The sequence below is a fragment of the Anastrepha ludens genome, chromosome 6, assembly GCF_028408465.1.
Source record: "Anastrepha ludens isolate Willacy chromosome 6, idAnaLude1.1, whole genome shotgun sequence".
Lineage (NCBI taxonomy): Eukaryota > Metazoa > Arthropoda > Insecta > Diptera > Tephritidae > Anastrepha > Anastrepha ludens.
This window is the reverse complement of record NC_071502.1, coordinates 20,745,329-20,979,112: the sequence shown is the minus strand read 5'-3', so window position 1 is coordinate 20,979,112 and position 233,784 is coordinate 20,745,329. Positions and strand designations below refer to the sequence as shown.

The following is a 233,784-nucleotide window of genomic DNA, read 5'->3' as shown; positions in this document are numbered from 1 at the left end:
AAGTGTGATGGGTGATAGCGTTCGCCATTCACTGTTACATTGGCGCCAGTCTCGTCTTTGAAGAAATGATTGCTCCAGCCGAAAGGTCGCACCAAATGGTTGTTTTCAATGGATGTAATGACTGTTCTTAAATGGCTTCGGGTTACTCTTTAGCCCAAATACGACAATTTTGCTCATTGACGTAGCTATTAAGCCAAAAATTGACCTAATCGCTCAACACCACAAGTTAGTCTGACCGCGCGATGAACACACGGAGGGTCGATTCTCCTAAGCCAACTGCACGATTTGTAAACGTTGTTGAGGCGCAAGCCTTTCCATGATGAAATGTCAATGAATACTGAAAAAAAATATTTATTTAGTTTGGCAGTAGTCAAGCGTGATCTGTCAAAAAAAATACTATTGGAAAAAGTACCTCCAATCTGATCACCCTTTACATTCATTGCCACTGCTGGTAAGTCCGAAATAATATGAAAAATATACGCAAAGACGAAAGTACTTACATATGTAAAGACTTATGTATACGCGAGTGTGCATATTCATGCAATTGGAAGTGGAGTGCTAATCGCCAGTTATTATTATTCGGAAGTATAGAATTTGACGGTGCCTAGCACAATGCAGCAGGAAATGCAAAAATTCTATACTAAAATATGCAAGAGCGCGAGAGTACACGGGCCGAGCGGTCATTCTTCAATCACATTTTCAAAAGCGAAGAGTAGGCGGGGTGCAGCATTTGGAGATGAGATCTGCTGAATCTGTTCGCGGCTGATTCGAAGTTGGACGGTAGGGTTTGGTGAGCAGGTTGTGCAAGAAAATTTCCATCAAACTCGATTTCAAGCTACCGCACCACTGTAGTATGTTTCAAGCGGAGGTAGCCGCGATCAAAGAAGCAGTTGACTTGTGTAAGCCAAGCTTAGTCAGCCAAGTAAACATTTACGCCGACAGCGAAGCGGCTATTAGCGCACTGCTTAACTACCCCGTTTGACCGCATAGAAATACTTTGAATTTAAATCCATGTGGGTAGCCGGTCGTAGAAACAAATCAGGTAACTGCTGAGTGGATGACCATGCTAGGCAAGGGATCCGTGTGTTGGTTTCCATACGAAATGAGAAGATTGCGGTTTGCTAAATTACCAGAGATCTATTCATTGACTTTCAACGAGCACTTGGAAAGAACACCAACTCATGATATGACGAGATCATTCTGTCCGCGGATGGATCAGAGACTCCCACGGCAACTTCTAATGCTAATAAAGCTTCAGCTCTCGAATTTGGCGCCACCAATTCAAGTCCCTTTTGTAGCAACTGCTTGGATGATGAGCGGAAATCATTTTCGAACCTTCCGCTCAACCAGCCCGTCCTTACGGAGCTAAGGTTTAAGCATCTTGGCTCTCACTTTCTCGCTACATATGCGGATATAGCAAGTTCAGATATTGCCCATCTGATGAATTTCAGTCGTAGTATGAAGCGGTTAGCAAAACCGTAAATAGTCAGTAAACGAACTATACAGCGGGCACGATAGAATACCTCGTTCAAGATGCCTAAATGAACATTACACGATTCCTATTCACATATTCTGGACTCTTTTAGCTAATCGCCTGCTTGAATCTATTCATAGTTGTCCATAATAGAATTCTGAATAGATTGTTTGGCTCATTAGGAGACTTTAAACCGGAATTCGCCATAGTTTGGTCCGACACATCGCGATTTGACTAAAATAATTTTCCAACTAATATTTTCGTATGCAAACCACTTTTTTCTTCCTATGTTTTAGCAAAGAAACGAGGTGCCTACCTATTTTGCGTTAACTCGGGTGGCACTCATACAGCGAACTTTTTCTTAAGACCAGCTTTATTCAAATGGTTCCAAATGATTTTCTGGCTAATCTTCAGTCCCTAAGCAATGGAATAAGTGCTCACTTCCATGTTCAATACCAAGTTTTCCATCATTTTATCAACATTTTAGGCTGAGTGTGCCTGAAAAAAAATCTTATTCCTCAACCCCAGGAACTTATCCTTTCCATTTTTACTCCCGCACTACCTACCCTTTTTGGGTGTTTGGCCGAGCTCCTCCTCCTATTTGTGGTGTGCATCTTGATGTAGTTCCACAAATGGAGGGACCTACAGTTTCAAGCCGATTCCGAACGGCAGATATTTTTATGAGGAGCTGTTTCATAGCAGAGATACACTCGGAGGTTTGCCATTGCCAGCCGAGGGGCGACCGCTATTAGAAAAATGTTTTTCTTAATTTTGGTATTTCACCGAGATTCGAACCAACGTTCTCTCTGTGAACTCCGAACGGTAATCACGCACCAACCCATTCGGCTACGGCGGCCGCACAATAGTCAGCACATTATTTGCATTGTGGCTGCTAAAACAAAGAAAAACACACAGTTACACATTGCATCAGTGGCGCCAACAAAAGGAAGCCGGCAATCGCGGTAATAGCGCAGACACACCAAATTTAGCGAAGTCCTCAACCGTCTGTGCGATCCTTCTGGCAGAAAAATGTGAAACACAGATGGCGCTCCAAGCAGTAAGAAGGTGTTGCTCCTAAGCAACGACAGGGGGTTTCCTATTATTAAGGACTGGTAGCGGCAGGCTAATCACCTACCCTGTCAGAAATCAAAATAGATTACCGAAACCAACGCTAGACTCAGTCTTGTCCAGGCCATATGCTCCCGAGAGGAGTGAACAAGGAAAAAAATACCTGATATTCTGCGTCCATATATCAAAAGCCGATTCGGGAACCACTGTTTGGCTGTCGAATTTGATAAAAAAATAATAAGATAAATATTTTCGATGATTTTAATAAAAAAATTAGAAATAACAATAAATAAATAAAAAATACCACGAATTAAATTTAAACAAAATTTTTTGGAGCTGGAAATATGTGGGAATTCGAGAGTTGAAACTCCATGTAATTGATGGCCCTCGTGGCTCTTTTCGAAGAAATTTCCGATGGCATAGTGCCAGCTCAATTTCAACAATGGTAGATAGGTAGATTAAATGGCTACCCTCTCGAAGGGCCCACTTGGACAAGGGCCCACTTTGTCCGTAGTGATACCATACAGGCGGAGGGGAACAGGAAAGATAGAAGAACCAGACAGAATCCAGGGCTTAGAGGATTTGAGGATGATGACCAACGACTGGCGATTTAAGTTTGTGTTAACCGCTTCAAGCTGCTAATGAATTTCACTAGATTTGTGATATTTAAGTCCGCAATATCCGCTGGTGTAGCGAAAAAATTTCTACAATGACGCACCTATAACTTTCTTTCAAATCGTATGATTTCTACTTTGACCGCATAACGAGCTAATTCCCGGTCCAAAATCTCTAAGCCTTGTTTTTCTTCGTGAATAAACTACGCCTTACGACCAACACTAGCACCAAAGTATGCTGCTAATTTTAAACTCGGCTTTAATCGACATCTCAAACAATTGCGAACCGTCGATCTCATAGCTTATTCAGTATGAAAGGCGACAGCTACCAAGTAATCGTTTAGTTGAAAATTGTGATTCGATTAGACATCTTCATGCTACCTAATTATATTCTCCTCAAGATATGGCCAAATTTAATTTCCTTCCACTTGATCAAAGTCAGCAATTGCAACCATAAGTGAATTAGTGCGGTATGTGCATACGAATGCTAGGAATGCAAGTGGCAAGTCATTAAGGATAGTAAAGGGTAGACCAGCTGTTGGGTTCTTTTCAAAACTTTTCTTTAATAATTTATGCCTTTAGTGTGGATATGATTTTTTATGCATGATTTCTCAAGAATATGGAAGTCGATAGGAGCGAAATTGACCGATTAGCACCTTTTCCGCTCCCTGTAAGACGATATGAAGGGCGTTACCTTCGATAATAAAGAGGTCCTTAAAACCTGGGTCAACAACTGCTTTGACACCCGGCCAGGCGTTTGTTTTTTGTTTAAATAAAAGTCTTCGGTAGAAAGGCTATGCACTTCCCTAACCTAATAATAGTAAAAATGTACAAGATAAGATGCCTATCACAGTGGTTTTGAACCTTTTTCCATTTTTATATATTTGGAGTAGTCAATAGCGGCACTAATACCCTCATTATTTGTACAAAACAAGCATTTCTTCCAGTGTTGCTGGCTTATATTTTCAAGAGCTTCAAACCTTTGCTGCTTCCGCATTATCACTCGCCTACCTGCTAAAATTCATACACATGAATAATTTCGCAAGTGGCGCTCCGGCCGACTCCAAGTTCTACTACTCCAACTATAGGTAAGTAGGTAGGGAAAATGGTTGAAGTGCCAGTCTGGCACTCCTCAAGTAGCACAAAAGCGCCGTTTTGATATCATTATGAGACCTCCAACAGCCAGAGCTGTTGATATAATGGAGAAGATTGATGAGATTTAGGTGGGCGCACTGCCCCAGGCTGTCGAAGGAAGGAGCACCCAGTGACCTTAGTCGTCTAGGGGCCAAAGCCGGACATTTACAGAGAAAGTGCTCAACAGTCTCCTTCTCTGAAAGGTCCCCACAGCTTCTACAATGGGGGTGAAATGGTAACCCTAGCTTTCCCGCGTGTGTGCCGATGGTCCAGTGGCCGGTAAACACAGCTACGAGTATGGAAATTGAAGGAGTCCAAAGGACTTTCTGGGGCCAAAACGTTTACGAAATAGCACATGAAGAAATGGAGCTCCATCTTTTCTGCGCTTTCCTGAGAAATAATTTGTGCAGTTCCCCTTTAACAACTGTGAGAGGGATGCCGATGCCCGGGTAGGAGGTCTCTGAAGTCAATTCAGTCTCCTTCCTGCCAAGCTCATCAACAATTTCATTCCCTCTATATTCCTATGTCTTGGAACCCAGATTAGAGAAATGTTACCTGCACACTCTAGATATTTGACCTCCTTCTTACAGGAGTTTACTAGTTTCGTTCTGTACCATGGCGTCGTCAGAGCCTTATTAGCGGCTTAACTATCGGAGAAAATGTTAATATCTCCCCCGCTCCCGCGTTCCCTAAGCATTTTGCATGCTCGCAGGATCGCAAAGACTTCTGCTTAAACACTAGCAGTATTCGACAGTTTAAAGAATATAGATAAATTGGCTGATTTATAGAAAACCGCTGCTCCGACTCCCGATCCCATCTTGGAATCGTCAGTGAGACAGAGGTGCAAGCTTCGGTGCAGATTTTCCCCTCGATCCAATCCCGCCTATTTGGAAAGATCGTCCTATCACGACGCTCAAACTCTAGTGTGCGGAGAGAGAGATCTGTTCGAAGTTCGGAGACATACGGTGTTAACTGCCCGAAAAAGCTATCATGTCCTTCGACAGATTGCCTCTAGAAGCCAATATCCTTGAACCTGATTGCACTTTGAGATGCAATGGAAATAACGTAAAAGTCGATGGGAAGTAAGTGCAAAAGGACATTTAGGGCAGAACTGGGGTAAGTTATACATGTTCCGGTGACGCCAATGCAACTACAGAGGGCGCTTAAAATTTTTTTGACTACTGCTCTGAACAGCTGGCAGTAAAGAAACGTCTTTTTACTTTGTCTTCGGCTTCACTTTCACTCTATCTACGACATAAAATTCACAAATGAAGCTAAACCAAATAAAATTAAATGAAAGACAGAGATGTTCTATTGTTCTTCTTCTTATTCGTCTTCTTAGCGTCACAGTCCTTGGTGAACCATTGCTTCCTTCACAGCTTCTTGACATCGATCTCGATTTACAGCCACTTCCTTCCAACATTGCACGCGCATTTTCCTAAGATCAGCGGGCGTCCCCTTCTTCTTTCTCCAATTGGGCGAAGATTTAGTGCCTTTCTCGTTGGTCGCTCCCTTGGCGTTCTAACCACATAGCTCAGCCATCTAAGTCGTTGAGAATAAATAAATCTTTTTATAGTTTCTTTCCTAACTAACTATATCTTCCAGTTCGGCATTGTGCCTAATGCAATAAGTGCCATCTGCCAGTCTAAGCGATGTTCCATTGCTAATGTCAGAAGCATTGCAAATAGAACATTGAGCTATTTAAAACCTCGCCGTACTTCAAGCGCTTCAAGCAAAGCTGCGACTTGGTCTCAGTTCATATGTTTCAGTATTGTTCTATGCAGTTTTGGTGGTTTTCGAAACCAAGTAAGTAAATCTAGTCCGCATTGGGCCAGCACTTTTAAGCGCTCCGCTTTGTAGCGAAGACTCAATACTGTGCTTGGACAACCGATGTCCCACCCTTTCTTATTCACTACAACTACTGATTGGTAAGTTATGATGCAATACTTTTCGTTAATTTGGGTTTGTGGTTGGGCATTTCCGAAACCCATTTGCGTGCATACAAACTTACTTCTATATGAACAATTATGCCTTGTGTAAATCCCAATGATTTTGATTTAGTTTTGCTCGGCATTAGTTTCCGTTATGGTCATCCTCAACAGTTCATAACAGATATTAGAAATGTGATTGTGCAACACTATTATAGAAATTCTAATGTTTCCGTCATCGCAAACGTCATTGCAATGGATAAATGAGCAACACAGAGCGCCGTGAAATATGCAATAGATGCGAATCTTGTATTCAGCAAATTCTTGTGCTTATGCATTCATACATATATAGTAAGGCACATATGCACGTTTGTTTATTTGTTCATTTATCCAATATTAGATAGCGTTAAAAATATAGTAAGTGGTTATTTGTATACGTCCTCTCATCCCTTTACAGATTTAATTAAGTGCATGGTTTCCAGCAAATAAAGAACTTCTGCTAAAACAAAGAAAGCAAATAAATAATCACCGTTTTGCTTACAAGCCATAGCACAAATTCAGATCTCTCATGCACAATCATTAATTTACTCTAGCAATACTTTCAACGTTGTGTTACACATCCATCATTGTTTTTATTGCTTTTCGCTCGCTAGACTTATATTTTCTTGCTTTCTTGTTTTCCTGCTTATCGTTACATTCATTGTTTGTTTATGTAATTAGTTGAGCGAATTATCGCAATTTCGACTGTGGCAGCTGTTTCCATCGTTTAACTTCACGGCTAAGCAGCTGTGACGCCCGAAATTATGTGACAAATTTCGAGTCATTGAACATTATTGCGCTTACCAAGTGCAATAAACTGCACACATACACATGTACATACTAATGTTTGAATATAATGGGTGCTTTTACTTTGGTGAATCTTACATATTTTCAAATAAAACTACAAAAAAATAAATTCTACCAAATGGCTAATATTTTGGTCAAGCATTTTTTGCGCGGATTTTATCATATAATCTACTTCCGAATATATTTCAATGCAATTGCCAGAAAGCTTCAATGAAACTCGAACGAAAAGAATTACAAAATTACGAGTACATATATCTCTTTTCATATCATAACCGGTAATTTCTCGTTAATAAAACCTTTGAAGATCAATCAAATGCTGAGGAGTCTATACGCCTCGGCGCTCATTAGGTAAAAAAATGGAAAAATATCTCGCTAATGTTAAATATGGAGTCTCTTAATGTTTTTACTTCTGAGTCCTTATTTGTGTTCATACCCATCTTAAGAATGCACAACTTTCGGCTTTTCTGGACTCCGTTCTGTTCACATGACAGAATCACACAATTTGTATGCTAATTTAGCATTTAGAGATATTAAATATTTCAGTGATGACTTTTCTGCCTAGGCTATTAGCTTAATTTTTTGTGCAAGATGAAGTATTTTAACGTAAATACGAGACATTTTAAGATTGCAGTTTCTACCACCTGTACAGTTTACAACTTGGGTGTCTCCGAAAACATCCAAAACGTTAAAGGCATCTGTCCAATTTAGTTTAGAGGTATACTGGGGAACAGATTTTAAATGAATTTTCATAACTATACTTTTGAGATAATAATATTTTGTGCGCACTGAAGTTTTTTTTAATTTCGCATTTTATAACAAAAATTTTGAACCTGAATCCTTTGAATTGAAAATGAAGAAAAATGTGCCATCATATACCTAACACATGAATTTCGGCGACAACCTCTTTATTCGAGCGAAATTCCTTACCGGCAAGCATCTTTTTTAGATGATTAGCCAGTAGTCGCCATTCAAAACGATTTTATACAGGGTGAACGATATGAAGTGTTACCAACTTAACACTGCTTGTATCTGTAAAAGAGCTCATGACTTCAACGTCAAAATGGTTCTAATGACAGTTCAATATATTGTTTATAAGCCATCAAAAGCATTTGCGTCCCAGTTTTTTTAATTTTTTTTTCTGTGATGGAGTTCAAACGTAATAGTGTGATTGCGTTATATTTGGCTGGAAAATCACAACCAGCCATTGTTCGTGAGCTCAGTCACTTCAAAGTGAATAAAATGTTTGTGTATCGCACTATAAAACGTTACAATGATACTGGTAGCATTGCAAAACGCTATGGAGGTGGACCAAAACAAACCGCAACAACGCCAGAAATGGTTCGGAAAATGAAGGCTCGACTTGAACGAAAGCCACGTCGAAGTGGAAGAAAAATGGCCAAAGAACTGAAAATATCGCAAGACAGCATTCGACGCATATTGAAAAATGAGCTCAAGGTCAAGACTTACAAGTTCCAAAAAGCACATGATCTTTCACCCCAGCAAAAAAACGTTCGGTGCGAAAGAGCAAATGAGTTGTTGCGCTTGCACAAACGTTGCGAATTTCCTAACATTGTGTTTTCTGATGAAAAAATTTCCCAATTGGCCAGTTCATAAACACTCAAAACGGTCATGTTTACGTGACCGAACGCTCATACGAGAATTTGAGCCTACGTATGGCTATTCGAAGCAATTTCCCATCGCAAATAATGGTTTGGGCCACAGTGACCGCTGATGGACGCTCTCCAATCGTTTTTATCGAGCCTGGGGTCAAAGTGAATGCGACTTATTATCGGAAAAATGTTTTAGAAGCTGCTTTAGAGCCGTGGACACGCAAACATTTCGGTCGTAGACCATGGACGTTCCAGCAGTACTCGGCACCGTCTCATAAAGCTCGTGTGAACCAAGAATGGTTAAAAAATAATATTCCACACTTCGTTTCGTCCACACAATTGCTTTCGAATTCGCCAGACGCAAATCCGATGGACTATTCCATCTGGCCCATTTTGGAGAGCAAGGTGAGGACTAAAAAATATGCCAGTATGGATGCGCTGAAAACAGCGATTATACGAGAATGGGCCAAAATACCTCAAGATCACATACGTGCAGTATGCAACTCATTTTTTGACCGTTTGAAGGCTATAGTCAAGGCAAAAGGTGGGCATATCGAGCTAAAGTGAATATATGTTAAAATTGTAATCAATTTTGAACAATTTTGTCTTTGAAATCAATAATAACTAATTTCACACAAAAAAGTTATGGTGTTTTGAATAGGTAACACTTCATATCGCTCACCCTGTAGATTGTTTTTATGTTTTCTGGTGTTACCGTCTCATTTGGATGTCCACTACGTTGTGCATCATCGATGTCTCTACAAAGACCTTTGAAGTCAGTAAACCACCGTTTTATTGTTGTTTCTGATGGAGCGGAGTTCCCATAACATTTTTCTAGCCATTGCTTCGCTTGAATGGTATTTCTTCCCATCTGAAGCAGTGTAAAATTTAAGCACGAAATTCTTTTTGATCCATTGCTTTGAAAATAACAAAAATAGCGTCACTCTTAGCATAATAACTCACGAACTAATAAACAGAATATCATGAAATTACAACAGCTGCCTTTTTAAGGCTAGTACTAACTGAAAAAGAGATGAATGCAATAAAACTAGTGCCATCTTTGTGTTAGGCTCGGAAGTTTTCAACCCCTGTGTTATGTATGTATATACGTACGCCATTGATATGAGTAAAGAATTCTCTGTTTTCACTGTAAAATTGTTTGAGACATTATTCAAATAAGACAAATAATTGTATGACTAGGTATTTTTTTAGCGGAAAATTTCGTGGATTTTACAGGGTTGGGAATTTCTCCTAAACTGTATCTGACACGTATCAGTGAAATCTTAGGGTAAGTGGCAATTAATTTGTCTTGATGGTTTAGGCCAATTACTTTTAAGTATTTATGAAATCTACTCTATTTTGTAAGACTTTTACATCATAGATGGAGAAAAATTGAAATGAAATGAAATCAGCGATACACAAAAGAAATTTAGAGTAAGTAAATCATGCCGATTTGTCATTGGTAAACATAACAAATACGAGGGGTACCTTTTATATGTCGGGATTTGGCAACCCTGGTGTTGCAATCTGGCAACTGACAGTTGTAGCGCAAAGTTTGACATTTTTGGCTTTTACATACTCAGAACGTTTTGAAATACCAGCGCTATTTGTGTTGTTTACAGTAACTTAAAAGATTCATCTCGGTCCAAAAATGGAATTAAATCGTGAACATTTTCGTGCGATTATTTTTTACAACTTTCGACGTGGATTAACTCAGCAACATTGCATGGATGAACTTAATTCATTTTTTGGCGATGAAGCTCCATCAAGGACCAGTGTTTATCGATGGTATGGTGAATTCAATCGTGGTCGTAGTTCCCTCCAAGACGAATTTCGTGAAGGTCGTCCAAAATCAGTTGTTGTTCCGAAAACCATTGATGCTGTGCGCGAACTGATATTGCAAGATCGTCATGTGACCTATCGTGAGATTGAGACAATCTTAGGCATTAGTGGGACCACACAATTTGTCAATCGCTTTAAAAAAGACTCGTGTCGATTGGTCGAAGGAAATGCTCAAAAAATACGATCGCGGGGTCTATGACATCGTGACAGGTGATGAATCATGGATTTACGCGTATGAGCCCGAAAGTAAACAGCAGTCGACTGTATGGGTGTTTCAAGATAAGCCAAATCCAACAAAAGTTGTTCGCGCACGAAGCACTTCCCAGCAAATGGTCGCCTGTTTTTTCGGAAAAACTGGGCATGTCGCAACCGAACCACTAGAACAACGCAGAACAGTAAATTCTGAGTGGTACACAACCATTTGTTTGCCAGTTGTCTTCCAAGAAATTAGGAAAACCAATCGCCAAAGACGAATCACTCTTCACCAGGACAATGCGAGCTCTCACACATCGGCTCAAACAACTGCATTTTTGAGCACCCAAAACATCGAATTAATAGGTCATCCGCCGTATAGTCCTGACTTGGCACCGAATGACTTCTTTTTATTTCCGTACGTAAAAAACAAACTGAGAGGTCAACGTTTCTCGACACCTGAAGAAGCGGTTGCGGCATTCAGAATGCATGTTTTGGAGGTACCTCATTCAGAGTGGCAAAAGTGCTTCGACAATTGTTCAAACGTATGCTGCAAGTGTATAGATCTTCATGGAGAATATTTTGAAAAACAATAAAGTGATTTTCGATGATTAAAATTAGTTTTTGTTCTCTAATCCCGACTTATAAAAGGCACCCCTCGTAGCATACGGTCTGAAATACTGTACTGGGAAACCCCGGACGAAGCCATGAAAGAATTAGAGTTTGTGTCGTAAACAGCGACCACACAATTATGGTGAGAAATGTATGTAATGAAATCAAAATTGTTTAAGTAACTTTGCTGAAACCCTTTAAAGAAATCGAAATGTATAGTGTCAACGTGAAGACTGATTAATTTGTGACATTAGATCTGCCAGATATGAAATCGTGTTAGTCGTTTGTTCTCGAATTGTTTTTTTTTTTGCTAGTCAATGGCTTTAAATTGCAAAAATATAAGCATAGCATTAATACATCATGTTTCGACTTGACTTTAGCAATATTTCAAAAAAAATTAATACTTGTAAAAAATATCACTGCTTGTGTGGAGCCCGTTTCCCCAGAAGTCCCTTGCCGTGATCATCACAAGTCCCAGGAGGTTCATCTAAAATCAATCGGACAAGAAAAATTAGTTTTATTAATAGATAATCTTGTGCCTGATTGAATTTTTTTTTCAAAATTAACAATATGGCGGCCTCAGATTTTCGAGAAAAAAACCAACAATTAATTGTTAAAAAAATCGAAAATTTTGAAAAAAAATCCTTCGATTATCCACGACTTTTTTATGTTTTTCAAAAGCAGTATAAATTTTATTCAAATCTACTCAGCGATTTTTAAGTTACATTAATCACCAGTTCAAAAAATATAGTTTTAAGAAAAACACATTTAAAATTTTGCTTTCTGCTCCAGAGCGCTCGAGCGCCCTTTGTTAATTGTTGAATACTTCGAAAAGTATTTGTCGGATTCACTTCAAATTTTCACACAATATTTTTAAGATATTATATAAAATGCAAAAACATCCATTTTTTTGAAAATTGTGACTACCCTTAACCCCATAAACTATTGAGCGGTGAAGATATACTTTTCTCCATATAATACATTTTTTCCCCCGCATACAGGCTGCATTTGTGTGCAAGTCATCTCCAGTACTTGTGCTAACTGTTTTTTTCAGTTAAGTCAGAATATTTTTACCTATTCATTCCATTTCAATTACTATTGCCTTTACGAAGAACGTATTCTAAGTATTCCTATGTACAGATGCACATAAGCATTTAAGTAAAACAGTGTGCGAATGCTTGGGCGGGATTGCATTACTAGAATTGACACTTTCCGTATATATTTGTAAAATGTTTATATGTACATAGTTTCTATGTACATATGTATATCACGTCTAAGCTCACGTAAACGCGATAGAAATAAAAACAGCAGACGTTACGTAACACTAGCCAGGAGACTTAATTGAACTTTCGTAATTGCACCGCCGGGATCGATTGAGATTTACGACTGCTCCAATGATGTGCAAATGTTGAGGGCGAAACTCTGACTATTTTGCGCCTAACACTGATTGTCGCAGAATACTGATTCACATAGAATACTCAGATAAAAAAATACCCTAAAAAACATATACGAGTACTTATGCACGAAGAAAAAAAACTTGCATACGTAAAGAGTTTTTAATTGGGGTATACAAATTTTGCCTTATACTCATAACTAAATATAAATGTACACTTAAGCTGATTTATGTTCCGCCAAACTGCCTAAATTCTATGTTTCCATATGATAAATATTATAACGTTCACGAACTAGCAGCGTTTGAAATTATAAAAAATTATATACTTGCACAAGCCACCATTAATTCGTATCACACGATTTTTTCTCATATACGAGTACGCCCCGTTGCAAAATTATTAATGCACCACTTTTTTTGTTTTTAGAAAAATGTACTTCATACCACAATAGAAACCATCTAAAGCAAAGTTTCATACTTTGTTCAAAGTTTTTTTCAAAATGTTTTAAAAATTTAACAAAACTTACACCTTTTTAACTAGAATTTTTAAAATTTTTCTGGGTGTGTTTTTTGATATTAGTTTGGGGAAAAAGAAATCCATGATTTTCTCGGTAAAATCACAGAAATAATCGAAGTTGACTGGCATGTTAGTAGTCATAACATCGCCCAGGAGCTAAATATCGACCATAAAATAGTTTTAAACATGGGTTTCTTTTGCCCAAATATATAATTGGCTCTTAGTATTTTTGATCTGCGTCTTCATATTCTTTCGCAGGTACAAAATTTTGGGGATGTGAAGCTATTAGAAGAAGATATAAGTAATCTAGAATTCTTATCTGCACTACCTAAGCTAAAAGGGAAAACTCCAGGCTTAGATAGGATATCGTATCCAATGATCCCGCTGAAATTTTTAAAAAGCGCCTCTTAAACTTATTCAACTGGATTTTTCATAAGAAAACTATCCCGCATGCCTTCAAACACAGCATTACTATACCAATACCATAACCAAAGTCAGATAAAACATAAGCAAAATCATGCAGATAGATATCTTTGAACATACAAATACAAATACGTTTCTCTAAGGTTTTAGAAAGGATAGGAGCAAATCGGCTTTGGTGGTTTGAAGGAAGGCAGAAGTGGCAGTCGGTCTCTATATAGGTAAACCAAATCATTTTATTTTAAGTTTATCTGACGCTCTAATTGAGACTAATATCCCTACGGTCATTAGTATCATTTAAGAACGGAGCCAAAGCCAAAGTATCTAAACCTAGTGGTGTGCCACGCGGGACAGTAACAGAGAAGAAGTCTGACGAATTCATCTTCCTGCTCCTCATTCTTGCCGCTTCTACAATAGTCGAAATGAGGTACGTCCAATCTTTGAACATGTCGACGTAGGGGACAGTGGCTTATGATCAAAGCAACAGAGAGACGTTTTTCCTTGAACGCTTATGTAGCGCCATTGAGTGTCTGACGTCCCATTTTGACCAAATTATTTTTGTTGCATTACATGCCAGACTATCAACCCATCTCATGTCGGCTAAAACTACAATGCTACTTGTAACACACAGTTTGTAGATTGAGAGGGGTATACCCACAATCTCCATATCAAGAGGGAGGCGAGTGGTAGTGCCCTCTATCGCTAATCTGTCTGCTTTACAATTACTTGGTATGTCACTGTGCCCTGGCACCCACATCAAATGGATGCGGAAATATTCCGCCATATCGTGAAGAGACGCCCAGCATTTGCGAGCTTTGATGAAATTAGTGACAACTTCACCAAGAATTTTAATTGCCCGTTTGCTATCGGAATTAATATAGACTTCTCTAAAGGTAGTCACATTTTTGCCTAATCTCATTAATGGCTAGAATTTTAGCCTGAAATACGTTACAGTGATTAGGAAGATGAGCCGAACCGCTTACTTTTGGCCGAGCAGCAGTGTTACCGAGCAGCGGCAGGGAGGCAGGAAGAAACGAGTATTCAGAGCATCAGAGAATGTAGTGTTAAAGGCTCCGCTGATACAAATAAGCGCCACACATTGAACCCTCTGAAGCCTGTTTCTAAGCGTAGTCTTAGCGAGAGCCGTCACCGGACTATAATCCCGTAAAAGAGGATGGGTCTGATAGCGGTTATACATAGCCAGTGATTGCTCTTTGGAGAAAGACCGCACCTGTGTCCTATTGCCTTTTTGCATGAGAATAGAGCCACAGTAGCTTTACGATAGAGCAGAAAATTCTTTTAGGATTAAATTTTAGTGCAACAACACCAACTCCTAGAAATATCGACGAAAGTCTGCAGAGTAACATTCCTGAATCACACGATAAAAACAGGTCAGTCAATGGTCTCACTCTGCACCCAGACCCAGAAAATGTGCACATAGAAATACATAAAACATATTCACTGTTGCTATTGATTTTGTGACCAAAGTGTAAATGTATGACGGTAACTGTATTTATAAAAAAATGCTGAAAACTCTTGGGGAATAAAAAACCTTCTTCCCATTTTATTTCTAAAAATACTTATGCATGGCAATGCAACTATAGATAAACAAAAGCGGAGTAATCAGAAGGGACAGCTTGCAAAGAACATAGTGGCGTCTGGAAAGTTGCGCAAGCCGTTGCCTGCAAAATGTGCAAAACACAGAAAATGTATTTTTGGGAAGCTGCAGATGATTTGTATGCGGTGGCTGACGTCGCTTAGTCCCTTTCGTTACACCCACATACATACAAAAGAAAATACATACATTTGAAATATATTTAAAATACTTACATACATACACACTAGGTTGTTCAATAAGTTTTGCGATTAGATAAGAGAGGGCGTTGCTACTAACCTACCCTTTTTTGTTATGTTGGGACACTCTTCTTCATCCAGTCCGTTCATTCTTTGTTTATAAGCCATTTAGTATCGACGTGCCACAGTATTTTCTACAATGGAAAAAATCCAGTGTCGTGCGGATATTAAATTTTTATTTTTGGTAGGTTCCAAAGCAAAGGAAATTCATTAACAAATGTTCAAATTGAAGAAGGACTTTTTGCTATTGATTGGTACAGGGTCCGGCACTGGAAGTGTAACCAACTTCAGGCCGATCGCGCAGCTGAGGCACGGGCATCAGCTTTCTGTTAGTTGACTAAATTACACTCCAGAGAATTGTTTACAAGCGCGCGAAAGCATTTTGCCGAGAGTACACGCGAAAAAAGAAAATCAGTAATGGATTTTAAATGTAGTATTGTGATTGCATTATATTTGGCAGGCAAATCCCAACCAGCGATTGCTCGTGAGCTCGAGCTCCTTAAAGTAAATAAAGTTTTTGTTTATCGTTACTCGTTCCAATGATACTGGTAGCATCGCGAAACGTCATGGAGGTGGTCATCAAAAGATTGCAACGGCACGTGAAATGGTTCAAAAAGTGAAGAAGCGACTTGAACGAAATTTCCGAGGAAGTGCCAATCAAATGGCGAAAGAACTGAAAATATCTGACCGTAGCATCAGCCGCATACTGAAAAATGATTTCAAAGTCAAGCCTTACAAGATCCAAACGGCGCATGATCTCACACCAAAACAGCAACAAGTCAGACTTGAGCGAGAGAAGCAGTTGCTTCGCTTGGCCGAAAGCGGTCAATGTTTTCTGACGAAAAAATATTTCGAATTGGGCAATTCGTAAACTCCCAAAACGATAGAGTTTATTTGACCGACCGTTCATACGAGAATTTGAGTCATCGATTGGCCACCAGGAGGCTGCACCCGCCACAGGTAATAGTTTGGGCCGCTGTAACCGCAGATGGGCGCTCTCCAACCCTAGCGTTAAGGTAAATGGGAAATATTTTTGGGAAAGTATTGTGGAAGTTGCTTTGAAGCCGTGGGCAGACAAACATTTCGGTGGCAGACCATGGACGTTTCAACAGGACTCGACACGGTCTCACAAGTGAGTGAACCAAGAATGGTTTTTAATTGGTTACACTTCGAGTGCCGGACGTGGTACAGTAGAAAGATGAATTCGAAAGTGGTCGTACAAGCCTTGAAGGACTGAAAGAGATTTAGTAGAAGCCCAGAAGCTTTAGGCATCTCAATGGGAGTGTAAGCAACATTTTGACTGAAGTATTGGGTTTCAGAAAGCTGTGTGCTCAATGGGTGCCGCATTCGCTAACAATGGAACAAAAACACATTCGAATGCGACTTACTCAGCAACATTTACAGAGTGGATTTTGTGCAACGATTCATCACTATGAATGAGACTTGGGTCTTTCACCAAGTTCCTAAATCAAAACAAGAGCCTAAAGAGTGGTGTGAACCTCTGAAACGAATTCGTGCACAGAAATCGGCCAAGAAGGTGTAAGCATCAGTTTTTTGGAATGCGAAAGGAATTGTGTTTGTAGATTACTTGCAAACTGGTCAAACGATAAATTTTTAATATTATTGTGACTTTTTACGCCAACAGAAATTGGGGAACAAATAGTGGTCCAAGGGAGCCAAATCTGAAAAATAGGGGGCGATGTGAAACGAGAGGGAAATAGGGTTCCATTAATTTTCCGACCACAACCGCTGAGGCGTGAGCTGTTTAGTTGTCCTGGAAAAGGAAAATCACTCGACTTTCTCGATTCAAACGAATGTCAAGCACAAAGAAATAGACCGATCTGGCTGAACACGGGTGTATCTTCTTCCAAGAAATGCTATTATCTAAACATAACATCGATAAGCGCCAGTAGTGGCTCTCTCTGACTTGGAATGGACTTTTCAAACGACACAATTTTCCTACGTACTTCCATTTCATTCAATTATTTTTCAGGAAAGCGCAGAAAAGATGGAGCTCCATTTCTTCATATGCTATTTCGAAAACCCTTTGGCCCCAGTACAATATACGAAGGACTCAGAAAGTCCTTTGGACTCCTCCCCATTCAATTTCCAAACTCGTAGCTGTGTTTACCGATCACTGGACGATCGGCACGAACGCGGAAAAGCTAGGGTTAGCATTTACCCCCATTGCAGAACCTGTGGGGACCATTCAGTGAAGGGGAATGTTGAGTACTTTCTATGTAAATTTCCGGGTTTAGCAGCTAGACGATTAAGGCCACTGGGTGCTTCTTTCTGCGTATCATTTCTTCTTATACTTTCACCCCGAAAATTGTGCTCAAATTACTACTGTGCTAAAAATTTGAATTTACATGTATGCAATTTCTTTTCGGTGCAGCCCTTATACTCGTATGAAAATATTTTTTATTTCAAACGATAGCAAAATATAAACTTAAGAGGTATGCATTAAAGTTCCTACAAAAAAATCTGCCGACTTGGGGAAATAATGAGATTTTTAATAGGATTTTCATGAGAATTAAAATAAGCCACAAATGCTTTACCAGTATTTTTTTGTTTTCTTAGCTGCATATCTCTTAAGTTTAGATTCTTCCATAATTCGAAGTCATTTACTGGAAATAAATTTTACATTCCAGATTCGTTCTTGAGAAACTCGATTTCCAATTGTAGTTTCAACATATTTGAAGTCACAAAATAAACCCAAATTCTATGACACGCTTGGAAAAGCAGAAGCATATTTTTTTTGTATGGAAGGCGAGACACCTTAATGTAGATATGTTTGTGCGCAGAGATGTCATATCTATCGAAGACGTCAGACGTCTCGAAGCTTAAGCGGAACTTAGTTGCTAATTTTGTATTATCCTTTTCGATAGCGCATTTGAGTGCGCGTGTGTTAATGTGTGTAAGCGTTTTTCACTTTAGCAACTTGGTTAGCGAAGATAACCAAGCGATTTGCATATTGTCCTCCCTGCTTGGCATATTAATGTGGCATGTGCAGCAGCAAAACAAACCACAAAAAACAAAGCAACGGTTCGCATCTCATTTGCATTTCTTACATATCTTAAATAGTACATATGGAGCATTGATATGATGTTTTCCCCCAACATTCCCTTCTTGTGTGTACAGTCGGCTCTCGTAAATTCAAACCTGCGATATTTCGAACCTCTCATTAATTCAAAGTTATCATGAGTCCCCTACAAAATCTCTTTATATTTCGAATTATGTCCATACATTTTTATGCACTCGGTAGTTCGAACGAAAAAATCATTGCTACGACGCGATAATTCGAACTCATATGGTCAAGCACTCGACAATTCAAATTTGCAAAGTTTCTTGGTGTGTTAGTAAGAACTTCGAATCTTGGGACTCCCCTGAAAATTCCTCTACTGTGGTTGCGTGTTACGCATAAGGTAGTAGTCCGGTGTAACGACCGAAATTTCAACGTTTTTTCATGAATCTTTTTTAAAAAGAAAATAAAATGACATCGTTTTAAAGTTTTTACATGTTTTTATTGGTGTTTTGAAGTATATTATATAAAAAAAAATTTAAAGTTAATTTTATATTAATTTGTTTAAAATTTTTTACGTCAAAGTGGAATCCTTAAAAAAAAGATGAGTCGGTTCGGGGAAGCTCACATCCTTCCAAAGTCATCTGAAATAAAAAATTCAAAGAGATTATTATTCTGTAGATTTTATTTTAGGTCCCGAACCTAAAATATACATAAAAATAAAAAACAAAAACAAAATGGCGGACTTGTGAAGACAGTTCTCAAAATCTCATTTTTTTTTTCTTCATAAATTGTTTAAATTAAATAGTTTATTATTATTATAGATCCGGGATCTAGATATGTGTGTTTAGAAAAACGGGTCAAATTTTTAACCAAATCGCTTCGTTGGTATACAATCTAAAAATTTGTATTAAATATGAGTGCTAAAAGGTATAAATGTTTGACGATTGCTGAAAAGAAGAGATTAATTGAAAAAGTAGAAGGAGGTGAGAAGAAAAGCGGTGTTGCAAAAGAATTTAAGATTCCTCTCAGTACTCTCTCAACCATAATAAAGAACAAGAAGAAAGTTACTGCTGCTCAAACTGCTGGAACACGGAAAAGAACAACTAAAGGTGAATTTTCTCGTCTGGAAGGAAGCGATCATTTGGCCTAGACAGTGTAGAGGACAAAAAGTATCTATTAGCGGAACTTTGTTGAAGGAAAAAGCAAAAGAGTTCCCGTCTACTCTAAACATACACAACTTTGCGGCAAGTGAAGGGTGGGTTACAAATTTCAAAAAGAGGAATGGAGTCGTGTTTAAAAAAGTTTAAGGAGGAAGTGGAACTGTTAATGATGCTGTTTGCTCAGATTCCTATGGTAAATTGAAGACTTTGAAAATTCTGATGCCCGAGACATTTTCAATACTGATGAAACTGGCCTATTATTCAAATGCTTACCGAACAAGACGCTTACTTTTAAAGATGTCGCTGTCTCAGAATCACTAGCCGATGGCGAAATTTCATCTGCGACAGATACGAATGAAAAGAGCAACGATGAAGATGAAGACGATACATCAGAACCTTTGACAGAGGTGTCAGTTACGGTAGTAAGAGCCTCAATCGATAACTTACAAAAAGCTTTTGTCTACAAAACGAAACTGATGAAACAGCATCCCGACTAGAAATTTTCGTAAGGCGGTGATTAGGCGCAAATAAGGCAGACCCCATTCCAAATTTGCGCCTCATAAGGCAGCCAAACTAGGCCCAAGTCCCGAACGTAACGCCACACATCTGCCTTATTAAGCGCAGGTTCGAAAAACCGAACTTCGGTAATACTCCGGATGCCCTTCTACGAATCAGTTAGGGATTCCAATTTATGCCTAAGTGAGACACCGCCACAGATTTTCATGACCACAACCAAATTTGGTATTGTTCTGGCATGCCAGTCTTTGCCTTGCCTAACGTGGGCCTGGTAAGGCAATAGGGAGGCGTGCCTCAGTAAGGCCTGCCTAATTCGGGCCTAACTGATTCTTCGGCATGCCTCAAAGTAATTCTAGTCGGGATATCAGGCACTTTTTCTCCTTAAAAAAATTATTGAAAAGTCTGAGCAGCACCAATGTGCTTCGAGGCAAACCCGTATAAATGAGTTCTTTTCACAGATTAATTAATTCACATTATGAATATGTAAAACATTAGTAAATTTCGAAACGTTCAAAAATTTCGAACTATTTCATATTTCAAACACTCAATAATTCGTAATATTTTAAGAGTCCTTCGAGTTTCGAATTTACGAGAGTCCACTGTATATACGTATGTGCAAACATATGTACATACTCGCATATCTGCAGACATCAAAAATGGGCAATACGAGCTTTCATTGTTTATTTGAAAATTTCTGATGTTTTTATAGTAGCAAAGAGTGTAGACAGCGGGATTTCATATGGAAGACGTTGTCTGATAAATGGCCACCTCTTGACGTTAATCCTTTTGACGGAATTTTCGATGGTATTTTGACATAACGTCAGCTAAATTCTCTACTCTCAGTTGAAAAAACACGAGTTTTTCTTAGAGTTGTTTAGCTTTCTTGCTATTGTATTAATTTCATAAATTTTATAATTTTTTTGTGTGATTTGCTTAATGTTGCGTATGAGATTATTTTATACAATATTTTCTTAAAATGCGCTCCTAACTGTGAAAGCGGTCAAATCCAAATTAAAAAAAACGAGCTTATCAGTTATTTCACACCACACTATTTTAAATTAAATTGCTTCAAAGTAATTTTTACGATATCGTCAAAAATGAACCATTAGAAGATGGTTGTAATTTCAGCATTATATGGAATTCATTTAGTGTTAATTGTGAAAGTGGTCTAAGTCAAAAATGTAAAGAAAGTATAGGTATAAACATACAGAGACTCAATAAAGAACTCGAACTTAATTAGCATGTAGCTTCAAATTCAAAATTTTCGTAAGAATGCAAATTAAATATTTTTATATTTTTCTATTGGATATTCAAATAAGATTTTAAAAATAGTAACAATAATTTACCTATGAAAAGAGAATCGACTCACACCATCTTTTCGTCGACTTCAAAACTGCATTCGACGAAAATAAGTTACCTGTATGCCGCAATGTCTGAATTTGGTGTCCCCACAAAACTAATACGGCTTTGGCAGATGACGTTGCTCAACACCAGCAGCGCTGTCAGAATTGGGAGGGACCTCTCCTGATACCAAACGAAGTTTCATACAGGGTGACTCGCTGTCCTGTGACTTCTTTAATCTGATGTTGGAGAGGATCATACAAGCCACAGAACTTAATCGCTCAGGCACAATATTTTATAAGAGCGTACAATATCATCGGTCAACCGGTTTCCCCTACCGGTTTAGGAGGCCGAAATTTTTGTTTTTCGTGAATTTTTTTAACAAGGAAGGAATAATCAGAAATTGTTTAAACTTAGAGGGTATTTTATTTATATTTTTAAGTATACTTTTAAATTTTTTGAAGCTATTTCCGCCAGAAATAGTGGCGTTAGAGCGGGCAATTTATGGACGATCGTCATCCGAGTATCTGGCTGGTGGGCATTCCTGAAGTTGTAATTTTTCTCTGTAATCAACAACATTTTTTTTCATTCACTACATGTTTCCTAAGAATATGAACCTAATTTCGATAAAATAATATTAAAAATTGCATGTTTTTGAGGCGCTTGAACACAATGTCATTTTTTCATACCATATTTTTTCATCTACTTTGTTTTAAAAAAATATTTTTAATGATAATATAATCCAAGAATTAGGTTCATATAAATTAGAATTGAATAAAGAACACTCCCCAAAAATTTTGTAACGATTGGTCGATAGCTGTTTGAGCTAGAGTGCCCACCAGTTGAAAAAAGTCGTTTCGAGAAAAACGCCGGTCTAATTACGGCGCGCTACTTTGATAAGTCTAAACTGGTTTCCCCCCTTAACAACCGCGCTGTTAGTTCTGCCTTCTGCAAACTGGATGAAGAGGCAAAGCGAATGGTGGTCTGATGGTGAACGAGGACAAAACGAAGTACCTCCTGTCATCAAACAAAGAGTTGGCGCACTCGCGCATCGGCACCCACGTCACTGTTGACAGTTATAATTTCGAGGTTGTAAAAGGCTTCGAATATTTAGGAACCAGCATTAACACCGATAACAATGTCAGCCTGGAACTCCAACGTAGAATCTCTCGTGCCAACAAGTGGTACTTGGGACTAAGTAGACAACTGAATAGTAAAGTCCTCCCTCGACTAGCAAAACTAACACTTTACAAGGCTCTCATCATGCCCGCCGTAACGTATGGCGCGGAAGCGTTGACGATGACAACATCCGATGAAGCTACGCTTGGAGTGTTTGAGAGAAAGATTCTGCGGAAGAGTTTTAAACCTTTGTTCGCTAGCAACGGCGAATATCGCAGGCGTCGGAACGATGAGCTGTATGAGCTTTACGACAACATAGACATAGCGCAGCGAATAAAGATCCAGCGGCTACGCTGGCTGGATCATGCCGTCCGAATGGATACAAACGCTCCGGCTCTGAAAGTATTCGATGCGGTAGCAGCTGGTGGTAGTAGCGGAAGAGGAAGGCCTCCTTTGTGTTGGACAGATCAGGTGGAGAGGGACTTGGCTTCACTTAGTTTGTGCAACTGACGCCGGTTAGTACGAGAAAGAAACGACTGACGCGCTTTGTTACACTCTGCCAAAATCGCGGAAGCGTTTATCGCGCCAATTAAGAGGAACAATAATTTACAAATCCATTACCTCCTTGTTATAAAAAATGTATCAAGCAGCATTCGCAAAATTAGTGTCAAAAAATAACTCGGACATCTGGCATTATTAAGATTGTTCGGCACTTTAAAACGGGGAATCCCACAACTAATTTTCTCTCGGTAGAATAGTGCAAAGAAAAAACCAAAATTAAAATTAAATTTCAGTCGTGTTTTGTTGAATAAAAGTCCAGCTTATAAACATGGGTAGACAGCGGGGACAAAGCTCAATTGAAGTCAGAAATTTAATTATTAGTCATCATGAAAATGGTAAAAACGTTCGGAAAATTGCAGAAATAGTGGATAGACACTAGGCCGGGTCGATTCGTGGGCAGGCAAAAAAATCGTCCATTGCTCTGTAAAAATCATATTCTAGGGATCAAAATAAGAAACTTTGCCGAAGGAACCACACCTCTAAAACGAATTCTGATGTCCCCCAATTTGGGTCGAACTTTTTAGTTTCTTTTCTTCTGTAAAGGCCAAAAATGGTGATATTTTGAAATGATTGTATTGGGAACCAGGGGAGTTCCAGGGGGTGTGCCACTGGCATGGGTGGATCGGCCGTCCAAAGTTAGTGGGGGTCGGTCATATATTTGGACTCGATTGGAGCACTCTAAATGGGTCAAAGTGGGATTTTTTGTTCGATCCAAATTGGGGGACATCAGAATTCGTTTTAGAGGTATGGTTCCTTCGGCAAAGTTTCTTATTTTGATGCCTAGAATACGATTTCCACAGAGCAATGAGCGGTTTTTAAATCGACCCGCCCTAATAGACACTGTTCGACTGTATACGACGTGATAAAACGTTTCAAAGAAACCAAATTCGTGGAAAATAAAATAAATCGGGGCGACCAAAACTGTTTTCGGATGCAGATGAACGGTGGATAGTGCAACGACAAGGGACATATTCCCGTCTTCTCCGTTTTTGCAAATGGAATATAAACATTTTAATTCAAACTACTATGATTCTAGTTTTGTCGTTTAATCTAACCACACCAAAATTGTTGTCGTTTAGTTTGTGATAATCGACAGGTACCAAATAGCTGATTCTGTTTTATCGATTATCGTTATGAAATGGGTTACCGAATAGCAAAATCGTTAAAATTGTCGTTAAGGAAAGAAAACAACGCGAATATCGTTAAAATATGTTAGTGAATTCGACTACTCAGCTTCTGTATTCCGTTAAGAAATTATACAAAAATGGTTGCGTGCCCATACACATCTGCACTCAGTAGGTCTTCTAAAAAAAGCAAAAACAAATATACTTTAAACATAAGCAAACTATTAAAAAAGTTATTTCCAAATACAAAAAAATCAAATCAAATCAACAAAAAGTAGAATTTTGTTTTTGATAAAGTCGTTTTAATTTATTTCGAAAAAATTTTAGGGTTCAAATATTTTCAAATGTTTATTTCATATAACTTTATTCGTGTTGTAATTTCCTTTATTTTCAAGAAGTCAGTTTGGTTTCGTATTTTCTGCAATCATTCAAAGTTTAGTAAATGCTCTTGTAGGCATACGGATAGGAGTCATAGTAGTAGGTGTATGGATAGATGCCGGGGTATGAATGGACTAACGGTGACACGTACGAACTGATAACTGGTGTGACGTGTGTCTTCACAGCTGGTGTCACAATGGGTGTTACAACATTGGCGCGATCATGCACTATAGTGGAGCTCTGGTGAGATACAGCTGTGGGCACGCTTTGCACCAAGTCGCCCACCTTAGCCAAAGTGGGTTCGTGTATTATCGATGTTGCATGTAGAGTTGGCGTCAAGTGAATTTCGGTGCCAGCAACGGCGTCCAAGATGCCCGGCTTTTCGGACACTTTGCCTACAACGGCAGTTACAAGAAGAAAAAGTGCCACCTAAGGGAAAAATATATGAAAGATGTGCGTATATTTTGCGCATAGAAAATATGTGCGTATGCTAATAATTCGCTTCCACTTACCAATTTGAACATTTTCTCGTCTTTTATGAAAAATTAACGTCAGAACTAATTCAGAAATGGTCTGCACTGGCTCGTTGTCGCAAAGCGTACTGATATCCTAGCCACCGATTGGCCAACTTATTTATACCAAACTCAAGTGTCAACCTCAAAGTGGGAAGCGGAGCAAAAAATCTAAATTGGTTCTGTGTAAAACAAAAGAAACAGCCAGGAATGTTATAATGTGATAGTTTTTACGCAAGCACTTTAATCCTTGCAAGGGCATCGAGCAGTAACGATAAGACAATTTGGAATACTATGTGCGGATATTATAGAAGGGAAATTGAAAAAAGTGAATGTTCGCCAATGCTATGGTTATTGGTGCGGCTGTGGACATTTGCTGCACGCGCGCTTATTTGCGATCCGTAATGAGTTGTACGTGCAAACCTGTTACGAGCCATATCGATACCACACAGCACATACATACAGATGCATACATGCGTGGTGCTTGTAAATTCATGTGCCATGCCTACCTGCGCATGGCCCAAGCCTCGGAAAATTGTTTTAAATTGGCTCTGTTATTGGTGTTATGCGTCTGTAAATCTTGTTAATTATGTATCTGCATAGCGTTGCAAGTTCAAGTGCAAGTGCGATTGCGAACACAATGGGTTGCAAGTTGTTGGCCACAACAACAAGAGCACACATATACATATGCACATGTGTATGTAATTGCCCAGGCATGCTTAACGCGAGTGTTGTATCAGCCGCGATCGGATTTTGTTTTATTTTTAAATTTTGTCTAAATTAACAGTTAAAGTGAGCCACTGCACATGCCAACTTGCAGAACTAGATGTATATCTTTGTATGTGTGTATGTAAGTATACATATAAATACATGTAAAGATTAACTAACTGTCGGTCAATGTCAAATTGCATGCATAATTATAAATAACCTGATGAGTTACTTTACAGTCCATGTGGAGGGAATAAAAAAAGTATTTATAATTTACCGTTGCATGTTGTAAATTTGTTTACTACCGATGATGTTTTAAATTTAGCTGAGTACAAATTGATTAATAAGGTGCATGCCAGTGAAAAATTAAGTCGCAATCTCTATACATTTGCAAGTGTATATGAAAATTTAGCATAATTTTGAACTTTTTAATCACTAATAGGGCTGCGCATTTGGGGCGTTTTTTTGATGGTTGCAAACTCTTCCATATACTCGTACATAAATAATATGGATATATTAATATAGGTACTTACTTTTATACTAAGGTTAGGTTAGGTTGAAGCGGTTCTCCTGTGGGACACACTCAGGCTCATAGCCCATTGTGATATCGCGTGGGGAGCTTTCCCTATTTCTCCTAAAACCAGTGTGTGATTTTCAAAAATTTTAGAATATCTCCCATTTCTGTAGAACTGAGATCTTCCAATTCGTTAAAAATTGCCTGCCTAGAATAGTAAATCTCCGTCTGAATAGAGCAGGGCAATGGCACAGAAGGTGCAAGATTGTCTATTCCTCTTCCTCATGAAGAGAATCTCTGCAGAAGTCATGTGCTTGCATACCCATCGTCTGGGCGTGCCTACCTATTAGGCAGTTTCCCGTTATGACTGAAATCAGTGTGCTAAGACTGTGTTTACTTTGGCTTAGCAGAGATTCTGTGCGTTTAGCATTGAGAGTCGGCTACAGTTGACGGGCGATTTTGCAGGTGGCCTCATTACGCCATCTTTCGTTTGCTTTCTTTACGATTTCTTCAAGGATGAGTAGCTTGCATGCTTGTACGGGTATGCCTATGCCATTGTTTATGTACTCATCGGCCAATTTGGTGCCGAGTCTCGCTAGTTCATCGGCTCTGCAGTTACCCTCAATATCGCGATGGCCAGGAACCCATATTATCCGTAAGCGAAATGACTCAGCCATTTCGTTAAGAGATGCGCGGCATTTCATGGCTACCTTGGAGGTTGTCGACTGTTTTGTAAGGGATTTTATAGCCGCCAGGCTGTTAGTGAAAATTTAGATGTCATTTCCAGATATCACATCACACTGTGCTAGTGTCGTGGCTTTCATTATTGCCATCAGTTCAGCCTGAAAGGCACTACAGTCCGAGCAATTGGGTGGAAGTTCCGGATTTTCTTTCAGGATGTCCCTGTATACCTGTTTATCAGGCCCCAGTTTGCTTGAGAGATCGCACCATCGTGAAAACTGCGATCAATTACCGCCCGTATATAGCTTTCTTTCGCCAATTCCGCGAAAGCCTTCTTTGCTGTGACATTAATCGTCCGAGTGGCGCACACCTTGGTTCTTTTGGCTTCAGCCAATGCCCCTTCACTCGATCGTTCGCGCTTGCCTTGCACAGAGTCTATTTTGGCCTTCTCGCGGTGTTCGGTGTTGAAGGCTTCAGCCTACGCAAGGGGAGGAAATTATGGGATACCAGGCAAAGGAATAACAGTGGGATTATCGGTACGGTGATTTCCGCATAGTGATTGAAGGGCCACCGCCGTTCAGCGGATGGATCGCTAGCCAATACCTATAGGGAGCTTCCCTCATAGTTCGTGGTGGGTTAACCTCCATGATAGGGGAGTTAAACCAACACTTAAGCCTCATCCCCGCGATAAGGAGACCAACTTGATGAGGACCTCGATACTTGCGACACAATTTTTTTCCCATTGCGTACTCAGTTGGCTGGTTGGGTGAAGTGGTGATTCATCCAGAATCCAACTAACGCTTCCGCACCATTTTGTTGTCATATCCTCGTTACCAACTTGTTTTATGTTATTTAAAGTGCGAGTATCCAATCTATGCGGTTTTAGAACCTTATCACGTTGCTGGCGTTTAAGCCAGACAGTTGTTTGAGACATTATCTCCTTCCATAAAGCAGGGCATTCATAGAGGAAATGGTAAATTGATTCGTTTTTCTATGGTTGTTTACAATTGTGACAATGTTTGTTGTGAGGGCTGCCCATTTCGGATGCTTATTCCCCGATGTTTTCATTTCTTTGGATAAATATACTAACTCAAAATAAGTAATCATTGAAAACCCTCTATAAAAACGACAGCACCTTCAAGGTATTTCATGACCCGGCAACACTTTTCGTCGGCAAAGCAGTTTAAATAACCTGTGAAAGTGAATTGCGGTTTAAGTTTGATGCATTTCCTGCACAGTGCTCTTATTCAATTGATTTAATTATTGCCACTATTTAAATGAGTTAGTGATAAAGCGCAGAGCGTTAAAATATTATTAAATTTATAAAAGTTGTGATATAGCTGTTGAAAATTATTGAAAGAAGTTGCCTTGATGCGATGACTGGTGGTAAACAGATGGGAAAACAGCTGTGAATCTTCAACGTCGTTAACGACCTACTTCTCAGCACCTCTCAAACTGTTGAGATTTGTTTATATTTTGCAGCTGCGGCATTGTAAAATAAAATGCGGGGCATTCAATTATTGGAGTAAATTAAACTATTCGATAACTATAAAGACTTAAAATCAGTGTTATGACATGCAAATGAAAAATACAAAGAAAATTTGTATTTTAGCATTGCCTTACATACCAGTGATCTCACAGACGGTGAAATGTCCTGGGGTTATTTGGATATTCATCCCACCATTTAAATAAAAGTTGAAAACAAAAAATAAATTATTAGTACATTTTTCAATTCAGCTTAAAAATCTCAAAATGAGTTTTGTGGAAACGGTAAGTATTTAGAAACAAAGTCAGAGAGGTGAAGAGTTAATTCTAAACTGAAAGGGTTTTTTTTATATCTTACAGGTCCGCGGATTTCATGCTTTGGGCTGCGACGATCAAGTGAAGTGTGCTTTGGGCGTTCGAGTGTTTCTGGACTTGGAATGTGGTACATATCGCGAGGAGAAAATCAAATTAAAACATTTTTATTATTATTTAATTGGAGAATTTTTAATTTTTCAACAGATAAACGCGTCACTAATTTGGAAAAGTGTTACGATAGCAATTTGAATTTGGTTTATTTAAAAGGAGTGCGCAATAATGTTACTGTTATTTTTGTTCCCATTTTGTCCAGCCGACAGTTAAATTTCCTTGATATTGAGAATTATCAAAAGAAACTAATTGGAACTGATTCAAAAAAGTAAGTAAATTATAAAACAAATTATGCAGGGTGGGCCAACTAACATTTGAAACTTGAAATAGCTTTAAATTAGAAATGAATGTCTTTTTAATGTGAGTTTTTTTTATTTGAAAATACTATCGTTGCTGTTATTTTGTTCCAATGACTTCCACTTCCACAGCAGGCCTGGCAGTAGCCGATACGATGAACCCAAATTTTCAGCACAGCAAAGATGTGTGTGAAATGTTCAAGTCCTGAGAATGACAAGGAGTTTATGTGCTGGGTTGCAGTTTCAAGCACTCGTTTCACAAATAGACATACAAGTTGCACGACAGGCGCTTCCTGTTCTGAATAAAATTAGAATCTATTTTGTTTTAGTTGACACTTTAAAGCAATCGGCAATTTAAGTTTCAAACGGTTGATGACCCGCTCTATGCATGCCCATATAAGCGTTTATTTAAATCACAGTTTCTACTTTGCTGCTGGTATATAAGCTCTTTCTAGTATAGCAATACCAGATTGTTGTTACTCAAATTATTTTAGACGCATAATATACAAGAAAAACAGCGCATAACTTTTTTGCAAGCTCGATTTGAAAATCTTCCATATTTACAAATAACTTTTGCACTTTTTTATAAATATAAAACCTGTATATCTCAAATAAAAATAAAATTCAGAAGCTTCTTCTTCTTAATGCCTGTCCTCCCTGTTGGGACATGGGCCTCTAAAACGATTCCAACGGTCATGATCTTTCACGATGACTTTGACATCTTTGAAAGATTTCCCGGCAACCTTAAATTCTTTTTCGAGTGTTCTCTTCCAAATGCACCTAGGGCGTCCTTTTTTTGCTACTGACTTGCGGGTTCCAATCGAGTGCTTGCCTGCATTTTCGCGTAGAGTATGGCCAATCCACCTCCACTTCCTCTGCTTTATTTCAGTCTGGATGGATGCTTACAATTCGCCCAAAGCTCTCTGTTGTTGATTGTTCCGGGCCCCAAAATCCGCAATAAGCGTTGTTGTTGTTGTTGTAGCATATTTTCCCCCATGTATATACAGTGAATGCTGTTGGAGTGACAGTCCTTGGCCGAAAAGGATCGCGAGCACTGACAACGGTGGAGGCCTAGCGTTCATAGTCCACCATACAGTGCAGTATCATCTCATCGATGAAGGCATCAACCGCAGGCACAGATGCATCCTCTATAAATGCTATCGAAAGCGGTACTGCTATCGAATTGCGGTGTTAGCTTCTTGCTTATGCAGTCCAGAAGTACTATGGTAAAAACTTTCGACGGGTAGATAGCAACATAATTCCGCTATAGTTTCGGCACTCACTTCACTCGGAAGCTTCTGCTAGACACAATCTAACTTACAGACACTTAGGCACTTAACTAACAATCAGGATGTTATTACTCCATATGAAGCTGAACACGTAATTTTTCCCCACTTGTGCATATAAGTGAATGTTATTTAAATTCGCCTTTATTTATTTTAATCTACTTAACATTTTAGCTCAAGCATAACTTTGGCCATTTGTGATACCTCATCCAATATTCTTTATTACCAAGTGACGCCAGACGTGTTCAATAAAAAATAATGGTTAGCTGAAAATTCACAAAATCAGTTTAGTGGTAAGTAAAAAGTATTTTCCTTCAATTCCTTAACCTGTTCAATTTCGTTTACAAGGTACGTTCATTAGGAGCTTAGACACTCAATTAATTAAATGTTTGTAGGTACCTACTAATGAAAAACCAAATTACTGCAGTAAAGGATCACAGCCAGGCCAGACCAAATTCATAACGCAATTGATGCAGTGACTGGGACGCTGTAGGATAGCTTTAAATAAACTGCCCATACATAAACCTTATAAAGAGATATTGTTGTCGCTTATATCTATATATTAATACGGAGAGCAAAATTTTGTCGTACCTTTTTTTAGTATTTATAGTCAAAGAAAAAAGTTGAAACATATACCCATGGATAGCATATGTGGAGACGGTTTGCACAATGTAACTACGAGAACCCTCTCTCCATACAACACGACTTTGCTCTCATCTGTCCATAATATGTTTCTCCAATTTTCCACTGGCTATTGGCTACGAGTTTAATGGTAAAAAGCGGAACTCTTCTCGGACTACAACTTATTTTCTCTCAATCGAGTGCGAATGGTTTCAACAGATGCAGCAATATTTAGGTCCTTTTAAACTCCGTTGCTGGCTTGAATGACTCCTTCTTGCTCTGTTTAACTAATCGCTTGGCGAGTAATGGCAACATAATAGGTTTTCGTCCACGAGACTACTTTTTGGACAAATTTCTTGGCATTAGTAATCATTTTTGTAACCAATTTATTTTGGCCAAGGCTTTGCCCTCCTCAAGCATTTTTTAATAATTGTCCTTTTTTCTTCACTGCAGTGCTTTCCGCGGCCCATATTTGAAAAATAGATATTAATTAGATGTTTTATCTGTTTTGTCTTTTAAAAAATCACCTTTTCTAACAAAAACGTGTGTTTCCCAATGATAATTTTCGAGCAAATGCTTTTTTTCGACAAAAACATGTGCTTGGAGCTATTATTTTGCCGCGCTATTTTTTATTTCTCTTTCAATTTTGCTTCTTTTGAGAAGAAACGTCCTCATTTTAGTTCTATTTTTTGCTCTACCAAAACAGAGAGACTGTCAGACTGTCAAGAGAAAAGTAACTGCAAACCAAATTCCTTTTAGTCAAGTGAGCTGCTTGTTTTGAGATCTTATTCCACTGCATCTATCCATCGGTTGCTCGGTCTGCCATTGGCCCATACGCCCATTAGCTTTTCTGTCATGGCATTCTTCACGGCACAGTAAGCAGGCATATGGGTAACTTGACCTAGCCGCTCTTATGCGCTGCGCTTTAATAAAACTCACAGCTGCCTCGTTCTGAGTGAGGGCAGTTAAGGAGAAACTGCTGCGATGATTCTACCTCATCCTCCATACAACCTACGCAAAAAGGACTCGTAGTAATGCCGAGTCTCACGGCATGCATACCTCGCGGCCAGTGTCCTGTAAGGGCACCCACGAAATTGGAGAGCTGAGTTTTTGTTAAGGGGTTACATAAGTGCAGCAGCGGCAAAACTGCGGTAAAAGAAAAACTGTTTAGAAGGATAACAATAGAAATAAATATACAATAAAAAAATGTATTTTAATTTTTTTTACAAAAATTAGTATGTATATTGAGAATTTTCGCATGAAAAATTCACAGTATATTCTTAAGATACCATTCTTTCGAAATGTCGAAAAAAATTGATTTTTCGAAAATTCTGGACGTATGTAAACCCTTAACCTCAGAAGATTCCGCGAGCGCCTCCGAACCACTCGTGGCCAGTAAGATTTCGCGCCCTTACAGGTGTGTGCACTTGTCCAGCGTTCGTTGAGTGGACTCCAAGCCCACCTCTCCTTACCTGTAATTTAGCTAACATTTAAAAAGAACTCTCTTTTCATAGCATTTTATGGAAATTTCTTTAGCTTTTGGTGTTAATATAATCGCTCGCTAGCTTTATTAATCTGCTTAAACAATTTTTTTTCTTAATTTACATGAGTTAAAAGAATTTTTTATAATAATTTATTTTTCTTTTTACATTCTTAGTGCTTAACCCTGTTAACCTTTTTTTTATTTTATAACGACACAATTTTCAATAAGTAGGTAGGCATGTCTGTATATAATATTAGTGTAAAAATATTATTTTTTTTTTAATTTATTTTTTTTTGCGAACATACAAATTTCAATGGCTTCATTGGAGTTACTGTTTTAAGTGCATATGAATTTGTGATTTCCGTTGTTTTGACTTATGCATGGGATTTATGCCTATTTTAGCACTTATTGTGAGGCTCTCATTCATATGCAATCAGGCACATAAAATCTGTTTTTTTTTTTGTTTTGCTTCCAATTACATAAATACAATTTTTTTTGTTTTGTCTTGGTTTGTCCAAAATTTAAACGTTATAATAATTTTTATACTGTTTTTTTCTTTTTTTTTTTTGATAAATATTTATTTCTCATTGTCTTTAAAATGTGAATTGAGATTTTTTCAAATGTATGGAATTAAAATTTTAAAATATTGCAATGAGATAACGGCCGTCAAATGAAATTATTTTAGAGTTTTCTCAATTTGCATTAAAAATTAACTTTTTTCAAGTCGACTTAAAACATTTTACTACTTTGATTCACGGTCATTCAACAAAACTCATTTCTTGTTAAAGGAGAATAGTATATTCATCCGAAGCCTTGGTGATCAAAAATTAGTGTCGCTGAAATGAGTATCTTTTGACGCAAACCATCATCGTATCATTCTAAAGCATGAAGTTAATTGGAATAAACCAAATGTGTTAAACTTTTTGTTTGAGGGATTCACTTACATATTTATATATATTTCGATATATTTGAAAAAAAAAAAAAATACAAAAAATGAAATTTAAGAGCGAATATAAGGTGTCGGAAGATTAATCATTATTGCAAATGGCGTCATAATCATAAGACACCCCTAATTTTGGCAAAGCGAAGCCGAGCGTTGTCATGCTGTAAAATCACTTTTTCTTGCCTCTCCGCGTATTGCGGCCGCTTCTCGCGCAGTGTTCGGCTCAATCGCATCAATTGAAGTCGATACCGATCCCCAATGATGGTTTCGTTTGATTTTAACAGTTCATAATAAATAACACCAAATATATAGCATCACCTTCGCAGCGTGAATATTCGGCCGAGGCGACGACGTAGAAGCATGACCGGGCAGTCCCCATGACTTTCTTTTCTTTGGATTGCTCTAATGAATCCATTTTTCATCACCTATCATGAAGCGATGAAGAAAACCCTTCCTGTTTTGCCACTGAAACAGTTTTTCACAGGCGAAAAAGCGACGTTCAACATTCCTTGGTTTTAACTCATAAGGAACCCAAGTCCCCTGTTTCTGAATCATTCCCAATCCCAATGCAATCGCTTGGAAATGGATTGGCGGGGTAACTCCTAATACTGAAGCAAGCTCTTCTTATATTTGACACGGATCCTCATTGAGCGATACCTCCAATTCAGCGTTTTCGAAGGTTTTTGGCCTTCCCTCACGCTGACGGTCGTCAACATTGAAATAACCGTCTTTAAAGCGACGGAACCAATCTCGGCACGTTGTTTCACTTAAAGCGGCATCTCCATAAACTTTTTGTAGATCTCGATGCGCTTCAGCCGTCGTTTTTTTCGAATGAAATAGGAAAATCAACACTTCGAGCAAATGACGATTATTCGGCACAAAATCAGACATTTTCACAAAACCAAAAGTATACGACCCCTTAAAAATGATTTGTTTCGCGTAACATTTGCTTTGGCTCAACATATTTCAGTTGCTATTTGTTTCATTATTAATTTCGCTGAGGTACAAATATCAATCTTTGAGGAATTCATAATCGGTCAACGAATTAAAATAAATAAAACTGAAAAAAAGCTACTAATAAATAAAAGTGGTAATTATCTTTCATATTGTATTTTTTTTTATTATCAATCATTCAAAAGAAAAAATCGTAATATTACATTTGAAATTACTTTTAATTTGATAGTTATTTTATAGCAATTAAAATAGGAAACTAAAAGTATGCAAAAACAAAGTAATAACTAATAGGGAAAATTATGTTATAAACAATAATTATAATTAATGCGATTACAACAAACAGATTACGTGAATATGTTTTTATGGTTGATACAAATCGAAACTAAACCGAAAATGCTCAAAGCTTTCAGTAGTTTTATTCAGTATTTATTTCACATTTTCACATATGATTACCAATAATTTAAAGTTACTGAAAATGTTTATGACTTAAAATAAAAAAAATTGCGATGGATAAGACAAAAATATATTATTAAAAAAATTTATATATTTTTCAAAGTATCTACAACTGAAATTTAGTTGTTACACGTGCATTAGCCAAATATGTGATTTTGAGACAGTTTTAGAGCTATTGAAAATTTGGCCATATTAATTTTTTGGCGATATTAATTGTGTTTTTTTTTTCTTTTTCTACCAAGTTTTTAATAGTTTTTGAGCAAATAGGAAAACCGGACTTTCCCGAGGTTACTTATATTATTATAATTTTTCTTTTTTTGTTTGTTTTTGTAATAGTTTAATCTCCACTTTAAATAAAAAAGGGAACTGCATAGATAGGGCAATCAAAAGTCCCTTCATTTCCAATTTCCTTCAATTGTATTTGAATCATTAATTTTTATTTATTGTATTTCTTTTTATCTCTCTTTTTTCATGTAATTAATATATACTGTGAATATTTATGTGTACATGCATTTATCTCATGTTTTTGTTTTTAGTATTTATTGCTTGCGTATATGTATGTATGTATGTGTAGGTGTTTAAAACTGCTTGTGAAAGTAAAAATTTTATTGGTAGTGCGCGCGCCTACTGCTGTCGTTACAAGTTCGGTATTGTAAAACTTTGACAACTTTGAAAACGCACGAAAGCAGTTATGTGTTTTTCCAGGATTGCTCCGCAGTTGATTTTAATTATTGTTTTTGCTCAAAAGTTTATTAACAATTTGCTTAATAATAATTTAAACTCCGCTAATTCTAAATAAAGGCATGCAGACACTTCTTCAACATAATACAATTTCTCGTTTACCAAATATATTTCCATATCTCATAATACAAACGATGCGGATAAAATGCATAGATTTTTTTTTTCTTTAGTTTTCTCTAAATATTTTTACAAACACGTGTTTAATTAGCGGTTGTGTTAATCAGTTATATGCACGTTTGCTTGCAATCATTTCCGTACTTAACTACATTAATTAATTATTTTTTGTTTTTTTATTTAATTTTTTGTAAGCAAAACATTAAAATTGTCTCAATTAAACAAACTTTAATATTTTGTATTTTGTAATATTGTAATAAACTCGACGTAATTAAGTTAGATTTTGATTTTATATATATGTAAATATGTATAATCGCGTACATGCATATGTAAATATTTATAAATAATTTTTCACCTTCCACGCTTCGCTTAAATAACATGCTTCCTCTTTTATTACGTAGTGTATTTTCTTCCTTTGTATATATATACCTAGCAGAACTATCTGTTATTGTTATTATATTTTATAATTTTCACTTAAACTAATACACAATCGAATTAAACATCGATGGTCACACACCAAACATTTGAACAAGCAGATCAAACCATTTCTTTTTGTTTCTTATTTTTCTGTTTTTGACAAATCGAATATTTCTCATAGTAGTAAAATAAGTGTCCAAATGACCAAAACTTTGAACGGCTTGATTCACAAAAATAAAATATCCCACCTCTTGTGTGTGTGTACTGGTTTGTGTAAACTTTAGTCGCCTTGCCAATTGTTTTCTTCTCCCCCGATTTCCTTACATTCCACGTTGACAAAAGCTGCGTTGTTTTATATAAAATCTAGCTGCCTGTTCTTCAATATCAACACCAATCGGCGATGTACGTAAAATCGTGGAAGAACATTTGCTCTTCATCAGTCAAATGTCTTGGTTCCTTTGGAGGCGTTAGTTGTGGTTTTTCGGAAGTGAATTCTTCATCAAAGTTCGACACGTCCTCAAGGTGATTCTGGAAGCACGAAAAGTTTAAGTTAGTTTAATATCAAAAATATTTATTTTAATATCAGGTCAGCCCATAAGTTCGTGCGTTTTTTAAAGGTGGTTTTAAATTTTTAATAAAAAAAGATGTTTAAAGTATTTATTAATCAATAATATATTTTCTTTCATTATTTACAATGTCTTCCCAACGTTTAGGTAAATTTTTAATTCCCTGCTCAACAAATTTTTTGTATAGGGTGGGCCATGTAAAAATGCTTTTTCAATCGGCTATAAAAAAAAACTAATCACATTTTTTCAAACTTTTTTTTATTTTGAAGATTGAACATTGTCATTTATGAATGAAAAATAATATCGTTCAAATGACTGCCACGACTGACTTTACAGTAGGTCATTCGATCAACCCAATTTTTAAGCACATTTTCGATTGTTTGGGCTCCAATTTCATGAATGGCAACTTCGATTTCGTGTTTTAAAGCATCAATCGTCTCTGGATGGTTCGCATAGCATTTGTCCTTAACGCACAGCTCCGAGGCGGCCAATTGATATCGGAATTTCGGCTGATTATTCGGTTTTCAAAAACGGTAGCCAAAAGTTCGAGTGTAACTTTGGCAGTGTGAGCGAACCCATTGCCCATTGCCCATTGAGCGAAAAGAAAAGGCATGGGATGGTCATTAGGCTTCAGTTCTTGCACCAATTGAACTTTGTAAGCCTTCATACCGAGATCTTTATGCAAAATTCTCTTCAAAGAAGTGCGTGAAATGTTCAATTCTTGACAACGATGACGAGCTGAGTTTGTTGGATGTTCACGCACATTTTCGGCTACAGCACCAATGTTTTCGGGTGTACGCACTGTAGGAGCACGTTCACGTGTTGTTTTATCCATTAACGATCCACTTTCACGAACACGATTAACAAATTGATCCACAAACTGTCTTATTGGCAAATCTTTTTTTTTGGAATTTTTTTTTTTTCAAATTTCTCACAGTTTGAGTAGAAGACTCACCACTTTGAAATAGGTTTTCAATATTTCTCAATTTTGTTCAAGCGTATAGCGTCCCATTTCGTAAATGTCAAACTTTTAAGTAAATTATGAACACATTTGACATGTCATTTGTGTTACCATTCTCAAAAAAATAGGTGGTTCAAAAAGCAAACGCTATATGGCCCACCCTGTACTTGGAGCCAAAATACGCTTCGATATCCCTTTTTATAGCTTCTTTTGAGGAGTAGTTCTTGTTACTCATACGCGATTGAAGTCCACGGAAAAAGTGATAATCGCATGGTGCAATATCCGGAGAGTCTGGTGGATGCGGCATTAGCTCCCATCCGAGCTCGTTCAGCTTTTTTTTTTTTTGTGGTGGGTGAGGCGGGTTTAAAATGCCTTCACACTTACAGTGACCGTCGTCAACAGCTTACCTAATGTTTGCCTTGCGGTATGAGGTCTTGCGCTGTCGTGGTGAAACAAAACTTTGCGTCTATTCACTAAAAACGGTCGGTTTTTGTTAAGTGCCTCATTCAGGTTAGATAGCTGTTGGGAATAATAATCAGCAGTTACCGTCTGGTTTGGTTCCAGAAGTTCATAATAAATAGGGGTCGGTTCTGGTGTTTCATCTTTATCTAACCATTGGCGTTTGAGAACAGGATTATTGTAAAGGACTCATTTTTCATCACCAGTAACGATACGGTTCAAAAAACTTTCATTTTCAAGCCGTTGCAACAGCTGAAAACACACATTCACTCTCTGCTGAAGGTTGGCGACGGAAAGTCTATGCGGAACCCATTTTCCCAGCTTTGAAACCTTTCCCAACTGAACGAGGTGCCTGTGAACTGTTCCATGCGATGAATTTAACCTCTGAGCTGTCATATCGACTGTCAAATTTGGCTCAGCTTCCACGAGTTCGAGCAAGGCGTCGGAGTTAACGACTTCAGGACGACCAGCGCGCGGGGCATCCTCCACGCCGCAATTACCACTTCGGAATTTTGAAAACCACTTTTGCGCAGTCTTTACACTCAGGGTATCCTCTCCGTGAAGAGTGTTTATTTCTGCAGCAGCAGTTGTTGCATTTTTACCACTTTTATCAAAAAAAAAAAAAAAATACAAAATATGCCTCTTATACGCGTTCGAAGATTCCATTTTATTTTTTAATAACACGTGGTTCTATCCGCGATTAAAATCACTTGTTGAATGTACAATATATCAAAGAAAATATAAATAATTCCGTTATATTCCGCGAATAATTTTTTGTATACAAAAATCGTACAAAAGTGAAATTGTGAGTAAAATACGCACGAACTTATGGACTGACCTGATATATTAAACAAAACAAGACAAAAAAGAACCCAAAAACAACCACAAAGAAGAAACAAAAAAAAAAACTTTAAAAAGCTTAGATGAAAAGAAGGGGCATTAGCTATATGGCGTTCCTATGATTTTCAGACCTATGCTAAATACCACTCCAGTAGAATTAAAACTATTAAATGATATTGCGGATGAAAAGTTCATGTTGCCTCGTGAGAACCGACCGTAAGAGTAAGGGGTTAGGGGTAGTAAGAATTTTCAAAAATTGGATTTTTGTGTTTTTGCATTTTCTTAAAGTATAATATCTTAAAAATATTGTGTGAAAATTTGAAGTGAATTCGACGAATTTCGAATTATTCAACAATTAACAAAGAGCGCTCGGGCGCTCCGGAGCAAACAGCAAAACTTTAAATGCGTTTTTCTCAAAACTATTTTTTTTTTTTTTGAACTGGTGATCAGTGTAATTTAAAAACCGCTTGGTAGATCTCAATAAAATTTATACTGCTTTTGGAAAACAAGAAAATCGCGTGCCTGATCGAAGGATTTTTAAAATTTCGATTTTTTTTCCAAAATTTCGTTTTTTTCTAATTTCAATATTTTTTTTCAAAAATTCAATATTTTTTTTTTTTTTTTTTTTTTTTTTCAAAAAATTCGATTTTTTTAACAATTGTCGGTTTTTTTCTCGAAAATCTGAAAAATATTTCCTGAGGCCGCCATATTGTTAATTTTGAAAAAAAGGTATAATTTCTCTTGCCCGACTTATTTTAGATGAATCTCCAAGGACTTGTGCTGATCACCACAAGCGGCTTCTGGAGAAACGGGCTCCACACAAACAACGATAACTTTTACAATTCATAATTTTCAAATTCAAATTCAAATTTTGCTAAAGTCAAGTCAAAACAGGATGTATTTATGCTATGTTTTTATTTTTGTAAAATAAAGCAATTGACTAGCAAAAAAAAACGATTGAAAATGATCATTTTTTCGGGCCTCTGACTACCCCTAACCCCTTAACGGCACAATTGCGTTCCACATATGTGCGCGAAATGATGCTGGAGTGACAAGCCTTTAGCCGCATATAAATCCGGGTCTTTCCGGTAACATAGAAATGACTGTCCAGCTGGTCTTTGGAGCTGGCTTCTGCATCTGACTTTTCTAACAAAATCCACTTTGTCCAACCTCGTCGAAATAGCAGATTTTCTATGCATATAACGGGTGATTTTTTTTAGCTATTATCTTTTTAAACAGTTGGTTTAAACAGCTGACGCACGTTTCGTGTTTTGTTTCACTGTCAACCATCTTCAGTTTGGTCTATAATTTTACCATGAATCGTCTTACAACGAACAACGCTTGCAAATCATTGAATTTTATTATAAAAATGCGTGTTCTGTTAAGAAAGTTTAACGCGCGCTTCTTCCATTTTATGGTCAGTTTAATCAACCCACCGAAGCGGCTATTCGAGCTATTGTGACTAAATTTAGAACCAAATTTACATTATTGGGCATCAAACCACCAACACGCTTACGTAGAGTGCGAACTGAAGAAAATATCGCAGCTGTCAATTATCGATTCGTCGCCATTCGCAGCAATTGGGCCTCTGTTACTCAACAACGTGGAAAATTTTGCGAAAGGATTTAGGTGTGAAGCCTTTCAAAATACAGCTGGTGCAAGAATTGAAGCCGAACGACCTACCGCAACGCAGAATTTTTGGTGAATGGGCTCTTGGAAAGTTGCCCGAAGATCCACTAAATAAGCAGAATTGTCGATTTTGGAGTGAAGATCAGCCAGAAGAATTGCAAGAGCTACCAATGTATCCAGAAAAGGTCACAGTTTGATGCGGTTTATGGACTGGAGGTATCATTGGACCATACTTCTTCGAAGATGCTGTGAATCGTAACGTAACTGTGAATGGTGAGCGCTACCGTGAAATGATATCCAACCTTTTTTTGCCCAAATTGCAAGAGCTTGACTTGCATAACATGTGGTTTCAGCAAGACGGTACCACATGCCACACAGCACGCGTAACAATGGACTTGTTGAGAGGCGAGTTCGGTGAACATTTTATTTCACGTTCGGGACCTGTCAATTGGCCGCCCAGATCGTGCGATATGACGCCTTTAGATTATTTTTTGTGGGGCTATGTTAAAGCTCATGTCTATTCAGACAAGCCTGCTTCAATTAACGCATTGGAAGACAACATTAAAACATTTATATGTGAGATACCGGCCGAAACATTGGAAAGAGTATGCCAAAATTGGACTAAGCGGATGGACCATTTGAAGCGCCGCCGCGGTCAACATTTGCATGAAATAATCATCAAACATTAAATTATATGGACTTTACTATCGATTTAAATAAAAAATTCATGCATTTTTCTGAATTTTACGTGTATTTTTTTTGAAAAACTTTCCTATAACTCTTAAAAAATCACCCTTTACTTATGTTAGGTAACTTCGATAGCAATACTTGTCAAGTTGTCATTTAACCATGGACTGGGCAACGTACGCCCACCACTTCTCTGTAATCAACCCAAGCAGAAAGAGGCCAGTCAATGACCAAAACATATCTCTCTCTGCGCTAAAATCCACCCTTTACTCATTGTTGTTGTTGTAGCAGCATACAAATTCCCCATGCATTTACGAGGAATGCTGCTGAAATGACAGTCTTTGGCCGGATATAAATCCGGGTCGTTCCGGTTACGTAGAACCGACCGTCGTGGGAACACTTGTGTTTGGTAGTTTCTATTTATTTCGCTTACTCTTCCTTTTCACAAACAAGTACTCCCCCTCTTCATTTTGGTTTGTATATACTCGGAGCACACAGCGAATTCTTAAAACGCGATCTCTTATTACATCGCTATCGGAACGACGCGGACTTAAAGCCATCCAAGGAATGTCACTAGACAGCATCATTTCCTAGACATTTGCGGGGAATATTTATGCTCTTGCAACAACAACAACAGGCCATAAGTGAAATCATCCGATCTCATTAAATTATGTTTGGGGCAGTGGGTGAGTGAAGGTACAGCCCAACACTCATCAAAGAATAATCATAATTAGCAAATAAACTTCTGAGTAGGTGTAACGGTACCCTCATACACGCTATGTAAACTATGTAACCGTCCACTATTTATAAATTGGTTTTCAGTCCTATTTATGTTTCGTTTATTTCACAGATACTTACAATTGTGGGCACAAACGGCGGTTTCACTTTTCGCAACAACAAATCATCCCAACTGATTGAGCGGAAGAACGCTTGCTTTTTGACATCCTCAGCATCGCGCTCTGATGAGCCCAATCTACGTTCTGGATTTTTCCGCAATAACTAAAATAAATAAAAATAAAAATATTTTGCATTACATGTATTTGATAATAATAAAAGCATAATAAATCTTTCGAATTACCCGACGCATGATTGCAATCGCCTCAAGTGACAAGAACCGCGGATAGCGTACTTCATCGTTAACGATTGAGTCGAAAACTTCCTCCTCATCATCGCCCGGGAATGGGGACTGTGAATTTTCATCATTATTATTTATTTAAATGCAACAGAATTTCTACGCTAATTTACCTCGCCGACAAGCATTTCAAATATTAAAACTCCCAAGCCCCACCAGTCTACAGCACGTGTGTAAGAGGTCTCTGTGAGGACTTCAGGCGCCAAAAATTCAGGTGTGCCACAGAAGGTGCCGGTGCGATCACCAAATCCCATACCCTCTTTGCACAAACCGAAGTCAGCGATTTTCACATAACCTGTGAAAAAAGTGAGAGTTTATTAAAAGAACAAAATGGATACGTATGCATGTATGTATGTATGTCAATGTAAGTAGTGTGTGAGTGCGCACCATCTGTGTCCAAAAGTAGATTATCAAGTTTCAAATCACGATAAATGATTTTATTTTCATGCAAATACTGCAGCCCCAAAACAACGCAAGCGGCATAGAATACAGCGCGCGGCTCCGAAAATACATCTGTGTGTATGTGCATCATCAGATCACCACCAGCCGCATACTCCATAACGAAGCAAACGTGTTGCTGTATGTGTAAATAGACAAAATGTAACGCAATGAAATTAAAGTTGAATATAAAAAAACAAACACAAAATCAAGAGCAACAGAAAAAGAAATGTTTCAATTGCAACTCACATCGGTCTGGAAACACGCGTACAGATTGACCAGAAACGGATGACGCATCGCATTGGCCACTTCGAAAATACGCTTCTCACTCAACAACGATTCGACCTCGTCACGCGCTATAATGTCGCCTTTTTTCAATGCTTTGATGGCATAGTATTGGTTACTGCTGCGCAACTGTGACAATATAACCTTGCCGAAGTGGCCGCGCCCCAAAACGCTCAACAGCCGGAAGTTCTCTATGGCCAGCATGCTTGGCGGCACATTTCCGCCTCCCATAGCCTGCGACTGGCGGCGTGACTCGTAAGCTGAGTCGCGATACTGTAAGCCGCGTGCAACATTGCGACGACCGCCGGCCGTTGGTGCAGGTGGTGGTGGCATAGATGTGGCATTGAGTTCGTATTGATTTTGGTAAATGGGCTGCTGCTGCTGCTGATAGGCTGTGCCTGCTGTTGGTGCGAAATTTTGGCGCTGTGCGACCTGCGGTGGAAAGTGCGGTGCTTGTCCGGTAGACTGTCCGTAGACTGTTGGTGTTGGCGGTTCCTGTATAATCGGTGAATCGGGCACATATTGTTTTTGTTGTTGGTTGTTGTTGCTGCTGCTGCTAACCGATAGATTGCCAAACTGTGGTATGATCTAGAAGATGCAACAGTTCATTAGTGTTTCGCTTATAATGGCGTCATATTTTTTACATAAATTGTTTATTAAAAAAAAAAAAACAAGTGAAACATATTTTCAATTAAATATTCTGCGTGAAATAGCACGGCAATATTGAAAGCTAGCATTCAATAGATTATTAATAGCATTGCTGGTTAAAGTAAATCTTTAAAAATACATTAAAACACAACAACGAGGTTTGAAGCTTCCTATCTGCAAGCTTTCTTAAAATTAAACACATCTGGAAAGTGCTTTTTTGTACGGTGAGAATTGTGAAATGTACACTTTTTGACATTTTAATAACTGGCTTTTTACCTGTGCATTTTCCCAAGCCGGTGTGCCAGCGCAAAGTCTTTTTACACTGCACTTTTTTGCTATTGTTAAAACATATTTTGGATGACATTTTTCATAGCACGTCTTGACATATTTTCTCTATTCGTCGAAATGTATAAATACAGGGTGTGTTCAAGCCATGTTATAATTACAATATTGCTACCTTCGTTACTTGCCTACATACCCTGTGTTGCTGATGTACAGCTGATAATCTACAGCAGTATTAAGCCGCTTCTTTTCGCCAAGCGTTAGCAAGTGGCGAATAGATGAAGCAACTGGTATAAGTGAACTTATCTTGGTAGCGCTGAATAGAGCTGCCTGAAATTACAGTTGTTTGTAAGATAGGGAATTATGCCGGTTTTATGAGGTACAACCACACTTGCTAGGGACGAATCTTGCTTGATAACTTTGCAGTTGCTTTCATATGCAAATTTTTCGTCGAGTGAGTCGAGCAGAGAGATAGCGAGCAGAGAAGTGGTGAATAGAAGAAGCTTATTGTAGAAGTTATTTTGTATAGAACGTGGCATTCGAAAGAGTTGGAAAGAACCATGGGAATTTTGAGGTTGTAGAGGTTAAATTTGAAGCATCAAATTTCATTTTGTCCAGTACTTTGCCTTAGAGAATCAATTTCTTTTTCAAATCAAAACCACCTTTAACCCGTTAATTGTTTATGTCTAGTATACTCGTCGTGAAGATAAAAAAAATAGCATTCGTATCAACTGTAAGTTTTCCCCCTGAAAAAAGCAAATATGTAGTACACTTTTAAAAAAATGTTAATCTTAGAATATTCGTTAGTCTGGCAACCCTATTTATTTTAATACACAAATTCTGGGGATGAACTGTAATTTTTTCCCTTTGAAAAGGCAAACAAGGACTTTCAAAAAATTTAAATTTTAGTGTATCCGTTAATCTGCCAACCTTATTTATTTTAATACACAGTAGATTGTATTAAGCTGAAAAAACAAATTCAGGGGATCAACTTAAAAAGGCAAATAAAGAGCCTTTAAAAAATGTAAATTTTAGAACAGTCGGGACCTAAGTACGACAGAAGCAGGACGCTTAAAGTGATCGACTTGGACTTCCGTAGAACCCCCATTGAAGAAGCTGTGGGAATCCTGCAGAGAAAAAGACAGTTGAACACTTTCTTAGCAAATGTCCGGGGGTTTGGCGACTATACTCTTGAGATTCCTTAGTGTGCCTTATTGGGATATGGGATTTTCCTTCTTTTAATTTTTTAAGCGACTATACACTTCAGATTCCTTAGTGTGCCTTATTGGGATATGGGATTTTCCCTCCTTTAAGTTTTGTAGTTTTTCGCAGGTAGTGGTCTACATTATGGTATCAAAACGGCACTCTATTGCAACTTCTAGTGTACCCGTGGTATTCTTGTCATTTAACCGACCTAGTTGAGTATAATCATACAACGATTTTCTATGACTTTTGACACAGATTAAGTTAGCAATAGTGTGCCCATCAACTCGCTTCGACTTTTGGAGACGAACCATCAATTCGTGCCATCGTGTTTCATCGGCTTTCCGAATACAATCTTAGTTGCACTTCCCTGCAATACGAATTACATGAAGATCGTTCAAAAGCAGTTGTTGTCCTGAAAAAATCGCTACTGTACGTGAACTGATATTGCAAGATCGTTTGTTTGCAAGTGTAGGCTTGGACATTAGTTCCACTTGTCGCATTCAATGTTGCATGAACATTTGGCTAATATAAGATTTGTTCATGTTGCATACATCATTATTTGTCAATCACTCAAAAAAAGGCTCATGTCGAAGTCTGCAAAGAAATTTTGACAAAATTCAATCCCCATGCATCAAAGAACGCAAAAGAGCCTGCCAGGCGACGGATCATGAATCCAGGTATATGATCCCGAACCTGACTGACTGACAACAATAGACTGCATCGGTATGTTAACAGGAGCCAAATCCCATGAAAGTTGCTCGCGCACGAAACACTTCGATCGCCTATTTTTTCGAAATAATTGCGCATACCGCCAACGTGCCATTAAAGCAACGGTCAAATCACCAATACGAAACTCACTGGATTATGGTTAGATGCTGTACGAGTGTAAGCTAAGATCTTTACTACAAATTTACGTTTAGAACTGAAGCATTAGGGCTCTTTTTTTTGCCAAGACTTGCAAGTGGCGAATAGATGAAGCAAATGAACATATGTACATATGTCGGCAACGCGGGAAGAGAACTGCCTTAAATTACATGTGCTGGTAAGGCAGTGCGGCCTAATGAGCTATAAGGTCTCTTCTATTCGCCATTTCCCCGCTCGCTATCTCCCGCTCGATTAACTTGACTAAAAATTTGCATGCGAAAGCAATAACAAAGATATCGAGTAAGATTCCCCGTTAGCGAGTATGGCTAAAGGTATGGAGTTCTTACTTTAAAAAAGCAATCCCTGATTCAGATTTTCGCAAGTACTTGCACCTCATCCCGTTAAAATTGTAATACTTTTCAATGACGTTTTGATATTACCAGATCATAAAAAAAACCTAAGAGTGCATTTGTCTTTAAATTCAAAAATGTTACGACGCTAATGAAATCCACTATACTAAATTTGCATAAAAAATTAGGCATGAATTATTCGAGACAAGATCAGATTATTCCCATCAAATATGTAATTTCGACCAGTTCGCCACTGGCGGGTGAAAATCATCACTTTACCTGCACTGAATTTTCATTTGTACTTTTCGTTCCTAATTTATCACTTTCATCAGTTGTGAACGATGATTCCGTTAATGTGATCGACTCAATTTTAAGCGGACTTTTCGTTTCTATGCAATCGCTCAGACTCTTTGTTTCAAGTTCGATTTCAGTTTCGATTTCATTATCAGTCAATGTTATTGTTGTTGCCGTTGTGGTTGGCGAAATGGCGATCTCATTCGGTTTATCGGCAATGTGTATGCTTGTTGTTGTTGTTGGAAGTGTTGTCGTTAAAGGTTCAATTGTTATGTGTACAACATTGATATGCGCCTGCGGATGGTATATAAATACAAGAGGCGAAAGAAAGAGAAAGCGAATATTGTTTTTGTTTTTTCCATTTCTTTGTTGTTACATATAACAATTTGCATGAAATATGCGAATGAGTATACAAATTTCAAGGTGGATTTAATAAGGTGACAGCATTCTCCCAGCTGAATTTTTCGCCGTAGGTATGGCTTACGTCAAAATGTTATGCTTTGTTTGTATGTATTGGTATGTTTACATTCGTATGTTTACATTTGCTTGCTGATTTTGACATGATGCTTGCACCAAACGCAACAACAAATACATGTAGGGTTTTACTTATATGTGTTTGCTGTCACCTGTAATAAATTCGCCTTGACAAATTTGTACGCCTACACATACACAAAGAGACATACATTTATTAGGTGAGCATTAAAAACATTTATGGGTGCGAGCGAAGAGATGTTTTGTTGAAACGAAAATATTAACTGTGAGCGCAAATGAGAGATAACCACAAATATAATATAAAAGCAAAATACACAACATAAATATACATACATACATACACACCGCTTAGAATAATACGTATGTAAGTATAGTAGAACCCTGTGTGGAGACCTACTTTTATTTAATTTGTTTTATTTTACTTTGTGGTATTTGTTTTTATGCTTACTTTTTAAGTTCTTATTAGTAAATTTAATCACATTGCTTAATTAATACACAATACAGAAATGCATACATACATACGCACTCATACATGTAAAATTACGTATTTACGCTGATCACATATTTACGTGCGAGTGTGTGTGTATGCATATACTATACAAGTGCATCTGCAGCAATAAATAATATAAGAAAATGCGCCACCTACAGATGCCTGCAGCAATGCTCGTGGCGCGGTAGCTGCATAGAGTGTTGGACAAAGGAGCGCGGCAGCTGAGGACAAGGCAGAACGTTTGAATTTCAAAAGTTTATTGTTTGATTTTGAATTGCATTGATACTGTTGTAGTTGTGAGGTACAAAGTTGCTTAACGACGCTTGCAACCAATTGAAATGTTGGCAACATTTCCGGCAATCCAATGGCAAACTATCGACCACACATTGCAGCGCGGATTTCTCCCGTATATGTATGCCTTGGCACAAAGTTAAACGATTCGCAAAAATTCTGGTAATTTATTTTCTTGTAATTGTTAATAGACGCGCGCCTAAATGTATGTACGATATGGAATACTTTGCGGAAATTTTACAAAGCAGAGTATTTGGCGGCGACGAGCGAGTCTCGGATTTGTACTGTTAACGGCCGTGATCTTGAAATACTAAGCTGCAGAGCGGCAATTGTCACCGTCAAATGGTCAAATGTTCTCAACGTTAAAAAGGTGGCGGTAAAATTATGACAGCAGAGGCGGAAAAATACAAAGAATTAGTAAATAGGCGCAGTAGAATAGCGACACCAAAAGGAATGTGATACATATACACTAGGCGCAAAAAGTTTGCGTTCAATGTTTCTTTCTAAACTGTTCGCAATCATTTTCATATTAAATATTTTTCGTTAAATTTTTGTAAAATATTTGTAATGAATATAAAAGCACCTGCTTCTAGAATTAGACATACATAAGCAATAACATACATACATACATTTTAACCTAATGTTCACTAGCAAAGATAAAATGAGAAGAGTATATTGCAAAAAAAATTGTGCAAAGCTCCTAAACAAAGCATGTAAGATATACCATATTTTTATACAACTAAAGACGACCAGCCTTTAACCCTTTCGGTACGGAAAGCCGCTAACGGAAATACAAATTATTCTATATGTTTAATAGTTGCAATGGGTGAAATAAAAGTCTTTTGTCCCAAAATTGTATTCGGTTAAAACGGGGCGGTGGGAGGGGCTGGGACATATATGTCCCCTCAGTATTTTTATGGACGCATTTGTCCCGCATAGTATGATCCAATATCGTTTTATATAAAAGTTTGTTTTATTATGAATTCAACATATATTTAGTTTCAGTAAAGTGAAAAGAAGAAAACAATGAGCAAGTAATACAGTATAAAAAAATTGGTTTTTACTTATGGTAAGGAGCAAACAAGAATACTGATGGGACACATACGTCCCACCAGGATAAAAATGCCAGTAATTTTTTATAAAACACAAAAACGTTTACTTACTTACCTCAATATAATAATAGAGGCCTAGTACAATAAATAAATATATTTTCAGTAAACTTTGAAGAAACCACGAAAAATCGCAAAAAAAACCTACCACTTGCAAAATTCGCGTCCACTTTTGTGTTTGTTTTTTGACTAATGAACACGTGTTTACCATTTAACTTCAAATAACGGAAGGAAATACCGTTAAGAATGGCATTAACTACGAAATGGGATAAATAAAGTCCGTTAAATTCGCTTAATTTCCAGGTTAGGTATCTTCAAACATGTGCCGGGACATATAAGTCCCGTTCGGACCGAAAGGGTTAAAGGAATAACTATTTTACTATTCACTATAACAGCTAAGATGCTATTAAGAGGTTATATACAGTTAGAATTTTCAAAAAATCGTTTTTTTTTTTTTAATTTTTTTCTCTTAATGTACAATAGATATATTTAAGAATACACACAGAAAATTTAATATAGTTCCGGTGAATATTTTCGAAGTTACACGCAAATTCGAAAAGGCTTTTCAGAGTGCTTGTAAAGTCCTTTTCAAACTTTAAACGCGTTTTTCTCAAAGTGGTGTTTTCAAAGTCGGCGACCAAATTTACTCGAAAACGGCTAAACCGATTAGACTCAAATTTTAACACGAGCTTCTTAAATATATTTTTTAGTAATTAATCGATTATTTTTCCTCACCGATAAATATTTTTTTTAAAACAATTTAAGGCCGACATTTGGTCAAAAATCGATGTTTTTTGAGAAACCTCCATTTTGTCAAAAAAAATTTGTTTTGCTATTCCTTCCATTAATTACTAGATTTAACATTACTTTAACGAAATCTGTTTGGTTTTTTAATTTCAGAGCATCCAGTTCCGCGATATAGTAGTGGTCACGGCAAAACGTCTTTTTTGAGAGGAGCTCCCGAAGATCAGCTGTAGCTCCATTCCACATACATATTTTTACTAATACTAAGTCTTAAAATACAGTTAAAAGAAATATGTTAAATGTGTAAAAATTTTAGATCAATAAATTTAAAAGTTTTCTCAGAAAAAATTCTGGAGAATTCGCTTCTTTTCGACATCTAACTGTATATAACTCCGTCCAAGAGTTTTGAGCAAACTGGTTCTGAAATCTACCCCAAACTTTGTTGTTTTTGTTGTAGCAGTAGTATACCTCACGGGCCACAGAGCATCCCTGGGAATTGAGGTGCCAACTAACTAACTAGAGAGCAGAGAAGCATAATTATTCAAGTTTAACACTTGCCAAAGTGTACGCGTCGCACTAACTTCTTATAAGAAACGACTTATATCGGTTTCCTCAAAGCGGCAAATACATACCAGACGGCCTGCGAAACTTACAAGTCGAATCTGGCCACCAAATGTCGATGGAATTGAGCGCAAGTCGCTAATACTCGTACATCTTAACCGTTTTTCTAACATCTTCGCAGTCGGCAGAATAACGGGACCGCTGTACGATGGGTTAATATTGTAAGTATAGAGATTTTCTATTTTACGACTACTGCCGAAGCTGCAGAAATGAATTAGATGAACTTTTTGCGATTCATAAAGCTAAAACAACAGATAAATTTTAACGGGAGGTAAAAAAACTAAGAGCTCTCCTTTCAATCCTACAACTTAGATCCACTTAGTTCATTGAATTGATGAAATCAATTATTACTAAAAAGGCAGCTGCATAGCTTATGGCACCTACAGCACAAAATAGGAAAGAGCAAAACCACTGGCAACGGGTTAGGTTTTTGGGGTTTAGAATAGCCAACTCCCTTAGACCAAGTAGGTCCGTTGTGGTACCACTGTGTAACACTCACGGGAACTTTAGTGTTTATTTATCATGGAACCATTTAGATGCTCTTATGAAACTTAAGGTAAGTTTTATCTCAACACCGTCTAGTTCCATGAGAGAGTCAAAACAGTTATTTCCTAACAACTTTCCTACTACTACTCTACTCCGAGCTAAGGTTGGACAGTTACAGAGGAAGTGTTTTACTGTTTATTCCTCTTCCTCGTCTATACAACTTCTGCAGTATTCATGAAAAAATGCTCCTAGCCTAGAAGAGTGCGGGGTTACATTGTCATATTCACAGTCATGCTACAGCCGCTAAAAGAAATATCGTCCAAAGCAAGCTGTATATCAAGGATTGTAAAGAATTTTCCTCATGTCACTCAACTTCCACTTTTTGTTTCCTTAACTGAATCTTAATTCAATAATGGATGAGGAGTTTCACAGATCATTTCTACTTTAATAAATAAATACGTTGGTTCGAAGTGAGTTTCATAAAACTAAGTCGAAGTTAGTAAAATTGTTAGTTGATGCACCGACTAGGCTAAGCAGGGCACCCGTAAAGCGATTTCTTTAAGCGTTTTTTGGGTTCCTTTGGCTAGCTGAGGGCGGGCTTTTGGGTCAGCTCAGTTGATGCCAGACAGGTATTAGCCCCCAAAATAGTTCACTGGCTACATACAGCTCTGTCAGACCAAATATGACCTACGGAGTTCTGGTCTGGTAGCCAATCCTTGATAGTAAAACATCAATCAAGAGGCTAGATAATATTCAAAGGGCGGCTAATCTCTGTGTTGCTGGGACGCTCAAAGCAACGCAAACTTCAATCAATCCATTTTCCATCCAGAGGGGACTGGGAAAATGGTGAAATAAATAATGAAAACGGCGTCAGTATATATAAGTAAGGTTCAAACTCTGTATGATCAAGTGGTGGGAAGGTGGTGTATATTCGAAAACTATAGGCACCAATATATCTTTTCGCCTGCCTGATCATTGCAGTGTATTCCAAGCCATAATCTTGGTAATCACAGAAAGCCTTTTAGCGTTAAATAACTGCATAGTCACAGTTAGCGAGATCTTCATTTACTACGATAGTCAGGCAGCTCCGAAATCGCTCATCTCATGTAAACACCCGTCCAAGACAGTGCCAGGACACAGTAACATTAAAGGTAACTGTAAGGCAGATGAGTTAGCTGAATTGGGCTCCTCGTCCCAAATTAGTCAGGACACGGTGACATACCTATGCCCTTGGCAACATGTACGACACACCATTACTGTTGCAAATTCAAACTGGAGACAGTTAAACAACTACGCTATCAGTAGACAAACGTGGCCCGTATGGAAAAAAATAATCTTTAAGGAATTTAATTAAATTAAGTAGAAAGGATAGAAACACATGCCAGTAGATCAGGGGCACCATCCAATGACTATTGCAGAAGCTGTAAGGATATAGAAGAAGAAGTGACAGTCGATCAACTACGCGGGTGTATGGCTCTGTGTAGAAGACGGTTGAAATTGCTCGGTCTCGCTTTTCTTGACAACATTGCAGATCTCTAACTAGCTAGCATAGCCAACTTTTTAAAAGCTACACAATGGTTTAGAGAGGACCAAGTAGAGCACGGATAGGATAGTTCCGATAGTATCACAATGAGCCTCTAACTGGCCTATGTGCGTCAAAATACAGCCACTTCACCTAACCTAACCTAAATGATAGACAGATACCAATACCATATCGCGAGACATTTCTCACCGAGTGATATGACGCAGTCGACAACTTCTTAGGGTAACCAAATCGTAACTCTCGACAAAGACGGGCAAACACCATCGCTTGATTGGAATCCAAGTAGTTGGGGAAACTCAACATCGAAAGTACCGACTTGAATAGCAGAACTATGAAAAAAGTACTCGTAATTAGAAAACAAAAAAATAAATTAAAAATTGAAAAGGCGTTTCAGAGTGTTTGAAAGTACAAGGCAAACTTAATCACGGGGACCAACATTGTTCGAAAACGACTAAACCGATTAGTCTCACCGACAAATATTTTTTTTTATAAGCAATTAAGGCCGACATTTTGGTAAAAAATCGTTTTTTTTTAGAGACCCCCATTTTGTCAAAAAAACTTATTTTGCTTATTCCTTCGATTAATTACTAGATTTAACATTACTTTAACGGAATCTGTTTGGTTTTTTAATTTCATAGGATCCAGTTCAGAGATATAGTCATCGCAAAACGTCTTTTTTGAGAAGAGCTCCCAGAGATCAGCTGTAGCTCCTTTCCACATAAATAGTTTTACTAATGCTAAGTCTTAAAATGCAGTTAAAAGATAACATAATATGTGTAAAAATTTTTAGATCAATAAATTTAAATGTTTTCTCAGAAAAAATTCTAGAAAATTCGCTTCTTTCCTCTTTAACTGTATATAACCCCATAATAGGCTATTTAGTTTTGAACAACACTGTTATGTGTGACTCGTCTGCCGCGAGCTCACTAAAGGTAAATTTTCATCAGCAAGTCATTTTCCTTTTATTTTCAACTACAACCATGAAATATTCGATTTTTTCCATTTTCCCCTTTTACGTTCAAGAGTACATTTAATTTTGTGAGCAACTGTATGTTGTGTTCTGCTCAATTTTTTGCTGTTTCTTCGATTATTATTGCGGTTGAGCTCTATTTTGACTTCTTTTCGACATCTAAATGTGTCACACAAAACCAACGTGCACAAAAATATTTTTAGAAGATCTAAAGATGCAAAAGAGAAAAGAAAATATACTCGTAGGTAAATCGAAGAGATAAAAGCGGAGGAAATCCACCTACGACTACGACGAGAGAAACAGAATAAAAGCCTAACAAAATGTAGAAGCTGACAATTTTCTCATTAAAAAAAAATTACTTTCTTAATAAATCAATAGCAAATAAAAATGAAAAAACAACAACTCTCTAAAAGCTTCAAAAATAATTGGACATTTCTGCTGTCGATTGCCGCCACTGCTTGTAGGTCGTCGATTCATTCATTGTCGTCACAGGCCGTATGCAGTACCTACACAGGTACATATTTATAAAGCAAGTGCAGATTTGAAGACGTTCGACATTGGAATATGAGATTTACAATTTAAATCAAATATTTTCACACCTGGATATTCAAGTGGCGTTTACTATTGGAGGCGATTCAAACGTTTGCTTAGCTGTGGAATATATTTTTTGCGTTTATTTTTAAACAGTCACAAAACATTTAACACCAACACGCAAACGTAAATTTCAAAACAGGCAAAGCGTAGGTGTAGCTATGACCTTAACAGTGACGTACTTGACAATAAATATGTGTATATGTGTGTGTACTTATACGTATTTACATATGTATGTATCGAAGTTTGTGGTGTTACGCAAAACTGTCGGTAGGTGTAATTTACAGTTTGTGTTAAATACAAAATTTGAGAAAAAAAAATTAAGTTATATAAAAACAAGAGCAATAAAAATTAGCACTTTTGAGTTTTTTATAACACCTAAATCAGTAAATTTAAATCATTTAAAAATGAAAAAACACACGTACAGTTTTACTTAGTGATAATTGAAAGCAAACTTAAAAATATTTTGAAGGATTTTGCCAGCAAGCAGCCACAGATATGGTATTTAGAGTAAGTCGCATGCAGGTAATGGGGTATGGCATGAATTTTACAAATTTCATCAAACAATTGGTATTTTTGGAAGTTCATATACGCTTTTCTAAAACTTATATTCTTTTCCCACGGTAGAAATCAGTCTGCCCTAAAAGATCCTTCGGTAGTACCTTATCCCTCATTTGCTGCAAAAAACATACAAAAAAAAATTTTTTTTCGAAATGTATACAAAAATGGCTACTAGCTCCTCTTTTATCTTTTATGCTGTGTAAACAATTCAAGGCGATATATATTTACAAGGTGAAGTCCAAAATAAACAAGACTGGCGTCATAACAAAAACTGACTTCCTTGAAAGCTTGGTAACAGTCGGTTCAGTGGAAGCGAAGTTATTGCGTCTAAAGTGTCAGATGTTAGTGTCATCGGTATAGAAATGAGTTTCGAACAAAGAGCTAATATCAAATTTTATTTTAAAATAGGTAAAACGTTTACCGAAACATTTGAACTGATGAAAAAAATGTGTGGCGATGATTGTCTATCTTGTGCCAAAGTTCATGAGTGGTTTGAACGTTTCAGAGAGGGTTGTGAGGACAGAAATGGCAATGAACGGCGGCCCGTATGCCCAAAACCAGTAATTACCAAAAACTCCCTTGAAATTATTCGTAAATTTATCAAAAATGAACCGAAATCATCGTTGAAATTCATGGAATCGGAGTTGAATATCTTCAAAACATCGATTTATCGCATTTAAACGAAAGGCCTGTGCACGTTTCATTCCGCGCAAATTAACTGAGGACCAAAAATTGCTCAGAATTCAACATTCGAAAGACCTTATTAAAGAGGCGAGAAAAGACGAGAACTTCCTTTACAACATTGTAACCGGTGATGAAACGAGGTGTTTCCAATATTAACCTGAAATTAAGCGTCAAGACGATGCTCATTTGTTTTTACGATTCCAAGGGAATTGTTTCAAAGAGTTCGTGCCCATGGGCCAAACCGTCAATGCAATTTTCTATCTTGGCGTTTTGAAGCGTTTGTTGCACCGCATTCGTTGAATTCGCCATGAATACCGAGAAGGACGAAGCTGGCGCTTATTGCATGATAATGCACCATCTCAACGCTGCACTCTTGGGCCTGATTCTTTGACTAGAAATCGCATTTAAACCATCAATCATTCACCGTGTTCACCTGATATGGCTCCCTGTTACTTCTACCTATTCGGAAAATTGCATTTGGCCATGAAAGGAAAGGGTTTTGCGTCCGTAGAGACCATCCAAAAGGCTTGTACCGACATCCTGAAGGACACTCCGATCCGATTTTAGATCGCGCAAAATAGTGTATCGAGGCCAGAGGGGGCTATTTTGAGTAAATAAACTCAAAGTTATCAGAACAAAGCTCCTGCCGTTTCTATTTTAGCTCAGTCTGGTTTATTTTGGACTTCACCTTGTATATGTACAATTTCTCCTTAAGGGACGAACAAACTGGATTACGCTCTCAAAACGCAAGCTGTACTGACCAAGCCAAACACTCTTCGCATCACAGTAGATCAATCAGTTGAGTGGCGCTCCCCGCTTTACATGCTATGCTGTTCGGCGACTTCAAGAAGGCATTGGACACAATCAAACGAGACTAAATATGGCCGTTTACGCGAACTCCGAACTGGCAGTGCTCCACAACGTCAACATCAGCGACCCATTCACCACCAACGCAGGCGGTTTAAAATGGAACCCTTAGTGTAAGGATAAGTTCCAGTGGTATCACACAATGGATCTACGACAAGACTAAGTGTGTCATTACCACAACCACCCTACTTACTTACCTTTACTTAGGGAGGTAAACTGAAAACTTTCGATGTGAATTCTCCAATTTTTTATTGCTTTAGTTTTGAAGTTCATCCAGCAAACTAACGACAATGCATTTAAACCACAAATTTGAACGGTTTTCATAGTAAACCTTTTGTTCTATTACTTTGTTTGCTGTAAGTATTTTCAGCACACACTAATCCCGCGCCTACCTATACGGCGGCCACTCCTTAAGTGACACTTGGCTGTCGCTGTACCGGTCTTTTTTTAATTATGACACGTTTTTAAAAATCCGAACAAAATATTTCATAATGCCTAGCAAAAAAAAAAAAAACAAATAACACTAAAATCAGGTGTGTGATAGGAAATTCACCCTTTTATGCGCATGACGTCACAAGCTTTTGAAATGAGTGCGGCGAAAATGACTGCTCATGGAGGACATTTAAATGATGTCATTTCTCTCATACGTATAATTTTTAAGCGCCATATTTTGACTAAAAATAGTGATTATAGTTATTTTCAAAAAACAACAAAAAAATCAAAAAACCAAACTTTGACTAAACAAAATTTTAGTTTTCTTAAGGGGTTAGGGGTAGTCAAAATTTTCAAAAAATTGGATTTTTTTTTCTTTTTGAATTTCCTTAAAGAATCAAATATCTTAAAATTATTGTGTGAAAATTTAAGTGAATCCCACAAATACTTTTCGAGTTATTCAACAATTAACAAAGGGCGTTCGGGCACTCCGGAGCGTTCGATAAGCGCGCTAACGATAACACAACAGCAAATCGATATTTTGGAGCCTGCTATGATGGCTGAAGAACTATTATATGGCCCAGGAATAGATCACACAGTGTAAGTAGCAAAACTTTAAGGGGGTATTCTGGCCTACAAATTTGAAAAAATCGAGCTTTTTTTGCATATTTTCAAAGTTTAGACCTTCAAAAATAGGCCCTTCAATGGATTTATCTATATTCGAATTATTTTCGGAGATACAGCGGATTTTGTGACGTGGCGTCTAAGCCGGCCGAGTGAAGCGAGGCGCACAATGAACCGTAGATGTTACCGGACGACTTGAGGACTCGTTCTTTCCAGAAAATCTTTTGTATCCCACACAATCTTTATTTATTCTATACATATATATATATTGTATATATATACTTTATAGTTCTTCTATAATATGTATATATGTACCTGGAAATATATCGCCGATTAATCCAGAGCGAGTAGTAAATATTATGATCTAAGTTATTCTATTGGAATTGTGGCTCAAACTTCAAACGCGATTTGCTCAAAACTACTTTTTTTGAGATGATCGTCATGATATATCAAGTTCTGCTTGACCGATCGCTTTGAAGATTGATACGAATTTTTTATTATCGCGCCTGCCTCGGATTTTGAAAAATTTAAGTTAGAAGTATTTTTAAAAAATTTGAAAAGGTAAAAAAAAGAGGGTAAAAAAAATGTTTTTTTTTTTTCAAGTTGACGCCATTTTGTGATTATTTTTCTTTGATTTGGCGTAATCCGATAGCGATATCCTAACTACAGAAGACTTTTTTGAATTTGTTTGTTTTAGATCACTACAAGGGTTGGAATCATGTCAACCATGGAGCACCGTTTTTTATGTAGCCCCCACTCCGCCGGCCTGTAATTCCATGATTTTTTTTATTTTTTTGTTAATTTTTTTTATATTTTTCCATCATTAATAAAAACCATAAAAAAATAGATAGTAAAAATGTTTTAAATTTTTTTTATATTAGTTTTAAAAATACCTAAAATTAACGCGTCTAGACCAGAATACCCTCTTAAATGCGTTTTTCTCAAAACTGTGTTTTTTGAGCTGGTAATCACTGTAACTTAAAAACCGCTTGGTAGATTTCAATAAAATTCATACTGCTTTTGAAAAACCTAAAAAACTCGGATTTTTTTTTTTTCAAAAATTTCGATTTTTTTAAACAATTGTCGGTTTTTTCACGAAAATCTGAAAAATGAAATGAGACCGCCATATTGTTAATTTTTAACACAAAAAAAAACTTCGATCCGGCACAAGATAATCCATTAATAAAACTAATTTCTCTTGTCCGATTGATTTTGAATGAATCTCCAAGAACTTGTGATGATCACTGCAAGGGACTTCTGGAGAAACAGGCTCCACACAAACAGCGATAAATTTTACAATTATTATTAAATATTTTTTTTTTTTTTTTTTTTGGAAATTTGCTAAAGTCAAGCCGAAACGTTTTAATGCTATGTTTAACTTGCAAAAAAAAAAATATATTGAAAACCATCATTTTTTCAGGCCTCTGACTACCGCTAACCACCTTTATTTTGCAACAGTTCGCGACTCTTTGTCATAGACCTTTAACAAATAAATTTTTTAATGGAACCCAGCTAATTCAAGTTCTATGGGCTTGTGTTAAAATACGAGTAATCCATTTGTTATGCGGTTAACGATAAACTTTCATTAGCGGTAAAAAGGGAACTTTTTATGGGGATTTGATTTTTCGGTTGGCTAACTGACAATCGTGCAAATATTTTAGCAATCGCAACAACCTTTTATCTAGACCGTAAAGTGGGACACGTTTCCGAACATTTTGAGATATTTTAAACACTTTGGTAAACATGATTTTTTTTTTTTGTTTTATGTTGCGAATATACCCAGATTTAAAAAAAAACGCTTTTTGCTTACATCTTAAAAATTCAATAAATGCATTTGTCACTATTTCGTCATAAAAATACAGTTAAAATGAGTTAAAATGCAAGTTCTACAAATCTGCAAATATTAACAAAACCTTTTTATGTAAATGCGAGTATTTTTGGGATTAAATGGTGTGAAAGTAGTAGCGCTGGCTGGCGTGTGATTTGTAAGGTTTACGGAAGTGCAGGTTATTTCAAGTATTCGAACAATTTACGCAACAATTAAGGAAGTTAGGACGCTAAGTATAGATGTGGTTACGAGGAATCAAGAGATGAAATCACAAACTTATGTGCGGAATGTGTGGTGTCACCTGGCTTTCATGGACGAAAAAATTACTTAGCCACAACAAACGAAAAACTAACGAAATTATTTACAATACAACAAAAGTGAGATGGTTGTTTTTTACATTATTTACATATGAAAATATTCTCTAAGGTGCAATAAACGAAAAAAAAAAACAACAGTGTGCGCTTGGACTTGGTTGATGATTATGAATCGACCACTTGTAATTCTTGTTTTCGATAAATCTAAACGCAATAGAGACTGTAGAGAAATTCACACAACAGTCTGTGATTTGGACAGTTTAAAACGGGTGGGAAAACATGAACTTAAAAAAATAAATAATAAATTAAATTAATAAGTGAGATTTTTAACAAAAACAAAAGCACGTAAAAAGTTAATAGTTTAAATATGTTTAGAATTAGAATTTAGAATTAGTAATGTTTTAAAGCTCAGCGTAAAGTAGAATTTGTTTAAGATAATTTTAATGTTGCAGTGTTGCATTTGAAACTTGAAGAACAACATGCATGGCAACTGTTCCAACTTATCTATAGACGATGCCACCTAATATTAAACAAATATGTGTACATTAGGGTGACACACCAAAAAAACAAAAGTCCATTTTTCCCAGCGGTATAAAAAAATTCATTATATTTTAAGTCTTTCGCTAAAATATTTCAGAATAATATGCAGTTTTACATGCGCTGGACCGATTGAAATTAACCCACTTTTAAAATACATTTTTTTAAATTTAAATAAACTAACACTGCCTAAGATAACACAGAACAACAAAATAAAAATAATTTTTAATCCCTGGGGTCTGGTAGGTAATGGACACGTATTTAGATTGGAAGTACTTTTTCCAATAAGGTTTTTTCGACAAATCACGCCTGACTACTGTCAAGTTAAATACACAATTTTTACAGTATTCACAGAAATTTCCTCATGGAAAGACTTGCACCTCAACAAGGTATACGAATTGTACAAATGTATTACGAAAATCGACACTCTGTGAAAAGTTTTCATCGCGAGCTCAGGCCAACTTATGGTGTACGTAACCATCCTACCGAACGCACTATTTGGCAAACCATCAGCAAAATTGGGAATAATTTTGCATTATTCGATGATACTCAACCGATTAGACCACGTAAAGCACGAAGTGAAGAGAATATTGCGGTTGTAAATGAGAGTTTTGCCGAAGAGCTGGGAGAATCGATTCAGCGCCGATCTCAACAACTTGGCCTATCTAATGGCATTACGCTTGATCTCATAGATACTCACAACAGATCTTGGTTTTAAAGCGTAAAAAATACAGCTAGTTTAGGGCTTGAAGCCGACCAATCTTCTAAAGCGTCATAAATTTACTCGTTAGGCTTTTGAAAAACTCGCCGAAGATCCGCATTTTGGGACCCGAATTTTGTTCAGCGATGAGCCCCAGTTTTGTCTTAATGGCTACGTCAATTGCCGTATTTGAAACAGCCATTACTTCCATTCCATGCGACCTATGGGCTGGAGAAATCGTCGGCCCATATTTCTTCAAAGACGAGGCTGGCGCCAATGTAACAGTGAATTGCGAACGCTGTTGTACTATGATAAACGATTTTTTATCCTTAAAATTGAAGCCCGTGATCTCCACAACATTCCAGTACAACAATCCAACAAGACGACGCTACTTGCCTTACAGCCCGTGAAACAATGAATTTTCTACGTCGTCGTTTCGCTGAGTAATTTATCTCTTGTCTCGGACCAGTGCATTGGCAGCCGAGATCGTGTGATATCACATCTTTGGATATTTATTTGTGGAAGTATGTAACTTTTCCAAATTTATCTACTTTCCCTGTTTCTAACACCAAAAAAAAAGAAAATAAAAAGCGAAGTCCTCAACCATCTGTGCGATCCTTGTGGCCGAAAAATGTGAAACACAGATGGCGCTCCAAGCAGTAAGAAGGCGTTGTTCCTAAGCAGCAACAGGTGGGCATTCCCACTACTTACAACTGCTAGCGGCAGGGACTAATCACCTACCCTGTCAGAAATCAAAATAGATAAACGAAACCAACGCAAGATTGAGACTTGTCGAAGCCCTGTGCTCCAGAGGAGTGAACAAAAAAAATTTTAAATAAAAAAAAAATTATATACAAAAATTTAAATAAAAAAAAAATTAAAAAAACAAAAATTTATTGTAAATAAAAAAACAAAACTTTAAATAAAAACAAAAAAAAATTTTAATAAAAAAAAAATGTATAAAACAAAATATACATATGTATGTATATTAAAAAAAAAATGTTAATAAAAAAAAATTTTAAATCAAAAAAAATTTTAAATAAAAAAAATTTAATAAAAAAAATTTAACTTAGAAAAAACTAAATTTTTAAGGGCCCTTTCAAGTCGATTCAGCTCACGCAAATCCTAATATTTTTTCGATATATTTTAGCGGATGTCTTAAAATATAATAAATTTTACAGTTCCCATGGAAAACCAGTACAGATTTGTTTCTGTATGGACAGTGGTTCACCCTAATGCGTACATATTCCACATAAAACATATGTAAACTATTAACTATTAAACATAAAATGTGCAAGAAAACAAGTAAACATAAAAAACACAAAAAATTTTAATCCTAACCTCAACACAGAAACGATCACCGACGCCGGTGCTGTAACTTGTCGCTGAAACGTCCTGCGCATACTCATCGTCATCGGGATACTCCACAATCGGCATTGCACTTGGCGCTGGTGATGGCGGCATCTCAATTATCGGGCTGGTCACCAAATCATTGGCTCCCAATTCACCGCCCATCAACACCACTGGCGGCATGGCCAACACCGGACGATGGTACATATTGGCCATACCACCCGTGCCGGCAACACTCAACGTTGCATTTACATTGCTATTGCTATTATTGTTGTTGTTGTAGTTTTGTTGCTGATTTCTGAAACTACTTTGACTAGTTTGACGTGCCACATGAGGCACCTTGTATTTACTGTTGTTGTTTGTTGCTGTAGCGCTAACGAAATTCGGTGCTGCCATTTGACTGTTACTGAGTTCCGGCGTTGTCGGCATTGAACCTTCTTGACGACTCTGGCCACCACCACCAACGGGCAGCAGTGACTGAGATTGCGACTGTAGTGGCTGCTGTGGTTGGTACTGATGCAAAGGCGTTGGATGTTGAGTGGGCAGTGGTGTATGATATGGCTGAAGTATTTGTTGTGCAGCCGATGCAATGTATTGCTGTTGCAATGGCTGTTGTTGTGGCTTCTGTTGTTGCGGCAGTGGCTGCTGTTGTTGTTGTTGGCGATTGAATTGGTGGGCAGGCCGTTGTAGCGTATTGGGTTGTGAGTCCATTTGATTCAGAAAATCGAATTCACGCAATGCGCTCTGTAACTGTCGTCGATTAACAAAAAAGAGAACAATTTCGCAAACACAAAACGATAATGGGAACGAAATGCATGAGGAGATCGATTACAAGTAGACGATAGACGAGTTCAATCATAATTTAGATTTACAAGCATACGAACATAGGTTCGTTGTACGTAGAAGAAGAATTTAAATAAAAAGTATATACAAATACATATAAATAAAATAAATAGCTAAGGAGACTACTAATCATGTTTCAACTGTAGAAGGTTGTTTAGATATTATACGCCTTGTTTCTATTGAGAGTGACAGCCCCACCAGGACGCACGCAGCTCCCTACCCAATGCTCTTTAAAAAGGATTTGAGTACCATTAGTTCTTTCAACAAAACATATCTAGAAAAAAGTTTAGGTCGCAACTGAGCAAGGAAAAAGCTTTTAAAGAATAATCGGCCTAATGTTGTTAGGATCTCACGGTTCAACAAATTTCCAATTGTGCCAGAGTAACGCGGGTCACACAAGGCAGTTGAAGCTCTTCATTTGCAAAGAGCGCTGGTCGGGCTCTACAGCCAGCTAGAGCTGTTGATGTAATGAAAAAGAGTGTTGGGATTTAGGTTGGCGCACTGCCCCAGACTGTCGAAGAAGGAGCACCAAGTGACCTTAATCGTCTAGCTGCCAAACCCGGACATTTACAAAGAAAGTGCTCAACAGTCTCTCTCTGCAAGGCCCCCACAGCTTCTGCAATGAGGGTTAAATAGTAACCCTAACTTTTTCGCGTGTGTGCCGCTCGTTCAGTGGCCAGTAAACACAGCTACGAGTTTGGAAATTGAATGGCGAGGAGTCCAAAGAACTTTCTGAGCTCTTCGTGTATTGTACTGGGGCCAAAGGGTTTTCGAAATAGCACATGAAGAAATGAAGCTCCATCTTTTTTGCGCTTTCCTGACAAATAATTTGTGCAATTTCCCTTTAACAACTGTCAGGGGGATACCGATAATCGGGTAGGGGGTCTGTGAGACCAGTTCAGAGCCCTTCCTGGCAAGTTCATCAGCAATTTCATTTCCCTCTATGCTCCTATGAACAAAATGGTGCGGAAGCGCTAGTTGGATTCTGGATGAATCACCACTCTAACGCTCCTATGTCCTGAAAACCAGATCAGAGAAATGTTACCTGCACACCCAAGAGATTTGATAAGTGGTTATGGACTTTCAGTAAATGTCGTTTAAGGTTAGATTAGGTTAGATATATCCGGATGATATGAATAGATCTCATCACATAGACCACAATGCTCCGTAGTGTTGCCAGTGTTGTTGGAGTCGTGTTAAGCATAGTGCGTGAAACAGGCCTTGGTGAGTTTTAATAAACAGTTTAAACTTTTGTCGGCTATATCCTTCAGAGTTGAAAAGTATACCGATCCCAGTATACCGTATTAGGTGTTCTAACGTACCCCTTTCTTCTTCGTATAAGTTGTACGCGTCCTTGCGTGGACCAATCCCATTTCAGCAGCGTGATATGGAGTGAAGCAATGTCCAGTCAGTACTCCAACCAATACTTTACATTCCTTCCTTGGGAGTGATAAAATTGATTTGGCTGTTTTCGTGTTACGAGTTCGTAGTATTATTTTGGCAATGCAGTATCTTCTGCCCTGGTACCCAATAGATTGTCACCTGTCTTTTCTCACAGAGCACAGATGGATGAGGCTGAAGCTGAAGCTCACCCTGAGCTGTAATCGCTACCTGATGATGATGATGATGATATTTATTTATTTCTTTTTTTTATATTTATTTAGTTATTTTTTGTTCTTTATATTTTTTTATGTTTTTATTATTATCTATTATTTTTTTTTTTTTATACGTTTTTTAATTTTATATTTTATATTTATATATATATATATTTTTTTAATTTATTTATTTTTTTCTTTTGCTTTTTATAGTTATTTATTATGTTTTTTTTTTTTTTGTTCTTTTTATTTATATATATTTTTTTTCTTTTTGTTTTTATATTTATTATTTATGTTTTAGCCGATAGCCCTGGTAGCTAGTGCTGTAAATATATTGGTTGGTTGGTTGGTTTAAGGGTGACCCCGCATCGGAGTGCCACATAGACCGCAAGTTGGGTCCGTTGTGTTGCTCTAGAGCTCATTATATTGTATGATTTCCCCACCTAACCTAGATTTTTATTATAGATTTTGGTCCAAAATATTAATTCGTTTAGAGAATTTAATGAGAGATTCGATTTTCAGGTTCGAGACTACTGAAAGATTGTCAATTGTTGGAGAGCCTAGAAGAGCGCGTCGACTTCTGGCTAGACCGGGACAACTGCACAGCAAATGCCTGCTCAATACTTCCTCATCTTCGTCCTCGCAGTATCTGCACAGGTCGTTTTGAGGAGCCCCGAGCCGACGTGCGTGAGTGCCCAAAAGGCAGTGGCCGGTGATAAGAGATATTATATGCCTTAGTTCGTGTTTCGAAAGACTTATAAGGGTTTTTGTCTGTTTCAGATTGTAGGATGGCCAGATTTGTCTGGTCGTAACGCAAGTCGTTTCCACTCGCCACCCCCGATCAGCAATGCCGTGAAATTCTCGATCAATGATCATTTTACATGTTGAGAGCGGAATGTGGATTGTGGGTAAGTTCCTAACATTTGATTGCGCAGCTCCAGCTCTCGCGAGCTTATCAGCTTTGCAGTTACCTTCGAATCCACTGTGACCCGGTATCCAGATAACTTGGACAGAATTCTGAACACTTATCTCGTTAAGAGATAAGAGACAGGATCGAACCACATCTGAGTGGGTATAAGAGGAGCTGAGTGCTCGAACGGCCGCTTGACTGTCAGTGAAAAAGCGGATATCCTCTAGTGATATTCTCTTTTCTAAGATAGTTTTCGCAGCATACCAGATAGCGCATACTTCCGCTTGGAATACACTACAGTAGTCGGGTAATCTAAATAATAGATTGATGTGACGGGAATTGGAAAAGATTCCAAATCCCACTTTACCGTCTCGTTTGAACCATCTGTATATATAATCAGAGGGTTATCGATTTCGGTAAGATTTGTCTTCCATTCTTCCCTAGTTGGGAGTAAACAGGAGAATAGCAAGGGTGGGGATGGAAGACTTTCATGATAGTCTATGTCGGAAGAGATAACAGTGTTCCTGTTCAGCATGGCTGAATGGCCAAGATACTTATTCCATTTCGATATAGCATTCATGCGTGTCGCTGCTTTCGCTGTAATCGCTTTGCCAGCCAGATCGATAATGAACAAGTGAAGCAACGTATTTAGAGCCTTAGTAGGTGTTGCCCTTAAGCATCCTGTTATCAGGAGGCAGGCTGTTCCTTGGTTGTTTTTTTTTTTAATATTTGTTTTTTTTTGGTTCTTATTTTTCCCTTTTTTTTATATTCATTTATTTTTTTTTTTTTATAATAAATATTTATTTATTTTTTTTTTATAATAAATATTTATTTATTTTTTTTATAATAAATATCTATTTATTTTGTTTTATATTAATTATTTATTTATTTCGTTTTTTGTTTGGCTTTTTATATTTATTTATGGTTTTTGGTTTTGTTTGTATATATATTATTTATGTTTTTTTTTTTTTAATTCACTTATTAATTTTTTTTTTGTTTTTATATTTATAATTTTTTTTTTTTTTTGTTTTGTTTAGGTCTTTATATTTATTTTTACTAGTTTTTTATATTTATTTATTTATTTTTTATTTTATTTTTTTATTTCTTTTTATTTTTTATTTATTATATTTTTAGTTGGGCGGCATGGGCGCATAGTGCCGATATTATCTATACAACCTTCTAATGTTTAACCATGATTTTCAAGATTGCCTTTATGAATATACTTTACATGAAATATGAGTGCGGTAAATACAAATACAAGACCGATCTCAAATGGGAAATGGTAATTTTTTTATGAGGCATGCAACTAAAAGCTATCGCCAGCCTTCATTCCATAAAATAAATGCTCGTCTGAGGCTGCGTGAACGCATTCGAAAAATAGCTAATCTTATTATACTTAATTTAGTACCTAAAATTTTTGCATTTCGAAAAAGTTATTCCAAAGTTCGCACAAATAACATTTACCTATACATGAAAATTAAATTTAAGCCAAATTTATTTATAGTTCTCTAACTAATCTAGACTATAAATATAGTAATTGATTCCCACAAGGAAAAAATACCTATAGTAAAATTAATTTGTATAGCTAAGCCCTACATAGCTCGTAAATACACTGCAAATGTCTTCACAAAACTGTAGATATTAATTTGAAATTTAATTTTGGTAAATTTGGTTAAAGTGTTAAAAAATATAAATTTTGTTTTGCACCAACAGTATGCCAACACCGTTACATTTACAAATGTACTTGATACGTTTAGATATTTACAATAGCCTATTAAGAGAGCAACAACAAACACCAATTCCACTAAATAAGGCAAAGGTTTTTACAAATCATCAACACTCTAAATTGGTTGAACTGAGCAAAATTTAAAATACTAACAAATTACAATAACAACTAAAAACAAATATGCCAAATAAATAACTACAATGAAATCACCTTTGAAATTGATGACGACGTAATTTTCTATGTTTTCTATGAATCTTCTTATTTGTACTCTAGCACTTACCTCCGGATCGAGTTTTGGTGGCGCAGTGACCGGCACAGGTGGCGGCTGTATCTGTGTAGGTGTCGGCAACTTCGAGGTGGGCCGTGAGCCCATGGATAGACCAGTCGTTTCAGTGGTCGCCACTGAGCTATGCTTGCCGGCTATCTGCAAATGCAAATTATTGTTTTTCGTAGACAAATGCTGTTGCTGCTGCTGTTGTTGTTGTAGAGACTGTTGTGGAGGTTGTGAAGGCACTTCCGGTGGCAGCACTGCAATACCCTGCATCGACAGTGGCCGCATGCCACTCAAACCGCTCACTTCTGGATCTGGACACTCGCCAGGTGTTTCGACGTGTTCGTGTATGCCTGCATCAGGGTCATATTCCAAATTTCGTGCTTGCATTCCTGGTGAATACGGCTCCGGTTCGGCATCAATAGTGCCAGACGATGGTGAACGTGAAATTGGTGACTCGCTGTCGCGTGAATTGCCACGTGTTGTACCTTCGGTGGCCAGATGTGAGCTAGAAGGTGTATTGCGCTTCAGCAAACGTCCCCAGGTGGCAACATTGATGTTCATCTGCTTGGCACGTGGTATATTCTTTACCTGCTGCTTGTTGAATATCATGCGTTGGCGTCGTAGTTTTGGCTTTTGCGATATCATCGGATTGAGGAATTTGATTTCGGCAAAGAGCAGACCCTGCGGTTCCAATTGCAATGCCATGCCGTGTCGTACGTCGTCGATGAATTCCTCTAATCTCAAGAATTTCACGGCGCACAGCGAACGCCAATCGTGCCAGTAGACGCCAATCTCCAATTCACGTGAACGGTCTAGATCGATGGAGAAGCGCTGATCCCAGGCTTGTTGCGAACAGGGCTTCCAAGATGTTTGCGCCACCGTTATGTTATCCAACTTTATGACTGCCATTATTTCCGACGATGTTTCGTCTTTGACTGAATAACTCTTCGAGCTGCTACGCGACGTGACGCCTTTGACGAAGCTACGCAAATCACCTGGACTGGAATTGTTGTCCTTGTCGCGCCTCGAACGTCCAGGCACATCTTCCAGCAAATCCTGACAACCCATCAGCCGCACTTCTAGCTTGCCCGATACGCTGGCGCAGCGCCCTAAAGAGGAGACCTGTTGGTATGGCTTGCCGCCTAACAGACCGCCATGAAAGGGCTGCAACGACGTATAGGTGACTGGAATTGGCGACGAAGCCTGCTGAACTGACTGGAGCTCTGATTTTAGTTGATGGGCGGCTGGAGAATCTACTGGTAATTCCAGACGCCGCAAATCAAGTGAGTGCCGAAGAAGATCCAGTTTACGCGATGACTCACTAAGGCGTATGTTTGCCTGTTACCACGACGAAGAGAAAAGGGAAATAAATTACATATTGAATTAGGTAAATAAGCAATTCAAAAATTATAAATAAATAAATGTTTTTGGATTGGTTTACCTTGGGTGGTTTGGATGGGTTTATTTTCATATTTAATATGAAGCTCAGAAGTGCTCCTGAATGAGAAAAAATATCAATTGCAAAAATTTCAAATAACCAAATAAAATTACAAATAACGGATTTTAGAGCTTTTTCAATACGAGAGAAACTCTAAGATTATAACAATGACGGCTCCAATACGGAACCCAGGTGTAGGGCTGGTGTTTCCTCCGACTCACTTGGCGATAAAACAGAAGTATTTCAGCTTTTAGCTCTAAACTTTAAACACAAGCCCATTATAATATTTCCAGATAATCGGTCTGATATATATTTCATATTGCACCTGCAAACAGTTCTCCGAAGTCTTAATAATGGTTCCTGATAATAGAAACATCCCCGAAAGTAGGGTCACCACTATCTTTAGATGGCTTACTGGGCCAGACTACAGAGTTGCCAAACTCAATTGTCCTGAATGTTGTTTGGCGAGAACATGCAGCTGCTAGCGAAGTTGGGGTCCAGGGCAGGATTATCTGTAAGGTATATCGCATCGCGTAGGGGCCCCGCGCATCAAGAAAAATCAAAATATTTGAACAGGGAGGAGGACGAGAGAGAATTAACATTTTCTACGATAGTCAAGCCGCGATGCCAAGGTGCAGATCTAAACTAGTCAACTTCTGTAAGGAGGAAATCAAATCTCTTTGATGTGCAGGTAACATTTCTCTGATTTGGGTCTCAGGACATAGGAATATTGAGAGAAATGAAATTACTAATGAGCTTGCCAGGAAGGTGTTGACTGAATTGGTCTACGATACCTCCTACTCGGTCATCGGCATCCCCCTGGCTGTTACTAAAAGGGAATTGCACAACATATTTCTCAGGAAAGGGCAGAAGAGACGGAGCTCCATTTCGTCTTGTGCGATTTCGGTCCCAGTACAACAGACGGAGGACTCATAAAGTCCCGGAGATGCCACGCCTTTAAACTTCCAAACTTATAGCTGTGCTTACCGATCATTGTACGATCGGTTAACTCGCGGAGAAGCTAGGATTACCATTTAACTCACAGTGTATCTTACTATTTTGGATCTGCATCATGGAGTCGCGGCTTAACTATCGGTGAAACTGTCTCCATTGCATCCACATTCCCTAAGCATTTGGCATGTCTGCAGGATCACAAAGACTTCTGCCTGAAAAATTCTAGCAGTATTCAGCAATTTTAAGGGAATAGATAAATTGGCTGATTTGGTCAAAATCCCTGCTCCGACTCCCGATTCCATCTTGGAGCCGTCAGTGAGGACAGAGGTACCAGCTTCGGTGCAGAACGGTGGAACGAACCTCAGACTCCAGTTTGCGGATAGAGAGATCTGCCCGAAGTTCAGAGTCATTTGCCTAATGTTATTTTCCACTATTAACGGCATACCTTCCTCTTTATAATGAAATAAACATCCGATCATTTATATTAAAAAATAGCATTTTTCTTTGAATATCAAAATGCCACCTCTTATTGGAAACCCTTTACTAAGGTTGAAAAAAAAAGCGAGCCAAGAAGCACCGAGAGAATGGTAACTCCTAAAACACTGAGGCTAAAAAGAGCATTGTACTCGAAACTCTGGAAAGTAAAAGGGTTGACGGTCAAGGAGGAAAGGAGAGAAGTGATAGAGAGAAAGGGATAGGGCAGAATAGAAACAGAGATAGAAATACGTAGCTAGTCCTGTGAGAACTTTCTTTGGCAAATCTAAAAATATCCTCCAGTTTGAGAGTAAGAACTTTACTCATTCTCTTAACATCGGAATCCAAAATACCGAGCCTTGCTCTAGCAAAGGCAGGACACTCACAGAGAAAATACTCAGTGCTATTCGCTTCCTCGAAGCAAGATAGGTAAAATCGGGTTCTTAATGATTTCAATGGTGATCACATGATGATCCCATGGGTTGTATGCTTAATAATACCGATCATCAACCGAACGTCTTTTCTACCAAGGTTTAGACAAAAGTTCGTCAGTTTTCTATTCGGGCTTGTCACTAAACACTTTGCGGCTTTGCAGCGTTCTAGAGTCAACCATCACCTTTTATATAAATTGCATACATAATCGCGGGTCCAATTCATGATTCTTGTAGAACTGATTCCGATTATTGGCTATGATTGCTGTGGGGTAACGCTCATCCGCAGTTCGTCAATTCATCGGCAATGTCATTACTTTAACTGCTAAGATTTCTTTCCTATCTACTCTCCTTTACCTATCATTCGCTAATCTTTAAATCCACTCTCTAGGCCCTAAGTATAATGAGCTATACAGCCTGAGTACTTGGAAAATGCCGTTCATCCACCATCCCATTCCATTTTCGCTAAATACATTTTTCAAATCAAGTAAGTGGATGGTCTACTCCTGAAATATAAAAATATTCACACTACACATTTTATATACAGATTTTATTTGGTACTTTTATAGTTCAGCTGTGGAAATTGAGGAACATTTTGTTTATAAGTAAATAAGTCTCTCCATATTTTCTTAGCAATTACACAAATATTAGTATCGTAAGTATTTTACTTTAAAGTATGGATACACTCAATCAATATATTAATAATCTCGGTTTCAGTAAATATTAGTGGATATGTGATGTATTTAGGTTGCATGTGTAGTAATGTTGAAGTTTGTTAAAAATTCTTCTTAACTATTGTACAGAGAAAGAAACGACATTACATCCAGACCTAATCGTATTTTCATTTATGTCACATAAATGCATTTTCATATTGGATAGATAATCAAGTTCGGTTAAGACTAAACCTTATTTTAAGGCATGGCAGTGTATTCATTCAAGCTTCACGGTTCATCATATGTTCCCTTTACTAGCACGTCGCAGAATTGGTCGCTCTCCCAGCGAAAAAGCACGACTCCGCACCTGAAAACGTTCCGCAAGCCAACGTTGACAGCTTTCACAAGAACAGTTAGGGTTCTTGGTGGGTCCCACGTGATGACCTGGCTTTCGCGCCGTACTAACTACCGCACCAAACTTTTTTGCCTTTTGCAAATGCTCCACAGTATAACCGGCGTAGGTGGTGGAAGCTTCGCTTACAGCGGGACTCGCATGCTTCATTTCGAAACGTCGCGCAATCATTGGCGACTGATGGAACGTCGCAGCTGAAGTGGTGGTTGGAGGAGCTTCACTGCCGCTTTTTTGAAATAATGGTGAAATCTCGCCGGCCACTGCTAGTGGTGAAGCACAACTACTTCGATCTGCTGGCGAAGAAGTGCCGTGTGTTGAAAGATTATCGCGCGTCTCGCTTTTCCACCGTTGCAAGCGTGGTTGGTAGTCTGCATAAAGCAATTGCGCATGCGGTGGCGAAACTACCACATCTGCAGCTGTTGTAGTTGCTGGCATTTCATGTGATGGCGATTGTAAGGAAGCATGCCTTTGCTGCGGAAGACTTGGCGACGTAGATGGACCGAAAAACTGCAAAAACCCGGGACGATTTCGTGGGAAATGTGATGTTTGTTGCAGGTATGCAGGCGAAGTACGTACCCCCGATGCACCGGGGTATGTGTAATAGATGTCAGACGTCTCGGAAAAGTTCTCAGATTCGGTTGGTAATGTATCGTGGCGCGAAACGGGCGTGGCAAATGGTGAGTTACCTTGTGAGCTCACTTCGGATATCGGTTGTAAGAAAGGTGACTGCATATGCCCGCGCACTGGTGAACCTGCTAAAGTTTGGCGTTGTCCACTTGGCGGCTCTTCTGTAGAAGATGTGCGTGACCAAAAGCACTCCATTTGCTTAATACGCAAACGATCGGTTGTGTTTTCATATTCGAAACTATCCGATTTTGCCAAAGAATACATTTCTTCTTGATCCTCAGCCTCCTTCCACGAGGAATCGGCTCCATATTCGGCTTGGGATGAGGTGACAACACTTGAGGCAATGCTGCTGCAAGTGGCATCACGCACCGTCGAACGAGACGAGTTCGGATAGTTTGAACTGATGGCATCGTCACTGGGTTGACGCATGTACTTTTGACGAAGTGCTGCCAATTTTGCGGCACGTTGATCGCCAATGTGTTTGCGAAAGAGTAACTGCTTAGATTCGGATACCTCCTCCGCAGTGCTGGATTTGGTGATGGCATGTCCGAGATGTAGATCGGCGACATTCTGGGATTGCTGGGTATGCGGCGGCGCGACTGGTTCCGCTGATGGTGGCGGTTTTTGCAGACGGCGTGGAAGTGTTTGTCCGGTGATGCGTTTATGTTTGAGTAGAAGCTGTTCGTTATCAAATACGGTCTGTGGTGTGGAAGTTGACTCCAAATCATGATGTTTACTTGCATCTTCATCATCATCGTTCGAGGCATTCGAACTTGCCGATGCCTCGGCATCAGCATCAGCATGATCGTTCTCGTCTTCTCCTTCACCTTCCTCTTCCTCATCTTCAGATCCAGTGCAGTAAACGTCGATGTGCACAGTGCGTGGTTTTTTCAATGGTTCACTAGAACTCGACTTTTGTTTGGAGGCGAGTGCGTGTTGTTGTTGTTGGTAGCGTGTCTGTTCCGGCACTGTTGGTATCCGCGACATTGAGGCAGATTTGAATGTATGCGATGGGGATGTTAAAAACGAAGGCTGGATGGATTCATAGATTCAAAGTAAACATTTTTTAATAATGCAAATAATAAAAATATTATATTTCGTCAGTTGCGCTTTCCTAAGTAGAGATGGGTACAGTAAAATATATATTAAACAAAACAAAAAAACAAAAACTGAATGTTTTCTGAGTAAATCCGTTTTGTCATTGGTTTTAATTTGATTCTTATAAGTTACTGACTGAGAACCAAAACCCTCTCTCTTTCAAGAGTAATAAAATTAAAATTAATTTATTTTCAATTGCCAAATATTTGCAAAAAATATTTTTAAAATAGTTTTTTTTTGGTTCTATTACTGGTGAAATTTCATCGATTTTCACGAAAACAGAGTGGAACAAAAGAAGAAACGATTTTGAGATAAGTTAATGGACATACCGGACATAAGTTGCGCATGTCTGAGTCAATTCAGGAGTAAACTACAATAGAGCTACAATATCCAGAATGTAATTTTGCCATTGGCTACCGGATAACTTCAGAGCCTTGTCAACCAAATTTACACCTAAATCCCAGCAAAGCAATATCTGACAAGCTACCCTCACTAAGCAGAGCAGATGTGCGACTTTTAACAGGATTACAGGTCCCTGCAGCCCGAAGTATCATTTAAATAATATTGGGCTATCTGAGACCAATGTCTGCCGCTCTTACGAAATGGACATAGAAAGCTCAGAATATGTGCTTTGTGAAAGGCCTGAATTAGGTAGACAAAGCCTTCACCACCTTGGTAGTACCGTAGAATCTCCATGCAACAACAAACCTTTGGGTTTGTGCTAAAACTTTTAAAAAGCCTAAAACTCAAGGGTTACAAAAATACGCCTTGCACAATAGATCAACTCTGGTCGCAGTGCATAATGGCATTCTAATAATGATAATACACCTAAGCTCTTTTGTTTAAGTATTATCCTGCAACGATACAGTTATTAGAATTTATTTGAAGAGCCAAATAGCCATTACAAGTCTAGACTCTGTCAATACTTCTTTCAAGACACATAGCGATATAAATTAAATATAACTCTGAACGAGCTGAATATATGATCGCATAATTAAGATAGACAGATAGATTTCTACGAGGTTTGCACTTCAACCTTATGGTATTTTGTCTTTGGAGTCTCCTGCGATTGTTCCCATAAACGACAAGAATCAGTGGGTCATAGCCCGATCATATGCAGATGATTACGCAGTCTGCAGTAGCCTGCGATAAAGCCCGTCAACATTCTCAGTTTATCCTTGGGGAGAGTTGTAAGTCTTTTAAGCCCACCAATTTCACCCTCCCAATAAAGATTTCGCCTAAAGTAGCCCCGTCGTTTGGTACCAGCAGACCTCCACTCCTTACACTCTTCACTCCTAAGCTTCTTCTTGATGGTGTATTGTCCCATAGCAAGAAAAGGCTCGGGTTCTATTAATTGCGAGGCCGCAGTCTCTCTCGCCAATGCGTGCGCTACTTCGTTGCCAGGTAAACCCCTGTGTCCCCTAGTAGATAGTAGTAGTTTCTAGCTGTTAGTGATAGCGCTTCGCATAATTAAGTCCCTTCTTTTTTTACAATATTTTTCGTGCTAAATTTTTCATCATTTGTTTGTTCGTCATTATAAAGAATTTACAGGAAATTTAACGGATTTCCTACCATTTCATTTGTTTTAGTTTTTAGTCACCTTTCTTTTATTGATATGGGCGACACCACCTACAGGTGGCATTAAAAATTTATTAAGATTTAGATTAGGTTAGCTTCCACGCAGAAATGGGTCCTGCTACTAGATCAACTTGTAGGTTAACTTGAGATGAGATCTGCATCTTTTCGATTTTTTTTTATTGAAAACTAGGCTTATGCCATTTTACGAATAGGGTCGATAAAAAATATATTGTGGCCCTTTGCCCCACATCTCACATCTTTGCCTTTAAAATAACTACGTTCGTACCCCCATCTCTACTTAGGAACAACTTTTGATTTAGCCACACATACGTAGCTATATGTATATAACAATCTATGTATGTGTATGAGTGCGATGGTTTCAATAGGTGCCTTCGATTAGCCGTGCGTTAACGAGTAGCGCATAGGTGAAGCAACTGGTGTAAATAAAAATATATGGGTAGCACTGGAAAAGAGCTACCAGAAATTATATTTGTTTGGAAGCACTTAGGGAGTTTAGTAAGCTCCGAGTTTACACATAGAGACATCTGGAAGGGAGTCACTGGAAATTTTTGTTTGATGTTTCATTCGCGGTCACACGAGTCAAATTGTTTTCAACAACATTCGTTGCTTTTGGCGTTTACTTCTTTTAGTTTGACAATACGAATAAGAAGCACAAAGCGTGTCGCCTCTTCCTCGTTCGTCCTTCTCCCACGAACAAAATATTTCTCTTCCAAATGTTTCCCTGTGTAAATCGGGACTAAGATCGCGTTCATATGGGAAATATTTGTTGCTTCAACTTGTCACTTGTGATACTCGTGGTCTTTTAACCCCTTTACGTTCTCGCTCTTCTCAATGTTGTTTTTGGCTGTAGAGTAAAAACTAAATAACTGCAAGTAACGAAGCCGCCGTGCGTGCACGCGACAAGTAACAAAAGTTTCGCTGTATCAACGAGTTCTTTTGAAACTGGCCAAACATCCGAAAAACAATTTGGCAGCACTGAAAATAGTATTACAATAAGTTATACCAGTTTCATGATGTATAACCATACTCGCAGGCGACGACTCTTGCTCGATAACTTTATTGTTGCGTTCACAAGCAAATTTTTCGTCAAGCGAGCAGAGCCCGAATATAGTGAAAAGAGATGTTGCGAATCGAAGGCGTCTATTGTTGTTTCTTTCCTTAGTCTACGCTAGTCGCTCTCTGACAAGCAACGAAGGTAACAACTTACCATAAATGAGTGTGCCTCGTCCACATAAGAATCGCCGCTGAGATGGCTGCTAGGCGCCTGAAGTAATCCTTCCGCAGTGGCACGACGCTGCTCATATGATTTACGTTCTTTCTGTGACTGTTGCTGTTGTTGCTGCACAGTTCGCCGATCAATCGGACTACGACTATTGGCGAAGCGACGCCGTTCATATTCACGTTCACGCTCTTCAAAGTATTTAGTTTCCGTATCGCTTGTCTGTGAGAAAGCATCGCGGAGTGCTAATACTTTGCCTAAAGCGGCAAAATCCTTCGAGCCAGTAGATATTGTAGAATCAATAGACTAACGAATTAGAAAGCAATAACCCATAACATAAAATAGATTTTAAACAAAAACAAAACTAGGAATTACGGTAACGCAGAGTGGTTGAGGAGCAAAACTTCTTACTTGTACACAAAAATTGTAATCATTGAGATGTTCATACTTTCACAAACTACAACACGAAACGACAGCATTTCCTCGAATTAAAACTATACTACGACTCATATGAAACTATTGTCTTTACTTTTTGTGCCAAATGCGAATGAACTCCCCACGTAAGTGCAAAATCATCATCAGTTCAGTGGATAAGTATTCTCTCGTACCAACAGCGAGCCAATTTTTGTGGGCACGTTTTGCCAATGAGGCGAAAATTAAAAATAGCATTGCGAAATTGTTAAAAAAAAAACCAAAAAAAAAAAACCAAAAAACAAAAAAAACAACAAACAGACAAAAACAAAGTCCAAAAATCATTTATTGTCTTCAAGTGATTGCTGAACGAACTGAGCGTATAATTAATTATATACGAAACGGGGTGGTGAATTCCAATATGCAAAAGTGTGGGATTCGCTTAGACAGCGTGGAGATTAAAGCGGATAAATCGCAAAAATGCACACAAATTCGCGTGTTGCTGCTTAAGTAAATCGATGGATGGCAAAAGCGCGTATGCCACCCACTGATTAAAATAAAAACTATGTAAACCAGCAGTCAGTTTACAGGTTACACCGTGCGACAAAAGTCAGCTATTTTTTGTGTTATCCAGGACAAATTCGTTCAATGCATGAAACTGCATATTTTTGTAACTACGTTTTTTTTAAATAACTCGAAAGTTTCAAAGGGAGAACCCCTAACTTTATTGCATACGAAGAATTATATATTAGAACATTTCAGAGATATTCAAAGATAAACAATAATTTTCAAAGGTTCGTTTCAAGAGAAGTAAAAAAAAAATTTTCTTTTTTAAGCTGCATATATCCTCTCTCGTTTGACATCCAAATTGATATCATGAAGTGAGTTTAAGTAGGTAGGTAGGCAGGTGAAATGGTTGAAGTACCACCCTGGCACTCCACAATTAGCACTAAAGCACCGACACGTCCCTACGACAGTCGGTTCTATGTAACCGGAACGGCCCGGATTTATATCCGGCCAAGGACTGTCACTACAGCAGCATTCTTCGTATATGCATGGGAAATGTTTATGCTGCTACAACAACAACAACATCAACTACACCGTTTTTATATCATTATGAGACCTCCAAAGCTCAGTTATCTACAGCCAGCAAGAGCTATTGATGGAATTTGGATCGGCGCACTGCCCCAGACAGTTGAAGAAATTAGCACCCAGTAACCCTAATCGTCTAGCTGCCAAACCCGGACACTCACAGAGAAAGTGCACCCTTCTTCTCTGAATGCTCCCCTCACAGCTTCTGCAAAGGGGTATACCATTTAAGTTAAACCTAAATTTTCCGCGCGTGTGCTAATTGTCCAATGGCCGGTAAACACAGCTACGAGTAGGTAAATTGAATGGCGTGGAGACCCCAGGACTTTCTGGGTCTTCCGTCTATTGTACTGGGGCCACAAGGTTTTCGAAATAGCACATGAATGAAATGGAGCTCCATCTTTTCTGCGCTTTTTTGAGAAATAATTTCTGCAATTCCCCTTTAACAACAGTCAGGGGTATGCCGATGACCGGGCAGGAAGTCTCTGAAACCACTTCAGTTCCCTTCTTGGCAAGCTAACTAGTAATTTCATTTCCCTCTATGTGCCTATGTGCTGGAACCCAGATCAGAGAAATGTTACCTGTACACCCAAGAGATTTGATTTCCCCCCTTACAAAAGTTGATTAGTTTGGATCTGCATCAGGACGTCGTCAGAGCCTTGAGCGCGGGTTGGCTATCAGAAAAATGTTAATTCTCCCTCGCTATATATCCTCTTTCGTTTGATATCTAAATATATTGATCTCATGAAGCGAGTATAAGTATTTAACCCTCCGTTGAACATCCGAGTCTGGCCAGACTGGTTTTTTCGACTTTGGATGTGAAATTTTCAAGCGCTTTAAAAAATTTAAGTGATGAGGAAATGCAAAACTGAGTGTTCAGATTTGCTAAATAAAATATATAGTTTCATGTGCATATGAATCTCTTCCTGGATAACTTTTACTGTCGCACTGTGTTATAGAAGGTATTCAGTGAAAAAAATAAAAATAAAAAACATACAAAGCCTGCAGCTACAGTAATTACTCCTCAACGACTCTTTGGATACCTTGAAGGCGTTGCCCTTTTAATTACCCTTTGAGGTAAAACAGTGTACGACGCCGTTGTATTGAATACGAATGGATCAGCCTCTTTCTCGGGTATAAAGTCCGTAGCCGTAGCCGTTACGTGTGTCGTCGCTCTCCCTCTTCCTCCTCCTCCTCCTCCTGCTCCACTGCTCGCAAAGTCTTCATTTGCCGCTGAGGCAAAAGCTGCGCTAGATGCTGCATCTGCAGGTAAGAAGTCTGCAACGGCTGAGACGACTATATTACAGGTACTGCGGCAACGCGTACCATAGAGTGCACCCGTTGCAACGCCAGCAACATTCGGACCGCCGCTTGCGGTTTGCGGTTGGCGCTGATAGGGTCGTTGGCGTTGTTTAGAAGCATTCGAACCACTAAATGCGGAATCGCCGCCACCCAAATCAGCATTGGTTGAAGAGGTTGTCGAACGGAAGCTTTCGTGAGGCTGTTGGTGCCACCGTCGAGTGTGTTGTGCGGTCTGTGAATACAAGCAATGTGCATATGTAGGTATGTTTGTGTGTGTGTTTGTATTGTATATATGTACGCAGACATGTGTACTCGCTCACCTTTAGCGGTGTGGATTGACGTGAGCCCCGACTAGCGAATGAATTTCGTTTGTGCAGTGTCGACGACGAAGAATCGTCAATATCGACGTCATCATCCGGCGGCACGGGCGAGTCAAATGTGGACCACTTGTATACCACGCGCACAGGATTAGTAGGATCGTTTGAGCTGAATTCGCGTTGTACTTTCTCACCGGCGCGGGCGAATGTTAGCTGGGCGCGTACTGTCCACTCTGCGGTCAATTCATGTGGCTGCGGTGGCTGAGTGGTTCCAGTGGCGCCGCTTGTTGTGGCTTGAGGCCGCCGTTGTTCATGCCGAAATTCTTGCGAATCACTAATGCCTGCCGCACTTTGTTTGTCGTCGCGGTCAGCGGTTGTCGTGGGCGGCGTTTTGCGAGGCGGCTCACCGGCATCACTCATTTCAGATGACAGAAGATCACCGGCAAAAGCGCATTTGTGTGTGGAACTGTGACTGTGTTGCTTAAGTCAGCCAATAACTGCGTTGTTATACTAACTTTTTTTGTTTTTTTTTTTTGCATTGAATGTTTTCACTACTCACAAATAATGACGTTGCGTTACACGTCTATCAAATCGTTTTCGAACACACATTTATTGCGTTTAAAGTAACTTATTTTCATTTGAAATATTTGGTATCCGATAAATCACAACTAATGTAGATAAATACTGGAAATTACACAGATGCCGATGCTAGAATTGTTTTTATATTCTTTTTGATTTGTATATTATTAGTATTTGATTTGTATATTATAGTATTACATATCGAAAACACTATATAGTTTACGAAAAAAAGTATAACCTACCATTTCTGGCGTAAAAATTTTATGAATATGAAAAAAGGGAGACGTTTAACAGTTTTCAAGATATAATACAGTCCGGTTCACTTGATTAGAGGCACTAATGTTTATGAAAAAATGGAAGAAAATGTTTATTAAAGCAGCCGTATTTGATCTACTAGTCGCGAAAAAGGACAAATCGATATCTTAGCCTCAGAGGAACTTTCACATCGCCAAATTGCCAAAAAAAATTGGTCGAAGTCCAAACGTTTAAGATCTTTACGTGAAAGAAGTTGCCTCCTATGGTAAGAACTAAAAAGGCAAAACTGCGATGGCTTTAACACCGAAAGCAACCCGAAAAATCCTTAGGATTTCATCAAAGTCCGCCCCTCCAATAGCAAAAATTAAAGAAATGTGCAAATGTTGCTGTCAGCAAATCCACCGCTCGAAGGGCTGTTCTAAAAGCGCCGCATCTGAAGCATAAAAAATTACAAAAAAAACCAGCTTTAAGTAAAGAACGCCACCTCCCTTTTGCAAAAGACCACATGGGCTTGGCGTTTTTTTAGAAATAACGGTCCCAGTGAATGGAAAAAGTAGTATTTAGTGGTGACGAAAAGAAGTTCAATCTGGCTGGGCCGGATGGATACAATTACTATTTCCATGACTTAAGAAAGTAGGAAACGATCTGGAGTCGACATCACAGCCGTGAAGGTGGTGTTATGGTATGCGGAGCAATATCGCACTGTGGCGCGTTCGAATTGAAAATAGTTGACTTCAAAATGACGGAAAACAGCTATAAAGCTCTTTGGAATCATCTTTTCGCGAGATTCGTGAAACATTTGGAGCTTTAATTGGGTTCCTTAACAAGATAATGCACCTGTACACACGTCAAGTATGGGCATTGGATTGCATTCCAAAACCTTGAAACTTTAGCATTGGTACCGTATTCCCAGATCTCAATATTATTGAAAATCTATACGGGTGGCTTGCTCATAAATCTATGAGTATGCGCAACAAAGTAAGAAACACCGGCCAAATTAGGCATCACAGTACCTCCAGTTATAGCGGCAGGCTAATCACCTACTCTGTCAGAAGTCAAATAGATTATCGTTACCAACGCGAGGCCCTATGCCTCCGAGAGGAGTGAACAAGGAGGAAAAAAATCTCCAGTTTACTTCTTCTCCTTGTTAATTGGCGAGATAACCGTTTATTTCTCTTGCTAACCAGTGCCAGTTGGACACACCAAGTGAAGTCAAGTCCTTCTCCACCTGATCTTTCCAACGCAGAGTAGGCCTTCCTCTTCCTTTGCTACCCCCACAGCTGGTCCGGCATCGAATACTTTAAGAGTCAGAGCATTTGTATCCATTCGGACGACATGTCCCAGCCAACGTAGTCGCTGGATCTTCATTTGCTGCGCCATGTCTATGTCGTCGTAAAGCTCATACAGCTTATTGTTACATCGTCTACGATACTCGAAGTTGCTAACGTGCAAAGGTCAAAAACTATCCGCAGAAACTTTCTCTCAAATACTCCAAGTGACATCTGATGTGCAACAGCTCTGAACTAATGCGGAAGCGGTTCCAGAGTGGGCGACGATGGAGGGAGAGTTTTTTTGTCCCTGGGGATACCATTGCTGCGACGGCAGCGTAGAAGATACATTCCATAAAAAAAAACACAAACAAAAAATTGTCAAAAATACTGATCCAATTCGTCAAAGCATCAAATAATAGAACAAGTTTTTTCGAATAGCGGTCACCTCTCGGCAGACAATGGCAAACCTCCGAGTGTATTTCTGCCATGACAAAGCTCCTCACAAAAACTATTTGCCGTTCGGAGTCGGCTTAAAACCGTAAGTCCCTCCATTTGGTGGGTCCCCAACATCAAGACGAACACCACAACTACGAGGAGAAGCTCGGCGAAACACCTAGAAAGGGTGCAAGCGCTGTCTACGAACTGCCGACAAATTATAAACGTCAAGTACTCAAGACGGTATAATATTATCGCAACATTTTCCGATATTTTTTCTTTGCTGCAGATGCAAAAGAAACTATCGATAGCGCATAACCTCCATACGCCCATGTGGGAGAAACATGGGAGCATGCCCACTGGTATGACGGCGCAAAGACATTAGAAGACGAGCCTGTAGCATGAAGCTGTCTACAAATATGGTGTACCCAGACGTGAGTGAATAGTATTGGTCTATTTCATGGACGTCGTTCTGGGCTCTCTCGGAGGAATGCATAAAGTAGTTCGAGGGAGAATATCAGCCTAGAAATCCAACGTAGAATCTCTCTTGCCAACAATTGCTACTTTGGACTAACCAAACTAACACTCTACAATGCTCTCATCATGCCCGTCCTAACATATGGCGCAGAAGCGTGGACGATGACAACATCCGATGAAGCGACGGTTGGAGAGAAAGATTCTGCGTAAGATTTTTGGACCTTTGCACGTTGGAAACGGCGAATATCGCAGGCGATGGAACGATGAACTGTATGAGCTTTACGACGACATAGACATAGCGCAGCGAATAAAGATCCGTCCAGCGGCTACGTCAGTTGGGTCTTGTCGTCCGAATGGATACAAAAGCTCCGGCTCTGAAAGTATTCCAATTAAGAAGAAGAAGTTCCGGGAAGGAAGTCCCCCCCCCCAGAAAAGAAGGAGGGATTATTTTAGTGGCTACACCAATTGATGCAGTTGACGATGATCGCTGTAGGTGCGAAGGTATTTTGAACCCTACCTTACCCATCAAAAAATAAAAAAAAAGTGTAAGCGCCAATTATTTATCTATTCTTAGTTCGCCAAAGTGACAGAGTTCAGCGGACCTCTGGTAAGCCTACGGAAGCATTCAGTTTATATCGGGCCATCTCTTGACCTACAAACTCAACTAAACAACGAACAACATAGACCTCAGTAATTTATTTTCCGTTGAATTGAGTAAAAGTTCTTTACATACTTAGCAGGAATTTCAGTGACTAACGGTTTACATACGCACAAAACCACAACAAGAAAAACGACGAATATGAAATTTCGTAAAGTACGAGTATTTTTTGCCAAACACGCAGTCCGTCCGTCCACTCGTTATTCGTCCATGATAATGTGTTTAAAAATATTACAAAATTCTTTTCATTTCTTTTTTTTTGTCACTTTTTACAGTAGCAACGTTTGACAGCTGCCAGCCACAGTTTTCAGTTTTTACTGTTGCTGCAAAAACACTCTCATTTTTTAAAATAGTTTTCTTTTATAAATTTATTATTGCAATGTAAGATTTTTATTTTTAAGTATTCGTCCGAAATCGAAATATTTATGTATTGTACTATGGCTGGCAAGCGAGCGGAATGGGCACACACAACAGCGGTAAACATAAAATAAAGGCTAAAAATGTTTTTATTAGCTATTCTACGTAAATTGTCGTATTCGCGCAGTCATCCATCGGTTTCGCTATTGCATTTTTAGATCTCACAAATTTATTTACATTACAGGTGCAAAAGATTCTTCAAATAATGGATTCGAGGGCGAGCGGTGAAGTAGGTGGTGTGGGTTGGCTCTGGCGATTAGACTTTTGAGGTCGCATATAAAAATAAGTCTCATCAACAACATATGCGAATATGAGTACATACATACGCACACACAGGTGAGTATGTTTGTATGCAAGAATAAAATACAATAAAAGTCAGCGCAAAACGTGTTTTCATGTGACCGATCAAAAGTTCGATCGTTTTATAAGGATCGACGGAAGTGCATCCTGTGTATTTCAATTTTTAAATTTTGTTGTTTTTTAGCACACATTACATAAGAACGCGTATGCCAACTATGCGATTATGCGAATTTTTGTAATTTTATATCGAATAGAAGGCGCAAATTTTGCTTATTGCGCAATATTGAACAATTTTTCTTTTAATTTTTTTTTCCTATTGAACAAATTTTATTTTTTTTTTCTGTTATAGAAAAGTACAAAAAAATTTAATACATTTTGCATTACTAATAAAAATGTACCACTTCCTCGAATTTGCACACAATTTCGATTAGAAACGAATATAATTACAAAAAGAAAATAGAAAATTTTTTTATTTAAAATTTATAAAACGCTCGCGCTTATACGAATTTAACTTTGATGCAGCTGCCGGTAACATCGTTTGCAGTGATTGAGTATAATTCAATCTGTATTTCGATGTTCTATTCTGACACAGTAGGTGTTTTTGCAATTGCGTGCGTGTGTGTGTGTGACTTTTTAATTTTATTTATTTATTTATGTAGATGCTGCTACACAACATTACGCACAAAACGCATTTAAACGCATAAGACAACGCACAACACGGACATGAAAAAAACGTTCTCAACAACACCACGGCACGAACACAACTGTCCGCTCCGATCAGCTACACCAGCCAGCGAGCAAAGGGACACCGCAGCAAGCACGCGAAAAGCGCCGTGAAAATCTTAGATTTTACAATAGAAAATTTCTTCTCAATATCATCTGAGTATGTGTGAAGAAAATTGTTGTATTTATGCTCGTAAACACGCCCAAAGAGCGCAATGTATGTACGTAGCGTGGTTTCCCCAGTGTCAGTTTGAAGAGAGAAAATTTTGCATGCTAAAAAGCAGATCTCAAATGAAAAAACTGAGAGAAAGATTTGATTTCTTGTTTTTTTCTTTTTAAATATTCAGGTTGCAAAAGAAGATTTGATTGCAATTATAAGGGAAAGGAAAGGATAAGGACAAAGTGAAAGTGAAGCTGAAGTAATATTTGTATACTAAAGTAGGCCAAAAGTTTGCAGAATAAAAAGAAAGGGTTCTCTTAACTTTTCTGTGCCGATTCCATCCTACGATGCTCGCAGCCACTTATTAAATTTAATATCATTAACGGATAGACGAACGCTCAGATTCGTATATTTTCGCTTTTGTTGCGGATAAGATTGATTGCTCTTTTCGTATAAATTTTATGCATACAAATTTTAATGTTCTCTGCACATATTTCCGTAATTGTCAAGGCCTATCAAGTTGCCATATGAACTACTTGAAATTTACGAAAATTCTTCTTCTTGATAGGCGCGTTAACCACTTAAGCGATTTTGACCGAGTTTACCGAAGCGCACCAGTCATTTCTTTTTCGTGCTAACCGGCGCCAGTTGGACATACCAAGTGAAGCCAAGTTCTTCTTCTCCTGATCTTTCCAACGCATAGGAGGCCATCCTCTTCCTCTACTAACACCCGAACTGGTACCGCATCGAATACTTTCAGAGCAGGAGAGTTTGTATCCATTCGGACGACATGACCTAGCCAACGTAGCCGCTGGATCTTTGGTCCATCGCCTACGATGTTGGCCGTCACCGCAAAGGTCCAAAAATCTTTTCTCATCTCTAACTGTGATATTCTTAACTTTTTAGGCCACTTATAGACTCCTGCTTCGTAGTGATGAATCTAAGTTTCGTATACAGTAAGTCAGTCTGGTTAATCAGAACGCCCATACGAGACTTTGCTTCAAATGGATTTTAAAGGATTCCTATGCGTGTAAGCTGATGGATAGGCGCTATGCTGATGGACAGGCGCTGCTTACTTTAGTGGGTCCCCTTAAACGAAATGTGTAGGTCTAGCGCATGAGCCAAGATTGAGTATAGTCGTGCATTTGTAACTGCATACCCAGAAGCACCAAATGTCTAAATGAAATAGTAGTAGTCGCGAATATAAACTACTTGACTTCTTCCGAGAATTTTCTCGCAACTCTCATGCCGTATGAATACCGCAGGCGGTGGATCAATATGCAGTGTGAGCTTTACGACCACATATAGATGCCAGCTTGTCCGAGAGAAAAAAACTGTGCAGCGAGCTATTTTGAACCCTCGCAAGATACTTTAAAGGACCAAAGAAGATAATCACTTTAATATTTTTGAAGCGCCATTTACTTGTATACATATACTGGGGGTTTGGCCGAGCTCCTCCTACTATTTGTGGCGTACGTCTTGATGTTTTTTCACAAGTAAGGGGCCCACAGTTTTATTCCGCCTGCGAATGGCAGATGGATTTTTATGAGGAGCTTTTTCATGCATTTTCGTGTTCAAATATTTACGCAAAGTATAAACATTTCTGGTACTCGGTAGTCACACTTGCAGTGAAACAACATAGAAGTGTGAAAATATTGTAATAAAAATAAAAGTACACAATAAAATTACAAAAAACAAACAAAACAAACATGAAAAAAGGAAAAAAATGTCCGTTTTGTAACAAATGAGTTTTTTGGAGGCAGAGAATTTTGTTTCATCTAAAACAAGAATGAATGAGGAGTGATGAATATTTTGGAATTTCAAACATTGTGACAATTAGTCCGACCCAATCTTTTACCACCTTTGCCAGTACAACCGACCTTAAGCACCATCAAATATTGGCTTCCAAGTCTTCAATCGTAGCTCGTTTATAGGTAAAAGCCACTAATTTTATGTACCTCACAAAAAGTAGTTCAACGGAGTCAAATCATATGACCTCAGCGGCCAATTGGCAGGCCTATATCTTGAGTTTATTCGGTACGCATAAGCTAATTTCACAGAGGTGATGATTTCACGTTGATTTGAGCTTTGAACTCCAAACAGAGAATTTCTCTTATCAACAAGTGCTACTTCGGACTAAGGCCTCTCTCGACGAACAAAACTAACATTCTACAAGGCTCTCGTCATGCCCGTCCTACGTACGTTGGCAACGGCGAACATCGCGAGCGGCGGAACTATGAACTGATCCAGCGACTACGTTGGCTGGGTCATGTCGTCCGAATGGATACAAACGCTGCGGCTCTGAAAGTATTCGATGCGGCATCAGCTGTGGTGGTAGCATAGGAAGAGGAAGGCCTCCTATGCGTTGGAAAGATTAGGTGGAGAAGGAGTTGGCGTCACTGGGTGTGTCCAACTGGCGCACGAGAAGGAAACGGCTAAGCGATTATCGCGCCAATCAAGAAGAAGTAGATGATTTCACGTTATGTAAGGCATATTGGCATTTAGACGATTAGTAGTAGTCGCCGTAGCCGAATAGGTTGGCGCGTGACTACCATTCGGGAGTGTGTAGGTTCGTGCATGAAACACCAAAAGGTAAAAAAATGTTCTAATAGCGCTTGCCCCTCGGCAGACAACGGCAAACCGCCATGAAAAATCTACTCACAAAAACCATTTGCCGTTCGGAGTCAGCTTAAAACTGTGGATCGCTCCATTTGTGGAACAACATCAAGACGGACGCCACAAATAGGAGGAAGAGCTCGGTCAAACACCTAACAGAAAGAAATGTACGCACCAATTAATTATTTATTTTTATTGGTCTGAAGACCCGAAAAGCCGCGAATTATTTTCTATAATGTTCACTATTGGTCTCTCATAAAGACCAATGAGGACCTTCACAAGCAAATCGGATGTCTTCACGAAGAGCCTTTCGAAAATTTGCTGGTTTTTACAGATGAAAGGGTTTTATAGGTCAAAAAACGCTCGTAATTTGAACAGCGGGAATACCATAGAAATTAGTGAATGCATTTGTTAGGCGTAGTGCAGTAGAGCTAATAAAATCGAAACTTCGTATGAAAGTATTTTAATTTTATGAGAATTGTAAAATTGTGCCGACAATAGTAAAGTATACTTTTTGTTTAATTACACTTAGATGTAGGTCACATGGCGAAGGGAGCGCAAACCGCCACCACCACAATGTGGTCGGCAAAACTGAGCTACTATACAAGCATAAGAACGGGCCACAAACTAAACGCAGTGGGTCATATGAATACATGCAACAACTATGAATGTACATAGGTATGTATATGTATATGTACGGATGCAGTTTTTGATATGTAAAGTGCATACATATCTACGTGCTGTGCAGCATTCTCGGCAATATTCCACACGGCAAGTGAAAGCGATGCACCGCAGAGTTACTGAAAACAATTGCAGCATATCATAAAAAATACGAATAAACATCAATGAACAGTTGCCAGATGCCTTCGGTTCTAGCATATTTACATATTTAAATATGTATGCATACATACATGCATACATATATGAGAACAAATGTTTAGCTCTAGCAACAGATACTGCAGCAGAGGCAGAGTCAATCAAATGAACTCATAGTACGACAATGGCTGGCATGTTGCGCACTCTATCACTGATATGTTGCAGGGAAAATTAAACTAAGGTTTTTAATTTATTTACAATATTCGTCGATTTTACGATCTTAAGGCGTCCCGGTGGTCTAGAACTTTCAAACTTCGAAAGTATAGGCTTTTATGAATATACTGTGAAATTTTTGGAAGGATATTCCCAGTATTTTCGATTCTACAGCCGTTCTAGCAGGTTTGATTCGGTTTGTTAAATGGATTTCTTTCAATTCATGTTGTACCCAAATATCAAGCTTCTTTACTAGTCCAAGACTTTTTATATGCACGCAAAGTTACATGACGATCCAATTCGATTAAAGCCCTGATAACGTCTTGACCTGAACGTGGCTCATCTTTAAGTGAAAAATCTGCAGAACGGAATTTGATAAACCAATTTCGACACTGTCTTTCTTTTAAAGCTTTATCACCATACAAATCACGCAACTTTTTAGCAACCTTCTCTGCACTTTGTCCTTTATGGAAATAATAAAGTAAAATATGACGAAAATGCTCTTTTGTGGGCTCTATATTAAAATTGACGCCAAACAAACAAATATATACAAAATTACGCGCACTTTTTTCTAAAGCAAACTAAAAATTAAAATAAATAGTCTCAAGCTGTTCAAAACACTTATTAACGCCGTCTATATGTAAAATCGGAAATTACTTTCCGGAAAACACAATAGTACCTCAAATTTTCGAGCTCTAGACCACCCAGGGATCGCCTTAATACATACGAAGATCATTTAAAAAAAAAATGTTTTTTCGACATAGTCCCAATTTAGGCTTATACGAGTACACTTCATCCGAAGCTGTTTTAGTTTGTTGATCCCTTCCGAATAATAAGATTTGTCCAAGTCTGAAGAAAAAGCCATTAGTTTGTTTCTGCAATCACCTGATCGTTCGAATAAAAAAATTTCCCCTCAACCATTTCTTCAAATTGGGGAATAAATAAATAGTAGTCAAAAGGAGTCAAGCCTAGAGAATAGGAGGGATGTGAAACAAGTTGGAACCCTGTTTCCATTCATTTTGCGACCACTACTGCTAAAGCGTGAACTGGTGCGCTCTGGTGATGGACTGCGTCGATTCAAACGATTGCCAAACACAGAGAAATAAACTAATCTGGCTGGAAATTGGTGTGTGTTCTTCCAAGAAATTCTATTAACTAGACAAAGAACTCTAACTTCTCGTTAATCTGATAATCAAGAGACCCTAAAAGCAAGCAATGAATGCCTGTCAAAATCCATACAAACTGCATTGCCATGAAATATGCGTGAAATTTCTTATGTATCTCACGGCAAAGTAGTGCGCAGTTCACGGCGAGAAAATACCGCAACATGGCAGCAACATGATGACAGCAACATGAAGCCAGCAACATTTTTTCACACTTATTTAAATGCATCATTTAAAATTGAGCGAAAACTGGCGGCTCGCTTGCGAGGCATTTCTCTTGAATTCGAATATTTCGAAGATTTGACATTTTTAAGTGAAACGTCTTCGCAAAGAGTGTAAGTAATTTTTCTGTATATGTATTTTTGTGTATTAATTTGTTTAAAAACTATTTTCATACCAAAATTTGCTAATTGCTTCTGGTGCTCCACTTGATTGTGAAAAGAGGAAGAAGATTTTTACTTTTACTGTTGTGTTGCTGCAGCCTCTAATGATCACTACGAGGAGCTGAAAACTGTAAAAGCATATTTCTCCCAATAACATTTTTCAAGTCGATTGGACAATGATAAACTCTTTCAGAATTGAAAAAAGAAATCCAAACCCTATTCCTGACGCTACAATGGCCTTAAACTCTTTGTACGATATATGAAGATCAAATTTTAAAGCTTGAAGACGTCATAATTGCTTAGACGTGTAAAATTTCACACTAATTCTTTGCTCAACTAATTCCGACATGCTGAAATTCACAGAATTCGGGTTAACTGAGTTGGGGTTGGTACTGCGCCAAAATAAACTAGTCTCGCATCTGTCTAAAGACGGTCACAGACTGTGCAAGGAATACAGACAAGTGGACCAACAAAAGTTGGGTAAGTCGGTGGTATTTTTTTTAAATTTTTTTTTTTTATTTTTTTTTTTTTTTAATTGTAAAATGCCATTATTTTTTTTGTTTTTTCTTTGAAAATTTTAAAATGCCACAGCAGGGAATGCGTTAATCAATGCTTTACTGCTTTCGACGTCAACTCAAGCCCGTGGAAATTTTCAATGACCAAACTGACTCTCCATCTCTTAAGATTATTTGTAAGTGGCATCAAAGACTTCACACTGGACATTTTTCTGTGAAGGACGAGCCTCGAGAAGGACGGCCAAAATCGTCGACCGACGAGATAAGTGTTGCTTTGGTGAAGTGAAAAACTGGCGGAAGTGCACGAATGACACAGGAAATGAAAGGTAGTGAATTGCGCTTGAATGCTGTGGCAGTATTGGGAATATTGCACAATGATTTGCAATACACAAAGAAATCTGCTCGATGGGTTCCACATATTTTGAATCAGAGCCAAAAGAAGTAAAGTGTAAAATTTGCTCAATAGTTTTTAAGAAGCTTCAAAAACAGAGAGTTTCGCAACTTTAATATGATCATAATAGGTGACGTAGCTTTGTTTTTTTGAGTATGAGCCGGAAACTAAATGACAGTCATGGAGGCGGAAAGGAGCAAATCCACCTGTGAAAGCGAGGCAGCAAATGTCAGCAACAAAAGTGATAATCTCGGTTTTTTTTCACCGGAGCAGCAAATATTTGCTACTATTCCGTTCGATGCTTCTCATACAGTAACTGCCAAATGATACTCGTATACTGCAAACTGTTTACCAAAATTGTGCGAAAATTTACTTGGAAAAAAAAAACGAAAAACGAGGAACGAGCTGAAATGATATGTAACCTCATTACGTTTTTTTTTTGGCATTGCGAAAATTCGCCCATCGCCATATTCTGCGAACCTGATGCCGTGTAATTCTGGTTATTTACAAAAATTAAGAAAAAATTGAGAGGACAATTCGTTGGCAGCAATGAAGCGATAATAAATGCGGTTAATACTGAACTTAAGAAGCTGCAAAAGTGGGACTCTTTTCAGGATTTACGATTAAAAAATATTTATATTGAAATTAATGGTGATTATTTGGAGACGATAAAAAATAATGAGGATTAAAGATAAAGCAAAATGTTTTCCTTTTTTCCGGAATCATAATCTGATAAAAAACAATGAAGATTAAAAATAAATAAACAAAATGTTTTCTTTTTCTAAAAAAAATGTTTTTCTTTTTTTCAATTCAATACACCAAACTTTCGTCATCCCCCTCGTATATACATACATATAAGAATATGTGCGTATGTATGGCCAATTTGCCGTCATCTAATTAGAGTAGCTAAATTTAATTCCGCTGCCAAAATTTAAAAGAGAACACTTCTTCTACCTCATCATAATCAGGACAGATTTTCTCAATCTTTCAACATTTTTATATTTCATTCTACATAATTAAATTTTTATTTTTCCTTCTCTCATTTTGTTTTTTATATAAAAATAACCCAAGTGAAAATAAAACCAAAAATTTATTGGAATACACAAACTGAGGCTTGTGCAAAATTTATGTGCACATCGCGATGCTGATGCGTACACCAACCAACACAGCCCTGGCGATCGACCAAGGTCTGTGTGCTTCGCGGCGGAAAAAATAGCTCGCTTTCAGTTTGTGTGTGTTTTTCTTTGGCGATCGCACACACCAAATTCATGCAAATTAAAATGATGGAGCTAACCAATTAGCCCAATTTTCACCAGGTGGCAACAACGGAGAGCAGCGTGCAAAAAAAATGCATATGCATTGCTGCTCATTATTTTTGGAAAAACAGAAAATTTTTCGAAGCTTTTTATTTACGGGTGAATGCAACGTGAAAAAATAGTTTGGTGGCAAACTGGAATTATCCAGGTGAAGTTCATCTATTGAACAAACTTCTGTGGGACAACGCTAATAATAATAACAAACTATTTTCTTTTATTTTACAAGGATTTCTTTGCTGTTTGGCAAAGGATAAGTATTCATTCAATAGTACTCTTTCTGCTCTACAAAACTATGTTAATTCTATTTTTGAGTTATTTAATTTTTTATTAGTTTTGAGGCTTAGAAATGCAGTACCCAGGAGGAAAAAATCAGCATTTTCGACACCTGCTCTTCTTTGCTTTTCATCGGGGCTAAAAAGCTGCCGAAGCGGGCTGGGATGCATTTTCAACGTGTGAGGAGACGGTCTCATAGGCGTGTTTACAGCACGAAAATGGTTTGCAGAGTTCAAAAATGGCGACTTTGACGTCGACGGTTATGAATTGGCGGAAAAAATGTGCTGCGATCAAAAACCGATTCTCACTCACCTCCATTCAATGGGATTCATCGCAAAATTGGGTTAAATGTTAATGGTTGTAAAGGGTTAAGGTATGGCCCTTTAGCACTGTGACCATATTGATCTATTGTGCACCTTATGCTGTCTATTGACTGTTAAGTATGCTTATGAATTGTACCAGCTCCTTCTGAGGGAGAGATTGAAGGTCTTCAGCTATAAGCATGAACTTGTTTAAAAACTTTTTCCTTCTATGCGTCAAACCCGGACATTCGATAATGAGATGTTCTATAGACTCCTCATCTTCGCAAATTGGGAGCCTGGGTGCTTCAAGAGCTCAACGAAGAAAACAAAAGAAGGCGCCTTCAAATTGCTTCACAGCATCGCGCCCGCCATTGAGCAACACGCAATCATAAACAGCGCTTTTTGTACCGAATCGTCGCGGAAGATGAGAAATGGTGCCCATACATCAATATGAAGCAAAGAAAGGAGTGGGTGGCTACAGGAGACACGCCAAAGTCGAGAGTCCAGCCGGGACTCGGAGAGCATGGTGCACTTGGAAATGCTTGCAAAGAATACCGAGGTCAACAAGGAGCTCTACGTTGCCTAACTACACCGCGTGTATGAGACTATTCGACTGAAAAGACCTGATCGACATGAATAAACCATACTCCTTCACAACAACGCCAGGCCCCATGTTGCACAAGCCGTCAAAGCCGCGCTCCAAGAGCTCGAATGGATGTCCTTCAGGATGCGCCGTATTCTCTGGAGCTTGCACCGACCGATTACCATCTTTTCCGTTCCCTGTCAAACATATGCAGGGCGTTGCCCTCGATAACAGAGAAATCCTTAAAAACTGGTTGAACAACTTCTTTAACACCAGACCAGGCGTTTTTTTGGTGAGACAACGTCAACAAATTGGACGAGAGGTGGGAAGAAACGGCAACAAGCAACGGCGAATATAAATATAATTGATTGGCTTATTCATATAATTATTGTTTTTTGTTTAAATAAAAGTAGAAAAATAGATGCGAACTTTCTCTCAACGTTACAAAGAGAAGAATATAGCAAATTTTGAGTGAAGATGCGAATTTAAAATATCAAATATAGCTAACCGAAGCTTACTCCACCCTACAAAGCGCTAGTCTCGATAATCATACCTTCTGCTCAAATATGAACGAGACGTTATCAATAAAACGGTCCGCGGATGACATATGGCAAAAATAAATTTTTTGTTTTTTGGTAGGACTGTTATAAGCTCACATGGCAAATTTCAGCGTGATATGTCACATAGTTTGTTTTCTGTGCTACTGTAAACAAGTCAAGCTCGAGTGTGTTCTTCGAATTCTCTTTTATGACTTCAATTGTCTCAAAATGTTTTCCACGGAGCGGCAACTTGAGCTTGGGAAACAGGAAAAAGTCACATGGAGCCATATCAGGCGAATACGGTGCTTGCGGAACGATATTAACATTATTTTTGTTCAAATAATCGCGAACAAGACGTGCTGTGTGAGCTGGTGCATTATCGTGATGGGACTTGTTGTCCCACAATTTCTTCTTTTTAAGACGAATGTTCTAGCGCAAACGCTTTAAAACGTCTAAATAATATTCAGCGTTAACCGATTTTGCGATTTGTGCGATTTTCAAGCACAATTTCCTTTACTTTTCCGATGTTTTCGTCGTTTACTGATGTTGCTGGACGACGTTCATGAGGCAAGTTTTCAACCGATGTACGGCCCTCTTTGAACGATTTGTACCACTGGAAAACACGTGCACGCGAAGGCGTATGAAGCCGAAATTTTGTTGGAATAACAAAATTTCAAACAAATTCTTTGTTCAACTTGAATTTCCATCGTTAAATTCGAAGAACACACTCGAGCTTGACTTGTTTACAGTAGCACAGAAAACAAACTATGTGACATATCACGCTGAAATTTGCCATATAAGCTTATAACAGTCCTACCAAAAAACAAAAAATTTATTTTTGCCATATTTTATTGATAACGTCTCGTTCATATTTGAGCAGAAGGTAAGTTCTGCGCCAATGAATGGCAATCCATAATTTTTAGCGATAAAAAAAATATAATCTCGATAGGCTTGATGGTTATCAGAAGTATTGGCGAAATATTCGAAAGCTACGGTGTTTGTCGTCGTCACCGCCGAAACTTCCCCAGTGACTCTCTTATGGCCTGGCGTGTTTTAGCTACCGTGGCAATACTCCATTTTTTTTAATTTCGCATAAAATGTACGCAGAATACTACGTTGAGGTCTTGGATAATGTTTTATTGCATTTTGTCGAATAATTTCACGGTGAGTCTTGTACGTATCTACAGTGCAATGCTTCAATCCACGGCGGTAAGCGTACCAAGGAGTTTCTGGCGTCGAAAAATATTCCTGTGTCCTACAGTGACCCGCAGTTGGTCCACACCAAAACCCAATAGAGAACCTCTGGAGTATTCTTATCAAGCAAGTTTATAAAGGCCTATTCCACCTTGAAAAAGCTATTCAATAGGAATGGGAAAACATTGTACTTAGTGTCCTTCAGTCACTCGTGAATTCGATGTCACGACGACTAGTAACAGTTAAAATAAAAAACGGAGAACATAGAAGATTTTTGGACCTTTGCACATTAGCGATTAGCGCAGGCGATGGAACAATGTGCTGTATGAGCTTCACGACGATATAGATCCAAAGGTGTGTCCAATTGGCGCCGGTGACCACGAGAAAAAAAAGCTAGCGCGATTTATTATACTCGGCCAAAATCGCGCAAGCAATTATCGCGCCAATCAAGAAGAAGAAGAAGAAGAACTTCAGCTTCGGCCATTTTCGACCACAAAATTTCAGTTCGGTTCGGGTGGGTTCGGCCTTAAAATCCGATATTCAATCGTTCTCTATGCATTTTCTTCCATATAACGAATATTTGAAACATTTTTATATGGAGAGAATTCAGAAGACCGCCAGCAAAAACAAAAAAATCAATAATCAACGCTATTAGCTACAACAAACTGGAATTTTATGTAACAAAATTCAATGGGGTATAATCCTGCAATTTTTTTAAGAATTTTTACAGTTTGAAATTTTTGCTAAAACTTTAAGAAAAAAAATTGTTTATTATATTATAATTTGCGCAACGTTTGAAAGTTGGATTTATTTTTGTAGGAAAATGAACTATAAAATTTTGGTTTTTTTTTTGTCACAACTTGTCAATAAGTTCCGGTGATATAGTTATTAAATGCACTGTATATGAGGCTTGACAGCATATCTTAAGACTTATAGGAAGTTTAGGAGTCTTTTTGGAGTCTTAGAATAAGATTTTAAGAACATAGTAGGGTATTGTTGAAAAGCCCTTACGGTGATGGCTGAGCTACACGGATGGCTGAGCGGACGATGCTACACGGATCGAAATTAATGAATCTAACCCTGCTATGACAACCAGACAATTCAAAAATGAGGTACTTATAAATTCTCTCGGTACTAAAGCTGCAATTAGTGGTGCCGCACCATAACGCCATAACCATAACCATAGCAGTCAGCTGGCATCACTGTAAAGTATTATACGTGCCATAGCCATAACCGTTGCCGTATGTATCTATTGAACCGTTACCGTAAGCATATTTCCGATACAAAATTTGAATATTAGAAATGAACGACGAAAAATTAATTGGCTTAGTGCAAATTATTCGTGTTTTATGACAAAAATTGCACCACTACGCACCACTAATTGCCACTTTAGTACCGCGAGAATTTATAAGTACCTCATGTTTTGATCATCTGACTGGCAAAGCAGAAATATATTCATTAATTTTGATCCGCGTAGCATCGCCCGCTAGCCCGAATGAACTTTCGTTATCGGTTTATGTTTTTTAAAATGCGAAGAATTTCGACTTAATAATCGGAAAATAAGTATACGTTTCTGATAAGATTCTGAAATACGTATTTACCTGCTTCTTCCCTTCATTTAAAAAAAAATATCACTCGATCAGCAAATAATGCAAAACATCAAACACGATAACCAATCCAAAAACATATTTAAAAAGAAATGTTGCCCACTTACCTCCTGCAAGGCCTTCTTATCGGGTACTTTATTATTCTGTAGTGTACGTATCACATTCTTTGCTCCATCTACCACAGCGGCCTCTATGCGTAAGCGGTGCCGCAACTCCTCGATACGCTCTTCGAGCGTCGTCTCCAGCCGCTGCGGCTGACCACCATTCTCGCCATCACCACTGGCCGCAATAGCTGCCTGCACGGATAACTTATGAGCATGCTCCTTGTTTTGCTTCACTTTGAGGATGCGTAACCGCAAGAATTCAATTTTCGCCTTTGAATCAGCCAACATTTGTTGCGCCTCGGCCAAGAGCTTCTTGTCGCGTCCATGATGGCCATTGGCCAATGACTGTATCATATTCTCAGCGCCATTCTTCACTTTCATTTCGATATTCAATTGCTTCTCGAGTGAGATGAGCATCTTGTCGTTCGCTGAAAGCTGTTCGTGGCCACCACCAATAAGCCCGCCATTGCCGCCGCTCAAGCTAGCGCTGCTGACACTGCCACCTAAGGTGGAGGTTGGCGTGGATAAATTGGAAGAATATCCATCTGAAAGATAAACAGGCGCATGATAGATTTCCAAAGAGGCAAATTAAAAGTACGTATGTATATATGTATGGGAGTTCCATAATTGTAAAACGGATCAAATATTGGATTGTACTGCTAAGTCCCAATTTACACAGGAAAACATTTGGAAAGGAAATATTTTGTTCGTGCAAGAAGGACGAACGGAGAAGAGAGAAGGGTTTTGTTTCCCGTACTGGCGACACGCTGTGAGCTTCTTTTTCGTATTGTTAAACTTAAAGAAGTCAAGCGTCACTAGCTGTACTCAGTCGCTGGGCTACCACTTGCGGCCTCCGAGTCAACTCTGACAAAACGAAGCTAGTGCTATTTACCAGAAAATATAAACATCCACCCTTGCGACTCCCTAAATTTAACACTAAACCTACCATGGACGTGCCAAATGACCCATTTTAAACTTTTTGTCAGAAGTTCTTAGAAATAACATTATTAAATCGTCGTTTGCCTTCACGACTTTTATTAAAAAATACATCGAATGTATTTTTCAAAATTTATTCTTCTCTTGCTAATTGTTTTACCGAGAAATATATGTGATCTTAATAATATATATAATATTTTTAAGACGGGTCATTTGACCCACTTTGGTAGGAATAGGAATACATAAAATATCGGTAGGTTTAGTGTTAACTGCCACGTTCTCCCGCTTTCATCGGAAGTTAGGTATATTGGAGAGATACTTGACTCCAAACTCCATTGGAAGCTACACATTGAAAATCGGGTAAAGAAGGCCAGTACAGCCTTCTGCTCCTGCAAATCTATGTTCGGTAAAAAATGGAGACTCAAGCCACAGTTCGTGCTGTGGATGTACAACGCAGTGGCTTTGCCAATTTTAACGTATGGATTGGTGGGAAGCTCTTCGGAAGGGCTATAATATCACTAAACTGCTGCCGTGAATGTCGTTTTGCACCTGCTTCCTATCAACTTTCACTTCGCAGCTCAAAGTGGAATCAGGTTAAAGGACGTTGGCCTATGGAGGCAATCTCTCAAGGGACATGGTAGAATTTTCGGTCAGTTTACACTGTATTTCTCAGAACTTCGAACAGATCTCTCTATCCGCAAACTGGAGTTGAAGGGTCGTGCTAGGGCAATCTTTCCAAATAGGCAGTATTGGATATGAGGGGAAAATCTGCACCGAAGCTTGCACCTCTGTCTTCACTGACGGTTCCAGTATTGGATCGAGGGGAAAATCTGCACCGAAGCTTGCACCTCTGCCTTCACTGACTGGTCCAAGATGGAATCGGGAGTCGGAGCAGAGGTTTTCTCCAATTTATCGATCTCCTTTAAACTGCCGAATACTGCTAGTGTTTTTCAAGCAGAAAGAAGACCTTGCGATCCTGCAGGCATGCAAAATGCTTAGGGAATGCGAGAGCGAGGTAGATATTAACATTTTCGCCGATAGTCAAGCCGCGAACAAAGCTCTGACGACGCCATGGTGAAGAACGAAACTAGTAAACTCTTGTAAGGAGGAGATCATATCTATTGGGTGTGCAGGTGGCATTTCTCTGGGTTCCAGGACATAGAACAATAGAGGGAAATGAAATTGTAGATGAGTTTGTCAGGAAGGAGACTGGATTGGCCTCACAGAATTCCTACCCAGTCATCGGCATCCACCTGACTCTTGTTAAAGGAGAACTGCACAATTATTTCTCAGGAAAGCGCAGAAAAGGGGGAGCTCCTTTCTTGAACTCAGAAAGCCCTTTGGGCTCCTCGCAATTCAGTTTCCAAACTCGTACCTTTGTTTACCGGTCACTGGACGATCGGCACACACGCGAAAAAGCTAGGGTTACCATTTAACCCCCACTGCAGAAGTTGTGGGGACCAACCAACCATTTCACCTACCTACCTACTTGTTTTTGGCGAGGCACCCTAATAAAGGCGAGGCACCCAATCTGAGTAGGAGGTTCTTTTTCCAATAGGGTTTTTTAACAGATCACGCGTGACTACTGTCAAACTAAATACATAACTTTTTTCAGTATTCATTGACGCTCTGTGGAAATTTTCATCGCGCGCTCAAGCCATCTTATGGTGGACGTAACCGTCCTGGCGAACGCACTATTCGGCAAATCATCGGCTAAGCTAAGAATAATTTTACATTATTCGCTGAGTCTCGACCGATTAGACTACGTACAGCCCGAAGTGAAGAGAATATTGCGGCTGTAAATGGGAGTTAGCCGAAGAATCGATTCGGCGCCGATCTCAACAACTTGGCCTATCTTATGGCACTACTTGGGCGATTTTACCCAAAGATCTTGCTTTGAAAGCGTATAAAATACAGCTAACCCAAGATGACTAATTTTCCAAAGCGTCATAAATTCAGTTGTTAGGCGTCTGAAAAACTCGCCGAAGATCCGCATTTTGGGACCCGAACTTCGTTCAGCAAAGATACTCTTTTTTGGCTTTATGGCTACATCAATAAGTAAAATTTTCGTATTTGGACTGAAGAGGATTCCAAAGTCATTCAAGAACACCCATTACATCCATTGAAAACAGTCATTTGGTACGGCCTATCGGCTGCAGAAATAATCGACCCATGTTTCTTCAAAGACGAAGCTGGCGCCAATGTAACTGTGAATGGCGAACGCTTTCGCGTCATGATAAAAATCTTTTTGATGTCGAAAATTGAAACCCGTAATCTCCACAACATTTGATTCCAACAAGACGACGATACTTGCCATACAGCCCGTGAAACAATGAATTTACTGCGTCGTCGTTTCGGTCAGGAATTTATCTCTCGTCTTGGACCAGTGGATTGGTGAATTTGCCGATTTGTGGTGGTATGTAATGTCTAAATGCTTTGGGGATAAATCAGCTTCGATGGAGGCATTGGACGCCAACATTATTAAAGTTATTCACGAGATATCGAAATTGGTGTTTACGGATGGCCGAATTATGGCGCAGTTGCGGCGAACATTGCAAAGGGGTTATCTTTAAAAAATAAGTGACACAAATGGTTCTTCAAAAAAATAAAAAGATTGCCCCCTCAATTTGAATTTTCGTTTTTTTTTATTTCAATTTAAAATCCCCTGCCTCTAAACGGATCACTCTTTACTTAAAATGTTATTCAAAGTTTTAAAGTTCGGGTGTAGTAAAACTATAAAATTTAATGCTACAAACACTCAATGAACTAATTTGCATTAAAAAATTCTCACATCTCAACTCAATGAAATTAATCATCGCGACTCGGCACTCATATAATCCTGGAAGTCTTTACGGCTTTATTGTTAGTTTTTTGGCCCTTCAAAAAACACTTTATGTATCATCAAAATAAAATTACTAAGGTATGAGCTATTTTTGTATTCACAATTGTACTCGTATATGTATGTGCAGGAACTCGACATGTGTAAATACCATTACAATTACAAGTGCCCATCTAGAATAATAGAAGCGATGACGAAATATAGTGGATTACATAATAAGCAAGTACCCCACTCTGTCGCATTTATGTATTCCATCCAGCCAACCAGTCAACCATCCGTCCATTCTATTCGTTCAATTTATTTTTTTATTCACGTAATCATGAATAGACACATCTGAGGTCATAACAACAATGGACTATTTTCATCTCACCCTGGCTATTTGCCAACTGTTGCTCTAATTCATAACACTGCCGGAGAATATGAAAAAAATCCAAGGAGAGTAAGTAAGCCCTTGTGCCTACGAATTGGTTTTCATGAATGAGCAGAAACACTGTGCTGTTAGTATTCTCGTTGGCATATAAATGGAAATTTTTGCAGAGATAAACGAGGATGAAAGGTATCAATTAAATGGATTGAAGTTTAATTAGTGATCTTAAAGAATGTCAAAATTCTGACCAACCTACAACCTACTCATTAAATGATATTAAAAATTTTTAGAAATGATTTTATAAAACTTGAATATTCGCCATGCCACGTTTTGCAGATTTGTGTAGGCATGTACAGTTGTGAGTAATAAAGTTCGGATACACACTTAACCCTTTATCGCACATGAGCTCTTATATGGTATTGCAGTTTTGATTCAATTTTATTTCCAAATCAAGTATTATAAAATAATTCAAACTACTTTAAGCCATCAAATATATAATATACAGGCTCCGACACTCGAAGTGTAACCAACTTCAGATCGCACCAAAGATGCACGGGCATCAGCTGTCTGTAAATTGGCTAAATGACAGTCCAGAGTATTGTTTACAAGCGCGCGAAAGTATTTTGCCGATAGTAAACGCAAAAAAGGAAAGTCAGTAATGGATTTCAAACGTAATAGTGTAATCGCATTATATTTGGCTGGAAAACCACAACCAGCGATTGTTCGTGAGCTCGAACACCTTAAAGTAAATACAGTTTTTGTTTATCGCACCATTACTCGTTCCAGCGATACTGGTAGCATCGCGAAACGTCATGGAGGTGGTTATCCAAAGACTGCAACGTCACGTGAAATGGTTCACAAAGTGAAGAAGCGACTTGAGCGAAATCCTCGACGAAGTGCCAATCAAATGGCGACAGAACTGAAAATATCTGACCGTAGCATCCGCCGCATACCAAAAAATGATCTCAAAGTCAAGTCTTACAAGATCCAAAAGACGCATGATCTCACACCAAAGCAGCAGCATGCCAGACTTGACAGAGCGAAGGAGTTGCTTTGCTTGGCCGTAAGCGGTAAATTTCCGAACATTGTTTTTTCTGACGAGAAACCTTTTCAAACTGAGCAATTCGTAAACTACCAAAATGATAGGGTTTATTTGACCGACCGTTCATACGAGAATCTGAGTGATCGATTGGCCACTAGGAGGCAGCACTCGCCACAGGTAATGGTTTGGGCCGCTGTAGCCGCAGATGGGCGCTCTCCAATCGTTTTTATCGAGCCCGGCGGCAAGTTAAGTGCGAAATATTATCGGGAAAGTATTCTGGAGGTTGCTTTGAAGCCAAACATCTCGGTGGCAGACCATGGACGTTTCAACAGGACTCGGTATCGTCTCACAAGGCTCGAGGGAACCAAGAATGGCTAAAAAACAACGTTTCAAACTTCATAACGTCCACACATTGGCTCTCAAATTCACCAGAGGCAAATTCAATAGATTATTCCTTTTGGCGATTTTTGGGAGCAAGGAGAGGAACTAAAAAATTCACCAGTCTCGAGGCGCTGAAAGAAAGCGATTGTCCGCGAGTGGGTCAAAATACCTGCAAGTCACATTCGGGCAGCTTGCGATTCATTTTTGGACCGGCTCAAGGCCATAGTCAAGGCAGAAGGTGGTCATATCGAGCAAAAGTAAATGGATTCTTAATTTTGTATTATTTTCACATATATTTTACTTTGAATTGAATAAAAGTAATTTTCCAAACCAAATGTATGGACTTTTTAATTTGTTACACTTTGAGTGCCGGACCCTATATATCTCGCCGTTGCTGTAAAGCCTAGCCTTAAAAGAAGGGCTTATTACTATGAGCAAGGAAAGGATCACGATAGGGGAAGTTTTCCTCGACTCTCAGCCGGCTCATGCAATCAGCGTTAAGGGAACTTTTTTAGTGGGCGATCGCAAGTGGTGTAATGGTTAACCCAGCAAAGACCGAACTAGTTCTGTTCCCTAGAAAATATAAGATACCGAGTTTTTAGTTATCGTCTATAGATGTCAAGTAGCTTGGCATAATTCTGGCCTCAAATCTTTCTTTGAAAAGGAACATCGAGGAAAGGATGAAGTAAGCTCGTAATGCTCTCTTTATCCGTAAGAGGAGAGTTGGTAAAAAATGGGATCTGAAACCGTATATACGATCAACATACCCATTTTGACTTATTTTATGTGGTGTGGGGCGCAGCAGACACAATCCCACCTAAAGAATCTCATAAAAGTCCAATGTTCAGCTTGTGTAGGAATAACAGGTGCGCTCCGATTGGCGTCTCAGGCGCTGCTGGACGTGATCTTACATATGCCACCCAGTCATATTTATGGTAAGGGATAGCGGTCAAATCTGCTTCCAGGATTAAAGCAGCAGGTATGCTAAAAGAAAACACGTACGGTCATGCATCAGTTCAATTATTAGTGGTTGCAAGACGCATTGAAAACAGAGCAGAGTCAATAAAAGGATTGGCAGACCAGAGTCAGCTGGTGGTAGCAGAGGAAGAGGAAGGCCTCCTCTGCGTTGGAGAGATCAGGTGGAGCAGGACTTGGCTTCACTTGGGGTGTCCAACTGGCGCCGGTTAGCACGATAAAGAAACGACTGGCGCGCTTTGTTAAACTCGGACAAAATCGCGTAAGCGGTTATAGCGCCAATCAAGAAGAAGAAGAGACCAAAGTCATATCAGCTGATAGAGGTCACCAAATGAATACTGATGGCTCAAAGATGTATAATGGCACTGCATCGGGAGTGTAGTCCGAATAATTTCCTTTAAATTGCTTCTTTAGACGCCCAGACCGGTGTAAAGTCTTCCAAGCTTAGATCTACTATATGGACAAAGCAGCAAAAACGATAAGACTAATGGACTCCAGTTGTTGACAGTCAAGCAGCGATCAAGGCACTGGCCTCAACGCACATCAATTCAAGATATGTGAAAGAATGCAGAAGGTCGCTCTCGCTTATCCAACAACACAACATCACACTATGTTGAGTCCTCGGCCACTCTGAAGTGGAGGGAAATGAAAAAGCGAGTGGGTGTGCAAGGAAAGGCTCTGAACTTCACCTCCAGCGAGTGGTCGAAGACATTAGCATTCCTCTAAACGAACTGTACACTGTGATTGACTTGAGCGTGATTGCGGAAACTAATAGAATGTGGCCTCTGACTACTAATTGCAGCACTCTGGCCATAACTGATTCTTAAAAAGACAAAATGTCTGCTAGCATCCTCACATGTGTTATAACGGGTCACTGCACTATTGCCACCCCATCCAGTAGAATGGGTGTCCCTCACAATGGCTCCTGCAGGAACTGTGGAGATGAAGAAGAAATGCAGTTAGTACAACATCTCCTCTGTAAATTGTGTGCCGTTTTCAAAGAAGCCGTGCCAAATATCTTGGCGAATATTTCTTTGAGGACCTGGGAAATTTAGAAAATGTCTAGTGAGAGCACACGAGCATCACCAAAAAACAAAAAGTTTAAATCAACGCGATTTGTGAGGGACTTCAAACATTCACTACTACTTTCAGACTAAAATTGAATGTGCTATAAAACTGCAAACGTTTTCTAAAGTTTCTAATAAAAAAGTTGGATGCAAATCTTAAAAAATTTTCTGAGATTCGTACAATTTTTTATTAAAAATTAGTTAAAATTAAATTTTAGAAAATAAATGTCGAAATTTATAATCACAAGGGAGTTGTTTTTTTCGACGTGTATCTGTATGTTTAAGTCTAGTAATCACATCCAAACCTTGCTTACCTCTTCCATTGCTCACAGAGTTGCCTTGCGTTAGTAGAATATGACTTTCTAATTCTTGCAATTCCGACTTCAGCTCGGCCAATTTGCTATTGCTTTTCTTCACAATTGATGCCACATCGCTCAAGGAACGTCGGTCTTTGGCGACTTCGCGCAACTTTTCGGCACCTTCTTTGATTTTAAGTTCTTTGCGAATTTCCCGACGTATCGCCTCCTTGATTTCCTCGAGACGATTGGGCAGCGCACTCTCGGGCAAATTATCGGTGAAGCCATATTTGTGGCTGAGCTCGTAAAGGACGGGATGTTTAATGTAGTCACCCTAAAAATAAAATGAAAATATTAATAAATTAAAAAATTATCAAATAAATATAATTATATTATATAAGTAAATATTATAGCAGCAAGGAAAACAGTTCTCTAAATACACTGTATGGCAGCCAAAAAAAGACAAGAATGCAGTATAGCAATTGTGAAATAGGAAAGGCTGTAGAATATTGGGCCACCTGACGCCCTTGTCGTTAAACGTCAACAATTTTTTTTATTTTTTTAATGTTTATAGAAATTTTCCTAGTTTTCAACTTGAGATATACATACATTATTTAAATAATAATATTTATTTTTAATTATTCCCTGAGATTTCAGTAGGTGTATTCTTAGGCAGTAAACTTAGAAACGTCAATGTAGACCCTCGCTTAGTCCAAGGGGAACATTCTTCACTCACGTTCCGTCAAGCGAGGAGTGGACGGAGGGCTACACTTGGAGACAGGGCCTGGTGAATCTGTTCACGGATGGCTCGAAGTTGGACGGAGACATATTTTGCGAGGAGCTCCCCATCAGACTCAAATTCAGGTCACCGAGCCACTGCAATATATGTGTTCCAAGCACATAAAGCGGCAATCAAAAAAGGAGCAGATTGGCTACTCAACTGCGTATTAACTGTCAAGCCAGTAAATATTTGATCCAATAGCAAAGCGGCCATTACGCCCTCGGCTCAATGAAGGCGCATCCGAAACTGGTCAGGGAATGCCTGGCTTCGCATCCGAATTCTTGGACATAAAGCTCATCTGGGTTCCTGGTCATAGCGACATTGCGAGAAACTGCAAGGCGCATCAGCTGGCCAGACAAGGTACCTGTGAGGTATTTCCCCGCGAAAGAAGAGGATTGGTACCTTGACCACACGCTGTCTGTTCCTCGAAAGAGAGGCTTCGCGCCAACTCAGCGATCGCTGGACAAGTACACAAATTTCTAAGCTTGTGAAATGCTTCTGGCCACGTGTGGATCGGAGGCGAAATGGAAAATGAGGGAAAATATTTGGTCGCGGATAGTAAAGACTGCTCTTTTTTGGTAAGATGGGAAAACGGAATTTAAAATGTTCTTATCTGGGTTCCAGGGCAAAGGAGGAGCATAGGAAAATTAATTTGCCGATGAGCTAGCCAAGAAAGGGTCCACAGAACTGGTTTCAGTTGTCTCCATCAGTGTGCCCTTGACCGTTGTTACAGGGAAACTGCATAGTTTCTTTCTGAAAAATAGCTCAAGACAGGTGGAATCTATCGTGTGCTTCGGCCTCGGTACGACAGCAGCAGGACGCTTAAAGTGCTGGGGATGCCCCGCCATTCAATTTCCAAACTCATAGCGGTATTCACCGCTTACTGGGTAATCGAAACTCATGCGGAGAAACTTCGACTTCCGTAGAACCCTCATGGCAGAAGCTGTGGGGATCCTGCAGAGAAAGAGACTGTTGAACATTTTTTGCCGTCAAGCGGGCCTTATGGTAGATGAGGACAAGACAAAGTACCTTCTGGCAACAACTAAAAAGTCTACGCGTATTGGACAGCATGTTGCAATTGACAATTACGAGTTCGGCGTAGTTGAGGGCTTTATCTACCCAGGATCCAGGATTAACACCAACAACAACATCAGCCAAGATATCTAGCGTGGAATAAACCTTTTCCAACAGGTGCTACTTTCGACTCGGTAGGCAATTAAAAAGCAGAGCCCTCTCTCGATGCACGATGGCATATGGCGCCAAGTCTTGGACATTGACGAACACGGATGGACGGTTATTAGATTTCGGGAGAAAAATTCTTCGCGGGATCTATGGTCCGATTTGTGAGCATAGTGCATATGGAATAAGATGGAACCACGAACTGTACGCGCTGTACACTGAGATCAACGTAACGCAGCGCATTAAAATTCAGCAGCTGCGCTGGCTCGGTCACATTGAGCGAATAAACAATTACGCTCCAGTAAATAAGGGGCTCTTTTCGAAATGCACTGGTGGAACTCGCAAACAAGGTTGCCCTCATCTACGTTGAATAGACCAAGTCAACGATGACCTGACCGCCCTTAATGTTGCTAACTGACGTCAACGCAGGCAATGAAGAGGCGATTGGCGCAACACTTTAGTAGCAACCAAGAGTAACCATCGGTCGTAGTTGCAGTAGTAATTAGGGGTAATCAGAATTTACAGAAAATTGGATTTTTTTTTTGCATTTTCTTAAAGAAATTAATCTTAAAAATATTGTGTGAAAATTTGAGGTGAATCCGACAAATATTTTTCGAGTTACTCATCAATGAACAAAGGATGCTTGGACGCTCTTAAATCGATAGCAAAACTTTAATAGCGTTTTTCTCAAAATTATGATTTTTGAACTGGTGCTCACTGTAACTTAAAAACCGCTTGGTAGATTTCAGTAAAATGTATACTGCTTTTGAAAAACATAAAAAACTCGTGCCTGATGGAAGGATTTTTTTTCAAAATTAACAATAATGCGGCCTTAGGAAATATTTTTCAGATTTTCGAGAAAAAAACCGACAATTATTTCTTTAAAAAGATCTAAATTTTTGAAAAAAAAGCTTCGATCACGCTCTAGATTATCTATTAATAAAACTAATTTCTCTTGTCCGAGTGATTTTAGATGAATGTCCAAGGACTTGTGATGATAACCGCAAGGGACTTCTGGATAAACGAGATCCACACAAACAGCGATAACTTTTACAATTATTATTATTTATTTTTTTTTTTGAAATTTTACTAAAGTCAAGTCGAAACATGATTAATTAATGCTATGTTTTTATTTTTGTAAAATAAAGCAACTGACTAACAAAAAAAATTATTGGAAATCATCAGTTTTTTGGGCCTCTGACTACCCCTAAACCTTTAAATTTTTTCATTTTTCTTTTTTAGCTTTTTAGCCCTGCAAAGTAAGGATGAGACGCGGTTGGGCTTTGCCCTTTGATAAACCAGTGGGTAGTTGTGCTATAATTTCATATTTGATAGTGCAACGCTCTTTTTTATTATTTTTTATATATCGACTATAATTTATTAATTTTAATGATGTAATTTTATTCCATTCGAACATCGCAATATACAAAAATAGAAATACCTTAGTCATACATTTTTACAAACTACAAATGCACACACACATATATACATACATAAATGCACAGGTGCGCGTATGGCATAGGAGTACACACATAACTACGTACGTGCGATAAAGCCATAGACAAAGGCGTACGCGTAATCGCAAAGGCACTTGAACCATAAACAGCAAAACGGTAACATGCACTTGGCATTTATTACAAACTCACACACACACGCATACACACTTATATTCCATGCACATAGTCTACAAACAAACTAATGCAATTTTAAAAACGATATATCCATCAAAATTGGAAAAAGTAAAAACAAATATGTAAACATGTTAACATGTACTACACACACATATACATATATATGTAAACGAATGGTCAGATGGGCTGGCAACTCGAACTATAACTAGCAGAAGGCGAATGGACGCAAACATTACACACACACACACACACACACAGATGCACACACACACACACGCAAAAAAAAAAACACACGCACACTGCTTGTAATGCAAGCAACATGAAAAAGTAGAATAATTGAATTAATTTTCATGGCCAAGAAAACAATATGCGATAAATTAACATTTACAAATAAACGATGAAAGCAAAAAGCAAAAAACCAACCACATGGAAATGGAATATGAAAGAAGACAACCAAACAAACAAATCCTTACGCGCCAATACCATAATATGAATATATTTATAATGCAAAAAAACCTCACTTTAGAGGCTTCCATTGCCAATGCAGGGGTGTATTTATATACATGTACACACATACATATATGCTGTCATGTAAGTAGTTTGTACTTTAACCTAATAAGTGTGACACGAAATGGCGAAGATTCCACCTCAAAGCAGTACCCGCCGCCCTGTACTCACCTACGCATACAGTATTGGCCAAAACTAAAGCACCCTCTTACAGGATTTCTATTTTCTTCAATGCCAAATAATTCAATAAAAACCAGTTAAAATTTTGCATATTTTACACCCTGTTTTTCTTATTAATTTGGTATTAATAAAACATAACGAAAATCATTCAACACTTTTAATATAAAACTTGTAAGCTTCTTATTGTAAACGCACTAATCAATTCGGTAAATCAAAGTTTAGTGCCAATACCTACGAAATTGCTAGGCAAACATGACCAAGGCTAAATTTACGGCTATCCAAGAATATTATAAAATTGAGCAGACTTCAAATTAGGACCTTAATAGTTTACATTGTCTCGAAGGAAATCACGCAAGGTGATTAGGCGTTTACATGCATGATTGCTGTCGTAGCTATAGGAATGAGGAGGAGTTGGAAACAATTCAATTCCTTTTTTGCACATGTCCGGCTCTAGCCAGAACCAGCAACCAATATTTAAGATCCTACTACTTAATGGATATGGATGATCTACACATTTTAGGTACCAACAACCTTTTACGGTTTGTCCAAAGGTCAGGAAGCCCAGCCCCTGCGGCTCACAACGGGTCCATCTCATGGTATAAGTGACATCGCTGTCCCTATGTGCGATGCGGCTGCCAAACCTAACTTAACCTCAAATAAAAAACTAACATTGAAAATATCCAAAGTACTGAAAAATGAAATGGTCAAAACTAGGTTAGGATAAATGGCTGCCCCTTGCGAGGGACTCACTTGGACAAATATTCAAAATTTGTCCGTTGTAATACCATACAGGAGGAGGGGAGTGGAGAAGAAAGGAGAAGGGAAGAAACCAGACAGGAAGAAGGGTGGCGATTTACGTTCGTATTATTCACTTCGAAGCTACTGATGAATTTCACCAGGTGATGATATTTTAACCCACAATATACGCTGGTGTAACGTAAACGTGAGAGACCAGATGTCTAAACTTTTGCCTGACGAGAACACGGCAGCTGAGAAGAAGGTGCTGAGATTGTTCCACCTCCAGCTTCTGTGGCAAGGACTTGAAGCAATCTCAAGCCTCACCTCATGGATACTTAACCGACAATGTCCGATAAGGATACCCTCCAAATTCGAGAACTGCGACTTTGTTGGCTTTAGAAGTTCTATCGAGCTTCCCCGATCTCCCATGGCCAAAAGGATCTCGCTACTTTGCACTTCGGCGCACTGACCCAGCGCTCGCTGTGTTGACGCGATATCCATCTTTTCAGCAGTAGACCACAGCTTATCTAGGGAACCCCAATCCAGGGTCCCCTGTCTAGCCAGCTCATCAGCCTAGCAGTTTCCCTCTATGCCGCCGTGACTGGGAGCACAAATGAGCCTATAATCGAAGTATTCGGATGCAATCGAGAGAGAAATCAGGCATAATCCCCCGACTAATTTCGAACGCACAAACAACGAGCCCAAGGCCCTAATTGCCGCTTGGATGTCGAAGTAGATTTACATCCAACCTATCCACTGCTGCCGTAATTGCGTCTACCTCTGCTTGGAAAACACTAGAGTGGTACAGAATCCTAAATTTGAGCTTGATGGAGAGCTCCTCGCAGAATACTTCTCCACCAACTCGTCCAACCAACTTCTAGCCATCCGTAAACATGTTTGCCGTGCCCTGCCTCCAATTGTTACCATACATCCCGCCCACTACTCCCTTGATTGAAGTTGAATGGAAAAAGTTCTTCTCGGACCTAGCGCGAAAATGTACAATGATCCAGAACCATGGGGGTGAACTTAAAGTTTTTAAGAATACTAGAGCGTCTGTAGCTTACGAGGAAGTGTAGCATATGCCCCGAACACCTCCATGTGAAGGCCACGAAAACCTTCAAGGCAAAATGATGACCCCCCTAATTAAAAGAAGAAATCAAAGCGATCCTAAAGTTTGTTCTAATCAAATCAAAAGTGAATTAAATTTGTCAGCTAGTGCAAGAACCATTAGAAGACGAACAGTGGCGGCTGGACTGTGCAGTCACATGTGACGACCAGCGAGAAAGCCATTTATTTCGCCCAATAAAAAGTCTTGCTTTCTTAAGTTTGCCACATCTCATCTTAGCTGGATGCCCAAAATGGAAAACTGTGTTATTCTCTGAAAAACCCAAATGTAATATAAAAGATTCAGATGGTATAAACCGAGTAAGGTGGCCTACTAACTATGGCGGGGGAAATATTTGGGTATGGGGATGCTTCGCTGAACAAGAAATCGGTCCTATTCACGTCCCCACGACAATCGTCACTTCAGCAGCATTCCTCGTATAGGTATACATGGGGAATATTTATGCTGCTACAACAACACCGAATGGATCCCTTCATGTATACGGACATTTTAAAAGATGTAAAGTTGTAGTACGCTTAGGAAGAAATGGCATTAAAATAGAGGTTCCAGCAGAATAACGATCCTAAACATACCTCTGGAACTCTGTAAAAAGTGGTTACAGCAAAATGCTATAGAAATCTTAGATTTAGCCGCTCAATCTCCCGAATTCAATGTGATTGAGAACTTATGGGAGATCGTCAGGTTCAAAATTAAAAGAGAAAGTTGTACAACAAAGGAGGCACTGTTTGAAGCTGTTAAAGAAGTCTGTTACAAGTTCTTAACATATCACCGGAAGTTATTAATAACTTAATTTCTTCTACGCCAAAGAGATGTGCTGAAGTCATCAAACATAATGGGTGGGGAGGGGGGTAGGGGTGCTTTAGTTTTGACCATTTCATTTTTGAGTACTATGGATATTTTCAATTTCAGATTTTTATATTTTTTTTTTCTTTGTTCACTTCTCTCGGGAGCATAGGGCCTCGACCAGACTCAGTCCTGCCTTGGTTTCGTTAATCTATTTTGATTCCTGACAGGGTAGGTGAATAGCCTGCAGCTACGATTTTTATATTAAAAGTGTTGAATAATTTTCGTTATGTTTATGCCAAATTTTAACTGGTTTGTATTGAATTATTTGGCATTGTTAGAAAACCTCTAAGGGGGTGCTTTAATTTTGGCCACTACAGTAAATGCATACACCTGCGTTCTAAATAATACAAGTATGATTTAATGGGATGTTTTTTCAATTACTTTTTTTTATTTAATTTTAACTATTTTTTTTAATTTGCGCAAAATAATACCAAAAAATTTCGTTGAAAATTTAAACTTCTTGGCAGACAGAATTGAGCGTTTTATTTCATATTCTCTACGAGTTTTGCACTTCGACTTCATGGTATTTTGTGCCCTCGTTATAGAGAAGAAAATGTCCGAATCCGTCTGCAAAAAAAAAAAAAAAAAAAATCAATGAAAATGTTTAGCCCCTTCAAACTTCGATTTTATTATCTAGAATGAATGGATAATAGAACTGCATACCCACTATTTTTTTAAGAAAATTCTATAAATTTTCATAAAACTTTCAAATTTTATGTTGAGAAAATTCTATAAGTTTGCATAAAAATTTCCAATTTTTTATTGAGAGTTCTTAAAAAAATGTTTGATATGCAGTTTTATGGCCCATTCAATTTTAGATAATAGAGTGGAAGTTTGCAGTGGCTGAAAATTTTCATTAATTTTTGAGATTTTTTTCTGACGGACATCTTTTTTTATATGAAAAAAAGCGCCCAATTTTATCTGCAAAGAAGTTTAAAATTTTAATGATTTTTTTACATTTCCCGCCCCTCATACAATTTTATTAATATATTTTAGGTGCATTAATACATCACATCATATAATTACAACAACTATCAACAAATGTATGCAAACTTTACCTCGTCACTATAAAACACCGAGGAGGCGTGTGTGCTGACTGTAACGCATACAGAGCCGCGACGCAATGATTTCAACGATCCTTTGGACACTTTGCGCACGCGTATCGATTTCAGCGATTTGGAACGTTGCAGCTCCATGGGCGGTGAGCCCGACGGATCGGGCGTGGTGGGTGTAGTGGAGCGTGGGGAATTAGATGCCGACGTCGACGATGGTCCATGTAGGCTGAGATGGGATTTGACGCGCAGGAAGAATGCATGCATAGATTGGAGCTTCGCGTGCCTAATTCCTAGGCTATTCTTTAAAGCAAAGCTGCGAATTTGGTCGGTTAACGATGACGTTTAACGATGTGTTGAACTTTTTGGCAGGTAAAAATTTTCAAATTTCAACAAAGTATGATTTTTTTTGTTTGTTTCATAAATGTCAACTTAGTAAACGGTGTAAATTTTTTCGCTGTTTTATGCTTAGATTAAGCAACACCTGCCCATACCTGTCACCCATTTTTCTCACTTTCACTGTGCCTAATAAGCGACCACAGACTCACACCATACACACTCACACGCACAGATATTATACAAGGTGGCGCAAAATTAATCACCCTATCGAAAGATTTATATGTACGCTATTTGCGCCACCTTGTGCTAAATAATAAGGGAAAGGTAGCTGTTTTGATGTAAATATTAAATTGTATGAAAGCCAGAGAGAGCGAATAAAGTGGAAATATTTTCCTGTGAAATACGAGCGCGCCCAATATGGTTTATGGCTAACAATAAAATACCTACTTTTTTGCAGCTAATTGAGTTGCGGTTGTTAAAAAAACCCGCTACAATGATACATACACGCATATATGTATTTACAGTATTGGCCAAAAGTTAAACACCGCCTCGGAAGATTTTTTTTTCTTATCGTGTGGGCTCATCGCTGAGCTCTATAAATATACACCATTGCAGCTAAAAACAACTCCACAATTACTTGTGCCACACCCACAATTTTTGGAGTAGAAGTTAGTTTTATGAGTTTTTTTAATTTTAACTTTTAGAAAATGTTTCTTAATGTTTCTCTGGAATGAATACACAAAAGCTGTGTTGTAGCAGCTTACAGATCCCTGCTTAGTACGGTGAGGTCAGCAGATGCCGTCGTCAATTTCAGCAAATGGTAGGAACCGGAGACCGGCTATTTCCACCGGGTGCAACAAACGGAAGTTGGGGTTTACTTATAGATGAATAGAGGTATATAGGAGAATATTATAGCTCACAACTCCATTATTATTATGAAATTGAAGTCAAAAATATTGTGGTACCGAACTCAAGGAGTTGATTTCATTGTGAACCTGCAAACATCGCAAAAATTGATTGTAAAAAGTGATCCTTCTACTGTTTAAAGCTCTAATTATCGATTTTTCCATCAATATATTATTTCATAAGCTGCTGAATTATTCATATGATGCAGAATAGCTGGCTAGTTAACTAGGCGAATGAAATAATAAGCAAATAACACAATTCGCCTGAAAAAAAATTTTAAGTGGGTTTAAAATCAAATTATCAATAATTAGTGTGAAAAGTATTCAGCCAACAGACGAATAATTTCTAAGTTTTTGAGGACAGTTACAAATGTATGTTCTGCGCATTAGATGTTTTGATTAAAAATGCTACTAAAAATTAGCCTAAAACTTTTTCTAACCAAGTAATAAAAAATAAAAGTCCAGTTTAGAAGTTCGCGAAAGAACAAACTGGAGAGTAGAGGTCTTCTACTCGACTCAATCGACGACTGTTAAACGGTGTTATGGTCTGGGGTTGCTACCCTGAGGTCAAGAGATTGGACTCATTCGTTGAAGTTGAATAATTATAGAACATCTTAAATGCAAGTTTAAACAAGAAAACGATTAAGACACAACTCCAATAATACAGAAATTCTCGATCGAAAAGAGGCATTGAAACGAGAGTAAATTAACTATACTGTAAATATACTATACACAATAAAAAAATTTAAGCAAATATAAAAAAATATGAAACAAATATAAAAAAAATATATAAAGAATTAAAGAAATACTATATAAAAGAAATATATAAAAAAATAAAATTACAAACAGAATATAAAAATAAATATAAACAAATATGAAAAACTATATAAAAATTAATATAAAATAAAATAAAATAAAAACAAAAATAGATAAAAAATGTATATAAAACAATATGAAATATACTCAAGAATATAAAAAAAGTATAATGAAATGTTAGAAAAATAAATAAAAATATAAAAAAAACCAAATATACAAAATTAAAAATAAAATATAAATAATACATAAAAAATATACAAAAAAACATATATAAAAAGAAGAATATAAATAATACAAAAAAGATATATAAAGAAAATACATATAGAAAATATAAAAAACATTTTAAATTAAAAAAATATATATAAAAATGAATATAAAAAATATATGAAAGAAATATACGAAACAAATTAAAAAACAAAATCTAAAAAAATATATTGTATTAAAAAACATATATTGTACAAAAATGTAAAAAACACAAAATAAAAAAAAATATAAAAATGAATATAAAAAAAAATATAAAAATAAATATAAACAAACTTTTACAATTAAATAATAAAAAATTAGAAATAAAAATTTTAAAATCTCTGAATATACAAAAAATATATATAAAAATATATATAAAAATATATTTTAAAAATATATATATAAAAATATAAATAAAATATATAAAAGTAAAAAATAAAATTACAAACAGAATATAAAAAGAAATATAATCAAATATAAAACAAAATAAAAATAAAAAAAATATTATATAAAAAAATATATAAAACCCAAATATAAAACAATATGAAATATACACAAAAATATAAAAAAATGAAAATTTAAATTTAAATATTGCATAACAAAATTTTAAAAAGTAAATAGAAATATAAAAAACTAAATATAAAAATGTGACATAAAAATATTTAAAAAAAATATATATAAATAATATAAAAACATTTATAAAGAAAAAATAAAAAATACATAAAAATTATATAAAACAAAACATATAAAAAATATACAAAAAAAAACTTAAAAACAAAAAATGAAAAAAATGAAAAAAATATATATTTAAAAAATTAAAAAAAAAATATTAAAAAAACATATACAAAAATGTAAAAAACAGAAAATATATAAAAAAAAATATTTAAAACTAAATATAAAAAAAATTGTAAGCTACATATTAAAAAATAAGAAATAAAAATATTAAAATCTCCAAATATACATAAACTATATATAAAAAAAATACAAATAAAATATAAAAAAAACATATAAAAAAAACTAAAAATAAAATAGATAAAAAACAAGAACTAAAGTATAAACAATATAAAAAATATTTGTATATAGGTATAAAAAAATATGTAAAGAACACAATATAAAAAGATCAAAACACTCTCACTCCTTTTTCCAGTTTATGGGGGGTTTTTATTACTCCAATAAAGCTTTGTGAGAGAAGACCCATAGTGAAATTTTTTGGAGCGATATATTTGTAGCGCCATTTTACACTCTAAGTCTTTTCTTAACAGGACATTTTAGGTATTTGCCAAATTAAGGATCAAAAAGGCCCACTATAAGAGACAATAATGAGTCGAAATGTTTCGCGAGAAAATTGTGTATACAATTTTATTTCATATGCGCGAACATTATATTTAGTTCAAAATAATACTTTAAGGACTATTTCTAATTTGCTTAGTTAACGCACCCCGAAACATGTATGGAGGCCAACAAACAGCTCGAACCCTTTGGGCGTTGATATGCGTGCTACCCGGCGCCATCTTTCTGCAAAGGAATCCCCCCACCCCCACAACTTGATCTTTAATTTGTCGCACTTTGGCATGCATTGACTCGCAGTTCGTTATTCACAGAGAAGTTTGCAAAACCAAGAAATAATTTATTAAAAACCTTGAAAAGTCAGGAAAATGCATATGTACATATTTAAGAATGAATATCCTCTGTCCATAAGAGATTCCCAGAAATTTTGGCAACTAAACCTTTGGGCTTAAAAGTATTTATTTGCTTTCAACTTCTTCTGAGACTTTATGAGACTTAAGTCTCACAAAACAGAATACATTCACTAAATATTATTTTTTTCGTAATTATAAAAAAATACCTATAAATAATTATGTATAAAGCGATGTGGAGAAATCTAGGTATGTAGTTCAACCGAAATTATTGACTTTAAAAATGAATGCTCTAGGACATGAATCTTCTGTCCTTTTTTGTAGAAATTTTAAAAGAAATTAAATGAGAATTAAATGAATAAAATACATAATAGGAGTAAATAATTCAATAACTAATTCATAAAAAAGTTATAATTTGGAAAATTACCAAAGGAGTAAAAGAGTTTTGACCAATAGTGTATGTACTCGTACATCCACAGGTATTCAACCTTGTCGCACTTGAAAAAGGATTGCAGTCAGAAAAAAAAGCTAAAACAATCCTCATTAATCAACTGCGAAAAGTACCACTGAAAACATTAAATAGCTTGAGATTTCATCTTTTGTTGTGTTTTCCTGCTTGTGTTTTCGTTTTCGTTTTTCTCCCTTTGTAATGTTTGATTCGACTTGCTGCTTGATTTCTTTTTTCTCCGCTGGCATTTAATGCTTACTTTAGTTTCCTACACTTTAATGAGTTTGTTGTACTCAGCAATGCTGTTTGTTGTTATTATTTGCAACGCTCACGCCAACTTATATTTATACAAAAATATGTAAGCATTAGGGTGGAGCACTTTTTCGAGATATTGAAAAGTAAACTTTTAACACAAAAAGTTGTAAGAATAGTCATTCATTTTTATTTAAAATCTTCTCACATGTATTCTGTTAGACGAGTGAGGTTCATTGGCGGCAAAATCAGAATTAGTGTTTTCTTTTGAAGGTAATATGGATACCAGGAAGCTATGCATCGCAGGAAACTGCATAGTTGAACAACTACTTCGCTACGCAGGACACTCGGGATGTAGTCTTCCTGAACAAAAAGAGAGTGGGGGTTACCTAACCACTTCAACGCTTTAGCAGAAGGGCCTCGTTAAGTAGCAAGAATCGTGGGTGCTTCTTAGACAAGCAAAGCTGCAATTCTCGTATTGCCGGCCATTAACTGGAAGAAATGCGGACGTGTGAGGACAATGAGTTCTGATCCTCTCATCAGTATCTCTTCAAAAATCATACTTAAGAGAAAGCCAATTCATTGAGAGACTAAACGCAACCGCCTTTGTAATACGGGGTTTATCCTAGTAGAGGACTTTAAGTCTGATATCCTTAAGTCCTTAGTAATGTTTTTCGAAAAAGAAAACATTGACAAATTAAATCATTTTTTAGAAATTTAAGCCATCTGACGACATATCGTCAATGGATCGTACCCTTAGAAAAAAAATACATCTTTGATAAATACAACCAAAAGAGGTTTAAAACAACCGCAACTCTTCTGAAGGATAAACTTAGAATTCTCACCGCGCATTCTCACAAGCCATTGCAGACATGATCGGGATATGGTTCACTCATTCTTATCGTTTCTGTGACCAATTCCAGGAGACCTTAATGCTCCTTCTTCTTGAATGCAGCCCTATAGCGCGAAGAAGGTTGACACATCTCGACCATTTGCAGCCAAAAAAAAAGGCGCATACGCTCAGCCCAATCCAGTTCCATCCCAAGTTTAATAAGGGAACTGGGTCTGGATGAGGTACTGTGATGAATATAGGACACAAAAGATCATGAGGTCGAAATGCAAACCTCAAAGAAATCGAAATCTAAAGCAAAACAAGATAATACCTGGAGAATACGTAAACCGATCAAAATAAATAAATATCAAATTAAAGGCAATTCAATTTGCTGATTCAGCTTTAATTTTTATTAAAACCAAAAACAATTTTTTTTTTTCGACAGAAAAAACAAGTGGATTTTCGGACTCAGCGACTGATTTTACATACAAAAGAGATTTTTTCTTGGGTTTTATGGTGTAATAAGTTTCTAATCGAAATGTTTTTGGTAGAACGTGGTGTTAGTTTTCTATTACTAGAATTTACACCTGGAACAATATATAACGACCATGAAATTTCAGCTCTAGTAGCCGAGTGTGTGAATACCTGAATGTGGCCAACATCGGACCGTCAACTGGCTTTCACGGATTTTGGAGGAATCAGCTGATTTGCTTACGTCATGAGGGTCCTTACAGCGGTTTGAATATAAATAACCGAGGTTGTGTTGGTGAAACACGAAAAACAATCAATACAGCCTTCGCTCGCTGACAAGGTAAAAATAATTGAGAAAGTGCAGCCAATAACCAACCGTTATCTCGCTCTCAGCGAATTTGACAGAATCAGCTGATGGGGTGACGTAGCAGAGAATGTGTTTACAAAAAAACTAAGATTGGGCTAGTGATATACAACACAATGTCACTTCGTTGCCATCTGAACAACAACTGATTGGACGAGTGTGTAAATGCGTGTGAAATTAGCGGGCAGAATGCTGGTGTCGTACCCAATGACGTGCCAGCCGATGTTACTCGCACAATTGTGCTTCGGATGGCCAAACCTTACGTAATCAATCATCATTGCTTGCGTGCCACCACGAGCATAAAGTTTAATAAAAAATATTTCACCAGTCGACACGCGGCAAGTGGTGAGGAAGTTTATCATAAAAACCTTGATAATCTGACACTTCGAGGTAGTATACAACTATTGCAGTGCAACTTCAAGACCCACATCCCCAGTTGAACTACACTATTCTCAAGGATGTATGCGTTAGTGAAACATCGTATCTAATTATTTGGCCACCACTTTTATAGCAAAGTGAATAATGCATTTCTACACCTTAGTAATTTTTTTTTATGTGGTACAAAGTCATTGACAATTCTGTTTCACAAGTCCTTACAAATGGCTATGTGCATACATACATACATTTGTTTTTAAGCATATAAGCACTTAAGTCTGTGATATGCAAGAACTTGCACTCAAGTAAACAATACTTTCTAATTAAAAGTATGTTGGGGAGTTACGGAATATGAAAATTCGTAACCATGCAGTGCGTTTAAGCTATAACACCTACTTGAGACACACTCTCCCTCTCTCTCTTTCTCTCTCTCTCGCAATTTTAAAAGCAGAAAATGAAAGCAAAGGCAATCAGCCGTATGTGTTTGTGTAATTAGCATTCAAATGGGCGGGTCTCATGTCAATTTTTTTTTTACATAAGTACAAAGAAATGCATTCATGAAAAATTACCCTCAACTCCATTCAAGTTGAACTTGATACCACATCGGCCAGGTGTCAAGCTACAAACGTGGCGAACACTTGAAGATATAGGTATCTCGTATTGTCTTTTACCCAAACAAATTGAATTCGAGTTGTTAAGAATGTGCTTGGTAACGGTATTTTTTCGGTACTAAAGTGTGGCAAAGAGCTGACGGTTTATTGTGTTGCCTTTTATTTGGCACGAAAACGTTTTATAAAGAGTGCGATTTCTGAAGTTCTTTAAATTTGTAATTCACAATATTATTTTTCAAGGACCAGCTGATAACTTAAAAAAGTATATTTTGAACTACTTTTTAATAAATATTTTAACCGTTCCAGAAAAATAAATATAACCGGCTTTAAAATAGACGCGAGCACTTCTGCCGCTGAAAAGCTAAAAACTGCTTTCATTAGAAAAACAATTGGTGTACACTTGAGCTCACTTAATTAAGTCGGAATATCTTTTTATAATATAATATTTAAATTATATATATACATAATTGGCGCGTACACCCTTTTTGGGTGTTTGGCCGAGCTCCTCCTCCTATTTAGACCTTACAGATCCGTTGTGATACCACTGAGCCTTGTTTATTTATCTTCATAAAACCATTTTGAGGCTCTTATGAAGCGCAGGATTGGTCTAATCCCTAAGCCAGACAGTTCTGTAAGAGAATCAAATAAGTGTTTACCTAGACAACCTGCTCTGATTTTACCTAAGGCTGTACAATTGCAAAGGAAGTGCTCAACTGTTTCTTCCTCTACCACATCTCTACAACTTCGACAATATTCTTGGAAGAATACTCCTAGTCTCAAGGAATGCTTTCCAAATAGCCAATGACCGGTGACACAAGCCAATACCTTCGAGATATGATCTCTTGAGAGGCTAAGCAATTCCTTTGTCCTTTTCTTGTTTCTTTGCGGCCATAGTAGCCTAGCTGTTACCCACGTATCTTCATCTTTCCATGACCTACTGGCCTCTTGGATAATTTTGTTTTTCATTATTAATTTACTCGTGACCATAGGTATCCCAATGGTACTTTTGTCACTGAGCAGTTGTAGAGCAGTAGCTTTACCCGAGAATGCATTCATAGTCGTTTTTGTTATGGCATGCGTATTTAGATATGTAGCCACTTCTTTTATAGCTAGAACCTCTGCCTGATAGACGCTGCAGCAATCTGAAAGTCGAGCGGATAGTTCCAGTCCTAATTCCTTCGAAAATACTCCATAGCCAACCTTATCGTCTATCTTGGAACCGTCTGTATAAAAATTTAATTCCCCCCTTCTCCATGGCATTGGTGTCTGCCACTCCCTTCTTGACGGTATACTTATCTTGAAGAGCTTGTCGAAGGAGAGTCTAGGAATATAATAGTCTATTTATTGTTTGTTACTGTTCAGAGTGTGCAAAATATAGGCGTGGCCAAACCACCGTTCTTTCCATAGCGCCATACTTTTGAGTCTAAGCGCCGAGGCGGCGGTCACTACGAGATTTAGTGCATGCAAATTGATAAGCACTCCTAGCGCTTTGTTTGGGGTAGTCTTTAAAGCACCAGAGATGCATACGTAAAATTCAGAAAAATGCATGACATTTTTATTTAAATCGATAGTACAGTCCATATAGTTTAATGTTTGAAGATTATTTCATGCAAATGTTGACCGCGACTGCGCTCCAAATGGTCCATCCGCTTAGTCCAATTTTGGCATACTTTTTCCAATGTTTCGGCCGGTATCTTACCTATAAATACTTTAATGTTGTCTTCCAATGCGTTAATTGAAGCAGGCTTGTCTGAATAGACATGAGCTTTAACATAGCCCCACAAAAAATAATCTAAAGGCGTTATATCGCACGATCAACAAGTCCATTGTTACGCGTGCTGTGTGGCATGTGGCACCGTCTTGCTGAAACCCCAAGTCATGCAAGTCAAGCTCTTGCATTTTGGGCAAAAAAAAGTTGGATATCATTTCACGGTAGCGCTCACCATTCACAGATACGTTACGATTCGCAGCATCTTTGAAGAAGTACAGTCCAATGATATCTCCAGCCCATAAACCGCACCAAACTGTGACCTTTTCTGGATACATTGGTAGCTCTTGCAATTCTTCTGGCTGATCTTCACTCCAAAATCGACAATTCTGCTTATTTACGTACCCATTGATCCGAAAATGAGCTTCGTCGCTGAACACAATTTTTCGATAAAAAAGTGGATCTTCGGCCAACTTTCCAAGAGCCCATTCACCAAAAATTCTGCGTTGCGATAGGTCGTTCGGCTTCAATTCTTGCACCAGCTGTATTTTGAAAGGCTTCACACCTAAATCCTTTCGCAAAATTTTCCACGTTGTTGAGTAACAAAGGCCCAATCGAATCGATAATTGATGGGCATCATTAACACTGGCCGTAACAGCTGCGATATTTTCTTCAGTTCGCACTCTACGTAAGCGTGTTGGTGGTTTGATGTCCAATAATGTAAATTCGGTTCTAAATTTAGTCACAACAGCTCGAATAGCCGCTTCAGTGGGTCGATTAAACTGACCATAAAATGGAAGAAGCGCGCGATAAACTTTCTTAACAGAACACGCATTTTTATAATGAAATTCAATGATTTGCAAGCGTTGTTCGTTTGTAAGACGATTCATGGTTAAATTATAGACCAAACTGAAGATGTTTGACAGTTAAACAAAACACGAAACGTGCGCCAGCTGTTTAAACCAACTGTTTAAAAAGATAATAGCTAAAAAATCACCCTTTACATTATCCACATCCTTAAAAACTAGAGGGGAGTTTATAGGAAGCCTATGTTTCCTTGTAAAGAGAATTATTTCAGTTTTTGCGGGGTTTATAGCGAGTCCCCTACTCTCAGGCCAGTTCCTAAGAATGACCATGTTAGAGCGGAGAATGTCCCACCCTTATGGGCATTTCCCTCTAGGATATTTGCCTTTAAAAGCAGTTGCTAGATCATCTGCGTATGCAGTGACGTGGTAGCCCCCTCTTTCCAGGGTCAGCAATAACGAGTTTACTGCCAAAATCCAAAGAAGAGGGGAGAGGACTCCGCCTTGCGGTGTGCCTCTGCAGACCTGTCTGCTTAGAGTGGCGCTGCCTAATTTAGCCGTTACCTTTCTTTTGACGAGTATATCTTCTATCAGGGCTGCGACGTGTGGTTCAACTCCAAAGTCTTCTAACGAATCTAAATACTCTAGTGCTCACCATTATATTGTTGAAGGCGCCTTCTATATATCTAAGAAAGCAATCTTTATCTGATATTTCGGGAAATATTTTATTGAAATCCCGTATTTATGAATGTTCACTGATTTTATATTACAATTCCGTTTATGACCGAATTTTTTATTACCTTTTCGGGACAAATATTGCAAGCGTTTCAATCATTTCCCCGTTTGTCACCTTAAGTATTGCAATCGAATTCTTAATTAATTTACTTTTTTTTATGTAAATATAATATAGTCCAGGTTAGTGTGTATTTCCCTTAAATGCGTAAAAATGTATAAAATAGCTTTTTTCTGCCTTTCTTTTATTAATATTGAATTTTATTCTCTGTCGACACACTTTTAGTTTATTCTCATAAGCTTTCGAAAAGCGCAAACTTCCTAGGTGCTGACTCACTCTTGGTGCTCATTCGAATACATTTGTGTTAAGGCAAGTGAAAAATGTGGCTAAAAATTTTTTGCGTAAATATTAATATTACTAATCAAAAAACTAGTCATACTTCATGTACGAGTACGCTGCTGTTTCGCTATTGAATAGCTCGAAATTGCTTTTTGTATGTTAAGTAAGTTCCTCGGTGTACGAATCGTTGGATTTTAGTACGTCAAAGGCCTTCCGAGAAGGTGTCAAAGTTTGGCTTAATTTGAAGCGGTTGTTCTCCTCATAAAAAATGTTTGGCGTTCGGTTTCGCCTTAAAACTGTAGGTCCCTCCATTTCTGGAACAACATTAAGAAGCACATCACAAATAGGAGGAGGTCGCCCCAAACACCTAACAGAAGTGTACGCGGAAATTATTTTTTTATATATTTTTATTTATGTTTATTTTTATTTTTAGTCAACTAATAAACATAATTATAGTTAATTAATATATACAGTAACTTAAGGGATCCGGTGTTCTAGAAATTTGAAAGAATAGGCTTTCAAGAATATACTGTAAAATTTTTGAAATGGTATTCTCAGTATTTTCGATTCTACAGCCGTTTTAGCAGGTAAAGTATCGCCCGAGCTAGAATCATATTATTATTCCAATTAGTTCGTATTTTTTATTTAAAACCTAAAAAAAAACGTTTTTTAGAGTGTCAAATTGAAAACCGCTCCATTTTGCCAATTTTTTTTTTATTCTAGTACGGGACATACAGGGTTGCCAATATTCGACGGACCCATCTAGCAACCCTGTATCTTTTGACAGAGACGTCAGATCGCTTAATGACATACCGCGTTGGAAGCGTCAGTCCAAGCAGATTTTTACCATGGAACAGTACACGCCACGCGAGCGCTCCCAAATTGTTGAAATTTACATTCAACAAAAGAAGTCAATTGTGAAAACTCAATGTGCGTATAAAAAATTAAATAATGTGAAAAGTGCGCCTTCTAAGAACACCATTAAACGTTTGTACGAAAGGTTTTCGACTGGTGATGCTCTTTATAATCCAAAGAGGCCATATCAAAACTGACCAAGGCCATCGGATGAGAATATTGCTCTTGTACGGGCCAGTGTTAAGACGTCGCCAAGGACATCCCAAAATCCACTTTACAACGAATTATCCGCATTGATTTGCATTTATTCCCGTATAAGATTCAATTGACGCAAAGATTGTTGCCTGCGGACAAGCCTCGTCGATTGGAATGGGACCAAAGAGTCACCGAGTCCGTCGAATATGGGCAACCCAGAAGTTACACTCATATTGATTCATAATTTTTTTTGGTTTTTGTGTTTCAAATAAATAGAAGAGCCAAAATGGACAACACCGTCCAGGTCCACTTTTTCTAGAGGGTCAACTTCAGCGCCATTATTAAAATTAAAAAAAAAAAAATTTTATTTTTGTATGTAAAAGAAGTTAAAAAAATCCTAAAAAATTTAGATATCGTTTTTAATTTTTTTATTGTACTGTAAAAAAAATCCAGAAAATACGCTACTTTTTCGAGCTCTAGACCACCGGGACCCGTCAAAGTGAAAATATTAATTAATTATTAATTTTCAATTTTTTTTTTTCAGTAACGCTAACAATCGTTCAGCATAATAATTGTGAGTTCTGACGCTTTTACGAGTGCAATATAAAACTGTCATAGTCGGAAATACAAGTAAAAATTGATATTTTATTGACTCGCATACCTACACGATTACAATACTACAACTAGGCAATAATGTTCAATAAAATTGAATGCACATATATTTGATTTCGTCATTTCTAGGCAAAGCTACAATTTTTACGAACAACGGACTCTGATATACATACATACATACATACATACATACATTGTATTATAGATGGAACTTTTCACTCTTAAAAAATTTCATTTCGATTATTATTGCCTTTCCCTTTCTGCGCTATTCTTTTATAGCCACTATCTTCTTTTCAATTTTTCGCTACCTATATATGGATTTATGTATATACATACATACATATGTAAATATGTAGGTTTCATGCGTGCATACGTGCACATTTTTTATTAGCATTCTTTGGATTTTGATTTCACTTTCTAAACTATTCAAAATTTCTCTTCTAGTTTACCATTTTGCTTCATTTTTTATTTCCTCTTTAATTTGCCTCTTCGAATTAATTAACTTAGAAGACTTGACATTTTTTGTTTTTTTTTTTAGTTTGTTGTGCACGCAAAAACTATTAATTTTTAAGAGAGAAGACTTCAGTGGGGTTTTTAGGTCATTATTCATATGACTTCCGAGCAAAAGGTAAACTCAATTAATTTTAATTAATGTTTAATTAAAATCGCTTGCGGTTTTTCTACCCCGAATATGGCTGAAAGAATTTTCTTACGCGTTTTGAATGTCTGAAGTTGTGAAATTTAGATGCAATTTATTGAATCTTAATTAGGCTGATTTTAGCGGCTGTGCAGCGTAAGCAATCTTTTTTTTTTTTGACTTGTAATTATATTAGTAATAAAAATATAAGAAATATTAAAGCGGCCATTACTGTGAACTATGATTCATTCAGTTGTTTTGTACATTTAATTGTAAATCCCTTGAAAATGCAAAGAGAATAAATGGCATAACGATAAAACACGAACCAGTAATAATATTATCCGAAAAGGTGTGCTTGATAAGATATGGTTTTGGCAGAGTAACTGTTTACATACAAAAGCTTATTAAAAGTATGTAATTATCTACACTCATGGTCAAAATGATGAGTACATACAATTACAATTAGCAAAAGTCGTGGTAAATCGGTGAAAATCTCTTCTCTAAAAATAAAAAAATAAATAATTGGTGCGTACACTTCTGTTCTCTACATCGTACAAAATGAAGCCCCAAAAATGTACGCTAATTACTAGGAAAAAATAATGCTCCGATGCATGGTGAAACATTTTTTAGAGGCCGTTATTCGGTTCTGAGCGAATTTTAGCTTAGTGAAATAAAGTTCCCCTAGGTCCAAAGTTCCCTTAAAAAAATTTTTTTTTCACCATACCTAACGAGCAAATCTGGTATCTATCATTCTTAGCTCCGATGTACAGGCTTTTTTATTTGAAGTTAATCTCTCCTGCGGCCGCCGTAGCCGAATGGGTTGGTGCGCGACTACCATTCGGAATTCACAGAGAGAACGTAGGTTCGAATCTCGGTGAAATACCAAAATTAAGAAAAATATGTTTCTAATAGCGGTGGCCTCTCGGCAGACAATGGCAAACCTCCGAGTGTATTTCTGCCATGAAAAAAATATCTGCCCTCATAAAAATATCTGCCGTTCGGAATCGGCTTCAAACTGTACGTCCCTCCATTTGTGGAACAACATCAAGGCGCACACCACAAATATGAGGAGGAGCTCGGCCAAATACCCAAAAAGGGTGTACGAGCCAATTATATATATATATATAATCTCTCCTGGAAAAGAGAAAGAGCGGCGCATCTGCATCACAAGAGCAACGCGTCTATAAGCCGAAATACTCAAAAATCTTAAAATATTCTCAAAGTTCAACAAATCAAAAATTACTTACCTACCTACTTGTTGTTGTTATTAAAGTTTTGGAATGTTTACTAATATACCACTCTGCACTTATCAAATTTATCAATTATTTCGCTAACATTAAAAATAAATGGAACACTAAAAAAAAATGCTGTTTGTGTGTATGTTCGCTCTGTGCCAAACTCTACTAAGCGGGATAAGCGTGGATAAGCAAACAAACCCAAGATGAGAAATATACGCGTACGCTCTCTGAATTCTATATCTGCAGATTGTTAGTCAAGGCGAATTTATTACAGGTGACAGCAAACACTTATAAGTAAAACCCTACATGTATTTGTTGTTGCGTTTGGTTCAACCATCACGTCAAAATCAGCAAGCAAATGTAAACATACCAATACATACAAACAAAGCATATCAGTTTGACGTAAGCCATACCTACGGTGAAAAATTCAGCTGGGTGAATGCTGTCACCTTAATAAATCCACCTTGATTGTTAGTGTTGTTCGCTACTCTTTCATCTATACTTTGCCTCAACGGCAGCACAGCGCAGGCCGGGTGTTTGCTAATAAGCTAAACCAAAGGAGAAACTGAGTGTAGTAGAGGTATCGAAAATGAAGATTGCACTATTTCCGTTCACGCATAAAGTTAATCAGAATCTCTAAAACTCACCAAGGAAGTCTCTCAGGCTGGTATACATACAGTAGCGTGCAATAGTGAGCACATGTTGGGCGATTTAACTTTAAAGTCTCTGAAAAAATCTAAATGCACAACTTCATGAAATAAAACTTTCAGCATTTATTCGTTGCTTAATTCTTAAAATAACGGCTTAAATAAAAACATCAAATACAAATGTAGGAATGAGAAGGAGGCAATAATATAAAAATGTACATATTTACTCAGTTTTGCACGTCTGGCACTCATGGCTAAATACTAATAAATTTTAATAGTTAATCCATAGGCCTTTATTTTTTCTTAGACTTTTAATGCGTTTGGGCATACTTTCGACAAGATTCTCGATAAATGTGCGCGGAATTTGGTTCCACTCCTGCTGTACCCGGTCCCATAGCTCTGTCATGTTCTCAGGAGCCCTACGATATTTTCCCAGCCGCTGTTTGGTTATTGCCCACAAATTTTCAATTGGATTTAGATCCGGGCTTTGTGCAGGCCAATCTATTACCTGAAAATTTTGTTGCGACAGCCATTCTTTAACAATTTTGGCGGTATGTTTGGGATCGCCGTCTTGTTGGAAGATAACTTCCTCTTCTGGGTAAGCGCTCATATCAACAAATTCTGGCAAATTAGTCTGCAATATATGTAAGTAATCTTCTTTTTTCATAATACCATTAATTTTAACGAGTGGTCCGATGTGCCACCAAGTGAAGCAACCCCACACCATCAAATTACCACCGCCATGTTTAACAGTTGGCTTCACGTGATGCCTTTGGATCCTTTCTGTAGGTCGGCGCCAGCAATAGCTTATTCCGTCGGACTGAAAACGATTAATTTTCACTTCATCCGACCAAATTACCCGTTTCCAGTCCTCAACATCCCAATTTCTGTTTTTTCAAGCAAATGCTCGACGGGCCTTAATATTTTTGAGCGATAACGCCGGCTTTTTCTTCTTTACAGCTGATTTATACCCGATTCTTTGGAATGCTCTACGCGCGGTCCACTCGCTAACGTTTTTATTTAACATTGCTGCAGCCTTCTTTGGTGTCACAAAACGCTTCTTGTACCATAAGGCGTGCGTCTGAGTCCGAAATAAGTTGTGGTCGACCTCCAACATTCGGTGCATGCGCTACATTTCTTCGCTTCTGTACATTAATAACTGTGCGTTGGCTAATATTTAATATTTCAGCAATTTTTCTTGAGGAATTTCCACTATTAGTCAAAACCACGACGCTGTTTTCGAGCTCCACACTTATTTTCTTCATAATTGATTTTAATATTAATCAGAAAGCGATTGTCTAACTTCGAACACCTTTCTACTACTAATAACAAAAGTAAAAACATAGTAACATGAAACAAAAACTATAACGGTATATAATTACAACTGTACTAAATGTTACAGCTCCTTTCGGTTTACATAAACAAAACGTGCAAAACTGAGTAAATACGTACTTTTTTATATTATTGCCTCCTTCTCATTCTTACATTTGTATTTTTTGTTTTGTTTTAAGCCGTTATTTTAAGAATTAAGCAACGAATAATTGCTGAAAGTTTTGTTTCATTAAGTTGTGCATTTAGATTTTTTCAGAGACTTTAAAGTTAAATCGCCCAACATGTGCTCACTATTGCACGCTACTGTACATACATATGTTTGATCGAATTAACGCGTTCTATAAACATATCGAATAACAGAATTATAGAGAGTAATAATCTTGTGAGCAAGCTTGCCATGTACTTTGATCACAACAGAGTTAATTGGATCAACACATTGCATATTAGAATAGATGGCGAACACCTAACTAACCAACTTAAAGAAGTTACCATTCATATATAAAGATGGAATGGAATTCAAATAAAAATATCGATTAGCCTCTAATAGAATTGTGAAGCATTTGACTTTGTATTCAAGTGTCACAACAACAATTTTGTAGAATTAAGGTGAGCCTTGTGCTCAGCAGCTCAATGCGAAATACCTTGCGTCTAGATCCTTGTTAATTTCACTATCATTTTATCCATATAACCCCGTTTTTTATTTATTCAGACAATTTTTGTATGGCACTGGTCAACTATTTCACCGAATGCCTAAGTAGTTTATGACTCTAATGTGGCTCCAATGGATTTTAAGCAACAAACAATGCGTGCTTTCTCACTACTTAGCCCCAACCTATCAAAATGTCCAACACAATTTTGTGTCTACTGGTGGTGCATATAAGATTTTTTACAGCTTTTCGATCGAATGGGATATTATACGAGTATTTGCATATTTTTGAAATCTTGCAGTAAAATATTAGTGTGTATATGCATATGTTTGTATATATATCCACAAAAATCACTGTTTACAAACTTTAGCCACTAAAAGTGAGCAGAAACACGCGTGTAGTACTTATTTTTTTGAACCTGTGCGTACTTTTCTGTTTAACGAAATATTTTCACTTGGAGAGCACGAATTTAGCTACTTATTTATCATTGTACGAACAATAAATATGAAACACATACATACCCACATATAAACGAGTATGTGTATCGTGTCTATACGAGGGCAGACTGATAAGTGTCTGAACTAACCATTTTACAGCTCAACTTAAAGTTAAATATTACAATATTTTTTATATAAAAAACATTATTTTAGGTGTGCGTTGGCAGAATTTTAGCTACATTCAGCGAGTCAGATTTTTTTTGCAATCTTGTAAGAATAATTTGAGAACAAAGTGTTTAAAGTCTTTCATAAAAAAGGAAAAACTCATAAAGAAATCAAAGAGGACTTTGATGAAGCTCATGGTAGATCTCATATTTGTCGCCGCGGGTTGTTAGGTAAATAAATTAAACCCTTTTGCATCATTCGACGGAATAATACGCGAACACAAACTCGCTCATACCACCGAGAATGGAATAATCCGCAATAAATAATTTTTTTGTTAAAGTGAAGATGGTCCATTATATTGTTGTTGAAAGCGAGAGAGAGTTTTTTTCTGGACTCTCTTTCATGGTGGGCATGGTAGACATTGCAATTTTTATCCGAAAAAAAGTAAATAAAGATTTTTTCAGCTTGATAGATTATCTACAGAGCCACGTTGCCGTTTTTGAAATACAAGGTTTTTTGTTTGCTAGCAAAAAAGTTAGTTAAACCATTAAATTAAAAAAAAATTTGGCGTGAACACTTCTGCTAGGTATTTAGCCGAGCTCCTCCGACTTTGAGGCCGACTCCGAACGGAAAATGGTTTTTTATAAGGAGCTTTTTCATGGCAAAAGTACACGCTCCCGAATGGAAATCACGCACCAACCCATGCGGCTATTCCGGTCGAATATACAATAAAATAACTAATCGGCGTTGCCTTCAAAAAATCATAAATTATCTAACTATTTAGATTCAATCCAATTATTTGGATATTTTCATCGAAACCATCTTTAGTATTTCTAATAGCCCAGGCAGATGGCGGCGTTAATCGGGATTAACAACTTAATTTAGAATTATCTCAGGAATTAAGAGCAACTAATGCGGATTGACAATTAGACTTAATTCTCATAATTTAGGCGGATTAGGGGAATTTTCGATGGCAACATTGCCGAAAAATAACAGTTAAAAACTATTGTGAATGAAAAATAATGAAACTTTAAAAGAGAAAAACAAGAAACAAACAGAACTGAAAACAATAATTCCAGCATTAAAATTCTGGAATAATACGATGAGCACAACAGGAGTAAGTATTTTATAACATTTTCGTTTTATTATTATTATTATTTTTTCATCCAATTTCAGATGGCAAGCAGGAAGTAATGTTCAACCTGAACGGAGAGGGACGAATGGAAATGGAGAAAAACGTACGAATGATTTTTGGAGGAAGCAATGCTCGCGTAACGAGCGTCTGTCACACTATAATTTTAATTAGAATTAACTGCGGCGGTAATCCCGATTAACGCCGCCGTCAATCTGGGCTATAAGAAAATATATGACACTTTAAGATTGAAGTTAAAAACATCCGAAAATTTTAATTTTTCTATTTTCTATTGTCAGTTAAAGCACTTATCACACAGCCCTCGTATAGCAAACTTTAGTATTTCTAAGAAAATATACTTTATGATTAGCACACAACTTTTTTTTTGTTTAAAATTTTAAGATTTTTTTTTTTATTTGAAATTGTAGAATTTTTTTTTAATATTTATTGCCTTATGACCCTGCCCTCGTACAGCAAAATTTAGTATTCTTAAGAAAATACACCTTAAGATTAGCAAACATTTTTTTTATTAAAAATTTTAAGATTTTTTCCATTTTTATTGCCTTATCACACTGCCCTCGTACAACAAAATTTAGTATTCTTAAGAAAAAAATATACCTCAAAATTAGCACACAATATTTTTGTTTATTTTCATTGTCAGTTAAAACACTTATCACACCTCCCTCGTACATACTTCATCCATCCAAGTTTACATACTTCAATAATGCTAGTCAAACTTTATCATTTTAATAAAACTATTGGTCTCATGACTTTTTTGCGCCGCTGTAAATGCAGTTACTAAACGCTTATGAAACGTATCACCACAAGTGTTACTCATATTTCTGCTGAGTAAATTCAAATACGACATACGTACATACATATGCACATTTCCCTTTTCCAATTTCAACTTAATGTCATTGTGACGACTACAATTCACTGTATTTTCATCCTTCCACTGCGCTTGCCTTTGCATTGACATTATTCGATTTCTCACAACAAAGACTAGTGATAAGTAGGAAATCTCATCAGCAGCGCCACAATTAAATTTCCGACAGTAATTTAAAGCAATGGACACAGGCAAACATACAAACAGGCAACAGGCCATAGGCAAGGGACGAGCTTGGGCTGTGTCAGTCAGGCGCGCCCGCTTTTGGCCGCACACACAAACATTCAACGCATCCAACCACGCCGCCACACAAACCACCTGCTTGCTGTCTTGTTTCCGTTAGATGGATGAAGTGCCATTGAGGGTGGAGACAACATTTGTTGGCAACACTCCGTACACTGATAGCGCTGCGTGTTGTGACAGTGTACTTGTGTGTAGCACTGTCAAATGGGCCACGTGTTGCTTTCTTTGTTGTATGGCTATTTATAAAACTTGGGCTAAAATTTTTATTTATAAAATAATCAATGAATTCTTGGCATTATCCAAGCACACTTCACATTTTGCATAATCGTTCGTTGGATGACCGGCGATCAGGCAAGGCAGGGGCTGTTGACATTTTTACCGTTCACAAAAGTTAATCAAATACGTAACAATTATTAAAATATTAACAGTAACCGAAACTTTGTTTATACGATTTTGCATTCCATACACCTGCACATACATATGTATGTGTGTGCACAAATTATATTTAACACTTTTATTACATTAGCAGCAGCAAACTGTCACGGATATTCGGACACACGTTCACACGCTTATCATCGGCGCTCGCGGCACATCTAAAGGCGAGAAGCCATCGAAAAATTACTACTCGTAACAACCGCTTCACTGCGCCGCCCGGTTTAAACACAGCAAGCTGGACGCCACAACCAAACTGTCTGACTTACGACGACGAGACGACGAGTAAACAACACTTGACGCTCTGCGACACAACAACGAACTTTTCCGCACTACGTCGCCTGTATTACCACAATTCTTACTCGATATTTTGTAGGCGAAAATTCAATTAACAAAAAGCCAACAATACCGCAAAAAAATCGTAGTCGTAATCGTAATCGTAATATTCAGATTACGAAGCGTGAATGGCCTCTCTCATTACTCGTCTGCGCCACCACCTACCATATTTACTCACTCGTCACACTTACGACCGACTGACTAGCGATAAGATTTTGCATTTTCTGCTATTCTACTATTCGGTTTTTCATTTAAAGCATTTGTAATCGCGTTTAGGTAAATATTGTATTTATTTACTGGCAATGGAACTACGATAAGACAGAAGCCCTTACAAGGCAAAAAGACGAACAAAACAAGTGCCCAACAATAGAAGAAAAGGCAAAATTTCTCTGTCAGCGAATGTAACGGCGCCGCTAATGATGGCGAGGCGGTAGCGCTGTAACAATTCAGTTGATCACAACAACAATACGGCAATTGAAAATTTCGTTTTTTTCGCATTTTCAGCACAAATGAATTATGTGTCATTAATTTTGATATTTTTAGTTACTTATTGATTTAATTTATTTATGCAGACATCAAATAAGTATTTCTATTCGTAATTCCTAACTACTCTACCGACTGGTATCAGCGTTTGCAAGTATTGCTATGACTGTGCGCGCACCGTCAATCGTTTCCTTTGAACGACATTTTATACTGGCGTTGGTTGGTTGATACGTAAGAATAGAAAATTGCCAATGGCATGCAAACGCTGGTTAAAGTGAAAAGAATGCTCTATTACGCATATATGCATGTATGTATGTATGTATGTATGGATGTATATATTTATGTATGCATGTATGAATGTGTGCACCTTTGCATATGCTAGGGATGTCAATCCTGAAATAAACTCGGTATTCGGGCCCTTTGTTTTTTGTAACCAATCACAGTGCTAGTGAGTATGTCACGAAAGTCAATCGGAGAGATATTATGAGTTGGCAAGAGAATAGACCGTTAGGCTTACTACGAATGCAGTATATGTATATATATACAATAATTGGCGTGCACACCCTTTCTGGGTATTTGGTTGAGCTCCTATTTGTGGTGTGCGTCTTGATGTTGTTCCACAAATGGAGGGACCTACAGTTTCAAGCCGACTCCGAACGGCAGATACATATGTATTTTATGAGGAGCTTCTTCATGGCAGAAATACACTCGGAGGTTTGCCATCGCCTGCCGAGGGGCGACCGAGATTCGAACCTACATACGTTATATCTGAGAATTCCGAATGGTAGTCACGCACCAACCCATTCGGCTACGGCAGCCGCCAGTATACAGTGAACAAAAATGGAGACTATGACAACACGATAGCCCATCATAGAATTTTGACACAAGCTGTTGCTGTTTTTATTATTGTTGAATGTTCAATATTTTTGTTTAAAAGTATAGGTCACTGTTCAGCAAAAACCATATAACTCCAAATTTCAAATATTATACAAAAGTTAAAAAAAAGCTCACAAACTTTTCCCCTTCCACGGTTTTCAATTAAAATTTCTTGAACAAACTTTGGTACGCAGTTTTATAGTACTTGAGAAGAAATCAAATCTTGCTACAAAAAGTACACAGCACAAATGGAGGGGTTTGCAAAAACGGCGTAGTGGTCCACAGAGTTGAACATAACAAAACATTAAGACCTAGTCACATCAAATCGGAGTGAACTAACCAAAACTGTGGGAGCTACTCATAGGAGCTACTCAACGCAGACAATCAAGGATAGGAATCTATCACAATGACATTTGTAGGAGCTGTCATGTCCCACAAAACCCAGAAATCGACAGGCATCTACTTGTACTCTGTAAGTGACGTGAATATATAGGAAACGACCAACATTTTGCAAACCGAGTTTTTAGAGAAAATTAGTACCGCAACAGTGCTGAAAATACGGCAGATGCTTAGGGTTCTCGGACAGGTTTGATGAAAAATTAGCGGTTTTGGACCCAGCTTATACCACAAGGGCATATATACAATTAAAAATTTTTTTTTTCAGCTATAAGTTGAAGCACAACTTTTTTTGAATCGAGTGCAAAAATAAACATTTTCGCTGAGACTTACGAAGAGGTGTTCAATTTCTGACACATCATGGGTCTAATTTTAGCTGTGAAAGTTAAATCGATAGTTCATTATTCACACACTAACTGGCCACCCTGTGTGTGTGTAACCCTGTACAAGTAACGGAACACTTGCGTCAGATTTGGTTTAAACAAAATCCGTTCTGAAGATTTTACACTCAAAGTTGGCCAACATTCTGGTCGACCTATCGAAAGTTGATGATGACTAAATCGAAGATGTAGTCGAGCAATCAAGCTCATGGCCGCCGTAGACGAATGGCTGGGTGCGTGACTACTATTCGGGAGAGATAAGTTTAGTTACGTGGCAAGCACAATAAAAACAACTAAAAATATATTGAAATTCCTTCGAATTTAAAGTTCTACTTAACACAGCGGTTGCATTCAGAGGTAAGGATGATAAATTACCAGGTTTGGCCATTCGCAGCAAAATTATGAGCGTAATTTTAGTTGCCACGTCAGCGGGAAGTCGGCAGCAAATTTCTGCCCGTTCAACTTACACGCATTCACACACTCGTCCAATCAGTCGAAGTTCAGACAGCAACAAAGCACGATGAGTGCTTCAATTTTTTCTCTCTCTCTCTCTCTCTCTCTCAATTTTTCGTAAATAAACCGCTGTCATAACCTCAGTTACTTCAGCCAATCAGTTGATTCCTTCAAAAACGCTGAGAGCCGGCTAACGGCCTGATGTGGGCCACACCTCTGCATTCTGTACATCCTGCCCGCAGATAAGCGAATTAATAGAAAAGGGAAATCATGTTTTATGTTTATTCAACAGATCAACTACCAGCGTCCTCACAGGTGTTATAACGGGTCACTGCACTATTGGCACCCTAGCCAGTAGAATGGCTCAAAAATTACTTCTGCAGGAGTTGTGGAGATGAAGTAGAACTTGAGTCGGTACAACATCTCCTCTGTGAATTGCAAATATCTTGGCGATTATTTCTTTGAAGACCCTCTTAAAAAGATCTAAGTGGTCAACTTAGTTAGGAGATGGAGATTAAATGCTGATACCTCAATGGGTCTTAGGCCACCGAGTGTCTTGTCTTAGACAAGCTAACTCCTTTATACTGAAAGTAAAATCGGATCTTTTAAAATGACTTTGATTATACTTTTGAGATGCTGATTATGATTTTTGCAGTATTTTTCTGCTTTGAAAAAAAAAATGCATGCAATTTCCGGCAGGGATGTTGTTTACGTTGTGAAATGGGTGCAAATCAGCTTTGATTCATATCACAAACTACCACAATCAACTAAATGGCTATCCACCCAGCAGGATTCGTCCTTCATGATAACATAGACGTCTATTTATACTCATTTATATAAGCAAATAGAAAATTTCCACACACAAATAAATTCATATACACATCTATACATATGCCAACGTATGCCTGTGCCTATAATTAAGCGGGATCACTAGGGTGATGCCACATTTTTCGGGCTCGAGCATTTTGATGTCTACACCCGAAATTATGACTGTAAAGGTAAAAATAAGCCACTAATTCCAGCTGATTGAAACGTAAGAAGACAAATATAAGGGAATATGAATTTCTAAACGTAATTAGTTTTTTGTTATTCAATATACATAGATAATTTTTCTCAACTTCACTGCACTTATTCCAATTATCCTCCAGAAATGTTATACTATCCCTATATGGATTTTCCGCAAGCTCTGCAAAATACTGTTCCACTGCTTGTGGATGGATTGTTAACGAATGCGGCACTAACTTTCCGAACAACTTTTCTACTTACAAGTAGTTCTTTACAAAAAATATGGAGTTCATCTGACTTCAACTTCACCCTTAACCAAATTCGCATCCAAGTGCACGATTATTTATTCATTGTACATGGTTTATCTTCAACCTGATACATCTTGAATGCTTCTGCAATCACGTTAAAACTCTAAACTTCATCGGTACACAGTTGGAAATGAGGAGAAAATTCCTTTAGTGCTTTCACTTTTTTTTATGTATGTATTTCTGTTGCTGATAAACCTTCTAAGACATAGATTTTCGGTTCTTTCCATTGCAAAGTAAAAAACATGCGCTAAGACATCAGTTTCAATTGGATTGTAAATAAAGAATGAATGACAGACCGTAATCAAATTTTTTGTTTGTTCAAGTGAAAAATGAAATATTAAAATGACGTAAAAATTTCGATTCCGCTACTGGTTAATAGATGTCGCCTTCAATACCTTTAAGCCAACCTTCTATAATGTCAATAGAGCGATTCCACGTCAAATGACCCCAGTTTTTGGAGAATGTCGTCAATTCTTTTATAAAATGGTGTATTTGTAAGCTTCAATATAATAAGAAGTTGTGTTAAAACAATTACAAAAAATCAATATTTTTTGAATTTAGGGTGAAAATTTTGGTATAGCGCTTTGTAAACTTTTTTTCTTACATATTTATTAATTAATTTTTGTTTTTTATTTTTCATTTCTTTTTTATTGTATTTACGAATTTTTTTATTTTTTTTTATCAATTTTTTATGTATTTGCATTTGTTTTTTCTTAATTTTTTTTTTTAATTTTTTTTTTATATATAATTTTTTTAATTTTATTTTTTTATTTAATTATTTTTTTTTAATTTTTTTTTTTAACTATTGTTTTATTTAACTATTTTTTATTTAAGAAATTTTTTATTTAACTATTTTTTTTTAATATTTTTTAATTTATTTATTTTTTTATTTTTAATTTATTTATTTATTTTTTTAATTAATTTTTTTTTAATTAATTTTATTTCTCATTTTTTTACTTTTTTAAATTTTTTTATATAAATTATTATTTTTATTTATTTATAGCTTTATTTATTTTTTTTTTAATTTATTTATTGTTTTACTATTTTTTTATTTAGCTATTTTTTTGTTTTTTATTTTTCTTGTTTTATTTGCATTAGTTTTCTTTTCATATATTCTATTTTCTTATTTTTTTTTAATTTATTTTACTTTTCTCGTTTTTTAATGTATACCTTTTCATATATTTTTTTCTATCAATTATTATTTTTATTTATTTTTTTTTATTTATTTAATTATTTTCTTGTATTTAATTTTTTATTTATAATTTATTTTATTTATAATTAATTTTATTTTTAATTCATTATATTTTTATTTATTTTTTTATATATACCTTTTTATATATTTTTTGCTACTAATTTTTTTTTTTGTCTGTTTTTTATTTTTAAATTTTGTTTTTATTCATTTATTGTTTCATTTATTTTTTAATGATTATTTATTTAATAATTTTTTGTTTTTATTTTATTTTTAATTAATTTTTGTCTTTATTTTATTTTATTTTATTTTTAATTTTTTTATATAGTATATTTTACTATAAATTAATTTTTCTAATTTGTTATTCATGTTTTTTTTTTTTAATTTTTTTTTATATGTTTATGTTTTTTTATTTATTTTTTTTTTTTTTTTTTTTTTTGTAATTAATAATTTAATTTTTTTAATTTATTTATGTTCTATTTATTAATTTTTTTTTTTTTTTGTTGTATTCAATTACGTATTAGTTAAGTTCTAAGTTCTAAATCTAAGTTAATCGGACGCGCTAAATATAAGAAGGAACTTTTCTGTATTCCAATTAATACACAAAGTTCAATTGAAAAAAAGTGGTTACATAAAAAAATACAAAAATTTAAATGCGTCTAGCAATATTTCTGCCACTGTATATACAGGTACGTATGAATGTATGTACACAGCACTCTCACGAATAAATAACAAGTGTTTCAATTAAGGTAAAATTACACAATCTTCTAGCTTACATCTTTGTCTTGAGCAATCAATCAGCCAAGCTGTGAAATACGGAACGAAACGAAAAAACGTATAAGTTGAAGTGAGAAATTTAATATTTTTCACGCTTGTTGCAATGGCTGCTGTCACAATTTAGGTTAATTTCGATTCACCAAACAGATGGAAAAACATGAAGCATCAAGAAATATGAGCCATGCCATCAACGAAACACTCTGCCAGAGGAGAGGTAAGTAAATACTTACGAACGTATGTATGTATGTGTATGGATGCATGATATGTAAGGGGTTTTCACGCCGAGCCCGTTAAGCTGTTAGTCGTTGTAGGTTTTGTACAATTTTACCGATTTACCGAATAAAATTGCATTTGAAGTGCTCTTTTGCCTTTAGACAAAACAAATAATGATTAAATATAGAATCAAATGTATTTTATGTAAAGGGTGAACAAATTGGAGGTACCTTTTCAAATATAGTTTTTCTCGACCCTCATATACATATAAAGAAAAATTAAAAGGAAAAAATTTATGACAAAAATTTACTTGGTTTTTTTGGTTTCAAATATGCCTGCAATTTCTGAAACACAGAATCTTAAATGTCAGCTTGGGTCTAGATCCCCAAGGAACTCAAATATATTCACAGAGTTCAAATATATTAAATTTTTAAGCTAAAAACTTACCATTGCGTTAGAAATTTGTCCAATTTTAATTACTAAAGACAAAATTTTACAAAGCTGTTACTTAAAATGTTGCACCTGACGCACTTGACGCACTGCTTGATAAGGCTCACTTTTCCTAAAGCTGTTTTATTATACATTTCGGGATTTCGTTATATTTTGACATTTCTACATGATATACTAAAAAATAATCATAAAAAGTTTGGAGAACTTTGTTGCTTTACATTTTGGCATCTTAGAAAATGTATTTTTCCTATAACGAGCAATCGCTGCGGAAGCATTTCGCCTGCGTAAAAAGCTTATCATAAAAAGTTTCGTCATTTGTGGCGAATTTCACAAGTGGAAGAATAAATGTACCTGAACCAATTAAACAACTGCCGAAGGTGTGTGGGACACATATTTTTATTATCACCACTACCTTAATCATCCATCTAAAGTGGATTACTATGAAAATAGTAGTCACCAAAGAACTGGCAAGCAGTGATTACTTGTGCACACAGAAAAGCTATTCACACTCATGTCTGCAGCAAACTGCAATTGATTCACTTCATTACGAAAATAATTCATCTCCTGCGACCGACTAAAACGCCCTTGGCTCACTCGGCATTCACTTGGAAAAGACAAAGATACGAGTATGTGTAAGTAGCATTTGGCAGGAGCAGTGGGGATAAGGAAATGCATAAGCAACGTTTGCACGGGCTCGGTATTCAAATGTATAGTAACAATAGCTGAATTCATTGCGAAATTACTAGAGTGGTGGGAGGGCGGCAGCGTTAATATGCATTGTACGTATTTACTATGTATATATGTATGTGTGTGTATTAGGGTGTGCCTTTCCAATTGGAATAATCTTTTGCAGTAGAAGAGGAAAATGAGTATTTATTTTTACTTTGGAAGGAATAGAAAATTGTGAGCAATATTATAAAGTAACAATTAAGTAACTTAGCAATAAATATTTTTAAAAATATTTAAATAAAACATTATTTAAAAAATTCTTCCAAGGTAAAAATAAATAAATAATACAATATAAAACAATAATGCGACCCATTGCTACAAATGGCTCGGAAGTGTGGTCCATGACGGCCCATGCAGCGGAATCTCACAGAGTCTTTGAGATAAAGATATTCAGGAGGATATATGGCCCCAGGGTAAACGAAAGAGGTGCTTATATAATACGGACCTGTGCAGAGTTACTCCAACGCATGCATGGCACAGACATTATCAAATTCATCAAAGCGCAAAGGCTAAGGTGATTGAACGTGTTGTAAGAATAGAAGACAAAAAAGACAAGCTCAAAAACAAATAATGCAGCACGACAAATAAAGTTCGCCCGCTTAGGCGAGTCATGGACTGCACAGAAGAAGACCTACGAACGCTCCAAGTAACGAACTAGAAATATTTAGCAAGAGGTAGAGAGGTCTGGACGAATATCATGGTGAAGGTAAAACCCACCTGGGTTGTAACGCTAAATGATGACGATGATGATGATAATGATGATGACTCAACTATTGGGTTAGTATCTTAAAACCTGAGTGACTAACAAACTAAAAATAAAAATGAACCGAAAACCTGAGTGACTAATAAAATAAAAATAAAAAACCAATGAACAAAAGTAAAACAATCACATTATAATACAACATTATTAATAAAAAAAATTACAAATTAAGAAACAATTAAATAAAATGTAAAAAAAATTAAATGAAAAATTAAATGAAAAATTAAATGAAAAATTAAAAAAAAAAACATAAATAAAAATACAAAAATAAAGCAAAAATGAAATAAAATAAAAAAATTTTAAACAATAGCAGAAAAGAGCACAAAAAAAAACTAAAACAAAACCAAATATAGAGAAAATATAAAAAGATTTAGATATAAAAATATAAGAAAAAATAAACAAATAAAAAAAAAATTTTAATCTACAAAAAAAAATTAAAGAAAAAAATTTTTTTTAAATTAAAAAAAGGTAAAAACAAATTAAAAAAGTGTTTCAAATAAAATAATATAAAAAACATTCAATAAAAAAGTGTGGATAACAAAATAAAAAAATTAAATAAAAATATAAATAAAAATTAACTAAAAACTAAAAAAAAACAATAGTTTTTTAAATAAAAGTTAAAAAAAAACAATAGTTTTTTAAACAAAAGTAAAACAAAACAGAAACAAAACAAAAAAACAGAAACAAAACAAAACAACATAAAACAAAACAAAACCAACTATGATGATGCTGATGACCCAACTATTGGGTTAGTACCTTAAAACCTTAGTGACTAACAAAATAAAAATAAAAAAAGACCACAGCAAAAATAATAAAAAATTAAGATTTAAAAAAAACATAAAAGAACCAAAGCAAAAAAACATCAAAATAAGATAAAAAAAATACATTAAAAAAAAATAAAATTAAAAAAAAATTAAATAAAAAAAATTAATTTAAAAAAATAAAATAAAAAAAAAATATTTTAACCAAAAGTAAAAAATAGCACTAAAACAAAACCAAATGCGAGTACACCTAATTCTCTTTTCACATCTTTTTTTTACACGAATTTGATTTAGCACGAGTTAAAAAAAACAATTATTTTTTTCACAATTTTTTTTTTTTATAACACGACTTTCAATGTTTTATGAGGTTTTCTTGAATCTAATAGAGAAAACAGACTGAAAAATTTCGACGCATGTACGAAGTGTTTAAATTAGTCTGAAGAAAAGTCCCTGAGACTCGGTAGATTTAAAAAACTAAAAAAATAAAAAATTAAATAAATTAATAAATTTAAAAAATAATAAATTTTTATTTAATAAACAATTAAAAAAAAACAAATAAAAAACATGTAATCGGTTAATACGTTTCGAGGAAACGTGCATAAAAAGATAAAAGGCCTAATCTTACAGCAGACCCAAGTTACCACGAGAAACTACGTTAATCAGAATCCAATGGCCTGATGTTTATAGAACTTTTCGAAATCGCTGAAGTCAGATATCACAAATTCCGAACGACGGAAAATTTGTTTATTTTAGAAAGAATGAATCCAATTCAGACTCAGTACTGGCGGGATTTCAGAGTCAGAGGTCTTTAAGCTGCCTATCCCTACTTATCAGAAACTAAGCTTGTTCAATTCCTAAGCTTGGACGATGACAGTATCCAATAAGGCGTCTATTGGAGTGTTTAAGAGAAAGATTATGTTAAAAGTGTTAAAAAGTGATTCGGGTAAATTTTAATGAAGTCCACGGAACTTTTAAACGCCCATAAAACTTCCTCCGAAAATAAAATTTTTAAAATAGAAAAACTCAAATGGCTTCAAGTCTGTTAACTGTGATATGTAGTTATTCGGAACAATTTTAAGCAAGTCCCCGGAATGCTGACTTTTAAACTCTCTCCCAGAACACTTTTTTTTGTTTATTTCGCGACACAATTCGAAGAGAATATTCTGAGAATTGAAAACAAAAACTAAAATGGCTTAATTTTTTTACAAACCTCGATATTGGCTCCTATTACTGCGTTGATTGTCGACAGGTTTTTATGAACACAGCTCTCACATCCGGCAAATGCTTAGACCCCAATCCTTGTCTAGACCCCAAATCCCAGCCAAGAAGCACATCAAAATGCTCAGCAAGCAATTTCTTCTAGGGTGCTACCGATACCCCTGCAAACATTTGCTAGAGCCTGAGCCACCTCCCACGCACATCAGGAAGCATCTCTTCAACTACAGTGTCGAGATCCGGGGACAAAACATAATTAGAACTACTGGACCGGGCATTATACAGACAAACACTAAGCATTAAGCACTTAGCGGGAGACCCTTACCACCTTCCAAAACTCTGGATCCCAGTACTTTGAATGCCGTTATCGGAGTCCAACCTATTGTAGACGAAGAGCTTCAGCTGCCTCGCGAGGCCCGCGTAACTTTGGTCCAATTGCGTTCTGGACATTGTAGCAGGTTAAGCCCCTACTTATCCAGAATGGACCCCGACATACCCAATATATGATGTCCAACATGTGAAGGCACGCCGCACGTCACTACCCAGCTATTCCCGTACCCTATCAAACCTATTAAACTAACACTCCTCTCCATCTGGACGCAACCTGTCGAAACAGCATGTTTTCTGAGTCTACCGTTAGATATGTTGGACGAAGACGACCGTTGACTACACTGCACTGACAGGGTTTAGTAAACCGCTACAACAACAACGCCAATCCTTGTACAAAAAATTAGGTACGGAGAAACAGGTTTGATTACAAGACGCTTCATAGCCCAGCTATTGGCATTAATCCCCAACCAGTTCATGAAATGATGCAGCAATTTTGTATTTTTTATTTCTAGAAGTTTTTCGAAGTTAAGGCCGGTCACGAATAAAAAGCACCAACAACTGTTCTGCGATCCTATGAAAGCTGACCTTCAACGTCTGATAGATTCAGTATGGAAAATGTAATTTGCTACACAAAACTTCAAATATAATTCATTAATTTCAATAAGTTTAGTGGCAGTTAGCGCTCAAAATATTCTAAACACTTCTTTGACTATAAAATTGGAATGATGCCAAATATGCCATAGAAATAAGACGCAACCTAATGCGAGTATGTAGTTTGTCTATGTTTGCATCTCCACCTCAGAGTACACATGCACTTACATATATAACTAAATACGTTGTAAGCATATGAAGATGCCGCAGCAACTGCGAGCTGATGATGCTGCCTGCCACTCTCGTTGCTTCCACTGTTTATCATCCGCATTACATGACTCAAGCACTGTGCACATGAATGCAGCTCTTTATTACCCTCTATCAGCTTTTGGAGGAAGTGTTGTGATAAATTTCCACTCATGCGCAGACAGACACTTATGTAAATGGTGCGACGATGACAAGCGCACACAGTTGCCTCAAGTACGCGCATTTATCCATTACTTATGCATGCCTATGTGTATGTATGTATTTCGGTATGTGCATATGCGCATATTTCTCACTTTTTCCTTGTTTTTATTAATTTTACTACAATTGCTTGTTTTAAAAATTAAGTATTTTTTATAAAAAAAAAAAGTTGATTACACACGTGTCTAAAATTGTGCACAGTGACATTAGGGCGGTCCTTATTTTAGAGAAAAAGATGTTTTCTTTGCAATCAGTGGGTGGGCAAGCGCCATTGGGTAGCGCAAAATTAATCACTCTATCGGAAGATTTATAAATATAATCATTTTTTTTCTTTAATTAAAAAGATATTACAAAATAAAATTGGATCAATTTTTGTTTTCCATAATAAACTGCAAGTTTACTAAGAAACAAACTTCTCACTAATAAATTTGAAATTTTGAAAATTGAAATTTTTTTAAATTTTATACAAAGTTTGAAACATTATGTTCCATTAATTTTGTTGAACTATATTTTTGAAAAATAATAAAAAAAAATTAAATACAAAATAAATGAATAATCGAAACTGACTAATATGTGTGTGCTGTTATTATTTTGACCGCCACTGTATGGCTTAAGACATATATAAGGCATGCGACAAGATGCTATTTCAGTAATACAACAACATGCAAGGTAAAGTCCAAAATAAACAAGACTGAGCTAAAATTGAAACGACAGGAGCTTTGTTCTGATAACTTTGAGCTTATTTATTCAAAATAGTCCGCTCTGGCCTTTATACACTGTTTTGCGCGATCTAAAAGCTTTACGAAAGAGTGTTTCAGGCCATTCACAGGAATCCGGAATGTCCATCAGGATGTCGCTACAAGTCTTCTGGTTGGCCTTTACGGACGCAAATCCTTTTCCTTTCTTGGTCAAATGGAATTTTCCGAATAGGTAGAAGTCACAGGGAGCCATATCAGGCGAATACGGTGAGTCATTGATGGTTAAAATGAGATTTCTAGTAAAAAAATCAGTCACAAGAGTGGATCGATGAGATGGTGCATTATTATGCAATAAGCGCCAGCTTCCTCCTTCGCCGTATTCAGGGCGAATTCGATGCAACAAACGCTTCAAAACACCAATATAGAAAATTGCATTGACCGTTTGGCCCGTTGGCACGATCTCCTTGTGGACAACTCCCTTGGAATCGTAAAAACAAATGAGCATCGACCTGATTTTTGACATCTCCAATCGCGATTTTTTGGGTGGTGGCTCGTCTGGGGCCCTCTATTCGGCACTTTGACGCTTAGTTTCAGGTTCATGTAGGAAACACCACGTTTCATCACCGGTTACAATGTTGTAGAGGAAGTTCTCGTCTTTTCTCTCCTCTTTAATGAGGTCTTTCGAATGTTGAATTCTGAGCGATTTTTGCTCCTCAGTTAACTTGTGCGGAATGAAACGTGCACAGACCTATTGTAAGCCCAAATGATCAGTTAAAATGCAATAAATCGATGTTGATATTCAACTCTGATTTCATGAACTTCATTTTTGGTAAGTTTATGCACAATTACTGATTTTGGGCGGCCCAAATGTTCACTGTCATTTAAGTCCTCACAATCATCTCTGAGTGTACCACTCATGAACTCTGGCACGGGATAGACAATCATCGCCATAAACATTTTTCATCAGTTCAAATGTTTCGGTAAACGTTTTACCGATTTTAAAACAAAATTTGATTTTAGCTCATTGTTCGAAACTCTTTTTTGTACCAATGACACAAACATACTGACACTTTAGACGCAAAAACTTCGCTTCCATTGCACCGAATGTCTCCAAGCTTTCACTGGAAGTCAGCTATGGATATAACTTCAAACGCACTAACTCATTAAAAATATGGCGCCATCAAAAACATTTTTATGACGCCAGTCTTGTTTATTTTGGACTTCACCTTGTATATTATCCAACTAAAGGATGACCAGATTGTAATGATAAGTTTTCCAATTATTCCAAATTTCAGCAGCTGTGAAATGGCATTTAGCTGCCAAAATATTCAGTAAGATTTGCCATTTCATCGTTCATTGTTTCGCGCTTACCAAATGTGAGGTAAACAATTTGAACGCGAATGCACTCTTTTGGACCACCGACCACACTCTTCTAGCTACCAACCTAGGAGAGATTTGTGCGAAGTAAAGAAAACATAACCAGAAGACCAGAAATGTCGACTTGGCGTCGATTAGTGAATTGGACATCGTCTAATGTGGAGACAACCAAGCTTATTTTGCAGTTGTATTTGGGCTTACAACGTGAATTCGCCGGAGATCCGGGTTTTAGCCAAAATGTCATACTTTCGGATAAGGCCCATTTCTCGCTCAGCAACTATGTCAGCAAGCAAAATTGTTAGCACTCGAATTCAATCCACATGTGTTCGACCTACTATCGATTACATACACAAAGACTTACTGTTTGATTACGGTTTCGAAAATAAGGAAGAACATACCGTTACGTCAACAATCCTCACTATAGAGCGATATTGACAAATTTTCTGTGGGCAGACCACGACAGTATCGATATGTCGATATAGTAAATAGCACCAACAAGACGACGCACATACAGGTATTTGAAAGATCTACGGGGTCAAAAGTCCATTTAACAAAACAATAAATACATTTACAAAAATGACTTCCTGAGGTACCTGACCCTTCCGAGAACAAAAGCCAGCCCCTCCCGCGCACCCTACAAGCATTTGACATACGATAACGGCAGTCGGAATTCGATCGTATCACCTCGTGTACGTTATCTGTCCTCGACACTCTTGCAAAACCCAAACTTTAAAAGTGAAATTTCATGTTTTTATGTTCAACAGTGGAGTAAAGAGTTATGGATTCTGAAGCATTAGGTTAGTAATGAATGAAATCAATTAGAATCTTTATAATTTTCAAGTATTTAAGTGAACTTTTCAAGCCTATAACTACACACCTTCTCAAACTACTTTTTTTTTTCTTAAAATAATATTTGTTAGTCAATAAGTAAGACTATCGAGATAGATCCGGTTAAGATTCGACTGTAATTGTTTAGTATGTACCTTGTTTTGACAATTCATCAAAGAATTTGATCCGGATAAGTCCGGATAAACGGTATTTTAGTACTTTGAATGTTGTTGGTAAAATTTTATGAAAAAGGTCTTTTCCATTACAAGGGATTAAGCGAAATATTTATTTGTTGTAGGTTCAATGGGAACATCGGGAATGAGGATTATGACTAGAAAATACTTGTTTGACCTCATGAACAATGAAAATTTACCCAACATAGAGGCAAGGCTAAATTTCTTGAAATATCAGTTTATGTCTATTAAAGGATTCTCTGACAATCAAATTGAGACGTTGAAAAGCAATTTTGCACATTTCCAATCAGAATTTAAAAATCGATGGACTAAAGCTCATTATAAAGAAGCGGTATTCCTAAAAAGTAATGAATCTTGGCTGAACGGGGAAAGAGAGAAAACAAGAGATCCAGGACAGGTTTCGCCAAGAAACGGGATTGTTAATAGATATGCCAAAGGCGAATTTCGGTAATACCAATGACGGTAACACAAGTCGAAGATTTTTCGACAATCCTCAATTAGCATCCGATATAACAGGCATCAGCTACGAATTAATATATAGACTGAAAGTTATTCTAGAAACAATTTCTAGTGGTCATAAAATTAATCCTGAAAAATATGATATTTATGCAACAGAAACTGCTCGATTATATGTGGATCTTTATCCGTGGCATCCCATGACACCCACAATGCACAAAATACTTATTCATGGAGCTGTTATAATAAAGAGTGCTTTGTTACCAATTGGCCAGCTCTCTGAAGAGGCTGCAGAAGCCCGAAATAAGCATTTCCGCTCTTACCGGTTAGATTTTGCCCGAAAATTTACTAGAGATAATTGCAACAGGGATATTTTTAATCGCCTCCTTTTAAGTTCGGACCCCTTAATGAGCTCTAGGAGGCAAATAAAAAGAAGAAAGTCCCATCATTTCTGCCAGAAACATTGGAAATGCTCATGCCTGCCGATCCAAACCTAGAATTTTCTTCACGTATCGATGAAGAAAATCTAGATAATACCATTTGATTGGATGCTTTTTTTAATTGTTTATATTTTTTATGTTTGATCCTGTAAATCTTTATTCATTCTCATATTATATTTCATTCAATAAATGTTTTAAGTTCATTATTTTAGTTGGTTTTATTCAGAAACATCCATTAGCACACGTTAAACCCAAAAATACTTTTGGCCCCTTAGATTGTTCAAATACCCCTATGTGCGACGTTCTAAGCCATACAACCGACGTAATCTCGAAGTTGTGCAGCAGAAATTTCACGACAGGGTCATCTGACGCCAAGGGTTCGTCAATTGGCCGCCGCGATCATGCGTTCCCACGATAGTCGAATCTACGTTACCGGAACAAACCAGATACACATTTATACGGCTAAGGACCGTCACACCAGCAGCATTCCCCGTACAGGCATGAGTAATGTTTACACTGCTACAACAACAACATCTTGCAACTTGAGAACTACCGAATATTTTCTTTGGGACTACTTCAAGTCCTCGGTCTACAGGGTTGAGGGCAACATTCCAACATTCCTGCACATATTTAATCCGTGCCATCAAGAAATGAACTGCTTGAATGATGTACTATTTCGTACATAATTGCATGAATGTAACTTCAATATAAAGCCAGAATCATTTTGATATCTGCTGATGCTATTTAACTTTTTTAACTTTCGTTCTCATATGGCCACTCTATACATAACCAGTTGGACTTAAGATCAGTGTCTTCAAATTTTAGACTTCCACATTTTTCTTGAATCAAATAAATGGAAATAATTTCCACTGCTTTCCTTCATTTTTTAATTTTTATTTACGAACAATTAAAACAGAAATAACTCAACTTTTTATTGCTTAAGAATACTTTACTTTTATTTTTTAATATGTAAAATTCGTTTTATATTTGTCGAGAAACTGACCACAAAAAAGTCGCTATACTTTTTACGATGGGTGACAAAAATTACTTTTATGGGTGTCACGATCTGGCAAAATAAAACATAAAGCATGTAAATATATAGGTAAGATATAGGATTGTGGTTGCCGGAACAGCTGCAAGCATTATTACGAATATTCATTCATAATTGCACACAGTCGTGGCTAGATTAATGGGGAAAGTAAAAAGGAAAGAAAGTCAACAGGTTTTTGGTTTTACAATAAGTAAAAGACCGCAGTCCAGGAGTCCGCCATAAACAGCTGCTGTTGCTAGCAGCGCAGTTCATTTATTTGTGCAGTGGTGCGCATTTGAAAAGTAGATTGAATAGCAGACTGAGGTTTTCTAGGTAATGTCTCCTTTATGCTACTGTCTTTGATACCTATGCATGCTTCCTTCATTGCAGCGTCCTCCAGGCTCAAGTCGTGGCTATGATAAAATTTAGAATTTATCAAGGTGCCAGGTGCCATTAAATGCCCTTATCTTTTGGAAAGGATACATCTCAATGTTCTCTAGCGCAATCCACTTGTTTCTCAACTATTTTATTACAGGATCCGGTGCTCGAAGTGTGACGCGCGGAAGCATTTTACCGAAAATCCACGAAAAAAGAAAATCAGTAATGGATTTCAAATGTAATAGTGTGATTGTATTATAAAGGGTTTCCATAAAGAGGTGTTATTTTGATATTTTAAGAAAAATGCTATTTTTTAATATAAATGATCGGATGGGATGTTTATTTCATTATAAAGAGGAAGGTATACCGTTAATAGTGGAAAATAAAATCAGGCAAATGACCACCACGACCACGTTTACGGGATAGTATCCTTTTCATGAAATTTTCCATAACCGAATTGCAAAGTGGCTGCCCTGTGTCCTCGATAGCCTCACGAATTCCATATTTCCTTGTGCGGGACGAAGCGCCGTCTTATTGAAAAACAAGTTGTCCAGATCAGTACAATCCAATTATGGCCATAAAAAAATCGTTAATCATCACTCGATAGCGCCATCCATTCACCAATGACACCTGTTATTGGAAAACCCTTTATTTGGCTAGAAAATCACAACCAGCGATTGTTCGTGAGCTCGAGCACCTTAAAGTAAATAAACTTTTTGTTTATCGCACTATTACTTGTTACAATGATTCTGGTAGCATCGCGAAACGTCACGTGAAATGGTGAAAAAAGTGAAGAAGCGTCTTGAGCGAAATCCTCGACGAAGTGCCAATCAAATGGCGAAAAAACTGAAAATATCAGACCGTAGCATACGCCACATACTGAAAAATGATCTCAAAGTCACGCCTTACAAGATCTAAAAGGCGCATGATCTCACACCAAAGTAGAAACAAGTCAGACTTGAGCGAAGGAGTTGCATCGCTTGACCGAAATCGATCAATTTCCGAAAATTGTGTTTTCTGACGAGACAATTTTTCAAACATGCAATTCGTAACCTGCCAAAACTATAGGCCGGCCGTTCATATGTGAATTTGAGTAATCGATTGGCCACCATTGGCACCCGCCACAGGTAATGGTTTGGGCCGTTGTAACCTTAGATGGGCGCTCTCCAATCGTTTTCATCGAGCTTGGCGTCAAGGTAAATGCGAAATATTGTCGGGAAAGTATTCTGAAGGTTGCTTTGAAGCCGTGCTGAGCAGACAAACATTTCGGTGCCAGACCATGGACGTTTCAATAGGACTCGGCACCGTCTCACTAAGCTCGAGTGAACCAAGAATGGCTAAAAAACAACGTTCCGTCCTTCCGAACTTCATAACGTCCACACAATGGCTCTCAAATTCACCAGACGCGAATGCGATAGATTATTCTCTTTGGGCGATTTTGAAGAGTATAGTCCGAACTAAAAGATTCACCAGTCTCGAGGTGTTGAAAAAAAACCATTGTCCGTGAGTAGGCCAAAATACCTGCAAGTCACATTCGGGCAGCTTGCGATTCGTTGCTGGACCGTCTCAAGGTCATAGTCAAGGCAAAAGGTGGTTATATCGAGTAAAAGTAAATTCTTTCTTAATTTTGTATTATTTACACACATTTTTTAATTTGAATTGAATAAAAGTAATTTTCCAAACTAAGGCCATAAGCCTTTTTAAATGGTTACTTTTCGAGTGCCGGACGCAGTACTTTCGTAAAGTCGGCATATGTCTGTTCCTAAATTATTGTCTGTTCATAAATAAAGCCAAAAAATTGCTCGATAAGCCAAAAATGATATTACTTTCATACGTACATGAATATATCCTCGGATGCGGGTTCGTAAATCCTTTAAGAAAACCATATTCATTGTAACGGATGTCATAATTTAATTGTAATCACAGTAAAGGGTATTTTATAAATTATTTTTAGCTCGTATCACAGAGACATAATTATATAGATTTATTTTGTTTGAATTTTTTTTGTAATTTTTTTTTTATACAATTTTTTTATCTCCACTAAATAGGAGTAAACATTAATATTTAAAAATATTTCAAATCACTTTTTAATATCAAAACCTTTTCTCTTTATTCTATTAACTTTACACGCACACATTCATAAATGTTCAAGTGGAGTTTTTAAATCATATTTGCCATTTGCCACTCCATGTTTTTCGCTTTTCACTCGCACTCTCAGAAGTCATACCTGATTTCGTAGGAAATTTTAATTCGCACTCGAAAAAAGTAAAACTATAACTAACGATACGTTTATCTAAATGCCTCTTATTTTCATTTAACTATAGTTACGAGAATTAAATAACTAGAAAAGAAATTGGCAAAATACGCGCGACGACAATGATTCCGCCATCGTCAAAGTTATCCATACACAGATCGATTTGTTTGCGAAGCGCAAAATGCAATAAAGGCGTGGGTAGACACCAAAAATAAAAATTTACAAAATTCCGTGGCGAAAGTACGAAGAACGTATTGAAAAACAGAAATTAAAAAAAAAAAAAACCCAATTGCCGAATTCAACGGCGTAGAAACGGCGAATAAAATATAAACAAAAATATTGACGCTCGTAAAGTGTCGATTTTGTAGAAAATTGTTGGGCGACATTGAGTCTTAAAGACACTTTGCGAACGAACAGCGGCCATTCAACAGCGGCACACAGAAAACAAATAGTAACAAAAACTAAACGATCAAGAACAAAAAAAAAAAAAAAACACATAATAAAGAAAAACGCGAGCGACATGTGGACGTGATTAAAATAAATAGAAAAATAGAAAAATCGTAATATAATAAAAAGCAATCTCAGCAAATATCGATCGCGCTATACCCTATACCGCGCCGACGTAAGCGGAATTTTTTTTGTTTTTTTTTTTGCAATTCAGCCAATAAGACAGTTAAATTAAATTTAGAATTAGCGAATTGCGGATTAATTCTACACAAAGCGTTGCATGTAGACACCACCCAATACACTGATCGAAAAAGCAATAGCCAATAATTGATGAAACGCGTACTGTAATAATTTTCAAATTATGTTTTAGCAATTCACACCAATTTCCTTCATATCATTTGTGCCACTTTCCGTTTGTAAATTAACATATTTTTTGTATTTGTTATAATTCCCATTCGCAATAAAAGGTATCATATCTGGTTTATTTTTGGTTTGGAAAATTTCGAACAGCGCGTTTTGCGTTCTAGTTGCGAATTGAAGAAAATTACAAAGGAAGCTGTTAGTAGCAGTAATATTTTTATCTTTTTCTATCAGCTGAGAACACCGTAAATACCAACCTGAAACGAAATGGAAGAGAAAATTATGTTATTAATAATTAAATATTACGTGTGTGTGTATATGTATCTAGAAAGTCCAGTAGTTCTCAATACAAATAAGGGGTAATTATATGTATCACACAAAACTCCATAAGTATTTAGGTTTGAGGTGAACTGTGGTTAATTTGATATTTTCCAAATTTGCAAAGTTTATTCGAAACAGTAAAGTTCAATTGAAAATCAGTTGAATACTGTGAAGGGCATTTTTTCTTCTTTTATGGCACGTTGTGTGTTGCACGGTGATCTACTGCACGGCGCCGTGGCGAAAATGTGCATTCAAGATCAAAATTCTATCAAGAAACTTTGCCTCTCCATAAAAAGTTTTAGTGTAAAAACAAAATTCCAATCTTTTATTTTTTAATAAAAATTAGCTCACCGAACAAACAAAAAATAAAAACGTCGAAAATTTGAAAACAAAATTTTTACATCTTTGAATTTGTTTACCAAAATTTTTGTTGCAATTTTTTTTTTAATTTTTTTTTTATGTTTTTAATTTTTTTTTTAAATTTTATTAATTTTCTTTTAAACTTGTTTTTTTTATTTCCTTTATTTTTTTTTCTTTTAATTTTTTTTTAAGTTTTTTTAAATTTTTTCTTTAATTGTTTGGTTGGTTAATTTTTAAAATATTTAAATAAAAGCATCGAAATTTGATAAAAAAAATTTAAATATTTGAATTTTTTACCAAAATTATTGTTGGAATTTTTTTTATTTTTTATCTTAAATTTTATTTAAAGTTTTATTGTAAAGATAAAACTCTCATATTTTCTTTTTTAATCAATATTAGTTCCCTAACCAGAAATAGAAACATCAAAATTTGATTTAAAAAAAATTTAAATGCTTCAGTTTTTTCCCAAAATAATTCTTTTTTTTTTTTTAATTTTTTATCTTTAACTGTGTTTAAAGTTTTATTGTAAAGACGAAACTCCCATATCTTCTTTTTTAATCAAACTTAGCTCCCTGACAAAAATAAAAACGGCGAAATTAAAAGAAAATTTATTTAAATGTTGGATTTTTTTTTACCAAAAATACTGTTTGAATTTTTTTTTTTTTTTTAATGTTTATCTAAGTTTTATTGTAAACAAAAAATTCCCATATTTTCTTTTTTAATCAAAATTAGTTCCCTAACAAAAATAAAAACGTTGAAATTTGAAAAGAAGAAATAGAAAAAGTTTTTGAGTTTTTGATTTTTTTGAGTTTTGAGATTTTTTTTATCGGAAAATACGGAAAAATCCTATAGTAAATAGTTATTTGCTTCCGCTTAGATCGAAAAATATTTCACTTACAATTAAAATAAAAAAGGCTTGCACCAAAAAACAAAAAAACAAAAACCCCTATGTTTCGGCAACCAGGCGGCCACCGTAGCCGAATGGGTTGGTTCGTAATTGCCATCGGCAAGAAAGGTTCGAATCTCCGTGCATGAAACACCAAAATGATAGAAAAGAGTTTTTTCTAATAGCCATCGCCCCCCTCGGCATGCAATGGCAAACCTTCGAGTGTATTTCCGCCATGAAAAAGCTCCTCATTAAAAACCATTTGCCGTTTGAAGTCGGCTTAAAACTGTTCGCCCCTCCATTTATGGAACAATATCAAGACGCACGCCACAAATAGGATGAAGAGCTCGGCCAAACACCTAACAGAAGTGTACACGCCAATTATTTATTTATGTTTTTGTTTTATATCTCAGCAACCACTTACATATCCTCTCCCTTTTTGTACTATTTTTTCGATCATTCGGCTAAGGCGGTCGAAAGTGAAAATCCCACATTAGTGAAAATCTGAACTAATACGTGAGTTGCGAATTTTTTGGCGTTCAACTTGCATTAGAGGTGAGACTGTGACTGCATTTGAACCAGTCGTAAAATGTCAATACATCATGCAAACTTCATGCAAAGCAACTCAAAAGAGAAGTGCTTATTCAATATAAAAAATTACATTTCCTTAGTACGTGTTTATTGTAGTTTATTAAATCTTAAAAAAAATCTCATATTCACTATATCACAGTTGCCATTTGTTACCGGTAAATACGCCACATGAATATATGTTACGTAATGCTTTGTAGTTTTGAAAAAAATTGGAGCCAAATCGTCACATAATTGAATGTTCCACTCGTCACGTAGATATGTATGTATTTCATGTCATGACATTCGTCTGTTAGTACGGTATTATGACTACTCTGAACGAGTGACTAAACTTACGAACGGTCAAAAATATTTAAAAAATAAATTAAATTGTTTTAGGTGATTTTTTTTCATAACAGTTGTTGGTGACAATTAATATTGAGCGCGCAGCTGCTCTTGAAATTTGTTACATAATTATATACAATACAATACAAAGTGATTTAAAACCAGTAAAGGATCTTTCGAAAGACGCGCCTAGATGTTGTTTAAAAAATATGCCAAAATTTAAATTCTTTCAGATTTCACTATTTCTATTAAAAATACGGCTCTTAACAATTATTCGTAAAAAACGGATCATTTAAATTACCACCATGAGTACATCTACGGGAAAAATCATGAAAACTTTGCTTTTGAGCGTTCTATGAGTTAACTATCCATTGGAATGGATAATGCATTGGCTGGTTTTTTGGTATTATTGCAGCTTATTAACCTCTTCAGGAGCATCGGCACATATGTGTACGATTAGGTTTTTTGAAATCTTTCCATTCCTAGATGAACTCTACGCTAAATGGCCACATATGTGGACATTTTTTTTTTTTTTTTTTTTTTTTTTGTAAAAATTACTATTTTCTATTTTTGTCTTATCTTACTGAATTGTTATAAATGTAAGCTGAATAACTCGTAATAAAATGAAAAATAAAGTTAACGTTTTTTCACTTTAAAAAAGTCGTCCCTGAAGAGGTTAAGAGAAACAATTTGCAAAGAGGCAACTTCGTAGCTGAAGAAAAATCATTGTTTGCCATTCTAATCATCTTTTGTGAAGCGAAAATTCAAATTGATTGAGCAATCTTTATTGTTTTTGTGTAGAACGATTCAGGACATTTATTTTTCAAAGGCAATCCCTTTCAAATGTTGGCCACAACTGCGTCGTAATTCGGCCATCCGTCCAACACCAATTTTGTACGACTCGCTGGAGAACTTCGGTCGGTATCTCATGAATACCTTTAATAATGTTAGTTCCCAATGCTTCAATTGCAGCTGGTTTATTTACAAAGCATTTGGACTTTACATGCCCAAACAAATATAAAATTTCCGATAGGATATCAACGTTTTGTAGTTGGAGCAGTTCTCGTGGTCAGGTTTGAAATTCGTACGCTCCTGCAGCTTTGTGATTATTTTCTTCTATTAGCATTCTGTCATTTTTTTTTTGTTCTTCTTAATTGGCGCGATAACCGCATACACGATTTTGGCCGAGTTAAACAAAGCGCGCCAGTCGTTTCTTTCTCGTGCTAACCGACGCCAATTGGACACACCAAGTGAAGCCAAGTCCTTCTCCACCTGATCTTTCTAATGCAGAGGAGGCCTTCCTCTTCCTCTGCTAGCACCAGCTCGTACCGCATCGAATACTTTCAGAGCCGGATCCTTTGTAGCCTTTAAAGCTCATACAGCTCATCGTTCCATCGCCTGCGATACTCGCCGTCGCCAACATGCAAAGGTCTAAAAATCTTCTGCAGAATCTTTCTCTCAAACACTCCAAGCGTCACTTTATCGGATGTTGTCATCGCCCACGCTTCTGCGCCATACGTTAGGACGGGCATGATGAGAGGCTTGTAGAGTGTTAGTTTTGTGCGCCGGAAGGGGACTTTCCTACTGAGTTGCCTACTTAGTCCAAAGTAGCACTTGTTGGCAAGAGAGATTCTACGTTGGATTTCTAGGCTGACATTATTATCGCTGTTAATGCTGGTTGGACAGATACCAACCTTTTGTCTATGATGTAGGCACGAATTAAAAGAATTTGCATAGTGCTTGAATATCTTGCAGATAGAAGAGCATTAAATTATACGTACCCCGCTAAACACTTTAGAAATACTAGTATTTGGCAACAAAATAAAAAATATTCTCAAGAAGAATTTATAATATTTTTAACTTTTAGTTGGCTTCTGCCAGGATAATTTCCAGTTTCCTATCCAAATCGAAAAAATATTTTATAAATCAGTTATAAAAATCGTTTGGTCCTTTCATTGAAGGTTTTGTTTTGTTTATAGTTTCTTTGTTTTTGTTCAAGTACCGAGTAGCTCACTATTAAGGGTGGACGTATGTACAGAATTTTCAAAAAATCGATATTTCGGAAGTATAGTATCTTAAGAATATACTGTGAAATTTTCATGCGGAAACTCCCAATATTATAGCTTCTACCGCCCATTAACTAGGTAGAGAGCGGTCCTCAAACTTTAAACTCGTTTTTCTCGAAACTTCTTTTTCCGGCACGGTCTGCAATGATAAGTCATACAGTTTTTAATACTTTTTGATGCGGTTTTTGTTTTTAAATATTCGAAAGTGTTTTCTCTATAGATATGATTTTTGATATTTTTATTAAAAAATTTTATAAACATAATTAAAGTGTGACATTTATGACGTAAAACGCATACTTTTTTTTAAATGCCGTAAATTGCAAAATTTTTCGAAATTCAAAAAAATCCGGCTCGACAGACTATAACTACTTTATGTTACAAGAGTTTCTTTTTTTTTTTACTTTTTACAGATCCATCAACATTTCAAAGAGAAATGTTGCAGATCGTGGAGCAACTTTTTTTTGCAATGTGCTTTGTGATTCTTTATATAGATACTAATTTTTGTAAAGAAAAATTAAAATACATTTTTTTATAAACTTTAAGTACTAATAAACAATGTAAAATTTTCTTTTAATTATTTCTATTGTTATCCCTTCTAAAAATAGTTTTTCTTTTAGCGCATTTTTGGCGCTGCTGGACGTATGTAACCCCTTAATATCAGAATAGATCAATAAATCGCCGTATTTATCTGCATTTAAGCAATCAAAATCTTAAATTTTTGATACTCAATCCCCGCATGGTAGTATTATATTTCCATTTCTCAGACAATGCTATGGCAGAGCTGCACAAATGGCCCACTCCGCCCGACTGCATACTAGCATATCTAGTTCACTTTCGCAGTCTCGCTTGCATACAACTACAATACACGAGGTGTACATTAATCTTAGGCAACATTTTCCCATCCATTGACCAATACTGTACTATACAGGTATACATTATTCCCAGCCTAACAGATCCCACCACTTACAACAATGCTCATCATCGCTTCAAGCGACTGAATGCGAGTATCATATAAATATTGCAACATAACCAGCTGTGTGGAAGCAGAGCAGAAATAGCAACAACAAATCAGAAAAACAACTTAATTTATGCAAGACTGTTTTTGTTTTTTGTTTGGATTTACATGTTGTGCTGTTAAAGCTAACGTTCTCTTCCCACTGTTACTGTAGTTCAGGTTGCTGTTAATGGCTTGGCTTCTGTCATTCTTATCTTTTGTTGCTGGGAAGTTTTGTAGCAATTTCTGTATGTATGTTTGTAGTTGGAAATACAACAACATAGGAAAAGACAAATGTTTAGCTTCATTAATTTAGACGCTTCTCAGGCAACGGACTACTACAGACCCATAAAAGTATGGAGTGAAAACTCGTAAGTCAGCTGCTTTTGTAATGCATATTTTTATTTTATTTCGCTTTTGTACAAGCAAGCTTCAAATGGAAATTAACTGTTGTTGAAGACAGTTATGGTATTTGCATATGAAATAGCTCATTTTTTTAAGTTACTATGTTTTGTTTTCATGCTTCTGCTTAAATCATAACGTTAAACAAAAAGTAAAAAAAAAGAAAAAGCAAGAATGAAAAAAGGGAAACTTTAAAAGCACGAGAGAAAGAGCTTTGGCGCGATAATGTTTCGAAGTAAATAAGAAAAAAATGCATCGTTATTCTTTCGAATAGAAAAAAACATAATGTGCTTGTTTCCAAATATATGGTATTTACATCTGGCACGGTTTTGATATGCATTCGAGGCAATTTTTGTTGGCGTTTTTTCGATTTTTAGTGAAGAAGAACTTAAAATGGCATAAGGACCCATGCCATACTAAAGTTTTCGACTATTTTGAATTTATGCATGGAAAGACTTACGCCTCAACAACGTTTACAAATCGTACAAATATGTTATGAAAATCGACGCTCTGTGAAAAATGTTCAACGCGCGCTCAACCCAACTTCAGCTTTGAGGCCCATTTTTTGTTTAATGGGTACGCCAATAAGCAAATTTGCCGTATTGCCGAAGCAATTCAAGAACACCGATTACACCCATTTAAAACAACCGTTTGGTGCGGCCTATGGCCTAGAGGAATCATCGGTCATGTTTCTTCAAATACGAGGCTGACGCCAATGTAACAGTGACTTTTGCAGAGACGACTTTTTGATGCCTTGACACCGAAAATTGAAGCCCGTAATCTCCACAACATTTGGCTCCAACAAGACGGCGCTACTTGCCATACAGCCCGCGAAACAATGAATTTACTGCGTCCTCGTTTTGGTCAGGAATTTATCTCTCGCCTCGGGCCAGTGGATTGGCCACCAATATCGTGTGATATCACACCTTAGAACTTTTATTTGTGGTGGTATGCAAAGTCGAAATGCTTTGTGGATAAACCAGCTTCGATTGAGGCATTGGAAGCCAACTTTACTAAAGTTATTCACGAGATACCGACCGAAGTCTTCCATCAAGTCACGTAAATTGGTGTTTACGGATAGCCAATTGCGACGCAGGCAGTTGCGGTCAGCAATTGAATGGGATTATCTTTAAAAAATAAATGTCATGAATGGTTCTACACAAAAATATTAAGGATTGCCCAATCAATTTTACATTTCGGTGTTGTATTACAATTTTAAATCCGATACCTCTAAATTGAGCACCCTTCATTTGTGTATTTTGATTTATCTGCATATCTGGAGTTTGATATCTAGAATTCTTTTATATGGAAGAAACAACATAGCACCGTCAAAAAAAGCAAATTTCCCCAAATCAAAGGTATTTTGTAGTCACTTGAAACTGCCACTGTTCACTCCCACTAAAATTCAAAGAGCTATAAAACCGAATACCCAGAATTCTGATTAAAAATTTGCAAGTTTTGCTGAAACCTTGAAAAATGTTGCATAAAGTTTAAAACCTTACGTTATATGGATTTCGCTGCAGTATGAACTGTAGTTTTATAGAAAAAATGAGGTACATATGAAAGGAAATCGGAGGTATACGAAAAAATAGTGATTAGGGCAAGTTGCAACAGTACAGCACTCAGCATCAGTCCCCGTATATGAGTGGGGAATATTTATGCTGCTAGAACAACAACAGTAACAGTAACAGTAGAGCAGCTGATTTGACCTTTTCTTAATTTTGCGTGTTCTCTCAGCTGTCAAACTAGGTTTACTTTTTACTTTGTTCTTGTTGTTGTCTAGAGAATTCAAGTAACAACAAACTAAACGCCACTAGCACAGTTGACATTTCGAGTTTAACATTCTAGAGCTTTCAAGCAACAACAACATACAATGATTTTGCTTTCTCCAATAAGCCAGTATGTCAGAAGTAATGCACTCGTAACCCACATGATTGCAAAACAATCAACCGCAAGCCAAACTCATGGAAAGTGCTAAAATAGTCCAATTTATTTGAGAATATGCTAAATTCTCGCGCCGCTATTGCTATGTATAGTTTGTAAATGCATTGCACACTTTCAATCCGCTTATCTACCATCAGGTTGGAATTTTAAATATTCAGCTTCGTACACTTCGCAATTTCGAAAACAAAACATGTCTCCTCAATTTGGGTGCTAGGCTCTATTTTAGCAAAAATTTCAGACACCATTCACATAGTACGTACAAGGAGAAAGCAAGCAACAAAGCAGCAGCAAGTCAGTCAGTCAGCGATGCGAAAAAAGCCACACTACAATAATTTTCATTTATTGAATATTTACTATTGTCTCTACATATTTTGCTTACTCTTTATCCTTTTCACTGCACCGCGAAGAAGAGAACAAGTTTTTCGCTCTATCTTTTGGAGCTAAACACAAACTTCATTTAAATAAACTCGCTGCACTCGAGCTATTGTGAACACGATTCTGGTCACGAATCACGAAATTGCACGCGTAGGCGTGCACCAGCACTGCGTGCAGAAATGTTCTGTGACAACAGTTGACCATGAACTTTATGCGTTTTTCCCCGATAGAGAAGCACAGGCGGTATGCTGTCGTTTCAAATTATTCGCATTTTTTTTGTTTTTTTTTAACTTTGATTTTTAAATGTTACACTTTACCGTGGGTTGAAATATATGCCACGCACTTACGCACATATGTCGGCACAACATTCGTACGCATGTATGTTGGCTGGATGTATGCAGGTATTTACGGGTGCGCGACATTATGCGTCATCAGGACGGCAGGTCAGCAGGCAATAATACGACTTGTGACACGTAGAAGGAAAACGGGCGTTTCACGAAATATACAATAAGGCAACATGCGTGCTTGTGTGCCAATTGGTAAATAATTTCATAAAGATATATGTATTTGTATGTAGAAACAACACAAAACGCTAAAAAGTAGACAACTTTCACGACAACAACTGCAACAGAGCCACTAACAACCGACCAACTGACTACGGAGTTGACGATAGCTGCAATGTTTCAAGATTTCGTACCGCATGAAGGCCACAACAAGTGCCACCAACCGACGACCGGCTTCGAACGCTTCACAAGACCAACTAAATTTCAAGTCAACAACAAAAAGTGTGAGTAATGCTAATAACAGCAACACAATACCACCAAGTAGAGTCTACACGAACAACGAAACACTTATCTACACACATCTTCACTAAAAACAAAAACAAAAAAAACACAACAAATACAGAACAAACAAAAACAAAAACAAAAAACTAAGAGAAATGAAGAAAGACAGAGCAGAAGAAAATACCAAACAAAAATTATAACTCTGAGCGCGTCTTGCAATCCAGCTCAGTGCGATGTACGAGAAACAATAGTGCGACGACAGATAGAGAGCTCTAAAACAAGGCGTAAGCATGCAGAGAATGAATGAATGAAAGAGGAAGTTAGAGAGAAAATAATAAAGTTAAAAGTATTTTACGTATGCAGGCACTCGCAAGTCTCAAGTCACATATGATAAGCCACTATTTTTGAAAACACGGTGGAGATATTTATAGATGCAGTAAATTATGGGTAAAGGTATGCAATAAAGAAAAAAAATCGAATTATTTTGGAATATATAAACGATTTTGTTTTCAGGCAATTAGTCTTTCTAGACGACTTAGGTATGGACCGATACTCAGTTGAGCAACGCGTAAAAGCGATTCCTAAACATGACTACCATTCGGCAGTGCGTAGGTTGGAATCTCCATGCATGAAACAGCGAAATTATCGAAAAAGTTTTTTCAAATAGACGTCGCCCCTAGGCAAGCAATGGCAAACCTCCGAGTATATTTACGCCATGAAAAAGAGCTCATAAAAACCATTTGCCATTCGGACTCGGCTTAAAACTGTAGGTCGCTTTTGGAACAACATCAAGCCGCACATCACAAATAGGAGGAGGAGCTCGGCGAAACACCCAACAGAAGTGTACGCGTGAATTATTATTTTTTTTTTTAACATAAACATTAGCAAGCAAAATTGATTCATTTGAGTTACTGAAAATCCACACGTCAGAACGCATCATCTCATGAAACAACAAAGTGAGTCAAATGAGCGCCAAGCAATTGTACTTCTGTCGTTTGAATTTGCCTGTCATAAAAGGCTACTAGGGTTACAGTCCCTAAGCAGTGTGGAAGTTTGCCGTCGTCAACGTTCAAAATACAAAATTCAAAATAAAAGTTTACTGCTCAAAAGTGATATCGCCTTCAAAGTACGCCCCATCAACTGCAACGCACTCACATATGTCAGCGTTTAGTCCAGCTTTCGAAACATTTCTGGAACTCTATTTTCAGTACAGCCATCATAACCGTGTTCGATTTTTGCATTACTTCCTTTCGACTGGTAAAAAGCGTTCCCCGTCCGTAGTAATTTTGTGACTCGATCAAACAGAAAAAAAACGTAGGAAGTCATATCAGGTGAATTCGATGGCTGTTGGATGTTATTCGCTTCAAGCTTGGCCAAAAATTCACGGATAATGATGACACTGCGTGACGGTGCGTTAGAATGGTGCATTATTCTCGATTTGTTTTCCCCATAAAGAATTTCTTTTTTGGCGAATTGCTTCACGTAAACGTCTCAAAACGACCAAATAATAGTAGTTACTAGCTGTCTGGCCTTCTGGCTAAAATTCGTGGTGTACAATACCTTTGTAATCCACAAAAACCGTGGGCGTCGCTTTCTTTTTGACAGAAAACGATGTTGTTCTTTTGGTCTTGGCTCATTTGGAGCTCTCCACTCACTCCTCTGATGTCTGGATTGCGAGTGGTACTCGGAACCCCACGTTTCGTCTCAAGTAATGATGCGTTTGATGAATGTTGAGTTGAATTCAGCCTTGGAAATCATGCCTTTGGCGATATCAACGCATGAAATTCATGTACTTTAGAATCAACTTTGTAGCAACACTGCGAAAACCCAAATCATTGACTACAATGTCCTGAACGGATCAATAAGCAATGTCTAAGTCCTTTGCCAGCGCTCTGACGGTTAATTTGCATATTAATGAACTTTTCTTACACTTTATTGTTGCTTTCATTAGTTTTCGATGTCGACGGACTGCTGTTACTTTCGTCATCGTCATTCTTTGGATCGAGGTGGTACGTGAATGGAAACTTCATATTATATACCAAATATAAAAGCTCTGTAAAACCTGCCTCACAATAACGTGAATATTGGATGAAAATATGTAAATCTGTGATCGGTAATTTGTGCTTGTACATAATAAAAAGGCAGGCCTATAGATATTCCATTCGAAACTTCTAAAGGTAAACAAACGCTCCAGTTATTTATTGTTACAAACAGTTAACCCAATTTTTTTTTTTTGTGCAATATTTTCTATTCATTTTTATTTTTTACTTAAATTTAGAATTATCCTTAAACTCCTTCGCTTTTAATCTAACAAAGCCACAGTGTTAATTAGCTAAAAGCCTAAAAGCAGCTCCCGACTAGTTTGCTGCTAGCGACAATGACAACAGCTTCTGTATTATCAACATTCAGCAGTAACAATAAATTCACTATCTCCAACTAGCATCACTGCTATAAGCTTTTAGAATTTAGTGACATGAAGTTTTACTGCCAGATGCTTTCTTTCACAGCATTCTTAAAGAAATTCTTCAGAATACTGATGAAACTGCGGACGCGTGCCACCCGAGAGGCAATGATTGCATAGCGTTGCATTCCGACGGGACACAGTACAAATATCTACGTACTACATACCCAGTAGGAAAACCTGAATGAAAGGAAAACTGAATCGGCAGGAAATGGCAAACCTCCGAGTGTATTTCTGCCAATTTCTACCAAATAAAGAGTGTAAACGCTAATTATATATAAAACATGAGTTGAAAAGTCCTGGGCTTAACACATAGATGGCACTAGTTTTATGGCATTCACCTCTTTATCAGTTAGTAGTAGCCTTAAAAAGACAGCTGTTGAAATTTTCGTGATATTCTATTCATTAGTTCGTGAGTTATTGTGCTAAGAGTGACGCTATCTTTGTTATTTTCAGAACAATGGAAGAAAAGGAATTTCGTGTTTTACTTATACTCTGCTTCTGATGGGACAAAATACCGTTCAAGCAAAGCAATGGCTTGGAATGTTTTATGGGGACTCCGCTCCATCAGAAACAAGAATAAAACCATGGTTTGCTGACTTCAAACGTCGTCGTAGAGACACCGATGATGTACAACTTAGTGCATGTCTGGATGTACAAATGAGGGGGTAACACCAGAAAATATAAAAAAATCCACAAAATCGTTTTGAATGATCAAAAGTGAAGTTGCGTGAGTTAGCTGACATCGTAAAGATATTAAAAGAAGGTGTTGGCCAAAAACAAGAACGTGTTGATAATTTTCAGCCAATCAAAGTAATGGCAAAACTACATGAATTGAACCTCGAATCGCTCCCACATCCACCGTATTCGCGCGATTGGCTCCCAGCAACTACTGGCTGTTCGTAGACCAAAAAAAACTGTTCGCCGGTAAGAAATTTCGCTCAAATGAGGAGGTTATCGCCTGAAACTGTGACCTATTTTGAGGCAAAAGATGAATCGTTCTACAAAAGTGGTATTGAAATGTTAGAGCGGCGCTGGAATGATTGCGTTGTTCTTAATGAAAATTACGTTGATGAATAAAGTTAATTTTGAACAAACCGAATCATAGTGCGAATCGCTGTGTGCGAAATAATCATTAGCTCAAATTTATCATAAGGTCATCGTTAGGTCAATTACGTAGCAGTCGAATTTCCTGCAGGGTATTTACGTACATACCTATATGCATTTATTATTGCAGTAGATTTGTTAATATTTTTATCATTGTTGCTGTTGCTGTTCCTCGTACCGTAAGTAATTCTCGGAAAACAACCGCTAGTTGGTACCACTTTAGACATGCATATGTATGTAAGTGTGTGTGTGTTTGCTGCAAGTTACCGTACAACTAGATCTTTGATGTGTGTTTGTGTCGCACGAAGCCATGAACGAGTTGTTGTACGAGCATATAAACTTTAATCATTCATCACGCGACTGAATGGGTAATTCTCAATTGCTGTTGTTGGCGCAATATTATTGCTGTCGCATTTTCCATGCAGGTCCAATTGCTATATGTACGTATGTATGTATGTATGCATGTAAAAAATTAATAGATATATTTCATTTATTTACTTGTTGCTACACCAATTAAACAAGCTCTTAGAAATTTAGAAAATTGTGATGAAGAGCTCAGTAGAAAAGCAAACAATAGATTTTGTTTTTCTCCGCACAGGTGCCCAAGCGAACCATGAAAACTCGAACTGCGTATCTTAGGGGGGAAAAAAGAGCTCGATCTGCAGAAGTGCTTGGAACGCTGACCTATACACCTCAATGACCATTCAAAATGGCACTTAAATTGAATTTGCATCAACCTATCTTGCGTATCAAAAAATTACATAACTGAGCTGAGAGCATAGCAAATAAGCGAAAAGAATTGCATGCATCTATCCGATGCGACCTAACTAAGCAGCGAGGCTTGATGATTGTGCGGCACGTTTCGTGATTCGTGAGTTGTTTAGTCACAGAGTAACTATTCCCCCAATAGAAAAGAAGAAGTAAAAAGCAATTACAGAAGCACTGCTCTAGAGTGAAGAGGGCCTGAGCCTTCCCATCTGCATAATTACCTTATAAAACAGGCCTAGTTGCGAGGAATTTTGGAGAAGAACTCATAGAAGTAGTTATGTTTTATGCACAACTGCCATACAGAAGCAATGAAAGCACTGTGTGCTTAGGAGATGTGTTCTGTAATAACTTATGGAGGACAGGCTTTAACAAATTTTTTTCTGGGGTGCGCATTAGGATGAAACATTTTTTTTTTTAATTTTACCTTTCCTATGAAGGAAAGCCTTCAATGTGAATCCGGCGGCGAACTGACAGGAATAAGTGGTGGAGGCGGTTTTTAGAAAATTTAACCTTCAGGTCCGCATACCATAAAAAAAACCTTTTTTGCATTTAATCGCTTTTTGCAGATCCCACAAATAAGAATGCGATATATTATTTGCCTCATCGAATGTTAAGATGTGCTCCGACACCATTAATAAAAAAACGTAAAATTCAACCTTTTGATCTTCACTTCCCAAATATTATTCCCATACAGTTGGATTCACTTGGGACTCTCGCTGACAAACGCTGCCGAGAAATTGCAAACCTTTCGTGCAGATCAAACTCAATCTCTCAAGAGCCTTCAGCAGGGACGATGAAAGACTGGTTGGCGTGAAATCCCTAAGGATACACGTGAGCTCTTTCCTGCCTTGGGTGTGAATGTAAGTTTGATAGGAAAATGGGGTTCTTACCCATGCTGCAAATCAAGTATTCGCTAAGACTAAATTCAAAAAGTGACTCATCTCGAGAATTATATCTGTACTTCCCACCGATGGCGTCGGTCTTTCATCGTCTCGCTTCAGCTAGGACCTCCCGTAACAGCATGGGAGGTGGCCTCACATCGTCCTCTTGCATCATATATAGGCCGATTTACACAGGGAAACATTTTGTTCGTGGGTGAAGGACAGTCGGGGAAGAGAGCATGGGTTTTTGTTCCCCGTACTGGCGACATTCTTTGTGTTTCTTATTCGTATTGTCAAACTTAAAGACGTAAACGTCAAAACAATTTTCCAGTATCTCCCTTCCAGATGTTTCTATGTGTAAATCGGGACTAAGCTGACCCTAGCATGGCCATACAGGTTTTAGTTCCATTCTGATGAGTATGCAAGACCTTGGTTTACCTGACCGCCACCTTAGAGTGCTGAAGAATGATCATATTCAATAATACTCTTCAGCCCCTTGAAGTCAGCGTCTTCACTGTCCGAGACTAGAACCCTCTCCTTCACCTCACTGTTGAACAGTTGCCTAATGGCGAAGACGGACAACGTAAACGAGTGTATCGCCAGTACTGCCAACAACTGACGAGACAGACATAGCCTTCATGCCCACAGAAGCTTCCTTTCAATGACGATGATGACATCGATGGCTTGTGTTCCAAAGTTAACGTTTATCTTACCAACTTGTCTCACCTTTTCACCGCGAAGAATCACCAACTTCCCCCCCACTAAATCTATGGCGACCCATGGGACAAAGGAGGACGAACTATAGTTAAAGGAAAAAGTTGATGACACACCAATACCGTCAGGGAACAACCGCAAAATTTTTAAGATCCGAAACCGCAACAAGGTCCTCAAATCGCTTGCCGGCAGTACTTCGGGCAAAGGCAAAGAAATGTTGCTGGCGATATTTAAAGCAATTGGCCGGCCGATTCTGAATAATACTACGCCTATCTGATCACCTGGCACCAGTGTTTGGCAGTGGATAAAGCTACACACATGACAAAATACTGCAATCGGGACAGCTACAGGATACCTCCTGATGTCCCCCTGCAACGCCTACAAAATGATGCATCAATGCTCCCAGTTAAGGAGCACAACAAAATGCTCAGCAAGCAGTTTTTTCTAGGAGACATTTGCTAGACCCAGAGCCACATCCCAGGCACGTCAGAAGACATCTCTTCAAATACACTGACGAAATCCAGGACAAAACAAATTACAATCACCGGATCGCACAGAACACAGACAATTACGTTCTGGATATTGAAGTCGATTAAACTCCTACTTATCCAGAATCGACCCCGACATAGTCAATATATTGTACGTCCAGCATGTAAAGGTACACCGCCCTATCAAACCTACTAACCTAACACCCCTCTCTCTCTGGGCCCAGCCTGTTGAAGCATCACGTTTTCTGGGTCTACCGTTAAATAAGTTAGTCGAAGTTGACCTTTTAGGAAGCTGCTACAACAACAACAACCCCTTTTGTTTCCGAATATTTGCCGAATTTTTATAAATTTTGTAGCATTAACGATATTTTTTATAAGAATAAAGAAAAAATTTAACAAAAAAATAATAACTGGTCAATATGTGGTGTACACTTTCTGGTGACGCTGACAGTTAGTTTGTACTGAGCTGAAAAAATGGCAATGCACGTTCAAAGCCGATTTAGAATTTATCAACCGTTTCACTACCGGCAGACCGACCATTTCACTTTCATTCGTTCTGTAGGGAAAATTGAAAAGCGAAGAACGAATAGCCGAGCTTTAGCAAGAAGCCACTGCTCTTCGGACTTGTGAGTACGTCTGTTTTTGTTAATCGGTGCAATAACATGCAGGGCAGTGTACCATCCTATTAATTCTACCCTCATTAGCGTAAAACCTATGGGAAGCCATACAGTGTGTGTAGGTGATGGCGGTGGACAAAGTACACACTCTTTCCCACACATACATATGTGTATGTATATAAGCACATACATGCATAAGTGCATAGCAACTGTAGTTGTTTACTTTTTGTAAAAAAACAAGTAATCAAAGAAGCCAGCTGGTATGTGGAAAGTTAGTACTGCCGCCGATGCACTAAGCTCGTTTGAATGAGGTTAATAATGGCATTTCAGGGGAAGTTCCTTCAACTGTCGTGGCGCGAGCAATTTTTTTTTTAAGCAAAGTAAAAGTGAAAGAGTTGCAGAAGTGGCTAAAGAATTCAGCGAATACAGACAAATTAGAAAATTTATTTGATATAAACATTACTTAAAAATTATCTATAATTGTTATTTAGAAAAGTTTGTATGTAAGTATTGAGCAGCAGACTAAAAAGATCGAACTTCACGGAAAATTAATTATGAACACTACAAAGCAAACGCCAACAGCCAACATTGAGCTGCAAGATACATACATGCAGACATACATATATACACATTCATACATACGTAAGTGACAATCGGCACATTTTATTTATCTTATTTTCAATTTCTTTTTCGAGTTTTAATTTTGCAGCAAAGAAAATAAATAACTTCGAATTGAGTAAAATTGCAAACGTTGAGGTGAAAAGCAATTAAAGTTTATTTATATTGTTGGAATATTTTTTAATTGAAATGAAAATGATGATTTGATTCGATGATAAGAGACAATTATTATGACAATGGCTACGATGTGTAAAAAGCGTTGCAATAAAAACACCGAAAACGCCAATTGTGAATACCCGAAGCATCAGCAGCATCAGATTGTGCAGTTGGTTGTTAGAAAGATAAGGCATACATACATACCATACATAGATTGAGAAAACAAGAAAGAGAAAACATAATAAAAAAAAAACCCTTTTTGAAAAGAAAAATATATATACAAGTCATAAAACTGAGCCCAACAGTTTTGGTGCGCAGAAAAAGTTATTCGGGGTATTAAGGAGTTAGAAGTGTCAGAATCTTCAAAAAAATTGAAGTGAATCCGACAAATACTTTTCGAGTTATTCAACAATTAACAAAAGGCGCTCCGGAGCTTTTAATTTAACTTTAAATGCGTTTTTCTCAAAACTATGTTTTTTGAACTGGTGATCACTGTAACTTAAAAACCGCTTGGTAGATTTCAATAAAATTTATACTACTTTTGAAAAACATAAAAATTCGTGCCTGATCAAATGATTTTTTTTTTCAAAAATTTCGATTTTTTTTAAACAATTGTCGGTTTTTTCTCAAAAATCTGAAAAATATTTCCTGAGGCCGCCATATTGTTAATTTTGAAAAAAAAAAAGCTTCGATCAAGCACAAGATTATCTATTAATAGAACTAAATCCTCTTGTCCGATTGATTTTAGATGAATCTCCAAGGACTTGTGATGATCACCGCAAGGGACTTCTGAAGAAACGGGTTCCACACAAACAGCAATAACTTTCACAATTATTATAATTTTTTTTTTTTTTTGAAATTTTGCTAAAGTCAAGTCGAATCATGATTTATTAATGCTATGTTTTTATTTATGCAATTTAGAGCAATTGACTAGAAAAACAGAATTATTGAATATCATCAGTTTTTCGATCTTCTGACTACCCCTAACCCCTTAAATAAAAAACCACTGGTTAGCTACAGATATACAGGTGTCCCAATTTGTTAATGTATTCAACTGCATTGTTTAAGGGGAATTCACAAGAAATTTTTTCATTACTCAAAAACACACTGTATCTGAGACTGAAAAAAGATTGAATTCGAAGCAGAGCTGGACATGAGTCCCCGGTAGCCCTCAGAGCCAGGTACAAACTTGGAAAAAGTATTTAAGATTTTTTTCTTGCATTAAAGGTAATATTACTTATTCTACAATATTTTAATAAATCCTTTTGTATTGCAAATAAAGAGAGTGACAGTGAAGCTCCAGAAGCGCCCCGGGAAAAGTGGTTTTGCGGTGTTTGTACAAAAAAAATCAAAATGCTTTTCTTAAATTAGATGTTTCTCGAGGTTATTTTTTCGATTTTATAAATTTAACATTGCACATGGACGGCAAAAAGCTCCCAGGAATAATTATGTGAAGAAGTGCTGCGCAAATTTTCAACACGATTTGTCAAGTCCAACGGTCTTTATCAAAAAACTTTCTTCCCTTTATCAAAACACATTTTTTTTTTGTCGGGACAACTAGTAAGTACAGGACTCAAACACAATTAAGTCCATTGTACTGCACTGGATTCCCTTTTAATTTTCTTCTAATCTACCCGACTTCCAAAAAAATTTGAGCAGATCTTGTGGTGCCAAGGAGCCAAGGTGGTCGCTTCACACATCAGTGCCGCTTCACACTCAAGCCTGATTCGAGCGAAAGCGGGGCAGACGCACGGAAAGTGGTCCGCCGTCTCATCCTCCTCTGCACAAGCTGGGCAAAGTGCAATGTCTGAGATGTCTACCTTTTCGATGTGCTTCGCCCACAGAAAGTGGCCCGTCATCAGTCCACCCAGCTGACTACAATCCTTCTGTTTAATGACAGGAGGATTTGCGACAGTCGGTCGGACATGACAGATAACATCAGTTTAGTCTATCTGCAGTCTCTCTCTCAGTCTGCCAAGGTCTGCCTTGTAGGTTGTAGTAACCCATTTGCTAACCATGGCTTTGATGGCTGCAGAAGAGAGTGGCAAAATGGGCCCTGAGGTCAACTTCTTTGGCCCAGAGCCCATCCTGACTAAGGAGTCAGAGGTCTCGTTACCCACGATACTCATAGGCCCCGGGACCCATGTTAGCATCAGGCTATTATGTCTTCCGACATAGTTCAGCCTGGATTTACCGGACTCGACTACCCTTGATGTGGTTGAAGGGCTGTCTAAGGCCATGAGCGTAGCTTTTCTGTCGCTGCAGACACATACATATCTGCCTCTGCATCTGTTCTCCACAACATAGTTCACTGCTGCTTGAATAGCATACACCTTCGCTTGAAACACAGATGCATGCATTCCAAGAACAAAGTGCAATTTTGTACCGCTGGATCCCACGTAGACACCAGAGCCGGAGCCGTGCTCAGTCCTGAAGCCATCCGTGAAAATACGAGTCGGGCTCATTTTCAGAGTTTGACCACAATTGAGGCTCTGGCAGCACCATACTGTATCTCCTTTCAAGTACGACTCTTGATGGCATAGAGTCAAGGGGCATAGAGAGAATCGTTGAATCGAAGGTCATGCCCTCTCTGTTTGCCAATGCCAGACAGGAGCCGTACCAGTTCCCATTGTGTTTCAGCCTGCAGATGGCCTTCAAGGCCTCTCCTTGGATGAAAGCATCAAGTGGTGGTAGACCAACCAGAGCATTTAAAGCCGGGCCTGAAATAGTCGGAAATGCGAGTACCTACTATTTATTGTTGGAAAGAAAAAATTATGTGGCTCTGAAAATTTGTAAATTGTAATTTTTGACTCTTCCAACTCAAACTGTTGCTGACCTCTGTTCTAGTAGACTTTGAGTAATGGCGTACATGCACCTCGTGTTGCTATTCAACCTCTTCACTTTGATAGTCAATGATGCTAATCAATGTTTTATCACTTGATATCAGATGGTTCATTCAAAGATTAATGTTTATATACGACATATTATCCGGGACCATTGACTGTTCACATCTAAACAGCCAGTTAAGTTTCAGTGCTCCTAATAGAGTACTTCCCGCGTATAATCCATTTTATATTGACTTGTAGAATTTAATCGGCTTGCTAGAAGTCTTGATCTCGAATTTGCGATTCAAGGTATCTGTTTAAGTTACCTAACGATGTTGGGTGTTTTCTTCCATATAAAAAACATGTGAAGTAGGCGTTAAATGGAGAAAATGCACAAGACCGCAAAATGAAATGATCTATAAAACTGCATGCCCGAAATTTTTCTAAAAATTCTGAGTACAAAGTTTGAAGTTTTAATGAAAATTCGACGAATTTTTACAAATTTTTTATAAAGCTCCAAACTTTGCTTTATATGGTTTCTTTGTGGTACGAACTATATTTTTATAAAAAATAATTGAAATTACAAAATATATAAAGAAATAGTCAAAACTTATCAATATGCAACTTAACTAAACGTTTTTTTTTGCATTTTTCCATAAAAACTTACATATTTAACTTGAATTTTTGTATAGAAATACTAGCTTAATATATAAAATAATATATTGTATATTAAAATAAAATGTACCGCATGTAAATTCTGTGAAAAAAGTATTGGGATTTTTTCAATAAAAACAAAGTATTAATCAAATTTATTATTATCCGATTATTAATCCACTCATGCCAAGGAATAATCCAATGAAAGAAACATTTTTTAAACGCATTTTTCGGAACTTGCTTTGGTGTTTTCTATCGACTGAAAATCAGTATCTCGAAGGGTTAATTTGAGTTGTGGAAAGAGAACAAAAAAAAAAAACAAAAAACAGAGCCATATCAAGTGAATATTTGTTTTATTGCATTTCGATAATCCCTTTAAGCAGTCAATTTAAATTATCAACTCGCGGTAGTTTTTCGCCAGTATCGATGTAGAGTATAATAGGTGCGACGCAGGCAAACTGTAGCCGCAATCGAATTAAAATGCCATTAAATGCTGCACTCAGAAGGAAGCGAACAGTAAAAGCATTTGCGTTGGGTGAATCATGGCCGAAGGAACGAGTATCAGAACAAAAATTGCGAGACTAAAAACAGAAACGCTGTAACTTAGCTGGAAAAGCCCTTAAATGGCGAGGTAAGAGGCAGGCAAGTGAGCTAGGCGGCAATCATGATGCAGAAAAAACAAGTTGCTCAACGACTTTTACGCTGATTTCGTATTGGCGTCTTTCTGCCAACTGCTGCCTTATCAATACGACGCCCGCATTCGTTTAATTCCCCTGACTTGCTCGAATGCGCTGTCAATTCAGGCAGCTCACAAAACCCGTACGCACGTAGTAAAGGGTGCAGCCAAATGTGTGGAAAGCAAAAATGTTGCGTACAAATATGCCCTTCAACCAGCAGACATTCCTCGAGACCGAAATTAAAATTAAATTTAGTTGAAGAGTTGGCAAAGAATTGTTGTTTGATGGAGTTTGGACAAATACAAAAAGTGGTGCGCAGATATAAAAAGCGGCGATTTTGGAAATATTAACAATATTTACTGTTATTTCAAGATATGAAAAATTATAAGTATGTATGTATATATGTTATGTACACAAACGAACACACTACGATTTTTTTATATGGGTCTTATCTTCAATCTCAATCTTAGGTTTAATACAGAGTAATAGCTTGAAGCCTCGCACCCTTCCATTCTCAAACTACTTTGCTTCCTTTGCTCGCTCTGAATTAGAGTATGCAAAATTTATATGGAGGCCTTCAATTTACAATTGAAAGAATAGAGCGTTTCCTCAGTTGTTGTGAGGTTGTTGAAATTCTCAAATCATATCCCTTCCTAAAATTCCCGTTTGATTTTAATTAATTTAAAGTCTCTAGAAAGTAGGAGGTCTTTACTTTCATGATGTCGATTGTTTTTAGTATAATTATAACCCCTTCTTAATTAGAATTTTAAAAAAATTAATTTTTTTGTTATTTTTTTAGTTTTTTTGTTATTTTTTTTTTGTTTTTTTGTTCTCAATGTACCATATGATCAAAAAGTACCGGGAGTTATAATTTAAACGAACCGCGCACGAGGGAACCGGTCTATATTTTTTTCTTATGTTGGTAGGACTGTAGGACACACATCTGTCAGTTTTTAGCGTCTTGTATTTTACATGATGATAACGCGCCACCGCACTGAGCCCAAATTGTGCTGGATTGTTTGACCAAACACCAAATAAATACCATCCTGCAAGCACCGTATTCACCTGATATGGCCCCATGCGACTTCTTTTTGTTTCCCCAAGTTGAAGTCACCACTTCGTGGAAGGAGGTTTCAGTCGATAGAGGAGATCAAAGAGAATGCGACGAGGCAGCTGAAAGCCATCCCTTCATCGGCCTGCCAGGGGTGCATGGAGGACTGGGCTAAACGTTGGCCCCTTTGTGTTACTTCAGACGGGTCATATTTTGAAGCAGATAAAATAAATTTGCCTGAAATTTAACTCTGTTTTGTTTTATTTAAACATTCCCGATACTTTCTGATCTTAGGGTACATACCTACAGGGTGGGCCATATAGCGTTTGCTTTTTGGTCCACCTATTTTTTGAGAATGGTAACACAAATAACATGTCAAATATGTTCATAATTTACTTAAAGCTTTGACATTTCCGAAATGGGACGCTATACGCTTGAACAAAATTGGAAAATATTGAAAACCTATTTCCAAAGTGGAGAGTCTTCTTCTTCCGCGGCTACAGTAAATGGCGAGCGTTACCGTGACATGCTCATCGAGTTGTTTTCAAAAATTGAAGAGGATGACATGGACGACATTTGGTTTCAACAGGACGGTGCAACTTGTCACACTGCCAAAGTTACACTAGAACTTTTGGCTACCGTTTTTGACAACCGAATAATCAGCCGAAATTCCGATATCAATTGGCCGCCTCGGAGCTGTGATTTAAGCCCGTTGGACTATTTTTTGTGGGGAGCCGTTAAGGACAAATGCTATGCGAACCATCCAGAGACGATTGATGCTTTAAAACACGAAATCGAAGTTGCCATTCATAAAAATGGCCTACTGTAAAGCCAGTCGTGGCAGTCATTTGAACGATATTATTTTTTATTCATAAATGGCAATGTTCAATCTTCAAAATAAAGAAAAAAGTTTGAAAAAATATTTATTAGTTTTTTTTTCATAGCCGATTCAAAAAGCAAATTTTACATGGCCCACCCTATGTATATTTAAGAATACACACCGAAAATTTAATATCGTTCCGGTGAATATTTTCGAAGTTACACGCAAATATGAAAAGGCGTTTCAAAGTGCTTGAAAGTACAAGTCCGGAACTTTAAACGCGTTTTTCTCAAAATGGGTGACCAACATTACTCGAAAAAGGGCTAAACCGATTAGTCTCAAATTTTAACACGAACTTCTTAAATATATTTTTTAGTAATTAATCGAAGATGTTTTCTCACCGATAAATATTTTTTTTTTAATGAACAATTTAAGGCCGAAATTTTGGTGAAAAATCGATTTTTATTTTTTTGAAAAACCACCATTTTGTCAAAAAAATTTATTTTGCTTATTCCTTCAATTAATTTCTAGATTTAAGATAACTTTAACGAAATCTGCTTGGTTTTTTAATTTCAGCGGATTCAGTTCAGAGATATAGTGGTCCCCGCAAAACGTCTTTTTGAGAGGAGCTCCCGGAGATCAGCTGCAGCTCCTTTCCAAATAAATATTTTTACTAATACTAAGGCTTAAAATACAGTTAAAAGATAACATAATATGTGTAGAAATTTTTAGATCAATAAATTTAAAAGTTTTCTCAGAAAAAATCGAATTTTTCGGCCTTCTAACTGTATATAACCCCTTAAAGGAGAAATTTACTATTCATCCCTATTACGGAGCATTCACTTTCCCTACTAGAATGAATTTTATAAATTTCTCAACTTTTTTTTAAATTTATTTATTTAACTATCTGTAGCAATTTAAACTGTAAAAACTATAATTATGTTTTAGACTTGAAATAAGCGAAATATTAGGCCATTTCGCAGAGGTCACAGTATAATACAAACCGATAATAATAGCAAATATAGCAGCAATAATGCCATTAGTATTGCATATAGACCTAAACCTTTACCCGCTACCCGCTCCAATATAAATTGTTGCTAAGTACCACAATTAGCAAATTAAAAGTAGCTACGTAGTTTATCTTAAATCTACAAATAAATATTCGTTTTCATATACTTATTACTGGCACAAAAATAAATAGTATTTATAGATAGATGTCGGTATGCACGAATAAGAAATACGCATAAAAATTATTTGCAAGCAGCGCGTAAAAGAAATAGTAACAATGACCAGGTCGAACAGCAACAAACCGACGAGATGAAGTCAACAAAAGTCGAATGAAGAAATAACGCGCCAACTCTAATAAAAACAAATCCGCAATAGAGAAAAATTGGCGTGAATTTGATAAAACCGGTGCAATCGTAATATTATTTTTATGCTTTCGTAGCAAACAAACCGCTGCAACGCAGATCACAACGGCCAAAGCAACAGCAATAACAGCAACACATTTCCGCGGTCAATAACATGGCTACGCATCAAAACCGCGGGAAATGCACATTTGTAAGTATGGGCACATCATTTCATAGGCATACGCTTGCACCAGTGCTTAAGGGTGGTCCAAATACAGGTTGGTTTTTTAGTAACAAAATGAATGAAAATTATATTTATATTATTAAATCAGTGAACTTTTGACATAACAATTTGACCCTAATATGCTTTTCTTCAAGTTCTTTTCTTCAAATTCTTATTTATCATTTACAAGGTTGCCCATATACGACGGACCCATCTGGCAACCCTGTATCTTTTGACAGAGACGTCAGATCGCTTAATGACATACCGCGTTGGAAGCGTCAGTCCAAGCAGATTTTTACCATGGAACAGTACACGCCACGCGAGCGCTCCCAAATTGTTGAAATTTACATTCAACAAAAGAAGTCAATTGTGAAACCTTGTGCGTATAAAAAATTAAATAATGTGAAAAGTGCGCCTTCTAAGAACACCATTAAGCGTTTGTACGAAAGGTTTTCGACTGGTGATGCTCTTTCTAATCCAAAGAAACCAAGTCATAACCGACCAAGGCGATCGGATGAGAATATTGCTCTTGTACGGGCCAGTGTTGAGACGTCGCCAAGGACATCCTAAAATCGCCGTTCTCAGCAGTTGGGCATTGCTCGGACCACTTTACAACGAATTATCCGCATCGATTTGCATTTATTCCCGTATAAGATTCAATTGAGGCAAAGATTGTTGCCTGCGGACAAGCCTCGACTATTGGAATGGGCCCAATAAGTCATCGAAATGGCTGAAGATGACGAGCAATTTTGGAACAAAATCATCATGTCCAATGCGGCTCATTTCTTATTGAATGGGACGGTAAACAAGCAAAATTGCCGTATTCACTCCACTGAAAATCCTCACGCAATTCAAGAGGTACCTCTTTACGACGAAAAAGACACTGTTTGGCGCGGCGTTAGTGCGAAAACGATTATTGGGCCGTTTTTCTTCGAAAATGAAGATGGTCAAGCTGTTACCGTCAATCAGGAGCGTTATCGCGATGTGATAACCACTTTTGTGAGGCCAATTATTCGTCGAAAGCGTATGAGGCAGTTCTGGTTTCAACAAGACGGTGCTCCACCACACACAGCTCGTACCACAATCGATTTCTTGAAGAAATTGTTTCCTCGTCGTTTGATGTCGAAAAATGGCGATTTTGACTGGCCACCGCGTTCGGCCGATTTAACGCCACCTGACTCCTCTTGTGGGGATATTTAAAATCAAAGGTTTATATTAATAAGCCAAAGACCATAGGAGAGCTCAAGAACAACATCCGTGAGGAAATAGCCGCTATTCCAGCCGAAATGTTAGCTAAAACTATGGAAAATGCTGCAAAACGGACACAATACACCGTACAGGCTCAAGGCGGCCATTTGAGAGATATCATATTCAAAAAGTGATGTCAACAAATCTACTTGAACCAAGTAAAATGATTATTATCGTCAACATAAAAAAATTGTGTTTTTCTTTGATTTAAAAAAAAACACATGGGTCCGTCGAATATGGGCAACCCAGTAGTTGGAAAATGGTATGTATTGAACTTTTTTGAAGAAGGTTACTACAAATGGCTAATACTTGCGACGCAATTTTTTTTCCATTGCGTACTTAGTATTTGCAACGTTAGACAATTTTTACCTCGATACTTGCGACATTTTTTGTTTTGTCCTTCTCTTTTACTCTTTTTGCGTTGTATTTTTGGGAATAAAGCTCGGGAAAGTACTGTGGATGCCATTCTGGTAATGTCACTATTTGAATTGAATCAACTGAATAAATTTAGGGGAAGTACCGTCTAATTCATTTGCACACGAAATGACAGTTTTGCGTTAACTTGTGCATGGTGTAATCTCATAATGGCAAAGAGAAGATTTACGCTGCTTACAATAAAAGAAAAAGATGACATTCTAAACAAATTAAATACAGGAATTTCTATTAATACACTAGCTAAAAAACAAAACATTATTTTAAGTTTGACAAAGGAGCAGATATACAATGCCGATGAGTATGGCTTATTTTGAAAGTTCTTACTCGATAAAAATCTTGAGCGCTCAAACGAAACTTCGGCTGCGGGGCATGAGAGAGGTTTTTTGTATGAAGGCTGCTGGAAATCATAAAGTAAAAATATTGGTTATTGGGAAATCGGCGAATCCACTTTCATTAAAAACGTTTAATGATATGCATGTTGTCTGCAAAGGAAATAGAAGTGGTTGGATGACCCTAACTTTATTTGAATAATGGTTTCACAGAACAATTGTTCCATAGGTATGTTCACTTTTATTCAAAACGACGCATACTGTTTTAATCAGAGTTCCCATTCCAAAAAAGGTGAGTTAAAGAGCTACGAGGGCCAAATACCGGCAATGCGCTTTCCTCCAAACTGTACGGCTCTAATACAGCTCATCGATCAAAACGTTTTAAGGCTTACTAAATTGAACAACAAAAAATCCCTTTTAAGTCACATTGTTGCTCCTGGAGAAGCTATCTATGAGATGCGAAATACGAGTATTGCCCTGAGAAATGAAAAATGATTTTTAGCTAGTGCTTGGGATGCTCCTACTGCAACTTCAATTCAGTCATCGTTTCAAAAACTGTTTGGAAAAGCATTTGACTGGGATTGTGACGATATGATTCCACTTTCGGAGTTAGGATTGCAGATAGCTGGTGATATTTAATTCATTGCAACTTTGCTTCAAGTCTCCAAATTTGAAATCGAGCAATGGATTGTTGAACATCATTCGGAACCCACGGCTTTAAATGAAGAATACGGTAATGAAAACGACAAAGCAGTCGGTGAAGAAACTAACGACGTAATGTTAAATACGAATAAAATTGCATCGGGAGAGGCAATATCAGCATTCAATATATGCTTGGATTGGGCAGAGCAAAAAAATGGTTGCCTAAACGAAGTTATGATGCTGCAGAGGCTCAGAAACAGGGTGGTACTGATCCAGCGAGTGTGCACAAAACAAACCAAGACTGGAATTTTGTTTTAATTTCAAAGGAAACTCCCCGCTTTAAAGTGTATTTAATCATTTTTAATTTATAATGAAAAAATAAAAAACAAAGAAACTGGGATTGTTGACGGTAAAAACAACTACTTTAATTTGTATGGGAAAAAACCTCAATATTTGCGACAACCTCGAAACTTGCACCGAGCCCGATTTTCATTAGGTGCAAGAATCGAGTTTCTACTGTATTTTGATAAAAACAAGCAATTTAGTGCCTGACTGAAAAAAGTCCCAGAAATATATCAAACGTACACAGAAATATATTTCAACAATAAATTTATCTGAATGGTAGTTATAATTTCGCACCCTCTCGGCCGCAGCAGCCACATTTTCGTCGGGGCTCGCTTACACTCACGAGTATGAGAGTGACAGTAATGAGATTGATTGGCGAAAAAGCGATGAGAGTTGCAAAATAGACTATGATTGAAAACAAAAATTGTAAATGCGCCACCCTGTATATACAGGGGGCATAATCGGACAAACAGCGTCAAAACAGAACTTCGTTGTTCGATTAGTTGATTTGTGTGCACCACCGTTTACCGATTAATATTTTTTCAGTTCGACGGTTAAACGAATTGTCACGAATTTAAATTTCGGACTAGTCAAGTGCAAAAATTTACCAAAAAATTAAAATCAAAATTAACTTGATACCATTCGTAGTTTGGGAGCAATAGCAATTTGACAAACACAGTACTGTTTGTCCGGTTATGCGATTGAGCCGCTGTACTCGTATACATATATAAAGGGTGGTTAAATTTCAAGGGCCGATGTTGAATGTGAACCATACCTAAACGTTAAGTTTTTTTCTGCATTTATTTGACATTTTTCAATTTCAGACTAACTCATTTTGAACCCTGAAATGATACACAATCGAGCAACGCGTTAAAGTTATTTAGGCTTATTATGAAAACGGGCGTTCAAATTAAAATACATATCGCGCACCTCGTGAAGAAAATCATCTTCAGTGATGAGGCACATTTTCACCTCAGTGGACTCGTCAATAAGCAGAATTGCCGCATTTGGGCGAATGATAATCCAAGAGTGATTGCCGAAAAACCAATGCACCCACAAAGAGTGACTTTTTGGTGCAGTTTATGACGCGGCGGCATCATTGGGCCGTATTTTTTCCAAAATGAGGCCGGTCAGGCAGTTACTGTGAATAGTGTTCGCTATCGTGAGATGATAACGAACTTTTTATGGCCCGAATTGTAAGATATGGATGTGGGCGATATGTGGTTTCAACAGGACGGTGCCACTTGTCACACAGCTAACGAAACAATGGCTCTTTTGCGCGAACAATTTGATGGCCGAATAATCTCACGTTGAGGCGATGTCAATTGGCCGCCAAAGATCATGTGATTTCACACCGTTGGACTTTTTTTTTTGGGGTTATTTGAAAGAAAAGGTGTACGTCGATAAGCCAGCAACAATTCAAGAGCTAAAGGATGAGATAATTCGGCACATTAACGGCATAGAACCTCAATTATGCTTCAGCGTCATCGAAAATTTGGACCATCGGATAGAGGTGTGCCGCCGAGGCCGCGGCGGCCATTTGGCCGATATTTTCTTCCATACGTAATTCAGACATGCCAATATTATCATAAAAAAGAGAAATGACAATAATTTCCTAAAAAAAAATTGTATTTCATTCAAAATCAACACCGGCCCTTGAAACTTAACCACCCTTTATATGTATATTTGCATTTTTCTAGATTTGTTTTCGATAAACGTGCGAAAATTCGTTAAAAACACTAAAAATTAGTTACGTATTTGTTTATTTTTTTGTTTTTGTGACATTTTCTAAGGCTATTTTTTCTCAATTAATTTTCAAAGTCATCGATTTTACTTCACCAAGTTCCCATCAATGAGTAAGTAAGCTGACAAATTCGGTGTATTCCCCAAGCGATGCAACGGAGTTCGAATTCTGTGAATTTCGCCCGTTGCACATGCCGTCGACAAGTCCTTAGCCCATTTAAATGTCGATAAGACATCGACATCCACTTATTTCCTGGCTACAGCAAAAGAGCAAAAAAAAAAAAAAAACGAAATGGCATCAGAGGCAATTTTCTTTGACGCGATTCAACACGAAGCTTTCAATTGGGACTAGTTGCGGTGATTAGCTGCCACTGCTGGCGCTTCCAACGTCATCGCCACTATTGTTCCTGTAGCTGGCCTTGGTGTTGCGCTCCGCTTAAATTCTGCGCTACAAGTTCAAAAAACGTAGCAACAGCTGAGCATTTACACTGATCACAACTTGCAACGGTGATTTTAGTTGTAGCCATTATTTGTTGCACATTTATGAAACCAGACAGCGTATATAATTAGAGAGCAGGGTGAGAGCGAAAAAGCGAGGGGAGAGGAAAGAAAATGGGTAAGTGCAGGCAATTGCATGCGATATAAATGTACGAGGGGCGACTAATAAGTTGGCGGCATGAGCAGAGCACATCAAGAGGTAATGTAAATATAATCTTTTTTTTTTTTGTTTGTTCATAGACCAACATTGAACGGTAAACTTCACCATGTCGACAGAACCACAATCGGAGTACCGCGACGAAATTAAGTACCTCATTAAGAAAGGAAAGGAAAGAATCTCTGCTAAGCCAAAATAAACACAGTCTTAGCACATTGATCTCAGTCATAACGGGGCACTGCCTAATAGGCAGACACGCCCTAAGGATGGGTGTGCAAACACATGACTTCTGTAGAAGTTGTCTAGATGAGGACGAGGAAGAGACAATCTCGCACCTACTGCGCCACTGCCCTGCTCTATCCAGACGCAGGTTTACTATTCTGGGTAGACAATTTTTTAATGAGCTAGAAGACCTCAGTACTATAGAAATCAGAGATATTTTAAAATTTTTGAAAAACACACACTGGTTTTAGGAGAGATAGGGACAAGCTCCCCACGCGGCACCACAATGGGCTATGAGCCTGAGTGTGTCCCACAGGACAACCGCTTCAACCTAACCTAACCTAAGAAAGGAAATACGCCTTAATAGTTTTGTGAAAATATACCATCTAAATCTATAAATCGTCGTCGTGTACAGTGTTCAAAAGTGGACACACACATTTTCGGAATATGGTCAACTAACTCTTGTCGTTTCTGTGACCAAACCCAGGAGACTCCAATACACCTTCTCTTTAAATGTAGCCCTATAGTGCGAAGAAGGTTGATGCATCTCGGCCAGAAGAAAGGCACTTCCGCTCCATTCAACCCAGTTATATCTTAAATTTAATAAGGGAACTCGATCTGGATTAGGTACTGTGATGAGTAGAGGGCACAAAAGACCAAGAGGTCGAAGTGCAAACCTCCAACAAATCTAAATCTAATCTAACTGAAGGAAGAATTCGAAGTCGAAAACTTAGTACCCAAGCTGTATGTCGAGCAGTGATTCGCATTCAGAGGGAATGTCATTGAATCATTATATGCCTTAGGTATTAAGAGTAAATGATTCGAATTATGCCAATTTATTGGCTTAGCAACGTGAGGTGGTGGGATAAGGAAAGTAGACGCGTGCGGTGCAGATAATGCAGGCGTGTATAAATGGCAATAATATGGAAGTGGCTGAAGAGATCCATTTAGAAGCAAAGGTTAGGTTATACTGGCTGGCCGAAACCACACAGAGACCTTTTTGGTCTATAGCGATACCAGATCAGAGTCCTTTTTAGCGAAAATATGCATTACTCAAGATGCGCGTACTGTTCGTGAATTTTAGGAGTCGCTTGAGCTCCAGTTCAGGCACAGATTCTAGCCTGTCAAAGCTTTAAGCACTCAGGTAGCATAGTCTAGTTTACGAGAGAACCGGAGAGTTGCACAGAAGATGCTCCAATTTAGAAACAAAAATCAAGGAATATTTATCCAACATTATTGGATTTATATTTTTTTATATTTTTAATATTTTCATATTTTTAATATTTTTTCATTCAAAAAAATTTTTCGAAAAAAAATATACAAACTAAATTTCTATAATAGCATATCTTGGAACACGGATTTATCAAGTGCTCCTCGTGCATAAATCCAATCAACAAACGCGCCAGCAACGGTTTGCAGTTTATGTATGTCATATATACAGTTAGGAGCAGAAAAAGTTCACACTTATGAACATTGTAATATCGAATTTAATTTTGAGAGATTTAAAACATTTAACATTAAGTTTTTAACTTTTGTAGAAGAAGACAGGTAGGTAGGTGAAATGGTTTAAGTACCAGGCTGGCACTCCACAAGTAACACTAAAGCACCATTATGGGATCTCCAACAGGCAGATACCTACAGCCAACCAAAGCTGTTGATGTAACGGAGAAGGTTGATGGGATTTAGGTTGGAGCACTGCCCCAGTCACCTTAATCATCTAGTTGCCAAACCCGACATTTAGAGAGAAAATGTTCAATAGTCTCCTTCTCGTCCTATGGCCGGAAGCACAGCTACACGTCTGGAAATTGAACGGCGCGGAGTTCCCAGGACTATCTGCGTTCTGCGTCCATTTGGATGGCCTCTACTGACACAAAACGCAATGGCCAAATGCAATTTTCCGAATAGCTTGAAGTCACAGGTAGCCATATCAGGCGAATACGGTAAGTGAATGATGGTTAAAATGCGATTTCTAATCAACAAATCAGTCACAAAAGTACATAGATAGATGAGATTGTGCATTATCATGCAATAAGTGCTAGCTTCCTCTTTCGCGGTATTCATTGCGAATTCGACGAATGCGATGCAACAAACTCTTCAAAACGCCAAGATAGAAAATTGATTTGGCCCCATTGGCACGAGCTCCTTGTAGACAATTCCTTTGGAATCGTAAAAACAAATGAGCATTGACTTGATTTTTGACTTGTCCAAACGCGATTTTTTGTGTGGTGACTCGCCTTCTTTTCGGCCCTTTGACGCTTTGTTTCAGGTTCATGTTGGAGACTCCACGTTTCATAAACAGTTACAATGTTTTAAAAGAAGTTCTCGTCTTTTTTCGCATTTTTAATGAGGTCATTGAATTCTGAGCAATTTTTGGTCCTCGGTTAACTTGTACGGAATGGAACGTGCACAGGTCTTTCGTAAACCCAAATGATCAGTTAAAATGCGATAAATCGATGTTTTGGAGATATTCAACTCCGATTCTATGAATTTCAACGATGATTTCGGTTCATTTTTGATAAATTTACGAAAAACTTCAATCGAGTTTTCGGTGATTACTGATTTTGGGCGGCCCTCTGAAACATGTAAACCACTCATAAACTCTGGTACGAGATAGACAATCATCGCCATAAACTTTTTTCATCAATTCGAATGTTTCGGTAAACGTTTTACCGATTTTAAAACAAAATTTGATATTAGTTCTTTGTTCGAAACTCGTTTTTGTACTGATGACACAAACATACTGACACTTTAGACTCAATAACTTCGCTTCCCCCGAACCGAATATCACCTTGAAGTCAGCTAGGGATATAACTTCCGACGCACTAACTCATCAAAAATATGGCGCCATCAAAAACATTTTTATGGCGCCAGTCTTGTTTATTTTCGACTTCACCTTGTATATAAATTTCAGTTTTGATTTGAAAGCTGTGCTATTTCTTTGCTCATAAATGTGTACAAACCGCTATGCGTTATTTTAAAGCACGGAAATGTAACGTCATCATCTGCTCAGCAGGTTGGGTCGAATAATTACACTGTAGCTGGGCAGCAATAGTTGCAGCAGAACAGTTTTTTGTTTATATTTTTTCCTCTGCTTGAATATATCCAACTATTCGTGCCTTAACCATTACAGAGTCTGACTTTTAACCCAGAGCGACTGCAAGTGGCATTTCCGTTGGCTTTGCCACCAACTTCTGTCAGAGTTCACTCACACAGATGGCAGCGCTGCAGTGAAAGTGATATCTGATAATTTTACAATTTCAATTGCAATTACCAACTCCTAGAAATTTGATGGAAAAATGCAGCAACAATATTTCGAATTTTGTAAACTTGAATTTTTTTCGTTGCGCTGCTACTCCATTGCACAAACTCATAAATAGAATTATGTAGTACAACGAAAAGCAGTAAGTTGGAACTCGTTCGCTAACGGCAACAGTTATGACTGCGTCCCAATTTTCCATGTTGCAAGAACTCGCATTTGCATGTACGCGTAATGGGACCGGAATAGGGGGCACACACAACAAGCAAGTGTGCTAAATATTTTTATTACAGTTTGAATACCAGTTTCCATAAAAGCGGTAATCACAAGAAGCAAAAGAATTGCTATAAATCCGTAGATGTATAAGCGGCACTCATAATAGAGATAATTTAAGAAGTTTGTAAATTTTTTTTTTCTTTTTCGACTTAAATTGTAATAACTATTTCTGATATTTATATAAATTTTTTCAGTTATGCACAATTAATACAAAAAAGTATAATTTTCAAATTCGTAAAGGGTATAAACAGTCCTGAGTTCATCGCAATTGGGTTTTCTGATTTATAAAAAGAAATCGCATAAACTTGAAAATCGAAAAAACCAAAGACCGAGGAACGAGGAACGCTAAACGAGGTGAACCAGCAACAGCAACAGTCGTCGCAACCAGCCAGGCATTGACCGCTGAAAGAATATCGGATTTGATCAGAGCTTAGTGGTATGGCATGAAACACACAAAGTGAAATGAAATGAGGGAAACAATGCAAGGAAAAACAACAAAGTGATTAAGCCGCAAAACTCAAATATATATCGCTCTTGCCACCGCTCGCCATGCGAAAACAGCTCCTCACCTACCTACTCACCACCATCGCAAAACAACCTACTCTCGGCGATTATCACTAGCGGTAGAAAACAAAACTAAATTAAAACAAAAAACAGGTTTCAATGTGCGCCAAATTGAGGAGAATTTACTGGCATTTGTAAAATTTTTGAAAACTTTAATTGAATACATTTCTTTCCGAGTTGGCAAAATTAATAAAGCTTATCAAGAAATTTCGATTTGCTTACAACCATGCATACTGCACGTAGGTATGTGTATGAGTACAGGGTGATTGATTAAGGCCGGCGGGCCAATTAGATGTCCTAAATTCAGTAGTTTTCGCGAAGCGTTGTAGGATGAGAAAAAAAAACAATTAGCCAAATGAAATTTTGGGGATAGTTTAATATATATTTGAACTAAAAAAAAAAATTTGTACAATCTCCAACAATATATTGTAAGCCGAGTTATCAATAGATTCCCAGAGCGCCTGTATCCAACTTCTGTACAAGATACAACTTGCAATTTTCATCTGAAAACAAAAAAAAAAGATTATTAATTTTGATGTAATTATCTTCGATGTGAACTAAGAAACACGTAAAATTCAAATTTTTGGGGAAGGTAGAAAAAAAAAAGTGGTTTTTCAAGGAAAAAAAAACTCTTCAACTGGGTAAAAAAGTCGCTTAAAAAAGTTTTTGGATGTTTTTTAGTTCACATAGAAGATAATTACATCAAAATTAATAATCTTTTTTTTTTTTGTTTTCAGATGAAAATTGCAAGTTGTATCTTGTACAGAAGTTGGATACAGGCGCTCTGGGAATCTATTGATAACTCGGCTTACAATATATTGTTGGAGATTGTACAAATTTTTTTTTTAGTTCAAATATATATTAAACTATCCCCAAAATTTCATTTGGCTAATTGTTTTTTTTCTCATCCTACAACGCTTCGCGAAAACTACTGAGTTTAGGACATCTAATTGGCCCGCCGGCCTTAAGCGAATAATGCCATTAAAGAGGTTATTTGTAAAAAAAAAATTTACTACTGGAGTAAGGAGTGTGGGGAATAATACACGGGTTTTCCGTTATAAAAATGCTGAATTAGTATTTTAATTTATGCCGTGTTCCGATTTTTATGAACCAAAGTACAGTGGGGTCTGGATACAGTGAACTAATTATTTCAAAGTCTGTTCACAGTACCCAGGTTGCTCGCTATATATTATATTGGGTAGTCGAAAAAGTCTTTTCGTATTTCTAATCAAACTTCAACTCATTCTTTTTTATATTTATAATGAACTTTATTAAACCAAATATGTACCATTTTGGTCGACCACCTTTTGCCATTTTTATTCTAGAGACATTATTCCATCAGTGTAAAACTTGTGTGGTTTCTCAGCGAAAAACTTCGACAAGTAATTTTCACAGGCTTCTCTTGAAGCCAACTTTACTCCATTAAGGGAGTTCTGCATTGACCGAAACAAATGGTAGTCCGATGGTGCAAGGTCAGGGCTATACGGTGGATGCATCAAAACTTCCCAGCCAAGCTCTCCCAGTTTTTGCCGAATCATCAAAGATGTATGTGGCCTAGCGTTGTCCTGATGGAAGACGACGCCCTTTCTGCTGATCAGTTCTGCCGGTTTTTTTTCGATTGCTTGCTTCAATCTCATCAGTTGTTGACAGTAAAGTGTAGAATCAATCGTTTGAGCAGGCTGGAGCAGTTCATAGTGGATGATTCCTTTCCAATCCCACCAAACGCACAGCATAACCTTTCGAGGCGTCAATACTGGCTTTGCGACCATTTGTTGAGCTTCACCACCCTTGCACCATGATCTTTTTCGCACATTATTGTAGTATTTGATCCACTTTTCGTCTCCTGTTACCATTCACTTCAGAAATAGTTCGATTTCATTTCGTTTCAGCAAAGAATCGCAGATGTTAATTCGGTACATTAAATTTTTCACAGACAATTCATGTGGTACCCAAACATCGAGCTTCTTTTTGTAACCAGCCTTTTTTAAATGGTTCAAAACCGTTTGATGATGAATGCTTAGTGCCTTGGCGATGTCATGGCAGCTTATGTGATGGTCCTGGTCAATCTTTTCCATAATTTCATCGATTTTTTCCACGATAGGTCGACCGGATCGAGGTGCATCTTTCACATCGAAATTTCCAGAACGGAAGCGAGCGAAGCATTGTTGTGCTACACGAACTGATAGAGCATCGTCTCCGTAAACTTCACAAATTTCATTGGTGGCTTGTGTGGCATTCTTCCCTTTTTTATACAAAAATTTCCAAATATAGCGAATTTCTTCATTATTTTCACTCATTTTTGAACAGCTAGAACTTTTTTTCAACTTCTCCGAATTTAATTTTTTTTTTTGGTCAAATGAAGCTTAAAATGTAACCTTTCTAACACCATATGATATGACACAATGTGATTGGTAGCACTGGAGATAGATGACTCCAACGACATCTATTGACAAAATACGAAAAGACTTTTTGGACTACCCAATATATATATAAGGTGCGTTTCCTAATTCCTAATTCTAATTCCTATAGATTTCAGAGGAAAATAAAAATTTTACACATCGATTATAGTAACAAAAGTTATCTGTTTCATTACAGAATTTAGTACTTTTTTAATACATAAAAAATTGTTTAGCAAAAACGTCTTTCCAGACGTTTCAAAATGATAAGGCACTGTTTAATTAAAGTGATCGTTTAACAAAAGTATACTTTTTTCGAATTTTTTTTTCTGTCGCCTAGAATATAGCCCTTGCGCAGATCTCTCCAATAATTTAAAAAACCATCAGGCTCATCAAGGTTTAATTTTTTTCATCCGAAAATATAAGCTTTTTAAAAAATAATATGAAATTGGGCAACATTAAAAATATTCGAATTATCTTACTGCGAGTTTTTCTGCAAAAGATGGGCTCTTTTTCTTATATTTGATAATTTTAAATGTTCGCACCTCGGTAATGTGCGCCAAATTGTTGTTTTTGAAACCTTATGTTGAACAACAGCGGCCAAGTTGGCGCAAGACTTAGAAGAGTTAGATGCTTTTCTTATGATTGCTTGCTGCCAAGAGTTTTAGAAAAATAAAAATAAAAAATATACCTATTACAGTCGTATAATATATTGTTTTTTGGGAAACAGAAACCCATAATTTTTACTAAAAACTGTTGCGCAAATGGTTTAAAACTGTTTTTGGTCGATCTTTAGCTCCTGGGCGATGCTACGACTTCCAACATCCCGGTTAACTTCGATTATTTCTGTGATGTTACCGACATTTTCTTAAACATTAAAAATGCCTGAATGGAATCAACGAAACCAAAATTACACGAAATTAGCTATTACAGTATCGGCACCATTCAGGGGTTAGGGGTAGTCAGAATTTTCAAAAAATTGGATTTTGGTTTTTGCATTTTCTTAAAGTATAATATCTTAAAAATATTAACAAAGGGCGCTCGGGCAGCTTTAAATGCGTTTTTCTCAAAACTATGTTTTTTGAACTTTTTTATACTGTTTTGGAAAAACATAAAAAACCCGTGCCCGATGGAAGGTATTTTTTCAATAATTTCGATTTTTTTATTAATTGTCGGTTTTTTTCTCGAAAATCTGAAAAATATCTCCTGAGGCCGCCATATTGTTAATTTTGAAGAAAAAAAAGCTTCGATCAGGCTCAAGATTATCTATTTATAAAACTAATTTCTATTGCCCGATTGATTTTAGGTGGATCTCCAAGGACTTGTGATGAGCACCGCAAGGGCCTTCTAGAGAAACGCGCTCCACACAAACAGCGATAACTTTTAAAATTATAATTTTTTTTTTTTTGAAATTTTGCTAAAGTCAAAAACCCGCTAAAGAATTTTTTTAGTGTGAAATGTAACCTTGAAGAGGTGCATAAACTTTAAAATTTTTGATAGATACTTTACAGGATATCGATCACCACAGCCATCTACCGAGGAAATAATGGATTTCTTTTGTCAAACTATTTTTTTTTAACATAAATTCTCATATTTCTAATTGGCACTCCAACCCTTTTCGGGTGTTTGGCCGAGCTCCTTCTCCATTTTGTGGTGACCATCTTGATGATTGTCCACAAGTGGAACAATTGTAATAAAAGCTAAAAATACTATATTTAAAAAAGGCTGTAAATGTGCCACATACAGATAAAAACAAACTCGAAGGAGCAAAATTCAGAGAAGGCGAACTGGTTCTCTATACCGCAAACTGCAGTAAGGCCACTACTGCAGCGATGAAATTAGTATGCATACTCGTATGTACGCGTATGTATGTGACAGAGATTACAAACAATGCTCAATGTGGCCGGAAGCAGGCAATTATATTTATTAGTGGTGCAAGAAAATAGTGCACTACTAAATAATCGGATATCAGTGTAAGTAAATTAATTAAATAATAAAAACCAAACTAATTGTAATTTTATAACTATTATTTAGTAACTCCTACTTTCAGAAACTCATAATTTGGTGTAGCTACAATATTATTTTTCGGTATATATGCATGCATGTACAGCTGCGGTCAAAATCTTGGAATGGGTTAAAAAAGTGCGTTCAATCGCTTTTATAAAAAATTTCATTTTTTCCCTCTTATAGCCCAAATGTCAAAAAAAACAAATTCTAAAAAAAAACCAACGTTTATCTTATTTCAGTAAGGTAAAATTATATTTAGAAAAACTGCAACGAATTTTGAACGGTCAAAAACTTAGTAGTGTAAAAACTTGTAAAAAAAATTTTGAAAAAACTTTTATATGATGGTGATTTTATTTTTATTTTTACATGGGGTTTTGTTTAGTATTTAAATTGGTATTTTGTGGTATGATCCTTATTCTTTAGAATTGCAGCACAATGGCGTTGCATTGAGTCAACAAGTTGTTGGCATCTTTCAATCGAAATCGACTCCCATGCGCTCTTTAAAGCTTCCCATAGTTGCGTATTAGATGTTGGCTTGCATTGGACTACTACCTCCTTGACATCAACCCACAAATTTTCAATGGGGTTTCCATTACGTTGATCTGACTCATCAAACCATCTTTTAGCAACTTTGCATGTGTGTTTGGGGTCGTTGTCTTGCTGGAACGCCCAAATAAGTTGCATTTCGTCTCTGGCATATGGCAACATGATGTCCTTGAGTATATCAACATATGAAGCGCAAGTCATCATTTCCTTAACCCAATGAATCGGTCCCACGCCTAGCCAAGAAAAGCATGCCCAGACCATAATGCTAGAACCACCATGCTTTATTGTTTTTGTTGTATACTTTGGCAGGTATTCGGTGTGAGGTGGTCGTCTTACATATTGGCGCGATCCTTTTCCACCATACAAGACAATCTTCGATTCGTCCGACCATAAAATGTTAGGCCATTTGGTCGAAGGCCAATTTATACATATGTTCTTTGGCGAATCGAAGTATCTTTTCTACATGCGTTTTTGTCAACAACGGCACTTTTCTTCGACTGTGGGCACCCAGGTCGTGCTCACGCAAACGCCGGCGAACAGTCTCAACGCTCGAAGACATTTTTAAGGCATCTTTTATCGCAGTAGCAGCCGCAAATGGAAACAGCTTTGAGTATCTGACGATAGACTTAACTTCTCTTGCCGACATTGCTAGGTTTCTTCCACGCTTTTTTGCCACTTGGTTTGTACTTGATGGTGGTATTACGTACCATTGTTGGTGATATTTTGCACTTCCACATACGTTTTTCCATCAGCAATCAATTTTTTTATGAGGGCGCGTTTCTCGGTTGTGCAATTTTTCCTTCTAGCATTACTGAATGAGGAATAATAAAAATTTGGCCATCTCACCGTTTTTTTTTTTTTTTAATTTTCAAAAAAAGTCGCGATAATATTAATTTTTCACATACTTTTTCACGCACTACTAAGATTTTGACTGACTAAAAGGGGGTAGCAACTAAAATAACTTAAAGCCGACTTCTTAATCTAACGGATTTTACAATGGATGGCGAAAAATTGTTGTGATAAAAAAAACGTGGCCACTTAAATATAATGAGCCATAAGCACTACTAAGATTCTGACCGCAACTGTATATGCACACATAAATCCGATTGATAATAATTTTATCGCAGAAAAAAAAAGCTTACCTGATAATATGAATCCGCCATGTTATCAATAGACTCCAAAAGAATGTTAAGCGTTGTTTCGTTTTTTATTTCTTATTTGCTTCGAAATGTGTAAATTTATGTTTTAATAAAAAAAAAACTAAGCAATCTTGCCAAGTGGTGCAACAAAACTAATTCATTTAGCGCAAATAAAATCTCCTAAACAATAGAGCGATTTAAATTAATTGCGTTAATTTTTCACTTTTACAAGTTATTCTCAATGTTGTTGCACATTTTTACAAATAGTTTTTTTTTTTAAGATTAATTAGTGTTGCAGTTGAGTTTAATTTGAAATAAGTAACTTATCGCGCTATTTGTCGCCAACAATACTTTTTTTATTTGCTAAGCTTTGCACATCTAACGTCGCCGATGAATTGTAAATAAAATATTGAAGCTTGAGAGAAATGTCATAACTTAATACTTTTCTTTTAAATGCATAGAATAGAGTGTAAACGTTTCGCGAGCTGAAAATAAAAGAAATGAACTATAAAAATTTCATTACAATTATTTTATATTTAGAAGATTTTTAGTATGTGTTTACATACATTCAGGGTTGTAAACATGCACGTGTAAAAATATTTATAAATATATTACAAAAAAAAAAAGAAATAATAAAACTGTTAACTGAATGAAATAGCATGGGTATACTGAACTAATGGAAACATTTTCAATAATCGCTGCCTCTAGCACTTAATGCAAATTTTCCGCCTATCCTAGGCCAACTACTTACTTACATATATGCAAAGGCTACACCTGAATGGGTACATACGTTCCAATAGACTTACGAGTACACACATTAATATTTTGCGATTCCCTGATTACCGTCAATTGCATTTTACTAAGGGTTTAATTGAAAAAGAGCGCCTCGCATGCTGTGTAATCAATACACAGCAGGAGCGCCGGAATTATGAGCTCCACGATACAATCTTTGTTTTGTATTTTTTTATTTTTTAGTATTGTATTTACAGAGTGGAAGAATTGGTATTGCGAATAGCCAAATGTATTCTACTGTAGTCTTGATAAAGTACCTAAAGAGGCAATAACTAACTGAGTGGTGGGGCCTCTTAAGGTGTTGGCGCGCATAGCAGCATTATTAACGAAATGTTTTCAATTTCTTAAAATCTTACAGGTTTGATAACTTAGTAGGTAGACACGCAGTAGGTAGAGACATACATATATTCATACGTATATTAGAATCATAAAGTAAATATTTAAAATATATTTTGCCTTAATCCAAGCATAAAAATAACAAAATTCTGACAAGACAACATTGCAACGAACGCAAAAAGTTTGTATCATCACGTCGTTTTTAGCGAAATAAACTCATTTTTAGTATTCATAAATGCTATGCGGAATCAAATAGAAAAAAATAGATGATTTGTTACATATCAGTAGCAATGAAGTACACCTAATTCTCTTTTACACGAATTTGATTTTACGTAAGTTAAAAAAAAATCTTTTTTACACGAATTGTTTTGTTTTAACACGATTTTCAATATTTTATGATTTTTTCTTGAATCTACTAGAGCAAATAGAATGAGATTTTTTGACGCATGTACGCAGCGTTTAAGGGGTTAGGGGTAGTCAGAATTTGCAAAAAATTTATTTTTTTTTGCATTTTCTTAAAGTGTGAAAATTTGAAGTGAATCCGACAAATTCTTTTCGAGTTATTCAACAATTAACAAAGGGCACTCGGGCGCTCCGGGTCTTTTAATTTTACTTTAAATGCGTTGTTCTCAAAACTATGAAGTGGTGATCAGTGTAACTTAAAAACCGCTTTGTAGATTTCAATAAAATTTAATTTAATTTAATTTTTTAATAATTTAGATCCTTCTGGCCAGGGGTAGTTCGAGGACGCTCGAGGGAACTCCTAAGGCTAACAAAGCCCCAGCTCTCGAATTTGGTGGGTATCCTTACCGGACATTGTCCGTTAGGTGTTCATGCGGTGAGATTGTCTCAAGTACGTTCTGCAGAACCTGTCTTGAGGTCGAGATGGAATTATTTCAACACCTTCTTCTCAGCTGCTCTGCTCACGTCTGGCAAAGATTTAGACATCTGGGCTCTCATTTTTCGGCTACACCTGCGGATATAGCGGGTCTAAATATCACAAATCTGGTGAAGTTCATCAGTAGCTTGAAGCTGCTAACTACGAACGTAAATCAGCCTCCGGCGGCGTCGTCGTAAATGCATGGTCATCATTGTCTCTAATCCCAAGGGTCCTTCTTCCTTCCCTTCTCCTCTCCCCTAAGCTAGGGCTGCCATTTAACCTAACCTATACTGCTTTTAAGAAACATAAAAAACTCGTGCCGATCGACGGTTTTTTTTTCAATAATTTCGATTTTTTTTTAACAATTAATTGTCGTTTTTTTCTCGAAAATCTGAAAAATATTTCCTGAGGCCGCCATATTGTTATTTTTGAAAAAAAAAGTTTTGATCAGGCACAAGATTTTCTATTAATAAAACTAATTCCTCTGGTCCGATTAATTTTAGATGAATCTCCAAGGACATGTGATGATTACCGCAAGGGACTTCTGGAGAAACAGGCTCGACACAAACAGCGATAACTCTTACGTTTACTAATTTTTTATTTCGGAATTTTGCTAAAGTCAAGTTGAAACATGATGCATTAATGCTGTGTTTTTATTTTTGTAAAATAAAGCAATTGACTAGCAAAAGAAAATTATTGAAAATCATGATTTTTCGGGCCTCTGACTACCCCTAACTCTTTAAATTAGTCTCCAGAAAAGTCTCGGTCGATTTTGCTCTCGCCGTTTAATAATTTGTTTCTTATAATATATTTAATTATTTAAAATGTGTAAGAGCAAAATAAATTTTTAAGTGAACTCTAAAAAGAATTTTTGAATATTGTTTTCACTTAAGGGGAGGTTCTAGTCAAAATCGACCAAAAAAATTAATTTTTTTGTATTGCTTTGTTTTCATGCTTAAGGTCTTAAAAATGTGTAGAGAAAAGGATATTTTCGTATCTAATTGATTTTACGAGTTAAAGCGTATAGACGAGAGAGCGCGTCGGCCGAAAAACAGGTAGAATCGCGCGCTCGGAGCCGCTTCCTCAAACTTTAACCGCGTTTTTCTCGAAACACCTTTTTTTTGGGCGCGGGACGCGATTCCGCTTCAACGACTACACCGATTTCGATGTTTGGCGGCTCAAATTAAAACTTATTCAATTTAGGGGGGACCTTCGAGAAGCGTTTTATTTTTATTTTTTAGTATTGTTTTTTAACGTTAAAACAAATAAAAAAGAGGCAAAAAAGGTGTTTTTATTCAAAGGGTCCCCATTTTTTTTAAAAAAGGGTTTTTTAAAAATCGAAAATTCATAAGGCCCCACAAATTTCATCTACTTTAAGATTTTTTTTTGGATTTTTCGTTTCAGATCACTTGGCAGGGCTGTATAGCGCCCCGCGCACGACCGTCATCAGTGAGGGCCGGAGTCGAAAAATTTTTGTAAACGTTTTAAAATATAGACAAATAAATGCCACAAAAGTTTTTAAAAACAAATCACGAAATTACACACATTTTCGGGGATAGAACCTATCCTTAATTCTCATTGTACACCAATTTTTTTGGGAACGTCTCTATCATGAAAAAAAGAGATTTAGGTGGAGTTGATATTGAACGACGAGGTCACACAGGTTGTGCGGTTGTTTGAATGTTTAATCAGAATTAAGGAATAAGTATTAATCAGAATTGGGTGAAAATTTATAGGAACTTTTATTACATGACATTGAAGAAAACCTTGTAGACATTATCGCAAGGTTTACAAGCTTTAAATCACACCAATTTGTTTTATGCGACTTATTTTGTTCGGAAAAAAGTTGTAAGATTCACCAATAACTTTATTTTTAAATAGGATAATTTAATGCTCGGATAATTAGAAACATTTTGAAACTTATTTCAACAGGACCTGAAAAGCAACTGCACGTTTGTCATCCTTTATTACTCGCCGATTGCAGCACCTTAAATTCTAAAGTTACATTGTTGGTGACGAGCAAAGTTTTTCCCATAGCCTTCGCCAAATTAAGTAACAAATTAATTGAATAATTTTCAAAATAATTAAGAATTCTCTTAAGTAAACTTTTTATACAATTTTGTATTTATCATCTACATACATACATTCATTTATATATGTATGTGTGTGTGACCGCAGTATATAATTACCTTTAGCTTCTCCGCAACGACAAGACACCTTTGTTGGTTTTTACTGTGCATAACTTAGTCGCAATATCATACCGAAAAAAATTTAGCAATTGGAACAGCTGAAGGGGCACGCATTTATGGGTGTTCGCAATTTCCTAGCACTCACTTTCACGCAAATCCAATCTACCAATATAGGTGTGGTAGTAGCTGATGTCTTATTTTATTAGTATGAATTACGGCCCAGCAATTAATACTCATATAAAATATCGAAATTCTTTTTTGTTTTACTTGCACACTAGCCGCTTTTCGAAACCCGTAATAACAAGTTCTTTTCACTTCGCAATTATTTCACCAAATATTTAAGGCGAACTTTTATGGAATTGTTGCACTTTTACTCTGAATACAAAAAGCTTACTCGCGACGATTTACGACGCACAAACATTAGTATTGAGTTTTTCAATGCAAAACGCGGAAATTTGAGCAAGATTGAATTAGAAATAATAAAATTCAAATAGAAAAGAAAATATATTAAGCACAACAGCTCAACAACCGACAACCAAATTCTTGTCGCTGTATTTCGCCGCAAACGAAGGCAATCAGTGCTACCAACACAGTCTGGGTAGAGATGCCACTGTCAATTTAACATTGAAGCATATGCAAGGAATTTTTTTTCTTATATACTTTTAAAATATGTATTTAATTCCATAAAAGTTATTGTGCTCTTCACTTGCCAAAATATGTTGAGGAATTCTGTTAGTGTTGGTTGAATATAAGTCGAAATTTACTCATCCTTCATTGTAATTGCAGTGGGGGCCAGTTTAGAATCAGAGGCATGAATTGTTTATGAAACACATAAAACCGCAAAAAAAATGCATTTGGAGGCATTATATTAATTGGTGCTTTCACAATTTAACAAGTAGTACTTCAATTTCATTAGTTGATTTAGCTTAAGCCTCACAAAACACAATATTACCAAGTCATACATTGAATTTTTACAAACATGTGGTCTCTGTTTGCTTTGTATTGGTAAGAGATCTGTCGTCAGACTTGTCAAAATAGCGAAAAATAAAGTAACTGTTTTGGAAAGATGCCACCTTTGGTACTCAACTCGCCTTAAGAGTGGGTTTTGAACCATGGTGAAAAAAATTCAGACGGTGTGACCAAGATCAGACCCAAGGCGCATTTATTAAGGTGGTGGCACTAGACCAACAACAATGTTTTATACGTTTGATTGTCAAAGTATAGATTTGAAAATATTGGCAAGTAGAAAACAAAGAATGAATTCGCCTTGTTTCACTTTGTTCTGTCAGCCACATTGACACGGCGAAAGAAAAAAAAAAATCAGCTGATTTACCGATTGCACCTTTAGTAGATTCGCCTTGATCAGAACGTTAACTGGCTCTCAGCGAATTTGGAACAGTCAGCTGATTAGCTGACGTCGTCGGGGTCATGACAGCGGTTTGTTTACGAAAAAAACTGAGATTGTGAAAATCAACACAGCTTTCGCTTATGTTGCTTCGTGCCCGTTAACGCTCGTTAAATTAGTCGTTTTTCAGACGGCAACGAAGTAACGTGAGTGATTGCTGTGATAATTTCCTTCGTATATCACCAACACAATCTTTGTTTTTTCGTAAACGAACCGCTGCCGTGGTCCCGGTTACGTCAGCCCATCAGCTGATTCTTTCAAATTCTCTAAGAGCCGGATATCTACATTCTAAATTTTTTTACCATGTTCCGACCAAGCTGAATTAAGGGATGTCCCCATAACAGTATTTCCAAAAACTTGATAGAAAAAAAACAATGTTTTAAGTCAATAGTATAATGACCAAACAAAGTGACCAAACAGAATCGTGGTCAAAGGAAATGGAGATTAAGTACCATATTGCGCTCTAGTTCTAAGGCTTTGCCTGATATCATTATTTTAAGGTTATCCGTGAATTTGAGTACGGATAAGTTTGTGTCCGGTGATATTTTCGCTAGTGAAAAGATACAATTTTTTTTTTAAATACAGATTTTTTTGTTATATATCGAAGCCGACAGCGTAATCTTCCCATTATTTGAATAGTTATATTATTTTTACTTTCGTGACGAATTTATTATCGTGTCATAATTTCTTACATTACGCTACTAAAATATTTCAGCCAAATATCCACTAAGCCGCAGGTTTCTTTGGCAAGGAACCGAATGCCGATATAACTGTTCCTTTGGTACCCGTAACTGTGGTGGTTAGTGTCGGCGGCACGGGTTTAACTGCAGCAGCCGGCTGATCCCATTTGGATTTTCTAAAAATTAAATTAGACAAGTTATTAATTTTGTTTACTACAAATTCCCTTATTTACCTTTTCTTGGCTTCTTCCTCAACTTTACGTGCCAATGCTGTTGCTTGTTCAATTTTATCTGTATCCTTTCGTTCTTTTTGACGTTTGAGCATTTCATTTTTCTGAATGCGGGCCAATTCTTCATAATAGCTTTCAGCTCCCCATTGTAGAGGATCATAGATTTCAGGCGGGTAGTTGGTGCCAAATTCATTTATATCACAATATTGTATTAGTTTTTCATAAATACTTGGATTGCGAAAATCTTTGCGACCTTCTATAATCTGATTCATATTCATATTGCTTGTTTCCATTTTCCCATACAAATGCTTAATTTTATCAATTAACTCAGCCGAGGGTTTGCCTTTAGGCTCCGGTGGTAGCGAAAATCCATAATGAGCATATTTACTCAGTTTATCAACTTTTTTTGGCGATTTACTTTCATTCACTACTTCAACGTTCTCATCGACTTCCATCTGTACACTGCTACTCGTATCCCTTGAAGTTAATTCATTACTGTGAGCGCTAACGCCTTCTTCCTCGCCCTCCGATTCAGATTCATCATTTGAATTCGATAATGCACTTTCTTCTTCGTCGCCATCGGATATAACTGTGTCATCTTGGTAGCTAACCAAGCGGCGCACAGACTTCTTACGTTTTCTTCGTTTCTTTACTCTTTCGTTGGGCGTTTTTTCAGGGCTTCCTTTTGGGCTGGGTGGTTTTGGAATTATGGCCTGCAACCAACCATAAAACAAAAAAGAGTGATTTAAAATAAATAGTAAAACCAGTAAGCATAGGGTACAAAACCTGGGATGTTTGTGAGTTTGAAGAATCGGGACTGAGATCTTCTGGTTCACCTTCATTTTCAGAATCTGTATACTGAGCCGTCAAACTTTGCAAAGCTTTACTCATATTTCACTACTACCAATGGTCAATACTTTATTATGTATGAAATGCTTTAAAATTGAATAGCATAAATTGCTACAATATTGATGTCTATGCCAAGAATGAAAGAATACAAAAATGCAAATTATAAGATCAGCTGCTACACAACAAAGTTTGAATAATGCTGAGCTTTGTGTACAGGTACACACTAGTGCTACCAGATCCGAGTATTATATGGCGATTATTGACGAACAATGCCCAGAACGCCTCTCGCCATATAAAGAGCACGTAAACCATTGAAATTCTACGTCGTACAACAAATAAAGAAAAAAAAGAAGAAGAAATATTTTCGAAAGTGAACATAAATACTAGAATATGGAATAAATCGTGCAGACATATATCTGCTTATGCATATATTTGCACATAAGATTTGTTTATTTTCTGTACTGATTAAAGTCAATTGTCGAGTTTCAAAAATAAAGTAAACATTTTTTCTTTATGTTTTTATCGACATTTTCTTTTAAGTGTTTTTTATAGAATGGTGATCTTTTTTCAGTTTTTGTTAACAAGTTTGTAATTGAGATTTCAAGTAAGTGGCAGTGACATTTCAGGTTTACTAATAATAAATTTAAAAAAATTACCCATTTTTATGTGCATATTGATTAATACATATTTTACAACATAACGAAAAAATCGCTCAACGCTTTACATATGGTTCAAAAGTAATCTACATAAAACTTTTTATAACGCCCTTTGCCAAAAATTACAATCTTTATGGGTATACCTGTATATGTGTGATAAGGTGACCGGCTAAAAAGTCTGTAGTGTACGCATGTTATCGAACCTTCGACTAAAAGTTGGTAGCCTTTTCAGTTGATTTGGTGTCTAAATTGTCAAATTTCGTTTAAGTTACTCTAAACTGTCATTCTTTGTTCTTAGATTTTGACATTCTACGGATCAATACCAAAAGCTAAATACATTACTTTTGTTGTTCTTGCTCTACTGCTGCTACCTGTTTAATGTGCCTTGGTTACAACAAATTTCGTTAATGAAAAAAAGAAACGAACGAACAGCTGAGCAGTGGCGAATTCGTGCCATAAATTTTTATTTTTGTTTGTGGTCTCTTAAGGGTTCAGAAAAAATTAAAAGGAAATATGGCTCAACTTTTATTTTAAGCCATTCTACGTTCTCTTCTTTTGGTGGGGTATAGGTGCTGAAAGAAACGATGTGCAGAGGGGTGTTGGTGAGTTTCCCCTCTATGTATTTTGTAATTTTTGTGCATTCTACTGCGTCTTGCTGTTTCAAACCTTCTACGATTTCATCTTCGCTTAAGTCTTTTAATACTCCAGAGTATATTACACCTTTTGAGATATTGAGCGTTGGGTGAAGAGAGACAGATATATTGCAAATATTTAATGATTGTGTTGCTTTAAGGTATTTATTCGCCTGTTGTTGAGTTTTAACTAGAATAAGTAAGTCTACTTCTTTACTGAATGATATTTCTAAAGGTTTTTCTGTTGTTATCGATTCTAGTGCTTTGCTGACTGCGAAAATATTGTAGGTTTGTTTTAATAGATTTGTCGGTTTTGCTTTTTATTAATAAGAATTTTGGGCATGTTAAGTTTTGTTGGGTACCTACGAGTTTGATAGTTTTTAGCGCTGAAAAGTCATAGTGGTTGCTTAAATTGTAGGCGTTTCGTTTAGTTTTTGGTTCTTCGCCTAAGTTGGCGAAGTAGTTACTTTTGCCCCTTTCGGGGTCTTCTTCCATAGTGGCTTGACAAAAATAAGCAAATTAGCTTTTAACCGGTGTTATATAATATATTATAATTGGTGGCACCTTGGCACGTAAAAATACGAATACGAGTGTTACTTGAGAATACAAAACAAAAACAAAATACTGCATAAGCGACTGTTCTAACGTGACACCTCTGTTTTTTTTTAAATTTAAATTTAACTCAATTTCCAATATTTGAAAAACAAATTAGATTAATAAATAGAGAATGGAAAATACTTATTTAAGTGCTTTTAATTAATAAAATGTGTTCCATTAATGCACATATACATATGTATATTATATAATTAGTAAAATTAATATATACCTCTAATTTTAATATTAACTTACCATAAACAAAAAATAATTTCCTTAGCAATACAGGTTTTTTCAAAGTGCAGACAAAGCGGTATTTCAAGTTAAGAGTAATTAAATATACATACATTTTAATGAAATTTTATTTAAATTAGCGTAATTGTGCACATTTTTGCAGAATTATCGAATTATCTCACCACCGTTTCGTTCCGTAGTATCGTAGATTGATGTTTTATTGTGCCAATTGATACAGGCATACGGGCGTACGTTTATGTTGGTGAGTGTGAGCACTACAAATCTTTTGCATAAAAATTAAGCTTTTCGCACTAGTTTCGGAAGCGCTGGAAACAGCTGTTCGGTTTTTGTTTCAACTGCAGTTGGTGAATTTATTATTTTATTGACGTTGGCGTTTTCTGCAATTATTTCTATTTGTCCAGAGGAAAAAATATTTAGAAAACAATATGAATATTTCCATTGAAGAATCTAAGATTGAGGATCGAATTCAAAAACGTGTGAACAAGATTCTGGAAACCAGATTGGAAGGGGATAAAGTATGAATTTTCTTAAATTCCATTAACTAAATAAACATTTCTTGATCTCCCAGGATACACTGGACGCACTTAATAATCTTTCTAACTTTTTTACGGAAAACACTTTGCAAAATCGTCGAAATCTACGCAGCGAAATTGAGCGGCGTACGGTACGCATAAACGACAGCTTCCTCAACGCTTTCCGGGAAGTGAAAAATACCCTTGATGCAGTTTGTGAAGATCTGGATACTATGGCAAAATCAGTACAGACTATGAAGTCTAATTTGGAATCTTCAAAAGCATTGACGCATGACCTGATTACGCAAACCAATTCGCTGCAGACCGAGCGAGAACGTCTTCAGGTAGACCAGCAGATCGCTGAAGCTTTCTTGGCGCGATTTCAGCTCACTGTGCCCGAGCATCAAATCTTATATGGCACCACAAAAGATGCACAAATTGTGCCGGAATTTTTTACTGTTCTTAACCGAGTGCAAAGCATTCATGCCGACTGTCGCGTACTAATGCAATGTGGCTACCAGACTGCCGCTTTAGAAATAATGGAAGAGATGACACTGCATCAGGAGGGTGCATTTGAACGGCTTTACAGGTGGACACAAAATCATTGTCGAAACTTGGAAAATAACGAAATTGGATCTTTAGTGATTGAAGCAATGAGCCGACTACAGGATCGACCAGTTCTATTCAAGTATGTTGAAGTTGTTTAATAAAATGTTAAATACCAAATATATTGCTGCTCTATAGGTATGTAATTGACGAGTACGCGATTGCGAGGCGGGCCGTACTAGTGCGCCTTTTTATTGAGGCATTGACGGAGGGCGGGGCCAATGGCAATTCAAAACCTATTGAAATGCATGCTCATGACCCAAAACGTTACATCGGCGACATGTTCGCTTGGTTGCATCAAGCAATTCCAAGTGAAAAGGAAAACTTATCGATGCTACTAAAAAAATGCGATAAAAATGGTAGATGCACTTAAATAGCACATTGGCCAGCCGCACATTCTCTTTCGATTTTTATTACAGATTTGTCGGATCAAACACAAACTGCACTAGCCTATATTGCGGATGGAGTTTGCCATCCTCTGAAGGTGCGCGTGGAAACAATATTGACTTCAGAAAAGGATACCATCGTCTTATTCGCCATATCTAACTTACTACGCTTCTACCAGCAAATCATCAAACAGGTTATATTGCACTGAATTACATACAAAATATGTGTAAATTGTATTTTCATATATATTTTAGGTTGTTAAGGGCGGTGCACTTGAACAAACACTGATTGATTTACAAAAATCTAGCGAAGAGATTTACCTAAATTCGTTGTCAAATCAAGTGCGCAGCATTTTACAACGTCCGGCCAGCGCTAATTTAGGACTTGAACCGCCACAGCGCGACTTAGTGCCACCGCCGAGTGTGGGTCGTCTTTTGAATATGCTCAAAGAAATACTATCAGTAGCAACCATGGTCGATGGACGACAAACAGATATTACAAAGATCGTGTCTTGTGTTATCGATCCTCTGTTGCAATCAGTACAAGAATCTGCATCCCACTTACCTACAATCGATATGGCGGTTTATCTACTAAACTGTCTCTACCACATGCAAAGCTCGCTGACGGTATACGAATACATGGACGAGCGTGTGGAGCGATTGCAGGCACAGTCCGATGCGCAAATCGATACGCTTATTTCTGAACAAGCATCATCTTTGGTGGCTAATCTTAATCTAGGTCCCATCTACACAATACTGCAAAACAACCAAACGAAGATTGAGGCAAATTTGCTGAAAATATTTATGAATAAAATGGAGGCCTTTTTAGAAATGCCCGAAATGTTGTTGCTGCCACAAGTACAGTTGCTAATGTCCAGCTCGCATCGTAATGCTGTGCAGAAGCGTTCTTTCAATGTTATTGTTGCAATATACAAACAAATATACGAGCGCGTGCACGATCCGGCGAATGGTTTCGAGAATCCGGAAACAGTCTTTAGTAAAACGCCGGAGCAGGTTAGCAAAATATTGGCAGTTTAGGGTAGTATATATATTCCAATAATTATATTCATTGTTTAAAAATTAAGTTTAGTAGTTGACACAGTCATTGTTGTAAGGCGGTGAATGTCGGTTGTTCTGCGAATAACTAACATCATTGTCAAAGCTATTTACCATCAGACTCTACGCTTTTGTACATGTATACACACACACATACATATAAATATATACATGTTAATGGGTACGCGCCTCCATATCGGTCGCAGTTTTATCAAGCTTTAAATATTGAGTGTACGATTTCCTAATTTCTTGCTCAAATCTTGTACGTATGCTCGTGTCGCTCTGTTATTGTATTTGCTGTGAGCTAATCTGCACAACAATAGCGCAAACGGAATTATATGACGAAACGTAGCCGAAAGCAAAAGAGCTAGCGCTGTTGGCAAAATAAAGAGGCTGCGGCAGACGGAGCTGTAATAACTAGTAGTATAATTGGTACATTGTCACCCACCGCCGGTCCATAGCGCACTCGAGAATTTATCGATTTCGCGACGCGTTCTTATCATTACACAGAAAACAAGATAAACACACAGAAATCAGAAACTAGAAACTAGAAAAATTCACTTTTTATTCTAATCAATTAAATGTAAAAGTGAGGGGCCGAGAGAAATAATTTGTTTTGAATGATCTCGTAAGTACATAACAGTGCGGTGACTAAGTTAAAGTAATCTTTTAACGAATTCTTTGTTAAAGTGCACTCAGTTTCTTATTTTTGGTAGCTTGTGACGTGCGAATATCTATTTATAACATTTTTATCTCGTAACGGAACTTTTGTTTTGCGCGATAAAAAGAAAGGATTGTTTATATTTGTACGAATGAAATTGAAGAAAGTGTTTGTGTTGTTGCAGCATCATTCAACATTTTAGCATTCTTAAAGCATTTTTGGAGAAACTTGCAGAAACGACAGTTATTGGTCCAATATAAAAATGGGGTTTGTTGTTGTTATAGCAGTAACTTTGCCCTGTCTGTGTAGTGTAATCACCGGTCGTCTTCGTCTAGCTCATCTAATGGTAGGCCCAGGAAACTTGCTGTTTCGACAGGTTGGGCCCAGAGAGAGAGGGGTGTTAGATGAGTGGATTTGGTAGAGCATGTGAAAAGGTGGTTAGTGTTGTTGTTGTTGTAGCAGCATAAACATGTATGGGGAATGCTGCTGGAGTGACAGTCCTTGGCCTAATATAAATCCGGGTCGTTCCGGTAACGTAGAACCGACATGCCGTGAACGTTCCGGTATACTAACATCGCCTGTCTTGGGAATGGTGGGCATTAAGTGGTGCTAATTATATTATATATAAAGGAAAATATTTGAGACATGAAAACGTGTTTTAAATGTCAACCCTCCGTTGGGCACCCGAGTCTGGCCAGACTAGCTTTTTCGTTTTTGGACGTGAATTTAACATATTTCTATTATAGCTAAAGATTTGAGCTTTCAGGAAGCTTCGTCCAATTAAATTTTGTATCGATTTTTGGATATACTTATACAGTAGGTTCTGTTTTTATGCGGCTTTTTTTTATGCGGTTTTGAAATAGTGCGGTTTTTTTTAAATTACAAAATGCATGTCAACCAATCGGGAATTATACATATAAACAAGATTCTAAACCAGCTAAGCAAAAACTCATCACAGATTACATCAGAAATGCTAACCCTACAAGTATGGAACCGCCTGCATTACCATCCAGATCAGACGTGTACATTTCCTCAAGTGACGAAAGTGATTTTACGCCAAATCCTAAACGAACGCGCAACATGTGGGTATTGTCTGATTCTATTTCTGACGTTTCTTAAATAAAGATATAATTTTCAAAAATACAATATTTTGTTTATGCGATTTTATTTAATTATTTCAGATTCATGCGGAACGTATCTATAGTTATAATATGGGACTAGTGCCCTTTTTTATGCGATTTTATTACATTATTTCAGATTTATGCGGTTTTAGCACTTTTGAAACGTATCTATAGTTTTACTATAAAACTAGTAATTTTTTTTATGCTGTTTCTTGCGGAACGTATCTACCGCATAAAAACAGAACCTACTGTATATATATAATTGGCGCGTACACCCTTTTTGGGGGTTTAGCCGGGCTCTTCCTCCTCCTATTTGTGGCATGCGTCTTGATGTTGTTCCACAAATGGAGGGATTTACAGTTTCAAGCCGACTCCGAACGGCAGATATTTTTTATGAGGAGCTTCTTCATGGCAGAAATACACTCGAGCTGCCGAGGGGAGACCGCTATAAGAAAAAAACTTTCTTCATTTTTGGTCTTTCACTGAGATTCGAACCAACGTTCTCTCTGTGAATTCCGAATGGTAATCACGCACCAACCCGCCATAGCTTTGCATATACTTAGCCCTGCCATAAGTTCTGTTACTTATTAAGTCTGTTATAGACATGAATTTATAATACTTTTCTTAATGAAGCTAGTTTTTTTTTAATCATGTAAATATTTAAAACAAAAATTGTAATTTTCATTCGAAATGTTCACCATTTGCTTTTACACAAGCCCTCAAACGTCGCTGTTCGAAACAAAGATTGTATGAGATGCTCCAAATTTCTGTGAGGTCTTCGAAAGGCCAGGCCATGTTCTCCAATTCTAACCACAAGCTCTAATACAATGGATTCAGATCTGAACTTCCAGACGGCCAATCTTCTGCGGCTTTGAACCCAGGAATATTCTGTTTTAGCCACTGCTGGGTAGTTTTTGCTTTATGAGCTGTAGCGGAATCTTGCTGTAGGATCCAACGCTCTTCATTGAAGAGAGTACTGCTCAACTGCTTCACCACGTCTTCTGATACACTTTTGCCCCGGTCTTAACCCACTGCCCACTGCCCACCAAAGCATTACGGGGGGCTGGATGGTGGGCACGCTGAGCATTTGGAACACAATTTTTTGTGTATTTAGAAGGTTAAGCATCGATTTTGATGTTTTGCTTATTAAAAACTTCTTCAGCAGTGAAAATTGTTTCATCTGTGAAAAGAATATTTTCATGGCCGTTAACCGCGCGCCACCGAAGAAGCTGCTAGCATCTGTCGAGTCTAATTTTCTTCAAGAGCCTTGTCAAAAAATGATTAGTTGAGCGACGGAAGGGTTTCATGTCCAAATAGACTTGACATAGATCTGGTTGTTGTTGTAGCAGCCACAACATTCCCCATACATGTATATATATATATATATAGATACAAAAAAAAAAAATGTCACAGAATATATGGCAGTACTAAGTATTTCTATTCTAGCTAACAACTTAAGCTTCGGGGTTGCTTCGTAAAATTTAATTTTCCATCAATTTTTGGTTATGGCCTTTTAAAAAGTATCCTCGAACAGGACGAAAAAAAGCGCCGGCTGCTCAACCGCAGGTTTTAAAAAAAGGTGTCCAATGGAGGGTTAAAAGTTGTTAAGGCACAGTTTTCGCAGGATGTCTCTCACTGTCTTGGATTTAACTTAACCTCTTTCTTGCTCACATCTACTAGATTACATAAAAATGTTGATTTTATTGTATATGGAAGCAAGATGACACGAAAAAATGTAATTGCACTCAACCAATTAGCTCGGCCTCAGCCAAACAACTTATTATTATTAAATACATCTTTATATGCATTACAAAAGAAGACGGAAAATGAAAAACCTTAAATTTATTATCGGCGAACATGGCCCCCATTAAAACACGGCGCCTTGGTGACTTTTTGTTTTTGTTTGATGAAAAGTATTAATGGCTACAAAATATCCGGTTTACGACATAGTTACGGTGGAACGTTGGAAAAGTTCAAGCGTCAAGGTGCTCAAAAATGCGGGTAAGGATTTATTTCCAACCAATTGACTTTCTATTAGCGGTTTTAGTGTGGCCGAATAGGGCGTCTCAAGCATATCCAATGCATGATTCGATTCATTCAAACGGAAATTTAAATAGTCGTCTGGACTTTCCGCATACATACTGGATAGCCTAAATTATGACAGAAAATATATATGAAATAAAATGATAAGATTATAATAAACAAATAATAGCACTTGGACTGGGTTCCAAGCTAGCAATGACGTAAGCGTAACTCACTTGTAATTTGTATTTAATCCCAATCGATCGATTCGATAGCCAAACAACAAATAGCAAACTTCCCGAAATTCCATGCTTGCTGACTTGTAGCATTCTTTCATTTTCTTCATTTTTGAATTGGTAGACTCGAGCTCGGCACGCAATTGATTCATTTCTTTGATATTTATTGTCATGTTCGTCGTTTCGTTGAGTCGTGCTTGCGTCACCTCATTATCCTCTTCCAATTTTTTATTGCGCCGCTTTAAGCGTTCAATCTGATCATTAAAACAACTGATTATTTGAAATATATGTGTAAATATGTATGCTTTACATACCTCTGCTTGTAATTTTTCAATTAGATTTTCGGAATTTTTGTAAGCATCGGCTGCTGGATTTTTCGTCAAATGCACAATTTTATATTTTCCCACACTAAAGTCGCCTTTCAAGCAACGATGTTCCAGCTCTAATTCTAACTCCTCTTTGCGGCGACGCAAGCGCTCATTTTCCAATCTCATCGTGTCCAACTCTTTTCTTATGTGCTCATAGGCCTCGGTGCTTATGACATTTTCAATTGTCTGATCGGCGACGGGCAATTGTTTGGCGTTCGTCAACTCTTTTTCCAAATTGCTGCACATATCTTTGTAGCCTATTAGTGTCTTCTCGAGCATGTCTAGACGTGAACGCAATTGCACATCGCCATTCCCGATATCAGCTGCCACGTTGGCATTGGAGACTGAAAGTATTGAGTGAATTATTTGAATCATTTAGTTTTGTATAAGAAAATAGCAAACGCGCACACGCTTCGCTGTAGGTAGGTAGGTATGGTGGCTGTCAGTTGACGCACCTAGGCCTGCTGTAGGCCCATTGTGATACCACCAGGGCTGTCCCCTCTTCTCATTCTACATTGTCCTCAATGAACCCACCTGTGGTTTTAATAAATCTAACAAGACTTGTTATTTTTATATTGGCTACTTCTGCCAAGTTATTCAGGGAACTTTTTCCTAAAATATTGAACCTTCTCCTATCCAGAGCTATGTACCCGCAAAGAAAGTGTTCTATAGTCTCTTCTTCTTCAATGTCTTTACAGCTTCTGCAATAGTCGTTACAGCGTGCTCCCAATCTACAGGCATGCCTGCCAATCAGACAATGCCCTGTTAGGACCCCAAGAAGATTTATCATGTTGTTGCTGTAGCAGTAACTTTGTCCTGTCAGTGTAGTGTAATCACCGGTCGTCATCATCTAGCTCATCTAACGGTAGGCCCAGGAAACTTGCTGTTTCGACAGGTTGGGTCCAGAGGGAGAGCGGTGTTAGATGAGTGGGTTTGATGGGGCATGTGAAAAGATGGTTAGTGTCGTGCTGGGTGCCTTCACATGCCGGACATATGTTTAGTATGTCGGGGTCAATTCTGAATAAGTAGGAGTTTAACCTGCTGCAGTATCCAGAAAATCTACGTTCTGTGTTCTTCCTGTTCAGTTTCAACAGTCGGTTTGTGCGGCCCATATTCCATTCTGACCACGTCATTCTATTTGTCAGGTCACGGGTCAAGCACTGAGTCCATAGTCTGTTGGCAGCTCTGATAGTGCGTTTGTCTATAAGCATCTTAAAAGTTGATAAAGGCATATGTATGTTCACTTTGTCTAGTTGGATCGGTATTGTGGTACCCAATCTCGCTAGTTCATCTGCTTTGCAGTTGTCCACAATGTCTCTGTGATTCGGCACCCAGAGCAGGTTTATTACAAAGTACTGTGATAGTTCTGTCAAAACGTCGATACATTCTTTTAGTGTCTTCGAGTTAATATTAGGCTATTGTAAAGCTTTCAGGGCCGATTGGCTATCAGAATATATATTTATATCTCTTGTGGTGAGAACACTTTTATTTAGGGCTAGCGGGCCTTCCCTGATAGCCAGAAATCCAGCTTGAAATACACTACAGTGATTCGGTAGCTTCGCTGTGATTCAATCAATTTTAAGTTAAAATATTTATCTTCCTGCATCTAAAATCTGTTTTGAATTTGAATCAAAGCGAAGCGATTCCTAGAGTTATTTCGACCACAGCGCCACCTAACGAAAAAAAATCTTGCGATTTGCTTTTAATTGGCTTGAAAGCAAATTTATCAGCTTACACGAAAAAACCGCAAAATTTCTATATACAGTGCACTCGCGGTAACTCGAATAGCCGCTAAGTCGAACGACGTGCTAACTCGAACACATTTTTTCCCCTATTGACTTCTTTGTAACTCGAACAATAAAAAAGCGCTATAACTCGAACAAAAAAACAAATTTATTTGTACACACATTCTTTTCAAACATGTACATTTTGTACATAGATACATATGTAATAGTATATGTATATAAATTATATGTATACTAGTGTATTGTCCATATGAATATTTCGGCGTTAATATCCCGTTAGTTTTCTGGGAACAACATCTTGCATTGACCAAATTGCTTTAAATTTGTCATTTGTAGTATATCAGTGCACGTGAGTAATGGATCGTAAAAGGTTGAAGTGTTTAACATTAAAAGAGAGGGCTGAAGTCCTTAACAAAATTAAACGTGGACGTAGTGTTACTTCTCTAGCGAAGGAATATGGGGTAGCCAAGTCCACCATAAGTCTTATAAAAAAGAAAGATAAGGCAATTTATGGCTTGCACTAACGCTACCGGCAACCATAAGCTTAAACTTCTCGTTATTGACAAAGCAAGAAATCCTCGTGTTTTCAAAAATTTTAACTGTGGAGTACAAAAATTCCAAATCAGCCTGGATGACTTCGGCGATTTTCAAAGACTGGTTTCATAATTCGTTCGTGCCGCAGGTAAAATCCAGATTCATTAAAACAATTTTTTTAACCAAGTTAAATGACTTTAATAATTAGGTAAGAAACAATTTGAAAGATGGGGACTACCTGAGAAGGCTCTTCTTCTAATTGATAATGCCCCATCACATCCCAACGAAATCGAATTAAAGTCCGAGGATGGTTTAATTTTAACTATGTTTATGCCGCCGAATGTGACACCATTGATCCAGCCAATGGACCAAAATGTAATTCGTATAACGAAACTATGCTACAGAAATTTTCTACTGGCTTCCATTTTCAACAATCGATCGAAAAATCGATATCGATGACTGTTTTTTTAACATAGCACACTCAATTGATAAGTCGAACAAATTCGATAAATCGAACAGCGCCTGTTTTAATTAGTTCGAGTTATCGCGAGTGCACTGTATTAAGACGCATATGCTTACATGTAAGATCCTTTTCGAAATTCTCCAGCAGCTGCTTGTAACAATCGCGTTCCTTGGAAACCAAAAACAATTTGCGTTGTATGCGTTCTTTGAAGTTCTTGTGCCTTTTTAGTGCCACGTTAAGTTCCTCTATGTTCTTAACATAAATTTCACATTTCTAAAAGATTGAAACATATAATTTCGGACGTGCCCTTTAGATTTTATAATTTGTTGACGTTTTTGTTTTTCTAACAAACCTGTTTGTAATCCAGTAATTCACATTTCATAGTCTTCGTCTCCGACTGTGTGCTCCGCTTTTCACTTATCATGATTATATCATTTTGGAGTAACTGTTCAATGCGCGAACGCAAGGCCATCGGGCTGACCAACATGTTGGCAAGACAATGGTCCTGTGCCACCTTCACCCATTCTTTTAGCTCTTGTTCCATATGCGAAAGTTTTACTTGCAAAGCCACTGCTTCATTGCGTCCACCCTCTTCCCGCGCTAAACGGCCCTTAAGGTCATGCACTTGTTCCTCCAGTAGCAATTTGTTTCCCAGTAATTCCTGCAGATTTTTATTATTCGTGCGCAAACGCTCGAGCTCTTTATCCATATCTGGTATACTTAGCAAACGAGTTTGAGATTTCTACGAGTATAGATAACAAAATAAAATAAAAATGTGTAGTGAGTGTTGTTGTTGTTGTTGTTGTTGTAGCAGTAGTGAGTGTCTCTATTTCTATGGTTGGCGTGTAATAGTGTGATATAAAATGATTATAGGAATATGTCGCTAATGTAATTGGCAACACCAGCGTAAAGTTGAATGCATAATTTTACCTTGGTTATTTCCTTCCAATCTTCATACGAAGCTATTTGGTATTCTAATTCTTTAATGCGAGAATTTGCCGTTTCTAATTCTTGCTGATCTTTTTCATGCTCAATTTTAAGTGCCTCATACGAATTTGCATGCAATTTATACTCTTTTAGTACGCTTTTTAAATTTGCCATTTCATCTGTTATTAATTCCAATTCCTATAAGTATACGCAATTATCAAGACAAATGTATACCACAAGGAGTCCATTAAAACTTACCATTTCCAGTTTGTCTGTGTGTCGTCGGTATTCACTTATCTCATTCTCCATGCTGTTTTGCATTTGGCGCGAATGATCCTCAATCTCCAACTTAGTACGTTGTAATGTATGTATTTCTTCTTCGTAACGGTGCTTTTGTTGTGTCAATTCCCGCTGAGTGCGTATAAGCTCTTGTTTGGCACCCTGCTCACGTTTGCGCACCACTTGCAAATGCTTTTCTACGTCCTGCACTTTATTAGCGGAAAAATCACACTGCTTCTTCAGCTCAGTCACTTTGCTCTCATAAAGAGTTTCTACTTCTGCACGTAGCTTGTGCTGGCGCTCGATTTCCAGCTTCAACTTGGAAATCTGCAATGAAAATATTAAGTTCTGTATTATTAAAGCAAATCTCTTGAAGCACACAAACTTACGCGAGACTTAGCTTCGATCAAATCGGCTTTAATTCGCCGTGTTTCCCAAGGGCTTGATGGTGTAGTACTTATAGATGCATTGCTTTCGTTGTCGCAACTAAGATTGGAATTCTCATGGCGACGTTTCTTAGGTACTGAAATGAGGTCTCAATTTAGTGACGTTTGGCATTAAGTATTGCATCCTTTTCATTTTAAATTTACTTACATGAAGCAGAATCAGCGAAGGAATCGTTTAAGTATTCAAAACTCAGCTTTTTCGGAGCAGAATAAGTCATACTATCATTGAATTTTTCCATTATTTTATCAAAATTGGTCTTAATATTCTCCATTTTGTTAACCGGAAGAGCTCTTTTATGCAATTTGTTTAAGCGATTAATTTGCCACTTTCTTTATCTAAAAACCGTTTTCTCTTGTAGCAATTAAATTCTATAATTTCCAATAGCACAAATACTCAAGTAATTAAATATAGAAAAAACCTAGTACTGAAATGGTACAGAATAATAAGCCGCTTTTTACTTGTCAAACGCCTTGCTTCTGTATTCTGCGTTGTTTAATAAAAATTGACAGTTCTTTTTTATCAATATTCGTGACATTTCATGCTTAACACTGCGTTCCCACTGACATATGGCACACATTTGTTTACAGCAGTCAAAAGAAATTATTATTATGGGTACCGACAGGTAAAATTTCTTGTAGACTACGAAAGCCTCATAAGTCTACGAGTTCGTAAAACCGCTGACAAAATATGTATTAGAAGTGGTTTACATAAATTGTGTAAGTTTAAACTACGCTTTAGCCAATAAATTTGAGCTAGGACAGAAATCAACCCGTTTTAATGGAATCACATAAATATTTATCGAGGTGCATTCACGTAACAGTGCGTGTAAAAGTTTTAATTTAAGCGTTTGGACTACTGGTAAAATAATATTTATTAATACCAAAGGAAATTTTGAGTGTGGTTTAGTAATTCCCCCTATGGCTTCGCGTTTTAGTGTCCAAATGGGGGACACACTCCAAAAATACTTTAATTTAAAACGAAATTCTTTGCACTTTTTGTAAATTTCGGATATAAGCGAATTGCAAAAAAAAATATTTTAAGATTACGTTAAGACACAGTATTTTTTGTTGCACCAATTCACAAGTTGTTGACGAGAGAGTGATTTGGAGAGGGAGCGAATGCCAAGGCGTTCATACTCCAGCAAAAAACTTTATGATCTCATTCTTCTCATAGACTTTTCAAATCATTTTTTTTTATATCCTCATTCACTCAGCTCACGACTATTCCGTCGTACACGGTTCTCGGCAGTTGTTTTTGCACCATCCCATTTGATGTCGGTATCTGATAGCTTGCCCAACATCGACCTGCTCCAAGTAAGCTTTGATCCCTTGCGGGTTCCAGTCCAATGCCATTTTCGTGAAGCCATCTGGTTGTTTTCGATGCGAAGTTATCCACCGCCACTTTCTGTGTTTGATTTTCCATAGGATGGGCTCCTCATTCGTTGATCTCCACAGCGCGTCGTTGCTAATGGTGTTCGGCCAGAATATTTTATAGATAATGCGGAGGCATTTGTTGACGAAAGATTGTGTGATTGTGTTAGAGACTTTACTTATGTACAACAATACGGACTTAGCACATGAGCCAATTATTCGCAGTTTAGAGTGACTGGAGATTTGTGCACTCGCCACTACTGTGTGCATTCGCCCGAACGCCGCTCTTGCTTTGTTTAATCTGTAGTTGACATCTGCTCCGCCGACTGTTGTGATAGTGCAGCAGAGGTAGCAGAAGCTTTCAACAAATTCCACCGCACACCTGTCAGCCATTATATGTCTTGCTTACCGACTTGCTAAGACTTACCGTAGACTAAAAACAAAAACAATTCAAAGTAACGAAGTTGCCGAGAGTAAACACAACGGGCAACATCGAATGAGTAATCGCCGATATATTGCAATTAAAATTGCTATGTCTGCATGCAGTCCATATTACTATTTGTACATGTGCATGGAAATATAAATCTGGCAGCACTCATTGTAATTGCGACAATGAATGTCTTTATTTCGTTTTGTTTTATTTACAGTATTCTACGGTTTTAGCTAAGGCAAATTCATATAAGGTGGTAGTAGCTGGAAATAAGTCAAGTGTATAGTGAATCCTGTTAAAGACTTAATTTAGCTTTAAAATGTCCACTGGCCTGAAAGATTTTGGATGTGAAATAAAAAAGTTAAGTGAAGAGATTCAAAATCTACGCCGAAAATTGGCTATCAAGACTCGGCAGCTTCATGATTTGCAATCAGCTCAACGTGCATCTGCAACTGACGGTCAAGCCGATATAGAAACCACACCACGCGTAAATGATCTAACAAATGATGAAATTACACGTTACAGCCGCCAACTTATACTTCCTGGTTTCGGAGTTGCGGCACAAACAAAGCTCAAAAACTCTTCTTTTCTTATTATAGGCATGGGCGGTCTTGGTTGCCCAGCTGCTCAGTACCTAATTGGAGCGGGATGTGGCCGTTTGGGCTTAGTGGATTACGACCAAGTAGAACGAGGCAATTTACATCGTCAAATATTGCACACCGAAGCAACAATTCGTATGTCGAAAGTGAAATCGGCGAAATATGCTCTCGAACAAATTAATCCAAATTGCCAAATTGCCACCTACAAACTCGCGTTGGATAGCAGAAATGCAATGGATATAATAAAACAATACGATGTTGTTTTGGACTGTACAGATAACGTTGTTACAAGATACTTGATCAATGATGCGTGCGTGTTGCTACATAAACCTTTGGTATTCGGCAGTGCTTTACAATTTGACGGCCAATTAGCTATTTACAATTATGGCATTTCATGTCCTTGCTATAGATGCCTCTTTCCGATTCCACCGGCACCAGAAACTGTTACAAACTGCAGAGATAGTGGTGTGTTGGGTGCTATCACGGGCGTAATCGGTGCTATGCAAGCCTTAGAAGCAATAAAAGTTGCTACAGGAGTGGGTGAAACACTTGCCGGGAGGCTACTTATGTTCGATGGAGTAAATACCACGTTTAGAAATTTCAAGCTACGCGGGCGCAGTCCAGATTGCAAAGTGTGCTCAGAGAATCCTACGATTACTCAGTTGATTGACTATGAACGTTTCTGTGGCATGCGTGCCTCAGACGACATTCAAAATCTCGAAGTGTTGTCGCGGGACGATCGCATCACCGTTTTGGAGTACATCGACATGAGGTCACAGCCACATTTGTTAATAGATGTACGACCTCCTAATGAATTTGATATATGTCGTCTACCTGCAGCTGTTAATGTACCTCTGAAAAAAATATTAGACAATAGTTTTATAGAACGTTTTACTAAAGAGTTTTCAGATGAAAAATTGCCGAAAATTTTAATTTGTCGCTGTGGCAACGACTCGCAATTAGCAGGCCAGCACATTTTAAGCGTATATCCCTCACATAACATAAAGGATGTCATCGGTGGTCTTTCTGCTTGGCATAATATGGCAGATACGCAGTTTCCAGTATATTGAGCTGAACAATGGGCAAATTGTATATAGATTATAAATTTAACAATTATTTAATTCAAAGAATTTTAATTGTGTAAATAGTAACTAAAATATTTTACATATGTGAAATAAATAAATATATGCATGTATAATATGAATATATCGGGTGCTCTTTTAAGAGCTTTAGAACTTAACATGATAATACAAAACAGAAATATTTTACGAATAGGAATGATTTTTTTTATTATAATCTGGTAGATAATTTGCCTATCGGCTCTTGGCTCTCCTGGATTCTTCCATTGGGACGATTGGGCTTTGATTTCAATGTCAGCAGTTATGACCATTTTTAAGCAAAACTGGATCATTGTTGACGTCATTCAATAATTTCTGATCGGTGCTCATAAGATGTTGTTTTTGGTAAAAATTCTGCAATTTCGGAACGAACTTTCAGAAAAGATTGCATGGCATGAGCCCACCGATATGCCGACATCCTTAGCAACTTCTCCAATTGCGATTCGACGATTCTCCATAACAATTTTCTTCCCTTTTTTAACATTTTCATCGGTTGTTGATGGGGGGTTTAGAGCGAGCGTCGTCATTCACATCTTCTCGACATTTTCTGAAAAGCTTGGACGACTTGTAAGCATTTTTTTGACTCACAGTACTCTCACCGTATGTCACTGTCAAAATTTCAAGTGTTTTTGAGCAATTAATTCCATTTTTTACACAAAAATTGATGCAACTTCTTTGATCCTTTTTTTCCGATAGCAGAAAATCGCAAAACACACAAAACATTTGTCTTATTTATGCCCATGGTTGGTTTTATTTTGCTACCACGAAGAAGTTGCTTATAATGTCTAAGTGCGTGGACCGAATTTAAAAATTATAACACACAAATGTTGTTACTATATCAAACTTTTCATTTATAGTACTTTTTCATAAATGACCATTCAGAATTAATAGCAATATTTATCGTTAAAAATGCTTCATTTTAGTATAAGCTTGAAAAAATGCCCTATTACGGAAGCTTATTTTTTATATACAAAAACAGATAAGTAAAAATATTCACTTATAAACACTCTTTATTGATTCAAGATTTGATTTAAAGGTATTTTTACTCAATAATACTACGAATTTTATTAAAATTCTATTATTACAAATGTTCTTCTAAACCTTTGTAATACCATGCAAAATAAATGTGTGGGAGTAACTGTCCAAGGAACGATAGTGAGACAAGAATAAACCGTAACAAGAAAAAACCCAGTCAACCAACAATGAGGCTCGATAGAATTTTTGTGGTTTCTAAGAGTTAAATCAATCTTAGGCCTTCAATAAATCATTATTTAAAAAAATAATGAAAATTTGGACTAAAAATCGTGATAAAATAATATTTTCAGAAAAAGGGGAAATTTTGAATAAAAAATCGCGCGATGGATCGATAAATCATTTTTTTTTCAAAAATAGTGAAAATTTGAAATAAAAAATCGCGGTAAAATAATATTTTCAAAAAAGGGGAAATTTGGAATAAAAAATCGCGCTATGGATCGATAAATCATTATTTTCGAAAATAATGAAAATTTGGACTAAAAAATCGCGATAAAATAATACTTTTAAAAAAAGTTAGAATTTTAAAGTATTTTCATAAAAATCGATAAATCATTATTTTCAAAAAAAGTGAAAATTTGGACTGAAAAATCGCGATAAAATAATATTTTCATAAAAAGTGAAAATTATGAATAAAAAATCGCGCGATTTTAATTTTCGCCAGCTGCGCTTTTTTGTTTGGAAATGTACATATAGACATGTTACAGCAAAAAAAAATATTTTCATAAAAATCGGTAAATCATTATTTTCAAAAAAATCGCCATAAGATAATATTTTCAAAAAAGTGAAAATTTGGAATAAAAAATCTGCGCTGGCTTCTATATGTATATGTTACAAACAATTTTTTTTTATAAAATAAAATTATAAAAATAATAAATTTTTCGCCAGCGGTACTTATAAATTTTACGATAAAACAAAATTTTCATAAATAGTATGAATTATAAAATCTAAGCTAAATGCTTGCTGGGTTAAGAATTGCTTTATATATTTCTCTTCAACGATATTTCAGTACAAGATGCAAATACGGTGGTAAAAACCTAATTTTTAAGCTTTTTCTGGGAGTTCTATAGAGACCCTAGGGGGTTGGGACTTTCATAGTTATAATGGTGTGTTCTCGCTCTTTCTATTAGGCGTGGTGGGCGGTGCCACGCCACCTCCCCCTCCGCCCCACATCAAAATATATTGTGGTAGTAATGGAAAGTATAGCAAAAAAAAAAAAATAATCGAAAGTCGAATGTACGTAGCCCGCAAAATTTGAAAATCCCCCTTACTTTTTGAACAAACCTCGTATTTGGTATTATGTTAATTTCTGTATTTATGAATAAAGCGACAGACTAATCACCTACCCAGTCAGAAATCAAATAGATTAACGAAACCAACGCAAGACAAGTCTTGTCGAGGCCCTATGCTTCCGAGAAGAAGGAAAAAAAGAATAAATTGCTAACAGTTTTAAAGATATAGTTCAGACTCAAAAATTGATATACGAGTATAGGAAAGTTTTGTTGGAGGAAGTGAGCGGTCGTATTCTGAACAATTCTTTTTCCTCCCCGAGTCATATAATATTAATTGGACGAACCCTCCTCCATCTACGCTTGCTCCTATTGAGCTCATTATATGCTTCATAAGCTGTGTTCGTTATCTGTGCAATTTTAGAAACTCTTGATGCGAATTTGATAATTAGTTCCTGGTCTTTCAGATTTAATTTTTTCCTATCCAAACACAAAAGCTAGCCGCACAAATTTTAATTGAATAAAAACTCAAAATATTTAAATCAGTTGTTTTGCTTTCTGCTTTGAAAATATTTATGCTGACTTATAGTCCAGGAGCCATCGGTCGATTTTGGACTGCGTTTTTATACCGTTAATTTCTTGACTATACTTGTGACTTGCTGACATATTTTCCCCCCTCTATGGTGCAGCTAACTATTTTTTTTCTACTAAATGTCAACAATACACAAAAAAATTTCATCCGGTATTAAATGAGTTCTTAAAAATTTTTTTTGACACGTTTCGCAGCGTGCGTGGATCACGTACCCACCGCTATTGGACCAGCTGACGGTTGCTTTCGTCATCCATTGGATGACGTCTGCCTTCAGTATTAAAATCAGTCGGCATGAAATGAGGAGGTCAAAATGATCCCTGGCTCCCGGACTATTATAAAAGCTAACTTTACGACGACATTTGCACACAATAAAAATGTAACTGCCGGTACGTCGTAAAGTGCTTTCGTCAATGTGTATAAGAGTTTATCGAATTGTCAGTGTAATATAACAGTACGTTCACATATGCAGTGAGGACTGTAAATCCACAAAAATTAATGTACCAGTTTACATGTGGCAGATTAGCTGCAAAATTAACAATCGGAAGCAATCAACATTGTTTTGAAAGGTTTTCCTTAATAGCAATTGGTTTGGATATTTTATTATTTTGCTGGGTTGGATTGAGCGTATGCGCCTTTCTTCTGGCTGCATACAAGGAGAAGGTGTATTGGAGTCTTCTGGGATTGGTCGCAGAAACGGCAAGAGTCATTAGATCCAGTGCATAAGCAGACGACTAGGCAGTCTGCAGTGGCCTGTGAGAATGTCCGTGATTATTCATTTTTGGAGAGGGTTATGAGTTTTTAAACCTCTTTTGGTTGTACCCTCCCAACAAGGATTTCGCTTGGCGCAGCCCTATAGTTTGGTGTCAGCAAACCTGGTTTAGCCCTAGCTCTTCAATCCTAAGCTTCTTCTTGATGGTGTGTTGTCCGATAGCAAAGAGTTCTATTAAAGGCGAGGCCACATCCGCTCTCGCCAATGCGTCCGCTATTTCGTCCGCTGTGTCCTGGGGCCCAAATTAGCCGAATGCGATTGTGCGTCTCTAGTAGATTGAGTTTATCGATACACCCAAGGACCAGTGACGATTTGATTTCACAGGACGATAGGGCTCTCTTGCCAGCAAGTGCTACTTTGGCCTTAGTAGGCAAATGAGAAGTAAAATTCCTCCTCTTGACGAACAAAACTAACACTCTACAAGGCTCTCATCATGCTCGTCCTAACATATGGCGCAGAAACTTAGGCGAAGACAACATCCGATGAAGCGACGCTTGGAGTGTTCGAGAGAAAGATTCTGCGTAAGATTTTTGGACCTTTGCACGTTGGCAACGGCGAATATCACAGATGATGGAACGATGAGCTGGATGAGCTTTACGACGACATAGACATATCGTGGCGAATAAAGATCCATCGGCTTCGTGGGCTGGGTCATGTCATACGAATGGGTACAAACGCTCGCTTTGAAAGTATTCGACGCGGTACCAGCTGGTGGTAGCAGAGGAAGAGGAAGGCCTCCACTGCGTTGGAAAGATCAGGTGGAGAAGGATTTGGCCTCACTTGGTGTGTCCAACTGGCGCCGGTTAGAACGAAGAAGTCGTTTCTTTGTTAAACTCGGCAAAAATCGCGTAAGAGGTTATCGGACCAATTAAGAAGAAGAAGATGTGGAAACTATTCCGCAAATTATTTTAAAATTTGCCATTTTTAGCTAAAAAGGTTTCATATGCTTAGAATAAAATGAGAAAAAAGAGCAGAGAGCCGGCGAAGAGCGGCCGATGCCAATTAATCAGTCGGACTGTATTTCAGTAATCGTTACATTTTTATGCTTTCTGGAAAAAATAAAATATATAAAAAAGGATCACAAGCCATTTAAATTAGTTTGCATTTTTACGTGCCAATACCCACAGTGCGAGCTTGACTGAGTAGTCATTCAAATAAAACAAAAATATTCGCTGCGTCGTTGTTTTTCATATTAGTTTCAGGAAATCCCCATTAAGTCATAGTAAAGTGTTGTCATGCCACAATTTGAGGAAAACTCACCCAATATGTGTTGAGGGGCTCATGGCTGTGGAGAAATTATACAAACTACGATGCAGCTCAAAGAATTAAAATATTTCGAATGCTCTCTAGTGGCATATATGTATGTATGTATATATTTGTAGTTTTGCTTTATTCCTGTATGTGCGTATGTATGTATGAATGTATGTATGTATGTACGTAGGTATGTATGAATGTATGTGTGCAAAAACAATATTTTCAAACATTAAACGTTTATTTAAATTATTTGCTGCAAGTGGTAGGCATTGCGAAATACTGAAGATTTGTAATGTACTTCAAATAAGTGTAATGGGTGTGTTTTTAGATGTATAGAATTTGAGATATGAAGAGTTATTTGGAAAACCAGCTGCCTAAGTAGACACATTTGATATTTCTGCTCAGCAAATAAGGGGTAAGACTACCTCAACGGCATGAAAATTAGATGGTTACAAATAATATTTTTTAATGAAATTATTAGACGTATGTAGAGTTTTTTTCCTTTATCTACAAATATTTTACGAAACAAAAAACAAAATCCATTTTTAGTAGCGGGAATACATGGCCCGCTTGGGACAGCTTTTCCAGAACACTTCTTCATGGTAGGTGTGATAGACAACACAATTTTTATCTGAAGCAAGTAAGTCAGGAATTTTTTTTTATTAAATTTGGTAAATTATCTACAATGAGACGTAGCCTTTTTACGCGAATAGGAGGACTTGAAAAAATTTTATAAATTTTTGTTTTGGTAAAAAACTTTGTTAAAAAATAAATTTTTTTTTTTAATATGCCTATGAGACTCTGTGTATAATATATTTAAAAAGATGTGTACCAAGATTTAGAATCAAGAAAGATTTTACACTACATACGTTTTCCACAGCAAGCCGAATGGAGGAAAATTCATTGGTATATTCGACATCAAAATCTGACGGTTCTAAGATGAACTGTGGTGGTGTGGGAGCTGGCCTCTATTTGGAGCTGCTCAACTTAGCCAAATCAATCCGACTTCCTGACTATGCCAGCGTGTTTCAGGCAGAACTATTAGCAATCAGAGAAGCATGCAAATCACTAAAGCTCTACAAGGAAGTTGGTGCAAGAGTAGCTGTCCTTTCAGACAGTCAAGCAGCTATCAATGCCTTAGATTACAATTACATTTCATCCAAAATAGTTTTACAGTGTAAAGAGGAACTAGAACTGCTTGGTCGTTGGCTTCAAATTGCTCTGATATGGGCTCCCGTCCTAGGAATTTAGAGAGTAATGAGATAATGGATGAGCTAGCACGAAAAGGTGCGGCACTAAACATAACAGAGACGGTGGCAGTTGCTACCCCATTCAAGACAACAAAAACATTCAGACTACTATGCCTTAGCTGAAAGAAGGTGAAATCAATCAACTACATGCACTACATCAAGAAAAACATGACCCTCGTACAACAACTAGAGGACGAATATCCTATAAGGATGCTCTCGCCCAAGTATCTCACGTCTCACTGCAACCCTTAGAGGTCACTGGAAAGCAGGGGATTTTACAGCCAGACTCAACCTTCTTTCAATCCCACGCGGAGGGGTTGGAAGAAAGTATTTTTCAATACTTCTGCGAATGTCCAGGTCTAGCTAGAACAAGACTTCGCTCTTTCGGCAAGCCTTTCTTACAAAAGGTAAATGAAATTTTAGACATACAGAAAAGTTTGCTGTTATACTTGGATCTCACGAAATGGATCTGACTAAAAAAAAAATACAAAACAAAACAAACATCAAATAGTAGTAGCAAAACAGCACTAATCGCTAATTGGGAGCATTTCAATAGAAATATTCAACAATAACAAGAACAACCAGCTGAAAGTATATAGAATCAGAAGAAGACAAAGCCTTTTGCGCTATCCTGCGGCACTGCTTTCGAATAAACTGCTCGAAATATTTTTATCGGAAAAAATTTAAGAGATACATGTAAACGGCCATATTTTCCCTGATTTTCATTAAAATTATTTAAAATGAAGAAGTCAATATATTTTTTTCAAAATTGGCAGTTGATTTATACATTAAAATTATATAGATTTTTATTTTTATTTTAATCATTTAAAATGGCGGATGTACACTCAATTTTTCCAGGAAGGTCGGAGCGGGACTTCTCAATCAATTAATGGCATTGTAGCATCGGCGTCAGTGACCTGAATACAAAAAACCAAACATTTTTTTGTTTATTAATGTCATAATTTCTATATGAATTAAAAAGAAAATGGAAAAAAAATTCGCGGAATAAAATGCTCAAAAAAAAAAATGAGTTTTGGGGCGAATTTTCCTACTATTTTCACTTCGAACAAATTATTTTTTCGAAAAATTTTCGAAAACTTGAAACACATAGAAAGTAATATCATGAAAAAGATGTGTGCAAAATTTCAGGGAGATCGGTCGATCGCTTTTCGAGTTATCGTGTACGCCAATTCACGAAATATAGTTTTGAGAAAAACGCGTCTAAAGTCGGCAACGTAACTATGTATACCTCTCCCAGCGCTCGAACGCAAAGAATAGAGTCGTCACGGTTGACGATCTATAATATAAGAAATACTTAAATTTACGTTCTAAATTTTTTTGACATATTCTTAAAGGATTGTATTTAAATTTTATGAAAAAAAAAATTTTGTTTTCGAAATTTTCAAGGTATCTGTCCCCTTAATATATTCCCAAAAAAAAAATAAAAAATAAAATAAAATAAAATAAAAATACACAAGTGAAGCAAAATTGCTAAAACCTTTAAACTGCTCTTAGTGGAGGTATCAACTTCTGAGTGGCAAAAGTGCTCTGAAGTGAAAGTGCTCAAACGAATACAGAATCTACTGACTTCCAAGGATAATATTTTGAAAAACAATAATGCCATTTTCATTCTTATATTACCGTGTTTTCATTACTTGGCGCAAAATATAAAAGTCAATCCTTTTACTACATCAATTTTGTGAAAAGGTGAGGAGTCCAATCGGCTGTAGATGAGGGGAAAAGTGGTGAAGTGCAACACTTTTTCGTAGAAAAGAAAACACCATTAGCCCAATCTGAAGCTTTTTGCTGGATCGGATAGCTATTTCTCAGATGTTTAAGGCAATACTCAGTTACTCTTTTCGGAAATACATTTGAGATCTTCTGAAATATATTTGGATATTTCTGAAATACATTTCGATTTTTCAGAATGTCACTTGCTTTTTCTGAAACACAGTTGTGTTTTTCTGAACTACTGATGGGAAAGGTATAAAGCGAAAACGTGCTCATTTTAGTAAATTATCTATTTAAAAATAAATAATAATTGGCGCTTAAACTTCTGTTAGGTTTGTGGCGTGTGTCTTGATGTTGTTTCACTAATGGAGGTAACTACAGTTTTAAGTCGACTCCGAACGACAAATGGTTTTTTATGAGGAGATTTTTCATGGCAGAAATACACTCGGAGGCTTGCCAATGCCTACCGAGGGGCGAGCAGTATTAGAAAAAAAAACTTTTTGTATTATTTTGCTGTTTCACGCACCAATCCATTCGGCTAGGGTGGCCCACGTCTACTTAATATCTGCCAAAAATAAATAATACTTTTCATTCGACTTTTTAAAACTTTCCAACGGTAATGCGGCTGCGGAAATTTTCGAAGCTGATTAAAGATGCAAAAGTTTCGGCGCTAAAAGTATTCGATGCAGTACCAGCTGGTTGGAGCAGGGGAAGACCTCCTCTATGTTGGGAATATCAGGTGGAGAAGGATTTGGCTTCACTTGGTTTGTACAACTGGCGCCGGTTAGGTTGCATGTGAATATTTAAATGAAACTGAATTGGGAAGCTGAAAAAAGGATTTTGAAACTGTTATTTCAGAAGATATTAAATAAATAAAAAAACATGTCCAAGGACTTACGTTAATCTACCGAATAATACAAAAAATACACTTCCGGTTATAATTGTTATTTATATTTTTTCCCCACCTTTAGTGCGGGGTGGTAGATTATTGTTAATATAAGTTTTATGCTAAATTTTTGCCTGATACCGATTGGTGTAAAGGTTGCAGCCGTTCTCAAATTTCTTAAAATATTACACATTTTGGATATAACGGAATTTACATTAAGTCGACACAAGTAAGGTTAGAGTTAATAACGAAGCTAAGATTTGTTGCTTTCGCAGCAAATTTAAGGGACTTATCACCAACGTAAAGAAATGGCATTAACAAATAAGTAACACATAAGACTTTACTACTTCTTGAGACCCAAAAGTTTATAGATGATAAGTCGCTGTTGAAACTGGAACACAAGCCACCTGTTTGGGCAAGAGTTACTGATAAATCAAAGCTGAATATTTATTATGCGTATAAGCATATATTTTTACATATCGGCAAGCACTAAAAATGTCATTGATGCATAAACTAAATAGCAACGCCCGAGAATAGAGCCTTAGTCTTGAGGTGCATCTGATAAAAACGACTTTCGCCGAGAGAGAGAGAGCGCGTAACTAATTTTTGAAATAAAGGCTTCCAATAAAGCCAACATTTCAGTAATATCATGAAATTTCTTGCATTGCATTTGAAAGAAAAAGTTCTGTACCTCTAAACAAATCAACCGTTACATTTCCAAGTATTTGCGAATGTACTTTTTCTATTTACGCCAAAGTTATTACCTTTTGCTTTGGCGATTATGAATTCTTGTCGACTTGCAAAAAATAATCCAAATTTTCCAGCGACTCATCGTATTGCTCAGCCTGATTTTTCACCTCAACTACAGTGGTAGTGGTAGTGGTAGTTGTACACTTAAGCTTAATTAACGGCTAGTCAACAACAAAGTACTGAATGACTGAGTGCCAATGATTGCAAATGTAAGTGGATTGGCTTGTGTTGATTTTCACCAAATTTGTGCTGTGAAGTTGACGATTGTTTATGCTCATTTTCACTCGTATACATTTGCTTTAGCTGCACAAGCACTCTTACAGGTATTCACCTACTTGTGTACATGTATGTATGTATGTACGTGTGTATGTATGTGTGTGTATGTATGTTGACTACTGCTGTTTCATCAACCACTTTACTAGTTTATTATCCTTTTGGCAGGCAAAGTGAATTCTTCTTTTACTAAAGTTTCCTTTTGAAAGCTGCATGCAACAATTAAAAGTAAAACGTAAAACGGTATGGTTTTCATGCTTTAATCTTTCGCGCATAAGCCCGTAGTAGTGCTGATAAACTGTGCAAGTAAACGTGAAACTTTATAGTGAATAAAAAAGTGATTTTATATGATTTATGTGCTTTTGAAGTGCGTGTAAAGATTTTAAAATTTTTAGAAAAGGTTTTGGCTTTTTTGGTGTTAATCTGTAAATCTCCTTTGGTGGCGTTCGTGATTTAGTAAGTAAATAAATTCTTGCTCTTTATATTTTTAAAATAAAGAAAAAAAAATATTGAGGCTTGTTAAAGATGCCCATCAATGCATATCTTTTTCAATTGCGTATTATGCACAAAATGAAGGTTGCTCAATTAGCAAAGTTTCAAATACGTATAGGTTTTGGTTCGACGTACTTGGAAACATTTTTTCCAACTAAAGTTCTACATGGGCCGGTTAACTTGTTTTTTTAACTTGAATCTGGTTTTCTAGACCTTAGAACGACCACTTCTCGCCAAGATATCGCACTTTGAAGCGGGAAGAATATTCTCGTCTTCACTCATCAATATGACATCTGCCAATGGGCGTAGAGAAATTTTAAGACTGAAAGCGAAAATATAAGAAACTGAAATAAATACTCTTATCTTCTTTTGCTACAAATTTGAAAGCTTTTTTTCGGCAAATCCAGCGCCAATTTTCAAGTTTGGTTAAAATGACTAATGAGAAGTGCGTTTCTTACAGCTTAAGACGTCCAAATTTGCATTTGAAATTGTTGAAACTTCACTTCATCCATCCGGCTGTGTCTTTGTTTCATTCGATGCAATTTTTGGTAAAATTAAAGGTTACAATTTGCTCTTAAGCACTCATAATCATTATCGAAATGACAACAAACACGTTTTCTCAGCGTTTTCTTATCGAAACAATGCGCAAGCTTGAGATAAAAGGAAAAAGTATAACAGCTGTTTTTTGTAAATTAAAAAAATTGAATTGAAAAAATTGTTTTTTTTTTCTTTTTTTTATTAATACATTTCTTCTTAATATTATAGAATCTTCTCTATTACTCGAGAACTAGAGACTAACAATAAGCTTTCAAATCTTAATCTTGGCTTGGTTGGTTGGTTGGTTAGAGTGGTGATTCATTCAGAATCTAACTAGCGCTTCCGCACCATTTTGTTACCACATCCTCGTTACCAACTTGTTTAACAGTTATTTACAGCAAGACTATATCCAGCTTGTGCGGTTTAGGAGCCTTAATAGGTTGTTGACGTCTAAGCCAGACAGTTGTTCGGGACTCTCGATAAGCGGTTTGCCCAGGGTTAACATTCGGTCCTTCCATAGGGCAGGGCATTCACAGAGGAAATGGAAGATTGTTTCCTTTTTCTCCGGTTGCTTGCAACTGTGACAGTATGTGTTGGGAGGGATGCCCATTTTGGCTACTTTTTCCCCGATAGACCAAAAGTCAGTTATGACTGTCGTTAGTCTACAGGCGTCCCGGCGTTTCATGTTTAACAATGTCAACGATTGCTTGAGGATGTAGGTGGGCCATAAGGTCTTGATAATTTTGTATTTCGTCTGGTCTCTCCATCTACAATCCGTGATTCGAAGGTATTTTAGGGAAATTGCATTCTTGACTGCACCTAATGGTGTGAATTCCGGTTGACAGTTCATCTACTTTTTCATTACCTTCAATGTTCCGATGTCCAGGGACCCAGATTAAGGTTACGTTATGGCGGCCGCCGTGGCCGAATGGATTGTTGCGTGACTAACATTCGGAATTCAGAGAGAGAACGTCGGTTCGAATCTCGGTGAAAGATCAAAAAATTAAGAAAAAGTTTTTTCTAATAGCGGTCGCCCTTCGGCAGGCAATGGTAAACCTCCGACCTTCTGCCATGAAAAAGCTCCTCATAAAAAAATATCTGCCCTTCGGAGTCGGCTGGAAACTGTAGGTCCCTCCATTTGTGGAACAACATCAAGACGCACACCACAAGAATAGCGATATTGCCCTTAAAAGAGAAATCTGTGATTGGTAGCCTACATGCTTCCCTAATTGCAAGTACTTCCGCCTGGAAGACACTGCTGGTATTTTAGGTAGACGCACAGAGTTTTCAATTCCAAGTCTATGAGAATATATACCAGCTGCAACACCACAATCCATTTTACTGCCATCTGTATAGACTGTAGTCTCGAAGTTGTTTAGTGAGAATCCCTCATTCCATTCCTCCCTAGATGGAAAGAGAGTGGCGAAATTCCTGTTGAAAGTTACCGTCTGGCCTATGTAATCAGTCCTCTCCGAGGTTAACTGAGTTTGTGGTAATAATAGACTTGCGTGACCATACGCTTTTTCTTTCTAGCGAAATCTAGGCTTATTTACTCAGCATTTATTTAATAGATGCTCTCATTATTTATTTAACATGCCCTAGAATACTGTAACCGACATTTTGCTGTGGTAATGCAATATCCGGGTGGTACGCTCGAGTTTTATCAAACCTTCATATGTACTATGTACCCTACAAAACAGCTGACTATCATATAAACACTCATATTATCATCATCACAATCCTTATTAAACTACACATTTTCGTTCTAGCCATGGGAAAGTTCTGATAGTTTCTCCTTGTCGGTGTAATATTCTACCTCTCTTTTACCAATAGCATTTTTTAATAATTGAGAAATATTCTACTATGTTCTAAAGGCACGGCAACTAATAATTTTTATTCTTTCAATGTAATAAATGCTGACACTAAACTCCTTATCGTTGTCATCACGAACCTCTCAGAACTAATAAACATACTTCTCATTTTTGTTATCAAAAAGAAATCAGCACTGATGGGTCCAACTACTCATTTTCGTTATCAAAAAGTAATCAGCACTTATGACAAAAACTCCTCATTTTCGTGAAAAAGTTATCTACACGGATGGCATAAGGAGTTTCTTTTTTGTTATCATAAAATGTTTTATTTAGAAACTTACAAAATGAATATTTTTTGTATTCAATAGAAAACTCTTACATTTCAATTCGGTGTTTCATCCACGGAGATTTGAACTCACGAATTTTCATATGTTAGCCAAGCATCTACTGATTCGGCGGTGACCATACAACATACATAGCAAAATTTCATACTAGTACTTTTTTAAAGCAGCTACATTATACAGTAGATCTATTTTTCACTTATACTAAATTGCTATTGGTAAAAGAGAGATAGAATATCACACCGACAAGGGGAAAGGAATATAAAATAAAATATTTGATTTCCCCATTAAAAATATTCTATATGAGATTCTGATAATGCGCATGTACTAGAGACTAATAAAATATTTGAAAATGTGTTGGAATTTTGTCGAAAATGCTCAGCATTGCCTTGTATGTAAATGTTAAATGTCTATATATGTACTATTTTTCAGTAGGGTTTCCTTCCCCTCACCCTTTTATGTACTACACTCATATTCAGAAACATTTTTCTGTTATATATTAGTTTGGGGAAAAAGAAACCATTATTTTCGCGGTAGATGGCTGTAGTGATCGATATCTAATAAAGTGTCGATCAAACAAGTTTATACGAAAAAAAAGCTTTGTGATAGAGTAACTTTAGTCGGTGTTTTTTGGGTTTATTTTGAATCATCCATACAGTTTATAATTATTTTTAGGCGCATAATCATAGTCACAGTTTTGTTAGAGTCCACTTTATTTTCAAGTGTATAATAGTCAGTTTAGGACCTACAAAAAATCTCCTACTCAATACTTTTAAACACGCGCTTTAGCATTTTTCAAGTTCATTATTTACTTGAAAATTTTTACTAGCTTCTCTTAGTGGCTAAAAATGGAAAAGTAAGTAGTTTGCTAATAAATTATTCTACATTTATGTAACAAATTTCCTACCGTAAAAGCGTAAATCGCAAATCACCTGCTTAGTTGTTGCCGTTGGAAAATCTCTGTTATTTCTTGAATCTTTCGTTTAATTTGCCTGACTTAGTAGTAGCTTTTCGTCACTGTAATTAACTTTAGAGCTAGCTCTAAGCCAATAAAAGCCAACGTGCCATCTATGTAAATATTTTATGTGATTTGCTTTAGCTTACTAATTACCCGCCACATTACTAGTTCGCCTTCAAGGTACAAGGACAACTCTCACACATCATCTACAAAAAATTCTGACACGTTTATTTCCTAGAATATGCGTATGAGTGATGTGAGCGATTTGATGGGCTGTCGCTCATACGACATGACAACCACTGCTATGTGTTTCAATAGGCTTGATAGGTACTTGATCAAAATATGTTTGTGAACTAAAAAATAATAATTTAAAACACTGAAATATTATTTAATATTATTAATATTTAATTTTAATGCAGAAAAAATTTGTGTTACAGGTGTTACAGAAAAGTTTTTTCCTAAATAAATATTTATCACAACAAATATGCGAGTATTGCAAACTTGCATGAATTAATAAAACGTATTTCACTGCTTACTTATACTTAATATACTTACGTATTGTTTACTTTGCGTACTATTTCTACCACCTTTCCACTATCATTTTCGAAAAGGGCGCTCACATACTTCCCCTTTCTCAATACCTACAAAATGCAACAATAGATTAAGAAATGTCAAATTTCAGTTGTCACTGAATACAGAACCTTTTATTATTGAATCATGGTAAACACCTACACACATGCACAAAATTATACGCACAATAACTCATACTTCGTTCAACAACCTGTAACGTGAGAAGAAAGGAATATAATTGAAAATGTTTTTCTAAGAAAAACCGAAAAACCCACATATCTACTGTTTATTTAAAACTAAATTAACTTAACAAAATAGCAAACTTAAAAAATTACCAAAAATCACAGAATACTTCATGTTTTTTAGGGAGAAAATTATTCACACATTTCAATTTCGCAAATAAAATATTAAGTTCAATAAAATGGTGATATGTAGCAGGCACTCCTTTTTGCTTGATGACTTCATTAAGTCTATTTGGCATTTTATTATTATTATTTTTCCATACTCCTTTAGGAGCTTAAGGATTCAACAAAAGTTTTCCAAACATTTCTATTTCTAGACATAAATCTTAGTTCATTAAACGATTTTCCAGTTTCATTGCGGATAGTCGTTTGCCAAGTCATCAATGGTCTGCCTCTTCTTCTCGCTCCTTGCTGGTTCCAAGTAAAGGCAACATGCGGTATTTCCTCATAAGACTTTCGCAAAGTGTGGCCTATCCATCCATTTTTTTTTTTTATTCTACTGTTGATGCTATTTGGTGTGTAATTCTCCAGAGCTCCTGTTTATAAACGCTTGCAGCTTTGCGTTCGTTGTCGAAGTTACCAACCAAGTTTCGAATCCGTACAGCACCACGGACTTTACGCAGGCGTTAAAAATTTTAACCTTTGTGCAAGTTGTGATGTTGTTCGAAGCCTAGCGAATGCGTTACATGCCTTATTTAATCAGGTGTAAATGCCACTTCCCAAATAGAAAAAACTGTCAATATAGTTTCATCACGAGTTGTAAACAACACAGCGTTGTTAGCTTCAGCATAGAGTTTACTAATTTTTTAGTAACATTAGAACCCAAATTTCGCCATTCTTGCTGGAGTACTTCTTTTAGTTGGGTTTCGCCTATTTTGTAGCAACACGCCTACTGAGTCCGCCCCACAAATGTACGACGGGATTCAAGTCTGAAGACTGTGAGGGTGTTGGAAGAATGTGAGGGTGTGATGAAATGTGAGGTGTATGATCCACATACGCTCATTCTGGACACACAGTTTCTAGCACTTTCCACAAAATGGGGGAGATCTACAGTTTCAAGCCGATTTCAAACAGCAGATA

General features: G+C 37.1%; 8 protein-coding genes and 2 long non-coding RNA genes across 21 annotated transcripts; 5 read left to right on the top strand and 5 right to left on the bottom strand.

The window, feature by feature from the left end:
• Positions 1–24,644: 24,644 nt before the first annotated feature.
• Positions 24,645–25,344, bottom strand: LOC128868368 (uncharacterized). Its single transcript, XM_054110380.1, has 2 exons — positions 25,238–25,344; positions 24,645–25,154 (listed from the first exon to the last, which is right to left on the bottom strand). Exons 1-2 carry the CDS (start codon positions 25,247–25,249, stop codon positions 24,783–24,785), a joined length of 384 nt encoding a protein of 127 aa, XP_053966355.1. The 5' UTR covers positions 25,250–25,344; the 3' UTR covers positions 24,645–24,782.
• A 2,983-nt stretch (positions 25,345–28,327) lies between these two features.
• On the top strand, positions 28,328–42,583 carry LOC128868369 (uncharacterized). 2 transcript variants are annotated; one of them, XM_054110382.1, is made up of 6 exons: positions 28,328–28,421; positions 28,623–28,910; positions 28,986–29,067; positions 29,145–29,319; positions 30,808–30,926; positions 42,352–42,583. In XM_054110382.1, exons 2-5 carry the CDS (start codon positions 28,893–28,895, stop codon positions 30,890–30,892), a joined length of 360 nt encoding a protein of 119 aa, XP_053966357.1. In that variant the 5' UTR covers positions 28,328–28,421; positions 28,623–28,892; the 3' UTR covers positions 30,893–30,926; positions 42,352–42,583. The 2 variants fall into 2 exon arrangements, with proteins under 2 accessions (XP_053966357.1, XP_053966356.1); XM_054110381.1 differs by having other exon boundaries at positions 28,328–28,526.
• LOC128868364 (serine/threonine-protein kinase N) lies at positions 33,264–198,363 on the bottom strand. Of its 9 annotated transcripts, none has more exons than XM_054110369.1 (13): positions 197,807–198,363; positions 193,613–194,114; positions 104,818–105,133; positions 96,900–97,441; positions 67,589–68,920; positions 62,226–62,984; positions 46,986–47,294; positions 43,321–43,944; positions 43,021–43,210; positions 42,747–42,928; positions 42,580–42,687; positions 42,360–42,500; positions 33,264–36,887 (listed from the first exon to the last, which is right to left on the bottom strand). In XM_054110369.1, exons 2-13 carry the CDS (start codon positions 193,631–193,633, stop codon positions 36,744–36,746), a joined length of 4,668 nt encoding a protein of 1,555 aa, XP_053966344.1. In that variant the 5' UTR covers positions 193,634–194,114; positions 197,807–198,363; the 3' UTR covers positions 33,264–36,743. The 9 variants fall into 9 exon arrangements, with proteins under 9 accessions (XP_053966344.1, XP_053966343.1, XP_053966339.1 ...); XM_054110368.1 differs by having other exon boundaries at positions 193,613–194,094; XM_054110364.1 differs by lacking the exons at positions 193,613–194,114; positions 197,807–198,363 and adding exons at positions 112,846–113,296; positions 133,263–133,664.
• LOC128868367 (uncharacterized) lies at positions 71,411–85,031 on the bottom strand. 2 transcript variants are annotated; one of them, XM_054110379.1, is made up of 6 exons: positions 84,682–85,031; positions 80,428–80,521; positions 79,610–80,274; positions 79,057–79,521; positions 76,476–76,793; positions 71,411–73,603 (listed from the first exon to the last, which is right to left on the bottom strand). In XM_054110379.1, exons 3-6 carry the CDS (start codon positions 80,024–80,026, stop codon positions 71,831–71,833), a joined length of 2,973 nt encoding a protein of 990 aa, XP_053966354.1. In that variant the 5' UTR covers positions 80,027–80,274; positions 80,428–80,521; positions 84,682–85,031; the 3' UTR covers positions 71,411–71,830. The 2 variants fall into 2 exon arrangements, with proteins under 2 accessions (XP_053966354.1, XP_053966353.1); XM_054110378.1 differs by lacking the exon at positions 80,428–80,521.
• On the top strand, positions 83,671–88,099 carry LOC128868371 (uncharacterized). Of its 2 annotated transcripts, none has more exons than XR_008455106.1 (3): positions 83,671–83,757; positions 83,883–84,034; positions 88,030–88,099. It is a non-coding gene; the product is annotated as an uncharacterized LOC128868371 (long non-coding RNA). The 2 variants fall into 2 exon arrangements; XR_008455105.1 differs by lacking the exon at positions 88,030–88,099 and adding an exon at positions 84,658–84,741.
• Positions 89,939–90,752, top strand: LOC128868370 (uncharacterized). Its single transcript, XR_008455104.1, has 4 exons — positions 89,939–90,024; positions 90,132–90,202; positions 90,266–90,552; positions 90,664–90,752. It is a non-coding gene; the product is annotated as an uncharacterized LOC128868370 (long non-coding RNA).
• Positions 198,364–199,819: 1,456 nt separating the features above from the next.
• LOC128868291 (SAP30-binding protein) lies at positions 199,820–201,131 on the bottom strand. Its single transcript, XM_054110198.1, has 3 exons — positions 200,908–201,131; positions 200,125–200,834; positions 199,820–200,067 (listed from the first exon to the last, which is right to left on the bottom strand). The coding sequence occupies exons 1-3, from the start codon at positions 201,010–201,012 to the stop codon at positions 199,938–199,940; spliced, it is 945 nt and encodes a 314-aa protein (XP_053966173.1). The 5' UTR covers positions 201,013–201,131; the 3' UTR covers positions 199,820–199,937.
• A 2,253-nt stretch (positions 201,132–203,384) lies between these two features.
• LOC128868289 (conserved oligomeric Golgi complex subunit 6) lies at positions 203,385–205,890 on the top strand. Its single transcript, XM_054110197.1, has 5 exons — positions 203,385–203,622; positions 203,676–204,307; positions 204,364–204,584; positions 204,645–204,805; positions 204,867–205,890. Exons 1-5 carry the CDS (start codon positions 203,533–203,535, stop codon positions 205,647–205,649), a joined length of 1,887 nt encoding a protein of 628 aa, XP_053966172.1. The 5' UTR covers positions 203,385–203,532; the 3' UTR covers positions 205,650–205,890.
• Positions 205,891–209,188: 3,298 nt separating this feature from the next.
• On the bottom strand, positions 209,189–214,966 carry LOC128868288 (mitotic spindle assembly checkpoint protein MAD1). Its single transcript, XM_054110196.1, has 9 exons — positions 214,618–214,966; positions 214,413–214,546; positions 214,003–214,350; positions 213,748–213,942; positions 213,170–213,559; positions 212,934–213,090; positions 210,022–210,419; positions 209,708–209,961; positions 209,189–209,599 (listed from the first exon to the last, which is right to left on the bottom strand). Exons 1-9 carry the CDS (start codon positions 214,739–214,741, stop codon positions 209,389–209,391), a joined length of 2,211 nt encoding a protein of 736 aa, XP_053966171.1. The 5' UTR covers positions 214,742–214,966; the 3' UTR covers positions 209,189–209,388.
• Positions 214,967–216,488: 1,522 nt separating this feature from the next.
• LOC128868287 (adenylyltransferase and sulfurtransferase MOCS3) lies at positions 216,489–218,073 on the top strand. The gene has a single exon (XM_054110195.1). It carries the CDS (start codon positions 216,590–216,592, stop codon positions 217,937–217,939), a length of 1,350 nt encoding a protein of 449 aa, XP_053966170.1. The 5' UTR covers positions 216,489–216,589; the 3' UTR covers positions 217,940–218,073.
• The last annotated feature ends 15,711 nt before the right edge of the window (positions 218,074–233,784 follow it).

Excerpts from the sequence above, each read along its gene's own strand:
- LOC128868369 (XM_054110382.1), top strand. Across the intron at positions 29,068-29,144 it reads GTTTCTGGACTTGGAATGTG|ATAAACGCGTCACTAATTTG; the intron begins GTACATATCGCG and ends ATTTTTCAACAG. Across the intron at positions 29,320-30,807 it reads ATTGGAACTGATTCAAAAAA|CTCAAGCATAACTTTGGCCA; the intron begins GTAAGTAAATTA and ends TTAACATTTTAG.
- LOC128868287 (XM_054110195.1), top strand. The coding sequence starts at position 216,590 with ATGTCCACTGGCCTGAAAGATTTTGGATGTGAAATAAAAAAGTTAAGT.
- LOC128868288 (XM_054110196.1), bottom strand. The coding sequence starts at position 214,741 with ATGGAGAATATTAAGACCAATTTTGATAAAATAATGGAAAAATTCAAT. Across the intron at positions 214,351-214,412 it reads TGATCGAAGCTAAGTCTCGC|ATTTCCAAGTTGAAGCTGGA; the intron begins GTAAGTTTGTGT and ends TTTTCATTGCAG. Across the intron at positions 213,091-213,169 it reads AATTACTGGATTACAAACAG|AAATGTGAAATTTATGTTAA; the intron begins GTTTGTTAGAAA and ends TCAATCTTTTAG.
- LOC128868289 (XM_054110197.1), top strand. The coding sequence starts at position 203,533 with ATGAATATTTCCATTGAAGAATCTAAGATTGAGGATCGAATTCAAAAA. Across the intron at positions 203,623-203,675 it reads CCAGATTGGAAGGGGATAAA|GATACACTGGACGCACTTAA; the intron begins GTATGAATTTTC and ends TTGATCTCCCAG. Across the intron at positions 204,585-204,644 it reads AAAAAAATGCGATAAAAATG|ATTTGTCGGATCAAACACAA; the intron begins GTAGATGCACTT and ends TTTTTATTACAG.
- LOC128868291 (XM_054110198.1), bottom strand. The coding sequence starts at position 201,012 with ATGAGTAAAGCTTTGCAAAGTTTGACGGCTCAGTATACAGATTCTGAA. Across the intron at positions 200,835-200,907 it reads CAAACTCACAAACATCCCAG|GCCATAATTCCAAAACCACC; the intron begins GTTTTGTACCCT and ends GGTTGGTTGCAG. Across the intron at positions 200,068-200,124 it reads GAGGAAGAAGCCAAGAAAAG|AAAATCCAAATGGGATCAGC; the intron begins GTAAATAAGGGA and ends TTTAATTTTTAG.
- LOC128868364 (XM_054110364.1), bottom strand. The coding sequence starts at position 113,106 with ATGCATGCATTCTTCCTGCGCGTCAAATCCCATCTCAGCCTACATGGA. Across the intron at positions 97,442-104,817 it reads CTCTGTGAGCAATGGAAGAG|ATGGATATTCTTCCAATTTA; the intron begins GTAAGCAAGGTT and ends TTTATCTTTCAG. Across the intron at positions 36,888-42,359 it reads CGCCGTTTGTGCCCACAATT|AATCACCTTGAGGACGTGTC; the intron begins GTAAGTATCTGT and ends TCGTGCTTCCAG.
- LOC128868367 (XM_054110379.1), bottom strand. The coding sequence starts at position 80,026 with ATGAGTGATGCCGGTGAGCCGCCTCGCAAAACGCCGCCCACGACAACC. Across the intron at positions 76,794-79,056 it reads ACACTGTTTTACCTCAAAGG|TCTATTGATTCTACAATATC; the intron begins GTAATTAAAAGG and ends CTAATTCGTTAG. Across the intron at positions 73,604-76,475 it reads ACGAGGCACACTCATTTATG|CCTTCGTTTTTAACATCCCC; the intron begins GTAAGTTGTTAC and ends GAATCCATCCAG.